We start from the raw sequence: 274,995 nt of genomic DNA, 5'->3' as shown, positions 1-274,995 counted from the left end.
TCCTTTATTTCAGTAAGACCAGATCTTAGATTGGCTAAATCTCCCTCCATCGCTGACACAAACCCACCAGACACTCCTGAAGAACAGAGTTTTTCACAGATTAAAGCTTTAAAATCACTTGATGTTGGTTTGATGAAGCTTCACTAAAATATTTTTAATCAATTAAATGTGAAGTGATTAATATTCTGCAGAAGTTCAAACTCAAAAGATGATGAATGAAAATGAGAAATAGTTAAACAAGTTTTATATAATCAAGTGACTTTAATCTCAAGTAAGAGTGTTTTCTCTCAGGAAAATCACAAATTATTTGTTTCTATACGAGAATAACAGTGAATGTTAATCCTGTCTTACTAACTTAACCAGTAATTTATCACATCAGAACAGAAACAACTGAAACCAGAAATACACAGTTAAAACTCACCATCCAGACGCCACAAACACAAACAGAGCAAAACTAATTTGAGGAACATTTTCTTCATCGGTTCACTGAAAAGCCCACGATAGTAACTCTTAATGTCTGAAACACTCAGATTGATCTGAAAGACTGAACTGAGATATTTATCAGGTTATGTGTGAATCCTCCCCCAACCTCAGTCAGTTTCCGCTCACACATCCGTCTCCTTTAACATCATGAAAATCAACAAGCTTTTGCTGATCTTACATTTTCAAATGAATTCTGGCCCTGAATGAAAACTAATAGCAGAAGAGTGAAATATTGGATTAGATATCTGTATCTACTGGTGTGTTATTTAGTGCTGTGAGCTGTCAATCATATTTGACCTCTGACCTGTGACTCTTATTTGACTGTTGATGGATTCACTTTATTTCAGTGTAAAGATGTTTTGTGTGGAGTGGAAGATTGTGAGCTTCTTATTAGCAGGAGAGAAAATGAAGAAACGCTTCAGCCACAAACTACTGACACACACAGAGACGACAAACATCCAGCAGAAGCTGTTTATCCACCGACAGATCAAACCAGTCACACAGATGTTTGTACAGATAAAATAAAAGAGAAAAACCATTGCAGGGTCCATTTGACGCAAAAGCCAGTAAATTATGTCGTTAAGTATAAAAAAAAAAAATGTATTACAATATAATTGTTGCTTGTGTTGCTACAACAAGAGTCAGAGTTAAAGGAACACATAGTAACCTGTAAATGTAATTGTTCATTTAGAGAAATTAGCATTTGGTGACCTGTGAGATTTAGTCTTGGTAAAAACTGAGTCTTTTGGTCCTTTCTTCTGAAGAAACTGAGAAGGCCTGGATCAATGTTTTCTGAAATAATGATGAGCTTGTATAACAACTGTGGCGAGCACGACGAGGTCGAGGGCCGCGGGAGGACGGCGCGAGGAGGAGCGGAAGCATAAAGGAGGAGCGACGACAGTGAAGAGCGAGAGAGGAACAGGCCTGCGTTTTATTTGATTTGTGTGACAGCAGTCGTCCGTGAGGGGCTGCTGTCTTTTACTTTCGTTTTGTATTTGTTTTATTTTATGTCATTAAAGTGTTTGAATGTTCGCCAGTTCCCGCCTCCTTCTTCCCGTAACATCTGAACTTCGTTACAACAACTTTCATATTTCAACAGTGACGGTACAAGGACTGGAAAAACTACACTGAAAACATTCAACATTTTAGTGCACAAACTTCTCCAACAAGACCACCATGAAGTCAGCACTCACAATTATTGAGGGAGTGGAGAATATCTCTGATGATATTATTATACTTGCTCCAAACCAACAAACACATGATCAGAGACGACATGCAGTCTAGCGGAGGCTCGTAGACAGAGCCGTTGCATAGACTGTGCAAACTGTGCATCCACACAGGGCCTTGGGCCACTGGGGGGCCTTGCAATCCTGCTGTTTTTTTTATATTTTAATTTTTTTTATTAATACATTAGTTATGTATGATTTTGTATCAATGACATGTCTCTGTCAAGGTCACATAAAAAAAAAAAAATCCAACAAATTAAGCGGGTTTTTCATTGCGCTATGTTATTACGTAATGCGTCCTCACTGAAGACGGAAAAGGGGAAAAGGAGCTAAAGCGAGGGAAAGCCAACATGTCACCTGCAAGAGAACGCAACTGATTTCGCAAGCACAAATCAGGTTTGTGAAAAAAATTACAAAGGAAGACTTTCATAAGTCACTGCGGGGATCGCTGGATAAATTTATCAGCAGCACTTCCAGAGATGCGGTGGCAACAGCTAGCATCTGCATAACCCAGCCGACATTGTGGCAGAGCCTAGCGGGCTTCATTAACAGCAGGACAGGAACGTGGGCACTGAGGATGACGGTGAAGTCCAAGGTGAGGGATGAGGATAAATATCTGTGGTTATAGGCGTAATTTGCGGGTGGGGTGGGTGGGAAATGTCCCCAACACTTTTTAAAACATCTCCCCATTTCGTGCTGTTTTACTTCCTTTTCCGGGTCAGAACGTCTACATTTGGTAGTTTCAGCCATAGATATCATATATAAACGCTAGATGTCTTATGGCGCAGTCACTTCCGGCATCACCGTTCGGCCATCTTATGTCAGTGCTCTGTGCATTAAGGTGAGTGATCAGCATGCACACAAATCCTCATATCTCGCTGAAATATTGACGGATTTACAAACGGTTTGGTTTCTTACAAACGTTATTAACGTGGCTATAATTCCGAATGCTTGAACATGTATGTTATAATTTTTCATATGTATGCAGTGTATGTATGTAGTGTCATAACTACATCTCTGACGTTTATAACAAACCAAACCGTTTGAAAATCGGTAGAAAATTGGGCAAGTTATGGTTATTTAAAAGTATTTGCACCATTAAACGAGTGAGCGAGCGCACTGCCGCAAGATGGCCGCCACGTGCGGACGTCGACCTCCATTGGCCAGCAGCGCGCACGAGACATCTAGCCTTTATATATGATATCTATGGTTTCAGCAGTGTATAGTGTAAATGCAAAAATCGGATACAGGTCACTTTTAAAAGATGATGTAAGCGGGTCGTCAAAAAAATCGGATATAGTCAGCAAATCGGATTTGGGCATCAAGACCTGCAGTGTAAATGCAGCCATAGATTTAGAGCGAAAAGAGGCCGAATATAATGAAAGGTTTGGATATTTAAGTGAATACGATAACTTTGAGAAGCTGTCGTCTGAGTGAGAAGAGGACGAGGAAAATATTAAGAAATAGATGCTGATGCAGACCCGTGCAACAACATAAAAGCGACATTGAATATGAAATTGATTAAATTATACAGCATTTTCTTGTCTTGGTGACTCCTACTTCAAATATCAACTTGATAATATGTAAGCAAACTGCAGTGAACTGATATGGGTTTGATATTAGTGTGTGCGTGCACAGCGGGCAAGCCAGTGCTACTTTGCACGTGGGCTAAAGCTAGTAGTGAAAATGCTAACGAGTTAATGAAGTCTGACAAAGTTTGATATTTAAGTGTCAACGTGTTCAATAAGTTGAAATGTTGAGATAATGTGTGCTTTAAAGTACATACAGTATGTTATTTGTTCATGAGAGTGTATTGAGTATTGATTGTTTCTACAAGGCTGGGTTTTTTGAGAGATTGTGATCATCTTCAAAAGTTGTCCTGTTCTATACCGGACACACGAGACGCAATAAGCGAATATACACGGCGAGCCGCCCACGGATTCGATTTACCTGTTGAACTGTACTCATCAAATCTGGTAGGAGAATTCTATTTTTCTAGAATTCCTTTTTTTTCTCTCTGGACAAAAAGGACCTGGACTCATTGCAATCTGTTTCTGTTTTTTTTTTTTTATTCTGTTTTTATTACGAAACCTCAATTGAATCATAAAACAGACTCTGTGTCGATAATTCACCCACCCGCTGTGCTACCTTCCTCTCTCCAGTAGTCCTTTTTTTCTCCGCACCTTTCTTCTGATCCATTGGCCCATATTGAAACTCATACAAATTTGACATGTTACATAGGGTGACCATATTTTAGTTTTCAGAAAAGAGGATGGGGGTGTGGTTGAGGGGTGGGGGCGTGGTTGGGGGGTGAATGCATCAAAAAATAGTTGACAAATGCATTCACAACCTTGCAACTATGTTATTGTACTTGTTATTGTACAAAAAAAAAATCTACTTACACTATTTCAGTAAAAAACAATTTTAATCCTCCGGATGTTCTCTTGTAGCCTATACTTTCCTTATGTGGGCTTCCAGGTCGCTAGCACCATTCAGACACTGACACGTACGTGCCAGCTTTGCAGTTCATGCATTCTGCTTTACACAGATCCCGACCGAAACGAAAACACGGGAATTTTCTCTGTAAATCATCTGTGAATTTACATTTGTGCTTTTTTTTTAACGCTGTTAGCTACTTGCATTTATTCTCGCACTTGACCGTAAACTGAAGCGTCGAGTCATGCTGCTAAAATTCTGTGGACGTAAAGTCCGCCTACTTTGATTTGATTGGTCAGTTTATAACCAATAAACTGATTGGTTTTATCAGATTTTTTAAAAATATTTCACACAGATATTCCGGAAAATACACGGATAAAGTGAACCGGGATTTGACCCGGGTTCGTTTGATTACACTGCCAGTGATTTTCCGGAATCAGAGAGTGTGTTCACACACAACCCGTAAAAATCCCGTAAAGACACGTGACATCGATGTGACTTGTAATGTTTCAGCAGTGTCTTAAGTTTGCTTATGAGCTGCAATTTTTCTCTCTAGAAACCACGCTTGTGCATTTTTTTCTCTGATTTGATCATAAACTTGAGCATTACGTACCGTTCACAGCCGGCGAACGATCCCGGCTTCAGCGTCATCACAACAACACGGCATTATTATGGCTTTTGTTCACACAGCGCGCGTTCCGGGACTGAACACGGCAATGTTACTAGGTCCCCAACCCGGCATCGATCCCGGCATCAATCCCAGGTCATGTTTGCGTTCACACAGAAGGTGTTCTGGCAATTTGCCGGCAATTTGCCGGGATCAAATCGCTGTGTGAAAGGGGCTATAGACACACACGCCTCTGGTTTCTGACGTGCTCTCTGCTTGCTGCGGATTGAGAAACGCGCTGATTATAACAAGACGGTGCGAAGCTGAAGCCGGTTTCATTTGTTTTGTGTGCAAAGGCAAGCGTGTATTTAAAGTACACACTTAATGGTCCCATGAAAAACAGCGAAAACCGGACATTTTCATGAATTTATAAAAAAAACCCCGGACGCCCCGGACAGTATGTAAAAAGTGGACATGTCCGGGCAAAAGAGGACGTTTGGTCACCCTAACGTTACACGCTTCACTCACACTAGCTTCAAACTCCATTCAGTTGAGTTCCAGACAGTATTGTGTCCAAAAAGAGAAATTGTGTTCACAATATAAAAGAAATACCATATTTGTGAAGAAATTCTTTAGTGAGATGGCAAACGACACAACAGCTGAACAGCAAAAACAATCAGACAGAACTAGTTGATTCAGTGACAGAAGATACTGAGCAAATACGTGACATGTGAAGGCTAAGATAGTAAAGCTTTATTTATATACAGTAGCACCTTTTAAAACAGTGTTTGCAAAGTTCTCTACAGAATAGAAATACATAGAGAAAAAACATACATACACATAGAAATAAGATAAATTGAATAGAAATAAGATTTTAAAAAAATATAACAATTAAATGAATCACGGAAAGGCCCTAGTGAACAAATGTGTTTTGAGATACTTTTTAAAATGGCACAGTGAGTCGATGGCTCGTTAGTTGTCAGGAAGAGTCTTCCATAGCTTGGGACTGAAGTGACTAAAGGCCGACTCGCCAATTTTTAGCCATGTTTTTGGCACAACCAACAAACTATTATTTTATGTTCGAAGTTTATCTATTCAACAAATTAGAAAGGTATTGGGGCAGATCCATGAAGACATTTAAAAACTATTAAGAGGATCTTGAATTCAATTCTGAATGATACAGGCAGCCAGTGAAGGGATCTGAGTGTTGGAGTAATGTGATTTATAGTTTTAGAGAGAGTTAGCATTCATGCAGCTGCAGTCTGAACTCTTTGTAAGTCCTCTTTGGTAACCCAGCAAAACACTATAGCTGTACTCAAGTCTAGACGTAATAAATGTATGAACAAGTTTCTCATTGACAGAAGGGTAGAGAATGTCACATACTTTGGAGTTGTTTCTGATGTGATAATACGCTGTTTTAGTAACAATGCTAATGTTTTTTTAAAACTGAGGTCACTGTCAAACATGATTCCTAAGTTCTTGGCCTGATTACTGGCTTTTAGTGATAGAGAGTCTAGATGTGGAGCAATAGATGTTCTCCACGCGTCATTAGCCTACTGATAACAAGTACCTCTGTCTTATCTTTGTTTAGCTGTAGAAAGTTCCATGAGTAATGTGGTGGCAAACTAAATTATATCACTGAAAAAGAGACACGCATTTCCTCTTGTCTTTGAGGTTTATTTTCTTCCAAGAAAAGGCCAGCAGTCGTACAGTCACGCAGACTGTGACAGTGAAGTGACAGCATCCTTCCTCTTTTATAGTTTTGACTCCCAGAATGTTGTCTTTCTAGGCCAATGATGGTATTTTCAACCATATGTGGAACATTCTTAGACTTGTTCATCATATTTTATCCTTGAGTGGAGAACCTCATGTCACGAACCAACACTCTTTACCAAAATCAATACAATTCCATATTAGAATAAGGTTTGTGTGGCTCTTTTACTGTCATATGATGGTCACACACACCGTAAAGATAAAATTTCTTATTCATTGATAACTTAATACAGCAAATTTAAGTCATTACATCAGATTTACACTTTTCATCCCCAATTTTCTTTGATCACTCTATTAAATTTGAGAGAGAATATTTTAAAAAGAAGAAAGTTTAGGCTGCTTTTTTGTGGGGATTGTCCCTTAAGTATTATCAAGCAAGTACCGATTTGGTAACACTTTATTTTGATAGTCCGTTTGTTGAGATTTTACTAGTTATTAGTAGCCATTCAGTAGCTTGTCAACAGTGCATCAGTTGACATTCAACAACACTGTTTCAACTGACAAGTAACATACGTTCAACTGACTGCCTATAGACTATAAGGTACAATTCAAGTGTTAATCTACAGATTTTACGAAAAAGTGCCTGTTGACTGTCTATTATTTTGCAACAGGTTATTAACCAATTGTCAACTAACTTTCAATTGTCAACTAACTTTCTGTAGATTGAGTACCAACAACTCAATATCAATCTGTCAGTTAAATGTCAACAGTCATGTCAGCATATGAAGTATATGATACTGTATATCCTACTCAAGGGGTCTCATGTGCATCAAATTAATAATTATTTTAGCTGATTTAAAACTGTTTTAAAAAATGTTTTAACCATTTGTAGATAATCTGTTGATAGTCAACTAAAGATTACATGTTGCTTATTTGTTGCTTGTCAACAAAGAAATTGTTTATGATCAGTAGATTATTAATAGAACTAAGCTAAGCGTTAGTAGATATATTTTAGGACTATCTAATTAAAGTGAAAAAGAGTTTATATCAGTAGAAAGTCTATAACCTATCAACAGATTAATATATTGTTTATTATCAGTTGACTATTAATAGACATTATCCATTAAGCGTTAGTAGATATCTTTTAGGACTATCTAATTAAAGTGAAAGACAGTTGATATCAGTAGAAAGTCTATAACCTATCAACAGATTGCATACCTAACCTGACTGAAGTAGAACAAACACTATGGCCAGCACATCAGAGAAAAGAAAAAAAATCACTTTTATTAAATAAAAAAAAATAATACAACCCATTATTTACTAGGATATCACGATCACATCTGAACCATCTGATTATGTGGAAAAAAAAATCATTCCAAATGAGAAAACTCTCAATAGTCTACATCATTTCAAATGCCCGAGGCCAAGATCAAAAGTTATAAACAACAAATAAGAATAATTATTAATTAATACATTTAGCCTTTCATGACAGTAAGTTTTACAGAAAATCGCATTTATTAAATGCAGTTTAACGTTATAACAGTTACTCATTTAAGAAATAATCTCTGTTCCTGCTGCAAACTTGCTTCGGAGGATTAACAGACAGGACTATAGTTTAAACCCTTAACAATACCTTCTTTAATCGTTTAACCATTTTGTAACATTTAGTTTATTTAACGTTACGGTGAGATACAAAAGGCGTTTTCTCCTATAGAACCATAATACACCAAAACACAATATAAATTAACAAAATACATAATCTTTATTAGCTAACGTAACGTTAGATGTAATCCAAATCTTTATAATCCATACGCAAGCAAGAAACAGATCCAAATTCAGCCCTTCATCCACATCCAGCGATCTCCATCTCCATTCTCAGCAGCGACCGTAAATGTCAAATCCCGCGCTCGTGATGAATTTAAAGGGATACTCCACCGTTTTTTCATATTAAACTATGTTATTCCCTTAACTAAGACGAGTTGATACATACCTCTCTCGTCTCAGTGCGTGCACTCAATCGCTCTGTCTTGCGGTGAAACTTTGTTAGCACTTAGCTTAGCCCAGTTCATTCAATATGGGCCAAGCAGAGAAGCTACCAAACACCTCCACGTTTTCCCTATTTAAATACAGTTACTCGCGTAGTGTAACTCGACCTAGGACGGCGCAGTAATATCTTCACTCGTGAAAAATCCTCTCACCGGCCCCCGCTCCCTCTAGTGAAGATATTACTGCGCCAAGTCGAAGTGCTTACAAGCACTTGCTATGGTATTCCGCCATACAATATAGTTATCCATTTTACACGCTTAGAAAAGCGCAACGTTTTGTTTTGTGTCACCGTCCTAGGTCGAGTTACACTACGCGAGTAACTGTATTTAAATAGGGAAAACGTGGAGGTGTTTGGTAGCTTCTCTGCTTGGCCCATATTGAATGAACTGGGCTAAGCTAAGTGCTAACAAAGTTTCGCCGCAAGACAGAGCGATTGAGTGCACGCACTGAGACGAGAGAGGTATGTATCAACTCGTCTTAGTTAAGGGAATAACATAGTTTAATATGAAAAAACGGTGGAGTATCCCTTTAAATTCAAAAATTGCGCCCTCAAGAAGCGTTACGACATGTTTTACGGCAGTGTCAAACGCTCATTGGCTCTCGCCTGCTTCGTCACAGATTGCAGCATGCCGTGTTTCAGTTGAAACAACATTGAAATGCAGAAGCGAGCGCGCCGTCTTCACGCAGAGGGAAGCTGGGTTAACATTTTCATGGATTAATAACTTAAATTCTGCTCTGTCCCTTATACAAAACTATTATATACTGCCAGAGAGGACTGCAACACATCGTCATTTGAGCGACTTTTGGTACCGATTTACATTTTCGCAATAAATTATTATGATTACACATCTGTTGTTTTTCTTCATAATTTTAGCCTGCATAGTTTTAAGAAATGGTTATGGGTAGGTTTAGGGGCAGGAGTAGGATTAATGTTAGTGGCTCAAAATATATTTTAATGCTATTAATAAAACTGGCATTTCCCTACACATCTCTGTCCATAAAGTGTTTTATTCTTTTTATATTCTGTATAAAATGAGTAATTTATATTTAGGTTTGGGAGTAGGGTTAAGGGAACTTACATTTATCTATAAAACAGTATAAGGGAAATGATACAGATCTTTATGATTCGTAAACGTTTTGTAGCTGTGAATTCGTAATAATTCTACGTCGCAGACATGTCTGTATCATACGTTTCAGCATCTATCCAAACGTACAAAAAAAGTATGTTTTCAATCTGTTGATAGGTTATAGACTTTCTACTGATATAAACTGTTTTTCACTTTAATTAGATATGTATCTACTAACACTTAGTGGATAATGTCTATTAATAGTCTACTGATCATAAGCAATTTATTTGTTGACAAGCAACAGATCTAATCTTTAGTTGACTATCAACAGATTATCTACAAATGGTTAACAATTTTTTAAAAACAGTTTTAAATCAGCTAAAATAATCATTCATTTGATGCATATGAGACCCCTTGAGTAGGATATACAGTATCATATACTTCATATGCTGACATGACTGTTGACTTTTAACTGACAGATTGATATTGAGTTGTTGGTACTCAATCTACAGAAAGTTAGTTGACAATTGAAAGTTAGTCGCCAATTGGTTAATAACCTGTTGCAAAATAATATTGACAGTCAACAGGCACTTTTTCATAAAATCTGTAGATTAACACTTGAATTGTACCTTATAGTCTATAGGCAGTCAGTTGAACGTATGTCACTTGTCAGTTGAAACAGTGTTGTTGAATGTCAACTGATGCACTGTTGACAAGCTACTGAATGGCTACTAATAACTACTAAAGTCTCAACAAACGGACTATCAAAATAAAGTGTTACCAAAGATTTTTATCTGAAGCCGGGCATGAATGAATAAACACTGTTATTGCACTCCTGACGCTAGGTCAGACCCTCAGTCACCTCAGTAAAAACAAGAAACAGTTTAGATGTTCAGAATGGGAAAAACATATCTTGAATCAATAAATACTTTTCACTGTAACTTCCGCTGGTCGTATCAACATCAAATTTCTTTGGTTTTCGACATACATCATCAAATTGATCCTCATAATTAGACATTCGAAGCATTTGATATGAAACTACTTTTCACAATTATCTCCACTAAAGCTGGAAAAACATAATATTACACATGGCAGTATATCACTAGTGTCATAGTGTCATATCCAATATTCCCACCCTCCCCAGTGGTTGGTGAACCATTCAAACTATTAGTTATCACTTCTGAGTGGTTCTTTTACAGCCATTATCATGTTCTCAATAATATTGGTTGTTGTCACTCTGGAATGTAAAAACATGTATCCCCACATTTTACACACTCCTCCTTTCTCAGCAGTTAACATGTCTAACAGTAATCTATTCTGTATAACAGCATCTCTGATCTGTATCATTTCATCATTAACCATTGTCAAATCATTCTCAGTGCTGTTTGCTATTTTCAACACAGTATAGCCCACACAGACATACAATAAAACATAAATGAACAAACCTAAACTTTGTAAAATAATCATTAACCTTGATACTACACCAAAATTGTTATAATTTGAACACGAACGGTCAGATTTTCATAATCCCCTAATAACTTCATAAATCTCCCGGTTTGATGTTGTGCAGTGGTGTATCAGCTGCTTTACCTTGAGCTGCTTTCACCTAAACATAAATGTTAGATAGGAGAGAATACATTGTCTTCTCTCAACATGTCATGTTCACACACACAACTCAGTTGATGGCACTCGTTGTTTAACCCCTTCAATTCCCATAAATGGTTTTTCCAAACAATATCCAAAGCAAACCTTCTTTTTTTTTTTTTTTTAAAGGTGCAGCGTTTTTACGCCCACGTATAAATATAATTAATTATTATTCATAACGGATTATGATCAATAATTAATATTTTAATTATTTTTAATTATTTTCAGAATTTACTGTAGCAGAATCAATAGTATGATCATTTTATCAGTTCATCCAATGAACAGAAAGCATAAACAAGTATTAACTCTAGGAAATATAATATCTTCCTGGCCAAGAAAGAATTAACCCCCAGCCAACAATAAATTAAGAAATAATCACGGGTAAAAGCATCGGTAACTTAGATCGAAGTTTAAGATAAATTTGATAAGCACATACACAAGCAATCTCTTTTCAAATACGAACAATACTTTATTGATTATATACTAACACATAACTAACACAAACAAGACTTTATTGATTATTCTAACAACTAATATCTAATACAAACACACGCACACGCATACGCACACATTCACACTAGTTACAGACAGAAATAAAGAAATAAAGAAAGAAATATAAAAAGAAGAATGAGTTTGGAAAGAATGAGTTTAAGGGTAAGAGGAAGGAAATTCCGAATTTCTATATGCACTTGTAAGACATGACCTGAACGAACCATCAATCATTAATTTAACCCTTCTATCGTTTCTTAGACAGGTTATTACATTTATCAATACACCAGTTCAGCTTAAAAGTCTGGAGGTAGTACTTGTGTCTTTGCTTTTGCGTTCCTTTTGGGAATTCCTTTGGTCAGCGTCAAAGGGGTTCGTTCGTTGGTTATGGTCTCCTCGTGCCTGGATAGATGGGGCGACCAGTCACGTGTTGTGCTGGCGGAATGAAAGTCTTTGTTTGAAGCTGGCTTTGCAGAAGAAACGTGGATCGAACTCTTGTCGCAAAACTTAACTTAGAACCGAGACTCACAACGGAAAAGAAAATGATAACTCAGAAAAGAAAGAAAATTGAGAAGAGAGTAGGCTAGTAAGATGACTGGAAATGAATCTAACCCATCTGATCTTAATTTGGGTTGATCTGCTCGTCTGTTAACGTTACATGGTTACTATAACCATCGTCTGCCGTCTCCGTCTTTGTTCTGCACTCGTGGAGAGCTCTTCTGTATCAGAACATTTTGAACTTAGCTCGAGCGAACAGAGAATCCAAGATTTTAAACTCAAAGTTTGTCCCCCCTCCTGAAGAGAGCGGACCAATTAGACACTGCACTGTAACGGATTTCTGTAATTTGAACAGTATTTTACTGTAATATGTACAGTAAGATACTGTAAAATATATATACAGTATGTTACTGTAAACAGCAAAGGATTATGGGAAAATATAGGGTCACTACTGTAATTCTTCCCTACTGTAAATCAATTTACAGTAGTGAACTTGCCCGCGAAAAACTGACCAATGGCAAGAGAGATTTCTTTTCAAGTGTTTTTTTTTTTTGAGGGGTGAAGTGGCAATGCACGGACAAAAGATCATGTAACTCACTAAAAAGGTTAGTATATTATTTCTATTTTATGTAAAACAAACATTTTCAAATGTTTTTACTTATGTTAACAGCAAACTAACATGATTTATCGTTTTGTTTTCGTCTGAATGGTTTTAGTGCCTTTTTTTCCTGACTGTCGTCAGAATGGTTTTGGTGCCTTGTTACTGCCTTTTTTCCTGACTGTCGGCCGGGTCGCTGTCACGGTGATAATATTAACTGGTGAGTAAGTTAAGTTCACCTATATTAGCCGAAATATTCTTTAGTTAAAACGATTAAAAAAAAATAATGTTTGTGTGTTCCTCTGCCTCTTTAACGCAAGTTAGCTCATCAGGCGGGTGGAGTCGTCGACTGTAATAACGTTAACCGCAGCGAACTAACATGAAATAGCCTAAAGTTACTGAGGTAAAGTGAGATAGACGAAACCCTTGTTTAAGTGCGGGTTTTAAACAATATTTTCACGTAATGTTATATGCTTTGATTTATTTTCAGGTTTGTGATCTGGATAATGCCATCTGCAATCTGCAACGATGGAGTGTGTTGGAGCCTTTTCATTGCCGTCATTGTGATAACATCAACTGGTAAGTAACGTTATGGTTAACTTCACCTAAATTAGCCGAAGTAAACTTATTAAACAGAGAAGCATAATAACTTTGGTATGTTTTGTCTCTTCTTTCACAATTTTTTGTCAGATGTACAACGTAAATACTGAGTAAAACTAAGTTAAAGGGATAGTACAGCTTAAACAGAAAATGATGTCATCATTTACTCGCCCACAAGGTGTTCTAAACCTGCATGAAGTTCTTTCTTCTGAACATAAAATAAGATATTTTGAAGATTGTTGGTAATGGAATAGTTGCTGGTCCCCATGGACTTAAAAAAATAAATAAATAATGGACTTAAAAAAAAAAATAACACATGAATGTCAATGGGGACCAGTAAGTGTTTGGTTACTCGTGTTCTTTAAAATATCTTCTTTTGTATACAGCACAATAAATAAATTAATAGAGCTTATGAACAAGTTGAGGGTGAGTAAATGGTGACAGAATTTACAATTTTGAGCAAACTAAACCTTTATCCAACACCATTGTTAATTTCATCTTTTGTTTTATTTTCAAGTTTGTGGTCTGAATTATGTCGTCTGCAATGTCGGAGGTGTATTTTGGAGTCTTTTTTTGTGATTGCCTTCGTAACGGTTATAACATATACAGGTGAGTAAGATGACATCAACTAAATTAGCTGAAGTATACGTTAGTTAAGCAGGCAAACATAATATAACTGCCGATGAAACCAAAGGAAGGGGAGAAAACAGTGGTTTACCAGGCAGCAAAGTTAAATCATCCCTCAGTTTCTGTTCTTTATTTTGAATTTGCAGGAGCCATTCCCTCCGGACTGGACAACACTGCTGACGCTCTCCAGTAATACACAGAACGGGTTGACGTTGAAGGAGGAGGAAAGGGTTAGCAATATACCATTATCAATATAGCAAAGTTTTGCTAAGTAATATTTTTAATGTTGTTTAATTGATTAAAAACTATAAACACCATACAACATCATATCTTACCTCATCTTCACCCCACATGTTATTGTTGTTAGTAATAAGGTCTGTTATTGTATTTTAGTTTTTTCTGTAAACTATAACACTAAAAGGCTGCTGTGACTTTGTCTGTTTCAGGAGAGTCTGTTCTCTAAGCAAAAACATGGTTGCTGACAATGAAGGGCAGAATCATCAATCAGCTGTCTATTTTGTCGGATGCAGAATTGGGTAAACCAATATATATATATTTTTTACATTACATTTACATGCATGAAGACACTTTTATCCAAAGCAACTAGCATTGTATTTAAGTTTAATTTAAGTTATCCATTCCCTGGAAATCTAAGCTACAGGAATGTATTGAAAAAGAATGAAGCTTTAATGATTTTAATGTAATGGATTATGAGGTAATACCATCCCTGTAGGTGCATTCAGAATCAAATGTAGTGCTTTTATTAACGTCAAAGTACATGCAGCATCAAGTTTGAGAGTTAGGGAAAATTCTGCCAACACCGGTCTGAAAAAATAATATATTTTTCCCTGCTTGTGCTTGCAGGTTCATTCTGAGAATCAACCCTGATGGCACCAAACACCAAAGGCACAGATCAGATGGAAATCTGGAAAGGTCCAAAGAAAAGCATCAGCCTGAAACCCTCAGTGTTTCTCATCAGAGAGCTTGTCAACTTTGACTGTCAAAATTACTGAAAAGTAATAACACAAACTGACTTTGACTGTATTTTATTATTTTAAGGCCTGTTTTGCTTTTCAGTGTGAGTATGTTTTTGCCATGCTACAGATACAAATGGTCCCCAGGAGATTAATTCTTTGGACTTTGGTGATGTTGCCTTTTTTTTCTTCAGCTAGTGGCTCCTAAAGGTCAAGATTTGTAATTTGTACTTCTAAAACAAAATGTTCAACGATTAAAAAGAATATTATAAGGACAAATGTTCATGAGTTATTGTGATTTTTGGGGGGTGGGGTAAACATACATAAAAAAAAAAAAAAAAAAATGATGAAAAAAAAAACTCAATACTAATACTGTAAATGAAAAATACAGTAATAATACTGTAAATGCAAGTACAGTAAATGGTACAGTATACTGTAAGTGAAAATACAGTAATAATACTGTAAACATTTTTACAGTAAATTACTGGCATCCAGCTGCCAGTAAGTTACTGTAAAATTTACAGCAACCTCTTTACAGTGTGGCTTTGTTTGCAAAGTCATAAATCATGTCTTCCCTGGGGGTTCTCTATTTAAAGACCAGATGCAACAGTTTAGGCATGATTTCTAATTATCAGAATATGAAACATTTTACACAGATTTAATTCCAGCCATCTTGCTAGTTGTGTTCGTAAGATAGCATTGATATGAAACAGTACACACTTTCATTCACACCTCTAATAGTTATAACACTTACATGAATTATATGGGCTCAAAACATATTATCTTATTAAAATATGCATATAAGTGGTGGAAACAACACAGGATTAGGTAGTTGCATGATTGTTTGATTGTAAGTCCATTGAAAATTGTTCTTGAATGATTTTATGTATAGTTATAGGTAAAATCTCAGTTCTCTGGTTTGAAGAGAAGAGAAATCTGGTTTGCTCATTCAGAGGTCCTTAAGGAGGAGGGGGTCTGGAATGTTGTGGGGGTTTAACAACATCTGCTGGTATCGATCCGTCTTGCAAACTATCAAAGTTGACCAGTTCTTCCTTCAGTTAACCAATAAAAGTCTTTGGTTACAGACTCTCTGGAGCCTGGGTGATTTATGTATTTTGATATGTGTATGTATGTCTCTTGGTGTGTAAAGTGTATGGGCTTGGAAATACCCTGAGGTCATGGTATTTCCTGCCAAAATCTGATCATTTCTCATGGGACCTCTTAATTGTGGGATTCTCTTAACCAGTCAGTGTTTCGGCAACAAAGCTAGCATTGACCAGTTATTTTGGTTAGTGCTGGGGGGCTCTTTTAAATAGCCAGACCGGTCGGCGCCTGGATCCCGTGACAAGATGGATGAGGATACGAAGTCCTGACCAAATCTTCCTCTTGGTTCATCGAGAAGAGAGAGTTTGAATTAATATTCTGGACGAAGATTAGTCTGTGTTTGGTTCATACTCATTGTCGCTACAAAGGAGCTGTATGTAGTTTTCAGCGGCCTCTAGCGGTGATGTTTCAGATTGCAACCAATAAGTTTACAAGCGCGTGCTCTTACGCATGCTCGAATTTATGAGCGAGCACTGTGGGTACCGGCCAGACTGAGACGCAACACACAAAGCATCCCACAACATGCTGGAAACTCAGGTAAACTCCCACTGCAACGTTACAATAATAGGCTACTTTTATCAGCTTGACGTTGAACTAATGCTCCATGCTCGTACCATGATAAGTATGAAACCCTATCAACCGTGCCGAATTTTGCCACTGCAAGCACTACTTCACATTTTCTTCAGGAAATGTACATTCTAGGTTTGTAGATAAGGTTTCTCCATGATTCAAATGCCCTGCCGATGTTGATCCGTGTTTTTTTTAACCGAAGTTCATCCGATTCACGTCTGGCCTTACGAGCTTCAGCAGAAACAACTTTTTGTTTTGTTTTTTATCAATATGTGGAGTTTGTGTTGGAGTCAGTGTTTTGCTGGGCGCAGGTCGTTTCTTAGTGTTATCAGACATGTCATAAGTTGCATAAGTCATAAGTCCATGTCATAAGTTGCAGTGTCGTCGCTGTTGAGTGCAAAGTCAGTAGGCTAGACGAGTCGAGAGGCTCAGGAGCGCGCATGCAGGTGACGTCACTGGCGGTAAATCCGACTCGGGACCTTCACATAAAAATAAGAATACTTGCTTTCAGAGGTAATAGCAAAACCCGCAAACTGTGGATAATTTTAATGTGAGATTACAACCCCTTCACACAGGCAATAAAAAAAGGATTCGTTTTGGTAAAAAAGCTACATACAGCACCTTTAAATTCCAGTTTTGGTGACAATACCATCAATTTGTATAAGAGGAAAAAACACAAAAATGTAATTATTTTCCATATACTAAATGCAAAGTGAAAACCTTGGCTGTGGATTATCACAGTCTTGAATATGTCAAAGATTAGTATGGAGAGAGAATTGTGTCTTTATTACAAGCGAGAAAATAAATGATCTGAGAGGAAAAAAAAAGTTTGAGAGAAAAAATTATCACACTGATAGCAAAAAAACATTTCATGAGAGAAAAAAGAATATTTGAGAGAAAAAGTTTTCATACCAATAGCAAAAAATAATAATATTTGAGACTAAAAAAAGTTTTGAGAGAAAGTATTTTCTCATAGAACATAAAAAAATATAAATTTGAAATTTTTAAAATTATTTCTGAGAAAAAAAATATCTCTCAAAATACTTTGAAAAAAACTCTCAAATATATATTTTTTGCTATCAGTGTGAAAACATTTTCTCTAAAAAAAAAAAGTGTTTCTCTCGAAATGCTTTTCTTTGCTCTCGATGCAATTTCTTGCTCTTGTGTCAGGATTCTGCTTTCACTGTGAGAATTGTGTCATGGGCGGGGCCACGTTCCTATTGGCCAGTTGGGTGAGCATCGTATTGTCTTGGGAGTCGAACTGAATCATTACACCATTGTTCGGTTCACCGGCATAGATGCCGCCTCTGCCTTATGGCTAGTTTAGTTGAGCACGGACACTCCGATGTTTGGGTAAGATGATGACACACAGCTGGCTGAGCAAGTTCAGTATCACTGAAGATTAAACATTAAAAAATAGCACTCGTGTTCATGAATGAATGTGTATTATACTATTTGCTTGTTAATCGCTAGTAAAGCTAACCAGCCATCATGCTAGGTAAACTTGCAAACTCACCTGGTTTATACTATTTTTAAATCAAATGCCAAATGAATGTTTTGATTTAGAATGTTTCACTGTAAGTTAAGTTTTCACTAGTTTCATAGTTCACTGACAACCGGGGCAATTTCCCCTTCATTATCACGTATCGCCTGCGATAATTAATGAGATATGGCTCAGCTTGTCAGTGAACTTATTGTAGTAAATGCCGCTCCATCTGAAAGCAGGTGATGGCGATTTACTACTAATCAAGGAACCGGCTTTACTGACGAGATGCACAGATGACATACTAATGTCATCCTAGCCCTAGGTCATCATACAACCTCCTGTATAGTTTTACTCCATGGACTCAGAATAAACTATTTTGTTTTAAGGTCAATATGATACATGTGCTGTTTGAACCTATAACTGAACTATAACCTAAAATGATTATTATTAATGTGTTTAGCATCTGTATCTCTCACTATGTAGGCTATAGAGCACTATACGCTCTAAAATCTTTGCCGTAGACTATGCAATTTAAATGGAGGAAATACAGATGTATGTAAGTTGACATGAAGGCTATGCATATGTGAAATATATGCTATAAATATAGCAGCATAAATTTAACCTCTTAATGTTGCTCTCAGAGTGCACCAGAATGATGCATTTGACTTAAACATATAACGTTACAAATTTCCGGCCGGGGGTGCATACCCCAGGACCCTCTTTGCGTTCCCCTGAACTGAGGTCCAACCATCATTGTCTCTGTTATAACCAACGTTAATGGCAAACACTTTAGAGTTCAAAAGATCTTTACCAGGTGAGTTTGCAAGTTTACCTAGCATGATGGCTGGTTAGCTTTACTAGCGATTAGCAAGCAAATAGTATAATACACATTCATTCATGAACACGAGTGCTATTTTTTAATGTTTAATCTTCAGTGATACTGAACTTGCTCAGCTAGCTGTGTGTCATCATCTTACCCAGACATTGGAGTGTCCGTGCTCAACTAAACTAGCCATAAGGCAGAGGCGGCATCTATGCCGGTGAACCGAACAATGGTGTAATGATTCAGTTCGACTCCCAAGACAAGACGATGCTCACCCGACTGGCCAATAGGAACGTGGCCCCGCCCATGACACAATTCTCACAGTGAAAGCAGAATCCTGACACGAGAGCAAGAAATTGCATCGAGAGCAAAGAAAAGCATTTCAAGAGAAACACTTTTTTTTTAGAGAAAATGTTTTCACACTGATATCAAAAAATATATATTTGAGAGTTTTTTTCAAAGTTTTTTGAGAGATATTTTTTTCTCAGAAATAATTTTAAAAATGTCAAATTTATATTTTTTTATGTTCTATGAAAAAAATACTTTCTCTCAAAACTTTTTTTAGTCTCAAATATTATTATTTTTTGCTATTGGTATGAAAACTTTTTCTCTCAAATATTCTTTTTTCTCTCATGAAATGTTTTTTTTTTTTGCTATCAGTGTGATAACTTTTTCTCTCAAACTTTTTTTTTTCTCTCAGATCATTTATTTTCTCGCTTGTAATAAAGACACAATTCTCTCTCCATAGATTAGCAGCAACATTATTTTTGGTGCATTTTTATTTTTTGTCCTACATCAGATCACAAAAAATCACACATAGCGCGTTAAGGACAAATTTGTTCCTATTTAAACCCATTAAAATATCCATTTTTGAACCCACTGTCTAATAATAATAAACATAATACACACTGTCTGGGCTGGGGAGAAGCCACCACTAGCTGCCAGGGCTGCCTCATCTGGCCTGCTAGCAACAGCACAAGACTGGGAGTTGAAAGTTGACCTGAGGAAGTAACTGAAATTCCCAGAAATTGTCGCCACCACAACACTGCGGCCTGACATGTTACTTATCTCAGAGACCTCCAAGCAGATCGTTCTCCTAGAACTCACCGTACCCTGGGAGGACCGTATCGAGGAGGCCAATTAGAGGAAGAGGGCAAAATACGCTGAGCTAGTGGAGGAGTGTCGGAACAATGGGTGGCGAGCGCGGTGTGAGCCCATTGAGGTGGGATGCAGAGGGTTTGCTGGCCAGTCACTCTGCAGGGCCTATACAATCCTGATCAACCCCGGCTGGGTCGCCTCGGTGAGAGTGTATGATGCTCGAAAGACCTGAAACACTCCGTGACCCCAGGTAACATCACTGATGATGTGTCCAGGTTGCATCAAGTCGATGTATGTTATAAGTTTAAACATATCAAAAACTTCTAAACAAAATGGGGTCATTGTTCAGCCAAATCAAACCGAAAGAAAACAATGCAGTGAGAAGCTCTTTCTCTTGCTAAATTCACACACACACACACACACACACACACACGCCTACAAACACATCCTACACCACCGACACACACACACGCACAGAGAGGGATAGAGAGAGTATAGACAGAAAGGGTAAAATATGACCTTCAGGATATTATGATTTGTCACTCGCCTAAACACCATGTATTATATTTAGGTCCTACACACACACACAAACACACATTGCTCTCAGACATCCACACATACTCAGAAACATAATTTTTAGACCATTGAGCCATTAAAATGCTTCATAACACAGTCAATAGTGCCCCTAGTGGAAACCAGGAAAATAACGTGCATTTCCCCTCATAGGGAATACATCAGGTGGAATACACTATATAATGCAAATATAATGCTTTTGCTTCAAAATGAAAGGATGTTTCAACATAAATCATGATTCATGTATTAATGAAGGCCCCGGCTTTAAACAACGTTTTAATGGATTTCAATGGGACATTTTTGGCCATTATGGTGCTAGATGTTCCTATTTGATCTACAAAGTGTGTGTTATACATATTATGCAACATGGGATCAAAATTTTTAAATTTATCCAAAAAGTCACAATTTTGCCAAATTACATACCATTTGCATTAAAACACCCAAAATGGTCGAAGAAATTAAACTGAAAAGGACAAAAATGTCCCTAATGCAGCACAAGGGTTAAAAAGTATCGTGAGATCCTTGACGTGATAATGAACAAGAAAAATATTTGTGATGCTGCATGTGATCTGTAACACAAACTTAACACAGTATTGTATATTTTTCTTGCAGTAAATCTGCAACTAGAACATGTAACAGAGTTAGTTTTATGAGTTAATACAATTTCAGAAAAAAAAATGTTTTTTAAATAATATTTTAGCTGTATGTTGTTTATTCTGGAATATATTGCAAAAAATCAAACTAAATGTTTTTACAGATAAAGGCTATAAGAAAAAAGTACAAATAAAGCTGTATATGGTACACTGCTGAAATATTTTAAATATAGGCCTACATAAAGTTTGTATTCCTCTGAATAAGTCATGGAGAGACTCTTGAACCTCAGAGTGAGAAACTTTATTGATAAAAGCAAGAAAATACATGTCAAATATACAGCAGTAGGAAAGTGAGATCTGAGGTCTCTTTATTATAATTTTTCTGTACTTGAGAGAAATTATAAACAATAAAGTGACACTGTTAAAATCTGACACTGAAAGAGAGCACAAACTTAAATCATCAATATTTATTTTGAAAAAAAAAACAAAAACATTAGAAGAACAAAAACACACTTGAAGAACCTTTAAAGTTCAGCGTTCTGCTTTAGATTTCGATACTTCCTGAAAAAAATAAACATAAAAAGCCATAAATTAATAAATCTCACAGATATTTATATATGCAAAATCAGTTTGTGAGAAATGACATCATCAATCATGTACCTGATGTGTGAATATGTGCTTGAATTCGTTCAGCTCTTCTGGATCTGAACTCATAAACCACAATAATGACAGTAGCCACGCCCACCAGAGCAGAGAGGACCAATCGGATCACAGCTTCAGTAGGACCATAACAGTGGACAGAGTCTGAGGAATAAACACATCAAACTGAGATCAGATCAGTCAATAAACACTAATATCAGCGCTGACATCAACTAATATTTCTGAATACACAGAAATATGATCAAATCTAATCAACAATCTTATATTCGGTTCTTATATGATTTGTCATTTCAAACTCTAAAATGATTCAACAATTCAATATGCAAATAGTAAATAAAATAAGAATATTTGAAGGAGAAGAAAAATGAGCTCTACTCACCATAGACAGAAACTCTGAATGCTTTTGTTGAGAAAAATCTTCCTCCTGAAAACATCAGTAGTTTATAATCTCCAGCATGTTCAGTTCTGGTGTTTGTGATGGTCAGAGATCCAGTTTGATTGTCCAGCTTCAGTCTGCCTCTGAATCTCCCATCAAGAACATCATCATATACAGTGATTCTGTCGGCCCGTTTATTGATTTCTGCTATTAAAGTGTTGTTAAACCTCCACTGAATCTCATCATCATCCTTCATTTCAGTAAGATCAGAGTTTAGAGAGACTGAATCTCCCTCCTTCACTGACACTGACTTCACTTCATCTGTCAAACACACAGAGAACAAACAGACACAGGGTTTGCAAAAATTAATACTGTTAAATAACTTTATAATGGTTTACTAAATTGAATAGTTTAAAATTTACATTAAAAAATAAACAATAGGAAAAAAATCCAAAATTGATGGTGCTCCCTTGTGTGAGACGTCGCAGAGCTCTTTAAATATTTTTTTTTTATTTTCGTTTTTATCATTTGTCTTCGTGCGTCACGTTAGGGCAACTGCACTGTAAAAAATAAAACGGTGTTTTATTCAGTAGAGTTGATATTTTTAGTATTCCAGACAGGAAAATGTGTATTAATATAAATGTATGCAGAAAACCATGTTAGACCAATGTTTTGCATATCAATGATGTGTAAACATGTTTTTGAGAATAAACTGAACATAGAAAACGTATTAAGCACAACAGCCAATTAGAATGCGAAAAGCGCATGCGCATGTTGTCTGACATCCGGGGTTTCAACATGGATCTCAACGCGGGCTTTCCTCTCCCTCGAAGTTGTCTTTCTCTCATCTGCAAGTTATCCAGTTAGGACTATCGGGATTGACGGCGTAAAAGTAAGTATTAAATTACGTTTTGAAACTACACTTTAGTTGTGGAATGATTTAGAAGAATTGGATGATTTTCAAAAAAAGCATTTAATCGAAAATATTTCGTCAGAAGATGTGCTAGTTTGAATTGCACTGCCATCGTTGTAATACTAGCAACCTAACTTAACATCCCACCAATTTTTTTTTCGGTGTAGAATTCCACCATTAAAGTGTGGTGTTCAGATATTATACCTATGTGGCCAGAAATATATTGTAGCCTATTGTTTCAGTACATTTCGTGTAAGTTAATTGTACCACATTCTAAGTTGATGAGCTAAACTTGATGAGGTAGTCATGCCTGTCTATCAAGAACTAGAACATATTGTCTAACTTGCAGCTAGATGCTAACAGCAGAGGTGGTTTAGAAATCATAGTACTAGACTAAGTTAGCTAACTAGCACGAAATCAAGGATCTTTGGTAACAGTTAGCCCAGCATCCAGCTATTTTGTTCGGAGTAACCTATGTTATATGGCTAGTGAAGATATTTTTTCAGCTAACTTGTCATTGTAATATTCTATTAGTGGTTTTACTCTTAATCTGATTTACACCTTAAAACATGATTAATGGCCTTACATTTTGGTTATGGTATATATACTTTTATGGAACTAAAATCACATTATTTACTTGTAAAAAATGCTATGGAAACACACTTTATTTAGCTAAAGTAAACTGGCATTTTAATTATTTCCTTGAATGAACAATATAGCCTCCGGGTTGATGTAACCTAAGCAGTTTTTTTGCATTGTGTGGGTCCTATGTAATATTTTGTATTATGTAATATTAAGTCTTTGAATGTCATAATTATATGTTTCAGGTGAGAGAATTGGCACCACATGCATTGCAAGTTTTGCGATTATTCCGCAGACCAAGACAGTCTCATCAGACATCACCAGCTTAACCACAGAAGACCAAACCATTGGCCGTGTGTTCACCCCAACTGTGTGTGTGTCTTCAAAACTCAAGGAGCTTTAAGGTCACATCTTTCAAGAAATCATCGCAAAGGTGCATCTGTTCACCATCAATCTAATTATACATTCAAATGTGAATGTTGTGATTTCCAAGAAATATGTTCTGAAAGAGATTTTTTTAAACATCTTGGAAATCACCTTAAAATTCAGGAAAGTGTTCCTTGCCCGTTCTTAGGTTGTGAGTTTAAGACAAACACATATTCAACATTCAACTCCCATAAATGTAGGAAACACAAACATTACACATTGAAAGATTTTAGAACTGTGATTCAGCCTGTTGTGATTTCTGGAGATGACATTGCTGATGAAAGTGTAGGTGATGAAAGTGTGGCTTCAACGTCCTTTCAAGATGATGTGTTGAGGGAAGACAGAGTAGGTCATTGTGAGTATGAAACAGTAGAACACAAAATTGCAAGTCTTTTCCTTTGTATGCAGACTGTTTTACACGTCTCAAGAAGCGCAGTTCAACGAATAGTTGAGGAAATTCGGGATATATTGACATGCACAAAATTCCATGCCTTTCGCTCCGTAGCAGAGGTTATTGAAAAACACAATATTTCAACCGAAGGCACTCTGGTTGGGGAAATAGTTGATTCTTTATTTACATCCACCCCATTAGTAACTACAACCTCTGTGAAAGGCTGTCTATCTACTGACCACCGAAGAAACTTATATTTCAAACAAAATTTTCCTCTGATTGAGCCTGTAGAATATCTGTATAGACAGGGCAATAGGAACTCATTTGTCTATGTACCATTGGCATCAGTGCTAGAAAATCTTTTGAGACGCTCTGATTTTTCAGGTGCATTAGTTTTCAGACAGGAAAGCTCACCAGGTGTTTACAGGTCTTTCCAGGATGGTCAGTACTTCAAGCTGAATAGTGCTTGCCTTGGTGAAGATGTAGAAATCAGCTTAGCTCTGTACATCGATGAGTTCGAAGTGTGCAACCCTTTAGGTACATCCAGAAAGATCCACAAGGTAGTTGCAGTGTATTGGGTCATCTTAAATTTACCAGCAAAGTTCAGGTCAGGTCTGACATCCATTCAGTTGGGAGTTTTAGGGAAAAGTGTTGATGTCAAGAAATTTGGGTATGACAGATTTTTAGAGCCACTGATAAAGGATCTAAAGCATGTTGAGCAAAATGGGGTGTTTGTGGAGGCTTTACCGAGGTCTGTTGGAGCAAAGCTGTGTCTGTGCAGATAATCTTGGAGCACATGGCTTAGCAGGGTTTCAAGAAAGCTTCACAGTAGACAAGTTTTGTCGTTTCTGTTTGGTCAGTCACAGTCAAATAGGTACTATAAAACCAAGAGAATTCCCTTTGAGAACTATTGAGCAGCACAATAGGTTTGTGGATGACATAAAGCAAAACCAAACTCTTACGAGTGTAAATGGGGTAAAACAAGAGTGTGTGTTAAGTAAGCATTTGGCTTCCTTTCATCCTGTGACAGGATTTCCCCCAGACATTTTACACGATTTTTTTGAAGGGGTCATTCCAGTGGAATTGTCATTGTGCCTCAAAGATTTAATTTCTAAAAGATTTTTCACACTTGACAAGCTTAATCACAGCATCAGTTCATTCCCATACAAGAACACTGACCAAGTCAACAAACCAAAGATCATTACTAAAGCAGCCCTCTCAAAGGGTACTATTGGGGGCAATGGGCATGAAAATTGGGCGTTGTTGCATTTACTTCCCCTCATGGTTGGTGGTTGTGTTCCAGAGAATGAACCATCATGGGAAATATTAATGGATCTAAAAGAGATCGTTCAGATTGTTGTCTCTGACAAATTCACAGAGGAAACATTAAGCTATCTTGCATTCAAGTTATCAGATCATCACTTACTACTTACAACCACATTTCCTAATTTTGTGTTGAAGCCAAAACATCATTTCATTGAGCACTACACACACCTCATACGCTGTTATGGTCCGTTGGTGGACCTCTGGACCATGCGGTTTGAATCAAAACATGGTCTCTTCAAAAGAGTTGCCCGTAATGTGCATAATACGAAGAATGTGCTGATGTCTTTAGCTACGAAGCATCAGCAGTTGATGGCATACCATTTGGATGGGCAAAGTGTCTTCAAGTCAGACCTTTACATTGACAAAGTCAGAGCTGTTCAGGTGGGATCTTTGGACATTGCACAGAGATCTGCTGTGTTAAGAAAATTCCCAGATGTGGAAACAGTCTCTGTCACTCGTAAAGTGCAATTCTTTGGAACAGAATATGGTCAAGGCATGATCATCACAGCTGGGCAATGCTATGGTCAGCCACAGTTTTTCAAGATTTTGAGCATTTTAGTTGATGCTGACAAAGTGTCATTCCTATCCAAAAAGCTTGTAGCATGGTACCTTGAACATTATAGGTCTTTTCAACTTGATGACAGCAGCTATGGTGAGGTCATCGTTCTTGATATGAATGACTTGAATCATTACTATCCTTTGACAGCCTACTCTGTTGGAGGAAAGCTCTGGGTGACCCTTAGAACACATTCGTGCTGAGAGAAAATGGTGAGCTATCTTAAGATTTTTTTCAATGTCAATTGATGAAGATATCAAAATTTTACTCTAAGCTAAAAGTCATTGTTGTTGTTTCTTTGTAGGCTTTGCTACTCCGTGTTGTGGTTTCTGATGATGAGGCACGGCGTGTTCATCTTTCACAAGTGCCAGAGTCAGTGGATGCCCTTATAGACGTGCTAAAAGAAAAGCTACAGCTACAGGGAGACTTTACATTACAATTTGAGGACCCTGATTTCGCAAACGCACTTTGCACTTTGTCAAACATATCCGAACTACCCCATGATCGTGCAGTTTTGCACATTAAGTGGAAAATTGCATCCCAGCCTGACAATAGTGATAGTCAGTCCCTTGGATCCATATCGTCGTTGGATACGGCAAGCTTAAATTCTCCAGTGCACACCTCAACTAACCCCTCACCAACCACTTCAGGGAATTTGCGCAGCACTTCAGTTTGGCCTTCTCCATTTACTATCCCCCCTCTGTCTCATGATGTGGAACTGAAATTAAGAAAGGCAAATGAAGCTTATGAAAAGACCAAAACAGGGATTGATGTGACAAGAGACATAAAGACGGACATTCTGGACAAAATTACTCAAGTGACTTTTGACATTACGGCATATCCTAGGCCTCATGAAGTCGAATCCATTGCTGTCGCTTTGATATCCAAGTACCCGTGCCTCAAAGAGAATGATGGCAATGGTTATGAGGGATGGTTGACCAGCATTAGGAATAGGTTCAGTAACTTCAGAGCAAAGCTCCGAGTGGCTGGTTGCAGTGAAGTCTCTATCAATAGCAAATCCAAGGGAGACGGTGACATGACATACACTCTGAAAAGGGCTAAACGTGGTGAAATTAACCATTGTCCTAACCATCCAAATGAACATGATGATGCTTCACTTGAGGAACAAAGAATGCTCTTGGTGGAAGCATCAAAGAAAGCCCGAGTAGATGACTCACTTATCAGAGTGAAGATGGATCTGACATTCTCCCTCAGGAGAAGGGAGGTAGTTGAGGAGCAACCCATGGTCATGGTGATACAAAATCGATGGCCTGCTTTATTCTTTAAAGAACAGGTATGTTTTTTACAAAGCTGACAGTAATGTTTTTACTCTTGTCATTTAAATAGCTGTAAACTTTCATTTACATGGTAATATTCAGAGCAACACTATTGCTTTACTCACTGTTCTTCTGTACATGTTAACAGATTGGTGAGGAGTTTTTTCGCATCACCAATAAGAACTTACTGGGGACATTTAGAGCTGCAGTGGAGAAATACACTCCGAAACTCCTTCGGCTCTACCGTTCCCGGAAAGCATCCTTTGGAAAGGACCTAGAACACATCCTGATGAAGCTTGATGATGAGGTATGAGTTATAGTAGAGAAAATACCTCTGCTCACTGAGGTGAATGTTTCTTTGTCTGATATAAAGACATTTTTCCCCTGTCTTTTTTGATAGACCTCTAATATTATCCGGCACCGCCAGGATGCTGCACTCAGAGGACTTCCCATTTTTCTCTGTGAGGAACCTGGACAACTTTTCAAGCAATGTCTTGTAAGTGTCAATTATCATAACAGAATAACCACTCATCATTCCAGAAATACATGGAGAAAAAAGTAACATAGAAAGATGGGATGGAAGAAGATTGCCTCAGCTACTAGTGAACACACAGAGCACACAGTGAATCGAACCTGCAAGCCTTCGATTACAAGCCCGAACCCCTAGCCAGCAGGCCACGGCTGCCCCATTACAATTACAAGATGAAGATGATGTGTGTGTTTTGTGTTGTGTGTTGAAAATCACCTTTTAATGTTTTGACATCTCTATTATAGGAAACTGATCCAGATGATGTGGCCGTAAAGGGAGTGGCTGTGGGGGTGCTTTATGTCCTCGAGGACTGTGCTGTGGAAACCTCCTCTCCAAAGGTGCAAAACATTTCATTGATTGTGGAGGAATCTGTAGTTCTACAGGACATCGCTGATACTCCCACTGCTGTGGCATACCTTTTTGGCCTTTTATACGCCCTCAACATTTCCTACCCAAAACATCTCAAGTACACTTTTGATACTCTACAGAGCGTCTTTATGGAAATGGGACCTAAATGCACAAAGCGTGTCCGATCGCTTAAGAACAAACTAGCATTGTGAAATACTGGAAAATGAGGCCAAGGGCAATTTCTGTATAGGCCAATAGTAATATGAATGTACTGTTCTTATTAAGTAGCTCATGTTAACAATAGTTTGCACCTTCATGTGTGGTTGATTTCAATGTTTTGTTTTTTTGCACAAATGCAAGAGACACTTATGGCATTCTTAAGGATATCGTTAGGATATCTTTCAAGTTTTTTGTTTTGTTTTTTGGTGTATGGTGCTTACAGTACCATACAATATCCCAGATCTCTCCTGCCTTGGCCTTCTCTTCTGTTTTGCTCCTTGGCAACTCTAATGCTGATGGACTCTTCTAACCAAATGTTCAAACTTCCACACATCCCAAGAGGATTGGTTACAGTTGCTCAATAACCATCATAATACATGCATAAGATCATCACAGACAAACATTTACATTAAACACACAATCATATGCACACAGCCTAAAAAAACACCATATTTTATTTTGTATCATGATGCTCTAACGTAATGCTGGATGGGCTCTTTTAACCAAAATGTTTTTGAACTTTTCGCATTGCCCAAACAGTAATTCTGTGTAAGTTTCAGGTTTTTGTGGACGTATTTGATGTCAAATTTTATGTGTATTAATAGTTTTTCATTTATGGTGGTTGTGTTGATTGCATATTTACACTTTTCACATTTTAATTGTAATTTGACCTGTATAGGCCCATGTTTCTGAGCCCCAGAAGTTCTGGATTGTAAACCTCTTAAATTGGTATCCTTTCTGTGGTTTCATTTTGGAGTTATATGGTATGTCATTTGACATGCATTTATAGTTCTTGTATGTTGGTTACAATGGTAACATTTACTCCCAACACGTTTTCATGTTCAGCTACTGTGAATTACGGCTGTTAGGGCTATGTTCTGAGTGCCAGAACACTGTGACAATGTCTACTGTGACATTTATCTTAATTGAAAACATTTATGTGGCCTTTCTGTGTTTATTTTTCATTAATATTATTTTGAAGAGGTTTAATTGCATAGTGCCACCTATTTTTTTGTTTTTAATCAGTAAAATACACCCTTGGTCACAGTGAAATAAAATACTTGAAATGTATGACATTGTTTGTTATGGATTTATTTTAGTTTGTGAATTAAAAAAAAATATGTAGGCCAAAGGAAAATAAGTGAGTTTCCAGTATAGTGGAAAGAGAATCAATATATTCTTGATAAACATTTTCTAGTGCTGTGAACGAGGCTATTGACTGAGCAAACATATATTCATTGGTAGAACGAGGAATTTAAAGTGCTGTTCATCAACAGAACTAAGTAATATTAGTAAGGACAACAACATTATTGTTGTTGGGGTAATCACATGGCTAAAGCGCTGTCCCTTATCAGAACTAAATAATATTAGTAAGGACAACAACGTTATTGTAATTGGGATAATTACATTGCTAATCGTTGGGAAAACATAAAAATGTGAATGCAATGTGTTGCCTTGAATTTTTCAATATTAGCAATGATTTTTTTTTTACAGTGTGTATACAAACATTAAGTATGATCGAATTACTCTGAAACAGCTAAAAGAGAGTAGTCAAAATGGACTTTTTGACTTTAGTATGCTGGACTGCTTCCCGGAACTCCGTCGGGATGGCCCGGGCAGGGGTTTTTCCTGACAAACAGAGCTGAAAGCGGAAACATGGCAGGCGGGAGGAGCCGAGCGGAGGATTCGTCGCATGGTTTACAGAGGAAGGCTAACGTTACTGGTCATACTGTTTGCAAACGTTCAGTCACTGGAAAACAAAATGGACAAACTACACGCATGCATATCCACGCAGCGATACGTCCAGGATTGGGGCTGATCGGGCACTTCGTGGGTTCTTGTTGTTTAGAAGAACACCAGTTGACGAAGAGGTTCCACTTCAACGCATAGGCATGTCTCATGCACAAAGCTCTAGCGGAAGTGATGGTAGCCACCACCGCTGGTGGTAGGGTACTCCAACCTGCCTCGTCCCGTCCAGGAGCCACACATGGAGGTTCCAAAGATCGGGACGAGGGTGCCAAAGGGTGCCCCGTCCCTGAGAAAGCAGGTCCTTCCTCAGAGGAATAGGCCAGGGAGGTGCTGTCGCGAGGAGCACTAGTTCTGGGAACCAGGTGTGGTTGTGCCAATACGGGGCAACCAAAATGACCTGCTCCTCGTCCTCCCTGATCTTGCGCAAAGTCTGCGCAAGAAGGCTCACTGGGAGAAACGCATACTTTTCCCCACGGCAAGCTGTGCGCCAGTGCATCCGTGCCAAGCGTGCCCTCGGTCAGGGAATAATACAGGTCGCAGTGGGACGAGTCGTGGGAGGCAAACAGATCTACCTGTGCGACCCCGAACTGATCCCAAATCAGCTGGATCGTCTGGGGATGGAGTCTCCATTCTTCAGCGAGAGGCTGAAGCCGAGACAGCTCGTCAGCCGCCTGGTTCATGTCTCCCGTGATATAGATGGCTCGAAGCGACCTCAGATGCTTCTGACTTCAAATGAGGAGGTGGCGAGCGAGTTGCGACATACGGCGGGAGCGTAAATCACCTTTATGATTGATGTACGCTACTGTCGCGGTATTGTCTGATCGGGCTAGTACGTGTCGACCCCTGAGCAACGCACGAAAGCGGTGCAGGACGAGATGTACAGCCAGTAACTCAAGGCAGTTGACATGCCAAAGGCGCTGGGGTCCTGTCCAGGAGCCCGCGGCAGCATGCCTATTGCACATGGCGCCCCAGCCCGTGGTGGAGGTATCTGTTGATACAACAACATGCCTGGAAACTCGTTCTAAGGGCACTCCGGCCCGAAGAAAACTGAGGTTCGTCCACGGGGTGAAGGTCTGATGGCAGGTCGGAGTCACTGGGACTCGGAGCATACCGTTTTGCCATGCCCACCTCGGGACTCGATCGCGAAGCCAAGCTGAAGCGGTCTCATATGAAGCAATCCGAGCGGCGATACTGCAGCTACGGATGCCATATGCCCCAGGAGCCTCTGAAAAAAGTTTCAGTGGAACCGCACTCTTGCCCTCGAACTGACGAAGGCAAGTCAGCAGTGACTGCGCGCGCTCGCTCGTAAACTGCGCGCACATGGCGACCGAGTCGATTTCCATACCGAGAAAAGAGATCCTCTGCATGGGGCAGAGTTTGCTCTTCTCCCAGTTGACCCGAAGGGCCAGACGAGCTAGGTGCCGGAGCACTAGGTCCCTGTGTTCGCAAACCTGATCTCGAGAGTGAGCTAGAATCAGCCAGTCGTCGAGATAATTCAGGATGCAAACCCCATGTTCCCGTAGAGGAACAAGGGCTGCCTCGACGACCTTCGTGAAGACGCGAGGAGACAGGGCTAGCCCAAATGGGAGAACCGCGTACTGGTATGCCCGCCCCTCGAAAGGAAACCGTAGGAACGGTCGATAAGATGGAGACATGGAAGTAGGCGTCCTTCAGGTCGATCGCTGCAAACCAATCCTGCTGCCGCACGCATTGGAGGATGCGTTTGGCTGTGAGCATCTTGAACGGCAGCCTGAAAAGGGAGCGGTTCAAGACACGCAGGTCAAGGATTGGTCTTAACCCACTGGATTTCTTTGGTACAATGAAGTAAGGGCTGTAGAAGCCGGACTTCATTTCAGCTGGAGGGACAGTCTCGATCGCACCCTTCGCCAGTAGGGTGGCGACCTCCGCTCTCATGACAGGGGCATTGCCACCGACCACAATGAAGCGGACTCCCCTGAAGCAGGGATGAGACCGCGCAAACTGAATTGCCTAGCAGGGCTCCCAGAAACTGCGCCAGCAGGGTCATTCGATCCACAGTGGTGCAGCAAGGCGGAATGACCGGCCCAGGTGAGGGTGGCATAGCGGCCCTGTGCGGGGGCACGGTCATTAGCCGCGTCCTGCCAGAGGAGGCCAGGGGAGGACCAGCGTCCCGCGGGGGCGTGCTCTGGCAGGGGTCTGGCGACAGAGGGGAATGAGAGGAGCGTGAACCGTGGGCGGCGCGTGCTGTCATCCACAGCCTCTTGGGGCTCAGAGAAAGAGCATCAGTTCTTTTTGAATGAGATTCTCCCACAGCCCTCCACCGGGGGAAGGAGTGATCCTGCTACCAGCCCCTGAAAGAACTGAGCCCTAACTCCAAGCTGCCCGTCTCAGGAGTGCTGCTTAGCCAGGTGTTAGCCTGCCTCCAGCAACCTCCTCGTGCTCGGGCCGTTGAAGGCCCGAGGGGAGGAGTCATATGGAGGCGGCGTCGGCGGGAAGTAGACTAAGGAGACCATACGGACGGATAACCATCAGTGCAGAAGCCTCAGTCCGCTTGTGGAGTGATCGAAGACTGTTGGGCGCAGTCCTCAACCACACCGCCGACCAAGCTGCCCATCTCAAGAGTGCTGCTTAGGCTGGCGTGGCAGTCTAAGGGGCGGAGACGGGCAGCGCCGCCCTCCTGTGACCTCCTCCTGCCCAGGGCCGGTGAAGGCCCGAGGGGAGGAGCCGCATGGAGGTGGCCTTGGCGGGAAGCAGACTAAGGAGACCACACGGATGGATGACCATCAGTGCAGACGAACCTGAGTCTGCTTCTGGTGGCCGAAGCCACCCCGCCGAAGAGCCCAGCCTGGGACATGGGGGAGCTGAGAAAATGAATTCCCAGACCCCCTCACATCAACCTGGCTAAGCCCATGTCTGGACCATTCTAGTGGACACCACCTGGCCCAGGATCACGCAGGTACCGATGTCGCCCAAGAGCGAGGTCAGTAGTGTGCACGGCGGAACAACCAGGCCGGGCCTGGGAGGCATAGCGTCCCAGCAAGGGGGCGTGGCCGAGTTTCCGCATTCTGTCAGTGTTGGCCAGGGAAGGACTAGCGTTCCACTGCGGCCAGTTCTGACAGAACTCCTGAGTCAGCACTGCCTCAAAGGCGAAGGCGACACACAAGACTGCATGCCTATGTCACAATAGTGACAGAGAACATACAGACCAAGATCGCCTCACAATCAAGGCAGCGAATGCGGAGGACGCCTGCGGGCTGCGAAAAGTCACGTGGACTCCCGCGGGCCGGAAGCGTCCTGATGCACATCCGGGAAAGCCTACAGCGCTCGGGGGGAGGGTGGCGCCACTACAACCGATGCTTCCAGCTGCCCGGGAAAGCATGGCCATCAGCTCTGGATCTGACTCGACTAACGCCGACACTCCTAAGGGAGGCAACGTAGTTGAATCCACCAGAGGAATCAAGCCCACCTTGTGATGCTGTGAGTGACATGACACCAACTGCTGGAGCCCCGAATGAAACACTGGGTCCCCGAGAGGAACCAGGCACACGCGGAAGCCCCACGGTTTGCGATGTGGAGGGGGGGCGTGTTTTTTTATTTGTATTTTTATATATTTTATTGTACCACACTGTAACCCTCAGATCACCCTGGCCACCAGCCAAAGTATTCCGTTTTTTTAGGAAGAGATAGATTGGGTGTGGCAGAGGGGACTCTACCCACACTGAGATCATTGAGTCTCGATCTATAAACATCGCAATGGTCATGTTCCCGCAATGAAAACATGACTCATCCACGAGCGCTGCCGAGCGTGATTAAGCCCAACACGCGAAACAGTGCTCGTGACCGTTAGGCAGATGAATCACGCGCCCACATCCAGTAAATACACGGGCGAACCGTCTTGAAAAAGACGTGCCGCGTGCAGCTCTTTTAGAGACGAAAAAAGCTCAGCAGAGTGCTGAAGCGCCCAGGGAGAAGCACACTCACTGTCGGCAGATCACTGCACAAAACAGCAGCAGGCAATGCGATCTCGCTGGAACGCGCCATCACACAAACACATTGAAGAGCCGCTCGTCTCATAGAATGAAGATGATTCAGAATGGCTTGTAGGAGTGAAGAGAACTCTCGGCTCCGAAGCGAAAACATATCTGCATGTTGCCGGCGTACCCACCATGTATACCCACGACGTGGGGCGGACTTACGCTATGCAAATTCCGCAGACCCATGGCATTTCATTGCCATTGGCTCGTTTTGTATACTCGAAGGTGAGAGGCTTTCTAAGCGAAACCCCATTCGTCGCCATCCGACGTAACTCGGAGTGACAACGAAAGGGAACTGCAGTGCATTGTTGTGAGTGTTGTGTATTTTCGGTAGATAGATCTGAACATATGATAAAGCAAGGTGCAAAAATCTTTTTTCATTTTGTTATACACACAACATGAAAAAAAGAATTCAGAGGGATTTCAGGATATATGCTTTCATTACCTAGGAAATCAAAATATACTGTCAATAGCCTTAAAAAAATCAATTTTCGACATTTTTTTATTATTAAAATGTCACATAAATCAGGCCAGGAATGATTTATTAACCCTCTGAGGTCTGAGCTGTTTTCTGGGCCCTGGAGGTGTTCTGACATGCTCTGACATTTCTGGTTATTTCTGTTACTTGTGACATTTTCATGGCTAAAGTCTAATTACACTGTATTCAGCACAAACTCTGCTACAATAATATATCAACAGCATGTATGTAAGTTTTGTAGTTTTGAGATAATGACATTTATGCGTGGTTTTTGAAAATACAAAAAAAAATTCTCACTGAAATAAGGCCATGAAACCCATACTGATTATTTCTTCACAAGACTTTTGAAAATTGTATGACGTAGCCTACAATATTTGCTGCAAAACTATGTGAAAATCACCCTGACTGCTCATTCAGATAAGACAATATATTGATTTAAAATTTTTACGACGTGTTTTGTGTGAAAAAGCCTTATGCGAGAGCTCATTAATATGTAAGCTTTTCTCACCTGAGAAAGACAAAGAACCTCCCCTAACGGCCCTATTAGGAGCTATCAGGCCCCTATCATTCTGAGCAACCTTGCACAATACTGTAAATGAGGAGATTTAAAAAAGAATGGCTTTTAAATTGTTTGGATTTATTTACAACACAACATAATCCAAAGATACACAACAAATGCCAAAAAAGCACTTCAAAGACAGAGACCTTTGTGCCATTCCTAAAAACACTGTACATACCTTTCATTTCCAAGATTTTCACTTTACCATGTTCACGTACTGAGACTCATGTGAATGTTGAAGTCCTCAGTGGCATCTGGGACCTGAAAAAAAAAGTGAACATACTGATATCAAGAGAAAGGCCTGCACGATTTTGGAAATAAATATTAGATTTTTCTGGTTAAAATTGCTTTTTAAAATTCCTTTTTAAAATTCACAGAATACACACACACACACACACACACACACACACACACACGTTTCCAACGATATATAATATAATGAACACCAGGTTTGTTGTGCCTTGTAGGCATAAGGTATATGCGCAGTGCGGATAAAATAATAATAACAATAAATAACCTATAGCAGCCTATAAATCTTCCAAAAGATTTCAGTAACAACTAAGCTAGAGAAAAATATATTGATTATCATGTTACTTCAAATGTTTCCATCCGTTATGATGATATGAAATGAGATAATAATAAAAACATGAAGCCGTTTGGTGCGTTTTGCTTTCATCCAAAATATGATGTGTACATTCAAACGCGATCGCGCAGGAAAATATGATACATTCAAACGCGATCGCTATCAAAAATATGATACATTCAAACGCGATCGCTATCAAAAATATGATACATTCAAACGCGATCGCTTGCAAAATATGATACATTCAAACGCGATCACGCTCAAATATAAAACATTATGGTTACCATAAACATATCTATGCTTGAGCAGATATCCACAAACACAGTAAACACGGGTCTAAATATTATAATATTCCCCATATATCTAGCAACAGTTCAACTGCAACGTGACATTTATGCAACAATAACAAACTAGGCTATGTAAGAATTTCTTACCTTATCTTTCTTGTCTTCAAATCGCATTCTTCTTCTTCTGAGGTAGCCTAAATCCAATGTAAGCTCAGGCACGTCTTTCAAACTCGACGAAAAGTGAAGTGAAGTGTTTTGTTGTTGAGGTAACGAGCGCGTTCGCGTTCCATGTGGAGATTTGCATGTGAATATCTTTTGCGCGAGTAGGCGTGGCCAAATTAACTGTAATGAGCAAGCGTTTGAGAAGCTGGACATCTTGTTGGTTTTATACAAATTACGTAAACAGAGAATATTTGTTTTCGTTTTGAATCCGATTATTTAAAAGTACACACTTAAATGTTTATAAAGGTATATGGCTCATAAATGTGTGACAAGTATTTGCTGAGTTTTGTTTCAGTTTATAGACGTGCTCAAGAAAAAAAAGTTCACCGCGACAGAGAGGCAGAACGCACAACCTGTTTATTTTCTTTATTTTACAAAAGCACAATGTTTTGATTTGATTGTAAGTGGACACATACAAAAGGAGAAATATCACAGATTCTTTTTTTATATTTCTTTTTTCTGTATGACCATAAATGATGGAGTAATTTAAGTTTATAGTGCTACAATGTGGAGAAAATCCGGCAAAACGCGCCCGCGCGTTTGCCGACCTCAGAGGGTTAACAAATCCCTCTGAAAATATCTTCAGAATACTGCTAAGTGTATAACTGGAAAGTTTGGTGTACATAGGAGCTACATAGACTGAGATGTTTGTGGAGAATGACAAAAAACTCATTTAGAGAAAACGGCAGTTAAAGTTTTAAATAGCTCTAAATGAGATTTCATCATTAGCTTTAAATCCCCTTTTGGACATTCACGATTGGTTACTGATAGAAAGGAAATGCCCATATTTGGGTTACATAGCGTTGTGCAGGAGACTCAGAGCTTTACAGCGATACCGGTCATGACTAGCCTGGGTTTCCCCATGCTGCCTTGAGCGCAGCGCGATTTTATTCACGCTGCTAGGCAGCCTGGATTAGCCTGGTAATACCAAACTCTGCTACTTCGCTTTGCTTTGTACAATCAGCATCTACGTCATGGCTCTCAGCCCGCCCTCTGTTCGTTGATTGGCCCGGCCATCCGAAGGCCGCTGGAAAACTGAAAGATAGGCTGCTATCTCAGACTGACTACAGAAGCGAAATGAAATTGAGCGGAAGTAGGAAGTCTGACATAGTCAGGCTAAGCCTGGATACCATTGACAAGATTTTCGCCTCAGCTAGGGAACCAATCACAGAACGGGGAGGGAGCAGCAAGACGATGACGACATCTATGCGACACACCGAAGCAGTTTGTTTATATGGATCCAACATGACAGACGTAAAAATATATGCATATTTTTAGGAACACATCTACAAAAATATGCCTGTATTTCAAGTTGATAAAATAATTTAAAATCCACATCAGTTTATTTGTGCCGACGCGCCACGCCCTCCCAGGATCTATAACGTTACCTAGGCCAGAGAATGTCTAATAGGAAGAGAATTGGCACTCTCTGCTTTCTTACGGTTTCTGGACTGGCTGCAGTAACTCGTCTCTGTCCATGCGGGGGCGCTCGCAGGCGAGTGCAGAATGAATGGAGGTCTATGGCGAAATACCCCTCAAAATCCACTTTTCTCAGGATATAATTTTTTAGTCTAGTAATTTGAATGTTGTATTCGAAAGGAGATGCAAAGAAATTACACATTGCTGGGTGTTCGATTTTTTGGAGTCACTTATTTGCTTTAAAAAGTCTTTTAAAATGTCAATGACGTCATACACATCGTACGACCAGAGATACTGCTTTAGGGCAATCCTTCAGTCACTTTGGTGCGTTTGCGCTCTGCACTTTCTTTTCTCTCGAGGCATCGACAACACAGCTGACACAGGTAAACACATGTGCTAGAAGAGTTTTTGTTTTGTTTGTTTCTGGTCCCGCTTCGGATGTCACGATGCCATCAAGCGGTATCTCTGGTCGTAATCAGTCCTTCACTGACCAATCAGCGTTCTTTAGCAGAATGCTAGCGTGTTATGGGCAACAACAACTCAACCTGTAAGAAATCGAAAGGACATAAGTACTCGTTCATTCAACTTTCGACCTATAACCCATGTTTAACTTGCAAAACCTACAATAAAATCTGAGATTTCTCAACGGCAATCGGGTGAAAGAGACACATTTAGCCGTCTAACTCCATAGACACCCATTCAGTCTGCACTCGCCCGCGATCACCTCCAGTGGAATTATAATGGAACTGCAACCAAGATCTATACAATGGGGCTTATAGGACGTGCCAAGGCTCTCCGTAGGCGGGCTCTGCCTAGGCTACTTTCACTTTTAAAAATTCATCATAACCGCGCGCACGATCTGCTTGCAGTCGTCGAGATGGATGCTGAGGAGTTGAAGAAAAGAATAGCTAACGTTAGTGGAGATTGTAAAGTTGTCGACAATACGTCATCAAAAATCAAGTCCAGTGTGTGGGAGAAATTTGGAGTTATCTGAAGAAAATATTGTGAAAGGCTTTGCTGCAAACATTTTCGTGTTGGATAGTCGCAAATGTGGAACTTCATCCCTGAGGAAACACGCAGATAACTGTGGTAACAAAGCAGTTCTATCGAACGGTATTTTTCAGATTTAACACTGCTAAGTATGTGTGGTGTGCAGGGCGTGTTTGAACCCAAAATGGTCAGATGTAGGCTAGACGAAATTGCGTGGCATATAGTGTTGTAGCCACGTAAATAAATAAACTGATTTTATTTCGGGTGCGGGTCGGGTGTCGGTTCTGTTTTAAGCGGGTCGGGTGCAGATTTTAATTAGTGCTGCTGTCGGAAAACGGGTCGGGTGCGGTTTTAAGCACTGCGGGTACGGGCGGGTGCGGATTTACAAAATCGGACCCGTGCAGGACTCCGGTGTACACAAATTTCTGACCCATCGTCGTCTTTTTCGTTTTTCGTTCCTACTAGAGGAAATATTGTATTGGATCATTGTTATAGTAACATTAAAAATACTTACACAGTGGAGTCCAAACTCCATTTTGGAAAATCTGACCATCTAGCAATCCTCCTAAAACAAACTTACATTAGAAGGTTCAAGAACAATCCAGTCACAACTAAAACTGTCAACACATGGACTGACAGTGCACTGATGAACTTGCAGGGCTGCTTAAGAGGCTACAGACATGAACATCTTCAAGGAGGCTACAGACAATATTCATGACTATAGAGAGACTGTTAGTGACTATATTAACTGGTGTACATCCATCGGTGTCCCTTCTAGAACTGTTAGTGTTTTTCGTTTGCTGTACCTTCTCAAAGTCTATTTATTGAGTGTAATTTTGTTAGTTCTTCTTTATGTTGAGTTTTTTTAATGTTGACTCAACGAGCTTTGGTACAAAAATTCCTATGTACTTGTACTAGCTATACTGGTACAAATGGCAAATAAAACTTCAACTTCAACAATAACTTCAATCGTGTATGAATTTATTTAATTTTTTTCATTAAAAAACAGGTGTAAATGTTTTTGAACTCACCAATGACAGCGAAAATTAACCTCTTGATCTCACGATTGATCTGTAGATAATAATATCCTTCATGTTCAGTTGTGGTGTTTGTGATGGTCAGAGATCCAGTTTGATTGTCCAGCTTCAGTCTGTCTCTGAATCTCCCATCAAGAACATCATCATATACAGTGATTCTGTCGGCCCGTTTATTGATTTCAGCTATTAAAGTGTTTTCAAACCTCCACTGAATCACATCATCATCCTTCATTTCAGTAAGATCAGAATTTAGAGAGACTGAATCTCCCTCCATTACTGACTTCAGTCCTGAATCACCAAACACACACATAGAAACAGGGTTCGTCACAGATTAAGACAGTCACTTGATGGTTTATAAAAGTAAATAGTTTGAAATTTAATTTTGAAATGAATATCATCATTAAACCAAAGAAGCAAATTGGAGTTTGAATTAATAATTGAATTGTGCTGATTAAAATATGTGACCCGCTCTGGCGAAATGAGTCGGAAGTCGCAATGTTCCATTTTAAGATATGGGCCGATTATGTGGAAAAACGATGAAATAATAGATTAACAATAGAAGAACAGACATTCAAAAATAATCTCTCAAAGTTTCGTAGTCCAGATAATTGAGTAGAGGTATTTAAATGACTATTAAAGTTTACAAAGTTTTACTAAATTCGCTGGAAATGAACATTGCTCCTCTCGTCACCTTTGAGCATTTCCCGGGTATCCCCTGAAACGGGGATATCACTATCACTATCTCTGCTCTCCAAATATGGTGTTACACGTTGTATAGAACCAATCAAAAAGCTTATAAATGTACACAAACGCTGATCATTTGTCAATGGGAAGCCCCGTTTCGACTGACCGCACACGATTGGTCCAGCCATCCTCCTGTCAGACTCGCAGCACTCTGTGTAAACAAGCTAGCAAATCTCCTTAGAAAGATTAAAGGGTAACTAAACCCCTGGTCAGAGCCTGACTCCTCCCACTGGCAATATTTGAAAAAATGCTAGAAAAGTGGGCGGGGGGCGTGCACCTGAGACCCGCAGTGACGGATTTTAATTGACAGCTGCTTTCAGACTCTCTAAAATGGAGAGTGACTCACAGGGTTGCAAGACGACGTAAAGTACATGCATCTGATGAATTTTATCGAGTTGATGTCAATAGCGCGCGCTCATTGTAGGCATATTAATATTTTGCCGCTATGTGAAAAAATCCAGTAAAATGTGCCGGCGCGTTTGTCGACCACAGAGGATTAACTTTAGCCTAACCATAAATTGTGATTAAAATATATATGATCACTCACATCAAGACGCCGCTGCGGTGGAGGAGTCCATGCAGGAGGAGCAGCGTTTGGCACTGCGCCGCTTTTCAGCGCGAGCTGTGTGGAGAAGCCCATTTCCACCTCTATTGCGTTGGAGAAGCAATACCGCGTAAAATGCAGGTTTCACACTCACGGTCTTCCAGGCCAAGTGCATGCAACCACTGGCGCCTAATTTACAAGTCTGCTGGAAAGCTATGCAGTCCAGCAGTGCTGTTGCAACCAGCAACAATACACCTACGTACTCTCAGACCACTGCACTAAATACAGATAAATCTACGCTAGCTCGTACCAAGGGCGTGGTGAGCTGGAACCTGCTTACGTCACCTGCCACCGCTTACATCACGTACCACCGCAAACATCCAATAGGAAAATTCAACTGCAGTAGCCACCATTCAACCTGAAGAGGGCAGCACTCATAAATTTTTACACCATATATTGTAAAATTAAAACACTTTATACCCAAATGTCCAAAAAGTTACTTGAATCAATGAACAGCACTAATAAAGCCCCATTCTTAGAGATCATTAACTAAAAAAAGTTGACTTAGGGTTTAGTTACCCTTTAAATATTATTCATTTGAGAAATGTCGCAGTCAAAAGACAGCAAAGTTGCCAAAAGGTCGCCAAAAGCGTTGAACTCACTGGAGGCTTCTAACCTAAGCTCTGCTGCTGGTCAGCAAGAGTGGCTAAGGCTAGTCAGTGATTTTTTTGGATCTGGAGACGTGTCATCCTCTGATGACAGCGACAGCGAAAGTGACAGCCCTGTGGTATTTATTGTGTATGGATGTGAGTGAGTGCAATTATTCTGTGAGTGTATTTATCTGCAAGGAGAATCCATTACAATGTGTTTGATTTATTTTAACCCAATATTTAACTGTTGGTATCTCCATTATGAATTTGTTACACTGTTATTGTCAACTAGCCTACACAAAGATATGATTGCATAGGCTAACATTATTTGTTCTCTGTTTCCTTGTCTCTCTGCCTCTCTCACTCTCTCTCTCTCTCTCTCTCTCACAAACACACACACACACACGGCAAACACACATACACGGCAGACACACACACACACACACACACACACTCTCTCTCTCTCTCTCTCTCAAGCAAAAATGTAGCACCTCTTTTTAATCTTTCTGATTTTAGTAACTTTTTGTAAAAGTGCCTTTTAAATTATTTATTCAAATAAAAACTTTTCAATAATTTGAGCTTCAGCCTGGTTTAATAGCATTTATATATATTAATGTATTTGGTGAAATTAAGCTGTAAAATAAATATTTTATCCCTTTAAATGCAATGGATTTTGAAAGATATCAACAAAAAACGGGCAAAAAACTTTAAAGGTTGTATCAGTGATTTCAGGCCCCCCCAAAAAATGATCACATTCATCTAATCTTTCCTAACGATCCGCTAGCTACCTGCCCCATAAGCATGCCGCTGTAGGCAGCCTAGGCTCTGAGATCTGCACACAAAAACAATTGGCTTCACCAACCACTCAAAACCAAAACAAATAGTGTTCCAACCAATCACCGGTGTTGTGAGGTTTTGAGCCAGCTTCTTCTTCAGATCCGACTTCGCGTGCAGCCGTGCACGAGCACAAAACCTCACAACACCCTCCCCCTGTCTGTGATTGGTTGGAACACTATTTGTTTTGGTTTTGAGTGGTTGGTGAAACAAATTGTTTTTGTGTGCAGATCTCAGAGCCTAGGCTGCCTACAGAGACACGTTTTTTTGACGGCATGCTTATGGGGCGGGCAGCTAGCGGATCGTGATTAAAAAATGTGATAAAAAAAAATGTGGGCCTGAAATCACTGATACAACCTTTAAAAGCAATTTACTCAGGTTTTCAATTGGAAAAAGAGGGCAGACGACCATAATTCAAATGTGTATATCTTTACAACCACTCAAGGTATGACTTTGACTAGGATATCATTTGAAAGATTATGGTCTCCTCTTTCCATTAATACCACAATCAATCAATTTTGAAATTTGGGTCACTGTGACTCATTTTGCTGGATCAGGTCACATATAAAACAAGTGAAACAAATATTTAACTTACCAAAGACAATGGGCCTAAATCTCACTCTGATCTCACTGTTGATCAGAAGTTTATAATCTCCTTCATGTTCAGTTCTGGTGTTTGTGATGGTCAGAGATCCAGTTTGATCGTCCAGCTTCAGTCTGTCTCTGAATCTCCCATCAAGAACATCATCATATACAGTGATTCTGTCGGCCGTTACATTGATTTCAGCTATTAAAGTGCTTTCATATCCAAACCTCCACTGAATCACATCATCATCCTTCATTTCAGTAAGACCAGAGTTTATAGTGACTGAATCTCCCTCCTTCACAAACAGATATTTACTAAACACACCTGAAGAACAGAGTTTTTCACATATTAAAGCTTTAAAGGACAATTCTGGTGAAAAATGAACCTAGGGGTAATTAACACATGGTTACCGAGTCGATCGTTCTCTGGGATGCGTTTTCATGAAAATCGAATGTAAAGAGTTTTATCTTTAAAAACAGATTAGCTTATAACACAAGTATATGGGGCACAGAGTAAGTAAAAGTAAATCGCTAGTTAATACCAGTAACAAGGCTCAAAATAGCCTCACACTACCATGGTAGCATAATGAGGGTCCCTACATACAAACCGAAGCATTGAGAACTTAGTAAGTGTACACACAGTTTAATAAGAAGATACTTTATAAAGACAGTACATTACGCGTTCACAGACAGGATCCATCTTGGAAAACAGTCTCGACTAATCGAGTCACGAACGCCGTCGATTAGTCGACAGGGGCGCGGGAAGAGGTTTTAGGCTGGGGGTGCAGATTTTTTTGTGGGGGGGGGGGGGGGGGGGGTAGGGGCATCACCACTATTGAATAAGAAACAATATCAAGCCTATAAAACTCGGCAAATCTCCGTGAATCACAACAAGCGTATCAGTGAGAACACTTGTTCAAATAGCGCACACACTCAAACCTGACTGCACATCACATTTTTGACTTTATTGATTCTGCTTTTATTCGTAATGCAATGGACCGGTCAACGGGACATAAATTAATCCTTAAAGGATGGGACTTTATGGGACATTTGCACAAAAAGAATAAATAACTTACCGTAGCCTATTTTATAAGTCGCTCCGGAGTCGCATATCAGTCAAAAAATGCACCACGCGGAAGAAAAAACAGACATAGCCTAAGTCGCACTGGACTAAGTTGCATTTTTTTAGAAATTTATTTCACACACAAAAAAAAAAATGTTACAGTCAGTTCTCCGTTACGGACATGAGCACTCTAAAGCGGCACTAAAAGAATGTTATAAAACTTTCACAGAGACCTCAAACTGAAAGCACAAAGCCTATCTTTAAATTTAATTTCGTTTTGTATTAATTGTATCTTAATTTTAATCAATGTTTCATCGACCAATTGTCTGGATTTAATAAATAAGTATAGGCTATTAGAAAATAGATCATCAGGACACGGAGGCACTGGCGAACCTGGAGTCCAGGCCAGGCAGAGATTCGTCAAAACACGGTAAACAGTCAAGGATCGAGGAAGCCAGAGTATAATCGAAAGCCGGGAGACAGTCCAAGGTCAAGGTAGCCAGAGAATGATCGAGATATCCACAAACTGTCCGAGATCTAAACCAGCAAGAGAAAACACGTAGATAATGCTCAGTAAGAACGCCAGGGCAATACAATACTTCGCATTGAATGAGGGTAGAGAGCTGGTTATATACAAGAGCAAATGGGATACAGGTGTGAGGGCAATCAGTGGTTAACAGGTGTGTGTGTTTAATCCAGATAGGCTGCATGATGGGAATTGTAGTTGTTAATACTAAGGAGACGGTTCCCTACGTGGATGTGACGGAGGTGATGTAGGAAACTCCTGCGTTACAGAGCCCCCTCCCTGCGAGCGACTCCTGGTGCGAGAAGGTAATCGGCGACGGGGTCTTCCACGAGGTCGGGGAGCAGGTTTGCTGGGGTGTGTTTGGTGGAATTCCTCGGTAAGCGTGGGGTCCAAGATATCCTTAGCCTTGATCCAGCACTGCTCCTCTGGACCGAACCCCTCCCAGTCGACTAGGTACTGTAGGACGCTACCTCTGCGCCTGGAATCACGCAGTTCCTTTACCCGATACGCTTCTTCGCCGTCTACCAGGACTGGAGGAGAGTTTTCTGTTGTGGGTTCATCTCTTGTCCCTCTCTCGGGACGGACAGCAGGTTTCAGCAGGGAAACATGGAATGTGGAGGCGATGCGATAGTTAGTGGGAAGTTTCAGGCGAAACAAAACTGGAGTAACTTGTTTCAGGATCTGGAATGGACCGACATATCTGGGGCAGAGCTTGCGGCAGGGGAGCCGAAGCTTGAGATCCTTTGTGGACAACCATACCCATTGGCCTGGACGGTACTGGGGGGCTGGTCGACGATGCCGGTTGGCGTGGCGTTCCTGACGCCGAACCGCATGTAACAGGTGGGTATGCACCTGATCCCAGACCTCTTCACTCCTTTGGAGCCATTCGGTAACGGAGGGGAGTTCAGTGGGTTCCCTGGACCAAGGGAAAAGCGGTGGTTGGAAGCCCAGAATGCACCGAAACGGAGTTAAACCAGTGGCGGGTTTCACCAGGGAGTTCTGCGCATACTCTGCCCAGAACAGATATCGCCTTCACTCTGTTTGTTGTCGCTAGCAGTATGTGCGTAGGAACCGAATGATGTCCTGGTTCAGACGTTCTGTCTGCCCGTTGGATTGGGGATGATATCCGGAGGACAGGCTGACGTTTACATTGAGGTGTTTGAAAAAAGCTCCCCGAACTCTAGAGGTGAATTACGGCCCTCGGTCTGACACAATGTCATCAGGCAGACCGTAGAATCGGAATACCTGGTTGCACAGGATCTCGGCCGTGGCGAGTGCTGTGGGCAGTTTGGGTAGTGCCACCAGTCTGCATGCCTTGGAGAAGCGATCGACTATGGTCAGTATGGGGGTGTTACCCTGGGATTCCGGGACGTCGGTGATGAAATCTATGGCGATATGGGACCATGGTCGTTGGGGAATGGGCAATGGAGTTAGGAGGCCAGCGGGTAGTTGACGAGGTGCCTTGGAAGTTTTGCAACTGGTACAGCTTTGGATATGGTTGGTGGTGTCTGCGAGTAAAGTGGACCACCAGAACCGGTTGCGGAGCAGGTGAACGGTGGCGGTGATACCAGGATGACTGGAACTGGGCGCCGTGTGAACCTGGTCTATGAGGCGAGTGCGTAGGGAAGCAGGCACAAACAGGCGATTCGGGGGCAATTTGTAGGTGAAGGTTCCTGCTGATTAAATAGTTTGATTTCTGTGGTGATGTCCCATTGCACCGGGGCGATTAGTAGACTCTCGGGAAGGATATTCTCGGTACTCGTTGTTTGGGTTGTCTCCTCGGCCTGACGAGAGAGAGCGTTGGCCTTAGTGTTCTTGGAACCCGGTCGATATGTGATGATGAACTGGAACCTGGTAAAGAATAGGGCCCACCGAGCCTGCGTTTGGCCGAACGGAGGAACTCGAGGTTTCTATGGTCTGTGAGGATGATGAATGGTTCCTGCGCTCCTTCTAGCCAGTGCCGCCACTCCTCTAAAGCCAATTTCATGGCCAATAACTCACGGTTGCCCACATCATAGTTGCGCTCCGCGGAGGTGAGCTTACGGAAGAAAAAGGCACAAGGATACATTTTCTCAGGCATGCCCTGGCGCTGGGACAGAACTGCTCCTACTCCAGTGTTGGAAGCATCCACTTCGACGATGAACTGGCGCGTGGGGTCAGGGTGCCGCAGGATGGGAGCAGAGGTGAAGCGAGCTCGGATATCATCAAAGGCTTTGGAGGACTCGGGTGACCAGCTCAGGCGATGGTTGTGGCGTTTCGTCATGGAAGTCAGCGGAGAGGCAACTGTACTGTAATTCCTGATAAATCAACGATAGAAGTTTGCAAATCCCAGGAACCGCTGCAATTGCTTGACAGTTTGAGGAACTGGCCAATTCAGGACTGCCTGAACCTTCTTCTCGTCCATTGCCACACCCTCTGAACTGATGACGTATCCCAGGAAAGACGTGCTTGTGCGATGGAATTCACATTTCTCGGCTTTGGCAAAGAGCTGGTAGTGGAGAAGTCGTTGGAGAACGGATCTGACGTGCTTTACGTGTTCCTCCATGGTTGAGGAATAGATCAAAATGTCATTGATGTAGACGATCACCCACTTCTCCAGCATATCCCGAAAGACGTCGTTCATGAACGCTTGGAAGACCGAAGGACTGTTGGACAAACCGAACGGCATGACGAGATACTCATAGTGGCCACTTGTGGTGGAGAAGGCCGTCTTCCACTCGTCTCCTTTGCATATTCGAACCAGGTTGTAGGCATTACGGAGATCCAACTTGGTATAATACTTGGCCTGACGAAGCTGTTCGAGGGCGGCTGGTACCAGCGGCAGTGGATACCTGAACTTGACTGTAACTTCATTCAACCCACGGTAGTCGATGCATGGACGCAGAGTGCCATCCTTCTTTTTAACGAAGAAGAATCCGGCAGAGGCGGGTGAGGTCGAAGGTCGAATGAACCCCTTGGCTAATTCCTCCTCGATGTACTTCCTCATGGCTTCGGACTCAGGCTGTGACAGGGGAAAGACTCTGCCCTTAGGCAGTGTGGCACCGGGTAACAGCTCAATGGCACAATCACTTGAACGGTGCTCCGAAAGCTGTGCAGCCCTGTGGTTGCTGAAAGTCACAAGGATTAGTTCGGAGTTTGTGTTGAACAATGAATTCATGAGACATAAAATTTCCTGCAGCTCCTGAATCTAGCAATGCTGTAGTGTCAATTTCCCTGCCACGAAGGGAGAGACGAACAGGTAGAATGAAACCGGGCCACTGATGGTTTGAAATACCCGATGCACTCACCAGTTGAACCTGAGAAGGCGGACGAACCGGGCAGGTGAGTCTACGATGACCAGACTGACCGCAGTAGAGACAAAGGTGCTGCTGCATGCGTCGCTCACGTTCCTCGGGAGTGAGGCTAGTGAATCCCAGCTGCATGGGCTCTGATCCGAGCATGTCGTCAGAACGTGCACGGTAGGAGGCTCGATGAGTGCGTCGAGAGCGAATCAGGTTGTCGATTTCGATGGCCAGGTTAATGTATTCGTTCAGCGACCTCCCCTTCGTTCAGCAACATGCCAGCTCAGATTGTAGTTCATTGGTAAGGCCCTTCCTGAACAGAGTCTTTAGAGTGTTCTCAACCCAATTGGTCTGTGCAGCGAGGGTATGAAACGTGAGGGCATAATCAGCGGTGGTTCTTCTCCCCTGTGTGTAACTGAGGAGACGTTCCCCGGGATCACCCTGTTCTGTCGGGTGTTCAAAAACGCTGCGGAATTCCCAGGTGAATGACGCAAACGTGGTAAAGGGGAATCCCTCCGTCCTCCAGATGGCAGTCACCCATTCCAGTGCCTTCCCGGTGAGGAGCGAACACACAAACGCTATTTTCCCGGAGTCTGTGGGATGTAGTGTTGGCTGTTGATCAAAGTAGAGGCGGCATTGGAGTAGGAAACCCTTACATCTCGCCGACGCACCGTCAAACTTCTCTGGAAGAGCGAGACAAGGATTGACAGTGGCGCTCGCAGTTGACGGGGAAGCCCCTGAGGGCTGATCGGTGGTGGCGCTGCTCGCTGATACTTGCAGACCTCGTATGGCGTGCACAAGCTCATCGGTGAGCGTTGTAAGGTGCTCCAACTGACGCTTGTGCTGTACTAGCGCAGCAGCCTGCGCAGTTACTTCAGTGGTCAGCTGTGAGACGGCTGCTGGACCTGGGTCTGGCGAAGTATTCTGTAAGGATTGCTCAGAGTTGGTAAGATCCATTTGCAGCTTTTATTTGAATTAAGCAGACAATAGTAGAAGGGGCTAGGCAAAGAGTACTCAGATACACAGGCGTAGAAGTCCAGGCCAGGCAGAGATTCGTCAAAACACGGTAAACAGTACAGGATCGAGGGAGCCAGAGTATAATCGAAAGCCGGGAGACAGTCCAAGGTCAAGGTAGCCAGAGAGTGATTGAGATATCCACAAACTGTCCGAGATCTAAACCAGCAAGAGAAAACACGCAGATAATGCTCAGTAAGAACGCCAGGGCAATACAATACTTCGCATTGAATGAGGGTAGAGAGCTGGTTATATACAAGAGCAAATGGGATACAGGTGTGAGGGCAATCAGTGGTTAACAGGTGTGTGTGTTTAATCCAGATAGGCTGCATGATGGGAATTGTAGTTGTTAATACTCAAGGAGACTGTTCCCTACGTGGATGTGACGGAGGTGATGTAGGAAACTCCTGCATTATAGTAGGCCTATAAGGTAGCCTATTGCCTCACAGACCTGAGACATATAGATAGCTTGAAATGTCTACTTTTATCCAGAACAATTCAAAACGAAAGAAAACAGACTGCACTGCTTATGTAATTCGTATGAAATGTGCATTTCTCTCTGGCGCTGCGAAGATTGCGAGTCGTCAACTTCATCTTATAGCCGACACTGACATAAAAAATAACTGTTTTATTAGTAAACAATTAAAATGTCTCCTGCTATATTTTACATATTTGCCTGTTCCTTACAAAACACTAACAGTGGGGGTTTTTTTACTGTTTTTTTTTTTTTTGAGCAGCTGCGGACAAATTCTTTCGACACACACACTATTAGCCTACGTAACACTCTGCGCTTATGTTTTAAAAACATAATTTAACATAGGCTATAAATAACAATTTTTAAATAGCCCACTTAAAGTGTTTATTACAAATAAATGACTAAATGCTAAAAATTAATAAATTTTAATGAACAAACATATGCGTTGCATTTACAATTCTGTGAAAACAGGGGGTGCTGTAGCACCCCCACTTCCCGCGTCCCTGTTAGTCGAGACTGTTTTCCAAGATGACGCCTGCCTGGAAACGCGTAATGTACTGTCTTTATAAAGTATCTTCTTATTAAACTGTCTGTACACTTACAAAGTTCTCAATGCTTCGGTTTGCATGTAGGGACCCTCATTATGCTACTGTGTTAGTGTGAGGCTATTTTGAGCCTTGTTAGTGGTATTAACTAGCGATTTACTTTTACTTACTCTGTGCCCCATATACTAGCGTTATAAGCTAATCTGTTTTTAGAGATAAAACTCTTTATATTCGATTATCATGAAAACACATTCCAGGGAACGATCGACTCGGTAACCATGTGTTAATTATTATTTTTCACCGGAATTGTCCTTTAAAATCACTTGATGTTGGTTTGATGAAGCTTCACTAAAATACTTTTAATCATGTAAATGTGAAGTGAATAATATTCTGCAGCAGTTCAAAGACAAAAGATGATGAATGAAAATGAGAAATAGTTAAACAGTTTTATATAATCAATAACTGCATTAAAAAGAGTGACTCAAATAAGAGTGTTATCTCTCAGCAAAATCACACATTATTTGTTTCTATGCGAGAATAACAGTGAATGTTAATCATTTCTGACTAATTTAACCAGTAATTTATCACATCAGAACAGAAACAACTGAAACCAGAAAAACACATTTAAACTCACCATCCAGACGCCACAAACACAAACAGAGCAAAACTAATTTGAGGAACATTTTCTTCATCGGTTCACTGAAAAGCCCACGATAGTAACTCTTAATGTCTGAAACACTCAGATTGATCTGAAAGACTGAACTGAGATATTTATCTGGTTGTGTGTGAATCCTCCCCCAACCTCAGCTAGTTTCCGCTCACACATCCGTCTCCTTTAACATCACGAAAATCAACAAGCTTTTGCTGATCTTACATTTTCAAATGAATTCTGGCCCTGAATGAAAACTAATAGCAGAAGAGTGAAATATTGGATTAGATATCTGTATCTACTGGTGTGTTATTTAGTGCCGTGAGCTGTCAATCATATTTGACCTCTGACCTGTGACTCTTATTTGACTGTTGATGGATTCACTTTCTTTCAATGTAAAGATGTTTTGTGTGGAGTGGAAGATTGTGAGCTTCTTATTCAGATATGGGGCCCGTTCTTCTTACGTCGCTAACTCAGTTAGCTGGATTTGATTGCTGGCGATTTGGCATGATCTTGGATTGTTTGGTTCTTCGAAGCTCATCCTGGACTTGCTGTCAAAGCAACAGGTGCACAATCTTAAACCTGCTCGGGAACAGCTTATTTCATGTAAACAGGATTAGACTGCGGCTTCATAAGCGGAGCTGATACGGGAAGTCCAGCGCCGCGCGATAGTGCACTTTCTGAGAAGTATATTTTTTCTCGTGACTCGTGAGATTGTCGTTTACATTATTAAATTGTTGGAAACGCACATTTATTTTCGACTTGTCGAAGTCGGGCTTTAACTACAGCACAAACTGTTTGCATTGCCCTAAGATTATTTGCGAGTGGCTCTTTCCTTTACACTATTGGAGATGCGGAGAACTTGATGGAAAGTGCTGTCTGTCGTGTCATTCGGAGTTTACCTGGCGCTTTTAGGTTTAAAAAACAGTTTTAGGTTTTTTTGTGGCATTTCCAAGCCACTTAAGACTCAATGTTGTAAAGCAGTTTTTTTTTTAGGCTACATAATTTTTTATGATGATCATGCAATCATGACCATGCTGATTACAGTATATGTCACTCAGGCTTCACTAACGTGATTGGTACCAGACCATCTAGACCATCAAGGCCTCAATGAAGGGGATTATGTGGAAAAAAAGGGGGTTCACAATGTAAATGTGCAGCCCAGTTACTATTGCGATTTTAATAAATTTTAATGTTCCAGATAGGGCTGTCACGATGTTAGATTTTTCACACCACGGTTATTGTGGCCAAAAGAATTCACGATATCGATATATCGCGATATCTATAGATCTATCTTATCTATCTATAGGGGGGGGGGGGGGGGGTGTAGTTATCAGTCAAATTAATTTTTACTTTGTTTCTATAGTTTTTCTTTTTTACCCAACAAACATAAGGATACTGATAAACACAAGGCACATGCATTTTTACTTCTTGCGTACTCAATCTATGGCAATTTTTTTGTGAAGGAAGACAAGCATGTGAAGTTTATCTGGTTTCAAACTGACGCCAAACACTGTCTGAATGTTTCCTGAAGAACTGAAAAGCTCTTAAACCTGTTGTTGCATTGGCGCCAATAAAGTCATGCAGATAGCAGATTTGAATAAAAAAATCAAGTGCAAATACAAATAGGCTACAAAAATAAGATGAGTAAAGAAAACGGGGTTCTTAATTTTAATAATCACCCCTTATTAAATATATGAACACAGAAACCCCCTGTTAACAGTTAATGTCACGTTTCCCATTCCATGATGACTAGTAAAATAATAGCCGCGTCGCGTCTATGACAACTCGAGGTATCGCACACCGGACACGCACTTTCTCAGTTTATGGCCAGCAATATCATTATGTTTAAGGACATTATGGAATTGAGATAATGTCTGTACTATGTTATGATTATACTGTACAATTAAATACAATAGTTGCTGAGTCTGTGATCTGAACACTTTTTTCTGCGCTCTGTGTCGCGGCAGGATTTTGAACAAGGTCCTGAGCCGTTGCTGGGCGCCGCGGACAGACGCCGAATAGAACCGCGCTGTGCTTCTCGTCCGGTGTGTGTACACTCATACAGAATGTGTTCGAATTTTAAAGACGTGGCGCTGCGCTTCTCGTCCGGTGTGCGACCACCTTTAAGGTGCTGTTTTCTTTGAAGCCGAAGAACTCTGTTCTTAATACTGGCGAGCTTACTTTTTTCGGGTGTGGACAGAGTGTTTCACTGATTCACTCTAGCTGCGCGGGCGCGGACGAGCGCTGCGTCTAGAAAACGCCAATATCGCCAATACCGGTATATTGTATTGCTCTAAATGAACACGATGTCGATATTTCATGCTTTGAATATCACGATTATCGTCAATACCGGTATATTGCGACACCCCTAGTTCCAGATTAATAATATTATATCAAATAAAAAAAGGCAGTTGACTAAAATCTTCCATATCACAAATGTGAAAGCAAAATAGCCAGGATCTGTGCATGAATTAAGAATTTTCAGAGATTCACATTTATGCACATTATTTGAAAGTGGTAAGGAAAGTTCCACAATTAAATATCAAGCTCACTGTATTACATACACTTATGCTGATCCTAACAGAACTGCATTTCTTCATAGGTGATTATGACATGTTCCTGCCTGCAGACAGGTGTTTTATGACCCCATTCCCTGACCCAAACCAGTTACAATGCAGCTCTAGCCAGAACAAGGGCACACAATGAAATGAACTTTGGCTAACTAAAGGGAAGATTTCAGTGTCTGAGAAGACTGAGGGTTGCACACCTGACAGGGCCTGTGACATTGTTGCATGTGCCAAATTACACAACATTGCCAAAAAAATAAAACACTTTTCATTAAATGTTTAATAAAAGACAAATATGCTTAGTTCCTTGAGTTTTATTTCAATTGTTCTTTGTAAAGAAAAGCCAGTGGTCAAGTGCCTGCAACAAGAGATATTAGACACATGCCTCATGCAACAAATAAAAAGGAAAAGTTGGCTATACACTGCCCACCTGTAGGCCTATGTCTCCTCTGTCTGTGCAGACTCTTCTGTAGGCCTTTCTGTAGATGTGGAATCCTGCAACTTATATTGCAGCCATAAAGCATACAAGTATAAATTAAGTAAAGTTATTTATGCACTTGTAGGCTAGTTCCTCCATATGACAGTTATGAGAGAGTTTATTCACTGTCCAGTGCAATGGAAACAAATGGACATTACAAAATAATGTAATGGCAAAGTATTTTTACATTAACATAAGCTTTTCAGTTTCCACTTTCACAAGTCAAAGCAATTCATCATTACTCAAGATTTAACAGTTGAAATGACTTGTCGGGCCTTAATTTAATGCAGCAAAAATTATTTTACAGTGTAGGCTACTAAGTTATTTTTCTTGGTTGCTTTTATAAACAGACAACCATTTATTTAACAGTGCCTTTTATAAAAGAGACCATAATATAACTAAAAATTACCATTATGTAGAATATTTATGTAGAATATTTTTGTACTTCACTTTTATTTGTTCCCATGTTCTAGTGTGGTGACTGACATTACAATGAACAAAGTAATTATGCAATTATTAAAATACAAAAATATAGGCTAATAAGTGATAAAAACATCTAACATGGCCACTTCTAACCGATTTAAATTGTCTGCTACTTTTTGCCAGCCCTCTCTCCTGGCTTTTGCAGACTTTGAGTTGTTCTCTGGCGTTTTGATTAAACATTAAAATTCCGAATAAACTTTGACTATTAGTTCTTGCTCTGCTGAGGAGAGAAACAGGAGCGCGCTCTTTGGCCACGCTGAGCAGCCAATAGCAGCGTTGCTGATCAATGTTTCTACTATCGATACATATCCCCTTTTAAACCAGCGCATGAACACGCAATTACCTCACTAACTCAATCCAGCTATACTAATCTTATCCGGCAGGTGTGTTCGAAGGACCTAATTAGCCGGATCATGTTTAGCACGATGATATCATCTTGGATGTCTCATTTGATCTCGGATGTTTTAAGCAACGTACGAAGAACGGGCCCCTGTATCCAGATCAGATGGAGGATCTGCACATAGAAAATGAACACAACAGCCCTGAATGCACAGATGCTTCATACCCTTTCTCTGTGGAAGGCCCTGATATCACCTCGAGTCCCACGCTTGTGTTGCCGTCGCTAGACTACCTCGACAGAAACCACTGTCACGGGTTGGGCTGCGGTTTTAAATAGCCGTCTAGATCAGTAAATTCATGAGAAACTCTACAATCAGTCAAATCATCTTTAACAGTTTTGATGTGTTTTACTGATTATTTCACATCATCTGAGCTTCACCACTTTGAGCTCCAGTCGGCCACAACGACCACTAGATCTGATAGATAGTGTTATTTTCACAAGTGCCTCATGAAGTTCTCACGGACTAGAGAAGTTAAAAACATCTTAAAGCAACAGTTTGATCTTGTCATGAGATCCTGTGAGTGTTTGGCTCTGCTCTCTCCTGTAACTCTCTTCAGGACGTTTGTTGCTCATTTCTGATCAAATGTCTCGATTGTTTCTCCTCTCAGACTGATTTCAGAGTTTCTCTAATGGTTTTATGGAGCAGGAACAGATCGCCTGCTATAACTGTGTATGAAAGTGTTCTCTCATATCTTCATATGATTAATATTCAACAGCTATGGATTATGATGCTGATGTGATGTTCTAAATGCTCACTTTGTTCAGAGTGAACACGCATTAGTGAGACACTCACACAAAAACACTGAAACTGTTCAATAATTTCTCACACGGCTCAGACAAGCTGCTAAAGACAGACATCAGAGCTGACAAAGATAATCAGTTACGAGATGCTGTTTTGAGCAAATGCTTAGATATGAGGCGGGCAAATATTTCAAACTTCAAGGTGTGAACGGCTCCACTGTGTTCAGTAACTGTAATCTGAAATGGGGTTTCGATCTACTGGATCTTACAGCACAGTCCAGAGGAATCACAACATCTGCTGTTCATAACGGGACATATCGATACAAGAGAGTGTGTCGTCGGCCAGCGAGCAAAATCAACATGAAGTCACATCAGCACTCGCAGGTATTGAGGGAGTGGAGAATATCTCTGATGATATTATTATACTTGCTCCAAACCAAGAGACACATGATCAGAGACGACATGCAGTCTAGCGGAGGCTCGTAGACTGTGGATTGACATTCAACATAATACAATGTGAACAAGCTAGTGTTAATGGGAATGCTGCTTTCTGAAAAGGGGATTGACCGACCGCTGAAAGGGTTCATGCTGTGGTTGAGGCCAGAGAACCAGAGAAACACAGAAGTTTAAATGCCTTAAAACTAGACGTTGACCGATTAATAGAGGTGATTTTTGGCATTTTTTAATGAATCAGCATCGGCCGATAGAGACGCAAATTAGGCCGATTAATAGGCGTTTCGAGTCTATCGACTTCGGTGTAGGGCGATTCCACAGTTTAGGGCTAACTGCAAGGACAACAGCCTGCAAAAATCAATCTTCATGGAGAAAGCCATTGTCCTCAGGTTAACATCCTGAGAAAACCTGGGGTACAGCTGTGTGAAAGGCAGGATAAATCTGGCAATGGTAAACTAGTAAACTTTGATCAAAGTTGAGTTGATGTCAAATTTAACGTATGTAACATGGACGGAAAAACAATGTAAGTTCAAGCAGAAAGTGTACTTAATCTAATTCAGTTTAATAAAATCTGGTTGAATCCCAGTTCATGTTTTACTTTGTTCCTAATTTGGTATAGTTATGAGTCATACGTTGTGTATGGTTCACAAAACTGGTAATAGGACTTCCATGCAGGCAGGGTGGCCATCTAATATTATCTGTTCTATAAACTTAAAGGTGCATTTTTGAGTCTGGTATGTTCATAAACTGAAAGCCAGCAAAATTACTAACAAATACCACAGGTATATTTTTCTAATTTATTTGCCAAATGTAGAAGACAAAGGAACTCCTACAAGTGTGCTAAGTTATAACGTGTGTAACGTGGACGGAAAAAAATTAAACAATCCTGCAAGATTGCCTTTGTAACACAAAATAATACCATTTCATGAAAACTGGCATAGAATAGAACAAGAATAGAACAAGTTCATAACACATTAAAATAACCTGTCATCATACTATCAAATTTAAAGATCATACAGATTGTGTTAACGCACTATTAACGTATTAACTTCGTCAGCCCCTAAGCTATATTCTTACGAACATTGGACAGAAAAAAAAAATCATTAAAAAAAAAAAAAAAAAAAAAAAAACAGAAAAATGTCATTGACGATGTTGACTTTCATGAACAGCTTATTGAGTCAAAAATACGCAGAAAACAACGTTGGAAGTTGGACAGACTGAAAATTTCCGTCTAAGTTACGAACAAGATGTGCAGAATCTGTCAAAATGTATAAAACCACCATTCATGCATGCTCTTTCACGATGAACGACGCTTTCGGTCCGAAACCACTCGCAATCATCCGACTTGCACACTCTTTTATCCTTTCTCACCACAATGATCCTATTTAATGTTTACTTAACCAAAGTTTACCACGTTCGTATCATTTTAACGTTCGTAACCTTTTGGACAGAATCCACAAACTTACCCACATTCGTCGAAATCCGTGAAATCCTGTTAACACTTTCTCACACGCAGAGCGACCGTGACCTAGACAATCTTATTTCTTTGATGAGAACCGTTGAGACATTAGGAGATGGAAATTCAGCGTCAGAATAAAATGTTCGAGCGTTATGATTTTTGGACAGAAAATCTCGGCCCCTGTTTTATCCCGATTTATTAACAATTTATCATGTAGCAACGCATATGAGAATTTAACCCACACAAGATGGTTTTATTGTTATGCTACTGATAGAATTACATGGAAAAATTATATCTCCGCTTCCTTTAGAATCATAGTTTAACGTGCGTAACTGCTTGGACAGAAAGTGTAACGAACGTTAGTAAATGTTTCCATTGCATCGTGGTGGATTAAGGGAATTCTACTTTCAGTGTTAGTAGTAGTATTTTGTAGAAGACACACCAAAATAAATGTTTTGCGCCAAAATTCAGGATTTTATTAAAGGAAATGAAAGAAATGACTTAGGAAAAATCCAGATGCACTGAATGTCCCACCGTGACATCCGCAATTTCTGGGGACGGAAATAAAATAAAGTCTCATTACACGATAATGCCAAGGCCTAGTGGGATAAAAGTAACTTTATTATTTTTTACATCTATCTTTAACAAAATAGTGAACTAAAAATAAAAAAATGACAACAACTGGGTATTATTCAATCTATATTGTTCATTACACCCCTTGTGGACAGATACTGTGGAATCGCCCTGTAACGAATGGACTTAATCCAAAATGCTCTAGACATCATAAAACCTTCCCCCTCTCTCCTGTTGTCATCGGCCCTCAAACCAGTTCTCTTCAAAGACCGTTATCACCTCTGCTCTCCTGAACGATCTCAGCAAGAGACTGTACCTGCAACCCTTAAAAGATAGCACAGCAGACCAGATGGCGCAAGCCATTTGGTCAAAGACAAACCTCCAATACACTAGGGCTGTCAAAATTGCTCAAAAATGACGTTCGAATATTCCCTCTAAAAAACACACGAATATTCGAACTATTCGAACATCTGGTTGCGCATTTTGTCAATGACGCGCATTACGTCAATAACAGGACAAATTAATACCAAGAGACATAACTACTTGTATAGGTAGTTTATTTAAGTTTAAACATATTTGACAACGTATTACCTACACAAAAACAAACAAGTAAATCTCGCTCACTCGCAGGCACTCTTTCTCTCTCTCGCTCACCCGCTGCGTTCACACACCAAACGCAAATAGAGCGTCTGGCGCGAGTGATTTCAATGTTAAGTCAATGTAAAGACGCGTTTACGCGCGTCTGGAAGTCTTGTGGCGCGAATGAGGCGTCACGCTCTCCGCGCATCAAAGTTTTGCTTTTGACGCGCGAATTCAAAATGTTCAAGAGTCCAACTAGACGCGAATCCGACATTGAGCGCTCCGAGCGAGCTGTGCTATGGTAAAAATTGAACTTTTCCTTGACATGAAACGGTAAATAATCAAACCAGTGGAAGCCTGCAGTGCATGAAACTGCTGTATCTAACCTACCTTATTCATGCTGCGCAATATCTATTCAGTCAGTACAGTAGCCTACTCTTTAGTAATGTTTCTGTTTACCGTTAACGCTTCTTCCTGTGACCTGTCCCTGAGGCAGCGCGCCTCTGCTACCGCGGGCGTTTTTCCACATTCGAATATTAATTTTCACATTCGAATTTCAGTTTTTTTAAACTATTCGAATATATATTCGAATTTAGAATATTCGTTGACAGCCCTACAATACACAAAGGACATTTACTCCATTCTTACCCACAAACTTTCCCAAATGTTTATAGTATTTCTCCTGTGTCTCATGCATGTCCCTATGTTTTATTAGTTATGACTAGTTATGATTCTTTAGTTATGTTAGAGTGACTTCAAATGTTGATATCCAAAGATGATGTATCACTGCTTTAACATCTTCAAATCCCCTCTTTCCTGGTATCAAAAGAATCCTCTTTTGATTGTATAATCAATGGTGTACAATATGTTATGATAAATTGCATCATGATATTTTTACCATACTTTTGTGTAAAGACTGCACAACTTCTACATGCCAGCATGAACATGCAAATGGGGATAAGATAGACAAAGACTTTCTCCCGGTCATCTTTGATTGGTCGAAGAATTTCTTATCTTTATTTACATTGGACGGGTAAGTCCATGGAGGCTTCCATGTCGTTCCGCCATTTTGAAAAATTATAATAGCAGAGAGGGACAAAAAGCACTAGCCTACCTCAACGCGTTTCCACAACACGTTTTCATTCAGAGCCAGCATTACATGACTGAAACCAGCTGAAATGGACAAGGAGAACAGTAAGAGGCGCTTGTCACTGCCCTGGCATATTTGAAAGGCTGCCCTGCATGGTACTTCATAATGCAGGATCATACTTATGCTGAGCCATAGGAGAAGGAATCCTCGTCGCCAAAAAAAGCAAACAATTTTATTAAAAAGGAAACGTGACCGACGAATTAAAAAAATGAGGGTAAATAACGAGATAGCTTTTCCCAGGTGGAAAGAGCTAATGAAGGAGAAAGACTTTGAAAGGGACGCTGAAGTTTCCTGCTTTCTTCTCGACAGGTAAGTCAATGTTACGGTCTAAATTACAAGCTTTTTTTCATTTGTTGGTTGTGTAATTCATTATATAGGCAGCGTAACAGTAGAACATGCAGTTAAACTCGATGAAGGGCTATTGGGAGAAATGTTGTCAAAGCTTCAGGTACATAACGGCTACCGTAGTTGCAACACTAATTTGAAAAAGCGAGGAGCTAGAGAGCACTATTCGTTTGAATGCAAAATACAATTTCACCGCTAGATGGGAGAAATTCCTACACAGTGTACCTTTAACACACACAGCAACCACAAACATCCAGCAGAAGCTGTTTATCCACATGACAGATCACACCAAATTTTTGTACAGATAAAACAAACAGGAAACATTTTGCAGGGTCCATTTACAATCCAAAACCAGTGAATAACATTTATAGTGTTTGCCTTCATTGTTACAACAAAATTAATGAGTGAATGTTAATGAGAAAAAACACAGTAACCTGTAATGTTATTGTTCATTTAGAGAAATTTGTATTTGTTCCCGGAGAGATTTGGGGTTTGGAAAATCCGGGTTTACAACAAGATCTCTAGGTTTTATGATTGCAGACTTTGGTATTTTGGCAAATCTGAGCAGAATAAATTGAGCGTCAGCGTCAGTTCTGGCAGGCCAGGTAGTCAAGACGCTGCTAATGCTGTTTGCTAACAACACTGTCCCGTCAGCTGATCTGCTCCAGCTGAGCTGCATTAGCTCGTTAACTCCCCTCGCTGCTCAATGACCAAAGCTCAAACAAGGCGCCCTATTTAAAGCACATTCAGTTTGCTCATACATGCTTGCTGCTCGCTTCTGCTGCCCGCCACCTCCCCAGCTCCTCCTTATGCATAACGTGGCATTTGCTGTTATGTCATGTTGCCTGCTCTGTTCACAGGGGGATATTTTAGCTCTCACAGTCCTAAACTGTGTGAGCGTTCCCTAATGCTGCTGCTGCTGCTGTCCTCTGACTCTCTGCTATTTCATGGTGCTCATGAAAGGTCAGAGGACTCCCTGAACAGAGCCATACCGCCAAATTTCAATTCAGGAACATCAACTTGTTTGCAATCTATTCAATAAAAATTCTTTATTTTTATTATCTGTGTTCTTGACTTAATGGACCTGACAGAACTAGGGTGACCAGACGTCCCGAAAAATTAGGGACAGTCCCGAAATCTAAGCTGTTGTTCTGAGTCCCGAATCTGGCCCTAATTGTCCCGAAAATTATACTAAAGCAAAATCTTGAGTAGTTATTGTCTGATAAAACATTAAAAACTGTCAGTGGAGGCGCAAATTTCTATGCATTGATAAGCGAGTGCAAGTTGCAGCCGCCGCGAGGACAGTGAATGTGCAGGCAGTCGTAAAGAAGTGATTGATTGGTCGCGGCACTGTGTGCAAAAAAATACTTTGGCCTATTGTCTGATTACACAAAGCAAATCATCTAAACAATTATTTAGTTTTCTTATTTAATGACTGACAATTTAGTTGTAATAATGATTTTGGCATAAGGCTTATTAGCGTTAGTCTATAGTAGGGCCCTATAATTTCTGCAATCGCGGAATTGGCAAATTAACGCGGAATCTAGTGTTAACGCAGAATTTCACGGAAGTTTACATATTTGCAATAAAATTCAGTTTTTTTGTGGGAGAAAAACGTATGTCTGAGGAAAATGTATACCGGGGGAAGCAAATCTGGGCGACACAACCCCTCCCGTTATTTCAGCTCCCCTTTCAAAACAATGAAAGCATGGCGAAGCGGCTCTCCACGGCTCTGCTTTCGTCTGGGAAAAAGTTAAGGCCGGCGACACACTGGCTGCGTGGCGTGAGCATCTCAGCTGTGTGGCGTGTCCGTTTTTATTTCGGCACCCATGTTAAAGGGGTGGTAAAACACGAATTCACTTTTCTAACTTTAGTTAGTGTGTAGTGTTGCTGTTTGAGCATAAACAACATCTGCAAAGTTACAACTTTCAAAGTTTAAAGCAAAGGGAGATATTTGCTTTTAAAGAAATCAATTTCTAAGAACTACAAAAAATGGCCAGTAGGGACTACACGACATTTCTGCGGGCTTGCTGACATCACTAAGCCCAATATTTACATAAACCCCTCCTCCGATGAAGGATTCGCACAACGGCTAGTCCTGAAAGATGGAGCAGTTCCAACTTTAAAAACAGAAACTGTTTACGGGCCACAACCTGTAAGTATGATTTATTTTTCATCGTTGTGTTTTCCTGTAATAGTTCGTATTGTTAATTGTACGTGGTAGCAAGGAAGTAAACGAAGGACAACGCTGTTTGGCTCCACAAACCAGTTTGTTAAATACTAACGTTAATTCATACTTATCTGACAAACACATACAAACTTCTGTTTAATATCACCAGCGCAGCGAACTTGGAATGTTCGTGGTTGTTGTGTTGTCGTTTATGTGATCAGTGTAAATTATTCTTTGATTATAGCTTTTATGTATTGTTTATCTACATGCTTGTTTATCTACAGGCATGCTAAACATGGTTTTGTGTTTGATTTGGCTACTGTTGTAAAGCCAATGTTTTGTGTTCATATTGGATTAATAGTTCAGGCGACAGATATTTAGCTAGAATCGTTCTAAATATACAAAAGTAACAGTGTCATATAGCGATCTGCAGTCTTACAAAACATACCTTTCTGAAACGTCCTTTAACAGCCGTTCTTGAACAGGTTCTGCTCGATCCTCTCCACTAACATTCTCTGGGTCTGATTCGGGCTCAAACTGGTATGGCAATATTGACGCCGTTGTTTACTGAAGCACAAACTACCGGTAAAGATAAGGGGGCGTGATGTTTCCGAACAACTTTCTTGGCGGTTAGCGAATCACAACACACTGGGCCAGCTAACCAATCTGAGCCCATTGCGTATTTTGAAGGGGGTTCATAGAACGCGGAAATCATCCGACCGTTTTTACAAGGAGGGACAGAGCAGTGTAGAATAATGGTTAAATATATGACAAATAATGCAAATCTTTTAAAACGAAGCATGAACACATGTTACAGTGCACCCCACAAACACAATCAAGCCTTCGAAAAAAGCCGTTTTACCACCCCTTTAACAGGTTAGAGCTTGCACACTGCCTGCGTGACACGCGCATCTCAGGTGCGGCTCGAAAACACGTGCATGCTAGAAATAGAATAGAATTTATATGTCATTTTGACACGAATACATATTAATAAATGTCATTTTGATGTTTGAAAGTGTCTAGGTTTTGACATAAATGCAAATATAAATGTAATTTAAAAAAATATTATCGATTTTCAAATACTGCACCTGTCAAAACAGAACGAAATATTCTATAGCCTATTTTGCCGTCAACACTGCCGACGTTGTCTTTGCTGCTATATATTTATGTTTAACATGAAGTATAGGCCTTCCACAACTCTCTCCCCATATGTCCAATATATCACCAATGAGGTTTATCATATGTCACCTAGCAGCAGCAGCGCTTCTGGTGTGCAAAGACACGGAAAACGCCACGCAACTGACACGCAACAGAAACGCCATGCTCACGCCACGCAGCCGGCCTCGCCGCTAAGCCCTCAGTACCGAGCCGAGCAGTTCCCACGTTTTATGTCTCAGGCGAACTTGTTTTGTCAACATTCCATTGACTGGAAGCGCAAAAATACATGCACTGACCACCTGTTATCCAAAAGCCATGTGAAGAACAAGGAGAAGTACAATGATAACGCTATTAAGGCCACCACGTCCCTACAGACGTGCATTACTGCTGCTGCATTCAACTTGGCTGTTACATGATGACAAAGTCAACTTTAATTTCATAACTCAGGGAGTAGGCCCTACTTGCTGTATTTTGCCTTGTTTTTGATGCACTTTAATGTACAGTATGGAAAAGATGATTCTTATAAATTTGGTCCTATTTTTTTACTTGAAAGAAAAAGCTAATGGAGCACTTTTATTTAAACTTATATAAACAAACATAATTTATTTTACTGGACAGTATAACGCTCATTAACATTCATTACTGAGCATAACATTACTGAGTAAATGTGATGTTTACTCGATGAGTGATGAAATATATGACCTCAATAAATTTAAGGTCATTCCTATTTTATTTGTGTACATTTTAATCATTAACATTAAAATCACTCTTTTTATGACTAAAATAACAGTAAAGGGTAAAAAAAAAAAAAAGAATTCCCAAAAATTAAAACGGAAAAAAAGGAATTTGCAAAAATAAAAACGGAAAAAACGGAATTTGGGAAAAAATAAAACGGAATTTGGGAAAAAATAGAACCGACGCCTATTTTGTAGGCCTATTTTGTAACGGATTTTATAGGGCCCTACTATAGCCTGAAAGGTCTGATTTACGCACTGTAACAACAGTCATTATTTTGTTGGTTTTCTCAGAATGACATTTGAGTTTATGATTTTAATGTTGTTTTTTTGTGGCAGACTAAAGACTAATGACAGACTGTTGATCTTTGAATAAAAATATGTTTGGTTCAGGTTTGAAATTCATTATCTTTTATTACAGGCTATGTAGTCTTATATCATAGTATTAGGGGGTGATTATATTAAGCCTTAAAGTTCTGCATAATTAAGGGCGTGGCCACTTGAGGGACAGGTTGATTGCCGCTGCTGTCACTACTAGCCGTTTGTCTGCTGTTAGCCGTCATGTCAACTTTTTTCGGGATTATTTCATACAATTTAATACACGCATTCAGGGTCCGAAATTAACACCCGCCAAGCGCCAAATGCAGGTAGATTTTCCGTTTGGCGAGTGAATCTCAAAAGGCTATCCGCCACAATGGCGGGTGAATGTTCATCATACCAAAATATGACATTTCCAGCGTGCACGCGCTCTTCTGCCTCAGAGAGAGAGAGAGAGAGAGAGAGAGAGAGAGAGAGAGAGAGAGAGAGAGAGAGAGAGAGAGAGAGAGAGAGAGAGAGAGAGAGAGAGAGAGAGAGAGGTTGAACAGATCTTGGCATCTCTGCAGTGCTTGTGCTTTTTTCTGGATTATTTCATACAGTTTAATACACGCATTATACCTTCACCCACACCGTTGGATTCTGTCGTTGTTGAGTATCGAGAGAACAACCAGCGCTGTATTTCAGTTGTTTTCCTCTGTGAACATGCACTAATGGATGCCTGACAATTTTGTTGCTTTTTTGGAGTTCAGATTTAAAAACGTCTATAGATATAGAGACTACCCTTGTTCTGCGGTACCGTTGCTCTCACAGAACAGATAGACTATATACTTATTTAACTTTTTAGTGCTAAATAAAAAGTACCGCCAGATAAAAACTTGCAGGTGTCAGTGCTTTCTCTCCGTCCATGCAATAGATGCACACTGAACACCCTTGAATGAGCGCGGATTTCTAGTGAATTTACTTGAACTTCTGAGCTAATATCTTTGGTTTAACCCATTTGTGGCGCGCTGCCAAGATGGCAACGACTGGCTCCGCCCACTTTAGGCTTCAAAAACACTCTTCAGAAACCTATGGGTGACGTCACGGACACGGACACGTCCATATTTTTTTTGTGCAGTCTATGTGAAATACAAGTATGGCAAGCGTACACTATGATCCTGTATACTAACAGTTACAAGGCTCAGAAAAATACATTCGAAAGATTAAGTCAAAATATTCCCAGATTTGAGTGAACCAAGTCTCCAAAAAGACAAAAAAATAAAAATAAAAAAATCCTCTGAACCACTGAGCGCCTCATGCTGGATGTACTGTTGATCTATAAAAAAAAATAATGTAGGCTACAATTATAATGTTGCAGGGCCGGCTCAGGAGACTCGGCTGACAGATAAACTGATGTCTGTTAAACAGGATAAAGAATAGGAGAGTCTCGTCTGGTCTTTCACAGCTCCTTTGCTGATGTTTTTAATTTCAAAGCAATTATGTGTATTTCATGCTGTACTTGCTTCTTAAAGGTAATATTCAATCATATATTTCCACCAAAGTAGTAGATTTATAATGAATGCACAGATTCACTTTCCTCAGAGTCTGATCACGTGACTGGTACGCGATCACAGAGTGAGCTTCCACGAGATATTTAACGCCATCTATTAACTCTTCAACACGAACAAATAAACATTTCGTAACCCAAAAATAAAAAATACAACACTATTGTTAAATATAACGATGAAGCATGTTATAACATTTCTTCATGTTAGCGTGAACATCATAAATCAAGAAAAACAGATTTGTCCTCAAACTGCTTCACCAATAACAGTTTACATTTGCTGTACATTGTGTAAGGAATAATTGACGACAGGCCGTTGAATTATTAGAAAAATAATGCACACCCGAGGTGGTAATGCGGTCACGACGCGAAGCGGAGTGGCCGTTACACCTCGGTGTGCATTATTTTTCTAATAATTCAACGGCCTGAAGTCAATTATTCCGCTTATACTACAGTTGCCACACATCGAAACATTGTTCAGATTATGTATTTCAAGACGTTTGTAAAGTTGTTGTCATTAAAACGCTCTTGTATGTAGGACTAATTTCTTACGCATCTAATCCAGTGTCTCCGTTGCTAAGTCCAAAACGTCATTTTAGAGTTAGTAACGGAGGTTTGAGCCTCTGATAGCAGACTAAAGCTGGAGACACACGACTAGCTGACACATTCTCTTACTGTTTTCATCGCTGCAGCAGATTTTAAACACCGACTTTGAACACAGACTGAACGCGCTGAACACGCGTTTGGTCATGATCAGTCATAAGTATCAAATTACATTCATAACCGGCCTTAAAGTGTGTCCCCGGCTTTATGCAGTTATTAATGCAGTAATTAGAGAGATATGTTGCAATAATGAGACAAGCATGTGCGTCAATATTATTATTTATTTATTAATTCAATTCGTTATAATTAATTTGTTCATTCTTTTTTCTATTATTGACAGATGTTATAAAACACATAAATAAATTAATTAATTAAACCAAATAAATTAAACACAAAGCCATTTTAACAAGTAGGCCTATCAATAACTATTTATTTGTTATATATTATCTGCAATAAAAATCCGTGCTGCAGGACTATCCATTTATTTATTTATTTAGCCTATATTCAGTTTAATTTTCTACTGATTATAGATAGCCTAGGCCTATATACTTTATTAAAATTAAACTGCATGTTTCCATTGATTGTGAAGCTAGACGTTGAAAATTGCAGATCAAGCGCATGAGGCTGCATGTTTTTTCTTGTTATGAATTGTATCCTATTTTCCGTTATTACAGTTGACTACGCGAAGTGATATGGAACTGTAATGCGGTCAAGACCTGCCTGGAACTACTTTAGCTGTGCGTTTCCCTGAAAATAATGCACACCTTAGAACGTTCTTCAACCAATCAGATTCAAGCATTCAACAGCCCTGTAGTATAATATGGTGTAATCACGGATCCATTTTTAATGGTTTCTCTATTAATTCCCGTCTTTTTACCTGTAAAGCAGGATAAAGTCAGAAGAGCAGGAGAGTCGCGTCTGGTCTGTCACAGATCCTCTGCTGATATGAGGACGCATGCGCAGTGCGCGATTCTCTCTCTCTCTCTCTCTCTCTCTCTCTCTCTCTCTCTCTCTCTCTCTACATTGTGCTATATTACCTTGGCATTAAACACTGCTGTGAGAGTGTTTATAATACAGATGCTGAGGGAGTGACGGTGAATTAAACATCTTTCTCTCTTCTGACTCAATCTAATCAATCTCTCTATATTTGTCTCTGTTTTTGGAAAGTCGTGTAAACAATGTATTGTTGGTGGGTTTATGTGTGTATGTGTTTTACGCCACACAATCTGGCAGAGGCATAACATAATTTAATAATAATTTAATAATTAATAAAAAGTAGAAAAAGGGTATTATTATTAAATTAAAAATATGTATTATTATATTATTTAATATCATTGATATAATTTAAATAAACTATTTAATTCAATGTTAATATTTACTATTTTTAAGTTTTTAAACCAATAATGTTTTAATAATGTAAAGCTGTAAACAGTGTGCACACTGCTGAAATATTACATAAAGTTGTATTTTCCTCCAGGGGGCGCTGGTCATAATAAATGTAATAAAATATGGAGAGACTCTTGAACCTCAGAGTGGTAAAATTTCATTGATAACTGCAAGCAAATACATATACAAATACCTATACAAAAAAATGTAAATGTACGTTGTGCAACAATCAGGGTAATGTGGAGTGAAGTAGTTAGTGTCTCATGTATTGTTAAGGAGTCGAATGGCTTGTGGATAAAAACTAAGTCTTGTTGTCCTTGATTTCACACTTCTGTATCGTCTCCCAGACGGCAGGAGTGTGAAGAGGTTGTGTTGTGGATGTTTATTGTCCCTGATGATGTTGTGGGCCGTCCTGATGATGCTGGAGCTGTAAATATCCTGAAGTGATGGGAAGGCTACTCCACAAATGAACTGTGCCTAGTGAAATGAACTAGTTGCTTTTATCACACGCTGGAGAGCTTTCCTATCCTGATCAGTGCAGCTTCCAAACCACACCGTGATCGAACTGTCAATCACACTTTCAACTGAACATCTGTAAAATCACTGAGGATTTCGGTTGCCTGCCAAATGTCCTCAGCCTTCTCAAGAAGTTCAGTCGCTGTTGGCGTTTCCTCAGGATCTGCTGAGTGTTGTGAGACCAGGTGAGATCCTCGCTGATGTAGGTATTACTCATTATCTACAGTATGTTATTGTTATGTCTATGTCATCAACTATGTTATTTACTCATAAAGCACTTTAAAACTGCACCTGCAGACCAAAGTACTGTACAATCAGCAGCATTAAAAAAACACATAAAAACATAAAAACACAATACAACTAACTATACAGATGCTAGCCCACCCTCTCAAAGGCTAACAAGAACTTTAAAAACTTTTAAAAACATTTAAAGATATGATCTCTCTAACTTCTGCAACAGCAAAGGCCTGATCGTCTTTTTGAGATATAAGAGGGACAGAAAGCAATGACTTATTATTTGATCATAAAGACCTCGGTGCTTGATGAAGAGCAATAAGCTCAGATACATAAGCAGGAGACATCCCATGTGTAAGGGTTAAATAAAATGTTACTATGAATGTCTTTCACCAAAATTACTGGATCATCTGCCAGTAGACACTGCTTCAGACTTTTCTGATATTCAGTTTTATGAGAGCAAACCTGCACAATCGAGCTTCTGTCGATATATGAGTGGAAACACAGAGTTGGTCGTCAAACACAAGCCCCAGGATCCTTGCTGTCCTGGTTGGTGTTAGTGTTGTGGACCTCAGTTACACAGTGAGGTTGTGGTCAACTGATGGGTCTGTAGGAGATACAAGGATCTCCATCTTTGCACGGCTGACCTGTAGATGATGCTCCTTCATCCAGGCAGAAATGTCTGAATACAAGCTGACGGGATCATCAGGTGGAAATTACAGATAGAGCTTCATGTCTTCTGCATAGCAGTGGTAGGAGAAGCCATGTGCATTTATGATCTTTCCCAGTGAAGCTGTGTAAATGGAGAAAAGAAGAGGAGCGAGCACTGAACCTTGAGGCACTCCAGTGACTAGATGATACCCTTCCTCTCCATGAAACCTGGAAAGATCTTTCTGTGAAGTAAGACTGAAGCCACTGAAATACCGTACCAGTGATGCCCGAGTCAGAAAGGGCAGACAGGAGGATCTGGTGCTTTAGTGTCAAAGGCAGCTGACAGGTCTAGTAGAATAAGGACAGATGATCTGGCGTTCGCTCTTCCCAGCCGTAGAGTTTCAGCAAGTAGAGTTTCGGTTTTGTGCACTTTTGAAGCCAGACTGGTTGTCATCAAATAGGTTGTTCTGTGACAAAAATGCAGAGGGCTGATTGAACACAACTCTTCCAAGAGTTTTTGACACAAAGGGAAGAAAAGAGACTGGTCTGTAGTTGAGGGTTGGCTTAGGGAAGAGACACACTAACCCTTGCCAAAGAACTAGTGCTGATAAAGGCCGACTGTGTTGTTACAATATTTTATTCTTACAGCTTTAACTAAATGTTACACTGGTTCAGTTCTATACAGAAGAGAACATGACGTTTTTCACATTGGTCTGCAGAAAAACAGCGACGGGCCGAATGGAAATGTAATGGACTCTCTGACAGTAGATGGCGCTTATGGATCAGCAGAAATAAAGCTGTTTCACTGGTAACCTCTGAACACAATGCACCATTTGTTGTAGCAAATTCTAAGTCCTCAAATCGGGTCTCGAAGAAATCTCTCAAGAGTCGAAGTTCCAGGTTTCAGAAGAAGTAACTTTATTGACAAGCAACAAAGTGAGATGCAGCTGTTCATCTGATCTGCAATGGTCGGAACCTCAGGTCTTATACCTTTTCTTATCACTAGGTAGCCAATCAGCTATCTTTCTCTTCTTGCTCCACCTCAAGATCTCGCTACCGTTAGCATCATCTTTCCCGGAGACATCTATTGGTGGAAAAATCTTTGGCCATACCCATTTTTAAAGAATATCTCGGGTCTCATGATTCTCTGCACCTGCAGTGTTCTAGTGCCATCCATCATTTTTAATTAACGTTTTTAGTAGCATCTTATCAACTACCTATACACATCTTCTCTCTGAGCTTGAAAGCTAAGAAAAAAGTAGAAATAAAGCTGTATATGGTACACTGCTGAAATATTTAAAATATACATAAAGTTTGTATTCCTCTGAATAAATCATGAGAGACTCTTGAACCTCAGAGTGAGAAACTTTATTGATAAAGGCAAGAAAATACATATGACAAATATACAGCAGTAGTAAAGTGAGATCTGTCTCTATATTATTTTTTATTTTTTTTGTACTTGAGAGAAGTTATAAACAATAAAGTGAAATATAAACAATAAAGTGACACTGTTAAAATCTGACACTGAAAGAGAGCACAAACTCAAATAATCATCAGTATTTATTATGAAAAAAAACACTAGAAGAACAAAAACACACTTGAAGAACCTTTAAAGTTCAGCGTTCTGCTTTAGATTTCGATACTTCCTGAAAAAGATGAACATAAAAAGCCATAAATTAATAAATCTCAGATATTTATACATGCAGTATCAGTTTGTGAGAAATGACATCATCAATCATGTACCTGATGTGTGAATATGTGCTTGATCTCGTTCAGCTCTTCTGGATCTGATCTCATAAACCACAATAATGACAGTAGCCACGCCCACCAGAGCAGAGAGGACCAATCGGATCACAGCTTCAGTAGGCCCACACCAGTGGACAGAGTCTGAGGAATAAACACATCAAACTGAGATCAGATCAGTCAATAAACACTAATATCAGCGCTGCCGTACCTGCACATGTGTGACAGAGTGTGTTGATGTCCAGATGTGTGGTCTGGTTGCTGATGGGATTGTTCAGCACCAGGGTGGGAATTATGTAATTTTAGGGGCAAGGCCATTTGGCCTCCACCTTTTTTTTTTTTTACAGGTAGGGGCACCAAGGCCATATGACAGGGCACAAAGGCCATCATACAATTCGATGGTTTTCCCATTCAGATTGATAGCATAACATCCTAATTTGGAATAAGACATGGATTATGACTTTTTTAATAAAAAAATAACATTTTTTAATGAGAGAGAGAGAGAGCGCCATTACATCCAGAAGGTATACACCCTCACACAACAATAGAAACAACATAAATGCCAATAAAAGCATTCAGAAACACCACAAATGCCAATAAAAGCATTCAGAAACAACACAAATGCCAATAAATTAATAATTTCCTGCATTGTCGAACGCTCTTCTTCATGTGTTTCAAATATGGACTATAATGTTCAGTAGAGCGCCCTCAGGCTGCTGGTATGAATTGAAAACACAGCACATCAGTATACAGCGCTCATAATGATTACATCGACGCATTTGGCTATAAATTCAATAAAATATTATTCCTGTCAATAGAAATCTGATGTAAACTGAGAATATATCAATATTTCTCCAAATCTGCACACTTTTGAGCTAAAAGCCGTGAGGGACGTTGCTTTGTGAATCGCTTTCATGACGACAGCACAGGAGTTTTTTATGAATGGGAATGTCTGACGCTCATAATCCATATTAAAGGTATCGACTCATTTTTGCATTTCATAACTCCTGACACAAATTAAGACATAACTGTCAATATAAATTTCTCAGAATACAATAGTGGTCAAATACTGAAACGTGAGTCTTATATCTTTTTAATGATGTAAGTTATAGTTTGTCAAGGTAATAACATTAAATCTTATAGTAACTTTGAACTATTAAAAAAAAACGCTTCAGTGTGCCGACGCCGTTACCTCTGGAACCTTGCATAGGGCCCTTTTCTGAAAAGGGCACTTATCTACTAGCAAATAGATTTTGATATTTTTAGGTCAAACCGTTCTTGTCTGTCAGTCATATAATGCAGGTCTATGGTCACGGTCTCAAAGAGCAACCAGAGTCCAAATTAAAACAATTCCCCATCGTCCAAATTAAACAATTCCCCATCGTAAGTACACATTGATGGCCTAAGACACGAAACGAGCGGTTTGTGTGAGAAAACGAACAGTATTTATATCGTTTTTACCTCTTGTAACACAGCGACGTTGTGATCTGAGGGCACCCGCGCTTCCTGCTGTGTGACGTGTGCGCAGACTGGTGCATAGATAGACATATAGATTTCGCCTTGGCTACGGCAGTTCATGAACGAATGCCGTAGCCAAGGCGAAATCTAGTGTATATATCTATGCACCAGTGTCGACAACAGAGTGTCGTTCTTCTGTTGGTGCTGACGTTACATGCTTCTTGCACTGCTGTTTTGATGCGTGAGATCATCGATGTGATTATGACACTGCACCTGCGCGAATCCACAAACTAATTGAAGTTCAGAGACTACTTGGGTGGAACTTGGACAGGGCCAGGGCACACAGGCCACTGTGGCCGTACGATGATTTTTTTTTCACGGGGCATGAAGGCCAAAGTGTAGGGCAACGGCGGCCATGGCCGCGTGGCCGCGGTATAATTCCCACCCTGTTCAGCACACAGCTGTAGGTGTTTTTATCCTGATATTCCACCTCCAGAGGTAGAGAGAGACTGATGCTGAGATCAGACGCACTGATGCTGGACAATACACTGATTCCTTTGTACCAGGAGAGAGTCACATGACTCATATTCACCACTGATGAACACACCAATGAACAATTTGATGATGAAGATGATGAAGAACAGTCTCTGCTGATGACAGGAACTGGCAGACGAGCTGGAAAACATGAGAGAATAAAGATAAATGAGGATGAATGAAGATATTCAAGCAGAGGAAGAAACATCGAGAGGAACCAAGATGATCAAAAGTAGAGCATTTAAAACAATCTGATATACAAAGTTAAATATAAACCTGCTGTTAATGTAAAAAAGTAAGGTAATTGGTTATTTTAACTAATTAGTCATAAAAAACATCAAACTGAGATCAGATCAATAAACACTAATATCAGTGCTGATGTAGCGAACGGGACCTACGTCCGCTTAGTAGGGGTAAATCACTCTTCCCTGAATGGCTGGAAATCAGAGGATCTAAGTCCCTAACCCCCAGGCCTATTAATCTCGTGTCTACTCTGCCCGCTCAGTAAAGCACAATAGGTTAGGCTTTAGGATTTGGACCTGTCACGGTGGAGACCTAAAGTGCAGAATATCAGTAGCCTAACTGTCAGTGTGTGTGTGACTTAACTTGTATTCCCCCTACCTACTATACTTTACAGACAGAGGATGAGACGCCCCTACTTCAGGAAAGATGGAAAAACTTCACAGTAAAAGCAATAGTGTAAAAGCTGAGAAATGAGAGGTTATTTATTATACTAAATGCCAGTATTCAAAAAAAAAAAAAAAAAGTATATATATATATTTATAAATCAAATGTAAAACGTATAGGAATGGTTTCCCTATCAACCTGTAACCATCATAAAATGTTCAAACCCTTGTATTAACATCCACTTCACCAGAGTGGCTCAATAACACTTTGAAAGATTTACTTAACAACATCAGCATATATCTAAATACACTGCAGATAAACCTCATATGCAAATAACAGCAGTAACGTTATTGTGAATGTAATTCACACAACAGTAACCTTCAGGTCAGTGGTAACTTCAGAAACAGTTTCGCACAATACACTTAAAGGGTAACTAAACCCTAAACCAACTTTTTTTAGTTAATGATCTGTAAGAATGGGGCTTTATTAGTGCTGTTCATTGATTAACTTTTTTGACATTTGGGTATAAAGTGTTTTAATTTTACAATATATGGTGTAAAAACGTCTGAGTGCTGCCCTCTTAAGGTTGAACGGTGGCTACTGCAGTTGAATTTTCCTATTGGATGTTGCGGTGGCAAGTGACGTAAGCAGGTTCCAGCTCACCACGCCCTGGTACGAGCTAGCGTATATTTATCTGTATTATACAGTGGGCAGGAGGGTACTTAGGTGTAGTGTTGCTGGTTGCAACAGCACTGCTGGACTGCATAGCTTTCCAGCAGACTTGGAAATTAGGCGCTAGTGTTTGCATGCACTTGGCCTGGAAGACCGTGAGTGTGAAACCTGCATTTTACGCGGGATTGCTTCTCCAACGCAATAGAGGTGGAAATGGGTTTCTCCACACAGAGAAAAGCGACGCAGCACCAAACGCTGCTCCTCCTGCATGGACTCCACCACCGCAGCGGCGTCTTGATGTGAGTGATCATATATATTTTAATCACAATTTATGGTTAGGCTAAAGATAATCCTCTGGGGTCGACAAACGCGTCGGCGCATTTTTCTGGATTTTTTCACATAGCGGCAAAATATGAAAATGCCTATAGAGAGCGCGCGCTATTGACATCAACTCGATAAAACTCATCAGATGCATGTACTTTACGTCGTCTTGCGACCCTGTGAGCAAACTCTCCATTTTAGACAGTCTGACAGCAGGTCTCAGGTGCACGCCCCCCCGCTCACGGTTCGTCCCCTCTATCTCCGCTGGGGTCTGCCCACTTTTCTAGCATTTTTCAAATATTGCCAGTGGGTGGAGTCAGGCTCTGACCAGGGGTTTAGTTACCCTTTAACAACACTCCATGACCAACCTCAGTTAAATGTTCCTTTTGGTTTGGATTGTCCACGTTACGTATGTGCCGACCGTACACCAATTAATAGAACATGTCCATCACGAGGGCGTTGCTATCCCGCGGCAACGGTGGAGTCATGTGTGGCAGGGTAGCCTATTACTCCTCGACCGCACCGTGTATCAATGGCGTGAGAGAGGAGGGAGAGGGAGAGAGCAGGAAAGATGAGCCACAGACACGTCCACGTCCTGTGAACTGGCTGGTTGTCTTCCTTCCCTTGCGTGACAAGCTTCCAACGTTGGCGACGAGCTAGTAGTATAGCTAAATAATCAACACTTTGCACTACCTAGCGAGAACGGTTGCCTCGCACTATGCAAACTATACTTGTTGATGATATGACGACGGATGAATCTTCAGTACTGATGGCGTGGAGTCTTCCACTCTTACACACGCCACTCAAACCGTAACTGTCCCGTAGCTCAGACCAAAACATGTAGCACACGCAATAACTAAGAGCTAAACTGTTATTTACTGAATTATCATACCGAAATCTCCGTCAGCATGGGACCTCTTCGGACGCCGCCATCCTCTCTGTTGTTCTTTGCAAAAAACTTTTTTAGTCCCGCCCTCTCCTCTCCTCTCATTCACCAGTGCACCAGCATGCAAGTAATTGATTGGCCGAGTCTATGTCCAAGTTCCTGTGTGCGATTGGGTGAGAATATTCTGGTGGATTCCTTCATGTTATCGTAGGGGCTACATATCAAGAAATATGTGCACACTCTGGGTGTAGGCTACACCTACACTGACATCAACTAATATTTCTAAATACACAGAAATATGATCAAATCTAATCAACAATCTTATATTCAGTTCAAAGTGAGTTTTTATGCGGTCTGTCATCTCAAACTATAAAATGATTAAACAATTGTAAATAGTAGATAAGAATATTTGAAGGAGAAGAAAAATTATCTCTACTCACCATAGACAGAAACTCTGAATACTTTTGATGAGAATCTTCCTGAAAACATCTGTAGTCTATAATCTCCATCATGTTCAGTTGTGGTGTTTGTGATGGTCAGAGATCCAGTTTGATTGTCCAGCTTCAGTCTGTCTCTGAATCTCCCATCAAGAACATCATCATATACAGTGATTCTGTCGGCCTGTTTATTGATTTCAGCAATTAAAGTGTTTTCATCTCCAATCCACTGAATCACATCATCATCCTTCATTTCAGTAAGAGGAGAGTTTAGAGTGACTGAATCTCCCTCCTTCACTGACTCCAGGACTGTATCATGTAACAACTACGAGAACAAACCAAACACAATTGAAGCTTTTAGGTGATTTTGTTCATACATAATCCCACAAAGAGTCTTCACATCCCAGACTCAAATCACAAACCAGAGCCATAACTCACCCAGGCTCCAGAGAGTCTGTGACCAACGACTTTTATTGGTCAACTTTGATAGTTTTGCAAGATGGACCGGTTGAGATGTGGTACTGCTGACCCCTGCGGCTAACAGACCCCATCTTGGTCCCATGAGAGATGAACAAAACCTCTTTTCAGCAGGAACTTTCCATGACCTCCGATTGGAATGTCTAAACTTTACACACCAAAAAGACTGTGCCTATCAAAATCCATAAAACTCATTCAAGAACAATTTTCAATGGACTTATAAACCTCATACATCATTCTATGTGTTTCTACAATACATGTGTCCATTTAATATGCTTTAATCCCATATAATTCATTTAATTGTTATAACTGTTAGATGTTTGAACGAGAGTGTGTTGTGTTTCATATCAATATGATTGTATGCTCATGATTCAAAAGATGGCTTGATTGAAATCTGTGTAAAATGTTTGTATTCTTATAATAGTAATAATGTCTAAACTGTAGCCTCTGTTCTCTCTGCTAGTAAGGAGATCCCAGATAACGCATGATTTATGAACAAAGCCAGTGTCTAATTGGTCCGATCTCTTCAGGAGGGGGGACAAACTTTTAGTTTAAAAACCTTAGACCCAAAAACAAAGCTCTCTCTCTCGCTGCTCTAAGTTCCGGCAGACCAGTAACCATGTAACAAACGCGCAAACCGAGGAACCCAAATTAAGATCAGAAGAACGGGTTCAACAGCTTTATTCAAGCCATCTTACTACTCTAGTCTAAATCTTCTTTCCTTTTCGAAGTTTTCCTTTATTTTCCGTTGTGAGTCTCGGTTCTAAGTTAAGTTTTGCGACAAGATTCCGACCACGTTTCTTCTGCAAAGCCAGCTTCAAACAAAGACTTTCATTCCGCCAGCACAACACGTGGCCGCCCCATCTATCCAGGCACAAGGACCATAACCAACGAACGAACCCCTTTGACGCTGACCAAAGGAAGTCCCAAAAGGAACGCAAAAACGGAAACGCAAGTAGATACCTCCAGACTCTTAACTGAACTGGTGTTTTCATAAATGTAATAACCAAGGGTTAAATTAATGATTGATGGTTCGTTCAGGTCATGCCTTGAGTGCATATAGAAACTCGGAATTTTCTTCCTCTTACCCTTAAACTCATTCTTTCCCAACTCATTCTTCCTTTTTATTTTATTTTTTTCTTTCTTTATTTCTTTTTGTAATTCTTTCTGTAACTTGTATGAATGTGTGCGTGGGTTTGTGTTAGATGTTTTAGATATTAGTTGTATGTGTTAGAATAATCAATAAAGTCTTGTTTGTATTTTAAAGAGAAATATTACTTGTGTTATCTGCTTACTAATTTATTGTCTTAAACTTCGATCTAAGTTACCTTGCTAACTATAGTGTTTCACTATAGTTCGGATATTTATATCCGTTGCAGAGTTGATAGTTACAGCCAGTTCAAATGATCCGCGAGCGAGTCATTTGCTCGGTTACTGCTCTTAGAAGTATTGTACATTAAGAAAGACATTTCCCATGCCCCGGAAATGTACATTTCTTAGAGTTAATAAACAATTGATCCTGAGTGTTCATGGGACAAATAGGTTCATTGATTGTTATATTAATTTGCGACAGTAAATTAATTATATTAACTAATCCAAATATTCATAATCAATTATAACAAGTTATTATTGATTATTAATATTTCATATAGAGCTAATTTGCTACAATCATCAGACACACACACACACACACACACACACACACACAACAAACAGGAACAGAGTTTGTCACAGATTAAGACGATCACTTGATGGTTTAAAAAAGTAAATTGTTTGAAATTTAAATTTAAAATGAATATCATCATTAAACACCAAAATAAAAATGGGATTTGGGTAACACTTTAGAATACTGTTCCTTCATTAATGAATAACTACACAGGAACAAATGAGTAATGCATTAGTAACACTCTAGTAACTACTATTAACTAACAAGAAACTCTGATTAACGAATTAGTAAGTAATAGCGCTCAGTCGAATGTGGTAGTTCACTATTAAGTATATTTGTATAGCGCTATTACCTAATCAATAACTACTATTTTTCATACCTCACTGAAGACTATAAGAACTACTATCTACAGGTTCATAATTAACATGAATAATGCATAATTTATAATAAAAGGTAATGGTAACCCACTAGTAATGACTCAAGTATTACTACATCATTTTAAAGGAACTACTAATAATTTGGATCACTATTCTAAAGTGAAAAACATGATAGCTATCTAATATTGACTGAAGTCATTGTAAGCTTTTAAGGCTTTTGTAAGGTTTTGGATAGTAATGAATCAAGTGTTACTACATCTTTCTAAAGGAACTACTAATTATTTGGATCAGTATTCTAAAGTGAAGATCACGGGAACACACAAGTAATGACTAAAGTGTTACCAAATCCATTGGAAGGAATTGCTATTCAAAATCTTACAAAAATCTAAAAAGCTTACAATGACTAAAGTCAATATTAGGTAGTTATCATGTTTTTCACTTTAGATACTGATCCAAATAATTAGTAGTTCCTTTAAAATTATGTAGTAATACTTGAGTCATTACTAGTGGGTTACCATTACCTTTTATTATAAATTATGCATTATTCATGTTACTTATGAACCTGTAGATAGTAGTTCTCTGGGAGGTATGAAAAAAATAGTAGTTATTGATTAGCTAATAATGAACTACTACATTCATCTGAGCGCTATTACTTACTAATTTGTTAATCAGAGTTTCTTGTTAGTTAATAGTAGTTACTAGATTGTTAATAATACGTTACTCGTTTGTTCCTGTGTAATTATTCATTAATGAAGGAACAGTATTCTAAAGTGTTACCGGGATTTGAATTATTAATTGTATCTTTGTGCTGATTAAAATATAAAACATGTTAAACAAATATTTAACTCACCAATGACAATGAGCCTGAATCTCTTGATCTCACTGTTGATCTGTAGTTTATAATATCCAGTATGATCAGCTCTGGTGTTTGTGATGGTCAGAGATCCAGTTTGATTGTCCAGCTTCAGTCTGTCTCTGAATCTCCCATCAAGAACATCATCATATACAGTGATTCTTTCGGCCCGTTTATTGATTTCAGCTATTAAAGTGTTTTCATCTCCAAACCTCCACTGAATCCACATCATCATCCTTCATTTCAGTAAGATCAGAGTTTAGAGAGACTGAATCTCCCTCCTTCACAAACTTCACTAACAGCACTTCATCACCAAACACTCCTGAAGAACAGAGTTTTTCACAGATTAAAGCTTTAAAATCACTTGATGTTGGTTTAATGTAACGTCGACGTGACGACGTAATTGGGATCACTTCAGGGAGCCCTATCAACTTCGAGTGTCTACAGAACGAGCCAATGAACGTTGGCGTGCGTGAATCGCGTCACGCGCCCCCGCCCCGTAGCGCGGGTATAAACAGGAAGCGGGTGCACGCACACATTGTCTTTCACTTCGGAGCCGAGCTTTTGCTTTCACTTCCGAAATCTACAGGAAAAGCACAGAGAGTTATTTCTATTTTTTTGTTTTCACTAAAAAAGCAACACAAGCGTGACCCTGCGTCTTTTTCAAGATGTCATTCCGCTTGTGCGTTTCTGGATGCCGTCGTTCCCTGGCGCCAGCAGATGGCCGCAGTAGTTGCCTCTCGTGTTTGGGCATTCAACACGCTGAGGCAGCTTTTGTGGATAGTTCATGTTCCCATTGCGGGAATATGACTATCTCAGCGCTTAGATCGAGACTCGCTTACCTCAAGGGAGGTGCAGTCCCCTCGTCTATGCCCCGATCTAGTGTTTATTCTGCCCCACAGAATAGACCTACTTCGGCGCATGACCAGGGTGATCTGAGGATCCTTCTCCAGAACGACCAACCGTTTCCTTTGGGGCTCCTCCTGATGACCAGATGTCGATAGCAGCATCGGAGGGGGAGCTTCAGTCCTCTGGAGATGACGACTCGGCTGCGTTACCCCCCTCGGGGCGTGTAGCATTGCCCGAGACCGATCCAGAATGGGCGGCTATGCTTTCCCAGGCCGCCGAGAAGGTTGGGCTTGTGTGGAACCCTCCACCATGTCCCGAACCTTCTCGGTTGGACGATTGGTTTCTCGGGGCGGGCCGTGCTGGTTCTCAGTACCTTTCTTTCTGGAGGTGCATGAGGAGCTTTCTAGAATGTGGAAGGCACCGTATAGTGCCCGAAGCCATCCTAGTGGCTCCTCTCCCCTCGCCACCCTCGACGGCAGGGCAGCTAAGGGGTATGTGGATATCCCCCCAGTGGAGTGGGTCGTTACGATGCAACTGTGTCCGGCGTCCGCCTCCTCTTGATAGTAAATGTCAATGCATTATTTTATTATTGTTGCATTGTCGTTGCATTGTTGTATGTAATACTTACAGTACCTTGTGCCTCTGAATCTATGCCTGCATACCGACCCTCAAATCAATATCACATTTATTTCTAGAACACAGTTCCAGTAGTGGGATTGAATGTGAGATTGAATATGTGCACTCAATAACGTCCACAATGGTTTTAGACACCCAAATGGCTGTTCCTTCAAATTGTGCCCTACAAAGTTTTTTGGCTTTTAGTATGAATATTGTGATAAATGCGGGAATTTATCTTTTTGTTTGGCTTTAATTCTGCCCATCTTAACCTTTCTGCAGCACTTTGTCGTTGTATTGACTGAAGGCAGGGATAATTGATTTCACCTGGAGTGGAGGATATTTAAGAGAGGAGAGGTGAGAGAACGGGGGCTCGACAGTGGTGAACGTGACTGGCTATTTCCGCGCTCGGCAAATAAATGGGGACGCTTGGTGTTGCTCGAGACCGTTATGGTTTGTCCGGCAACGAAGATAGCTAGCTAGATAGATCGTATCGGTGTAGTTAGATAATAGTGGGACGGGGTGTGTAGGAGCGCTGACCACATGTTCCAGGAGCGGTTTTAAAAGCTGTGTTGCCCAAAGAGACATTGTGATTCCCAAAGAGAAGCATGCTGTGCAAAGAGGAATAATTAATGCCAGTCCCATTGTGATTAATCGCTGCGACTACGGGGATGGGAATAACGCGAAGAAGAGCGCGTGCTTTCTCTGTGGACAAATTCGGCACAGCTGATTCCTTTCCCTAGACCCCGGGATGGGGTCTTGTTTCCTGGAAACGGGGAAGTGTTTTATATTTTAATTCTTTCATATGTGGTGTGTATGTGTGAGTGTGATGTCGTAGTTTTGAGTTTTAGAAGTTATATGGACATTATACTTGGGGTACGCTGGACTGGGGACGTGCTGATTTTCCCACTTGATAAACTGATTGCTGTTTGATCACGATTGCTATTGTGCCGTGCGGGGCTGAGGATAACCACTGGAGTGCAGTGTAGTGACGTTTTGGAGTTTCACTTGTGTATCAGTAAATGTTTGTTAAACTTCTTTAAATGCTGCTTTACATAATGAGTATATTTTTCTAAATTAACTTGTCAATAAAGTGATTTTTCCATAAAGTCTGGTGTGTGATGTAACCTCTGTCCTCCATAAAATTTGGTTAAACCTCTTTAAAGAAATAGAAAGGTTTACTACAATATGTTAGCCTTACTGTTGTCTATAAGCTAGTGTGCTCCAAAACAATGACAAAATTCACATTTAGAAGACCAAACCCAACGTTGAAAATGAAAATCAGTTTGATGTCAGAATCCAACGTCAGATTGACATTAATCTCCAACGTTGGACAGACGTATTGTGTTGAAAATTAAAATCTGGTTGATGTCAGAAACCAACATCAGTCGGGTTCTGACGTCAACCTGACTTTCATTTCCAACCAAAATGCAACCCCTGCAACCAAAATCATCCCCTGACTGACGTTACTACTTTCTACTCAAGGACCTTGACAGAAATGTAGTGGAGTAAAAAGTACAATATTTGTCTTTCAAATGCAGTGAAGGAAGAAAGTAAAAAGTTTCCAGAAAAATGTATACTCAAGTAAAGTATAGATACTCAAAAAGTGTACTTAAGTACAGTACTCAAGTAAATGGACTTTGTTAAATGGACTCTGTCCACCTCTGCTCTGTTATCTTGTCATGAAACATTTTTTTTTTTAAAGGTTTTAATTTCAGTTTTGATCTTCAGTCTCTTGTTCTCAGTTCAAACTGATGGAGCTTCAGATTTCACTCTTTGAGGAAGAGGAATATAGAAAAACATTAAAAATTAAAAATCCTGTCCAACTCTTCTGGATCTGATGTCATAAACCAGAACAACAACAGCAGCCGAAGCCCCGCCCACCAGAGCAGAGACGACCAATCAGAGCACAGCTTCTCCAAGCGTATCAGAGTTACGCCTACTGGCTCATTCCTACAGTTTGGTGGATATTAATGTCCCCATGAAACAATACTGCACAAAATATGACTCAACTCAAACAAGTTACTTGGTTTTGCATCCATATATGAACCCCATTAACCAGATTTCATGATGATTGATACTAAAGAATAATGAAAAAAAAATATATATATATTTTTTGAAGTGCTTGACAAATTCCCATGTCTCCATCATGTTTTCTCAACTTCACTTCAAATAAAGTTTGCATATATATTTCTAAATTAGCTATTTTGAGTATTAGCATATACCTACAATACTTATAAACACAATTTATTTAAAAAAAGAAATTGTGTAAAACCAATAAATTAGTTTGTCTCTAAAACTTCAGTCCACCCTGTTACACTGGTGCTACTTGCCCTTTAAAATCTCAAGCAAATGTCCTAAATCACATGACTTGCTAGAAGTGACATCATTAGCTTGGAGGGAAACTTCTCTGAGAACACACTAAGTCTCAGTCATAAACTTTTCTCTCTTTTCCTCATTTTAAAATTCCTCATACAGGATTGTCTGCTGGTTCCATAATGCAAATCGTCCACATGGATTTCATGCAGGATTGCTCTTGCCAACAGGTGTGACCAGGGACGTGCACAGACATTTTGAGGGGCAGGGGCTCAAGTGAAATAAAGGGCACTTCTCATAATTACGTATTTTTTTCTTTTTTTAAACAAAAAAGTATATAGGCTATATTAACGCAACTCTGACTTCCTTTTAAAAAATAATTAATTTAAAAAGTTAATTAATTTTATCTTCCTCAAACTCACGCAATTGTTTCATTTTCAAAAGATGTCTACAAAATAATCAGTTCACACAGAAACCATGGTCTCCTTAGTATTCACTAGGTTTATAGAGCAGCAAAGGAAACCATTCCACAATGTGCATGTTTTGAAAACATTTTCTATACTACTAGTTTCAAGTATATATGAAGAGTTCAGATGCAAAAGCCTCTCAGTGCCATCTGAAATTTTCTTCTAAAATGAGCTTTTTTTTTCAAGCTCGTATATTTAAGTTCTGTAATTTAACTTAAATGACAATTAATAGGTAATTTTCATTGCCAGTAATGTGAAATAAGTGAACATAAACATACAAGCTTGATAAAAATGATCATTATAGAAGGAAATTTCAGATGGCACTTAGAGGCTTTTTCATCTGAACTCTTCATATTTAGAATAACCTAAATAACTGCATCAAGTAGAGGGGCGTGTTTTACTAATAATTTGTTTATTTTTGCACAAGGCACTACATCGTTTTAATTATTTTGGAATACATAACACTTTAAAAATAAACTTGCCAAAATAATTGAGTAAAAATTCAATAAAAGCCAATGTCATGTATGTATTTGTGGTTGTATGGAATACTATTTTATAAAGGTTTAGAGGAAATAAAAAAGTTAAATTACTCATAAATAAAAAGTTAATTTATAAATATTGTTATTTTTAAAGTTTAATGTTAACTTATTTCTACTCAGTTTTATCTATTAATGTACCAGATGCAGTTACTCAGATTTACTACATTTTTTAGAGTGTATCCTCCATCTGTTTGCATCTGTAGATTTCTTCTAAATTCACCAATTTAGATTTCTAAATTTCAGGGGGAAAGACTCTTGATGTATTAACTGGGGACGTTCTATATGCAAATTAGGCGTCAACTAGTTAAAATGCGCACATTTGCATCTAATTGACAGGGCAATGCAGGTAAATAGGATAAACAAAATAACTAAAGCATATCATCTGGGGTTGATATATGCTTATTTTATTAACTTATTTTATTACATGGCTTGGTTGAATTCCAATGTAGAATGCGGTCTGTTATTTCTTGATAACAGACCGCTGTGCGGAGTATAACAGACCGTTGCCATGAACAACAGAGCGTTGCTATGGACTCACAGGATTCTAACCGTAGAGACGGAGCGTACTATTTTCTTTAGCGGAAGCAATACAATCGGGTTTAACAATCGGGGGAGAGGGAGAGGGAGCGCTTCAGAACTCCTGACCTGATATTTAGATATACTATTCTTCAATAAATATATTTGTTTGACAGGGAAGCTGTGCGCAAACAGAAATATATATTATAAAAGAAAAAAAAAAGGAAAAAAAAAGCACCCCAGAAAAAAGGGCACTTTCTCTCCAGGAATAAAAAGGGCAGGTGCTCAAGCCCCCTTTGATGTCTAAGTGTGCACGTGCCTGGGTGTGACCCAACTGAGCAACATGTGCAAGACCCATCTCGGTCCAGCTCTCGATCTTAAATAATCCACCCTGTTATGACACACTTTGCATTGTAACAGGATGGACAGCTTCTACCCTTTAATGCTAAAAGACCTCGACGCACCAAGCCAACGGTCGTCCGTCAACCAGCATCGGGCTGATATTTAACCTTAATGGTAACGTTCCAGTTATGAATATACTTTATGCTTGATTAGAAATGTAGCGCCTCCTACCTAAAGAAACTTATTGATCCGGCAAACAAAAATACTTCCAAGCAGAAAACACTGATTTACTCACAGCCATTAAGTTTGTAAATTGGCAGCTGGTTACATAAAAAAAAAATTATCAGAGGAAAAGTGCAATGAGCTTTGAAGAATAAGCTGCGATCTGATCCTAACCGAAACCAGAACAAACACAAGACAACAAACAAAGAGTGAGAACTTGAAGCATTACTCTGTTGAGGAAACCGTATTCAGTGAAATGCAGACGCCTTCAACTACTGAATCAAATCAAATCAAATCAAGTATATTTGTAAAGCGCTTTTCACAATACAGATTGTATCAAAGCAGCTTCACAGTATTAAATTAAAATAAAATAATACAACAAGGTTTGTTTCTAGTGGAATTTATTGATTGATAGAATAAAATGAAATATCCCCAAAATATCCCCACTACTGACTGTAAGATTTACTGTTTTTATTAATATGGATACACCTGTATGCACCGCTGTGGTTATTTTCTGTCTGTAGTGGATTTAGTAAATGTTGTTGTGTTTGCTCAGCCTAATAATTTGAATGCCCCCGTATCAGTACTGTCCTGTAACAGTGAATGTTGATCCTCTCTGACTAAATTAACCAGACATTTATTACATGGTACCAGAACAGAAACAACTGAAGCCATAAAAACACATTTAAACTCACCATCCAGACGCCACAAACACAAGCACACCAAAACAGTCCAAAACATCTTCAACGGATTCAGTCCACAAATATGAAAGGACAAACTCTTCAAAACTGGTTCAGTAATAAAATGACAGACGCACTGATGTGAAGCTGCTCTGTAGTAAAGTGAAGTGAAACTCTACAATCAGTTAAAATATCTGCCTATTTATTCAGTTAATGCATGTGACCATCTACAGGTGCTGGTCATAAAATTAGAATATCATCAAAAAGTTGATTTATTTCAAGAATTCATCTTAACAGGTGAATCTAATATATTATATAGACTCATTACATGCAAAGTGAGATATTTCAAGCCTTTATTTGTTATAATTTTGAAGATTATGGCTTACAGCTTATGAAACCCACAAAATCAAAATCCCAGAAAATTAGAATATTATGAAATCACACAGTAATTACACAGTAATACCATGGTCATTGAACCAGGTTTTGGTTCTTTTGGCAGTGTGGGCAGGTGCAAATCCTGCTGGAAAATGAAGGAAGCATGAAGTGCTCTGGAAATGTCCTGGTAGACGGCTGCGTTGACTCTGGATTTAATAAAGCACAGTAGACCAAAGTCCTCTTTTCTGATGAGAGCAAATTTTGCATCTCATTTAGAAACCAAGGTCCCAGAGTCTGGAGGAAGAATGGAGAGGCACACAATCCAAGATGCTTGAAGTCCAGTGTGAAGTTTCCACAGTCTGTGTTGGTTTGGGGAGCCATGTCATCGGCTGGTGTTGGTCCACTGTGCTGTCCACTCAACGCAGCCGTCTACCAGGACATTTCCAGAGCACTTCATGCTTCCTTCAGCAGACAAGCTTTATGGAGATGCTTCCAGCAGGATTTGCACCTGCCCACACTGCCAAAAGAACCAAAACCTGGTTCAAAGACCATGGTATCACTGTGTAATTACTGTGTGATTTCATGTAATATTCTAATTTTCTGGGATTTTGAGGGTTTCATAAGCTGTAAGCCATAATCATCAAAATTATAACAAATAAAGGCTTGAAATATCTCAATTTGCATGTAATGAGTCTATATAATATTTTAGTTTCACCTGTTAAGTTGAATTCTTGAAATAAATCAACTTTTTGATGATATTCTAATTTTATGACCAGCACCTGTAGCTCTATTTCGGCTGATTAATTCACACTCTGAACATTGACAGTTTGTCACTTTGAGCTCAGGCCTACAATTCCTGTAAGTCAATGGTGACACTTTCAACAGAAATAAACTGACCAATAATGTGTCAAAAACATCTTAAAGCAACAGTTTGATCTTGTCATGAGATCCTGTGAGTGTTTGGCTCTGCTCTCTCCTGTAACTCTCTTCAGGATGTTTGTTGTTCATTTCTGATCAAATGTCTCGATTGTTTCTCCTCTCAGACTGATTTCAGAGTTTCTCTAATGGTTTTATGGAGCAGGAACAGATCGCCTGCTATAACTGTGTGGATGAAAGTGTCATACATACATTTACACTCTCATACACACATGCGCGCACACACACACACACACACACACACACACACACACACACACACACACACACACACACACAAATGTCCCCAATACTTGGGCCAAAGCGTGTCTGAATTTACCAAGAGGAAACGAAACGTCTCGGTTACGGATGTAACCCTCGTTCCCTGAGTAGGGAACGGAGACGTTACGTCGGATGACGACGAATGGGGTTTCGCTTAGAAATCCTATCACCTTCGAGTATATAAAACGAGCCAATGGCAAAGAAATGCCATGGGTCTGCGGAATTTGCATAGCGTATCTCCGCCCCACCCTGGGGGTATATAAGGAAGTGCGCTAGCAACATGCAGATATGTTTTCGCTTCGGAGCCAAGTTGATGTACTTCACTCCACAGCCAATCCTGAGATTCATCTCTTCATTCTCTTCGAGACGAGCCTCTCTCCAAGTGTTGGTGTGAAAGCGAGTTCCAGCGAGTGCACATTCCCTGCTTATCTGTGCAGTGATTTGCCAGTGTTTGTGTGTTCTCTCCCTGGTCGCTTCAGCATTTGCGAAGAAATCTCCTTTCTAAAAGAGCTTGCACGCGACACGTTTTTTTAAAGATGCCTCGCCCGTGCACTTCTGGTTGCGGTCTATTCATTTCTGACTCTGATGGGCACAATCGCTGTCTTGTGTGTCTGGGTGTCGAGCACGCTAAGGCAGCGTTTGTGGATGAGTCATGTTCCCATTGCGGGAACATGCCCATTGCATGGTTGCGGTCGAGACTCAATGACCTTTATGGTAGAGTCCCCTCACCCGCACCCCGATCTACTGGCTCCGCGAGATCTAGTACTTCGGCTGGCGGCCAGGGTGACCTGAGGGTTACGGTGTGGAACAAAGCGCCGACAATTCCACGCTCCACACCGTCCTCTAGCGCCGTGCAACACGCGAGTGCTCCGAATGAAACCGCCGTACAGTCCTCTGACTTGCCGCGGGTTTCATTCGGCGCTCCAGAGGAAGATGTGATGTCGATCGCTGCATCACAGGGTGGGCAAGAGTCCTTGGGAAGTGAGGATTCGGCTGTGCTGCCACCTTCGGGTGCGTCAACATTGCCCGAGTCTGATCCCGAGATGACTGCCATGCTTTCCCGGGCAGCCGCGGCCATTGGGCTTGAGTGGTCCCCGCCACCTGGTCCGTTGCGCTCGCGGCTGGACGATTGGTTTTTGGGTGCCGGCGCTGATCCTCGTCAGCGCGCGTCCCCAATGCCTTTCTTCCCGGACGTGCATGAGGAGGTCACGAGGTCCTGGAAGGCACCCTTGTCTTCCCGCGATCGCTCGGCGACCTCCTCCGCCTTGCCTCCTCTCGATCAGGCGGCCGCTAAAGGGTACACTGGGGTTCCCCAGGTTGAACGCTCTGTTGCGATGCAACTGTGTCCTCAGAGTGCTTCTTACCGCGGGGACCCAAAGCACCCCTCCAAGGCCTGTAGGTTCTCCTCCACCCTTGTGGCGAAGGCCTATAGAGCTGCGGGGCTGGCGGCCTCCTCACTGCATGCCATGGCGACATTCTAAGCGAAACCCCATTCGTCGTCATCCGACGTAACTCGGAGTGACAACGAAAGGGAACTAGACAGCTGTGTGTATATATATATATACAGTATAACCTCATGACTTGAGCAACAAGCTCAAGTATCAAAGAATCTAAATAATGTTTAAAATAATGTTTTAATAATGTAAAACTGTATATATGGTACACTGCTAAACGCCTAAATAAAGTTTGAATTCCTCCACGTGTTACATAACGTGGTACTTAGAAATTCTCATGATGCGGAATAATTCTAGAAGGAAGACTTTAATCAACAAACATTCAGGAACAAGGAAAAAAGCAAGAGCAAAAGCAAACCACATTACAACAAACGAGAACCGACAGAGATGAGGGGGAACACAGGGTGTATGTATATATATATATATATATATATATATATATATATATATATATAATGTATATACATGAGACAAACAAAGGACCTTAACAAGATCATTAATGACTCAGCTGAACCAAATGAACTCATGAAGACGGTAACCACAGAAACAAATGAGTGACGGGAAACTGAACAAATGGACACAGGAACTGATCAAAAATACAAACAGAAAGTCCAAACACAAACTGAAATGTGACACCAGGGGCCCGTTCTTCGTACGTCGCTAACTATAACTAATATAACTAGTAATATAATATATAATACTAGTAATACCAATTATAGTTAATTGGCAATAAAAAATATATATGTTTTTACAGATAGGCTATAAGAAGCACCTGTTAAAAAAAAGTACAAATAAAGCTGTATATGGTACACTGCTGAAATATTTAAAATATACATAAAGTTTGTATTCATCTGAATAAATCATGAGAGACTCTTGAACCTCAGAGTGAGACACTTTATTGATAAAGGCAAGAAAATACATATGACAAATATACAGCAGTAGTAAAGTGAGATCTGTGTGTCTCTTTATTCTTTTTTTTTTTTTTTTGTATCTGAGAGAAATATAAACAATAAAGTGAAATATAAAAAATAAAGTGAAACTGTTAAAATCTGACACTGAAAGAGAGCACAAACTCAAATAATCATCAGTATTTATTATGAAAAAAAACACACACAAAAAAACACTAGAAGAACAAAAACACACTTGAAGAACCTTTAAAGTTCAGCGTTCTGCTTTAGATTTCGATACTTCCTGAAAAAGATGAACATAAAAAGCCATAAATTAATAAATCTCACAGATAATAATACATGCAAAATCAATTTGTGAGAAATGACATCATCAATCATGTACCTGATGTGTGAATATGTGCTTGATCTCGTTCAGCTCTTCTGGATCTGATCTCATAAACCACAATAATGACAGTAGCCACGCCCACCAGAGCAGAGAGGACCAATCGGATCACAGCTTCAGTAGGACCACACCAGTGGACAGAGTCTGAGGAATAAACACATCAAACTGAGATCAGATCAGTCAATAAACACTAATATCAGCGCTGACATCAACTAATATTTCTGAATACACAGAAATATGATCAAATCTAATCAACAATCTTATATTCGGTTCCAAGTGAGTTTTTATACGGTCTGTCATCTCAAACTATAAAAGATTCAACAATTCAACATGTAAATAGTAGATAAGAATATTTGAAGGAGAAGAAAAATGATCTTTACTCACCATAGACAGAAACTCTGAATGATTTTGATGACAATCTTCTTGAATACAGTAGATCTGTAAACGTCAGTAGTTTATAATTTCCAGCATGTTCAGTTGTGGTGTTTGTGATGGTCAGAGATCCAGTTTGATTGTCCAGCTTCAGTCTGTCTCTGAATCTCCCATCAAGAACATCATCATATACAGTGATTCTGTCGGCCCGTTTATTGATTTCAGCTATTAAAGTGTTTTCATCTCCAAACCTCCACTGAATCCGATAATAATTCTTCATTTCAGTAAGATTATAGTTTAGAGAGACTGAATCTCCCTCCTTCACTGACACTGACTTCACTTCATCTGTCAAACACACAGAGAACAAACAGAAACAGGGTTTGCAAAGATTAATACTGTTAAATAACTTTATAATGGTTTACTAAATAGTTACAATTAAAATTTGAAATAAACAATGTAAAATAACCAAAACAAAATGTTGTATGAATTAATTTAAATTTTTGTCATTAAAAACAGGTGTAAACGTTTTTGAACTCACCAATGACAAAGAGACTGAATCTCTTGATCTCACTGTTGATCAGTAGTTGATAAACTCCAGCATGTTCAGTTGTGGTGTTTGTGATGGTCAGAGATCCAGTTTGATTGTCCAGCTTCAGTCTGTCTCTGAATCTCCCATCAAGAACATCATCATATACAGTGATTCTGTCGGCCCGTGTATAGATTTCAGCTATTAAAGTGTCTTCATTTCCAAACATCCACAGAATCACATCATAATCCTCAATTTCAGTAAGAGGAGAGTTTAGAGAGACTGAATCTCCCTCCATCACTGACTCCAGGACTGAATCATCAAACACACGCACGCACACACACACACACACACACACACAGAACAAACAGAAACAGGGTTCATCACTGATTAAGACAATCACTTGATATATTATAAAAGTAAATATTTTAAAAGTTAAAATTGAAATGAATATCATCATTAAACACCGGAAACAAACTGCTGATTAAAATATAAAACAAGTCAAACTGATATTTAACTCACCAAAGACATAGAGATTGAACCTCTTGATCACACTGTTGATCTGTAGTTCATAATATCCTTCATGTTCAGCTCTGGTGTTTGTGATGGTCAGAGATCCAGTTTGATTGTCCAGCTTCAGTCTGTCTCTGAATCTCCCATCAAGAACATCATCATATACAGTGATTCTGTCGGCCTGTTTACTGATTTCAGCTATTAAAGTGTTTTTATCTCCAATCCACCGAATCACATCATCATCCTTCATTTCAGTAAGATTAGAGTTTAGAGAGACTGAATCTCCCTCCTTCACTGACACTATCTCACCAAACCCTCCTGAAGAACAGAGTTTTTCACAGATTAAAGATTTTTAATCACTTGATGTTGGTTTGATGAAGCTTCATACTTTTAATCGTGTAAATGTGAAGTGATTAATATTCTGCAGCAGTTCAAAGACAAAAGATGAGGAATGAAAATGAGAAACAGATTTATATAAGTTACACTGTAAATTAGTTTTAAATACGCAGTTCTTTGCGGGCTGTAATCTAAAGCGTTACCAAGCAAACTCCAGCAGCTCGAGCTCTTACTAGAACCAGGAAGTGTGATCATATTAGCCCGGCTCTGTCAACACTGCGTTTGCTCTCTATCAAACATTGCATACATTTAAAAATCCTGATGATTACTATAAACTACTATTACTAAGATCAGAGATTAGAGTGACTGAAATAAACAATATCATAAAACAACAAAAAGAAAAAAATGGAGTTTAATTTTGTCATTAAAAACAGGTGAAACCAATAGTCTATTTAACCCTTTCACGCGTGATTCTGACTGGGTGAGTTTATCAAGGCGACATTTATTATTTAACGTTTCCCCATTATTGTTTCCATGGCGAACCATCATGATCTTGTTTTAAAATGTGAGATGGCGCCGCCATGTTTGTTTGCGCCGCAGTTCAAATTGTCTGAAGAGTTTGAATCTGACAGTTATGTGACATCACTGAACATTCCAAATCCCAAATGTGGGACCGTATCACTCAAAAGGTTTACTCACTGCGGACATGGAGACTGAACCTCTTGATCGTGTCACTGTTGATCTGTAGTTCATAATATCCAGTATGTTCAGTTGTGGTGTCTGTAATGATCAGAGATCTAGTTTGTTTGTCCAGCTTCAGTCTTTTTCTGAATCTCCCATCAAGAACATCATCATATACAGTGATTCTGTCGGCCCGTTTATTGATTTCAGCTATTAAAGTGTTTTTATATCCAAACCTCCACTGAATCACATCATCATCCTTCATTTCAGTAAGACGAGAGTTTATTGCGACTGTTTTTCCCTCCCACTTTGACAGAAACTGACTTTCAATTTCACCAAACACTCCTGAAGAACAGAGTTTTTCACAGATTAAAGCTTTAAAATCACTTGATATTGGTTTGATGAAGCTTCACTAAAATACTTTTAATCATTTAATGTGAAGTGATTAATATTCTGCAGCAGTTCAAAGACAAAAGATGAAGAATGAAAATGAGAAATAGTTGAACAGTTTTATATAATCAAGTGACTTAATCTCAAGTAAGAGTGTTTTCTCTCAGGAAAATCACACATTAATTGTTTCTATACGAGAATAACAGTGAATGTTAATCCTGTCTTACTAACTTAACCAGTAATTTATCACATCAGAACAGAAACAACTGAAACCAGAAAAACACATTTAAAACTCACCATCCAGACGCCACAAACACAAACAGAGCAAAACTAATTTGAGAAACATTTTCTTCATCGGTTCACTGAAAAGCCCACAATAGTAACTCTTAATGTCTGAAACACTCAGATTGATCTGAAAGATAACTGAACTGAGATATTTATCTGGTTGTGTGTGAATCCTCCCCCAACCTCAGTCAGTTTCCGCTCACACATCCGTCTCCTTTAACATCACGGAAATCAACAAGCTTTTGCTGATCTTACATTTTCAAATGAATTCTGGCCCTGAATGAAAACTAATAGCAGAAGAGTGAAATATTGGATTAGATATCTGTATCTACTGGTGTGTTATTTAGTGCTGTGAGCTGTCAATCATATTTGACCTCTGACCTGTGACTCTTATTTGACTGTTGATGGATTCACTTTATTTCAGTGTAAAGATGTTTTGTGTGGAGTGGAAGATTGTGAGCTTCTTATTAGCAGGAGAGAAAATGAAGAAACGCTTCAGCCACAAACTACTGACACACACAGAGACGACAAACATCCAGCAGAAGCTGTTTATCCACCGACAGATCAAACCAGACACACAGATGTTTTTTACTGATAAAATAAAAGAGAAAAACCATTGCAGGGTTAATTTGACACAAAAGCCAGTAAATTACGTCAGTAAGTAATTTTTGCTACAACAAGAGTCAGAGTTAAAGGAACACACAGTAACCTGTAAATGTAAATGTTCATTTAGAGAAATTAGCATTTGGTGACCTGCGAGATTTAGGGCCCTATCTTGCACCCAGCGCAATTGACTTTGTACACCGACGCATGTTTCATTCCTATTTTGCACCCGCGCAAAGCGCGCTTTTCCCTCCACAGAAGCACGTCGCTAAACTAGGGAATGAACTTGCGCTCCCTGGGCGGTTCAGCGCAAAAAAGGAGGCGTGTTCCGGCGCAAACAATCCCTGGTGCTATTTTACTGTTCCATAAAACAATTGCGCCACTGGCCAGAAAAAACCTAGTCTAAAGTCAGTGGCGCGTCGCGCGTTGTTCATTATGCTATTTTAAGGGCGCATGCTTGACCATAATGTATAGCGTGCACAACGCGCATACACTTTGATTCTCTAATCTACACAGAAGCAGCATTTTCATTTTTGCAAATCATATTATTACAAACGATAGATAGATAGATAGATAGATAGATAGATAGATAGATAGATAGATAGATAGATAATTTATTATAAAAGCATACATCTATCTTACACATTTACCCACATTATTATATACCTGTTTAACCGAAGCTAATTTGGGTGTGTTTCTCCATCCCCAATGTCACTTCTCTCTCTTTTACGGCCGTGACGAGAGCGTTGCTCTCCTCGGCTGTGAACCGCTCCTGGCGCGCGCCTGGCAAATCCGCCGTTATAATAGCAATATACGCCAAGGAAAAAGCGCGTCTGCTCTTAAAGGGAATGTGAGATGATGCTCTGATTGGTTTATTTCACGTTACGCCCAAACCACACCTATGAATAATGAAGCTACTTCAGAACAAACTCTTTTAGATTTGCGCCAGGCGCAAGAGCCATTTATCCCGCCGGGAAAATAGCAACAGCGCCGAGACCCGCCCACAAAGTTACTTGAGCTTTGCGCTTTGACACTTGCGTTTCAGATCGTTAAAATAGGGCCCTTAGTCTTTTGGTCTTTTCTTCTGAAGAAACTGAGAAGGCCTGGATCAGTGTTTTCTGAAATAATGATGAGCTTATATAACATCTTTCATATTTCAACAGTGACGGTACAAGGACTGGAAAAACTACACTGAAAACATTCAACATTTTAGTGCACAAACATCTCCAACAAGACCAACATGAAGTCAGCACTCACAATTATTGAGGGAGTGGAGAATATCTCTGATGATATTATTATACTTGCTCCAAACCAACAGACACATGATCAGAGACGACATGCAGTCTAGCAGAGGCTCGTAGACTGTGGATTGACACTCAACATAATACAATGTGAACAAGCTAGTGTTTATGGGAATGTTTCTTTCTGAAAAGGGGATTGACCGACCGCTGAAAGGGTTCATGCTGTGGTTGAGGCCAGAGAACCAGAGAAACACAGAAGTTTAAGTGCCTTAAAACAGAAATCAAGCATTCTGCGTCTTTCTTATGCTTTATCTTACGCTTTGATAATGTTGGACACGTTATCATCAGCTTATTAGTAGACTTCACTGCTGTCACACAAGAATGATAATTATGAAGCGCTGCGTTCGTGTAAGAAAAATATCCATATTTAAAACTTTATTGACTAAAATAACTAGCTTCCTGTAGACGGCCGTACGTACAAAGTCAACTTACGCCAAAAGAGTAACATTGACGATGTATGACGGAGGATGTAGGAGTAGCGTAAGCTTTGACGCCTCTCACGGTTCAGACAAACAGGGCTGGGCAACAGCCGTCTCTACTAAAAGCAGCTTCTACAACTGCAGCTTCCTCCACTCCTGTCTCTACACTGAAGGCCATGGGGCAATGGTCTTCAGACGCTTATGAACATGTCCAACGTCCCAATCATAGACTGTAAAAAAATATGGACGTAGTGTCCGTGATGTCACCCGTAGGTTTCTGACATAGACTGTAAAAAAATATGGACGTAGTGTCCGTGACGTCACCCGTAGGTTTCTGACATAGACTGTAAAAAAATATGGACGTAGTGTCCGTGACGTCACCCGTAGGTTTCTGAAGACCGTTTTTGAAGCATAAAGTGGGCGTGGCCGACCGTCGCCATCTTGGCAGCGCGTCACTCCCGAATTTATTTATTTTTACAGTCAGACAGTTAGCTGAGGTAACGTGACGGCTAACAGACAACAGACAAACGGTTAATGATGACTAATGACGACAGCAGCGGGAATCCACCTGTCACTCAAAAGTGGACACCCTTAATTATGCAGAAATTTAAGGCTTAATATAATTTAAACGGATGAGTTATAAAAAAATTCACCCCCCTCACAGTCGTCATGAAGGGCAAAATTAGCTGTATAGACCAAAGCCACTTTTTGCACCAGGCTGTAAACATGTTTTTGTCTGCTGTAAAGTTGGGCATTTTAACATGGGGGAGATACAGATTTGACTCACTTTTGCAGCCAGCCTCAAGCGGCCAGTTGATGAATTGCCATTTAATTCACTTCCGTGTTGGTTTCAAGAGAGAGACAGGGAGGTTGCCGCTTGGTCCCAATGCTCGAGCCATCCTTGAGAAAAGCTATGAGTGCTACTCCCTGATCTGTGGCTTGAAAACTAATATTATGGCTTAGTAGCTATCGGGCCTATATTCTGTTTATTTAACCCTTTCATGCATGAATTATGGAAAACATTATCTAGATTTTTTTTAAAGATTTCTTTTTGTGACACAGACTCAGACTGATTAGGATCCATGTGCAGTTTTATCTAACAAAGGTGCAAGCTCAGTGTACAAACAGGCGTGGGTCAAAATAACAGGGCGAACAACAATATCAGAGACAGAACAACAAACGTGGTCAAAACTGGCAAAAGGTCAAGGCAGGCAGCTAACAACAGAAGTGAGAGTCCAGGTGAAACAGAGATCAAGGGCAGGCAGAGAAGAGTCGTAAACGGTAATCCAAGGCAGGGTCCAAACACAGGCAGAAAATACAATCAGAAGATAATGCTCAGAAACGCAGCCAGAGCAAACAAGACTTCACAATTTGTGCATGAACAGGCAGGGTTTAAATAGTCTGGTGATGAAGATCAGGTGTGCAGTAATCAGTCCCAGTATGTGGCTTCTTGGGAAATGTAGTTCAAAACCAACACTAATATTCAGGAGAGTGAGACCTCCGGTGGCCGACAGAGGATTCTTCACTGGCGTTCGTGACACTTTTATTACTTTAAAATGATGCTAACATTTAAATCCATTTTCATTTTTACAAAATTCAGTTTTATTTAAAAATTATTTAACTGTCCACGTGGACTCCATGCAACAAAGGCGTAAAATGGGACATAAAGCCACAGATGACAATATGGAACATTGTGTTTTATCATGACATGTTATGCTATGTGTATCAGCTCAGTTACTAAAAACAATAATATTACAATATAATAACAATAAAACACATATTATAGGAACTATAACGGTATACGCGGACACCAAGTAGCAATATGGGCAAATCAGAGCTGGGTTCTGCTGTCACTATCACTTCCACTGTCCTATATTTTCTATTATTCTGTACTCAGTGCTTGACCTATGCTGTCCCTGTTTGGAAGGCAAAATGCAAATTTGTCTCTGTATGTATGTGTAAAGTTGCCATTTAATGACGTAATATGTAATTTTGAATGGTTATTTATGTTGATATATTTGTAAAATGCCTGTTTTATTACATTATAAGATAATTCATAATAACTTTGCAAAAATGTAACAGATATACTAGCAGGTGAATCAGACTTTATGCAATCTGACTCCACTGTTGCATGATGTCCACATATGTGGACAGTGGCGGGCGGTGCATTTCACACCTAGGCCTTCAGTGGTGTCATACCTGAATCAATCCACCGCTTATTACGCTTTTAATAGCGCACAGACTCTTTATACTTGTGAAACTGCTGTTTTATTTTGCACCGATAAAAAAGTTCAGAAACGGAGCCTCCCTTGTCTGTCGTTCTGCAGACGTTACAAAAGTATGAATGTTTGAAAAAAAAAGTTTCGATCATAAATTTACTAGAAAAATTCAAATCATATTCAGCACAGAAAAACCGGTGTCAAAAATAAGCCTTATACTCATCAAAACTAGGCTACTGATTATTTTTACACAAAACCCATCCTTATTTCTTTCCTCAAGAAGACTTCAATTACTCTGTTTTACAGGTTATCTGTGCGTTTCAGTTCCAACAGTGAGTTTTTGACTTTTGCCTTCAAAATCAGACATGGCATACATTACAGTCAGTTAATTCAGTTTTTACCCGGACAGATCGAATAGTGTTCTGTGACTCTGTGTTAAGATGGATTTTTTTCCCAGTAGGTTTAAAACTGCTGGGGGTCGAGGAGGGAGAGAAACATTAATTTGTGGGTTGAAAAACTATTAAATTAACAGTGATATATTTTAGTTTATGGAGTTCGCTATATATGCGGTTTGCTAGCTCTGAATACTAGTAATAGTATATGCTCTGACCATCCAATCAACGGATGTGAAAATGCTGACGTTACATGTACGCCTGCTACACTCTCAAAAAGGATTTTTTGTGTTATGGCTATTTTACATTTTGTGTAATTTTAAGTTGATCATGTGTAATAAGAAAAAGAAAGAGAGAGAGAGAGAGAGAGAGAAACAACACAATATGTGTTAAAGTCCAACTGAAATCAAAATTGACCCTATTTATTTTGTTAGCGCATATTACTAGTCTTGTGGTGAAAACTTCATCCGTGCAAGTTAATACACAGAAAAAAATTGTTTGCCGTCATAATCTTTAATCAAAGTCTGAAAAGTTACTTCCGGTCTGGAATGGCGTTCCTGTTCTGATGTCATCAGTTTGACGGCTTGGTTTGGGAAACGCTTAACCACTCCCCTCAAATCGTTAGTCTGTAATGAGCGAGAGATGAAGAGGAGGAGCGCTAGAGTAAAACACTGCCCTCTGTTCAATATTCCTTTTCACTCGGAAATACGTCACAACACTGGAGAAAAGTCGTTTACAACTTCCGGTTCACGCGGACTTTAACTATCATCCAATCACATTTTGTTGCAACATTACTCCGCACCTCAAGAAGCAAGTTCGCGCAGGCTCTTTTTCCATCGATGGATGACTTGGATGCACACGTCAGGTATTTTGATTAATTTTTCATTAGAAATTGTCAATATAAATTGTGACCCCGCCTGTGAAACCCCGGCTAAAGTCGCAGAATCGAATTATGAGTTAACGAGCCTCAAAGTAGTCATAGCCATAAAAATTACAAAAATAGGCCATGTGTGTTTATTGCTGTAAATTATAGATTATACCAATGTTTTTGAGATGCAATACTTACATTTTCATTTATAACATGATAAATGCTGAAATTAATGATTTTATTGACACTACGTTATACTTTTGCGAAAAAAAGAAAAAAAACGTTGGCTTCCTAAATATTGATTTCATTCGTCGCTGGGTTTATTTTGCGCAACAACACTGCTGATTCTTATATCATTCGGTTCAGGAACTTCTTTTCTATGTATTTTTTTATTAGAAAGAGTAAAAACAGACTTTAATATCAATCCGCGAGCGGTAATCGGGTCAACACAATGAACAAAAAGAGATGTCAGCCGCGTTTAGATGTCTGTGGTGATTTTTTCCTGTCATTGCCAATATTTTAAGAACTGCTTATTTGTTTTGTAGCTCAGTATTCTGCCAGTAATATTAAACTTATTTTAAGGACATTTTTGGCCTGCTACGTGTTATTTGCTGGATGGTAATGCGTTGTTTTGACATCTGACATGGCGACACCGAAGTATGAGCAGGAACGGAAAATAGCTGCTTGCTTAAACAGCTTGCTTGATATTAATCTCGGTGGAATTGCCCCAAATTATGATTTAACCGGTTTTGTGTGTGAGTAAATGATGACAGAATTGTAGTTTTTTCAACTATCCCTTGAAATTGTATTTATTTATTTTTTACTCCAGATTTACTCATTAAGAGAATGAGAAATGTTTTGGTATTTAATTGATATATAATTGAATTTTTTTTCACTGATATTACATTTTACTAATAAAGTTATACAAATCATTCCACTGAATTGACATGGTAATTGTTGCTACGATCAAGCTCTTGTGGTACCCCCATTCGTTTCAATGTTTTTATGCTTTTTTATGTTTTTATGCTTGAATTTTAGCAAATCTTTGACATGGCCTTACTCAGTCAATATTAAAGATATCAAGGTTATATTTTCACAGAATGTTCTTTACATTGTGTAGGATGATTTTATGTAGAAAACATTGAATCACAAAAAAATGACTTTAGCTGGGTTTTCACAGGCAGGGTCACAATTGTCAAATGTATTTTATTATTGTTATTTTTTTAGACGGTCAATTGTGCATTTAGTTAGTGACCTCTACTGCGTACGGGTATTTTCCATAGACGCGAGAGGCAGTGTTGAACAAGGCAGCAACCGTATCTTATAGTTAACGTTACTTACTTACTTGCGTCTACCGCCCAACTTTGGGCATAGGCCACGAACAAGGGCTCTCCAGTCGTCCCGGTCCTGGGCCAACTTCTCTAACTGTCCCCATGTGTGGCCAGACCTCTTCACATCTGCATCCAGGTCGCGGTGCCAGCTGTTCCTTGGCCTGCCTCTCTTCCTTTTCCCTTGTGGGTTCCAAAAGAGGGCGTGTCTTGCTGTGCTTGTTAACGTTAGTGCTTCACAAATGATTTTTATTTCCCCTCATAGACTTTGGTAGGTTTGTCCCTCACTTTCTAGAGAGAACTAATTTTTAACGAGTTTTGTTTTTCTTTGTTTGATTTGTTGCAAATGGCATGATGTCTGATAAAACGCTGCAGCTCGTTAACGAGTTTGACAAAGTGGTAGCATCACCACTTTTACCTCAAAAACAAAGCACCAAACTTCATCAGTCTCTGCTTTTCGAAGAGTTTGGAAGACACGCTGTGAGCTTAGTCAGCTTACATTGGATTTACCTCAGAAGAAGAACGCGATTTGAAGACAAGAAAGATGTAAGGTAAGAAATGTATTCTGAATTAATATTAATATTAATGTCATTGTTGCATAAACTTCACATTGCAGTTGAACTGTTGCTAGATATATGCTGAATATTATAATGTTTAGACCCGTGTTCACTGTTAAATACTGTGTTTGTGGATATCTGCTCAAACGTAGATATGTATATGGTAACAATAAAGTTTCATAGTTTGGAGCGGCTCGATCGCTTCAGTAAATAACGTGCTGTGCGTTTGAAAAGCAAAATGGACTTCAATGGCAACCAACCATTCAATTGTTCAAAGAAGGTTCAAATGTCCGTCTCAATGCAGCTTCAAAGTCTCGACACGATCCCAGTCGAGAAATAAGGGTTTTATATAGCAAAGCGATCGGTCATTTTCTAAAAAACAAACAAAACAAAAAAATATATATACTTTTAAACCATAAATGCCCGTCTTGTATCATCTCTGAGATGAGCCACGTTGGAAAGGTCACGAAAAAAATATATAATAATAATGAATTAAAACAAAGATGTCAGATGATTTTGAAGTTGGAGGAGAAAATGAGATGGAGTTTTTCGCCCTTCCCTACCGGAACCGGAGGACACAGACACAGAACTTAGACAGATGGTGCGACGCATGACCTTTCTAACGTGATAACGCAATGCATGGCACATCTCATAGATGGTACATGATGGGCATTTGAGGTTAAAAAGTATATAATTAGATAAGACCCTTATTTCTCGGCTGGGATCGTGTCAAGCCTTTGAAGCTGCATTGAGACTGACATTTGAACCTTCAAACCGTAGAAGTCCATTATATGGAGAAAAATCCTGGAATGTTTTCCTCAAAAACCTTAATTTCTTTTCAAGTGAAGAAAAAAAGACATGGACATCTTGGATAACATCGGGGTGAGTAAATTATCAGGAATTTTTTATTTGAAAGTGAACTAATCCTTTAACATGTGTTGGTCCATACTGGTATAATTCTGTAGCAAAATGGAAGACAACTGAAGACATTCATTTAAATACATTTAAAACTCAACAAACAGAACTAAACTAATTTTAGAAACATTTTCTTCATCGGTTTTCTGAAAAAAGCCCATGATAGCAACCCTTAAAATGTCTGAAATCACTTGCTATCAAACACGACTGAACTGAGATATTTATCTGGTTGTGTGTCAATCCTCCTCCAACCTCAGTCAGTTTCCGCTCACACATCCGTCTCCTTTAACATCACGAAAATCAACAAGCTTTTGCTGATCTTACATTTTCAAATGAATTCTGGCCCTGAATGAAAACTAATAGCAGAAGAGTGAAATATTGGATTAGATATCTGTATCTACTGGTGTGTTATTTAGTGCTGTGAGCTGTCAATCATATTTGACCTCTGACCTGTGACTCTTATTTGACTGTTGATGGATTCACTTTATTTCAGTGTAAAGATGTTTTGTGTGGAGTGGAAGATTGTGAGCTTCTTATTAGCAGGAGAGAAAATGAAGAAACGCTTCAGCCACAAACTTACTAATGATTCTTGCCTCATATACTGTTTTTTTCTTGTCGCTGTGCCCTGTTTATAAATGATGCCATTGTCGATCTCTTGCACTTTATGAAATTACACTGTCGATTGATGCTCTAAATGTAATCTCTTTGCACCATTGCAATGACAATAAATAAATTATTATTATAAATTATTATTACTGACACACACAGAGACGACAAACATCCAGCAGAAGCTGTTTATCCACCGACAGATCAAACCAGACACACAGATGTTTGTACAGATAAAATAAAAGAGAAAAACGTTCATATGACTCAAAAGCAACTAAATCACATGTATAATGTTTGCCTGTGTTGTTGCAACAAAATTCATGAGTGAACATTAATGCAAACATACAGTAACCTGTAAATGTAATCGTTCATTTAGAGAAATATCATTTGGTTACCAGAATGTTTGGGACTTTGGAAAATTTTATGAGAAAAGCTTGAGTTCATAATCAGATATTTTAATTGCAGACTTTGGTATTTTGGTGAATCTGAGCAAAATAACTCTTTTAAAACTCTAGTTGAAACACATGTGCTTAGCTAAGTGCTAAAGCATGCTATTATCGGCATAAAACAGGAAGTTGTTGTAACTCAAGCATACAATGTGCAATCTCCCTCACACTTCACACGTTTAATAAATGCCCTGGCCTGAATTTTATATTATTATAGTTGCTAATTTTGTGTTGCATTAATGTTGCATTCTTTATCATTAAAACATTAAAAATATAAAGAATGGTGTGATTTTGTTTGATTGATGGGAATCTACACTGCAACAGCCTATCACGGCCTTACTAAAAAGAAATTCAGGCTACGTACGTGACGTAGCCTACGTCAGTGTAGCCGCTCAACAGTTAACGTGCATTTTTGAAAGCTGGATGAGTTTTCGCCGGCTTACTCGCTTCAGTTCGTCATGGATATCCGTAAGTGCCTCCACTCAAAGAACTGGTAGGTTCAAAGTCTCTGTTCGTGTGTATTTGCGTGCGTGTGTGTGTGTGTGTGTCTCATGGCAATGCATATCCCTCTGTTGACTGCTTTAAAATGCAATGTTTGAGAGGTGCTTCTGGTGTTACATCTAATATGTTTTATAGTCAAGATTTTTATGGATATTCATAACATTGCTTCTATATAATGTGGTGTAGGCTATAGGCTACCTGGTCATATTGCTGTTGGTTATGTTTAACGTGATGATTACGTGCTGTGCGAATAGAGTATACAATTATTATAAATATAGGTACTGTAGGCTAATAATAATTGTGCCCTCCCATGCATTTCATATGCCCTCCTTGGTCTGGCGACGGCACTGCCTAAATGTCATAGCGCCACCAGCTGGCCAGTGCTAACTGAACGTTGCATTGAAATTCTCACCTAACAGCTTCTTCTCCCGCCTTCTTTGATTTGATTGGTCATCTCAAATATTTTTGACAATGATGATCGGTCAGATTACGGATGAACTCAGCTCAGATGAGAAGGTCTGTTTAATATTGGTGCTGTGCAATATCTCTGCAGTACCAAAGAAGAGTCACTAGGGGAGCGCGGGGCACAACGTAACACAGGGCTAGTTGTAACACACTTGTTTTAAATACTTCCACACATGCATGACGAAACTTGGTGTATTTACTAGTTGCCATATCAACACTATATAGAGAAAAAATTGCGCTAACATTTTTTTTTTTTTGGAAGATATCCATAGACATTTATTAAACCATATCAAAAGTAAATTTCTTAAGTTAATTTTTCATCTCTATTTTTTGTGTTTATTTAAAATTAGACAAATCTGATATTATTTAAATCTCCAATATGTTATTTAACAGTTGAGATAGTTCTTCAATGCTTCGCTAACCAGCAGAAGACACTAGCCGGGTTTAAATCCCAGTTGTACAGGTGGGGTATGTTGTCACAATGCGTTACAATGTGCCCCTATTAGAAATATGCTATTATATTCTATACTTTTATTAATTCTATTGAGAAAACATGAGAAAAAGGTGAATAACGACTGAGAGTCAATGTTCAGAAATTACTAATTAATTTGGTTTGAACTATGTTGTATAGCTGTTTTCCTGTGTTGGTAGTCAAAACTCAAAAATGAGTTTATATTTAATTATTAAAAAATGCCATTATTTTATATGAAAAAGTTAATAATTGTATTTTATTAAGAAAATATTTTAGTTTGTCTTGTATATTTTTTTTTATTAGATCAGATAACATTTTAAGCTGTCATATGGTCACATGTTACAATGTAGTCCACCTATGGGGCATGTTGTCACATTTCACTTCCATTCTTTCGGGGTATATCAAGAAAAAAGTATATACTATATTAATAAAACAAAACCACATAATTATACTAGACATGTGTGAAATTAATGTGGGAAAAAATAAATACTCTGAACCATAAGTAGATTTACACAAACTGAGAAAGTCAAAAAGCGTTACTTTGTGCCCTGCTCTCCCCTACTATATTAGGCAATTATTTCACAAAGTACACCTCATAGTGACCTCATAGCGGCTACGGCCATGTCTTTGCGGCATAGCTGGGGGTTGCCAACCGTTCCGGATAATACGGAATCGTCCCGTATTTAAGGCATCAATGAAGTATCCAGTATGAAAGCCATACGGAACGCAGTTTGTCCCGTATTTTCAGGAATACGCTCTAAATTGAGAATTAACCATTTATTTGAGACAAATCTTTGTATGATTTTGTCTGAGAACCTTTTATACATCTTTTGTACACATATTTAACTGCAGATGCTGAAATGAAATGCACTGACTGTGTGGTACAGTACAAATATTTTGAGTGTCCCTTATTCTGTGCCTTATTTTCCTATAAAGAACCACGATTGTCCCTTATTTTCCTTTCCATAAGTTGGCAACCCTAGTTGGCTGGGTGTAATTTATTTTGAAATTGATAATTTATAATTTATTTAGTCTCACAGTGTAAAGGAGGCCAACTAGTAAGAGTTAGTAGAGGTCAGCTGCGGTCTTTAGTGTCCTTGTTAGTGTGCCCTCCTCCTCCCATGCTGGAGACGCTGGTTCGAAACTTGCTCGAGTAGGCTGAGTAGGACCGGTCACATGTGGTGCCGTGACCCGGATGGGAATGAGGTTTGGGGGGGCAGGTGTAATGGAGGCAAGCTAGTAAGAGCTGTGAGAGTAAAGCCCCTGGTCTCGAGGCGACTTGGTGACTGATGATAGAGACTGCAGTCTTTATCGCCCTTGTTAGTGTTCCCACACACATCCCACGAGTGCTGTAGTTAGGACGATAAGGGCCCAGCAGAACCACCAATGTTTTTTCCATATTGAAAATTTCAGAAGTTCCGTAATAAAATGTATAATGTTTGATTCGTTGAATTGGTGCATATCTTCAGTAAAATACAGGTTTGTGTACATTTTATTTTATGTATAACATCATTACTTTGCTGTAAATCATTTCATTTTATGCAAAGCATACAGGGACACAACCTAAACGAGTGTTGCTTCAGTCTTGTCACGTCATGGAAACACCTGATGCCTTGCATAAAATAAATCATTTTATTGGGTAAGATACTAAATCTAAACACATAAACACATAAAATATGTCAGAGCACAGTTTGTTAATGGCCAGATTATGGAGTGAGTCACAGCATCTTTAGGTTAAGAGTGAAATGCATGACGGCAGTCTGAAGTTAGCAGCTCATCGTCGAACGCGAGTCTAGCTCCGGCACGAGAACCAGCAGCGTTAAGATGGAAACAGGATAACAGAGACTGGTCGATTACACGCAGTACCTTCACACATAATGTATACAAGATTGCATTAGAAAATCTTGCAGATATACAAAAATAATTTAATAAATGCCAGTAGAGGAGAGTATTAGAGACATCTGATCTGTACAATAATAACACTACAAGACATGTGAGAACCTTTCAGTGTGATTAGAAGTCATTTTTAAAGTCTCGAAAATCTTGCAGATATAGACAAATAATTTAATAAATGCTAAAAAAAACCACTATTGCTTTAGTAGTACAGGAACAATTACCTTGATAATAAATGTATGTTTTTAGAAATAATGGATCTCATTAACTTACACTTTATTCACAACAAATTTGTTCTTAACTTCATTCTTATCTTGGTGAATTTGGAGGATTCTATATGAGCGGCCGCATGCACGAGGTTAATCACGTTGGTAATCACAGGATGCTGATATACACTAAGAGCTCCCTAGCAACCACCCCAAACGACTAACTAAGTGTTAAAACATGTTAGTAACATTCTAAGAAGTCTATAAAAAAATCCATAGTAACCATCTGTGACAACTATAAACCATCTAGCACCCCCTAGCAACCTCCCAGAACACCCTAGCAACACCCTAGCAACCACACAAAATACTGTAGCAACCGCCTAGCAACCGCCCAGAACACCATAGCAATCATCTAGTAACACCACAGCATACGCATAGCAACACCATATCAACCACCCAGAATACCTTAGCAACCGCCCAGAACACCATAGCAATCATCTAGTAACACCACAGCATACGCATAGCAACACCATATCAACCACCCAGAATACCTTAGCAACCACCCAAAACACCTTAGCAACCCACTAGAAACAACCTAGCAACCCAGTGCTGAGAAAGTTTTATAGCCTATGTGGAGCAGTGCAGAAATTGTTAAAATACATAAAGTTAGTATTCCTCCAGGGAAATTATTTGGGGAAATTATTCAAAGTAAAGTACTTACCGCATTATTGGCTCCTGTGTTCTTCAGTGAATATCCACTACCTCCAGTAGCCGTTCCTGTGATTTTCTGGTGCGCAATTGGTCCGTTTATATACAAATATATAGCCCAAAGTGTAAATAATTTTAATGCTGTTTTGCTATTAGAGTCTGCTAATTAATACAGGCACTTAATTTTGAATTATATAATTTATGTTACCCGCTACATGATGGTCAGAGATCCAGAGATTTGATTGTCCAGCTTCAGTCTGTCTCTGAATCTCCCACCATCATATACAGTGATTTTGTCGGCCGTTACATTGATTTCTGCTATTAAAGTGTTTTCATCTCCAAACCTCCACTGAATCACATCATCATCCTTCATTTCAGTAAGATCAGAGTTAAGAGTGACAAAATTTCCCTCTCGCACAGACACTGACTTCACTTCATCATCACCAAACACTCCTGAAGAACAGAGTTTTTCACAGATTAAAGCTTTAAAATCACTTGATGTTGGTTTGATGAAGCTTCACTAAAATACTTTTAATCATGTAAATGTGAAGTGAATAATATTCTGCAGCAGTACAAATACAAAATCCATAAAAACACATTTAAAACTCACCAACCAGACGCCACAAACAGAGCAAAACTAACATTTTCTTCACCGGTTCACTGAAAGGCCACAATAGTAACTCTTAAAATGTCTGAAACACGACTGAACTGTGATATTTATCTGGCTGTTGCTTCAGTCAATGTTTCCGTTCACACGTCCATCTCCTTTAACATCATGAGAATCAACAAGCTTTTGCTGATCTTACATTTATGGGCCTGTATGAAAACTAAGAGTAAACTATTGGATTAGAGATCTGTATCTACTGGTGTGTTATTTAGTGTTGTGAGCTGTCAATCCTACTTGATCACGTTTTCATGTTTTGTTAACAATTTTACTAAATGTATCAAATATATCACGGACAGCTGACTCCTGGAGCTTTTCAAATTAACAGAAATTAACTTTCCCATTATGGTCAAAAAGATTTGTACCTTTTTTGGGCATTTTTACCTCTATAAGGGTATTTTATGTAAACTTTTATGTAAAATTCTTTACATGAAAACTAAACACACTGAACATACTGTGACAGAGCGCCCTCTTCCGGTAGGCGTGACCTCGCGTCGTAACAGGATACGTGAGCTAGGGATGGAGGGTGCTGTGGATGTGGCCGAGGCGAAGCTACAGGCAAGGAGGCAGGAGGTGGTGAAGAGATGGCGAAGGGTGGGCATGCCAGCAGAGGAAGCTGGAGGAGGTTTAGGCAGAGGACGGCTGACTGGGAGGAGACGGAACTGAAGGGTCCACAAGGTGGTGCAGAATATGGTGATGGGATGGTGGTGAGTGGACGACGATCCCCTGGCGGTAAAGGTGGAGATATTCCACTAGCAAAGACCCAGAGCTTGCCAGTGCCGACAGCCCACGGAGGAGACGAGGGAGGGAGGAGTCCAGGTGGTGTTGAGGCAAGGGATACGAGGCCGATGGATCCGCAGGCACAGAGCCGATGGAATCAAGCAACATCGCTGGCACTGGAGGCGATGCCGCGGGACAAACGTCGAAGGTGGAGCCAAAGAACCAGAGGGCTGAGGTGGAGCCGGTGTGATGGAAGACAGAGGCGACGTCAAGGGGAAGGGAGCGAAGAGAAAATGGTCCAGAGGCGAAGACGCAGGATCCTCTCGCACGGATGCATGAGCTGCAGCTTGACGTCACAGGGAATCCCCGGAGCTGTAGACATCCGACAGCGGCGGGGCTGAGGGAATGGTTGAGCTTCGCGGTGCCACAAAACTTGACAGAATAACATTTAGAATAGCACAGTCCTTGTAGATTGAAGAAATTATAAAATCATACTTCATAGTGCTGTCTAGAATCAGCGATGATGAAGGTACCAGATGGGATAGGGAGGAAGTTGAAACTTCCTTCTTGAAGTCTATCAGCCAGTCCTCATTCTTCGTACTCACTGTTCCCTTGTCCGCTGATGTCGCTGGCTCACCCCTCTGGTCAGAAAACACCAGCCGTGCCGAATCGTCCCACACACTGGAAAAGCAAAGCGAGCGAGCCATGCCATGCAGTGGAAAAGTGCCATTACAGTATGATGGAGCTCCACTTCCAGGGCGAGGGGCAGTTCTGTCCTCAGGCGGGGGGTAGCTCTTCGTCTCCGACACTATTTCTCCGCGGTCGATGTTGGTGATTCAGGCTCTGGGTTTGGCTGTGTTCTGGATCGGGGAAGGACGCTCTCCAGACACTGGATGATGGCTTCTTTCCAGTTCTGACCGGTGGTGTCTCGGAGGTCGACGGGATGATGGTAATTTACCCTGATCCAGAACAGTGACTCCAGGGTCTCATCGTCGTAGGGGCTGGTGATGGGCGAGAAAAGATTTAAAAATCTTTTTAAAAAAAAATAAAAAAAAATCTGTGCTCTCAAGAGCAATCCATATCTTGATTCGGTCTTCTGTCACGGGTGTGTGCAGGCAGTCAAAGACAATGTTTTTGTTCCAGACAAAGTTTAGTAGTAAATCCCAAAAGGCAGACAGACAGACATATAGTGCAGACTGACAGACTGTAAAGGGAGAACTTAAATAGTGACTCAAACAAGATGATTAATGACACAAAGCTGATGCAAATGATCAAGGAACATAGAAGATGAATGAAAACAAACTAAAAGTCCATGAAAACTAAACACACTGAACATACTGTGACAATAATGTTGATATTGTTTTGAATACAACTTGAAAAATATTAAAACAATAAAAAAATAAAAAATAAAAAAAATGATACTTTAAATATGACACTAAAACTACCAGTATGTGGCGGCAAGTCACTGTCTTAATGAATAAGTCACTGAATAATTAATTCAGCCGATTCGTTCAAAACAACCGACTGATTCAGGAAATGAAGCAAGTGACTGCATTTAATAATGGGTCTTTGAATCATCCTTGACTCACCCAATTCATTAAAAAATACAGATTCAAACAAAACACTGCTGTGTGTGTGTTTCTCAGAGACGCGTGACTGCTCTTCTGTGGATTTGTTTGTAGCCTATATGATATAACTATATTCTTTGTGAAACAGAGCAAAAACAGACAATATTGTGTCTAAGATGTAATATTGTGTCTAAGACTGTTAACCTTTTGTTTGTTGAACTGTTACATAAAATCACATTTACAATCATGCTGATGTTCAGGAAAAACAGCACTCTTTCTCGTGTGATATTGCTTAACATGGTCTTACGACATAAGTGTAAAAAGATATGAAAAGTCATCCAGATTTTATCCTCATATCTTGATGTTTGGGGGAATTCACACTGCATTATAAGAGGCTACATCACGCAGTGAAAGCGTGCACTCTTAAAGTGCACAAGCAGGAGTTTATCGTTCTTAGAGAAAAAAACTTTCCACTAACATCCAGCAGAAGCTGTTTATCCACCCAACAGATCTAACCACATTTCTGTAAATATAAAACTAAGACGAAAACCATTGCAGCATCCATTTTGATCCCCAAACCAGTGAATAACATTTATAATGTTTGCCTGCATTGTTACAACAAAATTAATCAGCGAATAATAATGAGAAAACACAATAACCTATATAATTGTTCATTTAGAGAAATTTGCATTTGGTTAGAGATTTTTTGTACTTGAGTTTATAAAGAGATCTCTTTTTTTTATTGCAGACTTTACCACACTTTGGTATTTTAGAAAATCTGAGTAAAATAACTCTTTTGAAACGAACACATGTTCCTTATCGATACGGTTCAATCATACTGCGTCGTACATTCTGCCATAGGAACTCAGATTCCTATCCTGCTATCAAGCTGACTGATCAGCGCTCTGCAAGCAAGTGGATTGACAGCACTCTGCACTCGAGCTGATTCAGCGATCTCCCCTGTGGCCATCCGGCGTTTCTAAAAGAGCAAATTTCATGCATGCGTGAGTGTGGCACGTTCAGGGCACCCCTGCACCCATTTGATGAGCACAGTGAGTGGGTCACCTGTCTGGGGAAATCCCACACAGAAGCTGCGCTCACTGAGACGAGCTGTTCTCACTGCAAGAGTTTGAGTCTCACCTCTCTCCGCTCGCAGACTGCTTAATTTTCAGACAATGGTCCCGCTCCTCACGCTCTCATGTTCTCTTCCTCCCAGGAACCTCGGAGGAAGAAACAGCAGAGCCAGAGGACTGAGAGATCAGGCACGAGTGAGCTCATGTCGGGAATAGCAGTTGGGACTCGGGAGCACTTCGACTCGGCGCAGTAAAAAGTCACGTTGGTTCTAATGACACAAGTGAGAGGGAGAGGGGGAGAGGATTTTTCGGGATCCTTTTTACCCGCTTAGAAAAGCGCCACCTTTTATTTTGTGTCACCATACTTAGTCGTGTAACTACTCGTGTAACTGTATTTAAATAGGGAAAACGTGGAGGTGTTTGGTCGCTTCTAGCTTCATCTCTGTTTGGTCCCTAATGAATGAACTGGGCTAAGCTAAGTGCTATCAAAGTGTCGCCGCACGCCAGAGCGATTGAGTGCACGCACTGAGATGGGAGAGGTATGTATCAACTCGTCTTATTTAAGGGAATAACATAGTTTAATATGAAAAAACGGTGGAGTGTTCTTTTAAAATATCTTATCTATTCTATAGAAAACAATTGTAGAAGTAGTTTGAATACTATACAAGCTGTAAGATAATTTAGTAATTTTAGTGATTCTAACAGGTCAATTTAACTCAAAGGAATTATTAAATAATTTATAGGGAATTTGAAAGAATCACTTATTACAACCGAGCAAATGACTCGTTCGCGGTTCATTTGAACTGGCTGTAACTATCAGCTCTGCAATATATAAATATCCAAACTATAGTGAAACACTATAGTTAGCAAGGTAACTTAGATCAGAAGTTTAAGACATTATATTCGTCAGCACATAACACAAGTAACACTTCTCTTTAAAAATCCAAACAAGACTTTATTGATTATTCTAACACATAAAACTAATATCTAACACAAACACACACACACACATTCATACGAGTTGCAGAAAGAAAGAGAGAGTGAGGAAAGAATGAGTTTTAAGAGTGAGATAATGAAATCCCAAGTTTCTATATGCACTTATAAGACATAACCTGAACGAACCATCAAGCATTAATTTAACCCTTCGTTTCTTAGGGTTATTAATAGGGTTATTAATAGGGGTATTAAATCTATATCAAATACACCAGCTCAGTTTAAGAGTCTGGAGGCTACTTGCGTGTCTTTGCTTTTGGGATTCCCTTTGTCTGCGTAAAAGGGGTTTTCCCGAGTTCCTTGGCTGGTCTCCTCGTGCCTGGGTCTGGGGCGGCCAATCACGTGGTGTGCTGGCGGATGGATGGAAAGTCTTTGTTGAAGCTGGCTTTGCAGAAGAAACGTGGACCGAAATCTTGCCGCAAAACTTAACTTAGAACCGAGACTCACAACAGAAAAGAAAGGAAACTAAGAAAAGAAAGGAAATTGAGACGAGAGTAGATGATGGCTTGAATGAAGTTGTTTAACCCATGTTCTTCTGATCTTGATTTGGGTTCTTTCGTCTGCGCGTCTACATGGTTACTAGTCTGTCTGGTCTCTTCGTCATGGCTTCTCCATGATGGTTTTTGAATCTACCTTTTCATTTTCTCTTCTGCTCGAAGCTTTGTTTGGGTTTAAGATTTTAAACTCAAAATGTTTGTCCAACCTCCTAGGAGAGATCTAACCAATTAGACACTGGCTTAATTTAGGAGGTGGCTCTATTCTCTTCTTATCGTAAATTATGCGTTATCAGTGATCTCCTTGCTCTCCAGCACTAGTAGAGAGAACAAGAGGCCACAGTTTAGACATTATTACTATTATAAGAATACAAAACATTTTACACAGATTTCAATCAAGCCATCTTTTGAATAAAGAGCATAGATCATACTGATATAAAACACAACACACTTTCATTCAAACATCTAACAGTTATAACCATTAAATGACTTACATGAGATCTAAGATTATTAAACATGCATATAAGTGGTAGAAACAACATAGAATTATGTAGTTGCATGATGTTTGATTATAAGTCCATCGAAACTGTTCTGGGATGATTTTATGTATTGTTATAGGTACAATCTCAGTTCTGTGGTTTGAAAAGATTTTACACCCTGAGGTCATTCAGAGGTCCTTAAGAAGAAGATGGTCTGTTTTGTATCTCTGTCGTGGGGGTCCAGCAACTTCTGCTGTTATCTTGATCGAGCACCAAGCTGTGCCATCTCTGAACCAATCAGACTTTCCAACACTATCAAACGCTGACAATGTTTTTCTTTTAGTTGGGCTCATCTCTTTGAAGCTTGCATAGCCATAAAGTTCTTAGCTGGGGGTTTTCGTTGGTTAGCGGAGCCTGGCTGGAGCCTGATTTTTTGGCCCTGGACTGGTGATTTGGGGTCTGGAATTCTGTGTGAATTCCCCTTTGAGTTCTGTGTGGAATTATGTTTGAACAATTCACCTGGAAGATTAATTTGTGTTTGTTTCGCCCTCAAATCCTACATAGCCATATGTGTTTTTAAGGCCTATGTGACTGTGACTATAAAGATCAACAAGAGAAGTGTGCAGCCACTGAGCAGTTTTTGCTTAGTCAGGGATTTTCCAGTAAACAACAGGTGATGTGAAAGTGAAAGAGGTGTCTCGTGAGAGACTGTTGAGAGGAGAAACAATCAAAACAGTTATGATTACCTTGGCATTACACATCCGTCTCCTTTATGATTTCAAAAATCAACAAGCTTTTGCTGATCTTACATTTTCAAATGAATTCTGGCCCTGAATGAAAACTAATAGCAGAAGAGTGAAATATTGGATTAGATATCTGTATCTACTGGTGTGTTATTTAGTGCTGTGAGCTGTCAATCATATTTGACCTCTAACCTCTGACTCTTATTTGACTGTTGATGGATTTTTTTTTTTCAGTGTAAAGATGTTTTGTGTGGAGTGGAATATTGTGAGCTTCTTTTTAGCAGGAGAGAAAATAAAGAAACTCTTTTTTTCCTGAAGATTTTTTGTTTTGTAAAGAGCAGCGCACCATGATGACGGCAAACGATATTTTTGAAACTTTGGATAATTTCATGAGATCAAATGAGATAAACTGGAGCGACTGTATTGGGCTCCTTAAAACCAAGTACATGGCCAGACTGACCCTTGAGGGTGATATGCGTCTTGTCCTGTCAAAGATCTCTCCACGCATTGATCAAATTATTACTCACTGCCAGCAGCAATCCTCACACTGATTGATAAAGCCTCACAAATAACATAATAGTATATTATAACATACAAGTATTAGACAGCAGTCATTTTGTAATAGCCTATATCCATTCTTTGTTTCCCACACACTAGTTTGAATTATGATATTTTTGTTATTTCATTTCAAATAGGGCCAATTTATAGGCTACTTAGGAGTAAATAAATAATTACAAATGGCCTACTGATGTTTTTGTTATTGTATTTTCAATAGTATTTAGGCTATCATTTTTGCATAAATATATCTGGTTATAGTAATAAACATATTGTTTGTTTGAAACCAAAAAAAAAAAAAAAAAAATGTCATCCTTGTTGCAAGCTTACAAGTGCAATAATATCATTAAATGTGAAGGGGGGCCCTAAAATATTTTCTTGGGAAAAAGAGGGTCTCAGACAAAAAAAGGTCGGGAACCACTGGCTGTCACATTCACCGTCTTCTTCCTCATCTGTGTACTACACTTCCCATCATCCTCCTTGGCACACCTGCACACCTGCACTCTATCAGCCATCATCATCATCACCTGCACTCCCTCGTTAACTAGCCCTATATATTCAGCACTCTCCCTTCACTCCTCATCTGGTCTCGTCTATACACGTCTCTACATGGACACACAGACTCACCTCTCATGGACGTGAAGGACCCTGTCGGCCGTAACGCGGGGCTGACGAAGCGATCGCTCTACACAAGCGGGAGTAAGGTGGTGGAGCTGTTGGCACCTATTCACAGTGATATTTTCTTTCAAGAAATTTCTAAATGGCACTGACATCAAAATACGTATAATTCGAGGTAAAGACGAATTCTGTCTGGTGCTGTGTGATGACGAGGCTTACAAATAAAAAATTGTGTCAGCATCCCTATTTGTCAAGAAAGCTTTACCCCTGAACACAAACTCCCCCAACTCGGTCCAAGAGCTTATTCCTTTAGCTTTAGACATTTTGTCTAATATGTATCTACTGTCACGCTTCTCGATGGAAAATTTTTCAGAACTTCGCCAACAAGATCTTCCACAGCACCAGCATCCTCGACATTAGTGGCTACAGTTTCGTCTTTATGGCCATGGTCAGGATAGGGTAATGCCAGCGTTAACATACTGACTTTTTCGTGTTGATCCAAATCGTTCCTGAGTAAAATATTTCTTATGGACGTATCCAGATCATTGAATATTCTCACGACCATTTCCAGATTTCAACTTTTCCAGTTGATGTTGTGGGACAAAATACATTTTCTCAGCATACTCCATCATCACCCCCGTCTAGCGGCTATTAAGATTGAAATAAAGGGTACGGCAACGCTTAGGAGCGGTAGAAGAAATCCCCCTCTCTGGTTGAAGATACGTTTCTTGGCCAATATGGCAAATTTTTTATTGGCGACAAATTTAATTTTGGCTTTTCTCTTTTTCAGTTTTCGGTACTGATGATGACTGACAGGAATCGTACCATAGAGGATGTTAAGCACCACTTCACACAGCGTTAAAATGAATTCGTCAGACGCCGATTGTAAAATAAGATGCTGGTGTTTAGGCGTGGCTTTATGTAGCAGTTTTAACAGTGGTAGATGCTTACAAAGTCTTGCGGACATTACGATTTATCCCGTTCTCCTTCTTTTCTGGAGATAAACCACTTGACGATTGGAAAGCACCCGTTCTGAGCTGGTATTGCTCTGGAGTTTTTGCTTTATAGTCTATCATTAAATAACCAAAAGGCTGACTGGTCGCATCCTGATAACACTCCATAAAGTATTTTTGTATTTCCGGGGTACATTTTCCGTCCTAACACTGCCACTTGATTGACATCCCAAGGATTTTTTAAACAGAATCAAGTAATTGGTGTTTACACTGATGGTTCGGCTGGATTTACCCTGAAGCAATTAATCATACAGAGATTGCCAACAATCATACAGAAAAACAATGTTTTCAATCAAACTCAAACCATTTTCTAACAAAAGTTTTACAAAATAAGACTTTCCAGAATTGGATGGTCCGCTTAATACACAAGTAAATGGATATTGATGCCTGAAATCAAAATCAGAAGCATTCTGGGACCCTCTATGTAACATCAGATCAGTAGCAGTAAGTTAGAGTGGTGAAATCGGGGAAAAGTCTGTGTTTATTATACACCACCTTAAACTTTTTAACAACTGATTTGTTGTGCAATGTAAGAGACTTTTTATTCCTCACAATGTTTTCAGTGTGGGCCATGATGCATTGCGTGTCATCGTTCTCCGTCACATAGTTGTCAACCAGACCAATCAGACTCAGCGTATAGCTTTGGAATTTTTAGCACTCAGCGCTATACCCTTAGCCTTCATGCATACTTTGCTTTTAGTAGTGCGATAGCCGTAAGATTTAGGACCGCTAGAACAAAACTCTGTGATATGATCCCCATTGTCTATTTCATTCTTCAGCTCCCCCAAATGGTCCCCCAGCGGGGGGTCCCAGTCACCCTCCCTAGACACAAAAATCTAGACGCTATCGATGTCGGAGTAAAGCAAACTGTCGCTTGTCCATCAGGTCTTACAACTTCGTGCATGAGCCGTTGTAAACGCACCTACAAACACATTAATGTCTTGAGTCCTGTGAACACTTCCTTTGGGGTCACGATACTGGACAAGAGCTACATCGTCTTAAACGAATGTAAAACATGACAACGCTTCAGTTTTGCCAAAAACAAATATTCACCATAATGGTCATTGGTAGATCCTCCCTCATCGAGAACCGCTCCATAGACTATTCAGCAGTAGCTTGTTAATGGTCATCTGAGCAGGGTTGTGTTCGATCTTTTCGGGGGCAAGATTTATCCTCTCTTTTTCAAAATACTTGTGAATGTATGCTTTTTTGTCAGCATCCATGACTGCATTCGACGGATACCCCGGCGCTTGCTGTTTTACGTAAAAACGTCTTCACGTAGTCGTAAAACAACGTACCTGACTGCTGTGGAAAATGCCACACTTCGTCTATCCTGGCCACCACATAGCCCTTCTTTATGGCTTTTGAAAGCTCGATACTAACCCAACACCCTGAGAGCGCTCTCTCCTCATCCGTATGGCTACAGATTGTTAACTGGTTTTGGTCGTGTGCACAGGTACGGCATAACGGGAACATGAGTTTTCCGCCGCATCTGTAAGGGAGATCCGGGTGTAGTAATTTACGCGAGGGGTACACAGTAGCTTTGATAAGACCACAATCATTTGTAATCGATTCAAAATCTTTGAAAATGATTTGGGGGTGTTTGATCGGATAGCTCTTCCTGGCCTGACAGGGGTATAAGCTGGTGAAACTGTAACTTATTTTCTCACCAACTGACGCTTTGTGATAGAGTTTATAAGCATTAGTACGACCCCCAAACAGAGCCTCTCTCGGTTTCAGTCGCTCAGGCTTCGAATAAGTGCTCATACATTTTATCACAGAGGGGACGGTCTTTTTCATTCTGGTCCATTCGCATTCCCAAAGAACCTCAATCTGCAAACCGTATGCGTTCTGTAGAACTTCAACCTTATCGTCAAACTGTCTCCTGAGAACCCCATAGGGGATTGTGTCTTATAGGCGTCAAATCGACATTCTTGTCCATGATGAGCTACATCGTCTGAAAGGAATGTAAAACATGACAACGCTTCGGTTTTGGCAAAAACAAATCTGGTGAATTTTTCAGGTTCATTCACCATAATGGTCATTGGTAGATCCTCCCTCATCGAGAGCCGCCCCACAGACTATTCAGCAGTAACTTGTTAATGGTCCTCTGAGCAGGGTTGTGTTTGATCTTTTCGGGGTCGAGACGAATCCCCTCTTTTTCAAAAAACCTCTTCACATAGTCGCAAAACAACGTTTTTGACTACTGTGGAAAATGCCACACTTTGTCTATCCTGGCCACAACATAGCCCTTCTCGATGTTTTTCAAAGCTCAATAGTAACCCAACACCCTGAGAGCACCCTCTCCTCGTCCGTATGGCTACAAATCGCTAACTGGTTTTGGTCGTGTACACAGGTACGGCATAACGGAACATGAGTTTTCCGCCGCATCTGTAAGGGAGAACCAGGTGTAGTAATTTACATGAGCTATAAATGCTATGAGTAAATGTGGCCTTAGTCACATAATACTGGACAGCACCATCTAGTGGCTTTCTTGAATAACAGAATAACAGACACAATCACTGGATCTCATTACAGATTCTGAGTAAATAACTCCTGATAACATGTGAGTTCAGGGCGAGCCAATAGATGAAGGAGTTGCTCCTCAGACGAGACCACAGAGACAAATCACACTAGAGATTTATAGACTTTATCGTTCCCTGTTGGAGGAAATGGAGCATCGATATGTTGTGTTTATGTATTTCACTGTGATCTCAAAGTATATTAAAATGTGTCCCAAATCAGTATTTTCTCAGGATAAAGGAGGTTGAAGTTGTAAATAAAGGGAAGTTGTTTGTTTATTACTGTAGATAGAAAAAAACGTATCAATATCAGTATAGTTAAACAATATTTTAATAATGTAAAGCTTTATATTTTCAACACTTCTGAAATCTTTAATATCTATATACTGTAGTTAGTAGAGTGAGAAACTTTATTGATAAAAGCAAGAAAATACATACTGCAAATATACAGCAGTAGCAGTAAAGTGAGATCTGTATATCTGAGAGAAATATAAACAATAAAGCCTTGGAAATAAAATCTTAAAATAGTTTTATGAAAAAAACACTAGACGAACAAAAAACACACTTGAAGAACCTTTCAATTTCAGCGTTCTGCTTTAGATTTCAATACTTCTTAAAAATTATAAAAATATAAAGCCATAAATGAATAAATCTCACAAATATTAATATATGCAAAATCAGATTGTGTGAAATGACATCATCAATCATGTACCAGATTTTTTCTCTGTTTCTGTCACATGATGGAGTTTGGGTTCCTTTCCGCTGTCGCCTCTGAACACTTAGTTATTAATATTATTGACTTGAATGCACTGACACTATTGGATGAGAACTGAACTGAGCTGGATGATGACATCACTGTTTTGCTTCATAGCTGAAATGAACTCATTTCACAATTGATGAAATTAACTGAACTGAATCAACACTGAACTGACTTCAGCTGAACAACAGCACTATTGTCTTTTTATGTTGCTGTACAACATAACTGAATTCTGTTTGCATCATTGAATCATTATTTTCTTATTTAAAAAGCTGCTTTGAAACAATCTTTTATAAATGCTATATAAATAAAGGTGAATTGACTTGTAGAAGTGTAGAAGCCTAGATCAATGCTTTCAGAATAATGGTAACTACTGCCATTTGTATCTGTGGAATCGGCAGACCATGGAATGAGGTTACAGGACTTAGTTCGGCATCAGTCCACCTCATTTTATGGTGTGTTCATCAGGTAAGAGCCTTTTTTGGGAGCAGGGGCCTTTGTCTAAGTTCCTCTCCTACACGTCTACAGTAATATGGAGGATGAGTCCGTAGACACATACTTTCAAGTTTGCTTTGGGGACAAACATTTCTGGTATGGAGTCGCCCTCAGTCTGACCCAGTTTAGGCCAGGACATATTGGACATATACATATTCTGGATACTCAGGAGCAGAGACTTCCCTCTGAGCAACTATCTGTGAGATATAAGGGTTACGCACAGATGCTTCGTACTCTTTCTCTGTGGAAGACTCTGGTATCACCTCGAGTCCCACGCTTGTGTTGCCGTCGCAAGACTACCTCGACAGACACCACTGTCACGGGTGTTGAGCTGCGGTTTTAAATAGCCGTCTAGATCATGACTGCAGGGAAGGTCTTCATCTCCCAGATCTGAGGCAATCATGTGTTGGTCCGGTGTAAAACTTGTGGATCGTCTCCTGGACTCCTCTCTCACAGGATGGGATGTGATCTTGGATGGCCGACAGCTCAGTCTCTGTTTAGGCTCATCTAATATGACATATAATCGCCTGGAGATGAGCGCTGTATTTCTTGCATGGAAATACGTCTCCTAGATTTTAAGGATTAACGTGTGTTGATCCAGACTGGTATAATTCTGTTAGTGATGTGACGTTCGGCACCGAGGCTTCGAAGGCTACCCTGTAAAACAACTGCAATCATGTGATAGCCTACAAAAGGACCCTATTCATCACTATCATCATCACTGTGATCCTCAACTACAAGTTCATTGGCGAATTCCTCCTCCTCGTCGCTCTCCTCCACTTCTCCCTCTCCGGCCTCCGCTAACTCTGCCTGCCTTGCGCTAACAGCTCCGCCTAGATGCACAGGGCTCTCTTGCGTGCGCAATCTGCTCCATAAAACTGGCTTAAACAGACGATCTGACGGGTTTAGAAGATTGAATACAACCCGAAACTAAAAAACAGACCAGGCCTCTATTTGAGACTGGCCTTTATTTATCCAAACCTGTAGCCACACCAGGCGTGTAAAAGAGACAGGCGTCTATCGGCTATTATTTGAAGTTTTACGGTATATTAAAAAATAATATTTGTAGGTCAAAAATGTAAGGAGCATTGAATGTTTTGGATTTTAAGACCTCATTATCATCATCTAACATGATTTTAAAAATTAAATGGCTCCAAATCTTTTACAAAAATGATATGGTATACAGTACCTAACTTTTATATTTCAAAAAGTTGTAATGGAATTCATATTAAAATGTGTAGATGTGCACAAAACAGAGTAGTCGTTTGGCAACTTTTATGACAAACTCACTTTAATGTCTTCCTCCATGAAGCCTCTCAATAACTGACTAAACTCCGCCCCCTGACCCTGTCATCACAATATCCTGCTCCCCTACATCTATGAATAGGTGCGACACCCACATATTCTACAAAATGTATCATTAAAAATACCCATTAAACTAGCAAGTTTCAACAAACAAGCATTACTTTCATGGACTCTTATGTAGTCATAATAAAGTCACGTGTGGTACAGCGTTTTAAAGTGAACATGGAAGATATTTGTGTTTTTTGTCAAATTTCCCCTGAGAATATTAATCATCTATTTTAGGAGTGTCCCAAGACCCACATATTTTGGAGAGAACTCAGTTATTTCTTACAAAGAAAAGCTGTGATTCCTGTTAACTTTGAAGAAGTTGATATTATACTAAAATATTTTTCATCTGATGGTGATAAAAATCTTTTACTATATTGTAGTCATAGGCACAAGTTCTTTGTAAAATGCCTTTCTTTTTCTCTCTTTCTTTCTTCCTTTTCCCCCTTGTTTACCCCTGACATGTATGGTTATATGTACTCCTGTATGTAAATTGTTTTGTTGTCATTAAAAAACTTTAAAATTTAAAATTAAAAAACAAGTATCGTGAGATCCTTGAAGTAATAATGAACAAGAAAAATATATGTGATCTGTAACGAACTTTTTACATAAATAAATAACGCGGTATTGTATATTTTTCTTGCAGTAAATCTGCCACTAGAAAAATGTAACAGAGTTAGTTTTATGAGTTAATACAATTTAAAAACCATTTTTTTTAAATAATATTTTAGCTGTATTTGTTGTTTATACCGGAATATATTGCAAAAAGTAATTGGTAATAAAAACATTTTTTTTTTTTAAATATATATGTTTTTACAGATAGGCTATAAGAAGCACCTGTTAAAAAAGTAGAAATAAAGCTGTATATGGTACACTGCTGAAATATTTAAAATATACATAAAGTTTGTATTCCTCTGAATAAATCATGAGAGACTCTTGAACCTCAGAGTGAGAAACTTTATTGATAAAGGCATCAAAATACATATGACAAATATACAGCAGTAGTAAAGTGAGATCTGTGTGTCTCTGAATTCATTTTTTTTTTTGTATCTGAGAGAAATATAAACAATAAAGTGACACTGTTAAAATCTGACACTGAAAGAGAGCACAAACTCAAATAATCATCAGTATTTATTATGAAAAAAACACTAGAAGAACAAAAACACACTTGAAGAACCTTTAAAGTTCAGCGTTTGCTTTAGATTTCAATACTTCCTGAAAAAGATGAACATAAAAAGCCATACATTAATAAATCTCACAGATAATTATACATGCAAAATCAGTTTGTGAGAAATGACATCATCAATCATGTACCTGATGTGTGAATATGTGTTTGATCTCGTTCAGCTCTTCTGGATCTGATGTCATAAACCACAATGATGACAGTAGCCACGCCCACCAGAGCAGAGAGGACCAATCGGATCACAGCTTCAGTAGGACCACAACAGTGGACAGAGTCTGAGGAATAAACACATCAAACTGAGATCAGATCAGTCAATAAACACTAATATCAGCGCTGACATCAGCTAATATTTCTGAATACACAGAAATATGATCAAATCTAATCAACAATATTATATTCGGTTCCAAGTGAGTTTTTATACGGTCTGTCATCTCAAACTGTAAAGATTCAACAATTCAACATGTAAATAGTAGATAAGAATATTTGAAGGAGAAGAAAAATGATCTTTACTCACCATAGACAGAAACTCTGAATGCTTTTGATGAGAATCTTCCTGAATACAGTAGATCTGTAAACATCAGTAGTTTATAATTTCCAGCATGTTCAGTTGTGGTGTTTGTGATGGTCAGAGATCCAGTTTGATTGTCCAGCTTCAGTCTGTCTCTGAATCTCCCATCAAGAACATCATCATATACAGTGATTCTGTCGAACCGTTTATAGATTTCTGCTATTAAAGTGTTTTCAAACCTCCACTGAATCAGATTATAATCCTCTATTTCAGTAAGATTAGAGTTTAGAGAGACTGAATCTCCCTCCTTCACTGACACTGACTTCACTTCATCTGTCAAACACACAGAGAACAAACAGAAACAGGGTTTGCAAAGATTAATACTGTTAAATCACTTTATAATGGTTTACTAAATAGTTCAAATTTGAAATAAACAATATAAAATAACCAAAACAAAATGTTGTATGAATTAATTCAAATTTTTGTCATTAAAAACAGTTGTAAACGTTTTTGAACTCACCAATGACAAAGAGAATGAATCTCTTTCTCCTAAAACTCTTTCTCTCACTGTTGATCTGTAGAATATAATCTCCAGCATGTTCAGTTGTGGTGTTTGTGATGGTCAGAGATCCAGTTTGTTTGTCCAGCTTCAGTCTGTCTCTGAATCTCCCATCAAGAACATCATCATATACAGTGATTCTGTCGGCCGTTACATTGATTTCTGCTATTACAGTGTTTTCATCTCCAAACCTCCACTGAATCACATCATCATCCTCTATTTCAGTAAGATCAGAGTTTAGAGAGACTGAATCTCCCTCCATCACTGACTCCAGGACTGAATCATCAGACACACGCACACAGACACACACACACGCACGCACGCACACACACACACACACACACACACACACACACACACACACACACACACACACACAAACAAACAAACAAACAAACAAACAAACAAACACACACACAGGGTTCATCACAGTTTAAGACAATCACTTGATGGTTTATAAAAGTAAATATTTTAAAAGTTAAAATTGAAATGAATATCATCATTAAACACCAGAAAAAAAACTGAGTTTGAATTAATAATTGTATTTTTGTGCTGATTAAAATATAAAACAAGTGAAACTGATATTTAACTCACCATAGACATCGAGAACGAATCTCTTGATCTCACTGTTGATCCGTCGTTCTAAAACTTCATAATCTACTTCATGTCCAGTTGTGGTGTTTGTGATGGTCAGAGATCCAGTTTGTTTGTCCAGCTTCAGTCTGTCTCTGAATCTCCCATCAAGAACATCATCATATACAGTGATTCTGTCGGCCCGTTTATTGATTTCAGCTATTAAAGTGTTTTTATCTCCAAACCTCCACTGAACCACATCATCATCCTTCATTTCAGTAAGATCAGAGTTTAGAGAGACTGAATCTCCCTCAATCACTAACACATGAGCATACACTCCTGAAGAACAGAGTTTTTCACAAATTAAAGCTTTAAAATCACTCGATGTTGGTTTGATGAAGCTTCACTAAAATACTTTTAATCATGTAAATGTGAAATTAATAATATTCTCCTGCAGTTCAAAGACAAAAGATGATGAATGAAAAGAGAAATAGATTTATATATGGAACAATAACTAAAACAGACACTTTTACTTTAATGTTTAATGTCAAACTAAATCTAATGCTGTTGATTATCTGAGCTTCATATTTATATTATTTTATTTAATGAATCCATAATAACTGAGTTTTGAATTCAAACTTGATCTGACAGAAGAGAAAAAAGAAAAGAAAGTGTTAGTATTAACTTAATGGAGGAAAAGAGTAACAAGCACCACTTAAATGTCCAGCCCGCAGAAGTCACACTTACCCTGAAACTGCATGAACAAGAGTATATTTCTCCAGTATTTAAGCAAAAGTTGCAATAGTTTTAGTTCTCAGTGCACTTTTGTTAAAAGAAAGTACTGTATAAATGCACAGATATGGACCCTATATTTTTTTTAAAAGCCTATTTGTATTGGTATACTGTTATTACAAAAAGGTTTGCAGTGTCTGTTCTTGTTAAATTGCTCTCAAATGTAAGATTCCCAGCTAGAAATTTTTTGTTCTAAAAATGTTCTAAGAACATTAGCATGTATTGTTCTATAAATGTTTTCAGCGGCTAGTTTTAGTTTTGTTCTCAGAATGTTCTTTTAAAAGTTTGGAGAACATTCTTTAAAAACATTATTAAAATGTTTAGTAGTAACATTCTTTTAACATTATTCTCTAACGTTCTTAGAAAGTTTTCAGCGGCTAGTTTTAGTTTTGTTCCCAGAATGTTCTTTTAAAAGTTTGGAGAACATTCTTTAAAAACATTATTAAAATGTTTAGTAGTAACATTCTTTTAACATTATTCTCTAATTTTCTCAGAACGTTTTCAGCGGCTAGTTTTATTTGTGTTCCCAGAATGTTTTTTTAAATGTTTAGAGAACATTTTCTAAAAACATTATTAAAATGTTTAGTAGTAACATTTTTACAACATTATTCTCTGACGTTCTTATAATGTTTTTAGCGTGTAGTTTTATTTTTGTTCCCAGAATGTTCTTATAAATGTTCGGATAACATTTTTTTAAAAACATTATTAAAATGTTTAGTAATAACGTTCTTATAACATTATTCTCTAATGTTCATAGAACGTTTTCAGCGGGTAGTTTTATTTTTGTTCCCAGAATGTTTTTTTAAATGTTTAGAGAACATTTTCTAAAAACATTATTAAAATGTTTAGTAATAACATTCTTATAACATTATTCTCTAACGTTCTTATAATGTTGTAAGCGGATAGTTTTATTTTTGTTCCCAGAATGTTCTTTTAAATGTTTGGATAACATTATTTAAAAACATTATTAAAATGTTTAGGTGTACCATTCTTACAACATTATTCTCTAACGTTCTTAGAAAGTTTTCAGGGGGTGTTTTTATTTTTGTTCCCAGAATGTTCTTTTAAAAGTTCAGATAACATTTTTTTTTACAACATTATAAAAATGTTTAATAATAATATTGTTAGAGCATTATTTCTCCTAAAAGGTAGGATAACATTCTCTAAGAACACTCTAAAAATGTTTTGTGATGATGACGTTCTATAAATGTTTAATCATAACATTTTTAGAACATTATCCCTTTATTCTTATAAAGTTTTTAGCAGGAAGTTTTATTTTTATTCTTAGAACGTTCTTCTAAAAGTTAGGATAACATTCTCTAAAAATACTCTTAAAAATACTACTTAACATTCTTATAAATTTTTTAGTGGGAAGTTTTATTTTTGTTCCCAAAATGTTCTCTTAAACATAAAAAATGCTTAGCTATAACATTGTTAAAACATACAATTTTATTAATCTCTAAAATAAAACAAAAATCTAACAGGTTTATGAATGGCATTCACATAAATTATTAGAAGTTCTGCGTACAGTAGATGCCCAACATTAAATGAAGAACTCAGTAAAGTCCAATGTGCAATCACACGTCTTGACTGCTGTTTGCTCAGAGCGCTCATCATCAGTCTTTGGTTGTCTTGGTTCTTGCAGAAAAAGAATAAAGTCATCTGCATTAATAGGTGTTCTACTGTTCTTCTCTTCTTCTTTTTCAGCTGCTATCCCAGTTAGCAGAATTGAGCTCCATTCTCTGTGTGCATGGTAGAGTTTTTCCTCATAGCCTATAAAAGAAGATCATGCAACAGTGTAAACAAAAATAATACAAATACATATTACATATTAAGATCACAAGCAATATTGACTTTGAAAACTTTCAAAATTAGCCAGCCTAATTATTAATCAGAAACTAATTAGATTAGTTTATTTAAAAGTATAAATATGATACCTTATGAGTATCTATTTTGTTTCTGTAATTTAAAACATATACTTAATCCATTATATACATGTTAAAGGGATACTCCACTTTTTTTGGAAATAGGCTCATTTTATAACTCCCCCAGAGTTAAACAGTTGAGTTTTACCGTTTTCGAATCCATTCAGCCGAGTTTCTGATATTTAGAAGAATGTCAGTAACCAGACAGTTTCTGGTCTCATTGACTTCCATAGTATATATTTTTTCCTACTATGGAAGTCAATGAGACCAGAAACATCAATATATCAATATATTATTATTTTAAATAATCAATCAACATAATAAATTTAACAATTTATTATTATAATTTTTTTTTTTCTAATTATCAAAATAAAACATAGTCCTACAAAGCTATTATTACAAGAGCATGTGATCAGAGCAGGTAATTTTACCATTGTTGTCAGCATGACTATACCAGCTCAGTAGGGCTATTTCACAGAAGTCTACTACTGAGAAATTTCACGTTATTTGACTTTGCTTTTCCAGTGCATGATCGGTACATGATTGGAGCGTTTGGGCCGTTAACGACAGAGCAGAACGCGCAGCGCAAACACGGAGCAGAACATTGAGCAAAGAGCTCAATGTTTGCTCAGTGTTGTGTGTGTGTGTGTCAGTGCGCCGACACACACACACGGAATGGAGAGCGCGGAGCGGAAAAGACCCGGTCATGAAAGCTGCGCGAGAATAAAACCTGATCGCCAAACACGGAGGGGCGGGACGGCATATTTTGCAGCCTTTTCTGCAACAGGAAGTCATTAAAATGAGGCAAAAAAAGTGCTGCGTTAATTGCATTTTTTTTATAAACTCGGCATCTCAAATTAATCGCGAAGATTAACGTGTTAATTCCCCCAGCCCTACCATATTTATAATTTTATCGACTTAAATAACTAGCTTCCAGCAGACAGCCATATGCAAGTCAAATTACGCCCAAAGAGTTACATAGTCAACGCATCGATACGCATATGCGCCTGCAAGGCTACGCATCACTACACTTCGGCCGCCATATGCGTCTATGAGTAGAAAAATGTGTCGTCCCAGTTTTTGATACGCGACGCACCGTTGTATGCAATACTATGCGTTGTTGGTGGGGGCAAAACTGCAAGTTGCTTGCGTCCGACGTGTTGACTATAAAAGGCTCTTGTCGGTGCATGACATAGGAGTAGCATAAGCTTTGACGGCTCTCGCGGTTCAAACAAACAGGGCTAGGCAATAAATTCAAGCTCCTCCCACATTTCTCTTTATATGATTCTCTTTAATGATAATTTTTCTAAAAATCTCTGTGGAAAGAAAGTCAGATATAAATCTGGGACAGATATAAATCTGGCACGAGGGAGAAAAAAATAGATCATTTTTATTTTGGAGTGCATTGTGCGTTTAAAATTGACTACGGTTTTATAAAATGCAGTGGATACTTACTAGTGATGGACTTGTTTCTCTGTTGGTGCCTGTTCTGCTCCGTAAACATTGGTCCAATGCTTGATCTTAAGAAAATGTAAAAAGTGTGTTAATGTGTGTTAACAGACTATTGATCTGGGTGACATAGGACCATTTTTTATGTTTTCCTTAAGTGTTAGGCTATATAAATCTGGAGAACCCTTACTAACATTAACCATGGTTTTGCAACACTAACTAAATGGTAATAAATTATTGTAATCAATCCACCATAAAAATATTGTTTCTACACTTTACTATAATAAAAACCATGGTTAATTTAGCAAAGGACCCTGGGAACATGTCCTAAAAAGAACAGCTCATCCAAAAAATAGACTCTCTATCGTTATTTACCGGTACTCCATGTTGTTCCAAAACTGTATGAATTTATTTTGTATAACCTTAATTAGATATCTTGAGAAATGACTTCACTGTTGTTGTTTTTTTTTTTCATAAAATGGGTTCCAATGTTGTTTAATTCCCAACATTCTTGTGTTTCAGAGAAGTAAGTCATACAGGTTTGAAAATAATTTCATTTTGAAAGGACATTTATGTTATGTATAAAGACACAATGTTCTCAGTTCCCTCATTGTAAAGCTCCTATGCTGAGGTTTATTTTATTTTATTTTTTCAAAATGTTGCAAGTAAAATGTTCTAATTGTGTTAACTTGTCACATTAGAAGAACGTTTTATGAAGAACATTCAACATCTCATCTCTCAATGATATCCTCAAAACATTTCCCTAACGTGACAGAGAGAATGTTCTTCTTTTGTTTTTATGAAACATTGGGACAATGTTATATTGAGATCATTGTACAACTTTAACTTTAGCAACATTCCCAAAATATGCTCAAAATGTTGCAAGTAGAATGTTCTTCTTTTGTTATCATGAAACATTGGGAACATTTGTTTCCATAAAATGGGTTCCAATGTTGTTTTATTCCCAACATTCTTGTGTTTCACAGAAGTCATACAGGTTTGAAAATAATTTCATTTTGAAAGGACATTTATGTTTGGGTCAGCTAGGCCCATAAAAACTCATATCAAGAAGACAGGTACAATTTTGACTGGAGGGTTTGGACCAGTGTGCCTTTGAGCAGAGTTTACATGTTCTGCCTCTATTTCACGTGTATTTTACTATGACAATACTCACCGCAACTGAAGATCATGTGGCTGGATAATTTATTCCCAAAATTCCTGGATAATGGGAAACACACACATACAGCAATATTATTAGCTATTTGTATTTACTTACTAAAAGAGACATAAAAAGCTTGCAAATTTTTACTCACCAGCTCAAAAACATATTATGATGATGACTCATCATTTTGACGGTAACGTTAGGCCGATATCCCGCGATCATTCAAAAGCCTAGTTTTCATAGTGTGGGTCGAGTTCCTCTCTGTATAAAGACACAATGTTCTCAGTTCACTCATTGTAAAGCTCAGACTATGCTGAGGTTTATTTTTATTTATTTTTATCAAAAACTAACTTAGCTGACAACAATATTTAGCCTAACGTTACACATGCAGCCTGAAACATTGACATAATATCGATATTGCTCTAGTCGCATTTAAAATTAGCTTCTCAATTTAACACACTATATTTTGATGTAGCAGAATGTATTTTTATATAAAATAAAGTTATTTACCTTCCGCAGATTGCAATATGTCCGTTACACGTAGGCTACGTTGTTAAAATTCGTTGTCCATTTACATCCCGCAACTCGCTCAAAATAAAAATGTAACAGTACGATGCAAAATAATCCATGTTTTAAACAATGTAAAAGCCACAGAACCGAAGGAGGCTAGTAGGCTACTGAAGATCCTCCCGAGCAGCAGCAGCGCGCACACACACACAGACTCTAACAGACGAATATTCAAACTTCAAACTTGACCAGTAAAAGGCGCGCATAGCTGCCATTGGCCAGATTCCTGGATGACAGTCTGAATAGCCAATCATGCTCAAAACAACTCGAAGAGACAGCCAATAATGTGGTAACATTGCAATTACAGGAAAAGATTACATGTTTTAAAAGAAAGAATATGAAAAAAATGTGCACGGCTATTTATTTAGTTGTATTTGTAAGCTGGCTGTTATATTTAATCAATTGGTTAAATGGTGTCTTCATTGCAGTGCATGATAAAAAAAAAATAAACTTACAATAACATATAAATAATAATAATAAATTACACAAATAATATATACCATGTATAACAACATATATTTACCACTGCTCTGCCAAACAGCAGTTTAAAAGAGCAAACATATTATATATTAAACAGAGCAAACATTGCATATGTAGGCTATTCATATACAATTCTGTATACCTACCTACATGAAAAACTAATGGATTGGTATCATGGTAACATTAGAGTTACATTCATGTGACCCATAATGATCCTTTTGCACTTTAACAAAATATTGACCTTTCCTTTAGAAACACTCTTATGCCTAATAATGTCAACTTGCTTTTCACCCTGTGTGGCACAGTTACACGACCTGTTGGTTTAGGGTTAATCCTCTGTCCAACACAACACTTTGGTAACATTGGCATAATTCTATACAAGTTGCAACATATACCCCGGGTTTCACAGGCAAGGTTTAAGCCTGTAGTCCCAGACTAAAATGCACGTTTGAGCTGTTTTACCTGAAAGCAACTTGCACTGACATATCTTAAAATATGTCGGTGCCATTATTTTGTCTCAAGATGCACACCAGTAATGTTTCTTTTTCTTTTTTCTAAGGCACATTTTTAAAAGCTAATTAAATGCACTAAGGCCTAATCCTGGCTTAATCTAAACTCTGTGAAACCGGGTCTGGGTTAGAAATTAAGGGTTAAGGTTAACCCTAACCCTAACCCTTGTCTACAGACTTTTATTTAACAGCATGGATACTCCAAGGTGTTGACTGCAGTGGTTAGGCCTTTAGCGTTGATACAGGACGAATAACTTCTTACTGTGACAGTCTGTAATGTATTTTAGCAAAGAGTGTTTGTATGGATTGTCCCTAATTAAGCTAGAGCTATTGGTGCATTCAAGTCATGTCATAAAGATCGTATTTACAAGTTGAACGCCACCACAATGATGAGAATATGAGTAGGAAGCTCAGGATTTTCTTTAACCCCGATCTTGAAGAGTTAGGGGTGTGTCAGTGGGAAACATTGTGGGATACCACTATACTTAGGTATTCAGCAGTGACAATGAAGTAAGCTAATGCCTGCACAAAATATGATAGCATTAATATGTAACAGTATAATATGTGATGATAAAGTTTACAGTGCTTCATTAATTTAAAACATTAAACAAAATTGTAAAACCTCATGAATACAAACTTCCCAGGAGGACTTAAATGCACCATATGTTCCATCGTGAACCCTGTTGGCCTGCTGTCTGACCAGCAAGCTCAATTTAACAATAATTGTGTAGTTTGATTGCTAAATGTTACATTTAAAATGTTCTAGTTTTGTTAACACGTCACATTACAAGAATTCTTTTTTAAAACACTCATCATCTCAGGTCTCAGTGATATCCTCAAAACATTTTACGAACGTTGATTTGATAATGTTCCTCCTCTGTTATTATGGAACATTGTGCCAATGTTTTACTGAGAACATTATATAATCTGTTATCTCAACAACATCCTCAAAACATCCTCAAAATGTTGCAAGTAAAATGTTCTAATTGTGTTAACACATAACATTACAAGAACGTTTTATAAAGAACATTCAACATCTCATCTCTCAATGATATCCTCAAAACATTTTCCTAATGTGACAGAGAGAATGTTCCTCTTTTGTTTTTATGAAACATTGGGACAATGTTATATTGAGATCATTGTACAAACTTTAACTTTAACAACATTCCCAAAATATCCTCAAAATGTTGCAAGTAGAATGTTCTTATTTTGTTATCATGAAACATTGGGGCAATGTTATATTGAGATCATTGTACAAACTTTAACTTTAGCAACATTCCCAAAATATGCTCAAATTGTTGCAAGTAAAATGTTCTAATTGTGTTAACTCGTCACATTAGAAGAACATTTTATAAAGAACAATAAACATCTCATCTCTCAATGATATCCTCAAAACATTCTACAAATGTGACAGAGAGAACGTTCTTCTTTTGTTATGACAAAACATTAAGACAACGTTATTTTGAGATCATTGTACAAACTTTAACTTAAACAACATTCCCAAAATATGCTCAAAATGTTGCAAGTAAAATGTTCTTCTTTTATTATCATGAAACATTGGGACAATGTTATTTTGAGATCATTGTACAAACTTTAACTTTAACAACATTCCCAAAATATGCTCAAAATGTTGCAAGTGGAATGTTCTTCTTTTGTTATCATGAAACATTGGGACAATGTTATATTGAGATCATTGTACAAACTTTAACTTTAGCAACATTCCCAAAATATGCTCAAATTGTTGCAAGTAAAATGTTCTAATTGTGTTAACTCGTCACATTAGAAGAACATTTTATAAAGAACAATAAACATCTCATCTCTCAATGATATCCTCAAAACATTCTACAAATGTGACAGAGAGAATGTTCTTCTTTTGTTATGACAAAACATTAAGACAACGTTATTTTGAGATCATTGTACAAACTTTAACTTAAACAACATTCCCAAAATATGCTCAAAATGTTGCAAGTAAAATGTTCTTCTTTTATTATCATGAAACATTGGGACAATGTTATTTTGAGATCATTGTACAAACTTTAACTTTAACAACATTCCCAAAATATGCTCAAAATGTTGCAAGTGGAATGTTCTTCTTTTGTTATCATGAAACATTGGGACAATGTTATTTTGAGATCATTGTACAAACTTTAACTTTAACAACATTCCCAAAATATGCTCAAAATGTTGCAGGTAAAATGTTCTAATTTTGTTAACTCGTCACATTAGAAGAACGTTTTATGAAGAACATTCAACATCTCATCTCTCAATGATATCCTCAAAACATTTTCCTAATGTGACAGAGAGAATGTTCCTCTTTTGTTTTTATGAAACATTGGGACAATGTTATTTTGAGATCATTGTACAAACTTTAACTTTAACAACATTCCCAAAATATGCTCAAAATGTTGCAGGTAAAATGTTCTAATTGTGTTAACTCGTCACATTAGAAGAACGTTTTATAAAGAACAATAAACATCTCATCTCTCAATGATATCCTCAAAACATTTTCCTAACGTGACAGAGAGAATGTTCCTCTTTTGTTTTTATGAAACATTGGGACAATGTTATATTGAGATCATTGTACAAACTTTAACTTTAACAACATTCCCAAAATATGCTCAAAATGTTGCAGGTAAAATGTTCTAATTGTGTTAACTCGTCACATTAGAAGAACGTTTTATAAAGAACAATAAACATCTCATCTCTCAATGATATCCTCAAAACATTTTCCTAACGTGACAGAGAGAACGTTCTTCTTTTGTTATGACAAAACATTAAGACAACGTTATTTTGAGATCATTGTACAAACTTTAACTTTAACAACATTCCCAAAATATGCTCAAAATGTTGCAAGTAAAATGTTCTAATTGTGTTAACTCGTCACATTAGAAGAACGTTTTATAAAGAACAATAAACATCTCATCTCTCAATGATATCCTCAAAATATTCTACAAATGTGACAGAGAGAACGTTCTTCTTTTGTTTTTATGAAACATTGGGACAATGTTATATTGAGATCATTGTACAAACTTTAACTTTAACAACATTCCCAAAATATTCTCAAAATGTTGCAAATAAAATGTTATAAATTTGTTAACTCGTCACATTAGAAGAACGTTTTATAAAGAACAATAAACATCTCATCTCTCAATGATATCCTCAAAACATTTTCCTAACTTGACAGAGAGAACGTTCTTCTTTTGTTTTTATGAAACATTGGGACAATGTTATTTTGAGATCATTGTACAAACTTTAACTTTAACAACATTCCCAAAATATGCTCAAAATGTTGCAGGTAAAATGTTCTAATTGTGTTAACTCGTCACATTAGAAGAACGTTTTATAAAGAACAATAAACATCTCATCTCTCAATGATATCCTCAAAACATTTTCCTAACGTGACAGAGAGAACGTTCTTCTTTTGTTATGACAAAACATTAAGACAACGTTATTTTGAGATCATTGTACAAACTTTAACTTTAACAACATTCCCAAAATATGCTCAAAATGTTGCAAGTAAAATGTTCTAATTGTGTTAACTCGTCACATTAGAAGAACGTTTTATAAAGAACAATAAACATCTCATCTCTCAATGATATCCTCAAAATATTCTACAAATGTGACAGAGAGAATGTTCTTCTTTTGTTTTTATGAAACATTGGGACAATGTTATATTGAGATCATTGTACAAACTTTAACTTTAACAACATTCCCAAAATATTCTCAAAATGTTGCAAATAAAATGTTATAATTTTGTTAACTCGTCACATTAAAATAACGTTTTATAAAGAACATTCAACATCTCATCTCTCAATGATATCCTCAAAACATTTTCCTAACGTGACAGAGAGAACGTTCTTCTTTCGTTATAATGAAACATAGGGACAATGATATTTTGAGATCATAGTACAACTTGTTATTTCAGAAACATTCCCAAAACATCTTTTGAATGTTGCAGTTAAAATGTTATATCTTAGTTTTCATATAACGTTATAGGAACATTTTTTTAAATGAGAAAACATCCTTAAAATGTCCGGTAAACATTACATTCAAATGTTTTCTTTAGAACATTAACCAAACTTGTAGGGAATGTTAGCGAAAGTTCTGAGAACGTTCCCTGCTAGCTGGGTTGTTGTATCATAATAGTAGAATAAGTAACGCTTAGTTCTAAAATACCGACAGTATAAATAATTTGTTAATTCTTCTGGTTATTACCCCTTTATTCCTAAAACTACTTACATGTTGTAGGTACACTATAATTACAGAAAGTTACACTGTAAATTAGTTTTAAATACGCAGTTCTTTGCGGGCTGTAATCTAAAGCGTTACCAAGCAAACTCCAGCAGCTCGAGCTCTTACTAGAACCAGGAAGTGTGATCATATTAGCCCGGCTCTGTCAACACTGCATTTGCTCTCTATCAAACATTGCATACATTTAAAAATCATGATGATTACTATAAACTACTATTACTAAGATCAGAGTTTAGAGTGACTGAAATAAACAATATCATAAAACAACAAAAAGAACATTTTTTCTTGAATTTAATTTTGTCATTAAAAACAGGTGAATCCAATAGGCTATTTAACCCTTTCACGCGTGATTCTGACTGGGTGAGTTTTTTCAAGGCGACATTTATTTTAAAACATTTCCACATTATTGTTTCCATGGCGAACCGTCATGATCTTGATTTAAAATGTGAGATGGTGCCGCCATGTTTGTTTGCGCCGCAGTTCAAATTGTCTGAAGAGTTTGAATCTGACAGTTATGTGACATCACTGAACATTCCAAATCCCAAATGTGGGACCGTATCACTCAAAAGGTTTACTCACTGCGGACATAGAGATCGAAACTCTTGATCGTGTCACTGTTGATCTGTAGTATATAATATCCAGTATGATCATTTCTGGTGTTTGTGATGGTCAGAGATCCAGTTTGATTGTCCAGCTTCAGTCTGTCTCTGAATCTCCCATCAAGAATATCATCATATACAGTGATTCTGTCAGCCGTTACATTGATTTCTGCTATTAAAGTGTTTTTATCTCCAAACCTCCACTGAATCACATCATCATCCTTCATTTCAGTAAGACCAGAGTTTAGAGAGACTGTTTTTCCCTCCCACAGAGACACACTAAACACTCCTGAAGAACAGAGTTTTTCACAGATTAAAGCTTTAAAATCACTTGATGTTGGTTTGATGAAGCTTCACTAAAATACTTTTAATCATGTAAATGTGAAGTGATTAATATTCTGCAGCAGTTCAAAGACAAAAGATGACGAATGAAAATGAGAAATAGTTAAACAAGTTTTATATAATCAATAACTGCAATAAAAACAGTGACTTTAATCTCAAATATTTTTTTTTTCAGCAAAATCACACATTATTTGTTTCTATACGAGAATAACAGTGAATGTTGATCCTTTCTAACTAATTTAACCAGTAATTTATCACATCAGAACAGAAACAACTGAAACCAGAAAAACACATTTAAAACTCACCATCCAGACGCCACAAACACAAACAGAGCAAAACTAATTTGAGAAACATTTTCTTCATCGGTTCACTGAAAAGCCCACGATAGTAACTCTTAATGTCTGAAACATTGCTCTGAAAGACTGAACTGAGATATTTATCTGGTTGTGTGTGAATCCTCCCCCAACCTCAGCTAGTTTCCGCTCACACATCCGTCTCCTTTAACATCACGAAAATCTACAAGCTTTTGCTGATCTTACATTTTCAAATGAATTCTGACCTTGAATGAAAACTAATAGCAGAAGAGTGAAATATTGGATTAGATATCTGTATCTACTGGTGTGTTATTTAGTGCTGTGAGCTGTCAATCATATTTGACCTCTGACCTGTTACTCTTATTTGACTGTTGATGGATTCACTTTATTTCAGTGTAAAGATGTTTTGTGTGGAGTGGAAGATTGTGAGCTTCTTATTAGCAGGAGCGAAAATGAAGAAACGCTTCAGCCACAAACTACTGACACACACAGAGACGACAAACATCCAGCAGAAGCTGTTGTGACCTTATGGAGCTTTGACCAGACCTAGGTTTAAAGGTTCTTGACTACGCCACCTGGTGCCTCTCACACCAGGATATACTTTGCACCTTAACTGCTAAATACCTAATCTAAGGCAAGCAGGTTCGTAGAAGTACACCAAAGATTAAATAGACAGAGACGTGCTTTCAGTAGAAAAAAAAACAATAACAAAACTTTATTATACAATGGTATAATTAAAAGAGCCACACCATCATACTAGAGGCACAGTACTAAAGCCAGAGACCAGACCTGGTATTGGCTGTTAAAAGAGACAATACAATTAACAGTTTAACTGGAAAATACTGATTCACTGTCAAGGCAGGTTACCTGTCCGGGATACACGTGACGTTCACCGCCCGTGCTCTGGAATCTGGTGCCCACGGTCACATGCATTCTCACACACACACACACACTACAAGCCAATGATTCAATCAATATTGTGAAGTGCAATTTACCACTACAATACGTGGTGCAGTGCGCGAGGACGGAACCAGGAACCTCTCTTGTGAGCAGCTACTCTAGTACTCTGGAAAAAGGAAGAAAAGGACAAGAAAGTTATCACTAGCAGAGTGGATAGAGAATGTAAAACTATACACTACTAGAACAGCCAATACCACATCAGTCAGACAGAGCATTAGACGGAGGCTACAGCAAAATAACCGCAATAAAGAAAAGAAAAGATATATATATATAACTTAATTTAGGCAAGGCAAAGCAGCAGGAGCAATCTGCCTGCAGACACAAAATCATTCAAATTAGTGCTTGATATACATGTCACAGGTCGGGATGGGCCAAGCCGGACTGCGCCCACCCCTGAACCAGGACCACCCTGAGGAACGTGTCAGAGACGAGACGGAAACAGAATTTAAGGGAATAACAGTTCTTTTTATTAAAGTTAAAAGTAATTTGAATAACCTAAGCTAAAATCTTCCTTTCCTCTTCTCCGGAATCGAGGCAATGCAGCAGTCTCCGGGGCCCACTCCCACGCCGGTACAAGGTTCGCAATGGCCTGTGATGGATCGATGGATTTCCACAGATGAGTATGCGGTCGGGGCTGTTCCTCTTCCCACACTGATGCAGGGTCCGCAGGGACCTACGACGGACAGATGAGTTTCCACAGGTGAGTAGACAGTCGGGGCTGTTCCTCTTCCCACACTGATGCAGGGTTCACAGGAACCGACGACAGACAGGTGAGTTTCCACAGGTGAGTAGACAGTCGGGGCCCTTCCTCTTCCCACGCCGCTGTAGGGTTCACAATGGGATGCGGTAGGCAGGTGAGTTTCCACCAGTGAGTAGATGGTCAGGGCTCTTCCTCTTCTCACACCGGGGCAGAGTTCACAGGGGCCAACGACGGACAGGTGAGTTTCCACAGGTGAGTATACAGTCAGGGCTGGTCCTCTTCCCACACTGATGCAGGGTTCACAATGGGATGCGATGGGCAGATGAGTTTCCACAGGTGAGTAGACAGTTGGGGCTCTGGGGCTGCAGCAGACTCGAGTCAACAGGCTGAACGGAGCTTCTCTAGGACAGACAGTTAGGACAGACAGAGTCAGCTTCAACAGCAGTATATAGGCCTCACGTGTGTTGCCGGGGACAGGTGACTTCACACCATGCAGGTGGGCCGGGGGCTATAGCAGACTCAAAGGCGCAGGCCGAGCGGAGCTTCTCCTGGACAGACAGAATCAACTTCAACAGCAATATACAACTCTCACGTGTGTTGCAGGGGACAGCTAACTTCACACCGTGCAGATGGACTTGGGGTTGTAGCAGACTCAAAGTCGCAGCTGAGCAGAGCTGCTCTAAGACAGACAAAATCAACTTCACCACAGTATACAGTTCTTACGTGTGTTGCAGGGGACAGATAACTTCACACCATGCAGATGGGCCTGGGGCTATAGCAGATTCAAGTCGCAGGCTGAGTGGAGCTTCTCTAGAACAGACAGAATCAACTTCAACAGCAGTATACAGTTCTCACATGTGTTGCCGGGAACAGATAACTTCACCCCATGCAGATGGACTTGGGGCTGTAGCAGACTCAAAGTCGCAGGCTGAGCGGAGCTTCTCTAGAACAGACAGAATCAACTTCGACAGCAGTATACAGTTCTCACGTGTGTTGCAGGGGACAGATAACTTCACCCCATGCAGATGGACTTGGGGCTGTAGCAGACTCAAAGTCGCAGGCTGAGCGGAGCTTCTCTAGAACAGACAGAATCAACTTCAACAGCAGTATACAGTTCTCATATGTGTTGCGGGAGACAGATAACTTCACACCGTGCAGGTGGGCTTAGGGCTGCAGCAGACTCAAAATCAACAGGCTGAGTGGAGCTTCTACGAAGACAAACAGAATCAACTTCAACAGCAGTATACAGTTCTCATATGTGTTGCGGGAGACAGATAACTTCACACCGTGCAGGTGGGCTTAGGGCTGCAGCAGACTCAAAATCAACAGGCTGAGTGGAGCTTCTTCTAAGACAGTCAGAACCACTACTTCAAAACAGAGAGGTTAGTTTGACTTACAGATGCTGTTCCTTCTAGTCCTCAACAGATGGAACCGATCGACATTATTAAGCTCCAGTTACTGACAGTAGACCAGCATGGCACGGGGGGAGTGCACGGCAAGAGAGAATAAATCTTCCACACACACACGGCAATTTCACTCCAAACATGCAACGTGAGGGGGGAAACGTCAATTTAGGCACTGCAATCCACTTCAAATAAGTGCAGATAAGGCCAGCACTCACCCAGGGGTCTCCGTGCCACAAGCAACGAGCTTCAATGTTGGGGAAAAGATGTTTCAGGGTTTTCCTCCACAGACATAGACAGGATTCACATCACCGTCCCAACACGGGGGAAGAGGGTAAGAGATCGAACATGAATCAGTATAATTCACTCAGTGACGTTTAGATAGCACAATCAAAGCACTCCAATCCACCTCAAATTCAGTGTTGAAACATGCAGGTACGAGATACGATGGTCGATTACTTATCTCTCTCCCTTCCAGGCAAACGGTGTGTTTTCACAACTCCTCCACACTCCTCGAGTCCCCTCCAGCAGCACTTCCCTTTGCACACCACAATTCTTCTCTGCAACACTCAAATAGAACGACTTCTCACGGGAGAGAACCACACAACAGTCTCTCTTCACTGGCTTTTTATATCCTTCTCAATGCCCACATGGCTTCGTCATGGCTCTAGATTAATTTCCCACACCTGGTGTCAATTTCCTCATCCCGGTTGGCAGGGCAACAGGAATACACTTACACGGGGGGGGGTAGTGTTTCCTTGTTATTATACCGGAGGGGACACAATTGCGGCGAACTTTAGTTCCGCCCTCATTTGTCACACCGTGACATACACATGCACAAATAGTCACGTAGCATCACAAACATTTCATAAAAACATTATTTTCTTTTACCTCAATGTTGACATACGAACTGACATTGGAAAAACAACCCCCTTTGCGCCAGTCTTCACAATCCTACATAACAGTTATTTCACACAGCATATTCATTAAATACATTTATATTAAGAGTTGACAAAACACAGCCATGCATTACGTCAGGGCAACACAATCAGACTCATTTCACATGCGTTCAAAGCTTTTAGTCCTAACACACTGGATCTACTCGTAACACAATAAACAATAAACATTTACCTTCTTGATGTTGCTGCTTAATTGCGGTACAGCTACCCGGCGGGTGCTTTGCCCAAGACCTGTGCGCAAATGTGCTCATTAAAATGCATATGTCCCAACAATGACACCACACATTATGATTAACAGTAAAATGCACAAATAATACCTTCAGTAATACACAGCACGATTACCCGGAAGCATCTGGCAATCAGTCAAACACCTATTTTTCAATAGCCCAGTATTAGATACAATATAAATGCTTAGCTTGCCACCTCATATAAACATTTACCATACCCTTCGTTGCACAGGAGAACCACATACCCAAGCAGTAACAAGACTAAAAATGTATCTGGACACCAGGGAATCTCTCTAAGCCCAACAGTGCAGACTGTTTTATAGATCTGGCCTAGACGCAAATGAGTTGTTTAGCCACTCACGGCTAGCTGGGTGACGTCAGGGAGCTACCGTAGCTGCAGAGGGACAAACTTCAACCAGACAGCAACTACTCTGCCGGTTACACTGTTTATCCACCGACAGATCAAACCAGACACACTTTGTACAGATAAAATAAAAGAGAAAAACCATTGCAGGGTTAATTTGACGCAAAAGCTAGTAAATTACGTCATTAAGAAATTTTTACTTGTGTGGCTACAACAAGAGTCAGAGTTAAAGGAACACACAGTAACCTGTAAATGTAATTGTTCATTTAGAGAAATTAGCATTTGGTTACATGTGAGATTTAGTCTTGGAGTCTTTTGGTCTTTTCTTCTGAAGAAACTGAGAAGGCCTGGATCAGTGTTTTCTGAAATAATGATGAGCTTATATAACATATTATAATAGTTCAACAGTGACGGTACACGGACTGGAAAAACTACACTGAAAATATTCAACATGTTAGTGCACAAACATCTCCAACAAGACCAACATGAAGTCAGCACTCACAATTATTGAGGGAGTGGAGAATATCTCTGATGATATTATTATACTTGCTCCAAACCAACAGACACATGATCAGAGACGACATGCAGTCTAGCAGAGGCTCGTAGACTGTGGATTGACACTCAACATAATACAATGTGAACAAGCTAGTGTTCATGGGAATGTTTCTTTCTGAAAAGGGGATTGACCGACCGCTGAAAGGGTTCATGCTGTGGTTGAGGCCAGAGAACCAGAGAAACACAGAAGTTTAAGTGCCTTAAAACAGAAATCAAGCATTCTGCGTCTTTCTTATGCTTTATCACTATGCATTTTTGTCGGTCTGCTTTATCAATTCATTAAGTATTAACCATACACAAGGTTTAATTCCTAGATTTTGTACAGCAGCATGTATACAAATTCAGACTGCATGTTAGCGAAAATCATCAGCAATATATCGCTAGCAGATTTTGCGGTTTTGTAGACACTGTGTGTTTGCTCAATTATTTGCACATTATCATGATTTATTATGCAAACAATGTATTCTCCTATTTTCATAGGAAGTTCACGAGCAGCTGCATTTTCAGCAGAATTATATCTGGGCATATACTATTTCATAACTATGGGATGAACATCCATATTTAAAACTTTATGGTCTAAAATTACTAGCTTCCGGCAGACGGCCGTACGTACAAAGTCGACTTGCGCCAAAAGAGTAACATTGATGATGTATGACGGAGGATGTAGGAGTAGCGTAAGCTTTGACGCCTCTCACGGCTTCTACAACTGCAGCTTCCTCCACTCCTGTCTCTACACTGAAGGCCATGGGGCGATGGTCTTCAGACGCTTTTGAACATGTCCAACGTCCCAATCATAGACTGTAAAAAAATATGGACGTAGTGTCCGTGACGTCACCCGTAGGTTTCTGAAGACCGTTTTTGAAGCATAAAGTGGGCGTGGCCGACCGTCGCCATCTTGGCAGCGCGTCACTCCCGAATTTATTTATTTTTACAGTCAGACAATTAGCTGAGGTAACGTGACGGCTAACAGACAACAGACAAACGGCTAATGATGACTAATGACCACAGCAGCGGGAATCCACCTGTCACTCAAAAGTGGACACCCTTAATTATGCAGAGCTTTAAGGCTTAATATAATTTAAACGGATGAGTTATAAAAAAATCACCCCCCTCACAGTCGTCATGAAGGGCAAAATTAGTTGTATAGACCAAAGCCACTTTTTGCACCAGGCTGTAAACATGTTTTTGTCTGCTGTAAAGTTGGGCATTTTAACATGGGGGAGATGCAGATTTGACTCACTTCTGCAGCCAGCCTCAAGCGGCCAGTCGATGAATTGCCGTTTAATTCACTTCCGTGTTGGTTTCAAGAGAGAGACAGGGAGGTTGTCGCTTGGTCCCAATGCTCGAGCCATCCTTGAGAAAAGCTATGAGTGCTACTCCCTGATCTGTGGCTTGAAAACTAATATTATGGCTTCAGTAGCTATCGGGCCTATATTCTGTTTATTTAACCCTTTCATGCATGAATTATGGAAAACATTATCTAGATTTTTTTTAAAGATTTATTTTATTAGTTTAACATGATGCTAACATTTAAATCCATTTTCATTTTTACAAAATTCAGTTTTATTTAAAAATTATTTAACTGTCCACGTGGACTCCATGCAACAAAGGCGTAAAATGGGACATAAAGCCACAGATGACAATATGGAACATTGTGTTTTATCATGGCATGTTATGCTTTGTGTATCAGCTCAGTTACTAAAAATAATATTATTACAATATAATAACAATAAAACACATATTATAGGAACTATAACGGTATATGCGGACACCAAGTAGCATTATGGGCAAATCAGAGCTGGGTTCTGCTGTCACTATCACTTCCACTGTCCTATATTTTCTATTATACTCTACTGAGTGCTTGACCTATGCTGTCCCTGTTTGGAAGGCAAAATGCAAATTTGTCTCTGTATGTATGTGTAAAGTTGCCATTTAATGACGTAATATGTAATTTTGAATGGTTATTTATGTTGATATATTTGTTATATTTGTTATATCTGTTTTATTACATTATAAGATAATTCATAATATCTTTGCTAAAATGTAACAGATATACTAGCAGGTGAATCAGACTTGATGCAATCTGACTCCACTGTTGCATGATGTCCACATACATGGACAGTGGCGGGCGGTGCATTTCACACCTAGGCCTTCAGTGGTGTCATACCTGAATCAGTCCACCGCTTATTACGCTTTTAATAGCGCACAGACTCTTTATACTTGTGAAATTGCTGTTTTATTTTGCACCGATAAAAAAGTTCAGAAACGGAGCCTCCCTTGTCTGCCGTTCTGCAGACGTTACAAAAGTATGAATGTTTGAAAAAAAAAGTTTCGATCATAAATTTACTAGAAAAATTCGAATCATATTCAACACAGAAAAGACGGTGTCAAAAATAAGCATTATACTCATCAAAACTAGGCTACTGATTATTTTTACACAAAACCCATCCTTATTTCTTTCCTCAAGAAGACTTCAATTACTCTGTTGTACAGGTTATCTGTGCGTTTCAGTTCCAACAGTGAGTTTTTGACTTTTGCCTTCAAAATCAGACATGGCATACATTACAGTCAGTTAATTCAGTTTTTACCCGGACAGATCGAATAGTGTTCTGTGACTCTGCGTTAAGCTGGATTTTTTTTTTCCATATAGTTATCTAAGTCAGTCACACCTCGACTTTCTTCCAAATAACGCACATTTCATTCAGAATATTATAAATACAGGCCTCTATATTTCCTGAACATTTTTGTTTTTCTGAATTGTCTGAATGACTAATAAAAATAGGTAATACAAAATGATTACTTGGTCACCACCACCAAGGTGAATTGGTTTAGTCTTGACTTCTGGTCGTGACGTCGTGAGTGACAGTTGGTATGGGGGGGATCAGGGGAAATCTGTTGATTGTCGATGTCGAGTGCCAAATAAGAGATGGACAAGAAAGGTCAAAGCCATCAGGTGCCCAATTTAGCAACTATGTTTTCTCTGTATGATTACGGTATCCATGTCATGAATGAAGGGGCAATATTAATTGGTGGGTATTACTCTTATTTGTTAGCCTTTTTGCTATGATTCTTGTTATGCTTAACAATAATTCGGTTTTAACTCAAACACGAGATCTAATTTCACCATAATATTGTGCTTTGCAACAAAACTGTTACAAGTTCAGTTATTACACTGCAAAAAATGCTTTTCCTATTTAGCGCCAAATATTGGAATAGTCTTCCTAGCTTTGTTTGTGAGGCAGACACACTCTGTCAGTTTAAATCTAGAGTAAAAACACATCTCTTTAACCTGGCATACACATAACACATTATCACATCGTGATTGCTATCGATTAGATCTACAGGACGTTGTGGCCGACTGGAGCTCAAAGTGGTGAAGCTCAGATGACATAAATAATCAGGAAAACACATCAAAACTGTTAAAATACACATCTGCATGTACAGTGAAAGCCAGTGCAGATATAAAGCACACTGCTGCAGCGACCCGCATCTCTGCACTGTTAAAGGATCTATATTAAGATTAAGATCCTGATATAATAATGAACGCTGCTCGAGCTAATGCTCAGTGAAATATGGCTCGGTTGTGTTCCTGCACAGATGGCTGAGACTCATTGGCCGGACGCGCAGCCAATCAGAGGAGACCACGAGTGAAGAGTCAGCACTGTGGGCGGGGCTTCTGCGAAGCACGTGATTGGACCACGGAGGAAGTACAAGCATTACTTTCAAGGACTCTTATGGCCCTGTCCCAAATGGCGCACTTCATGCGGACTTTCGGTCTCGTGGACTTGAATCGCGCGTGCTCGCTGAGTCTACGAGTCCGTAGGCCGTCCCATTCAGCATTTTACCGCTCTGAAGTGTGCTCAGCAGCGCCCCCTTTGTACCCTTGAAGCGGTCTTCCGCGAAGCCCGCATAGAAGCAGGCTCCACGCACTTTAACTACCCAGGAATCCTTGCGAAAGGCCAATCAGACAACAGATGGGAGGAGATTTCACTCACGGATAATTGTTGACATGGCTGAGAAGAAAATATTACGGTTTTTATGACCTAAATGTACATTTTACCAGTTGTTACCTACAGTTTATACAAACATTATGGTTATCGACCAGTGGTTGATGTCTCAAACATAATAATAGCGTGTTTAATAATACGATCGTGTTATGATTCATTAAATAAATAGTACCGAATGTCAGGGCTTTACTGAGTCATATGTAAACATAGTATGAATATTGACACCTGTAAATTGAAAAAATTATGTTTAAATTATGTTTTAAAATTGTAATCTTAGTTCAAATGGAACATTATGTAGCCTATTATTATGTACAACTGTATACATCATTTAAATAAGCATGATATATCTATTGTTTAATGCCCAGGTGATATGCACAATATCAAAATATAGAACTGTAAAATTAGGATGTGTAGTTGACATGGAGATAAGACATCAGAGCGCAAAAATGTGATTTCTCCTGTCCAACAACAACCAGGCCGTTATTTCCGGCGTGCCGATCGAGTCTGTCCCAAAAATACCTCTCAATGCGCCCTCGTGGACTCGCGCCAAGGGCCCTATAGGTCTGCACTACATGACGTCACCAAAGTGCGGACTCTGAGGAAGTCCACAAGTCCGGAGTGTGCCATTTGGGACAGGGCCCATGTAGTCATAATAAAGTCACGTGTGGTACAGCGTTTTAAAGTGAACATGGAAGATATTTGTGTTTTTTGTCAAATTTCCCCAGAGAATATTAATCATCTATTTTAGGAGTGTCCCAAGACCCAAATATTTTGGAGAGAACTCAGTTATTACTTACATAGAAAAACTACGATTCCTGTTAACTTTGAAGAAGTTGATGTTATACTAAAATGTTTTTCATTTGATGGTGATAAAAATCTTTTGTTTATATTTGATTTAATTACTATGATTGCCCGTTTCTATATTCATAAGTTCAAATGGAATGAAAAAATGCCAAATCGTGAGATCCTTGATGTAATAATAATCAAGTAAAATATATGTGATGCTGCATGTGATCTGTAACACGAACTTAACACGGTATTGTATATTTTTCTTGCAGTAAATCTGCAACTAGAACATGTAACAGAGTTAGTTTTATGAGTTAATACAATTTAGAAATATTTTTTTAATAATATTTTAGCTGTATGTTGTTTATACCGGAATATATTGTAAAAACAAAAACAAACTAATTGGTAATATTAAAAATAAATAAATAAATAATATGTTTACAGATAGGCTATAAGTACAAATAAAAAAGTACATAAAAATAAAAAAAGTAGAAATAAAGCTGTATATGGTACACTGTTGAAATATTTCAAATATACATAAAGTTTGTATTCCTCTGAATAAATCATGAGAGACTCTTGAACCTCAGAGTGAGAAACTTTATTGATAAAAGCAAGAAAATACATATGACAAATATACAGCAGTAGTAAAGAGAGATCTGTGTCTCTATTCATTATTATTATTTTATTTGAGAGAAATATAAAAAATAAAGTGATACTGTTAAAATCTGACACTGAAAGAGAGCACAAACTCAAATTATCATCAGTATTTATTATAAAAAACACACTTGAAGAACCTCTAAAGTTCAGCGTTCTGCTTTAGATTTCAATACTTCCTGAAAAAGATGAACATAAAACGCCATAAATGAATAAATCTCACAGATATTTATATATGCAAAATCAGTTTGTGAGAAATGCCATCATCAATCATGTACCTGATGTGTGAATATGTGTTTGATCTCGTTCAGCTCTTCTGGATCTGATGTCATAAACCACAATAATGACAGTAGCCACGCCCACCAGAGCAGAGAGGACCAATCGGATCACAGCTTCAGTAGGACCATAACAGTGGACAGAGTCTGAGGAATAAACACATCAAACTGAGATCAGATCAGTCAATAAACACTAATATCAGCGCTGACATCAACTAATATTTCTGAATACACAGAAATATGATCAAATCTAATCAACAATCTTATATTCGGTTCCAAGTGAGTTTTTATACGGTCTGTCATCTCAAACTGTAAAATGATTCAACAATTCAACATGTAAATAGTAAATAAGAATATTTGAAGGAGAAGAAAATTGATCTCTACTCACCATAGACAGAAACTCTGAATGATTTTGATGAGAATCTTCCTGTAAACTTCAGTAGTCTATATTCTCCAACATGATCAGTTGTGGTGTTTGTGATGGTCAGAGATCCAGTTTGATTGTCCAGCTTCAGTCTGTCTCTGAATCTCCCATCAAGAACATCATCATATACAGTGATTCTGTCGGGCCATTTATTGATTTCTGCTATTAAAGTGTTTTCATCTCCAAATATCCACAGAATCTCATCATCATCCTTCATTTCAGTAAGATCAGAGTTTAGAGAGACTGAATCTCCCTCCTTCACTGACACTGACTTCACTTCATCTGTCAAACACACAGAGAACAAACAGAAACAGGGTTTGCAAAGATTAATACTGTTAAATCACTTTATAATGGTTTACTAAATAGTTTAAATAGTTGAAATAAACAATATAAAGTAACCAAAACAAAATGTTGTATGAATTAATTAAAAATTTTGTCATTAAAAACAGGTGTAAACGTTTTTTAACTCACCAATGACAGAGAGACTGAATCTCTTTCTCTCACTGTTGATCTGTAGTTTATAATATCCAGCATGTTCAGTTGTGGTGTTTGTGATGGTCAGAGATCCAGTTTGTTTGTCCAGCTTCAGTCTGTCTCTGAATCTCCCATCAAGAACATCATCATATACAGTGATTCTGTCGGCCCGTTTATTGATTTCTGCTATTAAAGTGTTTTTATATCCAAATATCCACTGAATCACATCATCATCCTTCATTTCAGTAAGATCAGAGTTTAGAGAGAATGAATCTCCCTCAATCACTGACTCCAGTCCTGAATCACCAAACACGCGCACGCACGCACACGCACACACACACACACACACACACACACAGAGACACAAACACACACACACACACACAAACAGAAACAGGGTTCATCACAGATTAAGACAATCACTTGATGGTTTATAAAAGTAAATATTTTAAAAGTTAAAATTTAAATGAATATCATCATTAAACGCCAGAAACAAACTGAGTTTGAATTAATAATTGTATATTTGTGCTGATTAAAATATAAAACAAGTCAAACTGATATTTAACTCACCAGTGACAATGAGCCTGAAAATCCTGCTCACACTGTTGATCTGTAGTTCATAACGTCCATTATGTTCAGTTCTGGTGTTTGTGATGGTCAGAGATCCAGTTTGATTGTCCAGCTTCAGTCTGTCTCTGAATCTCCCATCAAGAACATCATCATATACAGTGATTCTGTCGGCCGTTTCATTGATTCCAACTATTACAGTGTTTTTAAACCACCACTGAATCTCATCATCATCCTTCATTTCAGTGAGAGGAGAGTTTATAGTGACTGAATCTCCCTCCATCACAAACGGATATTTACCAAACACTCCTGAAGAACAGAGTTTTTCACAGATTAAAGCTTTAAAATCACTTGATGTTGGTTTGATGAAGCTTCACTAAAATACTTTTAATCATGTAAATGTGAAATTAATAATATTCTGCAGCAAAAGATGATGAATGAAAAGAGAAATAGATTTATATATGGAACAATAACTAAAAAAGACACTTTTACTTTAATGTTTAATGTCACACTAAAACTAATGCTGTTGAGTATCTGAGCTTCATATTTATATTATTTTATTTAATCAATCCATAATAACTGAGTTTCGAGCTGAATTCAAACTTGATCTGACAGTAAAATCACAGTTCAATTATTTCTATATGAGAATAAAAGTGAATGTTAATCCTCTCTGACTAATTTAACCAGTAATTTATCACATGGTACCTGAACAAAAACAACTGAAGTCATAAAAACACATTTAAAACTCACCAACCAAGTTTTTAAATAGATATAGAATAGAGGAGAAAAAAGAAAATAAAGTGTTAGTATTTACTTAATGGAACAAAAGAGTAACAAGCACCACTTAAATGTCCAGCCCGCAGAAGTCACACTTACCCTGTAAGTACATGAACAAGAGTATATTTCTCCAGTATTATGTATTATGTATTATGTATTGGTATACTGTTATTACAAAAAGGTTTGCATGTTCTCGCTAAATTGCTAAAATGTAAGATTGTTGTATTATAATAGTAGAATAAGTAACGCTTAGTTCTAAAATACCGACAGAATAAATCATTTGTTAATTCTTCTGGTTATTACCCCTTTTGCTACGTTGGGGTTGAATGATAGGAGGAAGCAGGATCCACGTGCAGCAAACTTTATTAAATAAACCCAAAACTAGACAAACTCAGACTAGGTAAACAGGACACAGGAACCAAACAGCCAACATACAAGAACAAGAACTCACCAAGACTGAAACTAGACACAGGGCTTAAATACATAGGTAAACAAGCTAAACAAGATAACAAGGGGGCATGGTTAATCAGAAACACCTGGGGAGACTAATCAACATAACGGGGAACCAGGCGACCAGGGCAGAGCAGGCAGTGCAGGCAACCAGGGCGGAGACGACCCTTTAGGCGGCCAGGGAGGAGACGACCCTTCAGGGGTCCAGGGAGGAGACGACCCTTCAGGGGTCCAGGGCGGAGACGACCCTTCAGGCGGACAGGGCAGAGACGACCCTTCAGGGGGCCAGGGAGGAGACGACCCTTCAGGCGGCCAGGGAGGAGACGACCCTTCAGGGGTCCAGGGAGGAGACAACCCTTCAGGCGGCCAGGGAGGAGACGACCCTTCAGGGGGCCAAGGAGGAGACGACCCTTCAGGGGTCCAGGGCGGAGACGACCCTCCAGGCGGCCAGGGAGGAGACGACCCTCCAGGGGGCCAGGGAGGAGACGACCCTTCAGGGGTCCAGGGCGGAGACGACCCTTCAGGCGGCCAGGGAGGAGATGACCCTTCAGGGGGCCAGGGAGGAGACGACCCTTCAGGGGGCCAGGGCGGAGACGACCCTTCAGGGGTCCAGGGCGGAGACGACCCTTCAGGCGGCCAGGGCGGAGACGACCCTTCAGGCGGCCAAGGCGGAGACGACCCTTCAGGGGGCCAGGGCGGAGACGACCCTTCAGGGGTCCAGGGCGGAGACGACCCTTCAGGCGGCCAGGGCGGAGACGACCCTTCAGGCGGCCAGGGAGGAGACGACCCTTCAGGCGGCCAGGGAGGAGACGACCCTTCAGGCGGCCAGGGAGGAGACGACCCTTCAGGGGTCCAGGGCGGAGACGACCCTTCAGGCGGCCAGGGCGGAGACGACCCTTCAGGGGGCCAGGGAGGAGACGACCCTTCAGGGGGCCAGGGAGGTGACGACCCTTCAGGGGGCCAGGGAGGAGACGACCCTTCAGGCGGCCAGGGAGGAGACGACCCTTCAGGGGTCCAGGGCGGAGACGACCCTTCAGGTGGCCAGGGCGGAGACGACCCTTCAGGGGGCCAGGGAGGAGACGACCCTTCAGGGGGCCAGGGAGGAGACGACCCTTCAGGGGTCCAGGGCGGAGACGACCCTTCAGGCGGCCAGGGAGGAGACGACCCTTCAGGGGGCCAGGGAGGAGACGACCCTTCAGGCGGCCAGGGAGGAGACGACCCTTCAGGCGGCCAGGGAGGACCAGACAGTTCAGGAGACCATGGCGGCGTGGCCCTCATGGTCCTATCAGGAGATCTCTGCTGAGGGCTCAGGCGACGTAGCGGCGGCCATCTTTGCTGAGGGCTCAGGTTCAGGCATGGCGGCCATCTCTGCTGAGGGCTCGGGCAACGTGGTGTTGGCCATCTTGTCCGGAGACACTGGCTCGGCGGTGGCCATCTTGTCCGGAGAAACTGGCTTGGAAGACGTGACGTGAACAGTCTCTGGATCGGCGGACATGACGTGAACAGTCTCTGGATCGGTAGAAGTGATGTAAAGCTCAGGTTTGGCAGGACTGACATGAAGAAACTCAGGCTTAGGAGATATTGTGGGCTTGTGGAGCTCCTCCTTCGTAAAGCCCACAGTCAAGGACGAACCGCTCAATAAAAGGGCCATGTCAATATATTGAATTAGTGTCCATTGAGGGGTGTTGTCAGGCATGAGGTAGTCAAGATTGTCCTTAAGCCCATAGCAAAACATATCTTTCAAAACCTCATCATTAAAATCCACCCCATGACAAAGCCCACAAAACTGATCTTCGATCAGACGGTCACCCTGGCTGAGGCGAAAAATACAAATTGCTGGATCCCTGTTGTGGTGAGTTCTTCTGTTACGTTGGGGTTGAATGATAGGAGGAAGCAGGATCCACGTGCAGCAAACTTTATTAAATAAACCCAAAACTAGACAAACTCAGACTAGGTAAACAGGACATAGGAACAGGAACTGCACAGGAACGGGGAACTGCTAAACACGGGATAAGACAGAGGAACACAAACATGAATCATTACACCTTTATTCGTAAAACTTTACATGTTGTAGGTACACTAAAATTACAGAAAGTTACACTGTAAATTAGTTTTAAATATGCAGTTCTTTGCGGGCTGTAATCTAAAGCGTTACCAAGCAAACTCCAGCAGCTCGAGCTCTTACTAGAACCAGGAAGTGTGATCATATTAGCCCGGCTCTATCAACACTGCGTTTGCTCTCTACCAAACATTACATACATTTAAAAATCCTGACGATTACTATAAACTACTATTACTAAGATCAGAGTTTAGAGTGACTGAAATCATAAAACAACGAAAAGAAAAAATTGGAGTTTAATTTAATTTTCGTCATTAAAAACAGGTGAAACCAATAGGCTATTTAACCCTTTCACACGTGATTCTGACTGGGTGAGTTTATCAAGGTGACATTTATTTTAGAACGTTTCCCCATTATTGTTTCCATGGCGAACCGTCATGATCTTGATTTAAAATGTGAGATGGCGCCGCCATGTTTGTTTGCGCCGCAGTTCAAATCGTCTGAAGAGTTTGAATCTGACAGTTATGTGACATCACTGAACATTCCAAATCCCAAATGTGGGACCGTATCACTCAAAAGGTTTACTCACTGTAGACACGGAGCCTGAGCCTCTTGATCGTGTCACTGTTGATCTGTAGTTTATAATCTCCAGTATGATCAGCTCTGGTGTCTGTGATGGTCAGAGATCCAGTTTGTTTGTCCAGCTTCAGTCTGTCTCTGAATCTCCCATCAAGAACATCATCATATACAGTGATTCTGTCAGCCGTTACATTGATTTCTGCTATTAAAGTGTTTATAAACCTCCACTGAATCACATCATCATCCTTCATTTCAGTAAGATCAGAGTTTATAGAGACTGAATCTCCCTCCATCACTGACACTGACACACCAAACCCTCCTGAAGAACAGAGTTTTTCACAGATTAAAGCTTTAAAATCACTTGATGTTGGTTTGATGAAGCTTCACTAAAATACTTTTAATCGTGTAAATGTGAAGTGATTAATATTCTGCAGCAGTACAAAGACAAAAGATGATGAATGAAAATGAGAAATAGTTAAAACAGTTTTATATAATCAATAAATGCATTAAAAAGATCGACTTTAATCTCAATAAGATCTCAAAATCACACATTTCTATACAAGAATAACAGTGAATGTTAATCCTTTCTGACTAATTTAACCAGTAATTTATCACATTAGAACAGAAACAACTGAAACCAGAAAAACACATTTAAAACTCACCATCCAGACGCCACAAACACAAACAGAGCAAAACTAATTTGAGAAACATTTTCTTCATCGGTTCACTGAAAAGTCCACGATAGTAACTCTTAATGTCTGAAACACTCAGATTGATCTGAAATGGCGCTTTTCCACTGCATGGTACGGTACGGCTCGGTTCGGTACGGCACGCTTTGGCGCTTTTCCACTGCATGGTACGGTACGGCTCGGTTCGGTACGGCTCACTTTTGGCGCATTTCCACTGCATGGTACGGTACGGTACGGCTCGCTTCGGCTCGCTTTAAATGGTACCACCTCTGTTGAGGTTCCAAGCGTACCGTACCGATACTAAAATGTGACGTGAAAACACTGCAGATCACTGATTGGTCAGACAGAATCATCACTACCAGCGTCATTGTATTTACGACACGAGACACTAAACCCGCTAGATTTAAATAGCCAGTAGATAACAGCCAGCGCTGTAGCGCCTGTTTTAAAAGTATTTGCTTTAAAAAAAAAGAGAAAAAAAAGAGAGAGTATAAACTTCAAAAAAAGAAATGGCTGAATCGTGGTCAGTGGACGAGGTGCAGACGTTCCTCTCGTTGGTTGCCGAGGAGTGGATGGGGAAACACGGAATGAAAAATTTGCATTTAATGATGATATCATGGCAGTAGAGACAGCAACTATAACGATCAGTCCCACCCACTTTGAAGCGGTACTAACTGCAGTGGAAAAGCAACCGAGCTAAAGCGAACCGAACCGTGCCGTACCGAGTCGAGTCGTACCACGCAGTGGAAAAGCGAAGCGAGCCGAACCGTTCCGCGCCGAGTCGAACCGAGCCGTACCATGCAGTGGAAAAGCGCCAAAAGACTGAACTGAGATATTTATCTGGTTGTGTGTGAATCCTCCCCCAACCTCAGTTAGTTTCCGCTCACACATCCGTCTCCTTTAACATCACGAAAATCAACAAGCTTTTGCTGATCTTACATTTTCAAATGAATTCTGGCCCTGAATGAAAACTAATAGCAGAAGAGTGAAATATTGGATTAGATATCTGTATCTACTGGTGTGTTATTTAGTGCTGTGAGCTGTCAATCATATTTGACCTCTGACCTGTGACTCTTATTTGACTGTTGATAGATTCACTTTATTTCAGTGTAAAGATGTTTTGTGTGGAGTGGAAGATTGTGACCTTCTTATTAGCAGGAGAGAAAATGAAGAAACGCTTCAGCCACAAACTACTGACACACACAGAGACGACAAACATCCAGCAGAAGCTGTTTATCCACCGACAGATCAAACCAGACACACAGATGTTTGTACAGATAAAATAAAAGAGAAAAACCATTGCAGGATTCATTTGACGCAAAAGCCAGTAAATTACGTCATTAAGTAATCTTTGCTTGTGTTGCTACAACAAGAGTCAGAGTTAAAGGAACACAGTAACCTGTAAATGTAATTGTTCATTTAGAGAAATTAGCATTTGGTTACCAGAAAGTTTTGGTCTTTGGAAAATTTTATGAGAAAAGCTTGAGTTCACAATCAGATATTTTGATTGCAGACAGGGCTGGACTGGCCATCGGGCATACCGGGCATTTTCCCGGTGGGCCGACGTGCTTTTTGGGCCGATACATCTCATACTCATACATAATTTTTATTATTATTATTTTATTTTATTTTTTTTACGGCCCATAAAATGTGTACATCGGCGGCCCATTCATTTTGTTTTGTTTTGCTTAATTGGCGGTGCTGGGTTTGTGCCGGTGTAATGCATTGGTCAAAAAAAGTCCAGAACCAGACCATGAAACACGTAGATCAGCGGCCCATTGGTTCTTTTCTTGATTGACACTGGGCTGGCCCAATCACAACTTTAAACGAGTGAGCGAGCGTGCAGCAGTGTCAGTGTGTATCTGTCAAAATAGTCAGCGAAATGGAGAAGAAACGCAAGGAATGTGCAGAGAAATAGCGTGAAAAAATAGAAACAGGCCCTTAAAGCAGACACTGTAAAATGTGTCAAAATATATGTTTTCTGACCTTTATCAGCTCCTGTGATGATGAGGATAGTGAGGAGGATCAGGAGAGAGATGAGAGAGTGTAGAGTCTGCGGTAAGCAGAACTACTTTCAAAACACTTAGGCCATGTCATGAGTGTAGGAACCCATTACCCAGTTACAGATTATTTCCACATCTGCATAGTTGACGATTACCGCAGTTCACTAGAAATTTAACGAGACGCGTTTGTAAACCATGTTTTCCGCCAAAATAAAAGCTTGATGCAGTTTGCGTCAAAATAAAAGATCATGTGCTTATCTCTTTCAAGTATAGAAATTGGTACAAAACTAATTATGAAAGTTTCCTTTATTTTTTAGTGCATTTGTTTTACAAAATATGGCTATTATTGTCATACGATTAATGTTATAACTATTATTATGTAGTGTAATGTAAATAGACACTGTAACTAGAAGAGGTTTGAATTTTTCTTTGTTTAATTTGCACACTGAATATGGGTTGGAGCTTTTAATTTTGAACTCTCAAAGTGCACCAGATTGATGAATTTAACAATAAAATGCACAAAATTTTCTTATGGGGGAACATGCCCCCAAACCCCCCTAGAAGGACCGAGGTCACCCACCACAGTTTTACCAAAAATCCTGTAAGAAACACTGGTATTGCTATGCCAATGCAGCTTATAGCTTGTTTTAGGATTCATCACTGTGGAGTATAAGTTCAACTGTATTAATAAATGTCAAATTTTTACTTATTTCATCTGTTAACTCTCACTTGTTCCTATACTCACTCATTACCTGGCATTAGTGGTTTTAAGGAATAGGAGATGGTATGCATATATTTAAGGGCGTGCAAAGATGGGTGGTGTTTATGATCATATAGTGGGCCAGTCTGGGCCAAAATGCCCGGGCCGATTTTTTTGTCCCAGTCCAGCCCTGATTGCAGACTTTGGTATTTTGGTCAATCTGAGCCAAATAACTCTTTTAAAACTCTAGTTGAAACACATGTGCTTAGGTAAGTGCTAAAGCATGCTATTATCGGCATAAAACAGGAAGTTGTTGTAACTCAAGCATACAATGTCCAATCTCCCCCACACTTCAAACGTTTAATAAATGCCCTGGCCCGAAGACACATATATGCCTAAAAGTAGTGTTGTAGAAAAATGTATATATATATATTTTTTTTCATTAACTTTCTTAGACATTGTGTGGTTTTAAGCATTTGTTTCTCTTCTGGAATTTATGTATGTTTGTGCACCTGGTGTAAGCAAGACACACACAGTAAGACAAATGGTTCAGCTAGATTTGGCCATGCTGGGTGAGTGGAAAACTAGAGGAAAAACCTTGAAGAAGGAGTATAAGAAGGACATTTCCTGGGCTGGGTGTCAGGTCTTGCTCACGTCACAGGGTAGCTGCTGTGATTTTGTGACTAAAGAGAAAAGCCTCTTGCAAGAGAATAAATATCTTTTAAAATACAATTTGATTCTTGATGTCTCTTATGCAGTGATGATGATTGTTTAATTATTGTTTTTGCCACAACAGTAGTTATAGACATAGCGCCACCATCTGGCCAGTGCTAACTGAAGCGTCACATTGAAATTCTCGCCTAACAGCTTCTGTCAACATAAAGTCCGCCTTCTGGCCCCTATCTTCACACAGATCTTCAACAGATCACTAGAGCTGTATGAAGTTTCTTCCTGCTTCAAACGCTCCACCATCATCCCCGTCCCAAATAAACCCAAAATCACTGGACTGAATGACTACTGACCTGTTGCCTTAACATCTGTGGTCATGAAGTCATTTGAAAGACTGGTGCTGGCCCACCTGGAGGACCTCACTGGACCCTTGCTGGACAGTTTGCTTATCGAGCAAACAGGTCTGTGGATGATGCAGTCAACTTGGGACTGCATTATAACCTAAAACATCTGGACAAACCAGGCACTTATGTGAGGATCCTGTATGTGGACTTCAGCTCGGCCTTCAACACCATCATACCAAACATCCTCCTGTCCAAATGAACCCAGCTCCCTGTGCCCACCTCCATCTGTCAGTGGATCACCAGCTTCCTGACCGACAGTCAAAATCCTCATCCAGCACCTGCATAATCAGCACTGGCGCCCCCCAGGGGTGCGTTCTCTCCACTGCTCTTCTCCCTGTACACCAAAGACTGCACCGCAGAAGACCCCAGAAGGCGGGGGGTAGCTCTCCGTCTGCGGGGGACTCACACTATTTCTTCGCGGTCGATGGTGGTGATTCAGGCTCTGGGTCTGGCTGTGTTCTGGATCAGGGAAGGACGCTCTCCAGACACCGGATGATGGCTTCTTTCCAGTTCTGACCGGTGGTGTCGGTGAGGTCGACAGGATGATGGTAATTTACCCTGATCCAGAACAGTGACTCCAGGGTCTCATCGTCGTAGGGGCTGGTGATGGCGAGATAAATTCAAATCAATTCAATTCAAATTTATTTGTATAGCGCTTTTCACAATACATATTGTTTCAAAGCAGCTTTACAGAAAGTGCATTTCAGAAATGTACATAGAAAAATACAGTTAGTTAATCATGTATTAATTTAGGGCATAAACATATCGCCAGCATCGAGTCGTCTCTTCACAGGCGTCGAGTCGTCTCTTCACAGGCTTCGAGTCGTCTCTTCACAGGCTTCGAGTCGTCTCTGCATGGGTGTTGGGGCATCTGTAGTTTCCATGGGAGGCTGGATACAAACTGGAGCTGACGATCTGTATTTACCTCGGGACTAGCGTCCCGAGATAACAACAGAAAAGCAGATGGGAAATAATTAGCGTAGCTGCTGTTCATAATATTAATGTATTCAATCTGATTCAACTGTAGTATAAAAGGTAAGTATTATGTGAATGCTTGGCTAAAGAGATGCATCTTTAATCCAGTTTTAAACTGGGACAGCGAGTCTGAGCCTCGAACAATATCAGGAAGGCCATTCCAGAGTTTAGGAGCTAAATGTGAAAACGCCCTCCCTCCTTTAGTGGACTTAGATATCCTAGGAATGACCAGAAGCCTCGAATTTAGTGATCTTAAAGAGCGCGATGGATTGTAGGGCGATAGAAGTTCCGTTAAATACCCAGGAGCTAAACCATTTAGGGCTTTATAGGTCATTAGTAATACTTTGTAATTGATACGGAACTTTATAGGTAACCAATGTAGAGATGATAGAATTGGTGTTATATGATCATATTTTCTTGACCTAGTAAGAACTCTAGCAGCTGCATTTTGGACTAACTGTAGCTTGTTTATTGAGGATGCAGGACAACCAGCTAATAAAGCATTACAGTAATCTAGTCTCGGGGTCATGAATGCATGAACTAACTTTTCTGCATCAGAAATAGATAGCATGTTACGTAGCTTAGCAATGTTTCTAAGGTGGAAAAAGGCTGTTCTTGCAACATATGAAATATGATTTTCGAAAGACAAGTTGCGGTCTAATATAACACCCAGGTCTTTTACTGTAAGTGGATAAAGTAACAGGACATCCTTCTAAATTAAAGTTGTATTGTAAGAGGTTTTGTGGGCAGTTTTTTTGACCAATAAGTAATACCTCCGTTTTATCTGAGTTTAATAGCAGAAAATTACACGTCATCCAGTATTTTATATCTTTAACACACTCTGTCAATTTAGATAATTTAGCTTTTTCATCTGGTCGTGATGAAATATATAATTGAGTGTCATCAGCATAACAGTGGAAATTAATTCCATGTTTTCTTATAATATTACCAAGTGGCAGCATATATATTGAAAATAGCAGAGGGCCTAACACAGATCCTTGCGGCACTCCATAGTTTACTGACGTTACCTTCGATTTTTCCCCATTTAAACAGACAAAATGGTAGCGGTCTGATAAGTACGATCTAAACCAGTTTAATGCCTGTCCCTGAACACCAGTGTAATTTTGTAGTCTATCTAAGAGTATTTTGTGATCTATAGTGTCAAACGCAGCACTAAGATCGAGTAAAACTAGTATTGAGATACAGCCTTGGTCAGAAGCTAGAAGTAAATCATTTGTAATTTTAACGAGTGCAGTTTCTGTGCTATGATGCGGCCTGAATCCTGACTGAAATTTTTCATCGATATCATTTTCTTGCAAGAAAGAGCACAATTGAGCGGACACAACTTTTTCTAGTATTTTAGACATAAATGGAAGATTTGAAATGGGTCTGAAATTTGCTAGGTTATTATGATCTAATTGTGGTTTCTTAATAAGAGGTTTTATAACTGCCAACTTGAATATTCTTGGAACATGACCTAAAGATAAAGACGAGTTAATAATATTGAGAAGAGGCTCTTCCACTACAGGTAACACTTCTTTCAGTAGTTTAGTGGGTATTGGATCTAATAAACATGTTGTTGGTTTAGATGCAATGATAAGTTTATTTAGCTCTTCCTGTCCTTTAGTTGTAAAGAGCTGTAATTGTTCTTGCGGGGTGATAATTGAGGCTGAATTATAAGGCACGATTGAAGATTGAACATTTACAATTGTGTTTCTGATGCTTTCTATTTTCTCAGTGAAGAAATTCATAAAATCATTACTACTACACTGTAACGGAATATTTTGCTCAGGTGACGTCTGTTTATTCGTTAGTCTAGCCACGGTGTTAAATAAAAACCTTGGATTATTTTGGTTATTTTCTATTAGCTTGCGGAGATGCTCAGCCCTGGCTGCTTTTAGGGCCTTTTTATAACGTGACATACTGTCTTTCCACGCAATTCTAAAGACCTCTAAATTAGTTTGTTTCCATTTACGCTCTAAATTACGGGTTTCTCTCTTTAGAACATGCGTAGCACTGTTGTACCATGGTGCTTTAGTTTTCTCTCTAACCTTTTTTAATCTAATTGGTGCAACAATGTTTAATGTATTAGAGAAAATGGTGCTCATAGTGCTAGTCATTTCCTCTAGTTCATCTGTTTGTTTGGGTTCACTGAGCAGCTGAGATAGATCAGGTAAGCTATTTGAGAATCTATCTATAGTTGTTGGAAGGATTGTTCTGCCTGGTCGATAACGTGGCGCAACGTGACAAATTTCATCAGTACGTAGTATGCAAGTGACCATGTAATGGTCAGTGACTTCATCACTTTGCGGTATAATATCTATATCGGTTGGATTGGTTCCATGTGATATAATTAAATCTAGCATATGATTAAGACGATGAGTGGGACCAGTGATGTTTTGCTTGACCCCAAAGGAGTTTAATAAATCTGTAAACGCAGCCCCTAACGCATCATTTGTGTTATCTACGTGTATGTTAAAATCTCCAACAATTAATGCTTTATCGACATTGACCAATAGATCTGAGAGAAAGTCTGCAAACTCTTTTAGGAAATCAGCATAGGGCCCTGGAGGACAATATACAGTAGCCAAGGCTAGAGATAATAGGGATTTCTTTCTTACATCTAAGAGAGTAACATTTAGCACAAGTACTTCAAACGACTTAAACCTGTGACCTGTTTTCTGAGTAACATTAAGAATATCTCTATAGACTGTAGCAACACCGCCGCCACGACCAATCAGACGGGGCTCATGCTTATAACAGTATCCTGGTGGAGTAGACTCATTAAGACCGAAATAATCATTTGGTTTAAGCCAGGTTTCAGTAAGGCAAAGTACATCGAAACTATTATCTGTGACCATTTCATTTACAATAACCGCCTTAGGTGTGAGCGATCTAATGTTTAGAAGACCTAGCTTTAGAAATTGTTTTTGTTCACTAATATTGAGATTTTCTGGTTTAATCACAATTAGATTTTTCCTAGATCCTACAGTAGATTTAATGTTTGACCTCATTAAACGAGGAATCGACACAGTTTCAATATAATGTTCTACATTGGTACTTATATCAATTAAGTTTGGACAGCAAAGAGTGTGATTTGGACTTTGACTTACTAGTCATATGGTGTGCAACGTCTTGGAGATGTTGTCCGACAGAAGAGCCGCTCCGATTCTGCTGGGGTGAAGGCCATCAGCACGGAAGAGCCTAGGTCGCTCCCAGAACAGATTCCAATTATTTACAAAGAGAAGTCTCTGTTCATTACACCATGACATTAACCATTCATTTAGAGCAAATAATCTACTGAACCTTTCATGTCCTAGTCGGTACGTGGGAAGCGGTCCAGACACGATGATCGTTGTTTCAGGCGATGTGCTGCGTACCGTCTCGATCAGGCTCCTGTAGTCCTTCTTCAGAACCTCCGTCTGCCGCAGCCTGATGTCGTTCGTTCCCGCGTGCAGCACGACAGCTCCGACGCGCTTTTCTCCGTTCAGGATCTCGGGGACCTGCGCAGCCACATCAAGAACACGAGCACCAGGAAAGCAGTGAGTGCGCACCTTACCTTTACCTGACATGCCGGACGATGGAACTGCCGATGATCACAGCATCGCGTTCCGTCTCGCGTAGAGGGGAGAAGCGGTTCTGGGTGGAGATCTCGAAGGCCGGGAGGGGCGGAGAGGTCCTCGCTCTGGTCCTGGCTCACGTCTTCCGCTGTGGAATCACCCAGGGTCCATGGTGTTGTGTCGGTGCCGGAGTGAATGAAACCAGGGATGATCGCGTCCTGGCTGCTCGGGTCCTGTGCGGAGAAACACACGGAGTAGACGAGGTCGGAGTCAAAAGGTTACTAACCACTGAAATAAATAAATAAACTTTTTAAAGAAAAGACAAAAAATCTGTGCTCTCAAGAGCCACAGCAGCAAATCGAGCTGCATTATCCATATCTTGATTCGGTCTTCTGTCACGGGTGTGTGAGGGCAGTCGAAGACAATGTCTTTGTTCCAGACAAAGTTTGGTAGTAAATCCCAAAAGGCAGACAGACAGATAGTGCAGACTGACAGACTGTAAAGGGAGAACTTAAATAGTGACTCAAACAAGATGATTAATGACACAAAGCTGATGCAAACGATCAAGGAACACAGAAGATGAATGAAAACAAACTAAAAGTCCATGAAAACTAAACACACTGAACATACTGTGCCAATAATGTTGATATTGTTTTGAATACAACTTGAAAAAAAAAATGAAAAAAAAAATTTATATATATACAAATTTTACTTTAAATATGACACTAAAACTACCAGTATGTGGCGGCAAGTCACTGTCTTAATAATTAATTCAGCCGATTCGTTCTAAACAACCGACTGATTCAGGAACAAAGCAAGTGACTGTATTTAATAATGGGTCTTTGAATCATCTTTGACTCACCCAATTCATTAAAAAATACAGATTCAAACAAAACACTGCTGTGTGTGTGTTTCGCAGAGACGCGTGACTGCTCTTCTGTGGATTTGTTTGTAGCCTATATGATATAACTATATTCTTTGTGAAACAGACCAAAAACAGACAATACTATGTCTAAGATGTAATATTGTGTCTAAGACTGTTAACTTTTTGTTTGTTGAACTGTTACATAAAATCAGTATCACATTTACAATCATGCTGATGTTCAGGAAAAACAGCACTCTTTCTCGTGTGATATTGCTTAACATGGTCTTACGACATAAGTGTAAAAAGTATTAAAATTCATCCAGATTTTATCCTCATCTTGATGTTTGGGGGAATTCACACTGCATTATAAGAGGCTACATCATGCAGTGAAAGCGTGCACTCTTAAAGTGCACAAGCAGGAGTTTATCGTACTCAGAGAAAAAAAAGTTCCCCAAACATCCAGCAGAAGCTGTTTATCCACCCAACAGATCTAACCACATTTCTGTAAATATAAAACTAAGATGAAAACCATTGCAGCATCCATTTTGATCCTGAAACCAGTGAATAACATTTATAATGTTTGCCTGCATTGTTACAACCAAACTAATCAGCGAATAATAATGAGAAAACACAATAACCTATATAATTGTTCATTTAGAGAAATTTGCATTTGGTTACCAGAGAGATTTGGTGTTTTGAAAATTTTATCTAGAAATACTTGAGTTTATAAAGAGATCTCTTTTTTTGTGGCAGACTTTACCACACTTTGGAAAATCTGAGTAAAATAACTCTTTTGAAACTAACACACGTTCCTTATCAATACGGTTCAATCGTGCTGCATCGTACATTCTGCCATAGGAACTCAGATTCCTATCCTGCTATCAAGCTGACTGATCGGCGCTCTGCAAGCAAGCGGATTGACAGCACTCTGCACTTGAGCTGATTCAGCGATCTCCCCTGTGGCCATTCAGCGTTTCTAAAAGAGCAAATTTCATGTGGCGTTGTTGCAAATGCTGCACCACAAGTTTGGCACGTTCAGGGCACCCCTGCACCCATTTGATGAGCACAGTGAGTGCGTCACCTGTCTGGGGAAATCCCACACAGAAGCTGCGCTCACTGAGATGAGCTGTTCTCACTGCAAGAGTTTGAGTCTCACCTCTCTCTCCGCTCGCGGACCGCTTAATTTTTAGACAATGGTCCTGCCCCTCACGCCCTCCTTATCTCTTCCTCCCAGGAACCTCGGAGGAAGAAACAGCAGAGCCAGAGGACTGAGAGATCAGGAACGAGTGAGCTCACATCGGGAATAGCACTTGGGTCTCGGGAGCACTTCGACTCGGCGCAGTAAAAAGTCACGTTGGTTCTAATGACAGAAGTGAGAGGGAGAGGGGGAGAGGATTTTTCAGGCATGACTTTTTACTGCGCCGAGTCGAAGTGCTCCCGAGTCCCAAGTGCTATTCTGCCATACATTATAGTTATCCTTTTTACCCGCTTAGAAAAGCACCACGTTTCATTTTGTGTCACCATACTTGGTCGTGTAGCTACTCGTGTAACTGTATTTAAATAGGGAAAACGTGGAGGTGTTTGGTTGCTTCTAACTTCGTCTCTGTTTGGTCCCTAATGAATGAACTGGGCTAAGCTAAGTGCTATCAAAGTGTCACCGCGCGCCAGAGCGATTGAGTGCACACACTGAGACGAGAGAGGTATGTATCAACTCGTCTTATTTAAGGGAATAACATAGTTTAATATGAAAAAACGGTGGAGTGTTCCTTTAAAATATCTTATCTATTCTATAGAAAACAATTGTAGAAGTAGTTTGAATACTATACAAGCCATATGTGTTTTTAAGGCCTATGTGACTGTGACTATAAAGATCAACAAGAGAAGTGTGCAGCCACTGAGCAGTTTTTGCTTAGTCAGGGATTTTCCAGTAAACAACAGGTGATGTGAAAGTGAAAGAGGTGTCACGTGAGAGACTGTTGAGAATTCTGGCTCTGAATGAAAACTAATAGCAGAAGAGTGAAATATTGGATTAGATATCTGTATCTACTGGTGTGTTATTTAGTATTTGGCCTCTAACTTCTGACTCTTATTTGACTGTTGATGGATTCACTTTATTTTCAGTGTAAAGATGTTTTGTGTGGAGTGGAAGATGGTGAGCTTCTTTTTAGCAGGAGAGAAAATAAAGAAACACTTTTTTTCGGAAGATGTTTTGTTTTGTAAAGAGCAGCACACCATGATGACAGCAAACAATATTTTTGAAACTTTGGATAATTTCATGAGATCAAATGAGATAAACTGGAGCGACTGTATTGTGTCTGTACTGATGGAGCTGCTGCGATGACCGGCAGACCGGGGTAGTTCAGCGTATCAAAGGTGTTGCACCCCTTGCAATTTCAACGCACTGCTTTCTGCACAGAGAGGCGCTTGCTACTAAAGAAATGGAACCCAGTCTCCATGGAGTTTTAGATGTGGCCGTAAAAATCGTGAACTTTGTGAAAGCCAGAGCCACCAGCTCCCGGTTATTCACTGCGCTCTGCGAAGAGGTAGGCGCTGATTACCATACCCTGCTGATGCACACTGACGTGAGGTGGCTGTCCAGAGGGTGGGAGCTGATGCGTCTGTTCAGCCTGAGGGAGGATTTGCATGACTTTCTTGCGGACAAGAGACCAGACCTTGCTGAGTTTTTGGACAACGACAAATGTCTCGCTCAACTCAGCTACCTTTCAGACATATTCGGTGAAATGAATTAACAGAGCAATGCAAGGTGCAAACATAAACACTGTGGTGCAGCATGAATGAGTTGAGGCTTTCAAAAGAAAACTACACATGTGGAAAACCCGTGTCTCCTCCGGAATCAGTGACATGTTCGAGCACACCCATGCTTTTATTGCAGACAGACATTTGAATTTTAAAATCATTCAACATCAAATAAACAGTGCATCTATCAAAGGTCCTGGAGAAATCTGATAGTTATTTCCCAGCTCTAACTGAGGAGCAAACAGCTGATTTTCTGTGGATCAGAAACCCCTTCACTGACAACAATGAAGCAAAGCTTCCAGCTCCTCTGCCATCAAGACTTCTGGAAGAGCTTATAGAAATATCCTCTGATGCCAGCCTGAGGTTTCAGTGAGGTCGCTTTGTAATTATTCTGGTCTGAAATTGCAGAAGAACATCCAGTCTGTCACACAGCTGCAATGGTGTTGATACCCTTCAGCACCACCTACCGTTGTGAAGCTGGGTTTTCAACCATGACAGCCCTTAAAACCAAAAACAGGGCCAGACTGACCCTTGAGGATGATATGCGTCTTTCCCTGATCTCTCCACGCATTGACCAAATTATTACTCACTGCCATCAGCAATCCTCACACTGACTGATAAAGCCTCACAAATAACATAATAGTATATTATAACATACAAGTATTAGAAAGCAGTCATTTTGTAATAGCCTATATCCATTCTTTTTTTCCCACACAATAGTTTGAATTATGATATTTTTGTTATTTCATTTCAAATAGGGCCAATTTATATATAGGCTACTTAGGAGTAAATAAATAATTACAAATGGCCTACTGATGTTTTTGTTATTGTATTTTCAATAGTTTAGGCTATTATTTTTGCATAAATATATCTGGTGTAAGAAATTGTAGTCTGCCTCGACCCAGATTCCACTCCAAAATATATTTTAGAATGAGCTCATCCCCAAAATGGCTTAATTATCATAGAGATGAAAGAAAGTAAAGTTATATTGTTTCTTCGCCATTTGGGTTGATCACATCCTGAACAAATGGTAGTCAATTGTAGAATTGGACTGGGTGTGGGACACAGAGAACCTTCTCAGTCAATGGGGTGTCAAAACTTCATTAACATACAGATCACAGCTGTTGCAACAAGAGCAACTTCATTTACATTAAGAACAGGATAAAAGGTTTAAGATTTGGATGTTCTGGGTTCATTCTGACGCTGGTGAAAAGTGCTGTGTGTACCTTGCCACTGCTATGCTGTAATAAACTTCATTTTTGAGATCTTCGACGTCCACATCATTTTTTCTTACACTGGTTATATTAATAAACATACCATTTGTTTGAAAACTAATTTTTTTGTCATCCTTGTGGCAAGCTTACGAGAGCGATAATATCATTAAATGTGAAGGGGGGCCCTAAAATATTTTCTTGGGAAAAAGGGGGTCTCAGACAAAAAAAGGTTGGGAACCACTGGCTTAGGAGACATTCTTGTCTACAGCTGCTCCGACGTCGAAACACTGGCGGACTGTGTCCAGCTCACTCGGGGCGGGTCTACGCTCAAACTGCAGTGTCAATCAACAGTCGTGGGAGGGGCTTGTGCAAAAGTACATCACATTGCCCCTAATCTGAGAACGGCTTGTTCTGAGACAGTGCTTATGATTTATAAGGATTTAGATGATTTTTTTAATCATTATAGGGTGGTTGTGTACACACACTGCCAACACACATTTATGTTCAAACACCATGTAAAAGTGCATTTTGCATAATAGGTGCCCTTTAAGGGTATAGGGGACGATTTCAGACACAGCCATGATCAAGACGATCTGCTGAAGTTCAAACATGATTGCTGGTGCCAGACTGAGTATTTCAGAAACTGCTAATTTGCTGGGATTTTCACACACAACCATCTCTAGGGTTCAGAGAGAATGGTCAGAAAAGGAGAAAATATCCAGTGAGCTGTTTTTAGTTTGAGTTCACTCCTGGTATCATGTTTTGTTCAGTGATTTGAATAGAATATTTCTCAGTGCAGTCTCAACATGTCTGTGTATTTTCTCTGAACACTTCAACATGTGGTTTTATTCTTTTTTACTCGTTTCACAGTATTCGTCACATAATACTGAACACAGCGCCATCTAGTGGCTTTCTTGAGTAACAGACACAATCACTGGATCTCATTACAGAGACTGAGTAAATAACTCCTGATAACATGTGAGTTCAGGGTGAGCCACTAGATGGAGGTGTTGCTCCTCAGACGAAACCACAGAGACAAATCACACTAGAGATTTAAAGGGATAGTTCACCCAAAAATGAAAATTCTATCATCGTTTACTCACCCTCAAGTTGTTCCAAACCCAAAATGAGTTTCTTTGTTCTGCTGAACACAAAGGAAGATATTTGGAAGAATGTTTGTAACCAAACAGATCTCAGTCCCCATTGACTACCATAGTATATATTTTTTCAGGGTGAGCCACTAGATCAAATCACACTAGAGATTTAAAGACTTTATCGTTGGAGGAAATGGAGCATCGATATGTTGTGTTTATGTATTTCACTGTGATCTCAAAGCATATTATAATGTGTCCCAAATCAGTATTTTCTCGGGTTAAAGGAGAAGCTGGGAAAGTTGTTTGTTTATTATTGTAGACAGAAAAACAGTATCAGTATAGTTAAATAATATTTTGATAATGTAAAGCTTTATATGTTCAACACTTCTGAAATCTTTAAACTATATATAAAGTCTGTATTCCTCCAGGAGGCGCTCAACATAATAAATGTAATAAATCATGAGAGACTCTTGAACCTCAGAGTGAGAAACTTTATTGATAAAGGCAAGAAAATACATCCAGCAAATATACATCAGTAGTAAAGTGAGATCTGTGTGTCTCTTTATGAAATTTTTTTGTATCTGAGAGAAATATAAACAATAAAGTGACACTGTTAAAATCTGACACTGAAAGAGAGCACAAACTCAAATAATCATCAGTATTTATTATGAAAAAACACTAGAAGAACAAAAACACACTTGAAGAACCTTTAAAGTTCAGCGTTCAGCTTTAGATTTCGATACTTCCTGAAAAAGATGAACATAAAAAGCCATAAATTAATAAATCTCAGATATTTATATATGGAAAATCAGTTTGTGAGAAATGAGATCAATCAATCATGTACCTGATGTGTGAATATGTGCTTGATCTCGTTCAGCTCTTCTGGATCTGATCTCATAAACCACAATAATGACAGTAGCCACGCCCACCAGGGCAGAGAGGACCAATCGGATCACAGCTTCAGTAGGACCACACCAGTGGACAGAGTCTGAGGAATAAACACATCAAACTGAGATCAGATCAGTCAATAAACTTATATCAGCGCTGACATCAACTAATATTTCTGAATACACAGAAACATGATCAAATCTAATCAACAATCTTATATTCGGTTCCAAGTGAGTTTTTATATGGTCTGTCATCTCAAACCGTAAAATTATTCAACAATTCAACATGTAAATAGTTAATAAAATAAGAATATTTGAAGGAGAAGACAAATGATCTCTACTCACCATAGACAGAAACTCTGAATGCTTTTGATGAGAATCTTCTTGTAAACATCAGTAGTTTATAATCTCCAGAATGTTCAGTTGTGGTGTTTGTGATGGTCAGAGATCCAGTTTGTTTGTCCAGCTTCAGTCTGTCTCTGAATCTCCCATTAAGAACATCATCATATACAGTGATTCTGTCGAACCGTTTATAGATTTCAGCTATTAACGTGTTTTCATCTCCAAACCTCCACTGAATCTGATAATCATCCTTCATTTCAGTAAGATCAGAGTTTAGAGAGATTGAATCTCCCTCCATCACTGACACTGACTTCACTTAATTTGTCAAACACACAGAGAACAAACAGAAACAGGGTTTGGAAAGATTAATACTGTTAAATCACTTTATAATGGTTTACTAAATAAAAGTTTTTTTTAACTCACCAATGACAGAGAGACTGAACCTCTTGATCCCACTGTTGATCAGTAGAAAATAATCTCCTTCATGTTCAGTTGTGGTGTTTGTGATGGTCAGAGATCCAGTTTGTTTGTCCATCTTCAGTCTGTCTCTGAATCTCCCATCAAGAACATCATCATATACAGTGATTCTGTCGGCCCGTTTATTGATTTCAGCTATTAAAGTGTTTTCATCTCCCAACCACTGAATCACATCATCATCCTTCATTTCAGTGAGATCAGAGTTTAGAGTGACTGTTTCTCCCTCCTTCACTGACTCCAGGACTGAATCACCAAACACACACACGCACACGCGCACACACACACACACACACACACACACACACACACACACACACAAATACACACACCCACCCACCAAACAGAAACAGGGTTCATCACAGATTAAGACAATCACTTGATGTATTATAAAAGTAAATATTTTAAAGGAGTCATGACATGTTTTTTTCTTTTCTTTTATTATGTTCCCTTAGGTGCAATTATAATATTACTATAGTTTTTTGGACAAAAAAACGTTTAAAATTGAGTGATTTATGACCTTTTCCCACCCTGTTTCTCATCCTCTGATTCAAACAGTCTGTTTTGGGGGTGTTTCCCCTTTAAGAGTTAACGATTGTTATGATTGGCTAACGTCAGTGCCTATGCATCAATTGTTAACGCCCCCTTGTCAAAACTTGCGGATTTTGCGGAGCTGTGTTTACCGTTACCATAGTAACGGGTGATGGGTGCGAGGCGATGGCGATTGCAACAGTGTTTGAGTCGGAATCAGAGTGTAATGAAGTGACATTGGATAAATGCATTGTTATGACTGTTGTGTGTGGGGGGAGGGATTTGAGGGAAGAGTGGGTTGAGATAATGGATTGTTCGCACCTGACGACTGATGAGCGTGAGTTTCAATGGGAAGCAGGGAGATAAAAAGAAGGGCACAGCAAAGGGTGTGGCTCTCTGAGAAGCGGTGTGTTGTTGCTAACGCCGAGCTGCACTCAAGGTTGGGGGGTGGGTGCCGTTCGCATGCTATTTAGGGCTGCCGGCGGCGAAGATAGCTTAGCGGGCTAACCTGTAGATAAGGCCGGGTGTAGGAGTGCGTGGGCGGCGCGGCTTCTCAGCAAGGGGTGCTCCGTTTCCGCTATAGATCGGAGGCCTCCCGAGCACTGGACTGGTGTTTATCTTCTCCCTCTGCCAACCAGCGCCAAAAGCCTAGACCCCAGGGGAGGGTCTCGAATCCCGGGAAAGTTAAGTGTTGAACTTTGTGTGTGTGTGTGTGTGTGTGTGAGTGATTTTAAACTTGGCAGTATAGCCATTTCATGGTGGGGTGGGAGGGTTATGATGAACTGAATGCTCATGTAGTAGTCTGATGGCGTCTTGGGTGTGAAGTTTACGTGCATTGTGAACGTGTGCAGTGTCCTATGGGGGTGATGTGTGTACTCTAGCTTTTTGCCTATTTATTGCGTGTGCGCTAGCTTTTGTATGGCCTATTTATTGTGGTGTTCTCTGTGTAGCATGCTCCATCGTGGTGTTGTTCGGCCAGGCTGATTAACATTAGTATTTGTGACTTCAAGAGCCCAACCCAGTCTGCCATGTTTGGTAACTGCATGAATTATATTAAATAAAGATTATTGTTTCTACCCCTGTGATGTTGTTTGCTTTGTAGAGTAGATTTCTCTAGCCGCAACAATTGGTTCAATCCTTCTAGGTTTATTACAAGAAGAAATTAACCATCAACACAACTAAGAATGCATCAGCCCGTCCACATAGAAAGTGTGAAACTATTTTGTCAGTTTGACAGCCTACATCTTTTAATAGCCTATGGGGCATGAACATGACGGTCATGAAAACAATAAGTAGGCTAAACTAAGTAAAAACACGGTGATTAATGAATTAAACTGCAATTAACGTTTAAAAAAAGTTTTAAATAGCCTACATTACTTACAGTTTGCGTTGTCGTTGTTGAGCCCAGAATAGTCCACACGGCCTTATCTTGTACAAAAGTTTTCTGGCAAAGCCAGCATCATACTGCGATTGTTCTCAACTGTCACTCATCCTTGAAATGTGGAGAACACACGCTTAAATTAACACTGCCGTGACTGGGACGTCCGCAAAAAAAAATGCATCCATCTTCCCCTGACTTCTGGATCTTTCAGCAGCGTATATTATTCAAACATGTAGTTTGTCCACAGCCAGGAACAGCACATCTGCGTGACATCGCAATCTTCTTGTAAAAACAGACCCACTCGCTGCACGTCTACTGAACACATGTGAAGCGCGTGACAGATGCGATGATGAAATGAGGCGTAGTTATCTTGCGCATGAAGCGTAGTTATCTACGCTGGAGGCGGTCATATGCAAACGACTGGTACGTCACTTCGTACCGTGACGTCACTTCATACCATGGATCCAGAACGAGCTGTATTTAGAGCTTGATTAAATAAATGATTCGTTTATAATGGGGAGGACGTCTTAAGCTATGAAACTTGCAGGACGTTTTAATGGTACAAAGACCTCTTATATACCAAAAGATCAAGGCAAATTTGGTTTCTCATGTCATGACCCCTTTAAAAGTTAAAATTGAAATGAATATCATCATTAAACAACAGAAACAAACTGAGTTTGAATTAGTAACTGTATCTTTGTGCTGATTAAAATATAAAACAAGTAAAATTGATATTGAACTCACCAAAGACATTGAGAACGAATCTCTCTCTGATCACATTGTTGATCTTTAGTTTATAATCTCCAGTATGTTCAGTTGTGGTGTTTGTGATGGTCAGAGATCCAGTTTGTTTGTCCAGCTTCAGTCTGTCTCTGAATCTCCCATCAAGAACATCATCATATACAGTGATTCTGTCAGCCCGTTTATTGATTTCAGCTAATAAAGTGTTTATAATCCTCCACTGAATCAAATCAACATCCTTTATTTCAGTAAGATCAGAGTTTAGAGAGACTGAATCTCCCTCCATCACAAACACTATAGTAATCACTCCTGAAGAACAGAGTTTTTCACAGATTAAAGCTTTAAAATCACTTGATGTTGGTTTGATGAAGCTTCACTAAAATACTTTTAATTATGTAAATGTGAAATTAATAATATTCTGCAGCAGTTTAAAGACAAAAGATGATGAATGATGAATGATGATTTATATATGGAACAATAACTAAAAAATACACTTTTACTTTAATGTTAATGTCACACTAAAAATAATGCTTTTGAGTATCTGAGCTTCATATTTATATTATTTTATTTAATGAATCCATAATAACTGAGTTTTGAATTCAAACTTGATCTGACAGAAGAGAAAAAGAAAAGAAAGTGTTAGTATTAACTTAATGGAGGAAAAGAGTAACAAGCACCACTTAAATGTCCAGCCCGCAGAAGTCACACTTACCATGTAACTGCATGAACAAGAGTATATTTCTCCAGTATTTAAGCAAAAGTTGCAATAGTTTTAGTTCTCAGTGCAGTTTTGTTAAAAGAAAGTCCTGTATAAATGCAGATATGGACCCTATATTTTTTTAAAGCCTATATGTATTTGTAACGGTCACCAGCTGGAGTGCCCTTGAGAACCACCAGAGGGCACTCCACACCCGACTATTATCACTCTCTCACAAACTACATTTCCCATAACTCACTGCCTCGACTCATCATCACTAATTGCATTCACCTGTGTCTCATCATCCTTATTAGTCTCAGCCTATTTATACCACTTTCACTCATTCACTCACTGCGAAGTTTTGTATGTTGTTGCACTGCATTTCCGAGCGTTTTCCCTGGTTTCATGTCTCTTGGTTTTTGGATTTCTTGCCTGTTCCCTGGATTACTCTTTTGCCTCAGACCCCTGCCTGTTTTGATTGTTTGTTTGTTTGTTTATTTGTTTGTTTAGACTGCCTTCCTGTGTTTGACCCCTGCTTGTGCTGATTACGATTCTGGATTACGCTTCAAATAAAGCTGCATTTGGATCTCAACCTTCGTGTCTCGGAGCAGTTCGTAACAGTATTGGTATACTGTTATTACAAAAAGGTTTGCAGTGTATGTTCTCGCTAAATTGCTCTCAAATGTAAGATTGTTGTATCATAATAGTAGAATAAGTAACGCTTAGCTCTAAAATACCGACAGTATAAATAATTTGTTAATTCCTCTGGTTATTACCCCTTTATTCCTAAGACTTTACATGTTGTAGGTACACTATAATTACAGAAAGTTACACTGTAAATTAGTTTTAAATACGCAGTTCTTTGCGGGCTGTAATCTAAAGCGTTACCAAGCAAACTCCAGCAGCTCGAGCTCTTACTCTCTTTAGGCCGCCGACTTAGGGAAGGGGTCCGCGAACAGCCTGCTAGGTACTCCGTGGTAGGAGGTAAGTGGACCACTGCACGACGCCCCCTAGATGATTTTTCGGGGCCCCTCGGCGGCCCCGCGGGAGCTCGACGAAATTCGGAATCTGGGAAAATTCGGAAAAATGCTCGCAATCTGGGCATCGGCCACAGGGGGGCGACGGCCGGCCACCTCCAATCGTTTCGACGCGCGCCGAATAGGTTGCAGGCGGGCGTCCACGGAGCGCACGTGCCTCCCCCTAACCGCCGTTTCGCGAAATTCCCTGACCACACCCACCGACCACGAAGCGCCCGTTCGTCCCACTGAGTGCCTGTGACCGCCCCCTGACCACCCCCACTGACACGAACAGCCTATTCGTCCCACTGACCGCCTATGTGACCACGAACGGCCTGTTCGTCCACGGCCAATCTAGGTGACAGCCCGTGGCCCCGCCCACTGACCACGAACAGCCTTTTCGTCCCCCTGACCGCCTATGCGACCACGAACGGCCTGTTCGTCCACGGCCAATCTAAGTGACAGCACAGGAAGGGTCCACCTGCAACTTATTTGATTGGACCTCTTAGGCTGTCCATGGTCAATGCATTAAAAGGTCATATTTCATCATTCTAAATGATTTATTGCATAAATCATAGCCACCAGGCGCCGAGATATGGACGGGTGAGTTTTTGGAAAGATACAGGTGAGTTTTTGGAAAGATACGGGTGAATTTTTGGAAAGATATGGGTTATTGCTTAAATCATAGAGTACAGTGCACAGGTAAGACAATCCAACATGTTGGTGTACTTTACCGTTTATAATTATGCATAATTAGCCTTAAATGGACATGTCCACGGACAGTTTACAGGGACCCTGTCAAATAAGTTGCAGGTGGGCACAGGAAGGGCCCTGTCATATAAGTTACAAGTGGGCCCTTCCTGTGCTTACAGGGACCCTGTCAAATAAGTTGCAGGTGGGAGGAAGGGTCCACCTGCAACTTATTTGATGGGACCTCTTAGGCTGTCCATGGTCAATGTATTAAAAGGTCATATTTCATAATTCTAAATGATTTATTTATCAATGCAAATTCAACCAAAAAAAACTCAACTTTCAAGTTTCTCCAAACTCCCTGAAATTCACAGCGCTGTCGGGGCACGTCCAGACGAGTGCAGGAGTGCAGGTTTCATCTCCAAATTCTGTCCAGGGGCCGAGATCTGGACGTCCCACGTACAATCTATCCCATTCAAAAATGTAGGCTGTTCGTAGACAGTGGAATTTCTGGGTTCTGAAGGCTGCAAATCGCTCAGGGGGGCCCACAGATGAACATAAAATTGATATTTAATCAATTTTCTTAATTTTTAATCAATCTTGCCATCAAAATATAAAACAGCATCCCACCTGTAACTTATTTGACGGGACCTCTTCAGGCTGTCCGTGGTCAATGCATTAATAGGTCATAAATCATGATTATTAATGTTTTATTACTTAAATCATAGAGTACAGTGCACAGGGAAGACAATCCAACATGTTACAGCCATTAATTATGCATCATTTGCATAAAATTCAACTGTCCACAGACAGCCTATAGGGGACTTGTCAAATAGGTTACAGGTGGGATGCTGTTTTTGACTTAGAAATTTTCAGCGGGTGAATCCCTGTAAAGAATTGGGGATTTCAGCATATGTGCTGAAGGCCAGTGATTAACTTATTAAGTTACAGGTGGGATGCTGTTTTTGACTTAGAAATTTTCAGCGGGTGAATCCCTGTAAAGAATTGGGGATTTCAGCATATATGCTGAAGGCCAGTGAGTAACTTATTGGGCCCTATTTTAACGATCTGAAACGCAAGTGTCAAAGCGCAAAGCGCAAGTGACTTTGTGGGCGGGTCTTGGCGCTGTTGCTAGTTTCCCGGCGGGATAAATGACTCTTGCGCCAGGCGCAAATCTAAAATGGGTTGGTCTGAAGCAGCTTCATTATTCATAGGTGTGGTTTGGGCGTAACGTGAAATAAACCAATCAGAGCGTCATCTCACATTCCCTTTAAGAGCAGGCGCGTTTGTTCTAAAGCGGATTCCTATCAAAACGGCGGATTTGCCAGGCGCGCGCCAGGAGCGGTTCACAGCCGAGGAGAGCAACGCTCTCGTCAGGGAGGTTGGGGATGGAGAAACCCACCCAAATTAACTTCGGTTAAAAAGGCGTATGATAATTTGGGTAAATGTGTAAGCTAGATGTATGCTTTTATAATAAATTGTCTGTCTATCTATCTACCTATCTATCTATCTATCTATCTATCTATCTATCTATCTATCTATCTATCGTAATAATGTATGATTTGCAAAAATGAAAACTGCTGCTTCTGTGTAGATGAGAGAATCAAAGTGTATGCGCGTTGTGCACACGCTTCATTGATTATGGCCAAGCATGCGCCCTTAAAATAGCATATGAATAACATGCGCAACGCGCCACTGACTTTAAACAATTTTTTCCTGGTTAGTGGCGCAATTGTTTTCTAAACCTGCAAAATAGCATGAAGGAACGTTTGCGCCGGAACACACCTCCTTTTTTGCGCTGAACCGCCCAATGAGCGCAAGTTCATTCCCTAGTTTAGCGAAGTGATTCTGTGGAGGGAAAAACGCGCTTTGCGCGGGTGCAAAATAGGAATGATACATGCGTCGCTGTACAAAGTCAATTGCGCTGGGTGCAAGATAGGGCCCATTAAGTTACAGGTGGGATGCTGATTTTGACCGGTGTACTTTACAGTTCATAATTATGCATAATTAGCCTTAAAATGACATGTCCATGGACAGCTTACAGGAACCCTGTTGAATAAGTTACAGGTGGGCACTTCCTGTAAAATCATAGGAATTGCCCACCTGTAACTTATTTGACGGGACCTCTTTAGGCTGTCTGTGGTCAATGCATTAATGGGTCATAATTCATGATTATTAATGTTTTATTACTTAAAATATGCAGTACAGTGCACAGGGAAGACAATCTAACATGTTGGGGCTCTTTACAGTTCATAATTATGCATAATTAGCCTTAAAATGACATGTCCACGGACAGCTTACAGGAACCCTGTTGAATAAGTTACAGGTGGGCACTTCCTGTAAGACCACAGGAAGTGCCCACCTGTAACTTATTCGGCGGGATCTCTTTAGGCTGTCTGTGGTCAATGCATTAATAGGTCATAATTCATCATCACAGTGGTTTAATTAGGTAAAACCTACTGTAAACCACACAGGAAACACCATTTAACTGTTTCATCTACATGTCAGCTCATAAAAATGATGAATATGCATAAAAATGCTTTGTCCACACAAAAGCCTATCTGGGTCATGTCAAATAAGTTGCTCCTGGGCGCTTCCTGTTTGAGTTGGTCAAATCAGCCTTTGTTTTTGTGCAAAAATCTTGGGGCGTCGACAACTCGTCCGTCACGCACTCTCGTGCCACACGTCCGAGGCCCGCCTCCCTCAGAGTTGTGCAAGTATTCCAAAAAAAATCAGAAAAAATATTCAAGGAAAATTATCGGTCCAGAACATCCCCAACTTAGCAAATTAAGCACTTAACGGGGTCCTACGGGGCCCAGTCTTTGCGTGCCGTCTGAGAGGACCCTGAGGGGCCACAGATTTCAAATTGGAGTCATTCGGAGCTATTGGGACCGTTCCGTGGGATGTTCACCAAACGCCTATGAAAATGAATGGGATAAGTTGCACGTGTCAGTGGCTCCCGCGCGGCCCCCGGGGGTCCGAGGGGCCCCAAACTCGGCAAAAAGTTGCGTCACGTGGCCCTCTGTGACATACCGAGCGGGCTAGGTCGAGACGTGCCCGGTTTATTATTATTATTTTTTTATGCACCTCTCTGTCTCCCATTGATCTCTATGGGAGCATGTGTCTGCTAGGGTTAATTCAGCAGTTAGGATTAGAGGGCCTACTAGGCTCAGGAAGCACCTAGAGCCACAAAACTCTGGGGCCCGACTCGAGGGCCCGTGGCGGTCGTCCGTGACGAATTTCGACGTCCTGCGACCTTTTGACCCCTTTGGGCGACTGTTTATTTGACGTCCCACGTGCAACTTATTCCATTGGGCTGTTGGTGGCCAATTAGCGCGAAAAAAAGTCAGAGGGACACAGAACTCTGGGGACCATCCCCGGGGCCCGTGACGAGACGCATACGTCGATTTCGGGCCGATCGGGCGTTTCTTTCAAACCGTTTTGCCGTAACACGTACTTAGAACCGATCTAAAACCACCCAATCCAGGATCTAGAACCGCGGGCCCCTGGACTAGCACCGTGTCGAATCTGGGGTTGCTGCGACCTTTCGACCCCTTTTGGCCCCTGTTTATGTGACGTCCTACGTGCAACTTATTCCATAGGGCTGTTGGTGGCCAATTAGCGCAAAAAAAGGTCAGAGGGACACGGAAATCTAGAACCCGTCCCAGGGGCCCGTGACGGGACGCATACGTCAATTTCGGGCCGATCGGACCTTTCTGTCCACCTTTCACGAAGCACATGGTCCAATTAATGCAGGCCCTCTTGCACACATAGACAGACATATGGTCAGAGTGAACCAAAGGGAGGAGAATTTCGCACTGCAAAAAGACACACTTGGAACCGATCTAGAACCCTGCGATCCGGGATCTAGAACCGGGGGCCCCTCGACTACCAGGGTGGCGAATTTGGAGGCGCTGCGACCAGGGTGGGAATTATGTAATTTTAGGGGCAAGGCCATTTGGCCTCCACCTTTTTTTTTTTTTTAGGGGCACCAAGGCCATATGACAGGGCACAAAGGCCATCGTACAATTCGATGGTTTTCCCATTCAGATTGATACCATAACATCCTAATTTGGAATAAGACATGGATTATGACTTTTTTAATAAAAAAAAAACATTTTTTAATGAGAGAGAGAGAGAGCGCCATTACATCCAGAAGGTATACACCCTCACACAACAATAGAAACAACATAAATGCCAATAAAAGCATTCAGAAACACCACAAATGCCAATAAAAGCATTCAGAAACAACACAAATGCCAATAAAAGCATTCAGAAACAACACAAATGCCGATAAATTAATAATTTCCTGCATTGTCGAACGCTCTTCTTCATGCGTTTCAAATATGGACTATAATGTTCAGTAGAGCGCCCTCAGGCTGCTGGTATGAATTGAAAACACAGCACATCAGTATACAGCGCTCATAATGATTACATCGACGCATTTGGCTATAAATTCAATAAAATATTATTCCTGTCAATAGAAATCTGATGTAAACTGAGAATATATCAATATTTCTCCAAATCTGCACACTTTTGAGCTAAGAGCCGTGAGGGACGTTGTTTTGTGAATCGCTTTCATGACGACAGCACAGGAGTTTTTTATGAATGGGAGCGTCTGACGCTCATAATTCATATTAAAGGTATCGACTCATTTTTGCATTTCATAACTCCTGACACAAATTAAGACATAACTGCCAATATAAATTTCTCAGAATACAATAGTGGTCAAATACTGAAACGTGAGTCTTATATCTTTTTAATGATGTAAGTTATAGTTTGTCAAGGTAATAACATTAAATCTTATAGTAACTTTGAACTATTAAAAAAAAAAACGCTTCAGTGCGCCGACGCCATTACCTCTGGAACCTTGCATAGGGCCCTTTTCTGAAAAGGGCACTTATCTACTAGCAAATAGATTTTGATATTTTTAGGTCAAACCGTTCTTGTCTGTCAGTCATATAATGCAGGTCTATGGTCACGGTCTCAAAGAGCAGCCATCCACAGAGTCCAAATTAAAACAATTCCCCATCGTAAGTACACATTGATGGCCTAAGACACGAAATGAGCGGTTTGTGTGAGAAAACGAACAGTATTTATATCGTTTTTACCTCTTATAACACAGCGACGTCCAAGTGATCTGAGGGCGCCCGCGCTTCCTGCTGTGTGACGTGTGCGCAGACTGGTGCATAGATAGACATATAGATTTCGCCTTGGCTACGGCAGTTCATGAACGAATGCCGTAGCCAAGGCGAAATCTAGTGTATATATCTATGCACCAGTGTAGACAACAGAGTGTCGTTCTTCTGTTGGTGCTGACGTTACATGCTTCTTGCACTGCTGTTTTGATGCGTGAGATCATCGATGTGATTATGACACTGCACCTGCGCGAATCCACAAACTAATTGAAGTTCAGAGACTACTTGGGTGGAACTTGGACAGGGCCAGGGCACACAGGCCACTGTGGCCGTACGATGATTTTTTTTTCACGGGGCATGAAGGCCAAAGTGTAGGGCAACGGCGGCCATGGCCGCGTGGCCGCGGTATAATTCCCACCCTGGCTGCAACCTTTTGACCCCTGTGTTTCCGCCCTCCCACGTGCAACTTATTCAGTTCAAACTTCACAGGCGCTTCCTGGTCAAGGGGGTCTTTTTTCGGCCAAACGAGCGGACGGGGACACGGAACTCTAGAACCCGTCCCCGGGGCCCGTGAGGGGACGCATATGTCAGTTTCGGGACGATCGGGCGTTTCCTTCCAACCGTTGTGCTGAAACACACACTTAGAACCGATCTAGAACCCCGCGACCCATGATCTAGAACCGGGGGCCCCTGGACAACCACCGTGTCGAATTTGGGGTCGCTGCAACCTTTCGACCCCTTTTGGCCCCTGTTTATGTGACGTCCCACGTGCAACTTATTCCATTGGGCTGTTGGTGGCCAATTAGCGCGAAAAAAGGTCAGAGGGACACGGAACTCTAGAACCCGTCCCAGGGGCCCGTGACGGGACGCATACGTCATTTTCGGGCCGATCAGACCTTTCTGTCACACCGTCCACCAAACACCTATGAAAATGAATGGGATAAGTTGCAAGTGTCAGTGGCCCGTTCGGCCCCCGGAGGTCCCACGGGCCCCAAACACTGCGTGCCGGTAGTCCTCGGGCCCCCGAACAACATATCAGGAGGACGAGTCTCTAGAACTCAGGGCTTATTTTTATGCAACCCTTGTTCAAGTTTCTCTCACAGGCCACTTGCACTCATAGAGAACTCATAGACTGACATACCCACTTGAAAGGTCAAACTGAAGACATACTTAGAACCGATCTAGAACCACGAAATCTATGATCTAGAACCGGGGGCCCCTGGGCTTCCACCGTGTCGAATTTGGGGTCGCTGCGACCTTTTGACCCCTTTTGGCCCCTGTTTAAGTGACGTCCCACGTGCAACTTATTCCATTGGGCTGTTGGTGGCCAATTAGCGCGAAAAAAGGTCAGAGGGACACGGAACTCTAGAACCCGTCCCAGGGGCCCGTGACGGGACGCATATGTCAGTTTCGGGACGATCGGGCGTTTCCTTCAAACCGTTTGGCTGAAACACACACTTAGAACCGATCTAGAACCCCGCGACCCATGATCTAGAACCGGGGGCCCCTGGACTAGCACTGTGTCGAATTTGGGGTCGCTGCGACCTTTTGACCCCTTTTGGCCCCTGTTTGTTTGACGTCCCACCTGCAACTTATTCTATTGGGCTGTTGGTGGCCAATTAGCGCGAAAAAAGGTCAGAGGGACACGGAACTCTGGACACCGTCCCAGGGGCCCGTGACGGGACGTATGCGTCAATTTCGGGGCAATCGGACCACACTGAACCTCGTTCGGCCCCTGGAGGTGCTAGGGGCCCGAAACTTCACAGAAAGCTGCGTCACACGGCCCCCAGAAACATACAGAGAGGGGAACGTCTACACACACTCACAAAAAAACACTTGGTGGTTAGGGGTCAAAATAGGCACTTTTTGGACTATGAGGAAGACTATGGTGAAGTTTAGGTGGTCAGGGGACCCCATAGGCACTTTGTGGCAATGAAGAAGAGGATAGGTGGTTAGGGGTCAAAATAGGTACTTCGTGGACAACGATGAAAGACTATGGTGAAGTTTAGGCGGTCAGGGGACCCCATAGGCACTCCGTGGCAATGAAGAAGAGGATAGGTGGTTAGGGGTCAAAATAGGCACTTCGTGGGCAACGAGGAAGACTATGGTGAAGTTTAGGTGGTCAGGGGACCCCATAGGCACTTTGTGGCAATGAAGAAGAGAATAGGTGGTTAGGGGTCCAAATAGGGGCTTCGTGGCACTGAGGAGGACTACGGTGAAGAGTAGGTAGTTGGCGGACCCCAAAAGCACTTGGTGGACCTGCCCGTAGTGCACTGGCACCCCCAGAGGCGTCCACACAGAGCCTATGGTAATTTATGGTAATTTTGGCCACTTTATATGCGATTTTAGAAAACGTCCACACCACCATTAGGTTAAGCAGCTCGTGTCGTCCATTTCGAGCACGCGGACCTTCGAGTGCCTAGGCTGACAATGGCAACTTAAATGAATGGGAAAATTCCCACGAACTACCTAGTTTCCCATACTAGAACCAGGAAGTGTGATCATATTAACCGGCTCTGTCAACACTGCGTTTGCTCTCTATCAAACATCGCATACATTTAAAAATCATGATGATTACAATAAACTACTATTACTAAGAACAGAGTTTAAAGTGACTGAAATAAACAATATCATAAAACAACGAAAAGAAAAAATTTAGTTTAATTTAATTTTGTCATTAAAAACAGGTGAAACCAATAGTCTATTTAACCCTTTCACACGTTATTCTGACTGGGTGAGTTTATCAAGGCGACATTTATTTTAAAACATTTCCCGCTTATTGTTTCCATGGCGAATCATCATGATCTTGATTTAAAATGTGAGATGGCGCCGCCATGTTTGTTTGCGCCGCAGTTCAAATTGTCTGAAGAGTTTGAATCTGACAGTTATGTGACATCACTGAACATTCCAAATCCCAAATGTGGGACCGTATCACTCAAAAGGTTTACTCACCCTGGACACCAAAGACATAGAGAATGAATGAACCACAACTCACTCTGGACATAGAGATACTCACCACTGATAAATCTTAAAGTGAGCCTGAACCTCTTGATCACACTGTTGATCTGTAGTTCATAATCTCCATCATGTTCAAATCCGGTGTTTGTGATGGTCAGAGATCCAGTTTGATTGTCCAGCTTCAGTCTGTCTCTGAATCTCCCATCAAGAACATCATCATATACAGTGATTCTGTCGGCCCGTTTATTGATTTCAGCTATTAAAGTGTTTTTATATCCAAACCTCCACTGAATCACATCATCATCCTTCATTTCAGTAAGATCAGAGACTAGAGAGACTGAATCTCCCTCATTCACTAACTTCACTTCATCATCACCAAACCCACCTGAAGAACAGAGTTTTTCACAGATTAAAGCTTTAAAATCACTTGATGTTGGTTTGATGAAGTTTCACTAAAATACTTTTAATCATGTAAATGTGAAGTGATTAATATTCTGCAGCAGTTCAAAGACAAAAGATGATGAATGAAAATGAGAAATAGTTAAACAGTTTTATAAAGTGATTTTAATCTCAAATAAGAGTGATTTCTCTCAGGAAATCGCACATTATTTGTTTCTATACGAGAATAACAGTGAATGTTAATCCTTTCTGACTAATTTAACCAGTAATTTATCACATCAGAACAGAAACAACTGAAACCAGAAAAACACATTTAAAACTCACCATCCAGACGCCACAAACACAAACAGAGCAAAACTAATCTGAGAAACATTTTCTTCATCAGTTCACTGAAAAGCCCACGATAGTAACTCTTAATGTCTGAAACACTCAGATTGCTCTGAAAGACTGAACTGAGATATTTATCTGGTTGTGTGTGAATCCTCCCCCAACCTCAGTCAGTTTCCGCTCACACATCCGTCTCCTTTAACATCACGGAAATCAACAAGCTTTTGCTGATCTTACATTTTCAAATGAATTCTGGCCCTGTATGAAAACTAATAGCAGAAGAGTGAAATATTGGATTAGATATCTGTATCTACTGGTGTGTTATTTAGTGCTGTGAGCTGTCAATCATATTTGACCTCTGACCTGTGACTCTTATTTGACTGTTGATGGATTCACTTTATTTCAGTGTAAAGATGTTTTGTGTGGAGTGGAAGATTGTGAGCTTCTTATTAGCAGGAGAGAAAATGAAGAAACGCTTCAGCCACAAACTACTGACACACACAGAGACGACAAACATCCAGCAGAAGCTGTTTATCCACCGACAGATCAAACCAGACACACAGATGTTTGTACAGATAAAATAAAGAGAAAATAACATTCTTATGAATAATGGAGAAATGTTCTAAAATAAATGTTGCCTTGAAAATACTCACCCAGTCAGAATCACGCGTGAAAGGGTTAAATAGACTATTGGTTTCACCTGTTTTTAATGACAAAATTAAATTAAACTCCATTTTTCTTTTCGTTGCTTTATGATACTGTTTATTTCAGTCACTCTAAACTCTGATCTTAGTAATAATAGTAGTTTATAGTAATCAGCAGGATTTTAAAAAGCCAGTAAATCACACGTATAATGTGATTTTCATCTGGAGAAACTGAGAAGTGTAGATCTTTGATGTCAATCTTTCTTTTTAAAGCCACATTTCTTTCTAGAACCAGTAAGTGACTATATTAGCCGGTTCTGTCAACACTGCATTGGCTCTCTATCCAACACTGCATACATTTTAAATTCCTGCTGATTACTAACAAATCCCTGAATGGTTTCGCTCCTCAGTACTTGAGCTTTTTTATCACTTTATAGTCCTTCACATCCACTGCAGTCTCACAGTTCTGGCCAGTTGATAATAACTGGAATATCAAAATACACTGGAGGCGGAAGATCCTTTTCCTATTTAGCGCCAAACACTGGAATAGTCTTCCTAGCTTTGTTTGGGAGGCAGACACACTCTGTCAGTTTAAATCTAGAGTAAAAACACATCTCTTTAACCTGGCATACACATAACACATTATCACATTCCTATAATTCAAGTGCATTAAAGGATTGTTAGGCTGTATAAATCAGCTCAGCCGGAACAGGAACACTTCCCATAACATCCAATGTACATGTAACATCATAGAGGAACAGCATCTACACTAATATTAGTCTGTCTGTCTCTTTCTTTATCCCGAGGTTACTGTAGTCAGCTGGATCTGGTCCGTTGTCACGGGTCAGGGTGTGTCACCAGCCCCTCTTTGTTGTTTGTTTTTGTCCTGCCATTTCTGCAGCTCGTGATGTGGGCACAATCACAAGCTGATCTTCCTCACCTGGCGCTCGTTTCCCCTACCCTTTATATTCCCAGCTGTGTCTACCAGTGTTGTCAGTGGATTGTTACATGTCTGTTTGTGGTCTCTGTTTTGCTTACCAGTGTGCCGTGTTCAGGAAGTCTAGATGTGGGGGTCGGTGCAGGACTGTTCGCCTGCAGTACTCATCTATTGCTGGACATTCCTGGGATCTCTCTGTCTGTCGGTGGTCTCCTCTTCTCTACACGTCCGTATGTGTGCGGGCTGTGCTCACAGGAACCACCAATTGGAGAAGCTTAACATTTGTTCACTGTGTCACTGAACTTCATATTGTTCACTAAGTTTTCTAATAAACTTCTCTTCTCATCACTGCATTTGAGTCCTCCTCATCTCTATACACCAGGCCTACCCGACAGTCCGTATCCAGATCAGATGGAGGATCTGCACATAGAGATGAACACAACAGCCCTGAATGCACAGATGCTTCATACTCTTTCTCTGTGGAAGGCCCTGGTATCACCTCGAGTCCCACGCTTGTGTTGCCGTCGCAAGACTACCTCGACAGACACCACTGTCACAGGTTGAGCTGTGGTTTTAAATAGCCGTCTAGATCAGTAAATTCATGAGAAACTCTACAATCAGTCAAATCATCATTTAACAGTTTTGATGTGTTTTACTGATTATTTCACGTCATCTGAGCTTCACCACTTTGAGCTCCAGTCGGCCACAGCGACCACTAGATCTGATAGATAGTGTTATTTTCTCAAGTGCCTCATAAAGTTCTCACGGACTAGAGAAGTTAAAAACATCTTAAAGCAACAGTTTGATCTTGTCATGAGATCCTGTGTGTTTCTCTCTAAACGTTCCTGTAGCTGACTGTATTCTGCAGGTGATTCAGACATTTTATAAGAAATGAACAACGAACGACCTGAAGACAGTCACATATTAAAATGTGCACTCGAACGTCTGTGTTTACTGCATTGCAAATCTGTTCATCATATAAAGCCATCATGTCTCTTTAAAATCATTTGATGTTAATTTGATGAATCCTTCAGCAGAACAAAGATAAAGATCAAATTAAAATATTTGTCTAGTGTGTTATTTAGTGCTGTGAGCTGTCAATCATATTTGACCTGTGACTCTTATTTGACTGTTGATGGATTTACTTTATTTCAGTGTAAAGATGTTTTGTGTGGAGTGGAAGATTATGAGGTTCTTCATAGAAAGAAAAAAAAAAAAAAAAAAAAAACGCTTCACACACAAACTGACACACACTCTCAAAAACATCCAGATGAAGCTGTTTATCCATCAACAGAACATACTACAGATTGCGGAAACCCATAGCTGGTTTCAATTTCACTTAAAAACTGAACTGATAACGGTTTTATTTTAGATTCAAATTCAATAAAAAAATGTTTTTATGAATTATAAATGTCATACTTTTTTCATAAAGATTTAATTTAATAAGCAATTTTATGATAGCATTAGGCAAATCAAGCAGACCATTAATAAATTATTTTAATAAAAAAAAGAGTATTTGTGAATTATTAAAATTATTGATGTCATTCTTTTTTTTTTTTCTTTGAATGCATCTCTTTTTCAAATGTCTTATCTTTTCTATTAAAATAAAAATAAACATCAAACACACATTTTCTACAGTAGAGATAAAATACAAGGACCCACTTCATATTCAGTGTATTTAACTACTATGTACTATTAACATTTAAATTAATAATTTGATGGAGTGCTCTCTTTTTTATGTAGTAGTTAAAGTAAAAGTAGTAGTAGTTAAACACACCAAATATAAAGTCAGACCGAATAATATTTAAATACAGAAATAATTAATAAAACAAAAATAACAGAACGATCTATTTTCCTTCTCTAACAAAAGGACTAAGGATGATTTTCTTCATATCTCAACTGGTATTAGCAGATGGTTCGTTATAAAACGCATTCACATCGAAGTAAAATCATTTTCTAATGTTTATAAAAACAGGAACCTTTTTTTTTTTTTTATTCAACAAACTCATGTACAAACAATATGGCTTACATTCTTTTCAACATTCCACAGGAGCAGGTGCAACAACAAAACAAAACACACAAAAAATTTTGAATTAAAATAAATAATAAAATAAAATTATAAAAACAGGAATCAACAGATTCTCAGACGTTTCCGGTGACGTCAGAACGCTCGCGACGTTGTCATGGTGAACAAGCTCGAGAGCGTCGCGTTCTCATCGAGGAAAGATTCCGTTGTAAACATGTTAGTACACTACCTTTCGCCGTACTGCACACTTTAGAGCGATTTATAATGCCTTTACGAGAGCTCGTTTGATTGGTTTTGAGGCAGACGAGGCGTTCTGGTAGCATTTAGGTGACATTTACTAACTAGTCGAGATGGGGAGTCGTGGAGGACTGAGGAGTTCAGCTCTGGATCGGGCTAAAGCTCATCTCTCGGGGCAGAGAATCAACACCGCGATATCAGCGGACAAACGAGATGTGGTTAGTGTTCATTATTATACACACAGCTGCTCTAGAGAAATGAAACTTTATTTTACTTCGTAAAGTTTACTTGGTAAACTTTCTCAAAGAATAATAACTTACTACCCCTTTTCAGCAGTATTATAACGTTAACGTTAACCAATATGCGATTATATAATAAGTCATTGTTTTACCATAAATGTTGTAGGTAATGATGCTCTTCTTAAGTTTTGCTAATAATGCAGTGATAATATTGATGTTTAATATTGTCGTAATACAGGTTAGGGCAATAATGGTGCATAATAATGATAGATTTGAGAAAGAAACACTATCATTGGGATAAGTGAAGATCCTCTGAAGGGTGGAATTGAACCTCAACATAAATTGCCTGTTTTTGACTGCATTTTTTACATTGTTTCCGGTGTGTTAATGTTATAATACGTCTCAGCATGAAATGTTCTTGTTTATTCAGGAAAACTCTGCAAAATTGATGTCACTGACCAGACAGACCCATGACCTCAGTGACATCCCACCATCACAGAGGGAAAACCAGGACCTTGCGAAGAGTTTCGTTATAGGTGGCGGGAGTCGATTTCTGAAGAAGACCTCTAAAAATGCCACAGAAGACAGACAGTCGTCCGCTCCTAGTGGAACTCCTGCAGAAATGGATGAATTTAAGTTCATACCTCAACGTAGTTCACAAAGCACGGCTTTGAGTAGACCAGCGCTCATCGAGAACCGCATTCGAAACCAGAAAAGCAAAGGTGACGGGCCCAGTGACCATACACACCTCTCAGAACCACAGGAGACACGTTTATCTGTCCAGTCCAGCAGCGATCTGAGCATGACGGGGACTCGCTTTCTGAAGAAACCGCTGTCCGCACCTCAAGAGGAAAGGGTTCCTGAGAGAACCGTTGGTCTAAATGAATATAAAGTCAGGAGAGTCAGTTTAGACAGCGACGAACAGGACATGCGAAGACTTCTAGGAGATTCTTTTAGCCTATCAGAGAGTTCCTTGCAAAATGCAGCGAGGAAGACGAGTCCTCAACCAGTTAAAAGGGTATTGACCCAGTTAAAGTGTTAGTTGACCACACATTTTACTCACCCTCATGTCCTTCCAAACATCTTTCTGCTTTTCTCTTTCTCCAGTTATACAAGAAGAGCAGTGAATCTTCACCAACCCCTGAAAGACACAAAGCTCTCCACCATAGCAGTCTTTCTCCTTCCCTCAGCAGGCCTGAGTCGCGCGTGATCCGGTTCACTGAACGGTCTGTGTCCTCTGAATCTGATCACAGTGAGATCCGGTCTTTGGATGATCTCTTTCCTGTAGACTCAGATGACACTCTGAGCGAGAGGAGTGCAGTATTGGATGGTAAAACACCTGTCAATTTAACATCTAGCAATCATCTAAACTATTCTTTAATAGAATTGTATGCCCAAATTTTTATTCTCAACAAATTTCTTTTTACCCAGATTTCAAAATCAATGTAATGACACTGGATGATCTCGCCCCTATACCTTTTGCCACAGCTGAAATATCACAAGAAAAGGTTTGTTGAATGTCTAACATGCTTTTTTTTTTTATCCCCCTGTAGTCAATGATTTTATCCCTTTAAACTCATCTTTGATCACCAAAATATTTTTTTTTAATATTCTTCATGCCTTAAATAGCTTGAATGTAACTCAACACAATTGTCTCATTTAGTATACGCGGTTCAATGAATATGCAAATGAGCCCCGCCTCCACGTCACTTTGTGACGTCAGAAACGCCAGCGATTTCAAACCGTGTTTTTGATTCACTGCAGTTTTAAGGAGAAAATACTCAGCAATGGTGTCGACTTATGAATTTGCACATGGTTTGTCTTAAAGCGTATTAAAAACACCACATATACATATAAACAACATTAAAAGCTTGATTTTCAATTGTTTTAATTTATGTTTTCAAATTTAAACAAAATATATATTTTTAAATCACAGAAAGAAACAGAAGCCAGAAAGGAAGACAGGAACAAGAAGTCATCCAACATCTCAAAGCTCGCTTCGCCACCCACACCGGAAGAAGCCTCGGCAGCCTACGAAAGTGATTTTGAGAGCGAGATCCCATCAGAGACGCCATCAAGTGCCAGTGAGATCTCAGAACATCTCACAGATGAAGCTAAAGATGCCTCATTGGTCAGCGAGCTCCAGTACAGCTCGTACAAATCCCAGGTTGACGACAATGATGATGATCGTACTTTATCACAATCATCACTGTCATCCAGTCGCCACTCAGACTCTTCCTCGAGGTCTAGCTCGTCCAATGCGACTGTAACCCACGGCCCCAGTCCTGACCGTCACGAGGTAAAGGAGGTTGCGGTACAGACGCAGATGGATGGATTTGCCTACACGTGGTCTTCTGGTAGGTTTCTGTAATCGGTTATTTGAGCAGTTTCTTTTGGCGCTTTTCCACTGCATGGTACGGTACGGCTCGGTTCGGTACGGCTCACTTATGGCGCATTTCCACTGCATGGTACGGTACGGTACGGCTCGCTTTAAATGGTACCACCTCTGTTGAGGTTCCAAGCGTACCGTACCGATACTAAAATGTGACGTGAAAACACTGAAGATCACTGATTGGTCAGACAGAATCGTCACTACCAGTGTCATTGTATTTGCGACACGAGACCATGCACGAGACAAACCCGCTAGATTTAAATAGCCAGTAGACAACAGCCAACGCTGTAGTTTCTTGCAGTTAAAAAGTTTCTTGCAAACTGTTTCTTGCAGTCAGGGGCGGCGCCGGATAATTTTTAACGCATGTGATGAGGGCACACACACACATATGTGTGTGTGTGTGTGTGTGTGTGTGCATATATATATATATATATATATATATATGGCCACAAAATATTTAATATTCAATTATTTTAATGATCACAATTAAAGTTTTAATTTTATTAAATTGAACAAGCGCAAAATTCAGCAATCAAATATTCAAAAAGACTTAATAATAATGTTATTTCTCTCTAGGCGCGTTTACTACGAATATGGCGATCGTCAACTTCATCTTTGCCAGACACTGACAGAAAACACTATTTTATAAATAAAAATCAATGCGCATCCCCGGATTTACAAATGCACATCTTGCTTGTTGCACGCACATTATGTCGAAATAACGAGATATTATGTTGAAATAACATTATTATTAAGTCTTTTTGAATATTTGATTGAATGCTGAATTTTGCGCTTGTTCAATTTAATAAAATTACGCCTATATATAGTCTATATATATAATATTAATAAATGAGCAAAACTTGGCCACAAAATATTTAATATTCAATTATTTTAATGATCACAATTAAAGTTTTAATTTTATTAAAACGCGTGCACTGATTTTTATTTATAAAATAGTGTTTTCTGTCAGTGTCTGTGCATGGCAAAGATGAAGTTGACGATCGCCATATTCGTAGTAAACGCGCCTATAGAGAGAAATGCACATAATGGATTACATAAGAGAGTAGCCTATTTCTTTTTGTTTTGAATTATTTAGTTTAAAGACATTTCAAGCTTTGTGTTTTTGAGGATGAGATGCGCTCCAGTTAACGTACAATGCAACTGACTGCTCGGGCGCCTCAATGATTAAATTGTCTATTTTGCTCTTATTTATTCAATCCAGGTAATTGTTTGATGAAAAAAATATTAAAATTAAGATACAATTTATACAAAACGAAATTCACTTTAAAGAAAGGCTTTCTACAAAACAAAACTTAACAAAGTGGTCAAAATTATGTCCGACTCGCTCCATGTCTCTCTACTCGTGCTGTTCACTTTTCATAATCAACATAGGCAGATGGAAAAAAATAACATAACATTAACTAAATGCGCTTTTTTAATGGCAGTAGGCTAGTTTAAAACAGTACATTAGGCCTAGACTCTCTATTTGTAAAGATTGCTGCACATTCATTTAATTCTGAATTTTGCACACACAAGTTGAAAGGCATTTGTTCAAATCAAGTTCACGGATAATTGTGCGTGCATTTATTAATCATTATGATACTAAAATCATAACAAAGTAGGCTATGCTATGTACAAAAAATCAGATGAGCCCAGAATATGAACGCAACGTTTAATTACACGTTAAGAATTTTCCTTCCATATAGTAAACCATTATAAGAACGTTTAATTTAATTTAAAAACATCCACATGCCGAGAATCAAGAGCACCATCCCCTGTGTTGTGCGTTTGAAATGTGGCGCGTTTACGATGATGTCATGGCAGTAGAGGCGGCAACTATAACGATCAGTCCCACCCAGTTTGAAGCGGTACTAACTGCAATGGAAAAGCAACCGAGCTAAAGCGAACCGTGCCGTACCGAGTCGAGTCGTACCACGCAGTGGAAAAGCGAAGCGAGCCGAACCGTTCCGCGCCGAGTCGAACCGTACCGAGCCGAACCGTGCCGTACCATGCAGTGGAAAAGCGCCATTTGGGGCGTCCCTCAGGGTTATAGTTGAGGGCCACTTTTGTTCTTGTTTTTAGGACATGTATGTGGGCGAATCTTAGAAAAATAAACTCAATAACACATCCAAGTCATATTTCGAACTTAAGTCAAGACATCCCAGGTGAATAGGATAAATAAAATTAACTTATATCACCATTATCCCGTTAATTGATTACATTAATAATCACACATTTTTTTGCTTTTTCTGAAATGTTATGTTTAAATATGCAAATGAGGTGTTATCGATTTAAATATACACTAATTTACATAAAAGTTTGGAACAAAAATCTGAACATTTGGTTAAAGTCAGGTTCAAAATTCTTGTTTAATTTTTTTTTTGTATTAGTCAAAGATTTTTTGAATCTGCGTTTCTATTACCTTTCAAATTGTGCAAATTGAAAATACGCCCAATGGAAACACGTCAGTTTCGCAAAAACTCCCATTTATCGCAAGAGGAGGTTTTTCAGGCAATTCGAAAATAAATATTTTGCAAAACTGCAATGGAAACAGTTTTTGCGCATTTACAGGTCACCTGATGTAGATGACGCGGTGTGTTTGGACAGAATACGAGACAGAGTTCTTTATTAAATTCATAAAAGACAAAAGAATTACAGGAATAATTTATTCTAAACCTCAAATAAATGCCACAATCAAGACCTCGAAGCAGATATGAGGGAGAAACACCCAGAAACTCCTCATATGTGCCGCTCACAAGTATAATAAGGGTCGTTCCTTCCATTAATGCTTGGAAAACACACATACGTCTCCTTCGATTAATAATAATGGCCAGTGCAGTGGCTGGGATATAGTACATAAACCTACCAACGTCCATTGCCATGGTTTTTGGACTGATTTTACTTATCGCGAGAGGAAAAAATTAAGTTTTAGTCGCATAACATCGGTTTATGGAAACGCCGTCATCAAACTTATTTTTTTGTCGACATTTATATAAATAAATAAAAAATAATCGCAAAAGTTTTTTGCAAATCTGTAATGGAAACGTGCCTACAATGGGATTTCAGGATATCTCTATTTATCACTCGAGAAAATACTGTCTACAGTAAATTCACCTTTTTTTAGGAATAAAATGTTGTATAAAATCAGGAAAATTATATATAAACAAACCCTATGTAAAAACCTCCAAAGTGGAGATTTCTGACTCAGAATAGGAGAAAGAAATAATTTTGAGAAAACGGCCTTTAAAGATATATACTGTAATTGAAACCTACACACATAGATCAAGTGCTCTGATATAGTTAAAAGTGTATTTTGGATTTTTCTTTCCACTAGTCTGAAAAAACACTTTATTAAAAGTCTCAAAATTGACAGATGCATGAAAAAACATTCAGGTTTCAAGCAGGTTTTTTGCCTGTAGTGTCTCGCTTAAAGGGTTAGTTCACCCCAAAATGAAAATCTGAGAGCTCCATAGACAGCTTTGCAACTGATACTTTTGACACTTAAAAAGTTCATGAAGAGATCATAAAACTAATCCATAAGTTTTATATGGATTAAAATATAAAAATAATATGGCCTCTGCACACATGAATCTGTAGACCTAGATACATATAGCGTAATAACTATTAACTGTAAATGCTTAGAGTAGCCTGATAATTTGTCATGTGTGCACACACATTTCAAACCTCCTTTCATCATTCTCTAGCCTACTTTACTGTGGTTACTAAGTTTTAACTAAATGATATTACAATATTTTATTGTATATAACACCCAACGTAGGCTATATAATTGCTAATTATTGCTGATTTTAGATATTATAGCCTATTAATTTAAAATTAAACAGGTTTCAATTTAGGCTATTATAATGGTGTGTTGTATGCAAACAGCATTGTTAGTGTAGTTTATTTATTTAGCCTTTACCTCAGATTACATGTATAACCAAATTATCATCTGAAAGTGTATGTTCTGCTCTTTCAATGGGTTGTCTCAGTTCATTTTTAGCACTAACGATTCAAGCAGTTTAGCATTTTAGATTTCATGTTCTAGATTGTGCTCACCTTTCTTTGAAAATAAGTCAGTTACCAATTGTTTCCCCTCATTTTGTTTTCTATCCTTCTAATGTCGCTCCATTTGGGGGGCCTGATTTGGCTTTCTTTGAGAAAGACATTTCTACGGCAGAAGTTTGCACTCCTCCAGATGCTCAACTAACTAACATAAACAAAACGTGTGCAGAAGGACTAAACCATTTGGCGCATTAGCAAGGGGTGGGACCAGTCAGTCAATCAACCAAGTTATTCAGCCAATACACTAACTTTACATTTCATCTGACATTCAATATGAAATTTAATTAGGAAATGAAAATATACAGGTAACATAAAATATATTCCAGGCTTTTCAAGGGCCCTCTCTTCCTTTGGGGCCCTGGTAATCAGTACTGGTTTTACCCCAAGTCCGACGCCCCTGTCCATAAGAATGGAGCAGTTAAGTCAAAGTTTTTTGAAGAGACACAATCGCTTTATATGGCAGATTCAATTTGGGGCATCCCTCAGGGTTATAGCCTTGGACCACTTTTGTTCTTGTTCTGAGAGAAATGTATGTGGGTGAATCCCACAAAACCTGTCAAGAACATGTTTAGGCCATATTTAATTTCAAAATCAAAAGAAAATAAACTCGCACCATTGGTGCTCAGGCCCTAAAAAGAATAGTTTTTGCATTGTGACTATTTTCATGACATTTTAATCACATTTTCATCCCAAATTTTTATTATAAAAGTGTTTTTGTGAGATCCACTGGTTTATGTTGGCCATTTTCCAGGCATGGCTGCCGTTGGTCCGTCTCTGGGCATGATGTATGTGGACCCGACTCCAATAGCCAGTCACACAGTCAGTGCTGAAGCCATAGAGAGTGAGTATACGATGTGAATACCCTTATAAACATGAACCTAAAAAAAACATGAACATCTCAAGTGGTTATTGTTAAGAATGAGAACATTTCAGGTACTGAGTGAGTATAACTTTTTCTTGCACTGGAGTTGATATAGCTCATTATCTCCCATGCTAACAGGTTTGACGGCATATAATCCTGCCATTATTGCACTCAACGACATGTTGCGACAGCAGTTGGCCCTCACAAGATCGTTCATCGACTCCACCAGACGCCATTACAAATCAGTGCACGAGTCGCTGGGGACGGCTGACTACAAATACACCACACTACAAGATACTAAAGAGGTAAGAACGCATTTTACTGCAATGACTAATCCACAATTTCATTTGTCAAGGAATGAAGATAAGACGGTGATGGATAGAAGTATCATTTAGCCTATAAAACACAGATAATATACATCTTTATTAAAAGTTCATCAAATTAAATAAGCCTGACATCTACCCTGGCAATCACTTAAGACGGGTGCACACTGTTAGAAGACATTTAGGAGTATAATATATACACACACACACACACATATATACATATAAGGGATGCACCGATATGAAAATTTTGGCCGATACCGATAATTCTTTAGATTTGAAACCCGATAACCGATATATTGGCCAATAAGTCTAAATTTTTATAGAATTTTTGAGAGCCTGATTACAAATACAAAAGTCTCACCCAAGACATGTCCCAAACACACAATAATAGTGTTCTCATTATAATTTTATCGTAATATCTTTCATGTTTGCTAACAGGAATTTCTTTATTTTTCCTGTAGTTCATCCGCGCTCACAGGCCGCCCAAACTAAGTATTGAAGACGCTCTAGAAGAAGTTCTACAGGAAATGCAGGACTATCATTACATGTAAATAAACAGATCAGCATTTTGGATGCATCGTCCATAAATCGTAATCAGCCAAAACTTTTCAATCATTGTAAATGCTACATGTGCCTAAATAAAACAGCTTTTTTACTACCTGTTCATCGCGCTTCACATTTATCAAGACATAAGAATTCACACACAACTTAAATGCTTACATAAACACTGTGCCTTTTTTAAAATGTCTTTATTTTGCTTGTACAGTCTCAGATTAATCAAACGAAAGGGTTGTGATGATGCTGACATTTCCATGAGTTACAATATGAAGCTTTGATACATTTTACTACAAAAATGAACTGAGGGTGAGAGAAAACATCCAAACAAATGTGGAAAACAGCTTTGACATCTACAGTAAAAAAAAACAGACCACGTGTGACGGTGATCACTCTGTGCTGGAGGGCTCCTGTGGGTCTCTGCTTACTGAGGACGAAAAAGACAAACATTCAAATTTGGTCAGAAATATAAAATATATAAGTGTGCAAAGTTTAATATTTAAGGTTAATGGTTTGATCAAACCCCTAACCCTAAGTATTAGCATCAATAATAGTAATGCTTGAATTGGCTATTGTAATAGGGGACCTATTATGACCTTTTTCCAAAGTCTTGATTTTGTATTTTTAACTAGAACAGGTTTTCCAGCTTGAATGTTAATTATTTTTCCCATATTCTCCATTGTTGCAGCTCCTCTCTTCCCAGTCTGTCAGTAACGCTCTGTTTAGTTCCTGTCTCTGAAGCCCCTCCTTCTGAAAAGCACACTATGCTCTGATTGGTCGGCTGGATCAGTGTTGTGATTGGTTAAGCGCTGAGTGTGTTTGGGAAATGCCACGCCCCTAATTACCATAACCGCCAGTTTAACACACTACTAACTAACTCAACCAGGCCCCGCCCCTTTATTCTGCGTATTAATTATTTCAATGAGGATTATTGTGACGTGTTCGTTCCCGGAAGAAACTCAAGACTTCAATGGAGGTGTTTCAGGAGTTCAGAAACACTGACACTGATATAGAGAAGAACTCAAACAGCAACATTACACACTAAAGAAAGATGAAGATGGAAAACATCAGAACAGGAACGATTTTTAAAACACAAATACCTTTTTCTCTTGCTTTCATCCTTGCGACAAAATTGTAGCTTTTGTTCCTCCTGTAGTTCACGTACGGGTCGTCCAGCGCGACACCCACTCCTTTATACTGGTCCCACTTGTCCCGGATGTCTCTTCCTTTAATGGGATCTTGAATGCCCTGTTCTTTAACGCCAAGACCTCCTGATCCGCTCCAGCACTGCAGGACGAACGGGACAACATTCAGCGCCGCATCAGTGGAGGCATCGGCTCATACGCAGTCTTCTGGATCACTTACCCATCTTCATGAGCATCTGATGGCCCTTGTTTTCTTCGCCCAGCCTGAGGTCGACGGGGATCGCGGCGGGAGCTGAACCCAACCCAGATGTGGAGCTGCGAGACGGGGTTTCACGTCAACGGCATGCTAAATCAATATTTAAACTGGATTAATTTAATTAATTTTGTATCAATTTATGCATTTATTTTAATTTAAATACATTTTCTTTTTATAATAGATGGGTTGATAGGGATAATCATTCAATCGCCACCAGTTAAAAATTCAAAATGTTCAAAATAAATGTGAAGCAGCATCATATCATATATTTTAAAATCTGGATGGGATTAGATTTAGAAAACACGTAATCTGCTCTGTAATTTTTCTTAAAGTCCTCCTGTGGTGAAAATTAAGTTTTTAATGTTGTTTATATGTCTATGTGGTGTTTTTAATGTGCTTTAAGACAAACATGTGTAAATTCATAAGTCGACACCATTGCTGAGTATTTTCTCCTTAAAACTGCAGTGAACCAAAGACAGTCTCAAAAACACAGTTTGAAATCGCTGGTGTTTCTGACGTCACAAACTACCTTGGACTGCATTTATTTATGGACTGCATTTATATAGCGCTTTCACAGACCTATGGACACCAAAGTGCTTTATATATAGCCTCGCATTCACCCATTCACTCACTCATTCATACACCGACGGCGGTGTCCTTACCTTGCCGCGGCGGCGGTTACCTTGTAACCAATCAGATCAACAAGTGGATCTCTGAGCTGAGTGAGTGGAGGCGGGGCTCATTTGCATATTCATAGAACCTTGTGTACTAAATGAGGCTGTGTCGAGTTACATCCAAGCTATTTTAAGGCATGAAGAATTTTTTTCAAGGAAAAAACATTTAAATATGTAATTTTGGTGATCAAAGATGAGTTTTAAGGGATAAAATTGACTACAGTGGGACTAAAATTTATGTTGACAAAGGTTTAAATTTGCAATTAGGCTTTCTGAATTAAAGGGACACTTCACTGATTAGCATTAAGCTTTACATCAGTAGAAACCCGGTAGTATTTTCGAGTGACCGTGCTTCCCTCCCTCATGTCCCCCTGAGACGAGAGATTTCTGTATTGTGTGTCTGGGAAAAACCTCAGATGACGCAAAAAACGTAATTTAGCTCATCAGAGGCTTTTCTGTCCAGAGGCGAGAGACTCCAGCCAGTAGGAGGAGCTCGTCCCGCATGTCTTCAACCCGCCCATAGGGGGATCTCACGATAAAACACTGTCTTTTCAGTTTCGAGTCGACTAGTAGCCTAGTTGTATCATTTCTTCCGATACTGTTGATTTATAGGCTATTAACAACTTTGATAACAATTTGTTTATGACGCCGCCGTTGTTTATGCTCACTGGGCAACGCGAAGCTAACGTTATCTTGCTATTATTGCGTCCTTGTATGGGAGCTATAGTTATAGTTATATAGTTATAGGTGCTGATTTTAAGATAATGTTTCTCTTTTTCTGCATTCTGTTCTGCAATATATAAAAGCATTTATCTAAATTGGCGACATTACACATTGAATGAAGTATCAGTTAAACTCAACTTTGTTTGTAGTGACTACTTTGACTTTCCTTTATGCCGGAAGGGAGGGAGGAGGGAGGGTCTAGCTAGCCTCTGTTTTGTTTGACAACAATTCAAACGTCAACAAGAAGTTACGTCTCCCGACATCGCTTAGAGCACCTCAGACGGTCTTCGTTTCGGAGTCACATCCTGGGCCTTCCCGGTCAGAAGTGACCAGAGGCCTAAAAATGAAACTTCCTCCATCCCAGTAAAACCAATGCAATTTATTTTTGTTCTATAATATTTATTCTTTTTAATTTTGTATTTTGAGATAATTTTATTGAATTTATTAATATTTATGCAATATTTATCGTCTATTTTTGCCATTGAAAATTATTTAAAAATTTATATAAATATATGTTTTTTTTTGTTTTTTTTTATACAGTATTTTAGTTTAATATAGAGTCTAGGCCTTCAAAAAAAATGTTTTAAGCAGATTAGCACCATCTGGTGAGAGTATGGAGAGAAAGCGTAGAACCATGGTGTAACCACTAGATGGCATCTACAGCTCTCTATGGAGAGGCATGTGAATTCCCCAGCTGTTTATGGACACATTTACTTTTTTGGGGGGGAGGGGGGATTTTAATATATATTTAAACAATCTCAAAAACTATTTCTTATCAAGTTTTAGATATTTTTTTTTAGAAATAGTGATTTAAAGTGTTAGTTTTTGCATTATGATTACAGTCAAACCTAAACATTGTGTTAGAAAGAGAAGCTTGTGTTGCTAAGAAGCAAATTTTATACCCATTTTATTTTTATTTTTTTATGTCACCCCTTTACTGCTGTGTACTTAAAAAAAAAAAATTGGTGAATTTTTGTGTTTTTGTCAATTTCCCATTCATTTCCTATGGGGGTCATTTTTGACCGAAGACCACAAGTGTGACTATTTTTTTTACGACCCCTTAGCATGCTCGGATCATGACCTCATTTTTTTTGTGTGTTCACATACTGTGGGTGAGTCGGTTCTGTGTTTGCTCCACACTAAAAGTAAAAGAAATATGTAATTTCATATAAGATGTTTGACACTGTATGCAAGGATTGCTCGCAGTAGATACTGATTGATTTATAGAGCATGTTTTCTTTTTATATTTTTGAGTATTTTGATCGTTTCATGTCTGTTTGTATGCATTATACGATCTTTCTATCTGCGTCATTCTCCATGTGCTTTCTAATGAGGTGAAACGTATTTTGATTAGGTGGAGCTTGAACTGCATAACGACTACCCGTCTTTTCTCTTTGACTGCTCTGTATGCAGGTAAATGTTTATCATAGTGTTTAAAAATGTACTCTGTTAACTTAGTTGTATTCCCTGTGTTAAGAAATACTGACATTTAAAATATTGAGTAATGTTTACCGTGATATTAAGTGCAGCAGAGCTAGAGAAAACGGCTGTGGGTGGAGCTTGAACTGCATAACGACTACCTGTCTTTTCTCTTTGACTGCTCTGTATGCAGAAAATAAAGAATCCTGATTTCATCTATATTCTGAGTGTGTGTGCTGATGAGGGGGGAGACAAACCGGGTCACAGAGAGAAAAACCAAAGGTCACACATGCATACTGAGTTTTTTACACTGTTAAAGAGTTGGATTCCCATGCTAAACATGGACAAAGTTTAAAAAATTAAGTTGTACGTTTGATGGAGTCTTTCTGTGCCAAAAATAATCCTTCCAGTTTGTCACAAGTTTCGGAAAGTTTTTTTTCGAGTATGGGCCTGTGTGACGTCAGATGGGGCGGAATTTCCTTATATGGGTCCTAAGGGCACTTCTCCCGGAAAGGCGCGCGCGCACCCGTAGACCAGAGCGAGAGAGCGAAAGCAGTACCTCATCTAAGCGCTGTGCTCGCTGCAGTCACAGGAGTTTGTTCCCTGCATTTCGACGATGATTGTTTTATAAACAAGGCCCAGTTCGATGCCGGATTTGCAGATCATCTAATGCTTAAGGATGGAGCAGTCCCAACCATAGATATCATATATAAACGCTAGATGGCTTATGGCGCAGTCACTTCAGTCATCACCGTTCGGCCATCTTGTCACAGGGAAGCTGTGAATTAAGGTGAGTGATCAGCACGCACACAAATCCTCTTATCTCGCTGAAATCTTGACGGATTTACAAACGGTTTGGTTTCTTACAAACGTTATTAACGTGGCTATAATTCCGAATGCTTAAACATGTATGTTATAATTATTCATATGTATGCAGTGTATGTATGCAGTGTCATAACTACATCTCTGACGTTTATAACAAACCAAACCGTTTGAAAATCGGTAGAAAATTGAGCAAGTTATGGTTATTTAAAAGTACATGCACCATTAAAGTGCACCATGCACCACGAGACATCTAGCCTTTATATATGATATCTATGGTCCCAACGATAAAGGTTCACGGCCGTGCGTGAGTAAAACTGCTTCAAATGTGTTGTTAGCTATCGGCGCGTAAGCTCCGCCCACACGGCACGCCTCCAGCCGCTCGTTTTTTTCCGGGAAAGACTCGGTACAGCCTATCTTTCTTTTATAAATATAATAAAACTAAAGACTTTTTGGAGATATGAAGCATGCAGTACTACTCTATAGGTACTCAAGATTAACATGAGATTGACTGAAACTGAGTGTCAAACTGAGTAATAAAACATGGAGAGACTCTTGAACCTGAGAGTGAGAAACTTTATTGATAAAAGCAAGCAAATACATACAGCAAATATACAGCAGTAGCAGTAAAGTGAGATCTGTATATCTGAGAGAAATATAAACAATAAAGCCTTGGAAATAAAATCTTAAAATTATCAAGCTCAAATATTCAGTTTTATGAAGAAAAACACACTTGAAGAACCTTTAAATTTCAGCATTCTGCTTTAGATTTCAAAACGTCTTAAAAATGATAAAAATATAAAGCCATAAATTAATAAATCTCACAAATATTAATATATGCAAAATCAGATTGTGTGAAATGACATCATCAATCATGTACCAGATTTTTTCTCTGTTTCTGTCACATGATGGAGTTTGGGTTCCTTTCCGCTGTCGCCTCTGAACACTTAGTTATTAATATTATTGACTTGAATGCACTGACACTATTGGATGAGAACTGAACTGAGCTGGATGATGACATCACTGTTTTGCTTCATAGCTGAAATGAACTCATTTCACAATTGATGAAATTAACTGAAGTGAATCAACACTGAACTGAAGCTGAACAACAGCACTATTGTCTTTTTAGAGCTGCTGTAAAACAGAGTTGAATTCTGTTTGCATCATTGAATCATTATTTTCTTATTTAAAAAGCTGCCTTGAAACAATCGTTTATAAATGCTATATAAATAAAGGTGAATTGACTTGTAGAAGTGTAGAAGCCTAGATGTTTCTACACACAGTCACGTGATTGCTTCATTCAGAATCAGATTCGAAAATAGCGCAAACGCCTTGAGCAGGTCGAGTTTAGAGTTTCATGCTCTTTGGTAGTAGTAGATAAAAAAAGAAATATACTTAGCCCTCACACTGTTGAACAAGTCATGTTCATTAATAAAAATCTTTCATTTCTTAAATTATCCACAAAATAAGTTCACAAGCACTTCACCATTCCACAATAATTTTTTTTATTTTGATTATATATATACATAAAATTTTATTTAGGACTGAGGCTAAAGTGTATGTGAGTAAGGCTGCATTTGTTGATCAAAGTAGACTCATAAGAATTGTTTCTGTACACGTTAATTTGTTCCATTTATTTTTATTTTATTTTTTCATATGTTTGTTCATATATTGTGTAAGAACTACATCAACACTAACACATGAATTATGAGGATTATTTTATTGCTTTGCGGTTTACAGAGCACAAAGTGTTTTATTACATGAAACAATAAAAAAATGGATGTGTCTTCTGGGACAGAAAGACAGCTTTTCCACATTTTGACCACAAGATGTCGTTGTTTGCAACCGTTTGCAACGTGTTGAAAAGCTTCGAGTAATGAACCATTTTGCAAAGTTGGGGGGGAAAGCCCCGGTGCTTCACAAAGCTTCATTTCACCATCACTAAATTCTGTAGAAAAATGGAAACAACTGAAGCCATAAATGTTACGATGCAGGTTAAAGCAGGGAAGGATGCAGGATCTATTTGCAGCAGCTTTTATTTAAACAAACTCAAAACCAGACAAACTTAGACTAGGGAACATGACTCGGGAACAAAATAGCCAAAATACAACAACATTAAGAACTCACAAAGACTGAACTAGACACAGGGCTTAAATACAAAGACCAACAAGCTAAACAAGATAACAAGGGGGCGTGGCTAATCAGAAACACCTGGAGAGACTAATAAACAAGAAAAACTACAAAGGACTACAAAACATGGCACAGAACAGGAAATAACAAAAGTGCACACAAGACAGGAATCATGACAATAAAAATACTTAAAAAAATTTACTAACTTGATGCAACAAACAGAACTAAACTAATTTGAGAAACATTTTATTCATCGGTTCAGTGAAAAAACCCACATGACAGCAACTCTTGAAACGTCTGAAAACGTATCGGTTACCTAACGTAACCTCTGTTCTCTCTAGAAGAGGGAACGAGTATTGCGTAAGTAGCTTGCGCTGCGGGAAAGTCTTCTTTCTCGAGATACTGAAGCCAAAAATTATCCTTAATTTTTAATAATCTTGTCAACGCAGTGCGGCAGCATGCAGACCTAGGGCAGGCTAGCTAGCGTGCCCATTGGCTGCCCTGCGGCAACTGCAGCAGCCTATCGCTGAGCCTTGGCGTGACGTCACGTCCAATGAGCGCACTTGGCGCGCTTCATGCGTCACAGCCCGCGAAAAGGGGTGTGGCTTAGCGTATATAAGCGAGGCTCAGAGGCTGCTTCACTGGTTTCTGTCGCTGAAGCGAATGAGCTTGTGGCGCGAGCACAGCGGGTTACGCAATACTCGTTCCCTCTTCTAGAGAGAACAGAGGTTACGTTAGGTAACCGATACGTTCTCTTACGAGAGGTTCTCTCGTATTGCGTAAGTAGCTTACGCTGCGGGAACTCCCTTGTCAACGCCGTGCGCGCCCAGCATCCACTGAATGAGTCCCAGGGAGAGCCCAGGGAACGTGATAGCAGGGAGCCGGGCGGCCAAAAGAAGGCTAGCGCAGTACACAAACACATACTAGGGAGCACGGAGCGGCACAGCCGGTCCGAACTGATAATTCCCTGCATAGTGCAGCTCAACCAGTAGAGCTAAATCAACCAACGTAGCCCGCGCACAGATAGTGGGCCGATCTACGCGAGACTTAGACTGATAAAACTTTCGCCTGCAAGGCGGGAACTTCCAGATTGTAAAATCTAACAAATGTAGAGGGGGAGGCCCAGCCTGCCGCTGTACAAATGTCGTGAATGGAAATCCCGCTGGACAACGTCCACGACGAGGCCATGCCTCTGGTGGAGTGAGCTCGAATGCCCAGTGGGCACTGCAGGTCTTTAGACGCATAAGCAGCTGTGATAGCGTCCACTATCCATCTGGACAGGCTGTGTTTCGAGGAGGCGAGACCCTTGGTGCGCCCTCCAAACGAAACAAAAAGCTGCTCCGAGCGCCTGAAAGCGGCGGAGCGTGTGATGTAATATCTCAGGGCCCTGACCGGGCAGAGGAGATTACCATCGGTCTCGCTGCCAGAAGTTGGCAGGGCTGAGAGGGAAATGACCTGCGCTCTGAAGGGAGTGCCCAATATTTTGGGGACGTAACCATGCCTCAGTTTTTAAGAATAACTTTAGAGTCGTTAGGTCCGAACTCGAGGCATGCGGCGTTAACAGATAACGCGTGAAGGTCTCCCACACGTTTGACTGAAGACAGAGCTATCAGAAAAACGGTTTTGAGCGTGAGGTATTTCATATCCACAGTTTCCAAAGGTTCAAAGGGATGCGTTTTCAGGGCCTCCAAGACCAGTGAAAGATCCCACATAGGAACCGAGGGGGGTCGCGGGGGTTTCATCCTCCTGGCTCCTCTAAGGAAGCGGATGACGAACTCGTTCCTTCCTAATGCGCGGCCCAGCTCTGAGTCAGAGAAAGCTGAGATGGCCGCAACATAAACTTTGAGCGTGGAGGGGGACCTTCCCGCGTCCAGTAGCTCTTGAAGGAAACACAATACTTGTGATACCCCACATGCCTGTGGATTGAGCCCTTTAGCAGTGCACCATTTGCTGAACACAGACCATTTAGATGTGTAGAGCCGCCTCGTAGAGGGGGCTCTAGATTGTAAGATCGTGTTCATAACCCCTTTTGGCAGATCAACGGGTAACCGTTGAGGCTCCATGCATGCAGAGACCAGCGCTCTGGATGGGGATGCCAGATCGAGCCGCGGGCTTGAGAGAGAAGGTCTCTCCTCGCCGGTATCGGCCAGGGGACTGTGTCTGCCAGCTGTATTAGTTCCGGGAACCAAGCTTGGTTCTCCCAGTACGGGGCTATGAGGAGCACTGTGTGGCGCGCTTCCCTGATTCTCCTGATGACCTGAGGCAACAGAGAGACCGGGGGAAAAGCATATAGCGGGCCGCTGGGCCAGGTCTGGGCCAGCGCGTCCTCGTTCTTCGTAAAGAACTCTGGGCAGTGAGCGTTGTCTTTTGACGCAAAAAGGTCGACTTTCGCTTTGCCGAAACGGCGCCACAGTAACTGGACTGTCTGGGGGTGTAGAGACCACTCCCCAGGGGGAACGTTGTCCCTGGACAGTCTGTCGGGACCCTCGTTCAGGTGGCCAGGCACATGCGCGGCTCTCAGCGAGCGCAGAGAGTGCTGAGCCCACACGAGGAGGCGTTCCGCCAGGGTGCAGAGCATCTTTGATCTGACACCGCCCTGGCGATTCACATAGGCCACTACCGATGTATTGTCCGTGCCGACTAGAACATGGTGACCTAGGAGGAATGGGAGGAAGTGTTTGAGCGCTTTCTCGACCGCGAGCATCTCTAGACAGTTTATGTGTAGGAGATTCTCCTGGTCTGACCAGCGGCCATAGACCGGTCTGCCTTCGAAGAGCGCTCCCCAACCTAGGTTGGAAGCGTCTGTCGAGACCACTTTCCGGTGTGAGATCACTCCCATAGTCACTCCTGTGTGATACCATTCGGCTGCCAGCCAGGGCTGCAGGGCTGAAATGCAACCCTGATTCACTCACTCATTCGCAAGCCGCCGGCCACCCAGGCTCAGTGGGGCACGCGCGCTTTCAGCCAGCGTTGAAGCGGGCGCATGCGCAATAAGCCCAGCTGGAGCACCGCTGCAGCTGAAGCCATATGCCCCAGGATATGCTGGAATGTCCTCAGCGGAACCTGGCTGCCTACTTGGAAGGATGTGCGCGCGCGCTGCTCTGACAATCTGGCCGTCATAGCCACCGAGTCCAGTTCTATTCCAAGAAAGGAAATTGACTGACGGGGCGATAACGAGCTCTTGGTCCAGTTGACCGAGAGACCCAGACCTTCCAAATGGCTGAGAAGCGCTGTTCTGTGAGACACAAGCTCTGTCTCTGACTGCGCAAGAATAAGCCAATCGTCCAGATAGTTCAGTATGCGCATTCCCTGTCTTCTCAGGGGAGCGAGAGCCGTGTCCATGCACTTCGTAAACGTACGGGGTGCTAAAGACAGGCCGAACGGCAGGACTGTGTATTGATATACTCGACCGTCGAAGGCGAATCTCAAGAATGGCCTGTGACGGGGAGTTATCTGGATCTGAAAGTACGCGTCCTTCAGATCGAGAGAGATAAACCAGTCTCCTGGGCGAATCTGCGCGAGGATTTGTCTGGTTGTGATCATTTTGAACGGCCGTCTCATGAGGGCCTTGTTCAAATGTCTCAGATCTAAAATAGGTCTTAGCGTTCCGTCCTTCTTGGGTACGAGGAAGTAACGGCTGTAAAAGCCCGACTCGCTCAGAGAAGGATGAACCTGTTCTATAGCCCCTTTGCGCAGCAGCTTCGCTATTTCTGCTTGAAGCAGGTGCGCTGCTTCTAAACTCACTTTCGTCTCCGTCTGCGCTAGAAAGCGCGGGGGGCGACGAGCGAATTGAAGCGAATAGCCGTGTTTTATAGTATTCAGCACCCATTCTGACGCGCCCTGAATAGCTTCCCATGCTTTTGCACGCATAGCTAGGGGTCGAATGGTCTCTGGGTTCAGATCGTCGCGCTGCGCGGGATGGGGAACCTGTATCAGAGAGGATGGAGCGGCGCGCGCGCCGCCGCAGCTCGAATATGGGGGCTGGTAAACAGTGCTGACTGGCTGTACAGCATATGATGGCTCGATCCCTAAGGATGGAGCGCGTTTTGCTGTTAAACACTCGTGGCGCGAGAGTGGCGTGGGGGTTATTGTGTTTGAAAGTGAGTGCGCGTGCTCGTGAGCGGGCGCTGAGTTTACACTTATAACACGGCCAGTGTTTGGGAGCTTTAGAAGGTCTGTAACCCGAGGTAACTGAATGGCAGAGCGAGCAGCGGGTAAAACCCGAATTTATACTCTTTCTGAGATTTATCTGGGCCGCCGTAAAAACGGCGTTTGTGTGCAGGCGAGCGAGTAGTGTTACTGGCTCGTTGGCTGCGGTGTAAGCTGCTGCAGTAGCCTGATTTAAGGGGACTGACAGAGCTGGGCGTTTTGATGGCGGTCCAGCCGCAGCGGGACCCAGCCATCTTTTCCTACTTACAGGTGCTAGGAGGACTTCGCGGACTCGGGCTTCAACGCTATCTTAGGCCGCGGTCCCCGGGGGGGCGGCGGTCTGTGACGCTGGTCGAGCGTGACCTAGGGCGGCCGCCCTGACATCGCTGCGAAGGGGGAGGCCGAGACGAGCGCTGTGTAGAGCTGCGTGCAGGAGGCTGAGTTTGAGAGCGGCCTGCAGCTGGGTTCGAACAGCGGGGCAGGAAGAGGTTCATAGCCTGCGACGCCTTCTGCACTTCAGAGAAGCAATCCACAATTCCGCTGACCGCAGGGCCGAAGAGGCCAGTGGGCGAGAGTGGGGCATTGAGGAACACAGCGCGTTCTGACTCACTCATATCCGCCAGCGTCAACCAAAGGTGTCTGTCGATGACGGTGAGCGCGGCCATAGATCTGGCGATGGCTTGTGCAGCGGTCTTGGTAGCGCGGAGCGAAAGGTCCGTAGCGCTGCGCAGATCCGTTAGGGCAGTGTGATCCGAGCCCTTCTCATCCAGCTCGCAGAGGAGGTCGGCTTGTAGGATCTGAAGCACGGCCATCGAGTGCAGGGCAGAGGCAGCTTGGCCGGAGGCGGCGAAAGTGCGGCCGGCGAGAGCTGAAGTGGTCCTGCAGGCTTTAGACGGCAAGGCAGACTTTGAGCGCCATCTGGCAGACGGCGGGCAAAGGTGCGCTGCCACAGCTTCCTCTACGGAGGGGATGTTAGCATATCCCTTCTCGACGGCCCCGTCCACCTGGGAGAGAGCCGAGGAGACTGAAGAGCGGAGTCTAGCGGAGAAAGGAGCGTTCCACGACTTCGATAGCTCCGTGTGGAGCTCAGGCAGAAAGGGTGCTGACCTAGAGGCTGGCGCTTGGCGGCGGCTAGGCAGAAAACACCCGTCAAGTCGGTTAGGTGCAGGCTCCTTCGGTGGGGACCAGTCAAGTCCCAGTCGGTCGACCGCTTTGGTGAGGAGCCGGAGGAGTTCCGTGTCGACACTGGTAGAGGAGAGGAGGCGGAGCGGTGAGAACCCGACCACTCCTCGCTGTCTGAAGCAAGCAGAGAGCAGCTGTCGTAGACATCGGCGTCATCTGCTTCATCCCCTGAGGCGACTGCAGTGCGGGCAATGGCCGGCCGCTGCGCGTCGGGGAAGGGCGGGAGAGAAGGAGAGAGCGAGGCTCGCGGGAGGGGCTCCGGCAAGCGCTCAGCTGTTCCATCCGGCTCGGGAGGCCTTTGAGAGCGGCGTTTCTTCTTTTGCGGCCCGGTAGAGGCAGCCGGAGAAGGGGGAGGATCGTCAAACATGGCGAGTCGAGCCCGCAGGGTCGACATCGGCATATCCTCACACTGTTCGCAGCCGCCCGTGGAGAGGTGTTTTCTGCGTGGTCGAGGCCCAGGCAGAGAGCGCAGATCACATGGCGGTCTCTGTCGCTGAGCGGGGCTCTGCACGAGCCACAGGATGAGCGAGGCATTTTGAAGCAAGCGCCTCGCGCTCTTTTAGATGCAGAGTGTGTCGCGGAGCGAACACACAACAAACAACACAGAGCAGTAAAAGGATATAATCGCCGGATAGCGAAGCAGGCAGGGAATGCTGAAGGCGGCGAAGACGGCCGGCTTCCTCAGGCTGAGATCCTCGGCATGCTGGTCCGCTTGATTCGACGGCGGCTTCCTCAGAGTTCAGCGATGCGGAGAGCTTCGCTGAAGAGACAGAAATCAGTGAAGCAGCCTCTGAGCCTCGCTTATATACGCTAAGCCACACCCCTTTTCGCGGGCTGTGACGCATGAAGCGCGCCTAGCGCGCTCATTGGACGTGACGTCACGCCAAGGCTCAGCGATAGGCTGCCGCAGTTGCCGCAGGGCAGCCAATGGGCACGCTAGCTAGCCTGCCCTAGGTCTGCATGCTGCCGCACTGCGTTGACAAGATTATTAAAAATTAAGGATAATTTTTGGCTTCAGTATGTCGAGAAAGAAGACTTTCCCGCAGCGTAAGCTACTTACTGTTAATGTAGAGGATGATTTTGCAATTATACTGCCTTGATTAATGCTTGATTTGCTTTGAATTGATGTAACCTAAATAATAATAATGCTTTTGCTTAAATAGATGTATGTAACCCTGTTATTGATGCTGAACAAGATATGTATTGTGTGATTTTACTGTTATTAAGAAAACTACTTACTTGCATGAAATTTATGTATTGACTAATTTAGAGTAGGAAGTACTTATGTATTAGAAATAGTTTTTATGATAAATGGAAAATGTACTAGTTAAAGTATGTGTTGCAGACAATTAGGAGAAGAAAGCAGAGAAAGAGAAGACGGAGGCGCCGTGAAGGGATACGCCGTAAACGACTAAGGGCCCTGTCGAAGGAGTTTGCCGAACGCCATTTGATGACGTCAGAGGAGAGTCTGGAACCTGCATTTCGAGGCCTGCGTATAAAAGACTGAGAGAGAGACTGAACCGGCGGAGACTGAATAGCGCAGTGTCCCTCGACGCCTGTAACCAGCTGATTGTTGAAACTTATTATTGTAACCTAACTGTAACTTTGATATAACTTTTGTTAACTTTAATAAAACTTATATTATATTATTGGCAAGAGATTGTCTACCTGAGTTATAATTTAAGAGCCTTAAGCAAGAACTGACCACAGGGAAGTCTGCTGAATTAATTGTAAGTATTTTTGAATGCTTATAGTTTGTACAGATTCGACTTTCCTTACCTACCTGAGAATAATAAATAAATAGGTAAAAGGTGTAAAGGTTAAAGGACACACCGTAAAACATTACGCAATACGAGAGAACCTCTTGTAAGAGAACACTTGCTATCAAACACGACTGAACTGAGATATTTATCTGGTTGTGTGTGAATCCTCCCCCAACCTCAGTCAGTTTCCGCTCACACATCCGTCTCCTTTAACATCACGAAAATCAACAAGCTTTTGCTGATCTTACATTTTCAAATGAATTCTGGCCCTGAATGAAAACTAATAGCAGAAGAGTGAAATATTGGATTAGATATCTGTATCTACTGGTGTGTTATTTAGTGCTGTGAGCTGTCAATCATATTTGACCTCTGACCTGTGACTCTTATTTGTATAATGTTTGCTTGTGTTGTTACTGTAAAGGCCCTGAATGGTTTAGTACTTCAGCGAGCTTTTATCACTTTATAGTCCTTCACATCCACTGCAGTCTCACAGTTCTGGCCAGTTGATAATAACTGGAATATCAAAATACACTGGAGACGGTAGATCCTTTTTCTATTTATCGGCCAAACACTGGAATAGTCTTCCTAGCTTTGTGAAGCAGACACACTCTGTCAGTTTAAATCTAGAGTAAAAACACATCTCTTTAACCTGGCATACACATAACACATTATCACATCGTGATTGCTATCGATTAGATCTACAGGACGTTGTGGCCGACTGGAGCTCAAAGTAGTGAAGCTCAGATGACGTGAAATAATCAGTAAAACACTTCAAAACTGTTAAAATACACATCTGCATGTACAGTGAAAGCCAGTGCAGATATAAAGCACACTGCTGCAGCGACCCGCATCTCTACACTGTTAAAGGATCTATATTAAGATTAAGATCCTGATATAATAATGAATGCTGCTCGAGCTAATGCTCAGTGAAATATGGCTCGGTTGTGTTCCTGCACAGATGGCTGAGACTCATTGGCCGGATGCGCAGCCAATCAGAGGAGACCACGAGTGAAGAGTCAGCGCTGTGGGCGGGGCTTCTGCGAAGCACGTGATTGAAACACAGAGGAAGTACAAGCATTACTTTCATGGACTCTTATGTAGTCATAATAAAATCACGTGTGGTACAGTGTTTTAAAGTGAACATGGAAGATATTTGTGTTTTTTGTCAAATTTCCCCTGAGAATATTAATCATCTATTTTAGGAGTGTCCCAAGACCCAAATATTTTGGAGAGAACTCAGTAATTACTTACAAAGAAAAGCTGTGATTCCTGTTAACTTTGAAGAAGTTGATGTTATACTAAAATGTTTTTCATTTGATCGTGATAAAAATCTTTTGTTTATATTTGATTTAATTATTATTATTGCCCGTTTCTATATTCATAAAGTCAAATGGAATGAAAAAATGCCAAATCGTGAGATCCTTGACATGATAATAAACAAGAAAAATATATGTGATTCTGCATGTGATCTGTAACACGAACTTAACACGGTATTGTATATTTTTCTTGCAGTAAATCTGCAACTAGAACATGTAACAGAGTTAGTTTTATGAGTTAATACAATTAAGAAACATTTTTTTTAAATAATATTTTAGCTGTATGTTGTTTATACCAGAATATATTGCAAAAACAAAAACAAACTAATTGGTAATATTAAAAATAAATAAATAAATAATGTTTTTACAGATAGGCTATAAGAAGCACCTGTGAAAAAAAGTAGAAATAAAGCTGTATATGGTACACTGCTGAAATATTTAAAATATACATAAAGTTTGTATTCCTCTGAATAAATCATGAGAGACTCTTGAACCTCAGAGTGAGAAACTTTATTGATAAAGGCAAGAAAATACATATGACAAATATACAGCAGTAGTAAAGTGAGATCTGTGTCTCTTTTTATTATTATTTTTTGTATCTGAGAGAAATATAAACAATAAAGTGACACTGTTTAAATCTGACACTGAAAGAGAGCACAAACTCAAATAATCATCAGTTTTTATTATGAATGAAAACACTAGAAGAAGAAAAACACACTTGAAGAACCTTTAAAGTTCAGCGTTCTGCTTTAGATTTCGATACTTCCTGAAAAAGATGAACATAAAAAGCCATACATTAATAAATCTCACAGATAATTATACATGCAATATCAGTTTGTGAGAAATGACATCATCAATCATGTACCTGATGTGTGAATATGTGCTTGATCTCCTTCAGCTCTTCTGGATCTGATGTCATAAACCACAATAATGACAGTAGCCACGCCCACCAGAGCAGAGAGGACCAATCGGATCACAGCTTCAGTAGGACCACAACAGTGGACAGAATCTGAGGAATAAACACATCAAACTGAGATCAGATCAGTCAATAAACACTAATATCAGCGCTGACATCAACTAATATTTCTGAATACACAGAAATATGATCAAATCTAATCAACAATCTTATATTCGGTTCCAAGTGAGTTTTTATACGGTCTGTCATCTCAAACTGTAACGATTCAACAATTCAACATGTAAATAGTAGAAAAGTATATTTGAAGGAGAAGAAAAATGATCTCTACTCACCATAGACAGAAACTCTGAATGATTTTGATGAGAATCTTCTTCCTGAAAACGTCTGTAGATCTGAAATCATCTGTAGTTTATAAACTCCAGCATGTTCAGCTCTGGTGTTTGTGATGGTCAGAGATCCAGTTTGATTGTCCAGCTTCAGTCTGTCTCTGAATCTCCCATCAAGAACATCATCATATACAGTGATTCTGTCGGCCCATTTATTGATTTCAGCGATTAAAGTGTTTTCATCTCCAAACCTCCACTGAACCCGATAATAATCCTTCATTTCAGTAAGATCAGAGTTTAGAGAGACTGAATCTCCCTCCTTCACTGACACTGACTTCCCTTCATCTGTCAAACACACAGAGAACAAACAGAAACAGGGTTTGCAAAGATTAATACTGTTAAATCACTTTATAGTGGTTTACTAATCGAATAGTTAAAAATTGACATTAAAAATAAACAATATAAAATAACAAAAACAAAATTGTGTATGAATTAATTTAAAAATTCATTAAAAAACAGGTGTAAGCTTTTTCACAGGTGTGAACTCACCAATGACAAAGAGCCTAAATCTCTTTCTGACCCTGAACGTCTTGATCTCACTGTTGATCTTTAGTCTATAATCTCCAGCATGTTCAGTTCTGGTGTTTGTGATGGTCAGAGATCTAGTTTGTTTGTCCAGCTTCAGTCTGTCTCTGAATCTCCCATCAAGAACATCATCATATACAGTGATTCTGTCGGCCGTTACATTGATTTCTGCTATTAAAGTGTTTTCATCTCCAAACATCCACTGAATCACATCATTATCCTTCGTTTCAGTAAGATCAGAGTTTAGAGAGACTGAATCTCCCTCCCACACTGACTCCAGGACTGAATCACCAAACACACACGCACACACACAAACACACGCACACACACACACACACACACACACACACACACACACACACACACACGGTTCGTCACAGATTAAGACGATCAGTTAATGATTTATAAAAGTAAATAGATTAAAATTTAAATGAATATCATCATTAAACACCAAAAGCAAAATGGATATTGAATTATTAATTGTATCTTTGTGCTGAATAAAATATAAAACTGGGAAAACTGATATTTAACTCACCAAAGACAAAGAGACTGAACCTCTTGATCTCACGGTTGATCTGTAGATAATAATGTCCAGCATGTTCAGTTGTGGTGTTTGTGATGGTCAGAGATCCAGTTTGATTGTCCAGCTTCAGTCTGTCTCTGAATCTCCCATCAAGAACATCATCATATACAGTGATTCTGTCGGCCCGTTTATTGATTTCAGCTATTAAAGTGTTTATAAACCTCCACTGAATCACATCATCATCCTTCATTTCAGTAAGACGAGAGTTTAGAGAGACTGAATCTCCCTCAATCACTGACACAATCACTCCTGAAGAACAGAGTTTTTCACAGATTAAAGCTTTAAAATCACTTGATGTTGGTTTGATGAAGCTTCACTAAAATACTTTTAATCATGTAAATGTGAAGTGATTAATATTCTCCTGCAGTTCAAAGACAAAAGATGATGAATGAAAAGAGAAATAGATTTATATATGGAACAATGACTAAAAAATACACTTTTACTGTAATGTTTAATGTCACACTAAAACTAATGCTGTTGAGTATCTGAGCTTCAGAAAAAGAAAAGAAAGTGTTAGTATTAACTTAATGGAGGAAAAGAGTAACAAGCACCACTTAAATGTCCAGAAGTCACACTTACCCTGTAACTACATGAACAAGAGTATATTTCTCCAGTATTTAAGCAAAAGTTGCAATAGTTTTAGTTCTCAGTGCACTTTTGTTAAAAGAAAGTCCTGTATAAATGCACAGATATGGACCCTATATGGTATACTATTATTACAAAAAGGTTTGCAGTGTCTGTTCTTGTTAAATTGCTCTCAAATGTAAGATTGTTGTATCATAATAGTAGAATAAGTAACGCTTAGTTCTAAAATACCGACAGTATAAATAATTTGTTAATTCTTCTGGTTATTACCCCTTTATTCCTAAAACTTTACATGTTGTAGGTACACTGTAATTACAGAAAGTTACACTGTAAATTAGTTTTAAATACGCAGTTCTTTGCGGGCTGTAATCTAAAGCGTTACCAAGCAAACTCCAGCAGCTCGAGCTCTTACTAGTGTAACGCTGCTGGCTGAATGATAGGAGGAAGCAGGATCCACATGCAGCAAACTTTATTTGAAAAAACCAAAAACTAGACAAACTCAGACTCGGGAAACAGGACACAGGAACCAAACAGCCAACATACACAAACAAGAACCCACAAACACTGAAACAAGATACAGGGTTTAAATACAGAGACTAACAAGCTAAACAAGATAACAAGGGGGCGTGGTTAATCTGAAACACCTGGGGAGACTAATAAACAAGAAAGACTACAAAGGACTACAAAACATGGCACAGAACAGGAAATAACAAAAATGCACACCAGACAAGGGAAACACAGGACAGGAATCATGACATAGCCCCCCACTTAAGGAGCAGATTCCAGATGCTCCTCAGGAAATAGTTCAGGAGGGTGGTGGAGCGGAGGCGGACCCGGGGGCGGGATGGAGGGCCAGGCCCGTGGAATGGCAGAGGGCCTGGAGACTGTGGCAGAACGGGAGACCAGGGCGGATCAGGCTGTGCAGGCGACCAGGGCGGAGCAGGCTGTGCAGGCGGCCAGGGCAGTGCTGGCAGCCAGGGCAGTGCTGGCTGAGGAGACGGCCACGGCGGTGAAGACCCTTCTGGCGGCCACGGCGGAGACGACCCTTCTGGCGGCCACGGCGGAGACGACCCTTCGGGCGGCCACGGCGGAGACGACCCTTCGGGCGGCCACGGCGGAGACGACCCTTCGGGCGGCCACGGCGGAGACGACCCTTCGGGCGGCCAGGGCGGAACAGGAGACCACCCCTCTGGCGGTCCTGGCGGATCGGGCTGGTCCGGAGGTGTATTGCCCCCCCCCAAAATTTTCATGGGGAGGCTCCCCGGTAAAGAGTCCTGGACCAGCGATGAAGAGGGCTTTGAGCTGGGCAGGACCAGCGGCGAAGAGGGCACTGAGCTGGGCAGGACCAGCGGCGAAGAGGGCTCTGAACTGGGCAGGACCAGCGGCGAAGAGGGCTCTGAGCTGGGCAGGACCAGCGGCGAAGAGGGCTTTGAGCTGGGCAGGACCAGCGGCGAAGAGGGCACTGAGCTGGGCAGGACCAGCGGCGAAGAGGGCACTGAGCTGGGCAGGACCAGCGGCGAAGAGGGCCCTGAGCTGGGCAGGACCAGCGGCGAAGAGGGCTCTGAGCTGGCGTGAAGCTCTTGATCGGCAGAAGTGACGTGAACAGTCTCTGGATCAGCAGAAGTGACGTGAACAGTCTCTGGATCAGCAGAAGTGACGTGAACAGTCTCTGGATCAGCAGAAGCGACGTGAACAGTCTCTGAATCAGCAGAAGCGACGTGAACAGTCTCTGGATCAGCAGAAGCGACGTGAACAGTCTCTGGATCAGCAGAAGCGACGTGAACAGTCTCTGGATCAGCAGAAGCGACGTGAACAGTCTCTGGATCAGCAGAAGCGACGTGAACAGTCTCTGGATCAGCAGAAGCGACGTGAAGAAGCTCAGGTTCAGGAACAGGCTCAGACTCAGGAACAGATGCGGTCTCAGGAACAGACAGAGGCTCAGGAAGCGTGGCGGCGGCCATCCTGGGAACCAGAATCAGACGTGGCCGCCATCTTGGCTGGAGACTCCCCAAAGCTGCTGCTGGATCCATTAAGTGGTGGGTTCTTCTGTAACGCTGCTGGCTGAATGATAGGAGGAAGCAGGATCCACATGCAGCAAACTTTATTTGAAAAAACCAAAAACTATACAAACTCAGACTCGGGAAACAGGACACAGGAACCAAACAGCCAACATACACAAACAAGAACCCACAAACACTGAAACAAGATACAGGGTTTAAATACAGAGACTAACAAGCTAAACAAGATAACAAGGGGGCGTGGTTAATCTGAAACACCTGGGGAGACTAATAAACAAGAAAGACTACAAAGGACTACAAAACATGGCACAGAACAGGAAATAACAAAAATGCACACCAGACAAGGGAAACACAGGACAGGAATCATGACAACTAGAACCAGGAAGTGTGATCATATTAGCCCGGCTCTGTCAACACTGCGTTTGCTCTCTATCAAACATTGCATACATTTACAAATCATGATGATTACTATAAACTACTATTACTAAGATCAGAGTTTAGAGTGACTGAAATTAACAATATCATAAAACAACAAAAATATATATTTTTTTAATTTAATTGTCATTAAAAACAGGCGAAACCAATCGTCTATTTAACCCTTTCACACGTGATTCTGACTGGGTGAGTTTATCAAGGCAACATTTATTTTAGAACGTTTCTCCATTATTGTTTCCATGGCGAACCGTCATGATCTTGATTTAAAATGTGAGATGGTGCCGCCATGTTTGTTTGCGCCGCAGTTCAAATTGTCTGAAGAGTTTGAATCTGACAGTTATGTGACATCACTGAACATTCCAAATCCCAAATGTGGGACCATATCACTCAAAAGGTTTACTCACTGCGGACATAGAGATCGAAACTCTTGATCGTGTCACTGTTGATCTGTAGTTCATAAACTCCTTCATGTTCAGATCTGGTGTTTGTGATGGTCAGAGATCCAGTTTGTTTGTCCAGCTTCAGTCTGTCTCTGAATCTCCCATCAAGAACATCATCATATACAGTGATTCTGTCGGCCGTTACATTGATTTCAGCTATTAAAGTGTTTTCATCTCCAAACCTCCACTGAATCACATCATCATCCTTCATTTCAGTAAGATCAGAGTTTAGAGTGACTGAATCTCCCGCAATCACTGACACTGTAACTCCAAACACTCCTGAAGAACAGAGTTTTTCACAGATTAAAGCTTTAAAATCACTTGATGTTGGTTTGATGAAGCTTCACTAAAATACTTTTAATCATGTAAATGTGAAGTGATTAATATTCTGCAGCAGTTCAAAGACAAAAGATGATGAATGAAAATGAGAAATAGTTAAACAGTTTTATATAATCAAGTGACTTTAATATAATCAATAACTGCATTAAAAAGATCGACTTTAATCTCAATAAGATCTCAAAATCACACATTAATTGTTCCTATACGAGAATAATGAATGTTAATCCTCTCTGACTAATTTAACCAGTAATTTATCACATCAGAACAGAAACAACTGAAACCATAAAAACACATTTAAAACTCACCATCCAGACGCCACAAACACAAACAGAGCAAAACTAATTTGAGGAACATTTTCTTCATCGGTTCACTGAAAAGCCCACGATAGTAACTCTTAATGTCTGAAACACTCAGATTGATCTGAAAGACTGAACTGAGATATTTATCTGGTTGTGTGTGAATCCTCCCCCAACCTCAGTTAGTTTCCGCTCACACATCCGTCTCCTTTAACATCACGAAAATCAACAAGCTTTTGCTGATCTTACATTATCAAATGAATTCTGGCCCTGAATGAAAACTAATAGCAGAAGAGTGAAATATTGGATTAGATATCTGTATCTACTGGTGTGTTATTTAGTGCTGTGAGCTGTCAATCATATTTGACCTCTGACCTGTGACTCTTATTTGACTGTTGATGGATTCACTTTATTTCAGTGTAAAGATGTTTTGTGTGGAGTGGAAGATTGTGAGCTTCTTATTAGCAGGAGAGAAAATGAAGAAACGCTTCAGCCACAAACTGCTGACACACACAGAGACGACAAACATCCAGCAGAAGCTGTTTATCCACCGACAGATCAAACCAGACACACAGATGTTTGTACTGATAAAATAAAAGAGAAAAACTCACCACCGCATACATTTTAAAATCCTGCTGATTAATAATAAATCCCTGAATGGTTTCGCTCCTCAGTACTTGAGCTTTTTTGTCACTTTATAGTCCTTCACATCCACTGCAGTCTCACAGTTCTGGCCAGTTGATAATAACTGGAATATCAAAATACACTGGAGGCGGAAGATCCTTTTCCTATTTAGCGCCAAACACTGGAATAGTCTTCCTAGCTTTGTTTGGGAGGCAGACACACTCTGTCAGTTTAAATCTAGAGTAAAAACACATCTCTTTAACCTGGCATACACATAACACATTATCACATTCCTATAATTCACATCCATTAAAAGGATTGTTAGGCTGCATAAATCATCTCAACCGGAACAGGAACACTTCCCATAACATCCAATGTTCTTGTAATATCGTAAGAGGAACAGCATCTACACTAATATTAGTCTGTCTGTCTCTTTCTTTATCCCGAGGTTACTGTAGTCAGCCGGATCTGGTCCGTATCCAGATCAGATGGAGGATCTGCACATAGAGATGAACACAACAGCCCTGAATGTCAGCAGAGATCGAGACAACTAGACGAGCCCTAGAGACAGACCGCCTGTGAAGACCTCGTCGACTAGACATCTTAAAATGGCAGATGTGCTGATGTGAAGCTCTGTGGTAAATTCATGAGAAACTCTACATTAACACTGTCTTTCCTGCTCTCAGTCTCTCTGTGTTTTGAGGTATACCATTTCTAGGTGTGTTCCCCGAACTATACCTTAGGAAGCTGCTTAAGATATACCTTCTTACGTGCGACGTTACCCGGCGCTGTCCGTGGCGATGGTGCTGAATCTGCTGATATCGATGGCTCGAGAATCAATTATTCTCTCGTGCAGGGGCTGTTTATGTGAGAAAGCGGTGTTCTTTATAAAAAGGCTAAAGCACTTTAGAAATAGTTGAAATTGCATTTACTAGGACTCATGGGATATTATAAAAAATAATCCAAACTATAATAGCCTATAATAGCATTGCCTACATATTTTAAAATTGTATCATATATTGCTGCCATAATAACCATTTAATTTTTTTATGTGCTTTCTTCTCTTTCCCATTTTTGTTCGCTGAGGTGGAGCTGCGATGCAATATTGTTCTTGTAAAAACTTTCAAGCATTTCAGTAATAAAAATGTACGTCACATACGGTGCTCGGCAGTGATCAAAAAGGCTTTAAACAGTGAATTTTGAATCTCTTCTTGAAAACGCAGAGATGTGGATTCAGACGGCAATTAAATTACCGTATACGACCTGTTTGTCAAAAAACAGTAGGTACTAATTTGGCCAGGGATTTTTACGCGGGTTGGGTGATAAAAAACACTGATATTATGGATTCAATCACAGACTTACCCCTGTAAATGTTTAAAATACCGTACAAGCCCATAATAAACAATATTAGCATCCGAATAGGACTTAACTGACAGTAGCCTATGCTTTCACTGGCCTTTAAAAGCTTACAGAAGATATACTTAACTAAGAACGTTTCGGGAAACACGTATTAACGATAAGGTACAGCTTAAGGTGTAACTAAGAACAACGTAGTGTTAAGAAGGTTTCGGGAAACCCAGCCCTGGTGTTTCTGTTTAAGGTAGGCTGCTCTGCGGTCTGGGTCAGCATCCCTGTGCTGCCTGTACACTGTAAAAAAATTCTAACCTCTCCAAGTCAAAATTTTCTAGTGACTGGACACATCTAAATTTTTTTAATTGGCCCAAGTGCAATTCTTGTTGCAATAGTCTGTTAACATTGGCTCAATGAGAGATAATACGTCAGACTAATTGAAAAATTTAGATGTGATCAGTCACTAGAAATGTTTGACTTGGGGATGTATTTTTTTTTTACCGTGTAAAGTCTTTGCTTTTCAGCAGCACTTAATTTCGCCATATCTGTCAAAAGGAAAGCAATATTATGTGTTTACAATGTTAATACGGTAATTAAATGCTAAAAAGTCTTTATTAATATAATTGTTGAGGCTTTTATGAAACCTTATGTTGAGAAAAAAGTTAGTGGTGTTATTGATTGTCACTGGTGTTACCGTTATGTCACTGGTGTTACCAGCAGCAACAGTAACACCAGTGACGATAACACCAGTGACAAATCTGCAGACAAAATGGCATATCTAAGATGGCGGCCACAGTAGCTCAAACCACACTTCTTAAATTGTAAATAAATCACTTAATCATGCAATTTGAAAAAATATATTAATCAAATTCCCTTTCCCCTTACTAAAAACTGTAGAACACCAGTGACACATCTTAAAGGGACTGTAAGTAGGAATTTCTCCCATCTAGTGGTGAAATTGTATTTTGCATTCAAACGAATAATGCTCTCCAGCGCCTCGCTTTTTCAAATGCGCGTTGCATCTACGGTAGCCGTTATGTACCAAAAAGCTATGACAGGATGTCTTATAATAGCACTTTGAGTTTTTCTTCGGGAGAACAGGTTTGTTATTTAAAACAAACTGAAACTTGAAACAACGAAAAAAAGAATGTTACAGTATGAATTACTGACTCTGAAAAACATTAACTATGGTAATTAGTAGTAATAAAGCCTTCTTTACTCGTTATATTTTTTGTACGTGCATTGGGTACGTGCATTGGGTACGTGCATTGTTAGATATCATCATCATCAGAGCCTTCTCTAATGTTACTTTACTCAATAGCTGCTATTCATCAAAGAGCCTGTTTAACTTTTACTATAAATGTTCTTCTGTCTATATAATAAAGTACTTCTCTATATAATAAAAAACTTATATAGTTTTTTTTTCTGTCTATATAATAAAAAACTTCTCTAATGTTACTTTACTCAATAGCTGCTATTCATCAAAGAGCCTGTTTAACTTTTACTATAAATGTTCTTCTGTCTATATAATAAAGTACACAACCAAGCAATGAAAAAAAAGCTTGTAATTAAGACCGTAACATTGACTTGCCTGTCAAGAAGAAAGCAGGCAAATTCAGCGTCTCTTTTAAAAGCTTTCTCCTGCATTAGCTATCCCGACATTAACCCTTGTTTTTGTAATCTCCGGTCACGATTCCTTTTACGGTCTATTTTGGACTTTTTCGACGACGAGGACTCCTTATCCTGTGACTCAGCATATGTATGAATGAACGGTGTATAAATAACCGTACAGTGCAGCCTTTTAAACTTGCCGGGGCAGTGACAAGCGCCTCTCTCTGCTCTGCTTCTCCGCTTCTGCTGGCTTCAGTCACGTGACGCCTGGCTCTGAACGAAACGCGTTGTGGAAACGCGTTGGCCTAGTACTTTTTGTCCCTCTCTGATATTATAGTTTTTCAAGATGGCGGAACTACATGGAAGCCTCCGTGAACCTACCCGTCCCATGTATATGAAGATAATAAATTCTTCGTTTACGAGGATTAGTCTGATCATTGGCATAGGTATTTGTACATCATTGAGGGCATATTTATTAATAAAAATATTGATTTTAGATAATAAAATACCTAAAAAGCTACACACAGTCCCTTTAAGTCCTCGCATGAAATTATCAAATTATTTATCAAATTGCTAAAAGATGAAGAGAGAGTGCACACTCACCATGTGCTTTTCAAAACAGCCATGATTAAAATGAACCTTTGACCCAGGAAGAAGTTGGCAAGGATGTTGAATTTTTCCAAAGCGGTGGTTTTTATAAATTGTAACACCAGTGACATGAAATTGAGGGACAGGTATTCCCTGTAAATTATTTATAATATTTAGTTGATATTTTAGTTTTTTAAGTAGTCCACTAAATAACTATACTACTTCCCTTTGTATTATGACATTTAAAGGGGGAGAAAAATATATTTTTTAACTCAAAATATGTCTCCAAACCACGACTCCTGACCCGAGGGACAAGCCAATTTCATGGTACTGACCAAACAAGCCCTGAAAAGTCAAAACGTCTCGATTGCCCCCCGGTGACTGGTCCTAGTATAGGTCATAAGCCCCGCCTCCCCATGTTATTCAACGGGACGTGAGACCAACTAAACAATTAAATTACACTTCAAATATCTTTTTACCAAAGGTGGTTTCTTTCATTTGCTGTCGTTTTTATCACGCTGATGTAAGTTCAAGTGTCTGTTTCAAAAATAAGTTGTTTTTTAGTTAGTTACGTGATGCGGTGGTGTAACGTCATGACTGACAGCTGTGATTGACAGGTTCTCTGAGCGAAGTAGTCACTGAAGCACCAACGGACATTTTTTCGGGATCTTCGGAGGACTGAGGAGATTGTATTTACTTTATTTTAACAAGCCTCTTGACGTACTGCAATCAATTTTTAAAAAAGTGTGCAGAATCCTCTCTCCCTGAGTGCATTCTGCGAGAGTGAGGGCGGAGCGTTGATTTCGCGGCTTTACTTCCTGCTCACTACTGCGCAGGTCTGGTCCCGAGATCGCTACTGCGCAGACTCAAGATCCAATATGTCAGCGCCATATCGGGACTCTGGCGGCTTCAGTTCTCATCAATGGAAGAGAGCGAAGGGGCGTCGTCCATCTTTTTTTACAGTCTATGGTACTGACCATGTTCTATAATATATATAAAAAATTGTTTGCAATATAACTGTCTTACATATGTTTTATTAACAATAAAACACTTCAATTAAAACAAAAAACATATATTTTGTGTCATTATCTGACACTTTTAAGTGTTTTTCCTGGTGGTTGAGGCTGGGACAGGAAAGCCACCATTTTCGTAGAATGACCCAACTGCCAAATAAGGACATTGACTTCCGGCCCAACACTTTTTATTTCTCGCTGCAGTTTTGTAGTCCAAGCTAAAGGATGCAGAAGTTACGAGAGGGTAAGTTAAAATGTTCGGTTGTTGGATGTAGTAACCCACACGCTTCATTACACCGTTTAATGTAGATGAACTGCCGCGCTTGTTACAGGACGCATGTTTAACTGAAAGAACGAGCAGAGAGAGAGACCCGGTCGCGCGCGCGCTCACTCTCTCTCTTCAGAGCCAGGCGAAAGTGTAAACAAGACATCACCGTCTCCAAACTAGACGCTGTCTTGCTCTCTCTCCCTCGCACATATTAATCAAAATAAATCGGCACGGTGGTAAAAGGTTGGAAGACCAAAGTTTCATGTGTAAATACAGTAACACACCATTGCGATACATCCATATGAAGACGTTGTTCTACAGGTTCGTCGTCTTCATTTTCATCTCGCTCCGGCTTCGACTCTGGCTCGAACATGTATGTCACGGTTGTGAATTCATTGTTTCCTCTGTGTCTCGTGTCATTGTTGTTTACATGTCTGTGAGTTTGCGTGAGTGGGCGTTGTCCCGCTCACGTGTTTGTTCAGTGCTCCAGCTGCTCGCAATCTTCTCATTCTCCACCTCAGCTGATTCACATTACCGTTCCCTATTTATACTCACTCACCTCTCCATTCCAGTGTCCATCCGTTGTTTGCCTGTTCCTGCCTGTATGTTCGTGTCGTCTTCCGGGTTGTCGTGTCTACAGTGGATCCCTGTTGTTTCACCGCACCCGAGCACAGACCACCGAGCACCTGCACTCAGCACCGAGCACTTGACCATCGAAGTCCCTGTGTGTCCAAGTCTGAGCGTCTTCCCCTGGGTGGACCGTCCGGAGCCGCTGTTTACTCGCGAGATCGCGACCACGCCTTGAGAGGAACCTTCTTTCCTGTATTGTATTATTCTGTGTTGTAGTTCCAATAAATATATTGTTCACCCGCCATTGCTTCCAGTTTTGTATCATGACAGAACGGATGGACCAAACGATGGGAGCAGCGGGTGATTCATCGGCTTCCTTAGAGGATTTCATTCGAGCGTGCATCGGCCGGATGGATGCACAGGAGCGCAGCCAGGGGGAGACAGGACGCGCCATCCAGACTCTGGTCACACAGGTGTCCGAGCTCACCCAGCGATTCCATCAGCTACAACCCCCCACTGCGCCAGCACCTCCAGCAGCACTTGCAGTTCCCCCCACACCACCCGTGCCTCTCTCCCAGTCGGAACCCAGACTGCCCACGCCTGAATTATACTCTGGTGAGCCGAATTTCTGCCGTCCATTTCTGACACGTTGCAGTATGCATTTCTCATTACAGCCCAGAACTTTCGAAAAGGAGGAGGCGAAAGTAGCCTTCGTGCTGACGCTATTGACTGGGAGAGCGGCGCTTTGGGGAACTGCAGTGTGGGAGAATCGAGACCAGTGCTGCTCCTCGTTCCAAGCCCTCTCGGCGGAGATGAGACGGGTCTTCGATCGAGCCGTCGAGGGGAAGGAGGCTGCCAGGGTCTTGACTGACCTACGTCAAGGAGACCGATCGGTGTCAGATTATTCCATCGAGTTTAAGACCCTGGCGGCCGGGTGTCGCTGGAACGAGGAGGCGCAGTGGGACCATTTCCTGCATGGGCTGGCCGAACGTGTCCAGAGAGAAATCTACGCCCTGGACCTTCCTTCAACGCTCAATGGACTCATAGACCTGGCCCTGAGAGTGGACGCTCGTCTGTCCAGGATAGGGCAGAGAACAGCCACCAACCCAGTTCCGAGTAGGAGTGAGAACCAGCGGTCCAGCGGCCTGGACACGTTCGGCTCCCACGATCCCGAGCCCATGCAGGTGGGGCGAGCTCGGCTTTCCCGGGAGGAGAAAGAAAGGCGGAGATCCCAGGGCCTTTGTCTCTATTGTGGTGGCAACGGACATTATGCCTACAGCTGTCCAGTAAAAGGCCCAGCCCGATAGTAAGTTTGAGGCTACTATCGGGTGGGATCTCCGCAGGTAAGACCTCATCCACTTCCACCATCCTCCCGGTAAGACTGAGATGGTCAACTCTGGATCACCACTGCACTGCACTCATTGACTCTGGGGCAGAAGGTAACTTTTTGGATCATCAGTTTGCACTTCAATTACAGATTCCCCTTCATACACTTTCCCAGAAGATCACAGTCAACGCATTGAACGGACAGACTTTACCCCCCATCTCCTTGGTCACCGAGAAACTTACACTCATCACTTCTGGAAATCATGCTGAAACCATATCATTTTACATCACTGACTCTCAACTCACACCCATAGTTTTAGGACACCCTTGGCTCAGTTTACACAACCCCCGCATCGATTGGAAGAGACGTACCATCTCAGCTTGGAGCACTGAGTGTCACAGTTCGTGTCTTGTGTCTGCTTGTTCTGTTGTTTCTGTTCCTGTGTTACAGGAGGAAGCGGTGGATTTATCAAACGTGCCCGAGGAGTACCGTGACCTGAGTGAAGTGTTCAGTAAGTCTAGAGCTGCTTCTCTCCCTCCGCATCGTCCCTATGACTGTGCTATAGAATTATTGCCAGGTAAGTCTCCGCCTAAGGGCAAGATTTATTCACTTTCAGTTCCTGAGAGAGAGGTTATGGAGAAATATATTTCTGATTCTCTAGCAACCGGGTTCATCCGCCCTTCCTCTTCTCCAGGGGGGGCGGGGTTCTTTTTTGTGGGGAAGAAGGACGGTTCTCTGCGACCTTGCATTGATTACCGAGGGCTGAATAACATCACGGTAAAGAATACTTATCCTTTGCCGTTGATGTCTTCAGCCTTCGAGAGGTTGCAGGGAGCGTCTCTCTTCACTAAATTGGACTTGCGTAATGCTTATCATTTGGTCCGCATCAGGGAGGGGGACGAATGGAAGACTGCTTTTAACACCCCCAGGGGGCATTTTGAATATTTGGTTATGCCTTTTGGTCTTTCCAATAGTCCCGCAGTCTTCCAGGCACTAGTCAATGATGTGTTGCGAGACATGATCGATCAGTTCATATATGTTTACCTGGATGACATATTGATTTTTTCTTCGTCTCTCCAGGAACATGTGCAACACGTGCGACTAGTACTTCAGAGGTTGCTAGAGAATGGGCTTTTTGTCAAGGCGGAGAAATGCGTTTTCCATGCACAGTCAGTTCCTTTCCTGGGACACATCGTGTCGTCTGAAGGTATGCTTATGGACCCTGACAAGGTTAAGGCTGTGGTAGAGTGGCCAATCCCAGATTCCCGCAAGGCCCTGCAGCGGTTTCTGGGATTCGCCAACTTCTATCGGCGTTTTATTCGCAATTTCAGCCAACTAGCCGCACCTCTGACCGCCTTGACCTCTCCCAGAACTGCGTTCAGGTGGTCAGACGCAGCTGAGGCTGCGTTTGCCAAACTCAAGAGCCGCTTTGTTTCAGCTCCCATTCTCATAGCCCCTGATGCTTCACGTCAGTTCGTGGTAGAGGTCGATGCGTCGGAGGTGGGGGTAGGTGCGGTGCTTTCACAACGTTCACCTTCAGACGACAGAATGCATCCCTGCGCGTTTTTGTCACATCGATTATCTCCTGCCGAACGAAACTATGACATTGGTAACCGGGAGTTGTTGGCAGTCAAGTTAGCTTTGGAGGAATGGCGTCACTGGTTAGAGGGTTCAGGGGTACCCTTTACAGTCTGGACTGATCACAAGAATTTGGAGTACATTAGAACCGCTAAAAGATTGAACTCCAGGCAGGCTCGGTGGGCACTTTTTTTCGGTCGTTTCGATTTTACACTTTCCTATCGTCCGGGTTCCAAAAACGTCAAACCCGATTCTTTGTCGCGTATTTTTGATCGTCCCGAACACGAAGCTACTCCTGAGCGCATTTTTCCTGAGAACCTGATTATCTCTTCGCTCACATGGGAGGTCGAATCGAAGGTCAAGAGGGCCTTAGAAGGGGTAACGCCTCCGATCCGGTGCCCACCTAACCGCTTATTTGTGCCGGAGGAATTACGATCAGAAGTCGTCCAGTGGGGTCATAGTTCCAGTCTAGCTTGTCATCCAGGGGTGAGTCGTACCATATTTCTAGTTAAGCAGCGATTCTGGTGGCCCCTGATGGCTCGTGATGTTCACAATTTTGTTTTGGCTTGCTCTAGTTGTGCCATTGGTAAGTCGTCCAATCGACCCCCAGCTGGGTTACTTCAACCGCTGTCGGTGCCTTCGAGACCTTGGTCCCACATCGCTCTAGATTTTATCACCGCCCTCCCACCCTCCCAGGGTAACACGGTAGTTTTGACCGTGGTGGACCGATTCTCGAAGGCAGCCCACTTTATTCCCTTGCCCAAATTACCTTCAGCCAAGGAGACAGCGGTGGCAGTCGTTGATCACGTTTTTCGGTTACATGGCCTCCCGACAGACGTGGTTTCTGACAGGGGACCCCAGTTTGTGTCCAGATTTTGGCGAGAGTTTTGTAAGTTACTGGGGGCGACGGTCAGTCTGTCCTCTGGGTTTCATCCCCAGAGCAATGGCCAAACTGAGAGAGCCAACCAAGATTTGGAAAGATCATTACGATGTTTGGTCTCCAAGAATCCCTCCTCTTGGAGTCAACAACTTTCCATGGTGGAGTACGCCCACAATACGTTACCAGTGTCATCCACGGGCCTATCTCCGTTTAAGTGTAGTGTAGGGTACCAACCACCTGTTTTTCCTAGTGCTGAGTCCGAAGTCGCGGTCTCCTCCGCCCACGCCTTCATCCAGAGGTGTCACCGTACTTGGACGAGGGCCCGTGAGACTCTCCTCCAAGTGCGGGAACGCACCAAGGCCAAGGCCGATCGCCACCGGTCAAGGCCTCCCGTATACGTCGTCGGTTCCAAAGTGTGGCTTTCTACTAAGGACATTCCGCTCCGCTCCGTTTCCAATAAGTTGGCACCCAAATTCATTGGCCCGTTTTCTGTCACTAAGATCGTTAGTCCGGTGACAGTCCGCCTCAATCTTCCTCCAGTGTACAGGAGGATTCATCCCGTTTTCCATGTGTCCAAAATTAAGCCCGTCTTTTTTGCACGCATTAATCCGCCAGCCCCGGTTCCCCCCCCGCCGCGTCTCGTAGATGGGGAACCATCCTATTCGGTTCGTCGTATTCTGGATTCCAGGCGGAGGGGACGCGGATTTCAGTACTTGGTGGATTGGGAAGGTTACGGTCCGGAGGAGAGAAGTTGGGTTCCTGCTCGTGACATCCTGGATCACTCCCTTATCGATGATTACAATCGACAGGTAAGGAGTTCTGGGAATGCCGTGAGGCATTCCTAGGAGAGGGGGTACTGTCACGGTTGTGAATTCATTGTTTCCTCTGTGTCTCGTGTCATTGTTGTTTACATGTCTGTGAGTTTGCGTGAGTGGGCGTTGTCCCGCTCACGTGTTTGTTCAGTGCTCCAGCTGCTCGCAATCTTCTCATTCTCCACCTCAGCTGATTCACATTACCGTTCCCTATTTATACTCACTCACCTCTCCATTCCAGTGTCCATCCGTTGTTTGCCTGTTCCTGCCTGTATGTTCGTGTCGTCTTCCGGGTTGTCGTGTCTACAGTGGATCCCTGTTGTTTCACCGCACCCGAGCACAGACCACCGAGCACCTGCACTCAGCACCGAGCACTTGACCATCGAAGTCCCTGTGTGTCCAAGTCTGAGCGTCTTCCCCTGGGTGGACCGTCCGGAGCCGCTGTTTACTCGCGAGATCGCGACCACGCCTTGAGAGGAACCTTCTTTCCTGTATTGTATTATTCTGTGTTGTAGTTCCAATAAATATATTGTTCACCCGCCATTGCTTCCAGTTTTGTATCATGACAATGTAAGGCTGGCTGGACAAGTCTTCCATTGTTGACATTTTGTTAATAACGTGTGAATAAAAGGTTTCTGTGCCGCTAGATAATCGTATCTCTGCTATCAAACTACAAAAATGGCCGAACGGGGTGGAGTTGAACCGAGTGTCACCGCTACAACCTGGAGAGGGGGCGGGGTATGAAGTGTCTCAATTGTATTTAAAGAGACCGCACCAAAACGAGTTGCTCTCAGACGCACATCAGAAAAGGGGTAGAAAAGGGGCCTGTGGAGCTATAATAATGAGGAATTCAGACCCAAGCATTGCAGTTCCGCTTTATATAGACTACAAATGTATGATTTATATGTAAAAAGGAACAATTTAAAAGCATGATATGTCTCCTTTAAAGTTCATTCCTCAACGTAGTTCACAAAGCACGGCTTTGAGTGGACCAGCACTCATCGAGAACCGCATTCGAAACCAGAAAGGAACAGGTGACAGTGACCATACACACCTCTCAGAACCACAGGAGACACGTTTATCTGTCCAGTCCAGCAGCGATCTGAGCATAACAGGGACTCGCTTTCTGAAGAAACCGCTGTCCGCACCTCAAGAGGAAAGGGTTCCTGAGAGAACCATTGGTCTAAATGAATATAAATGGTAAATGGACTGCATTTATATAGCGCTTTCACAGACCTATGGCCACCAAAGCGCTTTACATAGCCTCACATTCACCCATTCACACACCGACGGCGGTGTCAGCCATGCAAGGCGCCATCCAGCTCGTCGGGAGCAGCTGGGGTTAGGTGTCTTGCTCATGGACACCTCGACACTTGGTCAGGTGGAACCGGGGATTGAACCACCAACCTTTCGGTTTGTAGACAACCTACATGAACCACTGAGCCACTGCCGCCCAAAAGTCAGGAGAGTCAGTTTAGACAGTGACGAACAGGACATGCAAAGACTTCTAGGAGATTCTTTTAGCCTATCAGAGAGTTCCTTGCAAAATGCAGCGAGGAAGACGAGTCCTCAACCAGTTAAAAAGGTATTGACCCAGTTAAAGTGTTAGTTGACCACACATTTTACTCACCCTCATGTCCTTCCAAACATCTTTCTGCTTTTCTCTTTCTCCAGTTATACAAGAAGAGCAGTGAATCTTCACCAACCCCTGAAAGACACAAAGCTCTCCACCATAGCAGTCTTTCTCCTTCCCCCAGCAGGCCTGAGTCGCGCGTGATCCGGTTTACTGAACGGTCTGTGTCCTCTGAATCTAATCACAGTGAGATCCGGTCTTTGGATGATCTCTTTCCTGTAGACTCAGATGACACTCTGAGCGAGAGGAGTGCAGTATTGGATGGTAAAACACCTGTCAATTTAACATCTAGCAATCATCTAAACTATTCTTTAATAAAATTGTAAGCCCAAATTTTTATTCTCAACAAATTTCTTTTTACCCAGATTTCAAAATCAGTGTAATGACACTGGATGATCTTGCCCCTATACCTTTTGCCACAGCTGAAATATCACAAGAAAAGGTTTGTTGAATGTCTAACATGCTTTTTTTTTTTTTATCCCCCTGTAGTCAATGATTTTATCCCTTTAAACTCATCTTTGATCACCAAAATATATTTTTTTTGATATTCTTCATGCCTTAAATAGCTTGAATGTAACTCAACACAATTGTCTCATTTAGTATACGCGGTTCAATGAATATGCAAATGAGCCCCGCCTCCACGTCACTTTGTGACGTCAGAAACGCCAGCGATTTCAAACCGTGTTTTTGATTCACTGCAGTTTTAAGGAGAAAATACTCAGCAATGGTGTCTTAAAGCGTATTAAAAACACCACATATACATATAAACAACATTAAAAGCTTGATTTTCAATTGTTTTAATTTATGTTTTCAAATTTAAACAAAATATAAATTTTTAAATCACAGAAAGAAACAGAAGCCAGAAAGGAAGACAGGAACAAGAAGTCATCCAACATCTCAAAGCTCGCTTCGCCACCCACACCGGAAGAAGCCTCGGCAGCCTACGAAAGTGATTTTGAGAGCGAGATCCCATCAGAGACGCCATCAAGTGCCAGTGAGATCTCAGAACGTCTCACAGATGAAGCTAAAGATGCCTCATTGGTCAGCGAGCTCCAGTACAGCTCGTACAAATCCCAGGTTGACGACAATGATGATGATCGTACTTTATCACAATCATCACTGTCATCCAGTCGCCACTCAGACTCTTCCTCGAGGTCTAGCTCGTCCAATGCGACTGTAACCCACGGCCCCAGTCCTGACCGTCACGAGGTAAAGGAGGTTGCGGTACAGACACAGATGGATGGATTTGCCTACACGTGGTCTTCTGGTAGGTTTCTGTAATCGGTTATTTGAGCAGTTTCTTTGGGGCGTCCCTCAGGGTTATAGTGGAGGGCCACTTTTGTTCTTGTTTTTAGGACACGTATGTGGGCGAATCTTAGAAAAATAAACTCAATAACACGTCCAAGTCATATTTCAAACTTAAGGCAAGACATCCCAAGTGAATAGGATAAATAAAATTAACTTATATCACGATTCTTCTCCAGTTAATTGATTACATTAATAATCGCAAAAAAGAATTGTATTACTAGTCTTCTGAAATGTTAAGGCTAAATATGCAAATTAGGTGTTATCGATTTAAATATGCACTAATTTGCATAAAAGTTTAGAACGAAAATCTGAACATTGGATAAAGTCAGGTTCAAAATTCTTGTTTCATTTTTTTTTTTTAAGTGTATTAGAGTCAAAGATTTTTACAAGCCGCATTTCCATTACCTTTCAAATTGCGCAAATTGAAATTGCGTGTTGAATTGAATTGAAAATACGCCCAATGGAAACACGACAATTTCGTGTGGGTCTCTGCTTACTGAGGACGAAACACAAACACATTCATATTTGGTCATAAATATAAAATATACAAGTGTTTAATATTTACAAACAAAGTTTAATATTTAAGGTTAATGGTTTGATCAAACCCCTAACCCTAAGTATTAGCATCAATAATAGTAATGCTTGACTTGGCTATTGTAATAGGGGACCTATTATGACCTTTTTCCAAAGTCTTGATTTTGTATTTTTAACTAGAACAGGTTTTCCTGCTTGAATGTTGATTATTTTCCCCATATTCTCCATTGTTGCGGCTCCTCTCTTCCCAGTCTGTCAGTAACGCTCTGTTTAGTTCCTGTCTCTATGAAGCCCCTCCTTCTGAAAAGCACACTGTGCTCTGATTGGTCGGCTGGATCAGTGTTGTGATTGGTTAAGCGCTGAGTGTGTTTGGGAAATGTCCCGCCCCTAATTACCATAACCGCCAGTTTAACACACTACTAACTAACTCAACCAGGCCCCGCCCCTTTATTCTGCATATTAATTATTTAAATGAGGAATATTGTGACGTGTTCATTCCCGGAAGAAACTCAAGACTTCAATGGAGGCGTTTCAGGAGTTCAGAAACACTGACACTGATATAGAGAAGAACTCAAAAAGCAACATTACACACTAAAGAAAGATGAAGATGGAAAACATCATAACAGGACCGCTTTTTAAAACACAAATACCTTTTTCTCGTGCTTTCATCCTTGCGACAAAATTGTAGCTTTTGTTTCTCCTGTAGTTCACGTACGGGTCATCCAGCGCGACTCCCACTCCTTTATACTGGTCCCACTTGTCCCGGATGTCTCCTCCTTTAATGGGATCTTGAATGCCCTGTTCTTTAACGCCAAGACCTCCTGATCCGCTCCAGCCTGCAGGACGAATGGGAACACATTCAGCGCCGCATCAGTGGAGGCATCGGTTCACACGCAGTCTTCTGGATCACTTACCCATCTTCATGAGCATCTGATGGCCCTTGTTTTCTTCGCCCAGCCTGAGGTCGACGGGGATCGCGGCGGGAGCTGAACCCAACCCAGATGTGGAGCTGCGGAGAGACGGGGTTTCACGTCAACGGCATGCTAAATCAATATTTAAACTGGATTCATTTAATTAATTTTGTATCAATTTATGCATTTATTTGAATTTAAATACATTTTCTTTTTATAATAGATGGGATGATAGCAGGGGCGGTTCTAGAGGCGGGGCCACAGGGGCCCTGGCCCCTGCTGAAATCTGATTGGCCCCTGATTGGCCCCCGTTCCTAGGGGTGGAGGAAAAAATCGATTCTTAGATGCATCGCGATCGATGCGGACGTGGACGATTCTGAATCGATTCACAAATGTCAAAAATCGATTTTCTAAAAAAAATATATATATTTTTCCTAATAACGTAATATTGACGGAACGCAAAAGGCGGAACTCTAAAGCCTCTGTTATACTCCAGTTTGGACGCGTACACGACAGCTGCGCACAGCTCGGACGCGGACTACTTGTATTTATACTTTCTGCTGAGGTCCGCTCGGTAAACGCGTTCAACGCATGCGCAGTAGATCGGTCTGGCCAGTATAATCGATAATATTTTAAATATTTATAGTTTATATTTGCATTTATGTCAAAACCTAGACACTTTCAAACATCAAAATGACATTTATTAATATGTATTCGTGTCAAAATGACATATAAACATCTTTTCCTATTCTATTTTGCCTGGAAACGCTTCCAACAGGCTTGCGTGAAAAATAGGCATTGGTTCTATTTCTAGCATGCACGCGTTTTCCGTTTTTTCAAATTCGGCGTCCATGTTATTTCCATCTCTTTCGCGGTTTTAACCTAATGAACGCGCGCCCTTGGTCCGCGCGGTCACAAAAAATGGGAGGCACGCGCCAGTCCGCAACGAGCCTCCGCGCGCACCCCCGATGGCGATTTTTACGTCACGCGTAAACGTTCCTGTTCTGTGCCATGTTTTGTAGTCCTTTGTAGTCTTTCTTGTTTATTAGTCTCCCCAGGTGTTTCAGATTAACCACGCCCCCTTGTTATCTTGTTTAGCTTGTTAGTCTCTGTATTTAAACCCTGTATCTTGTTTCAGTGTTTGTGGGTTCTTGTTTGTGTATGTTGGCTGTTTGGTTCCTGTGTCCTGTTTCCCGAGTCTGAGTTTGTCTAGTTTTTGGTTTATTAAATAAAGTTTGCTGCATGTGGATCCTGCTTCCTCCTATCATTCAGCCAGCAGCGTTACAGAAGAACCCACCACTTAATGGATCCAGCAGCAGCTTTGGGGAGTCTCCAGCCAAGATGGCGGCCACGTCTGATTCTGGTTCCCAGGATGGCCGCCACCACGTTGTCTGAGAATCTCCAGCCAAGAAGGCGGCCACGCCTGATTCTGGTTCCAAGGATGGCCGCAGCCACGCTTCCTGAGCCTCTGTCTGTTCCTGAGACCGCATCTGTTCCTGAGTCTGAGCCTGTTCCTGAACCTGAGCTTCTTCACGTCGCTTCTGCTGATCCAGAGACTGTTCACGTCGCTTCTGCTGATCCAGAGACTGTTCACGTCGCTTCTGCTGATCCAGAGACTGTTCACGTCGCTTCTGCTGATCCAGAGACTGTTCACGTCGCTTCTGCTGATCCAGAGACTGTTCACGTCGCTTCTGCTGATCCAGAGACTGTTCACGTCGCTTCTGCTGATCCAGAGACTGTTCACGTCGCTTCTGCTGATTCAGAGACTGTTCACGTCGCTTCTGCTGATCCAGAGACTGTTCACGTCGCTTCTGCTGATCCAGAGACTGTTCACGTCACTTCTGCTGATCTAGAGACTGTTCACGTCACTTCTGCTGATCCAGAGACTGTTCACGTCACTTCTGCCGATCAAGAGCTTCACGCCAGCTCAGAGCCCTCTTCGCCGCTGGTCCTGCCCAGCTCAGTGCCCTCTTCGCCGCTGGTCCTGCCCAGCTCAGTGCCGTCTTCGCCGCTGGTCCTGCCCAGCTCAGTGCCCTCTTCGCCGCTGGTCCTGCCCAGCTCAGTGCCCTCTTCGCCGCTGGTCCTGCCCAGCTCAGAGCCCTCTTCGCCGCTGGTCCTGCCCAGCTCAGAGCCCTCTTCGCCGCTGGTCCTGCCCAGCTCAGAGCCCTCTTCGCCGCTGGTCCTGCCCAGCTCAAAGCCCTCTTCGCCGCTGGTCCTGCCCAGCTCAAAGCCCTCTTCGCCGCTGGTCCTGCCCAGCTCAGTGCCCTCTTCGCCGCTGGTCCTGCCCAGCTCAAAGCCCTCTTCATCGCTGGTCCAGGACTCTTTACCGGGGAGCCTCCCCAAGATAATTTTGGGGGGGGGGCAATACACCTCCGGACCAGCCCGATCCGCCAGGACCGCCAGAGGGGTGGTCTCCTGTTCCACCCTGGCCGCCTGAAGGGTCGTCTCCGCCGTGGCCGCCTGAAGGGTCGTCTCCGCCGTGGCCGCCTGAAGGGTCGTCTCCGCCGTGGCCGCCTGAAGGGTCGTTTCCGCCCTGGCCGCCCGAAGGGTCGTCTCCGCCGTGGCCGCCCGAAGGGTCGTCTCCGCCGTGGCCGCCCGAAGCGTCGTCTCCGCCGTGGCCGCCCGAAGGGTCGTCTCCGCCGTGGCCGCCAGAAGGGTCGTCTCCGCCGTGGCCGTCTCCTTAACCACGCCCCCTTGTTATCTTGTTTAGCTTGTTAGTCTCTGTATTTAAACCCTGTATCTTGTTTCAGTGTTTGTGGGTTCTTGTTTGTGTATGTTGGCTGTTTGGTTCCTGTGTCCTGTTTCCCGAGTCTGAGTTTGTCTAGTTTTTGGTTTATTAAATAAAGTTTGCTGCATGTGGATCCTGCTTCCTCCTATCATTCAGCCAGCAGCGTTACAACACCATTCTATATTTTTGAACGAAAACGGTTTGTGAATTTGCTACAGCAAAATGTTTGTTTTTGTTTTGTTTTTTGTCTGAAGGATTATATTGCTCATTGGAAATAACAAGAGGATGTTGGTTAGAAGTCTATTATTAAATGCTAGAGATTCAGAATATGCTGAAGTTTGTATTAATTTACTACAAGTATACTGCTAGTACAGGCACATTTATTTTCCTGTTGATTCTTTGCAATGTTGGGACAAATGCTGGCAAATGTAACCTTACAGTTGACTTGCCAAATCACTTCCATTTTGTTTTATTAATAAAATTAATATAGGAAGTATTGGAAGTAAGTTCGTTATGGGTCATCATAAATAATTTGCTTTAAAAGTACCAAGTAGTAAAAAAAAATAATAATTAATAATCGATAATCGTTACCCTCTGAATCGTAATCGAATCGAATCGTGAGGTGCCTAGACTAGAGATTCCCACCCATCAATCGTCGACGAGAAGAGCAACCGGAGAATTCTTCACAACGATCACAGATGCAATTCCATCCCCCAAACAATTAACAATAATTTACTGTTTATAAGCGACAACATGATTATGAAACTTAAAAGGTGGAATCCAGAAAGAAGTGCATTGTGTCCTTTATGCACAGTATAAATAAATGGAAAAAAAAAATCATTAAGAACTTTACTGGCTCATAATTTTTTATTAGAGCGTTTGAAAAAGGAATGACTGCCGAAATGTATTTGCACCGTACTGAATAAATTATTTTGTGTGCTTGAATGTACCCTGTATTTGGCCCCTGAATGTAACATGTGGCCCCTTAATGGCCCCTGTTACAGAAAAATCCTAGAACCGCCACTGGATGATAGGGATAATCATTCAATCGCCACCAGTTAAAAATTCAAAATGTTCAAAATAAATGTGAAGCAGCATCAAATCATATATTTTAAAATCTGGATGGGATTAGATTTAGAAAACACGTAATCTGCTCTGTAATTTTTCTTAAAGTCCCCCTGTGGTGAAAATTAAGTTTTTAATGTTGTTTATATGTCTATGTGGTGTTTTTAATCTGCTTTAAGACAAACGTGTAAATTCATAAGTCGACACCATTGCTGAGTATTTTCTTCTTAAAACTGCAGTGAACCAAAGACAGTCTCAAAAACACAGTTTGAAATCGCTGGTGTTTCTGACGTCACAAACTACCTTGGACTGCATTTATTTATGGACTGCATTTATATAGCGCTTTCACAGACCTATGGCCGCCAAAGCGCTTTACATAGCCTCGCATTCACCCATTCACTCACTCATTCATACACAGACGGCGGTGTCCTTACCTTGCCGCGGCGGCGGTTACCTTGTAACCAATCAGATCAACAAGTGGATCTCTGAGCTGAGTGAGTGGAGGCGGGGCTCATTTGCATATTCATAGAACCTTGTGTACTAAATGAGGCTGTGTCGAGTTACATCCAAGCTATTTTAAGGCATGAAGAATTTTTTTCAAGGAAAAAACATTTAAATATGTAATTTTGGTGATCAAAGATGAGTTTTAAGTAATATTGACTACAGTGGGATTTTAATATATTTGCAATTAGGCTTTCTGAATTAAAGGGACACTTCACCGATTAGCATTAAGCTTTGCATCAGTAGAAACCCGGTAGTATTTTCGAGTGACCGTGCTTCCCTCCCTCATGTCCCCCTGAAACGAGAGATTTCTGTATTGTGTGTCTGGGAAAAACCTCAGATGACGCAAAAAACGTAATTTAGCTCATCAGAGGCTTTTCTGTCCAGAGACGAGAGACTACAGCCAGTAGGAGGAGCTCGTCCCGCATGTCTTCAACCCGCCCATAGGGGGATCTCACGATAAAACACTGTCTTTTCAGTTTCGAGTCGACTAGTAGCCTAGTTGTATCATTTCTTCCGATACTGTTGATTTATAGGCTATTAACAACTTTGATAACAATTTGTTTATGACGCCGCCGTTGTTTATGCTCACTGGGCAACGCGAAGCTAACGTTATCTTGCTATTATTGCGTCCTTGTATGGGAGCTATAGTTATAGTTATATAGTTATAGGTGCTGAAACGATTTTAAGATAATGTTTCTCTTTTTCTGCATTCTGTTCTGCAATATATAAAAGCATTTATCTAAATTGGCGACATTACACATTGAATGAAGTATCAGTTAAACTCAACTTTGTTTGTAGTGACTACTTTGACTTTCCTTTATGCCGGAAGGGAGGGAGGAGGGAGGGTCTAGCTAGCCTCTGTTTTGTTTGACAACAATTCAAACGTCAACAAGAAGTTACGTCTCCCGACATCGCTTAGAGCACCTCAGACGGTCTTCGTTTCGGAGTCACATCCTGGGCCTTCCCGGTCAGAAGTGACCAGAGGCCTAAAAATGAAACTTCCTCCATCCCAGTAAAACCAATGCAATTTATTTTTGTTCTATAATATTTATTCTTTTTAATTTTGTATTTTGAGATAATTTTATTGAATTTATTAATATTTATGCAATATTTATGATCTATTTTTGCCATTGAAAATAATTTAAAAATTTATATAAATAAATGTATTTAAAAAAAAAAAAATTATACAGTATTTTAGTTTAATATAGAGTCTAGACCTTCAAAAAAAAATGTTTTAAGCAGATTAGCACCATCTGGTGAGAGTATGGAGAGAAAGCGTAGAACCATGGTGTAACCACTAGATGGCATCTACAGCTCTCTATGGAGAGGCATGTGAATTCCCCAGCTGTTTATGGACACATTTACTTTTTTGGGGGGGAGGGGGGATTTTAATATATATTTAAACAATCTCAAAAACTATTTCTTATCAAGTTTTAGATATTTTTTTTAAAAATAGTGATTTAAAGTGTTTTTGCATTATGATTACAGTCAAACCTAAACATTGTGTTAGAAAGAGAAGCTTGTGTTGCTAAGAAGCAAATTTTATACCCATTTTTTTTTTATGTCACCCCTTTACTGCTGTGTACTTAAAAAAAAAAAAAAAAATTGGTGAATTTTTATGTTTTTGTCAATTTCCCATTCATTTCCTATGGGGGTCATTTTTGACCGAAGACCACAAGTGTGACTATTTTTTTTACGAACCTTAGCATGCTCGGATCATGACCTCAATTTTTTATGTGTGTTCACATACCTAATTCCATAAAAGTCACCAAGTTTCGTAACATTCCGATGAAGCTGTGATTTTTAAAAATTCATTTTTTGTAATTAAAATTATTGGTGTGTATGTGTATACGAGTGTGTTTGTATGTGTGTGTGTGTGTGGGTGGGTGTGTCTTTTTTGCACTCTTGATATTGTAGAGTGTCACCCCTTTACAGCTGTGCACTTTTTTTTAGGATTGTGGCCGATTTGTAGATTGTACACACAAAAATTCGAAGAATTATTATTATTTTTTTGGTCAATTTCCCATTAATTTCCTATGGGTCGGTCATTTTAGACCGAAAGACCAAAATCGTTACTATTTTTTTACGACCACTTAGCATGCTCGGATCATGACCTCAATTTTTTTTTGTAAACCAAGTTTCATAACATTCCGATGAAGCTGTGATTTTTAGAAATTCAAAACAGAAAATTGTTCAGTCAGAAATGACGAGGACCGTCTGAGGGTTAAGAATCAGTGGATAAGATTTATTTACAACACTTTTCCAGAACAGTAAATCCCAAATGTTCATGTGTGTGAAGTGTATTTTACGGAGGACAGTTTCCTGAACCCGGAAGAGTACAAGACCGGCTGTACACAAGAGATATTTTTAAAAACAGGCAATTCCAACTTTTCTGAATCAAGTGAGTATTTTGACAATATCTTCATTTTTATGCATTTTTTTCCAACTCCAAGCTGTATAAACCTGAATGCTTATTGGATTTAAGCATTTCAGGTGATGCGTTTTTGTGTAATGAGGGAGGGTGTTATGGAAGCCATTTTCTGCCAAATTTAAATAAATAAATTAAATGATTAAAATGAAAATTAAAACCAGATTAACGATTTCATTACAGAAAACAGTACGCAAAATATGTGACAAAATTGAGAATGAAATTAAATGATTTCATTTTCACAGCATTATCCCTGTCAAATTGAAAAATAAAATGCAATTGGTGATTTCACATTTAATTTTCACTACAGTCTCGAGGCAAGACTGCCAATATTAAAATGAAAAGCCAAACGTGAAAAAGAAACTACAAATACAGTTTTTACAATGCTCTTTAGTAACGCTCACGCAATAATAGTGACACAATTCAAATACAAATGTACATTTTCGTTTTCATTTTAATTCCTCTTTTATTTCACAGTTTTCATTTTCGTTTTCATTTTCAAAGACAACCTGCATGCAAATTATATGTTAATGAGTGGGTGTGGCTTATTCTAGTAACGGCGCTAGAGACACGCCTTCTGTAAAGCGAAGTCGTCGACGTCCCGTGTGCATGAGTTGAATGTGTGAAACGAAATTATTTAAATGTGATTATATTGTAATCGAGACGACGAGATATGGCGAAATCTGTTAGTGAGCTTTTGCGGGAAGCTGCCGCAGCATTAGAACATGGAAACAACCAGCCTGACCATGTTAGTTATGATGTTAGACTCAGACTAGACCATAATCGAGGATGAGGTTCATTCATGTATTAGGCTGTTTTGGAAATTCAACTATTTGGGTGTACAGAAGTCTTAGTAACACAATTTCTACAACAATTATAGCCAGACATTAATACCCACTGGCTTTAACCGAGAACCTCGGCCAATGTTTCATATTCGCGTCGTGCCTAACAACGCCCTTCAGCCATTCAGATACAGCACTAGCCTAGAGTACCTTATTGCTTTTATAAAACGGTTACCACGCAATACAAATATTAATCCCGAAACATATGTATCTATGCAACTATCATGAAGTAAAATGAATTACTAAAAGCCAATTCCTTCCGCTGGAGAAAAAAATAAATAGTCCCTGACCATAAAGCAACAGAAGAAGTTACATTATTTCTCCATTAGATGGAGACAAAGACTGTCTTAATGAGTGAGTCAGTCAGTAGAGAAGACTTTTGAAATGACTCAAACTTGTGATCACGGAGAAGAAAGACACATTTGACATGACTATAGGCACGGACAACCCCATTAACTGTTAAAAGTACAAGATATCACACCGGACATTCAAACGGATTTTTTATTATGAATATAGGACTGACCTGAAGGAAAATGCTATATCTAGCCTACTGTAAATGCAGGTACACTCGCTTTCTCGATCTCATCCAGAAGTTGTTACTGGAAATGAAAATCAGCATTGTGACTCTTTTTGTACACAAACTTAAAATAACCAAAAGACACATAACAGTTAAACAGCGGACTGATACAGGCTAGTGCTGTATCTGAATAAGTCACGGCTGAAGGGCGTTGTTAGGCACGACGCGAATGAAACATTGGCCGAGGTTCTCGGTTAAAGCCAGTGGGTATTAATGTCTGGCTATAATTGTTGTAGAAATTGTGTTAAGACCTTTGTACACCCAAATAGTTGAATTTCCAAAACAGCCTAATACATGAATGAACCTCATCGATTATGGTCTAGTCTGAGTCTAACATCATAACTAACATGGTTAGGCTGGTTGTTCCATGTTCTAATGCTGCGGCAGCTTCCCGCAAAAGCTCACTAACAGATTTCGCCATATCTCGTCGTCTCGATTACAATATAATCACATTTAAATAATTTCGTTTCACACATTCAACTCATGCACACGGGACGTCGACGACTTCGCTTTACAGAAGGCGTGTCTCTAGCGCCGTTACTAGAATAAGCCACACCCACTCATTAATATATAATTTGCATGCAGGTTGTCTTTGAAAATGAAAACGAAAATGAAAACTGTGAAATAAAAGAGGAATTAAAATGAAAACGAAAATTTACATTTGTATTTGAATTGTGTCACTATTATTGCGTGAGCGTTACTAAAGAGCATTGTAAAAAATGTATTTGTAGTTTCTTTTTCACGTTTGGCTTTTCATTTTAATATTGGCAGTCTTGCCTCGAGACTGTAGTGAAAATGAAATGTGAAATCACCCATTGCATTTTATTTTTCAATTTGACAGGGATAATGCTGTGAAAATGAAATCATTTAATTTCATTCTCAATTTTGTCACATATTTTGCGTACTGTTTTCTGTAATGAAATCGTTAATCTGGTTTTAATTTACATTTTAATCATTTAATTTATTTATTTAAATTTGACAGAAAATGGCTTCCATAGGGTGTGGCCTAAGGAGATCAACACCAATATCAAGGTGTGCATAATTATTAGGCAGCTTCTTATCCGCAGGCAAAATGGGCCAAAAAAGAGATTTAACTGACTCTGAAAAGTCAAAAATTGTAAAAAGTCTTTCAGAGGGATGCAGCACTCTTGAAATTGCTAAGATAATGGGGCGTGATCACAGAACCATCAAAGGGTTTGTAGCAAATACTCAACAGAGTCGCAACGTGTTGAGAAAAAAACTCCCGCAAATTAACTGCCAAACATTTGAGAAGAATCAAACGTGAAGCTACCAGGAACACATTATCCTCCAGTGCTGTCATTTTCCAGAACTGCAACCTACCTGGAGTGCCCAGAAGTACAAGGTGTTCAGTGTTCAGAGACATGGCCAAGGTGAGGAAGGCTGAAATCCGACCACCACTGAACAATAAAGTTTTATGTGTTGATAGAACACACTTTTCTCAAGACCGGAGGTAAGCTGTACCAGAAATATTGTATTCTTACAGTTTTAACTAAATGCCGACTGGAAATGTAATGGACTCTCTGACAGTAGATGGCGCTTATGGATCAGCAGAAATAAAGCTGTTTCATTGGTAACCTCTGAACACAATGCAGCGTTGAGCTTATAAAAACACAGTCCAGCTCAAAAGATTTCTGTAACTTCACTGTAGTTTGCCAACATACAAGCTAGCTATAGTTGCAATGTGTTATTTAGCTAACTTCTAAACTTCTACGCTTTCATCTGAGGACGTTTCGCCCCGATGCCATTTCGTCAAACATATGACTGAGATCTGAGGATGTCCTAAAATGTACATCGTACTGTCAAATAGTGCCATATTTAAGGAAAAGAGTTTCGGATTTCGGACACAGCCTTGATCAAGACGATCTGCTAAAGTTCAAACTGAGTGTCAGAACGGGGAAGAATGGTGATTTAAGTGACTTTGAACGTGTCATGATTGTTGGTGCCAGATGGACTGGTCTGAGTATTTAATTAACTGCTGATTTACTGGGATTTTTACACACAACCATCTCTAGGGTTCACAGAGAATGGTCAGAAAATTGCTCCTCAGACGAGACCACAGAGACAAATCACACTAGAGATTTAAAGTGGGGGTGAAATGCTATTTCATGTGTAACGAGATAAATATTGTAAGTTGAGGTCCCTTTAGTAAATCCTGCAACAATGGGATTGCGTTTCCCATTGGCTGCACCAGTGGCGCTATAGGACATATTGTGTTCGAGTAATCTGCAGCAGAGCTAGAGAAAACTGCTGTGGGTGAGTCGGTTCTGTGTTTGCTCCGCACTAAAAGTAATTAAAGAAAAAATGTAATTTCATATAAGATGTTTGACACTGTATGCAAGGATTGCTCGCAGTAGATACTGATTGATTTATAGAGCATGTTTTCTGTTTATATTTTTAATATTTTGATCGTTTCATGTCTGTTTGTATGCATTATACGATCTTTCTATCTGCATCATTCTCCATGTGCTTTCTAATGAGGTGAAACGTATTTTGATTAGGTGGAGCTTGAACTGCATAACGACTACCTGTCTTTTCTCTTTGACTGCTCTGTATGCAGGAAAATAAAGAATCCTGATTTCACTTATATTCTGAGTGTGTGTGCTGATGAGGGGGAGACAAACCGGGTCACAGAGAGAAAAACCAAAGGTCACACAGTATACTGAGTTAAGTACCTCATCTAAGCGCTGTGCTCGCTGCAGTCACAGGACTTTGTTTGTTCCCTGCATTTCGACGATGATTGTTTTATAAACAAGGCCCAGTTCGACGCCGGATTTTCAGATCATCTAATGCTTAAGGATGGAGCAGTCCCAACGATAAAGGTTCACGGCCGTGCGTGAGTAAAACTGCTTCAAATGTCTGTGTTGTTAGCTATCGGCGCGTAAGCTCCGCCCACACGGCACGCCTCCAGCTGCTCGTTTTTTTCCGGAAAGACTCGGTACAGCCTATCTTTCTTTTATACATATAATAAAACTAAAGACTTTTTGGAGATAAGAAGCATGCAGTACTACTCTATAGGTACTAAAGATTAACATTTCACTGTTATCTCAAAGTATATTATAATGTGTCCCAAATCAGTATTTTCTTGGAATAAAGGAGAAGCTGGGGGAAGTTGTTTGTTTATTACTGTAGATATAAAAAAAAAGTATCAATATCAGTATAGTTAAATAATATTGTAATAATGTAAAGCTTTATATGTTTAACACTTCTGAAATCTTTAATATCTATATAGCTCGACATAATAAATGTAATAAATCATGGAGAGACTCTTGAACCTGAGAGTGAGAAACTTTATTGATAAAAGCAAGCAAATACATACAGCAAATATACAGCAGTAGCAGTAAAGTGAGATCTGTATATCTGAGAGAAATATAAACAATAAAGCCTTGGAAATAAAATCTTAAAATTATCAAGCTCAAATATTCAGTTTTATGAAGAAAAACACACTTGAAGAACCTTTAAATTTCAGCGTTCTGCTTTAGATTTCAAAACTTCTTAAAAATGATAAAAATATAAAGCCATAATTTAATAAATCTCACAAATATTAATATATGCAAAATCAGATTGTGTGAAATGACATCATCAATCATGTACCAGATTTTTTCACTGTTTCTGTCACATGATGGAGTTTGGGTTCCTTTCCGCTGTTCCTCTGAACACTTAGTTATTAATATTATTGACTTGAATGCACTGACACTATTGGATGAGAACTGAACTGAGCTGGATGATGACATCACTCATAGCTGAAATGAACTCATTTCACAATTGATGAAATTAACTGAAGTGAATCAACACTGAACTGAAGCTGAACAACAGCACTATTGTCTTTTTAGAGCTGCTGTACAACAGAGTTGAATTCTGTTTGCATCATTGAATCATTATTTTCTTATTTAAAAAGCTGCCTTGAAACAATCGTTTATAAATAAAGGTGAATTGACTTGTAGAAGTGTAGAAGCCTAGATGTTTCTACACACAGTCACGTGATTGCTTCATATTCAGAATCAGATTTGAAAATAGCGCAAACCCCTTGAGCAGGTCGAGTTTAGAGTTTCATGCTCTTTGGTAGTAGTAGATAAAAAAAGAAATGTACTTAGCCCTCACACTGTTGAACAAGTCCTGTTCATTAATAAAAATATTTCATTTCTTAAATTATCCACAAAATAAGTTCACAAGCACTTCACCATTCCACAATATTTTTTTTTATTTTGATTATATATATACATAAAATTTTATTTAGGACTGAGGCTAAAGTTTATGTGAATAAGGCTGCATTTGTTGATAAAAGTAGACTCATAAGAATTGTTTCTGTACACGTTAATTTGTCCCATTTATTTATTTATTTTTTTTTCATATGTTTGTTCATATATTGTGTAAGAACTACATCAACACTAACACATGAATTATGAGGATTATTTTATTGCTTTGCGGTTTACAGAGCACAAAGTGTTTTATTACATGAAACAATAAAAAAAATGGATGTGTCTTCTGGGACAGAAAGACAGCTTTTCCACCTTTTGACCACAAGATCTCGTTGTTTGCAACCGTTTGCAACGTGTTGAAAAGCTTCGAGTAATGAACCATTTTGCAATATAGTTGAGGGGGAAAGCCCCGGTGCTTCACAAAGCTTCATTTCACCATCACTAAATTCTGTAGAAAAATGGAAACAACTGAAGCCATAAATGTTACGATGCAGGTTGAAGCAGGGAAGGATGCAGGATCTACTTGCAGCAGCTTTTATTTAAACAAACTCAAAACCAGACAAACTTAGACTAGGGAACATGACTCGGGAACAAAATAACCAAAATACAACAACATTAAGAACTCACAAAGACTGAACTAGACACAGGGCTTAAATACAAAGACCAACAAGCTAAACAAGATAACAAGGGGACGTGGCTAATCAGAAACACCTGGGGAGACTAATAAACAAGAAAAACTACAAAGGACTACAAAACATGGCACAGAACAGGAAATAACAAAAGTGCACACAAGACAGGAATCATGACAATAAAAATACTTTAAAAAAAAACTTGATGCCACAAACAGAACTAAACTAATTTGAGAAACATTTTATTCATCGGTTCAGTGAAAAAACCCACATGACAGCAACTCTTGAAACGTCTGAAAACGTATCGGTTACCTAACGTAACCTCTGTTCTCTCTAGAAGAGGGAACGAGTATTGCGTAAGTAGCTTACGCTGCGGGAAAGTCTTCTTTCTCGAGATACTGAAGCCAAAAATTATCCTTAATTTTTAATAATCTTGTCAACGCAGTGCGGCAGCATGCAGACCTAGGGCAGGCTAGCTAGCGTGCCCATTGGCTGCCCTGCGGCAACTGCAGCAGCCTATCGCTGAGCCTTGGCGTGACGTCACGTCCAATGAGCGCGCTTGGCACGCTTCATGCGTCACAGCCCGCGAAAAGGGGTGTGGCTTAGCGTATATAAGCGAGGCTCAGAGGCTGCTTCACTGGTTTCTGTCGCTGAAGCGAATGAGCTCATGGCGCGAGCACGGCGGGTTACGCAATACTCGTTCCCTCTTCTAGAGAGAACAGAGGTTACGTTAGGTAACCGATACGTTCTCTTACGAGAGGTTCTCTCGTATTGCGTAAGTAGCTTACGCTGCGGGAACTCCCTTGTCAACGCCGTGCGCGCCCAGCATCCACTGAATGAGTCCCAGGGAGAGCCCGGGGAACGTGATAGCAGGGAGCCGGGCGGCCAAAAGAAGGCTAGCGCAGTACACAAGCACATACTAGGGAGCACGGAGCGGCACAGCCGGTCCAAACTGATAATTCCCTGCATAGTGCAGCTCAACCAGTAGAGCTAAATCAACCAACGTAGCCCGCGCACAGATAGTGGGCAGATCTATGCGAGACTTAGACTGATAAAACTTTCGCCTGCAAGGCGGGAACTTCCAGATTGTAAAATCTAACAAATGTAGAGGGGGAGGCCCAGCCTGCCGCTGTACAAATGTCGTGAATGGAAATCCTGCTGGACCACGCCCACGACGAGGCCATGCCTCTGGTGGAGTGAGCTTGAATGCCCAGTGGGCACTGCAGGTCTTTAGACGCATAAGCAGCTGCGATAGCGTCCACTATCCATCTGGACAGGCATCTTGGTGCGCCCTCCAAACGAAACAAAAAGCTGCTCCGAGCGCCTGAAAGCGGCGGAGCGTGTGATGTAATATCTCAGCGCCCTGACCGGGCAGAGGAGATTACCATCGGTCTCGCTGCCAGAAGTTGGCAAGGCTGAGAGGGAAATGACCTGCGCTCTGAAGGGAGTGCCCAATATTTTGGGGACGTAACCATGCCTCGGTTTTTAAGAATAACTTTAGAGTCGTTAGGTCCGAACTCGAGGCACGCGGCGTTAACAGATAACGCGTGAAGGTCTCCCACACGTTTGACTGAAGAAAAACGGTTTTGAGCGTGAGGTATTTCATATCCACAGTTTCCAAAGGTTCAAAGGGATGCGTTTTCAGGGCCTCCAAGACCAGTGAAAGATCCCACATAGGAACCGAGGGGGGTCGCGGGGGTTTCATCCTCCTGGCTCCTCTAAGGAAGCGGATGACGAACTCGTTCCTTCCTAATGCGCGGCCCAGCTCTGAGTCAGAGAAAGCTGAGATGGCCGCAACATAAACTTTGAGCGTGGAGGGGGACCTGCCCGCGTCCAGTAGCTCTTGAAGGAAACACAATACTTGTGATACCCCACATGCCTGTGGATTGAGCCCTTTAGCAGTGCACCATTTGCTGAACACAGACCATTTAGATGTGTAGAGCCGCCTCGTAGAGAGATTGTAAGATCATGTTCATAACCCCTTTTGGCAGATCAACGGGTAACCGCTGAGGCTCCATGCATACAGAGACCAGCGCTCTGGATGGGGATGCCAGATCGAGCCGCGGGCTTGAGAGAGAAGGTCTCTCCTCGCCGGTATCGGCCAGGGGACTGTGTCTGCCAGCTGTATTAGTTCCGGGAACCAAGCTTGGTTCTCCCAGTACGGGGCTATGAGGAGCACTGTGTGGCGCGCTTCCCTGATTCTCCTGATGACCTGAGGCAACAGAGAGACCGGGGGAAAAGCATATAGCGGGCCGCTGGGCCAGGTCTGGGCCAGCGCGTCCTCGTTCTTCGTAAAGAACTCTGGGCAGTGAGCGTTGTCTTTTGACGCAAAAAGGTCGACTTTCGCTTTGCCGAAACGGCGCCACAGTAACTGGACTGTCTGGGGGTGTAGAGACCACTCCCCAGGGGGAACGTTGTCCCTGGACAGTCTGTCGGGACCCTCGTTCAGGTGGCCAGGCACATGCGCGGCTCTCAGCGAGCGCAGAGAGTGCTGAGCCCACACGAGGAGGCGTTCCGCCAGAGTGCAGAGCATCTTTGACACGAGAGCCGTGTCCATGCACTTCGTAAACGTACGGGGTGCTAAAGACAGGCCGAACGGCAGGACTGTGTATTGATATACTCGACCGTCGAAGGCGAATCTCAAGAATGGCCTGTGACGGGGAGTTATCTGGATCTGAAAGTACGCGTCCTTCAGATCGAGAGAGATAAACCAGTCTCCTGGGCGAATCTGCGCGAGGATTTGTCTGGTTGTGATCATTTTGAACGGCTGCCTCATGAGGGCCTTTTTCAAATGTCTCAGATCTAAAATAGGTCTTAGCGCTCCGTCCTTCTTGGGTACGAGGAAGTAACGGCTGTAAAAGCCCGACTCGCTCAGAGAAGGATGAACCTGTTCTATAGCCCCTTTGCGCAGCAGCTTCGCTATTTCTGCTTGAAGCAGGTGCGCTGCTTCTAAACTCACTTTCGTCTCCGTCTGCGCTAGAAAGCGTGGGGGGCGACGAGCGAATTGAAGCGAATAGCCGTGTTTTATAGTATTCAGCACCCATTCTGATGCGCCCTGAATAGCTTCCCATGCTTTTGCATGCATAGCTAGGGGTCGAATGGTCTCTGGGTTCAGATCGCCGCGCTGCGCGGGATGGGGAACCTGTATCAGAGAGGATGAAGCGGCGCGCGCGCCGCCGGTGCTCAAATACGGGGGCTGGTAAACAGTGCTGACTGGCTGTACAGCATATGATGGCTCGATCCCTAAGGATGGAGCGCGTTTTGCTGTTGAACACCCGTGGCGCGAGAGCGGCGTGGGGGTTATTGTGTCTGAAAGTGAGTGCGCGTGCTCGTGAGCGGGCGCTGAGTTTACACTTATAACACGGCCAGTGTTAGAAGGTCTGTAACCCGAGGTAACTGAATGGCAGAGCGAGCAGCGGGTAGGCGTGAGCACAGAGTTGTGGGCACATTTACTAAACTTAGTACTTGAGCGGCGTGTGTCCGCTTTATGAGAGTGCGCCCTGAGCGCGTTACCATGGGGACCGTGTTTGTGTGTAGTGGTGAGCACATGGGAGTGGGCACATTTTCTACACTTATGACACCTTCGGCCAGAGCCGGAAAAAAACCCGAATTTATACTCTTTCTGAGATTTATCTGGGCCGCCGTAAAAACGGCGTTTGTGTGCAGGCGAGCGAGTAGTGTTACTGGCTCGTTGGCTGCGGTGTAAGCTGCTGCAGTAGCCTGATTTAAGGGGACTGACAGAGCTGGGCGTTTTGATGGCGGTCCGGCCGCAGCGGGACCCAGCCATCTTTTCCTCCTTACAGGTGCTAGGAGGACTTCGCGGGCTCGGGCTTCAACGTTATCTTAGGCGGCGGTCCCCGGGGGGGCGGCGGTCTGTGACGGCTGGTCGAGCGCGACCTAGGACGGCCGCCCTGATGTCGCTGCGAAGGGGGAGGCCGAGACGAGCGCTGTGTAGAGCTGCGTGCAGGAGGCTGAGTTTGAGAGCGGCCTGCAGCTGGGTTCGAACGGCGGGGCAGGAAGAGGTTCATAGCCTGCGACGCCTTCTGCACTTCAGAGAAGTGATCCACAATTCCGCTGACCACAGGGCCGAAGAGGCCAGTGGGCGAGAGCGGGGCATTGAGGAACACAGCGCGTTCTGACTCACTCATATCCGTCAGCGTCAACCAAAGGTGTCTGTCGATGACGGTGAGCGCGGCCATAGATCTGGCGATGGCTTGTGCAGCGGTCTTGGTAGCGCGGAGCGAAAGGTCCGTAGCGCTGCGCAGATCCGTTAGGGCAGTGTGATCCGAGCCCTTCTCATCCAGCTCGCAGAGGAGGTCGGCTTGTAGGATCTGAAGCACGGCCATCGAGTGCAGGGCAGAGGCAGCTTGGCCGGAGGCGGCGAAAGCGCGGCCGGCGAGAGCTGAAGTGGTCCTGCAGGCTTTAGACGGCAAGGCAGACTTTGAGCGCCATCTGGCAGACGGCGGGCAAAGGTGCGCTGCCACAGCTTCCTCTACGGAGGGGATGTTAGCATATCCCTTCTCGACGGCCCCGTCCACCTGGGAGAGAGCCGAGGAGACTGAAGAGCGGAGTCTAGTGGAGAAAGGAGCGTTCCACGACTTCGATAGCTCCGTGTGGAGCTCAGGCAGAAAGGGTGCTGACCTAGAGGCTGGCGCTTGGCGGCGGCTAGGCAGAAAACACCCGTCGAGTCGGTTAGGTGCAGGCTCCTTCGGTGGGGACCAGTCAAGTCCCAGTCGGTCGACCGCTTTGGTGAGGAGGCGGAGGAGTTAGACTCCTGAGTAGAGGAGGCGGGGCGGTGAGAACCCGACCACTCCTTGCTGTCTGAAGCAAGCAGAGAGCAGCTGTCGTAGACAGCGGCGTCATCTGCTTCATCCCCTGAGGCGACGGCAGTGCGGGCAATGGCCGGCCGCTGTGCGTCGGGGAAGGGCGGGGGAGAAGGAGAGAGCGAGGCTCGCGGGAGGGGCTCCGGCGAGCGCTCAGCTGTTCCATCCGGCTCGGGAGGCCTTTGAGAGCGGCGTTTCTTCTTTCGCGGCCCGGTAGAGGCAGCCGGAGAAGGGGGAGGATCGTCAAACATGGCGAGTCGAGCCCGCAGGGTCAAGTCAAGTCAAGTCAAGTCAAGTGTATTTATATAGCGCTTTTCACAATACAGATTGCATCAAAGCAGCTTCACAGCATTAAACCAAAATAACACAACAAGGTTGTTTCTAGTGTAAATTTATTGATTGATAAAATTAAATTAATATCCCCAAAATATCCCCAACTGAGCAAGCCAAAGGCAACAGTGGCAAGGAACCGAAAACTCCATCAAGTGACCTAATGGTGTCCTAAAACTCCATCAGGTGACCCAATGGAGAAAAAAAACCTTGGGAGAACCCAGGCTCAGTCGGGGGCTAGTTCTCCTCTGGCATTTATGAACTAGAGGCCAGATTGTAGTTTGAACAGTAAGATTTAAAATGTTATATGAATGCCTGGCTGAAGAGATGCGTCTTTAATCTAGTTTTAAACTGGGAGAGCGAGTCTGAGCAACGAACAGTATCAGGAAGGCTATTCCAGAGTTTCGGAGCTAAATGTGAAAATGCTCTCCCTCCTTTGGTGGATCTGGATATCCTAGGTATGACCAAAAGCCTCGAATTTAGTGATCTTAAAGAGCGCGATGGATTATAGGGCGATAGAAGATCCGTTAAATAGACTGGAGCTAAGCCGTTTAGGGCTTTATAAGTCAGTAGCAATACCTTGTAATTGATACGGAACTTTATAGGTAACCAATGCAGTGATGATAAAATCGGTGTTATATGATCATATTTTCTTGATCTAGTAAGAACTCTAGCGGCTGCATTTTGGACTAACTGTAGCTTGTTTATTGAGGATGCAGGACAACCAGCTAATAAAGCATTACAGTAATCTAGTCTCGAGGTCATGAATGCATGAACTAACTTTTCTGCATCGGAAACTGATAGCATATTACGTAGCTTAGCAATGTTTCTAAGGTGGATAAAGGCTGTTCTTGTAACATATGAAATATGATTTTCAAAAGACAGGTTGCAATCGAGTATAACACCCAGGTCTTTTACTGTAGAGGATAAAGTAACAGGACATCCTACGATGTTAAAATTGTATTGTGAGAGGTTTTGTGGGCGGTTTTTTGAACCGATAAGTATTACCTCTGTCTTGTCTGGATTTAATAAAAGAAAATTACGCGTCATCCAATCTTTTATAACTTTAACACATTCTGTCAATTTGGATAATTTAGCGTTTTCATCCGGCCGTGATGAAATATATATTTGAGTGTCATCAGCATAACAATGGAAACTAATTCCATGTTTCCTTATAATATTTCCAAGTGGCAGCATATATATTGAGAATAACAGAGGGCCTAACACAGATCCCTGCGGCACTCCATAGTTTACTGGAGTTATGATCGATTTTTCTCCATTTAAAGAGACAAAATGGTAGCGGTCAGATAGGTATGATTTGAACCAGCTTAATGCTTGTCCTTGAACACCAGTATAATTTTGTAGTCGATCTAAGAGTATTGTGTGATCTATAGTATCGAACGCAGCACTTAGATCAAGTAAAACTAGTATTGAGAAACAGCCTTGGTCAGAAGCTAAAAGTAAATCATTTGTGATTTTAACGAGCGCAGTTTCAGTGCTATGATGCGGTCTGAATCCAGACTGAAACTTTTCATAGATGTCATTTTCTTGTAAGAAAGAGCCCAGTTGAGCGGACACAACTTTTTCTAATATTTTAGACATAAATGGAAGATTTGAAATGGGTCTATAATTTGCTAGATTATTAAGATCTAATTGTGGTTTCTTAATGAGAGGTTTTATAACTGCCAGTTTAAATGTTCTAGGAACATGACCTAAAGATAAAGATGAGTTAATAATATTGAGGAGAGGCTCTTCCACTACAGGTAACACTTCTTTCAGTAATTTAGTTGGTATAGGATCTAATAAACATGTTGTTGTTTTAGATGAAGTGATAAGTTTATTTAACTCTTTTTGTTCTATAGTTGTAAAGCATTGTAATTGTTCTTGAGGGGTGATAATTGAGGCTGAATTATAAGGCGCGATTGAAGATTGAACGTTTACAATTGTGGTTCTGATGCTTTCTATTTTCTCAGTGAAGAAGTTCATGAAATCATTACTACTGAACTGTAACGGGATATTTTGTTCAGGTGACTTCTGTTTATTTGTTAGTCTAGCCACGGTGTTAAATAAAAACCTAGGATTATTTTGATTATTTTCTATTAGTTTGCGGAGGTGCTCAGCCCTGGCCGCTTTTAGGGCCTTTTTATAACGTGACATACTGTCTTTCCACGCGATTCTAAAGACCTCTATCCATCCATCCATCCATCTTCTACCGCTTATCCGGGGCCGGGTCGCGGGGGCAGCAGTCTAAGCAGGGATGCCCAGACGTCCCTCTCCCTAGACACTTCCTCCAGCTCTTCCGGGGGGACACCGAGGCGTTCTCAGGCCAGCCGGGAGACATAGTCTCTCCAGACCTCTAAATTAGTTTTTTTCCATTTACGCTCTAAATTACGGGTTTCTCTCTTTAGAACATGCGTAGTATTGTTGTACCATGGTGCTTTAATTTTCTCTCTGACCTTTTTTAATTTAATAGGTGCAACAACATCCAATGTTCTAGAGAGAATGGTGCTCATAGTGCTAGTTAGTTCTTCTAGTTCATCTGTTTGTTTGGGTTCAGGCAGCAGATGAGACAGATTAGATAAGCAATTTGAGAAATTATCTAAGGTGGATGGAAGGATTGTTCTGCCTGGTTGATAACGCGGCGCCGCATGACATATTACAGCAGTACGTAATATGCAAGTTACCATGTAATGGTCAGTGACATCATCACTTTGTGGAATGATATCTATATCAGTTGGATCGGTTCCATATGATATAATTAAATCGAGTGTATGATTAAGACGATGAGTTGGTCCGGTGACGTTTTGCTTGACCCCAAAGGAGTTTAATAAATCTGTAAACGCAGCCCCTAACGCATCATTTGGATTGTCTATTGTCTAGGGATAGGGTCGACATCGGCATATCCTCACACTGTTCGCAGCCGCCCGTGGAGAGGGCGTGGGCTGCGTGGTCGAGGCCCAGGCAGAGAGCGCAGATCACATGGCGGTCTCTGTCGCTGAGCGGGGCTCTGCACGAGCCACAGGATGAGCGAGGCATTTTGAAGCAAACGCCTCGCGCTCTTTTAGATGCAGAGTGTGTCGCGGAGCGAACACACAACAAACAACACAGAGCAGTAAAAGGATATAATCGCCGGATAGCGAAGCAGGCAGGGAATGCTGAAGGCGGCGAAGACGGCCGGCTTCCTCAGGCTGAGATCCTCGGCATGCTGGTCCGCTTGATTCGACGGCGGCTTCCTCAGAGTTCAGCGATGCGGAGAGCTTCGCTGAAGAGACAGAAATCAGTGAAGCAGCCTCTGAGCCTCGCTTATATACGCTAAGCCACACCCCTTTTCGCGGGCTGTGACGCATGAAGCGCGCCAAGCGCGCTCATTGGACGTGACGTCACGCCAAGGCTCAGCGATAGGCTGCTGCAGTTGCCGCAGGGCAGCCAATGGGCACGCTAGCTAGCCTGCCCTAGGTCTGCATGCTGCCGCACTGCGTTGACAAGATTATTAAAAATTAAGGATAATTTTTGGCTTCAGTATCTCGAGAAAGAAGACTTTCCCGCAGCGTAAGCTACTTACGCAATACGAGAGAACCTCTCGTAAGAGAACACTTGCTATCAAACACGACTGAACTGAGATATTTATCTGGTTGTGTGTGAATCCTCCCCCAACCTCAGTCAGTTTCCGCTCACACATCCGTCTCCTTTAACATCACGAAAATCAACAAGCTTTTGCTGATCTTACATTTTCAAATGAATTCTGGCCCTGAATGAAAACTAATAGCAGAAGAGTGAAATATTGGATTAGATATCTGTATCTACTGGTGTGTTATTTAGTGCTGTGAGCTGTCAATCATATTTGACCTCTGACCTGTGACTCTTATTTGTATGATGTTTGCTTGTGTTGTTACTGTAAAGGCCCTGAATGGTTTAGTACTTCAGCGAGCTTTTATCACTTTATAGTCCTTCACATCCACTGCAGTCTCACAGTTCTGGCCAGTTGATAATAACTGGAATATCAAAATACACTGGAGGCGGTAGATCCTTTTCCTATTTATCGCCCAAACACTGGAATAGTCTTCCTAGCTTTGTGAAGCAGACACACTCTGTCAGTTTAAATCTAGAGTAAAAACACATCTCTTTAACCTGGCTCACACATAACACATTATCACATCGTGATTGCTATCGATTAGATCTACAGGACGTTGTGGCCGACTGGAGCTCAAAGTGGTGAAGCTCAGATGACGTGAAATAATCAGTAAAACACATCAAAACTGTTAAAATACACATCTGCATGTACAGTGAAAGCCAGTGCAGATATAAAGCACACTGCTGCAGCGACCCGCATCTCTGCACTGTTAAAGGATCTATATTAAGATTAAGATCCTGATATAATAATGAATGCTGCTCGAGCTAATGCTCAGTGAAATATGGCTCGGTTGTGTTCCTGCACAGATGGCTGAGACTCATTGGCCGGACACGCAGCCAATCAGAGGAGACCACGAGTGAAGAGTCAGCGCTGTGGGCGGGGCTTCTGCGAAGCACGTGATTGAAACACAGAGGAAGTACAAGCATTACTTTCATGGACTCTTATGTAGTCATAATAAAGTCACCTGTGGTACAGCGTTTTAAAGTGAACATGGAAGATATTTGTGTTTTTTGTCAAATTTCCCCTGAGAATATTAATCATCTATTATAGGAGTGTCCCAAGACCCAAATATTTTGGAGAGAACTCAGTAATTACTTACAAAGAAAAGCTATGATTCCTGTTAACTTTGAAGAAGTTGATGTTATACTAAAATGTTTTTCATTTGATCGTGATAAAAATCTTTTGTTTATATTTGATTTAATTATTATTATTGCCCGTTTCTATATTCATAAAGTCAAATGGAATGAAAAAATGCCAAATCGTGAGATCCTTGACATGATAATAAACAAGAAAAATATATTTGATTCTGCATGTGATCTGTAACACGAACTTAACACAGTATTGTATATTTTTCTTGCAGTAAATCTGCAACTAGAACATGTAACAGAGTTAGTTTTATGAGTTAATACAATTAAGAAACATTTTTTTAAAATAATATTTTAGCTGTATGTTGTTTATACCGGAATATATTGCAAAAACAAACTAATTGGTAATATTAAAAATAAATAAATAATGTTTTTACAGATAGGCTATAAGAAGCACCTGTGAAAAAAGTAGAAATAAAGCTGTATATGGTAGGCCTACACTGCTGAAATATTTAAAATATACATAAAGTTTGTATTCCTATGAATAAATCATGAGAGACTCTTGAACCTCAGAGTGAGAAACTTTATTGATAAAGGCAAGCAAATACATGTCAAATATACAGCAGTAATAAAGTGAGAACTGTGTCTCTTTATTATTATTTTTTGTATCTGAGAGAAATATAAACAATAAAGTGACACTGTTAAAATCTGACACTGCAAGAAAGCACAAACTCACATAATCATCAGTTTTTATTATGAAAAAAACACTAGAAGAAGAAAAACACACTTGAAGAACCTTTAAAGTTCAGCGTTCTGCTTTAGATTTCGATACTTCCTGAAAAAGATGAACATAAAAAGCCATAAATCTCACAGATAATTATACATGCAATATCAGTTTGTGAGAAATGACATCATCAATCATGTACCTGATGTGTGAATATGTGCTTGATCTCGTTCAGCTGTTCTGGATCTGATGTCATAAACCACAATAATGACAGTAGCCACACCCACCAGAGCAGAGAGGACCAATCGGATCACAGCTTCAGTAGGACCACAACAGTGGACAGAGTCTGAGGAATAAACACATCAAACTGAGATCAGATCAGTCAATAAACACTAATATCAGCGCTGACATCAACTAATATTTCTGAATACACAGAAATATGATCAAATCTAATCAACAATCTTATATTCGGTTCCAAGTGAGTTTTTATACAGTCTGTCATCTCAAACTGTAACGATTCAACAATTCAACATGTAAATAGTAGATAAGTATATTTGAAGGAGAAGAAAAATGATCTTTACTCACCATAGACAGAAACTCTGAATGATTTTGATGAAAATCTTCTTCCTGAAAACGTCTGTAGATCTGAAAACATCAGTAGTCTATAATCTCCAGCATGTTCAGTTGTGGTGTTTGTGATGGTCAGAGATCCAGTTTGATTGTCCAGCTTCAGTCTGTCTCTGAATCTCCCATCAAGAACATCATCATATACAGTGATTCTGTCGGTCCATTTATTGATTTCAGCTATTACAGTGTTTTCATCTCCAAACCTCCACTGAATCACATCATCATCCTTCATTTCAGTAAGATCAGAGTTTAGAGAGACTGAATCTCCCTCCTTCACTGACACTGACTTCACTTCAATTGGCAGGGTTCAATTGGATTGGAGCATGATGGCGCCTGTAACTGGCAGAGCCGCGGCTCGTCTCCTGCTGTTTAGATTATTAATGGTCATTTTTTCAGTGTACGTGATCATTTCAGCCCGCATAACAGATGGATGCGTCCTGGCTGTATGGACTTATGATCGGGACTCTTTGTTTCTCATCAGAGAGTCGATGGAGGACCTGTTTGATAAATACGACAGGTTCAAACAGGCGTTTCCTCCTCCGTTTACTATCGATCCTGACTCACCTGACTACTTGTTGCTATATCGGGCTCCGGGCAGGGTCTGTAAGAGATCCAGGAAAAGAGGCTTGCGGTCCGGTGTCCAGGTCAGGCGAAGGCGTGCCGCAGCGCGCGGTGGCTCCGTTGTTTTTGGCCGCCGGGACCGCATTGGTGCCTGCGCCGGATTCCTCTTCTCGATGTGTGCGGCAGCGTGTTCTCGCCGCCGCCTGTTCGGACTTCAACGGGTGTCCTGGATCCTTCACAGCGCTGGAGTTGTGGTCAGAGGTCTTCGCCGCCAATGTTTACTTCCGTGTTTGTGCCGGCTCTCTCCGCATGGACCGGCAGGAGACCATGTGACCGCTGGACGTGCCTTCAACCAATCCCGCTGCACAACAGGGACACTGCCTCCGTGACGTCATCCAAAATGCATGTTGGCCTGTTGAATGCTCGTTCAATTGCGAATAAATCGCATTCATTAAACGATCTTTTCACAAGAGAAGGCCTGGATATTATGTGTTTGTCAGAGACATGGCAGAGAGAGGAAGAGCTTATTCATTTAAATGAACTCTGCCCAGCTGGTTGCTCTGCTGTTGGGAGGCCCCGCCCATGTCGTCGCGGTGGTGGACTGGCCATTGTGCACAAGGACATCCATAAATGCAATGAAATCTTGCCCCAAAAATTCTCTTCTTTTGAATTGCAGATGGTCAAGTTGGGTTTCTCGTCCTCTTTCTACTGCATTTTGGTTTACCGTCCTCCTGGCCCTGCTGCTGTCTTTCTTAAGGATTTTAGTGACTTTTTGTCCTCTATAATTAAGTTGGAATCTGTCTTAATCCTTGGGGACTTTAACCTTCATGTTGATGACAGCTCATCTTGCCCCGCAATGGAATTTTTAACATTGACTGAAACTTTTAATTTTAAGCAGCATGTTTCTGAGCCTACTCACCAAAAAGGCCATATTTTAGACTTAGTTTTTACACTTGGCCTAGATATATTAAGCGTATCTGTAAATGATGTGTATATGAGTGATCATAGTATTGTTCTGTTTGATCTTCACTTCAGTTCTGACCCAAAGCCTTTAGCAGTTAGGTCTCAGAGACGTGTTATCACTGCAAATACTGCAGATACATTTTCTGATTTGTTTGATCCTACTCGAGTTATGGACTGCCTTGATGTGGATGATTTCGTTCACTGTTTAAACAATCACTGTGTAAAAATTCTGGATCAGGTGGCCCCAGTTAAATCAAACTTGTCTGCTCAGAAAAAAACGTGGCCTTGGATTAATGAAGAGATTTTAAATCTTAAGAGACTGTGTCGAAAGACTGAACGCCTGTGGAAATCCACTAGCCTTGAGGTGCACAGGCTTTATCTCAGGGATCTTGTGTTGTCCTATAATGTGACGGTTGAAAAAGCCAGATCTGACTATATCCGTCAACTAGTAACATTAAATAAAAAAAATCCTAAAGTGCTGTTTGACACGATTAATACACTTGTTTGTCCTGCTGCCCCAGTTATCCCTGTTTTTTGTGAAGCTGACAGCAACGCCTTCTTGGGATTTTTCACCAACAAAATCAAAATGATTAAAGATAAAATCCCGTCCCATTCGTGGGGTACCGCTGATGTCTTTGAACCAGTCTCCAGCATGTGGTCCACTTTTAGGACTGTGACGATTGCTGATATTTCTGAATTGGTGACCAGGATGAAGCCATCTTCCTGTTCATTGGACGTCATTCCGTTTAGGCTTTTCCAAAAGGTGTTTGAGGAAATTGGCCCTTGTGTAACCAAAATGGTTAACCTCTCGCTGTCTACTGGTGTTTTTCCAGATGCTTTCAAGCATGCTATAGTGGAGCCACTACTAAAAAAGGCAGGTTTGGACCCGTCGGATTTTAAAAGTTTTAGGCCTATTTCTAAGCTCCCGCTTTTATCCAAGATCATTGAGAAGGTAGTCTGCGAACAGTTGACATTTTTCCTGGACAAAAGTAACATCCATGAGCCATTTCAGTCCGGATTTCGTAAACGACACTCTACCGAAACGGCTTTACTGAAAGTGTCAAATGACATTATGATGTCTGCTGATTCTGGAAAACACACTGTTCTAGTTCTTTTGGATCTGTCCTCAGCCTTTGACACTGTCGACCACCAGGTTTTGCTGAAAAGATTGAGGGATCAAGTAGGGCTGTCAGGGTCAGTTCTACAGTGGTTCTCCTCATATTTATCGGGGCGTAGCTTCAGTGTTACAGTTAACCAAATAAGGTCTGAGTCTGCGGATTTGCTTTGTGGAGTGCCTCAAGGCTCTGTTCTGGGCCCTGTTTTATTTTTGTTGTATTTGATCCCTTTGGGAAAGATCATACAAAGGTTCAGTGATGTTTCTTTTCACCTATTTGCTGATGATATCCAACTTTACTGCTGCTTTAAGCCATCAGAGATCTGGAAGTTAAACTCCTTGCTCCTTTGTCTTGTGGAAATTAAAAAATGGCTAAGTGATAACTCTCTGCAGCTTAATGCAGACAAAACAGAAACACTGGTTATTGCCCCTGAGGATGAAATCCCTGGGATTAAACAATACTTGGGTGATTTAGGCCAGTCTGCTAAGTCAAGTCTTAGAAATTTGGGAGTTATCCTGGACAAAGACATGTCATTAGTGCAGCACTGCAAGCAGCTGACGAGAAACTGCTTCTTTCAATTAAGGAAAATCTCAAAACTTAGAAATATGGTTTCACGAAATGATTTGGAGCTTATCATTCATGACTTTGTGTTTTCGCGTTTAGACTATTGTAATAGTTTATTTTCATGCCTAAACCAGAAGGAGCTCTCTCGACTGCAATTAGTACAAAACTCTGCAGCTAGAATTCTGACACGTACTAATAGGAGGTCTCATATATCCCCTATCCTAAAAGAACTTCATTGGCTACCAGTGTCTTATAGGATAAATTTTAAAATTTTGGTTTTAGTTTTCAGAGCTTTGCATGGTCAGGCACCCTCTTATATTAGTGACCTGATTCAGCGCTACACCCCTGTGCGTGCTCTGAGGTCTGTGGATCAGAATCTGCTGACGGTTCCGCGCACTCGCTATCGTACTAGAGGTGACCGATCTTTTCAGGCTGTTGCTTCTAGGTTGTGGAATGACCTCCCACCTTCTATGCGCTCTATTGACTCTGTTGATGCCTTCAAATGCAGACTAAAGACTCATATATTTGTTCAGGCTTTTAATTAGCTGCTTGTGGGTTGATATGATCATGTTCTGTCTATGCTTTTATTGTGTGTATTTTATGATATAAATGTTTTTGTTGTGAAGCACTTTGTGGCCTTATACCTGTGAAAGGTGCTATATAAATAAAACTTACTTACTACTTACTTACTTCAGGGACGGACTGGGGCTAAAATACAGCCCTGGACTTTCTCCCAAATAGGCCCATCATCCGGCCATTCGCCTAGCCGTGTGCGACAGACACTATAGCCAGGATGTCCTGATACTATATGCCACAATACTGTAGCCTATCACAGCAAGTAACATCTCAAAACCAATTATGATTATTGGGGTTGTGTTTATTAATGAAGCCTCAGCCTTCAAATAAAAACAAAAAATGTACAATGCCATAAAATACAAATAATGAAATGTCACTGGCTACAGAAACCCCAAATTACACAAACTTGTAATTATAAAACATATAGTTACTATACCAGGGGTCTCCAACCTTTTTGTGTGCAAGGGATAAAATAATCTAGAAGGAATTTTTATTTGTTATACTCCAATATTTATTATACATAATATGGTGAAGCTTTTTTACTTTTCACCATCATATGGGAAATAATAAAATATCTTGATATTCTGGTTCAGACTTGCAAGCGTTTAAAAAAAAAACAATTCCTGAAAAATTATGAAAATATTTATTGATTTTTTTGTTGATTTTCTATAAACCTATTGTATGTGTTATCAAAAACAGTAGCCCAAACATTTAGTATAAATATAAATGAAAAAAAAAAAAAATGAAAAAAAAAAACTGCCATAACTTCTAAACAAAACATTACTGCATTAGGCCTGCATTTAATACATTTATACATGACTATATTAATATAACAGCATTTTAAATATGAATACAGGCACATTTCTGCCAAAAAAGTTTGTTTTACTAAAGTTAATTCATAAGTTTTGGTGTGAAATGTCTTCTAGCTGGTTTGTTCTCGGAACAATGTTTCGCCTGTTTTTTTGTTGTTTTTTTTTGCGTCAATATGTTGAGAATATCAGCGCTGTTTCATCTGGCTTTTAACAAGCTTAAATCACACAGTCATTTGTGGGTTTATAATAGAGATAGAGAATTCTGCGCTGAATTTAAATGCTTCTCAGATCGCGCAGCTCTGTGTAATAGCCTAATGTTCACGTGATCGAGATCAGCACGCACAGCTGCTTTGTCAGCGATCGCTGTTTTTTGGGCCGAGCTAATAATGCGCTGCTCAGATCAAACAAGTTTTGTTCCGCTTTTTGAGCGTTTGCCATTTGATGTTTCATACGCAACGCAAATGACAGCGTATAATCAAAGAGAGTTGGGTAATTTTGTAGAGGCAAAAGTTCAAATTGAAACGTTTAGTTGAAAAGGTCGCAAAATGATACCATTTAGTCGAAGTCTGGAGCCCCGACGACAAGTTGGGGCCAGGGATGGACTGACAATCTGTGCGTTCTGGAAAAGTCCAGAACGGCCGTCCAACCGAGGGCCGTCGGCACAAAAAAAAAAAAAGTCTAATAAAGCAATATGAACAGCCAACAGCAGGGGCACTAACACGATCACTTATATGCTACGTGTAAAAAACAAAAACTGAGGAAGAAGAGTCGGCCTATAGCCACTGACAGAAAGTTAGTTTTATAAGGCTGCACTTTTAAATTTGCTTACATTATATTTGAATAGCAGTGGTCTCCAACGTGGTGCCTGTGAGTTGCCCGCTAAACACATTCTATAAATAGCCCCAACTTGTCGTCGGGGCTCCAGACTTCGACTAAATGGTATCATTTTGCGACCTTTTCAACTAAACGTTTCAATTTGAACTTTTGCCTCTACAAAATTACCCAACTCTCTTTGATTATACGCTGTCATTTGCGTTGCGTATGAGAAACATCAAATGGCAAACGCTCAAAAAGCGGAACAAAACTTGTTTGATCTGAGCAGCGCATTATTAGCTCGGCCCAAAAAACAGCGATCGCTGACAAAGCAGCTGTGCGTGCTGATCTCGATCACGCGAACATTAGGCTATTACACAGAGCTGCGCGATCTGAGAAGCATTTAAATTCAGCGCAGAATTCTCTATTATAAACCCACAAATGACTGTGTGATTTAAGCTTGTTAAAAGCCAGATGAAACAGCGCTGATATTCTCAACATATTGACGCAAAAAAAACAACAAAAAAACAGGCGAAACATTGTTCCGAGAACAAACCAGCTAGAAGACATTTCACACCAAAACTTATGAATTAACTTTAGTAAAACAAACTTTTTTGGCAGAAATGTGCCTGTATTCATATTTAAAATGCTGTTATATTAATATAGTCATGTATAAATGTATTAAATGTAGGCCTAATGCAGTAATGTTTTGTTTAGAAGTTATGGCAGTTTTTTTTTTCTTTTTTTTTTTTTTTCATTTATATTTATACTAAATGTTTGGGCTACTGTTTTTGATAACACATACAATAGGTTTATAGAAAATCAACAAAAAAATCAATAAATATTTTCATAATTTTTCAGGAATTGTTTTTTTTTTTATAGATATTTTATTATTTCCCATATGATGGTGAAAAGTAAAAAAGCTTCACCATGTTATGTATAATAAATATTGGAGTATAACAAATAAAAATTCCTTCTAGATTATTTTATCCCTTGCACACAAAAAGGTTGGAGACCCCTGGTATAGTAACTATATGTTTTATAATTACAAGTTTGTGTAATTTGGGGTTTCTGTAGCCAGTGACATTTCATTATTTGTATTTTATGGCATTGTACATTTTTTGTTTTTATTTGAAGGCTGAGGCTTCATTAATAAACACAACCCCAATAATCATCATTGGTTTTGAGATGTTACTTGCTGTGATAGGCTACAGTATTGTGGCATATAGTATCAGGACATCCTGGCTATAGTGTCTGTCGCACACGGCTAGGCGAATGGCCGGATGATGGGCCTATTTGGGAGAAAGTCCAGGGCTGTATTTTAGCCCCAGTCCGTCCCTGGTTGGGGCTATTTATAGAATGTGTTTAGCGGGCAACTCACAGGCACCACGTTGGAGACCACTGCTATTCAAATATAATGTAAGCAAATTTAAAAGTGCAGCCTTATAAAACTAACTTTCTGTCAGTGGCTATAGGCCGACTCTTCTTCCTCAGTTTTTGTTTTTTACACGTAGCATATAAGTGATCGTGTTAGTGCCCCTGCTGTTGGCTGTTCATATTGCTTTATTAGACTTTTTTTTTTTTTTTGCCGACGGCCCTCGGTTGGACGGCCGTTCTGGACTTTTCCAAAACGCACAGATTGTCAGTCCGTCCCTGCTTCACTTCATCTATTAAAACCCAGAGAGAAAAAACAGAAACAGGATTTGCAAAGATTAATACTGTTAAATCACTTTATAGTGGTTTACTAATCGAATAGTTAAAAATTGACATTAAAAATAAACAATATAAAATAACAAAAACAAAATTGTGTATGAATTAATTTAAAAATTCATTAAAAAACAGGTGTAAACTTTTTCACAGGTGTGAACTCACCAATAACAAAGAGCCTAAATCTCTTTCTGACCCTGAACGTCTTGATCTCACTGTTGATCTTTAGTCTATAATCTCCAGCATGTTCAGTTGTGGTGTTTGTGATGGTCAGAGATCCAGTTTGATTGTCCAGCTTCAGTCTGTCTCTGAATCTCCCATCAAGAACATCATCATATACAGTGATTCTGTCGGCCGTTACATTGATTTCAGCTATTAAAGTTTTTTTTATCTCCAAACCACCGAATCACATCATCATCCTTCATTTCAGTAAGATCAGAGTTTAGAGAGACTGAATCTCCCTCCTTCACAAACACTGGCCCACCAATCACTCCTGAAGAACAGAGTTTTCACAGATTAAAGCTTTAAAATCACTTGATGAAGCTTCACTAAAATACTTTTAATCATGTAAATGTGAAGTGATTAATATTCTGCAGAAGTTCAAAGACAAAAGATGATGAATGAAAAGAGAAACAGATTTATATATGGAACAATAACTAAAAAAGACACTTTTACTGTAATGTTTAATGTCACACTAAAACTAATGCTGTTGAGTATCTGAGCTTCATATTTATATTATTTTATTTAATGAATCCATAATAACTGAGTTTTGAATTCAAACTTGATCTGATAGAAGAGAAAAAATAAAAGAAAGTGTTAGTATTAACTTAATGATACAAAAGAGTAACAAGCACCACTTAAATGTCCAGCCCGCAGAAGTCACACTTACCCTGTAACTACATGAACAAGAGTATATTTCTCCAGTATTTAAGCAAAAGTTGCAATAGTTTTAGTTCTCAGTGCACTTTTGTTAAAAGAAAGTCCTGTATAAATGCACAGATATGGACCCTATTATTTTTTAAAAGCCTATATGTATTGGTATACTGTTATTACAAAAAGGTTTGCAGTGTATGTTCTCGCTAAATTGCTCTCAAATGTAAGATTGTTGTATCATAATAGTAGAATAAGTAACGCTTAGTTCTAAAATACAGACAGAATAAATAATTTGTTAATTCTTCTGGTTATTACCCCTTTATTCCTAAAACTTTACATGTTGTAGGTACACTATAATTACAGAAAGTTACACTGTAAATTAGTTTTAAATACGCAGTTCTTTGCGGGCTGTAATCTAAAGCGTTACCAAGCAAACTCCAGCAGCTCGAGCTCTTACTAGAACCAGGAAGTGTGATCATATTAGCTCGGCTCTGTCAACACTGCGTTTGCTCTCTATCAAACATTGCATACATTTAAAAATCCTGATGATTACTATAAACTACTATTACTAAGATCAGAGATTAGAGTGACTGAAATAAACAATATCATAAAACAACAAAAAGAAAGAATGGAGTTTAATTTAATTTTGTCATTAAAAACAGGTGAAACCAATAGTCTATTTAACCCTTTCACACGTGATTCTGACTGGGTGAGTTTATCAAGGCGACATTTATTTTAGAACGTTTCTCCATTATTGTTTCCATGGCGAACCGTCATGATCTTGATTTAAAATGTGAGATGGCGCCGCCATGTTTGTTTGCGCCGCAGTTCAAATTGTCTGAAGAGTTTGAATCTGACAGTTATGTGACATCACTGAACATTCCAAATCCCAAATGTGGGACCGTATCACTCAAAAGGTTTACTCACTGTGGATGACATGGAGCCTGAACCTCTTGATCTCACTGTTGATCTGTAGTTCATAATCTCCATCATGTTCAGCTCTGGTGTTTGTGATGGTCAGAGATCCAGTTTGATTGTCCAGCTTCAGTCTGTCTCTGAATCTCCCATCAAGAACATCATCATATACAGTGATTCTGTCGGCCGTTACATTGATTTCAGCTATTACAGTGTTTTCATCTCCAAACCTCCACTGAATCACATTCATCCATCATCATCCTTCATTTCAGTAAGACGAGAGTTTAGAGAGACTGAATCTCCCTCCCACACTGACACAAACTTCACTTCATCATCATCAATCACTCCTGAAGAACAGAGTTTTTCACAGATTAAAGCTTTAAAATCACTTGATGTTGGTTTGATGAAGCTTCACTAAAATACTTTTAATCATGTAAATGTGAAGTGATTAATATTCTGCAGAAGTTCAAAGACAAAAGATGAAGAATAAAATTGAGAAATAGTTAAACAGTTTTATATAATCAAGTGACTTTAATCTCAAATAAGAGAGTGTTTTCTCTCAGCAAAATCACACATTATTTCTAAATGAGAATAACAGTGAATGTTAATCCTTTCTGACTAATTTAACCAGTAATTTATCACATCAGAACAGAAACAACTGAAACCAGAAAAACACATTTAAAACTCACCATCCAGACGCCACAAACACAAACAGAGCAAAACTAATTTGAGGAACATTTTCTTCATCGGTTCACTGAAAAGCCCACGATAGTAACTCTTAATGTCTGAAACACTCAAATTGATCTGAAAGACTGAACTGAAATCTTTATCTGGTTGTGTGTGAATCCTCCCCCAACCTCAGTTAGTTTCCGCTCACACATCCGTCTCCTTTAACATCACGGAAATCAACAAGCTTTTGCTGATCTTACATTTTCAAATGAATTCTGGCCCTGAATGAAAACTAATAGCAGAAGAGTGAAATATTGGATTAGATATCTGTATCTACTGGTGTGTTATTTAGTGCTGTGAGCTGTCAATCATACTTGACCTCTGACCTGTGACTCTTATTTGACTGTTGATGGATTCACTTTATTTCAGTGTAAAGATGTTTTGTGTGGAGTGGAATGACTCAAAAGCTCTAAATCACATGTATAATGTGTGCTTGTGTTGTTACTACAAAATTGCTGGACAGTTTGCTTATCGAGCAAACAGGTCTGTGGATGATGCAGTCAACTTGGGACTGCATTATATCCTACAACATCTGGACAAACCAGGGACTTATGTGAGGATCCTGTATGTGGACTCCAGCTCGGCCTTCAACACCATCATACCAAACATCCTCCTGTCCAAATGAACCCAGCTCCCTGTGCCCGCCTCCATCTGTCAGTGGATCACCAGCTTCCTGACCGACAGGCAAAATCCTCATCCAGCTCCTGCATAATCAGCACTGGCGCCCCCCAGGGGTGCGTTCTCTCCACTGCTCTTCTCCCTGTACACCAACGACTGCACCGCAAAAGACCCCTCTGTCAAACTCCTGAAGTTTGCAGATGACACCACACTTATCGGCCTCATCCAGGACGGTGACTAGTCTGCCTACAGACTGGAGGTTGAACAGCTGGTGTCTGGTGCAGTTTTAACAACCTTGAGCTTGATGGAGCTCCACTTCCAGGATGAGGAGCAGGTCTGTCCTCAGGCGGGGGGTAGCTCTCCGTCTGCGAGGGACTCACACTATTTCCCCACGGCCGATGGTGGTGATTCTGGCTCTGGGTCTGGCTGTGTTCTGGATCGGGGAAGGACGCTCTCCGGTCAACGGGATGATGGTAATTTACCCTGATCCAGAACAGTGACTCCAGGGTCTCATCGTCATAGGGGCTGGTGATGGCGAGATGAAAAAAAAAAAACTTTTTAAAGAAAGACAAAAAAATCTATGCTCTCAAGAGCCACAGAAGCAAATCTTGATTCGGTCTTCTGTCACGGGTGTGTGCAGGCAGTCGAAGACAATGTCTTTGTTCCAGACAAAGTTTAGTAGTAAATCCCAAAAGGCAGACAGACAGACAGATAGTGCAGACTGACAGACTGTAAAGGGAGAACTTAAATAGTGACTCAAACAAGATGATTAATGACACAAAGCTGATGCAAACGAACAAGGAACACAGAAGATGAATGAAAACAAACTAAAAGTCCATGAAAATTAAACACACTGAACATACTGTGACAATAATGTTGATATTGTTTTGAATACAACTTGAAAAATATTAAAACAATAAAAAATATTTAAAATAATTAAATGATACTTTAAATATGACACTAAAACTACCAATATGTGGCGGCAAGTCACTGTCTTAATGAATAAGTCACTGAATAATTAATTCTGCCGATTCATTCAAAACAACCGACTGATTAAGGAACGAAGCAAGTGACTGCATTTAATAATGGATCATCTTTGACTCACCCAATTCGTTAAAAAATACAGATTCAAACAAAACACTGCTGTGTGTGTGTTTCTCAGAGACATGTGACTGCTCTTCTGTGGATTTGTTTGTAGCCTATATGATATAACTATTTTCTTTGTGAAACAGAGCAAAAACAGACAATATTGTGTCTAAGATGTAATATTGTGTCTAAGACTGTTAACTTTTTGTTTGTTGAACTTTTACATAAAATCAGTATCACATTTACAATCATGCTGATGTTCAGCAAAAACAGCACTCTTTCTCGTGTGGTATTGCTTAACATGGTCTTACAACATAAGTGTAAAAAGATATGAAAAGTCATCCAGATTTTATCCTCATATCTTGATGTTTGGGGGAATTCACACTGCATTATAAGAGGCTACATCACGCAGTGAAAGCGTGCACTCTTAAACTGCACAAGCAGGAGTTTATCGTACATAGAGAAAAAAACATTCCACAAACATTCAGCAGAAGCTGTTTATCCACCCAACAGATCTAACCACATTTCTGTAAATATAAAACTAAGACGAAAACCATTGCAGCATCCATTTTGATCCTGAAACCAGTGAATAACATTTATAATGTTTGCCTGCATTGTTACAACAAAATTAATCAGTGAATAATAATGATAAAACACAATAACCTATATAATTGTTCATTTAGAGAAATTTGCATTTGGTTACCAGAGAGATTTGGTGTTTAAAAATACTTAAGTTTATAAAGAGATCCCTTTTTTATTGCAGACTTTACCACACTTTGGTATTTTAGCAAATCTGAGTAAAATAGCTCTTTTGAAACTAACACACGTTCCTTATCAATACGGTTCAATCGTGCTGCATCGTACATTCTGCCATAGGAACTCAGATTCCTATCCTGCTATCAAGCTGACTGATCGGCGCTCTGCAAGCAAGCGGATTGACAGCACTCTGCACTCGAGCTGATTCAGCGATCTCCCCTGTGGCCATCCGTCGTTTCTAAAAGAGCAAATTTCATGTAGCGTTGTTGCAAATGCTGCAACATGAGTGTGGCACGTGCAAGGCACCCCTGCACCCATTTGATGAGCACAGTGGTGCGTCACCTGTCTGGGGAAATCCCACACAGATGCTGCGCTCACTGAGACGAGCTGTTCTCACTGCAAGAGTATGAGTCTCACCTCTCTCCGCTCACAGACCGCTTAATTTTTAGACAATGGTCCCGCCCATCACGCTCTCCTGTTCTCTTCCTCCCAGGAACCTCGGAGGAAGAAACAGCAGAGCCAGAGGACTGAGAGATCAGGCATGAGTGAGCTCACGTCGGCACAGTTCCCGTGTGCCTCACTCTCCCCAAGAGGATTCTCAGGTGCTCTACTACCGCGCAGTCAAGCACCCCTCTTCTGGTACGAGCGGCCTGGTCTCGTTCAGGGGATCTGATCTCTCCCTGATGACAGCACGATATTGGCGGCTTCAGACACGGAGGACTGGTCAGGCTCGCTGGATAACCCCACCCCCCTGCCGTCTAGAGATTCGAGTGACACTAGAGCTGGAATGGGCGCCGAGTAAATCCGCCTCCTCTCAAAAGCAGTCGAGGAGCTCGGACTGGAGTGGTTTACCCCGGCGGAGCCCACATGCAGGACGAGTCCGGAACAACCCTGCCGTGTTTAAGGAACTGCATAGCTAGACTGACTTGGCCCTGCGAGCCACTAAAACTACAGCCCAGGCTCTTGGCAGAGCTATGGCCAGCTTTGTGGTGTTGGAACGTCACTTATGGCTCAACCTAATGGAGATCAAGGATGCAGACAAGCGCTACCCCTTTCTTAAGTGCCAAGGTCCCCGGTCTAAGATAAAGCTGGATCCTTTGCCTCATAAGCCTTCCTGATCCGTCAGGAAAGAAGAGGAGTAAACTAAGTCTTGTCATGGCCAGACCACTCCCCAAACAGCCTCGAGTTTGCCTTCCAAATCTCGTTCAGTTCGGGGTGTTGGAAGCAATGTGTTTTTTGCAAGCATTGGGGCCCTTTCAAGTTCACGCTCCCATGCAACTGACCGCTGTTATAGCGAACAAAATAAAAAACAAACATACTCAATAAGAGAGCAAATTACCCCTACCAGTTATCTCGAGTGCCAGTTTTCTGCACAGTGGCCTGTCGCTCGAACCACTTCACTCCTTAGACACCTGTGACGGGGCTTGGGAATCCATCTCTGGGGTGTCAAGTTGGGTTTCGATAGTGGTCAAAAGTTGACTAAAAGGGTTGTCTATGGTATTTTTGACTTAATTGGTCTTGACATAAGTTGGCTTAGCCGCCGAAGGGCTAGAGATTCACAGCTTGAGGTGGAGGAACAAGATCTGGAAGGACAAAAAGAAATCAAATACTCCATTCAGCTGAGTTCCAGACACTGTTGTGTCCAAAAAGAGAAATTGTGTTCACAATATAAAAGAAATACCCCATTTGTGAAGAAATTATTTAGTGAGAAAGCAAACGACACACCAGCTGAACAGCAAAACCAATCAGACAGGACTAGTCGATTCAGTGACATGAGATACTGAGAAAATAAGTATAAGTGACGTGAAGGCTAAGTTAGTAAAGCTTTATGTATATACAGTAGCACCTTTTAAAACAGTGTTTGCAAAGTGCTCTACAGAATAGAAATACATAGAGAAAAAAACATATTCACATAGAAATAAGATAATAAATTGAATAGAAATAAGTAGGGGTGTGACGAGATCTCGTGTTACGAGATCTCGCGAGATTAAAACGCGACGAGATTTCTCGTCGAGTGAAATTTTGTATCGTGAGTTAAAAAAAAAAAAAAAAAAAAAAAACTTTGTCTCGTGAGTTGTTGTGATGTCAGCGTGAGGGTGAAATTTGTATTGAAGATGCCCCTGCCACTTTTAAATCATTTGTGTGCCGGGCCAATCACACACACACTCCGCACACACACACACTCACTGTCCCTCGCTCACTCACTCACTCGCGCGCACACACACACACGCTCACTCGCGCGTGCACACACGCTCACTCACTCTCGCTCACACTCAACCCGTCGTGGAGGACCGTTAAAATTAAACATGCTAGTCTTTCTGTTGTGAAGCATCACAGACGCGTTGTCGCCCACTATGACACACTATACGAAATGAAACTATCGAATCTTGCGTCCCGACGCCCGTTGTACTTTACGAGTCTCCACGAAACGGATCGTGCCAAAATAGTGTAATCTGAACCAGGCAGGTAATAAACATTTGACCTATCACGCAAAGAACCTATTAAAGCACTAAGACATGGGAACAGTATAGCTAACATTCACATATCACAAGTCATATCGACATCGCAATATTAAACAATGTTATCGCACATCGCAGCTTTTCCTCATATCGTGCAGCCCTGCCCAAAGGTCTCAACTGCTGCCAGAAATCGTCGACATGCTTATATTCTTGAAAAAGAACATGACCATATCTTAGGCTTATCTTAGTTAATTTATCTCTTTTTCATGCTTGAAGAAAAAAATTGTTTCTGTTTGAACTTGTAGTTTTGAGAGAGCAGTACTTTGATTATGGATACACACTTACTGTTTGCATTTAAAGTGTTATTTCAGTTATTTATATTTATTTTATTTATACTGTTTTATTTTTTTATGTTCGATTTGTGGAAAGGAGTTAGATTTCTCATGTGAAATCGTACAGGGAGAAGTAGAGTTTATAGCAAAACATTTTGCAGTGTTTGCATGTCCTTTACTGCATAGAATTCATTAAATAGAAGTAAAATAACATTCATTACAAGTTGATTTCAAAATGCACATAAATTGTTTTGCATTTTGTGATTTTCAGTTGAATAAAAGACTATTTTCCATTCATATATTTCATCATTGAGGATTTCTTAAAATTGTGTAAAAATCTCGTCTTGTCTCGTTCTCGTGAACCCAATCTCGTGTCTCGTCTCGTCTCGTGGAGTAAGCGTCTCGTCACACCCCTAGAAATAAGATTTAAAAACAATACAACAATAAAATGAATTACGGAAAGGCCCTAGTGAACAAATGTGTTTTGAGATACTTTTTAAAATGGCACAGTGAGTCGATGGCTCGTAAGTTGTCAGGAAGAGACTTCCATAGCTTGGGACTGAAGTGACTAAAGGCCGACTCGCCAATTTTTAGCCATGTTTTTGGCACAACCAACAAACTATTATTTTATGTTTGGAGTTTATCTATTCAACAAATTAGAAAGGTTTTGGGGCAGATCCATGAAGACATTTAAAAACTAATAAGAGAATCTTGAATTAAATTCTGCATGATACAGGCAGCCAGTGAAGCAGGGCCGGACTGGGACACAATTTGAGGCTGGGAAATCCTACACCCATCCAGGCCATCCCATGGACCAAAATAAAATTTAGAAACACGGACAACCCTATTTTTTCCTAAATTACATTTATTGGTCTAAATCCTTAGGCTGGGGCCGTGTAAAATAATTAAAGGCTTTCTCTTGAACAGTATCCTCACTTCCCTTTTCCTTCTCTTCATTTACCCTCATATCTCTCTGTATCTCCCTTCCACCAGTATCATCAGCCTCATACACTAATTAAAGTGGAGTACTAGTGTTATATATATACTGTATAGTGTTATATACCACAGCTAGTGCTAGGTTGACTGTCTCCACCTTCATTTGATAAAAAAAAAAAAGTTTTAAACCTCACAAATGGGCAGAAATAATTTTCTAAATTGTCTAATAAAATGTTATTGCTATATTTTTTGTTGATGGCTGCACTATCACTCCTGTCTCCCTGCTCCCAGTACCACATAAATGGTACTTTTTGTAGCAGCTAATTTGTAGCAGTAAATGAAGAGATGTCTTATCGTTCACAAGTTCAGTATTGTGTACCACAAGGCTCAGTACTGGGACTGCTGCTGTTCACTCTATACATGCTACCCTTGAGAGATATCATTAGGAAGCATGGCATTAGTTTTCACTGTTATGCTGATGATACTCAGCTCTATATTTCTTCACGCCCAGACGAAACTTACCAATTCACAAAATTAACGGAACGCATAGCTGATATAAAAAATTGGATGACTAGTAATTTCTTACTACTTAACTCTGAAAAAACGGAGATTCTAATTATTGGACTAAAAACGTCCTCACGTAATAACCTAGAATACTGTCTAACACTTGATGGCTGCTCTGTTAAGTCTTCGTCGTCGGTTAGGAACCTGGGTGTGCTCTTTGATACCAATCTTTCATTTGAAAGTCAAGTGTCTAGTATCTGTAAAACCGCATTTTTCCATCTTAAAAACATAGCTAAATTACGTCATATGCTCTCATTGACAAATGCAGAACAGTTAGTTAATGCGTTCATGACCTCAAGGCTAGATTATTGTAATGCTCTACTGGGTGGTTGCCCTGCACGCTTAATAAACAAATTACAGCTGGTTCAAAATCCAGCAGCTCGAGTTCTTACCAGAACCAGAAAGTATGACCATATTAGCCCTGTTCTGTCAACACTGCATTGGCTCCCTATTAAACATCGTATAAATTTTAAAATATTGCTGATTACTTACAAAGCACTAAATGGTTTAGCTCTGCAGTACTTGAGCGAGCTCTTAACGCTTTATAGTCCTTCACGTCTATTGCGATCACAAAATTCCGGCCAGTTGATAATACCTAGAATATCAAAATCGACTGCTGGCGGCAGATCCTTTTCCTATTTAGCACCAAAACTTTGGAACAATCTTCCTAACATTGTCCGGGAAGCAGACACACTCTGTCAGTTCAAAGCCAGTTCACTAAAAACACATCTCTTTGAACTAGCATACACATAACACATTATAGACTTCTATAATTCCATATTAGGCTGCATAGATTAGGCACTTCCCATAAATCCTGATGTACTTGTTACATCATAAGAAGAATGGCGTCTACGTTAATATTAGTCTCTCTGTTTATCCCGAGGTTTACCGCAGTCCGTCGGTTCCAGGCCGTATCCAGATCTGATGAAGGATCTGCACCTGGACCTAACCATGACGCATCCTGAATATATATCATATATATCACACACACACAAACGCAAAGAAAAATGTCATTCATTTATTTGACAAATTCAATTCCTTAAGGCCTCTCCCAATCCGTTCGGCCACCATGTTCAATGGAGAAATTTTGTCTGATCTACAAAATTTGCAGGCAGCATATCCCTTCCCCTTCGAGCTGTCCTGGATGAACGTGAATTCTTTTTTCCATTCAGTTAGGAATTTGCAGGCATATTTTCTCTTTTTATTCGCCATGGTCTCTTCTTTCTTCCTTTTCCCCTTCTTCTTCTGCTTCTTTTTCCGTTCTGATTGCCGCACTTGACTTCGAGGTGTAACCTTTATTATTGTTATTGTCTGAAACGGCGCCCAGTGACGGATGGTGTAGCAATATTGTTGTCCGGGTGGAAATCGGGAGAAATTCGGGAGAAAGGTCGGTCCGGGAGATTTTTGGGAGGGGCTTTGAAATTCGGGAGTCTCCCGGAAAAATCGGGAGGGTTGGCATGTGTGC

The 274,995-nt window shown here is 40.5% G+C and overlaps 11 protein-coding genes and 2 long non-coding RNA genes across 14 annotated transcripts; 4 read left to right on the top strand and 9 right to left on the bottom strand.

The window, feature by feature from the left end:
• The first annotated feature begins 12,702 nt into the window (after nt 1-12,702).
• LOC311085082 lies at nt 12,703-15,287 on the top strand. 2 transcript variants are annotated; one of them, XR_014606726.1, is made up of 8 exons: nt 12,703-12,814; nt 12,926-13,027; nt 13,132-13,210; nt 13,298-13,386; nt 13,925-14,016; nt 14,181-14,264; nt 14,481-14,570; nt 14,899-15,287. It is a non-coding gene; the product is annotated as an uncharacterized lncRNA (long non-coding RNA). The 2 variants fall into 2 exon arrangements; XR_014606727.1 differs by having other exon boundaries at nt 13,128-13,210; nt 14,899-15,036.
• Nucleotides 15,288-21,749: 6,462 nt separating this feature from the next.
• Nucleotides 21,750-92,564, bottom strand: LOC311085204 (uncharacterized protein; the record flags this gene model as incomplete). The annotated part of the gene is made up of 6 exons (XM_084117638.1): nt 21,750-21,816; nt 21,916-22,059; nt 90,947-91,279; nt 91,473-91,772; nt 91,983-92,291; nt 92,513-92,564. 6 exons carry the CDS (start codon nt 92,562-92,564, stop codon nt 21,800-21,802), a joined length of 1,155 nt encoding a protein of 384 aa, XP_083973764.1. The 3' UTR covers nt 21,750-21,799.
• LOC311085206 (uncharacterized protein) lies at nt 25,885-29,928 on the top strand (the record flags this gene model as incomplete). The annotated part of the gene is made up of 5 exons (XM_084117640.1): nt 25,885-26,661; nt 26,790-27,779; nt 27,911-28,069; nt 28,163-28,258; nt 28,537-29,928. The coding sequence occupies 5 exons, from the start codon at nt 25,885-25,887 to the stop codon at nt 28,849-28,851; spliced, it is 2,337 nt and encodes a 778-aa protein (XP_083973766.1). The 3' UTR covers nt 28,852-29,928.
• On the bottom strand, nt 71,403-80,779 carry LOC311085205 (uncharacterized protein; the record flags this gene model as incomplete). The annotated part of the gene is made up of 5 exons (XM_084117639.1): nt 71,403-71,536; nt 73,458-73,525; nt 76,331-76,652; nt 79,970-80,022; nt 80,614-80,779. 5 exons carry the CDS (start codon nt 80,777-80,779, stop codon nt 71,501-71,503), a joined length of 645 nt encoding a protein of 214 aa, XP_083973765.1. The 3' UTR covers nt 71,403-71,500.
• A 30,232-nt stretch (nt 92,565-122,796) lies between the features above and the next one.
• On the bottom strand, nt 122,797-148,369 carry LOC311084266 (uncharacterized protein). Its single transcript, XM_084116188.1, has 3 exons — nt 148,100-148,369; nt 122,923-123,066; nt 122,797-122,823 (listed from the first exon to the last, which is right to left on the bottom strand). The coding sequence occupies exons 1-3, from the start codon at nt 148,350-148,352 to the stop codon at nt 122,807-122,809; spliced, it is 414 nt and encodes a 137-aa protein (XP_083972314.1). The 5' UTR covers nt 148,353-148,369; the 3' UTR covers nt 122,797-122,806.
• LOC311085203 (uncharacterized protein) lies at nt 123,103-125,191 on the bottom strand (the record flags this gene model as incomplete). The annotated part of the gene is made up of 4 exons (XM_084117637.1): nt 123,103-123,143; nt 123,820-124,134; nt 124,453-124,770; nt 125,179-125,191. 4 exons carry the CDS (start codon nt 125,189-125,191, stop codon nt 123,103-123,105), a joined length of 687 nt encoding a protein of 228 aa, XP_083973763.1.
• On the bottom strand, nt 126,650-130,409 carry LOC311085234. Its single transcript, XR_014606753.1, has 5 exons — nt 130,270-130,409; nt 129,911-130,020; nt 129,772-129,815; nt 128,604-128,668; nt 126,650-126,996 (listed from the first exon to the last, which is right to left on the bottom strand). It is a non-coding gene; the product is annotated as an uncharacterized lncRNA (long non-coding RNA).
• A 470-nt stretch (nt 148,370-148,839) lies between the features above and the next one.
• On the bottom strand, nt 148,840-161,975 carry LOC311085946 (uncharacterized protein; the record flags this gene model as incomplete). The annotated part of the gene is made up of 6 exons (XM_084118565.1): nt 161,595-161,975; nt 158,269-158,438; nt 157,456-158,106; nt 153,052-153,360; nt 149,180-149,485; nt 148,840-148,844 (listed from the first exon to the last, which is right to left on the bottom strand). Exons 3-6 carry the CDS (start codon nt 157,595-157,597, stop codon nt 148,840-148,842), a joined length of 762 nt encoding a protein of 253 aa, XP_083974691.1. The 5' UTR covers nt 157,598-158,106; nt 158,269-158,438; nt 161,595-161,975.
• A 6,476-nt stretch (nt 161,976-168,451) lies between these two features.
• LOC311084256 (uncharacterized protein) lies at nt 168,452-183,658 on the bottom strand. The gene is made up of 7 exons (XM_084116175.1): nt 183,550-183,658; nt 182,885-183,211; nt 172,331-172,636; nt 169,624-169,920; nt 169,204-169,515; nt 168,816-168,959; nt 168,452-168,717 (listed from the first exon to the last, which is right to left on the bottom strand). Exons 1-7 carry the CDS (start codon nt 183,605-183,607, stop codon nt 168,701-168,703), a joined length of 1,461 nt encoding a protein of 486 aa, XP_083972301.1. The 5' UTR covers nt 183,608-183,658; the 3' UTR covers nt 168,452-168,700.
• Nucleotides 183,659-187,296: 3,638 nt separating this feature from the next.
• On the top strand, nt 187,297-209,978 carry LOC311084253 (uncharacterized protein). The gene is made up of 9 exons (XM_084116172.1): nt 187,297-187,614; nt 188,066-188,653; nt 188,743-188,965; nt 189,067-189,143; nt 189,572-189,992; nt 194,841-194,930; nt 195,090-195,256; nt 195,739-195,824; nt 209,678-209,978. The coding sequence occupies exons 1-9, from the start codon at nt 187,510-187,512 to the stop codon at nt 209,745-209,747; spliced, it is 1,827 nt and encodes a 608-aa protein (XP_083972298.1). The 5' UTR covers nt 187,297-187,509; the 3' UTR covers nt 209,748-209,978.
• LOC311084268 (calcium homeostasis endoplasmic reticulum protein-like) lies at nt 196,008-233,068 on the bottom strand. Its single transcript, XM_084116190.1, has 3 exons — nt 232,945-233,068; nt 232,681-232,866; nt 196,008-196,259 (listed from the first exon to the last, which is right to left on the bottom strand). The coding sequence occupies exons 1-3, from the start codon at nt 232,958-232,960 to the stop codon at nt 196,222-196,224; spliced, it is 240 nt and encodes a 79-aa protein (XP_083972316.1). The 5' UTR covers nt 232,961-233,068; the 3' UTR covers nt 196,008-196,221.
• Nucleotides 211,908-214,064, bottom strand: LOC311084326 (uncharacterized protein). The gene is made up of 5 exons (XM_084116281.1): nt 213,774-214,064; nt 213,203-213,520; nt 212,660-212,998; nt 212,277-212,420; nt 211,908-212,177 (listed from the first exon to the last, which is right to left on the bottom strand). The coding sequence occupies exons 1-5, from the start codon at nt 214,009-214,011 to the stop codon at nt 212,161-212,163; spliced, it is 1,056 nt and encodes a 351-aa protein (XP_083972407.1). The 5' UTR covers nt 214,012-214,064; the 3' UTR covers nt 211,908-212,160.
• On the top strand, nt 230,022-231,625 carry LOC311084264 (uncharacterized protein). The gene is made up of 5 exons (XM_084116186.1): nt 230,022-230,140; nt 230,230-230,452; nt 230,554-230,630; nt 231,035-231,455; nt 231,544-231,625. The coding sequence occupies exons 1-5, from the start codon at nt 230,051-230,053 to the stop codon at nt 231,573-231,575; spliced, it is 843 nt and encodes a 280-aa protein (XP_083972312.1). The 5' UTR covers nt 230,022-230,050; the 3' UTR covers nt 231,576-231,625.
• Nucleotides 233,069-274,995: the final 41,927 nt, after the last annotated feature.

Source organism: Abramis brama (assembly GCF_963993115.1).
Source record: "Abramis brama genome assembly, chromosome: 6".
Taxonomy (NCBI): domain Eukaryota; kingdom Metazoa; phylum Chordata; class Actinopteri; order Cypriniformes; family Leuciscidae; genus Abramis; species Abramis brama.
Note: the sequence above shows the minus strand (reverse complement) of the source record. Positions and strands in the feature narration are given on the sequence as shown.

What these genes read in the sequence shown, in the direction of transcription:
- LOC311084266 (XM_084116188.1), bottom strand. Translation starts at nt 148,352, where the DNA reads ATGAAGGATGATGATGAGATTCTGTGGATATTTGGAGATGAAAACACT. An exon ending in ATTCAGAGTTTCTGTCTATG is followed by an intron (nt 123,067 to 148,099) that starts GTGAGTAGAGAT and finishes TTTATTCCTCAG; the next exon opens with ACTCTGTCCACTGTTGTGGT.
- LOC311084256 (XM_084116175.1), bottom strand. Translation starts at nt 183,607, where the DNA reads ATGAAGAAAATGTTTCTCAGATTAGTTTTGCTCTGTTTGTGTTTGTGG. An exon ending in GTGTTTGTGGCGTCTGGATG is followed by an intron (nt 183,212 to 183,549) that starts GTGAGTTTTAAA and finishes TCTGTTCTTCAG; the next exon opens with GTGGGTTTGGTGATGATGAA. An exon ending in ATTCGTTCTCAATGTCTTTG is followed by an intron (nt 169,921 to 172,330) that starts GTGAGTTCAATA and finishes TTGGTGATTCAG; the next exon opens with TCCTGGAGTCAGTGAAGGAG.
- LOC311084253 (XM_084116172.1), top strand. Translation starts at nt 187,510, where the DNA reads ATGGGGAGTCGTGGAGGACTGAGGAGTTCAGCTCTGGATCGGGCTAAA. An exon ending in CAGCGGACAAACGAGATGTG is followed by an intron (nt 187,615 to 188,065) that starts GTTAGTGTTCAT and finishes TTGTTTATTCAG; the next exon opens with GAAAACTCTGCAAAATTGAT. An exon ending in GTCCTCAACCAGTTAAAAGG is followed by an intron (nt 188,654 to 188,742) that starts GTATTGACCCAG and finishes CTCTTTCTCCAG; the next exon opens with TTATACAAGAAGAGCAGTGA.
- LOC311084326 (XM_084116281.1), bottom strand. Translation starts at nt 214,011, where the DNA reads ATGAAGGATGATGATGTGATTCAGTGGAGGTTTATAAACACTTTAATA. An exon ending in GTTCAGTCTCTTTGTCTTTG is followed by an intron (nt 213,521 to 213,773) that starts GTGAGTTAAATA and finishes TTGGTGATTCAG; the next exon opens with TCCTGGAGTCAGTGTGGGAG. An exon ending in ATTTAGGCTCTTTGTCATTG is followed by an intron (nt 212,999 to 213,202) that starts GTGAGTTCACAC and finishes TGTGTTTGACAG; the next exon opens with ATGAAGGGAAGTCAGTGTCA.
- LOC311084264 (XM_084116186.1), top strand. Translation starts at nt 230,051, where the DNA reads ATGCAAAGACTTCTAGGAGATTCTTTTAGCCTATCAGAGAGTTCCTTG. An exon ending in GAGGAGTGCAGTATTGGATG is followed by an intron (nt 230,453 to 230,553) that starts GTAAAACACCTG and finishes CTTTTTACCCAG; the next exon opens with ATTTCAAAATCAGTGTAATG. An exon ending in CTGAAATATCACAAGAAAAG is followed by an intron (nt 230,631 to 231,034) that starts GTTTGTTGAATG and finishes TTTAAATCACAG; the next exon opens with AAAGAAACAGAAGCCAGAAA.
- LOC311084268 (XM_084116190.1), bottom strand. An exon ending in GATGAAAGCACGAGAAAAAG is followed by an intron (nt 196,260 to 232,680) that starts GTATTTGTGTTT and finishes TTTCGTCCTCAG; the next exon opens with TAAGCAGAGACCCACAGGAG.